At 42.2% G+C, this 221,349-nt stretch overlaps 11 protein-coding genes across 22 annotated transcripts; 6 read left to right on the top strand and 5 right to left on the bottom strand.

Moving 5' to 3' along the window:
- Positions 1–15,801: 15,801 nt before the first annotated feature.
- On the bottom strand, positions 15,802–20,574 carry LOC115172111 (ras-related protein Rab-32). The gene is given in 4 exon segments (XM_075074269.1): positions 15,802–16,909; positions 19,223–19,270; positions 19,273–19,502; positions 20,266–20,574. Coding segments are annotated over 4 exon segments (630 nt in total). The 5' UTR covers positions 20,480–20,574; the 3' UTR covers positions 15,802–16,771.
- An 83-nt stretch (positions 20,575–20,657) lies between these two features.
- grm1b (glutamate receptor, metabotropic 1b) lies at positions 20,658–47,391 on the bottom strand. Of its 4 annotated transcripts, none has more exons than XM_029729469.1 (12): positions 47,292–47,391; positions 42,452–43,296; positions 38,121–38,370; positions 35,413–35,648; positions 35,136–35,144; positions 33,459–33,470; positions 31,211–31,457; positions 30,627–30,795; positions 30,073–30,199; positions 24,438–24,826; positions 23,635–24,167; positions 20,658–22,914 (listed from the first exon to the last, which is right to left on the bottom strand). In XM_029729469.1, exons 2-12 carry the CDS (start codon positions 43,179–43,181, stop codon positions 21,933–21,935), a joined length of 3,684 nt encoding a protein of 1,227 aa, XP_029585329.1. In that variant the 5' UTR covers positions 43,182–43,296; positions 47,292–47,391; the 3' UTR covers positions 20,658–21,932. The 4 variants fall into 4 exon arrangements, with proteins under 4 accessions (XP_029585329.1, XP_029585330.1, XP_029585331.1 ...); XM_029729472.1 differs by having other exon boundaries at positions 22,644–22,879; XM_029729470.1 differs by lacking the exon at positions 35,136–35,144.
- Positions 47,392–48,780: 1,389 nt separating this feature from the next.
- Positions 48,781–77,661, top strand: shprh (SNF2 histone linker PHD RING helicase). Of its 3 annotated transcripts, none has more exons than XM_029729461.1 (30): positions 48,782–48,958; positions 49,480–50,202; positions 50,466–50,595; positions 51,754–51,972; positions 52,122–52,200; positions 52,478–52,628; positions 55,948–56,056; positions 56,144–56,400; positions 56,583–57,287; positions 57,541–57,792; positions 58,010–58,088; positions 58,262–58,425; positions 58,613–58,869; positions 59,481–59,602; positions 59,821–59,909; positions 60,120–60,212; positions 60,426–60,533; positions 60,871–61,013; positions 67,703–67,876; positions 67,948–68,010; positions 68,120–68,345; positions 69,547–69,690; positions 69,972–70,073; positions 70,636–70,707; positions 70,956–71,150; positions 72,718–72,810; positions 72,965–73,051; positions 73,301–73,479; positions 73,578–73,658; positions 76,789–77,661. In XM_029729461.1, the coding sequence occupies exons 2-30, from the start codon at positions 49,489–49,491 to the stop codon at positions 76,886–76,888; spliced, it is 5,187 nt and encodes a 1,728-aa protein (XP_029585321.1). In that variant the 5' UTR covers positions 48,782–48,958; positions 49,480–49,488; the 3' UTR covers positions 76,889–77,661. The 3 variants fall into 3 exon arrangements, with proteins under 3 accessions (XP_029585322.1, XP_029585321.1, XP_029585320.1); XM_029729460.1 differs by having other exon boundaries at positions 56,580–57,287; XM_029729462.1 differs by lacking the exons at positions 70,636–70,707; positions 70,956–71,150; positions 72,718–72,810; ... (2 more) ...; positions 73,578–73,658; positions 76,789–77,661 and adding an exon at positions 70,515–70,609 and having other exon boundaries at positions 48,781–48,958; positions 56,580–57,287.
- Positions 77,662–78,188: 527 nt separating this feature from the next.
- Positions 78,189–93,035, top strand: si:dkeyp-110a12.4 (alpha-tectorin). 2 transcript variants are annotated; one of them, XM_029729466.1, is made up of 9 exons: positions 78,189–78,975; positions 79,960–80,048; positions 80,236–80,340; positions 86,756–86,916; positions 87,349–87,484; positions 88,398–88,492; positions 90,470–90,638; positions 90,922–91,036; positions 92,628–93,035. In XM_029729466.1, exons 1-9 carry the CDS (start codon positions 78,888–78,890, stop codon positions 92,804–92,806), a joined length of 1,137 nt encoding a protein of 378 aa, XP_029585326.1. In that variant the 5' UTR covers positions 78,189–78,887; the 3' UTR covers positions 92,807–93,035. The 2 variants fall into 2 exon arrangements, with proteins under 2 accessions (XP_029585326.1, XP_029585325.1); XM_029729465.1 differs by having other exon boundaries at positions 79,903–80,048.
- Positions 93,036–94,479: 1,444 nt separating this feature from the next.
- On the top strand, positions 94,480–104,050 carry fbxo30a (F-box protein 30a). Its single transcript, XM_029729463.1, has 3 exons — positions 94,480–94,723; positions 98,511–100,725; positions 101,034–104,050. Exons 2-3 carry the CDS (start codon positions 98,566–98,568, stop codon positions 101,235–101,237), a joined length of 2,364 nt encoding a protein of 787 aa, XP_029585323.1. The 5' UTR covers positions 94,480–94,723; positions 98,511–98,565; the 3' UTR covers positions 101,238–104,050.
- si:ch73-242m19.1 (uncharacterized) lies at positions 103,379–131,319 on the bottom strand. The gene is made up of 43 exons (XM_029729256.1): positions 131,086–131,319; positions 130,739–130,922; positions 130,468–130,581; positions 130,062–130,256; positions 129,276–129,420; positions 128,992–129,143; positions 128,655–128,807; positions 127,928–128,029; positions 127,572–127,736; positions 127,374–127,450; positions 127,124–127,265; positions 126,583–126,834; positions 120,917–121,282; positions 120,463–120,669; positions 120,064–120,233; positions 119,727–119,955; positions 119,303–119,505; positions 115,155–115,307; positions 114,448–114,541; positions 114,122–114,256; positions 113,929–114,035; positions 113,715–113,826; positions 113,564–113,613; positions 113,192–113,368; positions 112,840–112,957; positions 112,061–112,235; positions 111,738–111,876; positions 111,346–111,496; positions 111,114–111,209; positions 110,746–110,910; positions 110,328–110,545; positions 109,775–109,913; positions 108,017–108,137; positions 107,707–107,819; positions 107,379–107,528; positions 106,873–107,094; positions 106,406–106,555; positions 106,133–106,267; positions 105,718–105,870; positions 105,303–105,512; positions 104,812–104,932; positions 104,310–104,437; positions 103,379–104,217 (listed from the first exon to the last, which is right to left on the bottom strand). Exons 1-43 carry the CDS (start codon positions 131,223–131,225, stop codon positions 104,098–104,100), a joined length of 6,648 nt encoding a protein of 2,215 aa, XP_029585116.1. The 5' UTR covers positions 131,226–131,319; the 3' UTR covers positions 103,379–104,097.
- LOC115172240 (uncharacterized) lies at positions 122,576–126,038 on the top strand. 2 transcript variants are annotated; one of them, XM_029729468.1, is made up of 3 exons: positions 122,576–122,633; positions 122,894–122,946; positions 125,016–126,038. In XM_029729468.1, exons 1-3 carry the CDS (start codon positions 122,627–122,629, stop codon positions 125,643–125,645), a joined length of 690 nt encoding a protein of 229 aa, XP_029585328.1. In that variant the 5' UTR covers positions 122,576–122,626; the 3' UTR covers positions 125,646–126,038. The 2 variants fall into 2 exon arrangements, with proteins under 2 accessions (XP_029585328.1, XP_029585327.1); XM_029729467.1 differs by lacking the exon at positions 122,576–122,633 and having other exon boundaries at positions 122,843–122,946.
- Positions 131,320–132,800: 1,481 nt separating the features above from the next.
- Positions 132,801–153,850, bottom strand: foxo3a (forkhead box O3A). 3 transcript variants are annotated; one of them, XM_029729457.1, is made up of 3 exons: positions 152,564–153,850; positions 151,813–152,426; positions 132,801–136,376 (listed from the first exon to the last, which is right to left on the bottom strand). In XM_029729457.1, the coding sequence occupies exons 2-3, from the start codon at positions 152,386–152,388 to the stop codon at positions 135,015–135,017; spliced, it is 1,938 nt and encodes a 645-aa protein (XP_029585317.1). In that variant the 5' UTR covers positions 152,389–152,426; positions 152,564–153,850; the 3' UTR covers positions 132,801–135,014. The 3 variants fall into 3 exon arrangements, with proteins under 3 accessions (XP_029585317.1, XP_029585319.1, XP_029585318.1); XM_029729459.1 differs by having other exon boundaries at positions 151,813–152,687; positions 152,898–153,850; XM_029729458.1 differs by having other exon boundaries at positions 151,813–152,687; positions 153,074–153,850.
- A 510-nt stretch (positions 153,851–154,360) lies between these two features.
- Positions 154,361–161,215, bottom strand: afg1la (AFG1 like ATPase a). The gene is made up of 13 exons (XM_029729451.1): positions 161,074–161,215; positions 160,412–160,620; positions 160,198–160,249; positions 159,962–160,063; positions 159,688–159,818; positions 159,327–159,426; positions 159,160–159,218; positions 158,776–158,858; positions 158,503–158,573; positions 158,215–158,315; positions 156,899–157,039; positions 156,389–156,496; positions 154,361–155,022 (listed from the first exon to the last, which is right to left on the bottom strand). Exons 1-13 carry the CDS (start codon positions 161,198–161,200, stop codon positions 154,888–154,890), a joined length of 1,419 nt encoding a protein of 472 aa, XP_029585311.1. The 5' UTR covers positions 161,201–161,215; the 3' UTR covers positions 154,361–154,887.
- On the top strand, positions 160,552–178,413 carry LOC115172234 (sex comb on midleg-like protein 4). 3 transcript variants are annotated; one of them, XM_029729452.1, is made up of 8 exons: positions 160,552–160,822; positions 170,664–170,887; positions 173,927–174,056; positions 174,178–174,378; positions 174,945–175,103; positions 175,648–175,866; positions 176,102–176,247; positions 176,896–178,413. In XM_029729452.1, exons 2-8 carry the CDS (start codon positions 170,669–170,671, stop codon positions 177,019–177,021), a joined length of 1,200 nt encoding a protein of 399 aa, XP_029585312.1. In that variant the 5' UTR covers positions 160,552–160,822; positions 170,664–170,668; the 3' UTR covers positions 177,022–178,413. The 3 variants fall into 3 exon arrangements, with proteins under 3 accessions (XP_029585312.1, XP_029585313.1, XP_029585314.1); XM_029729453.1 differs by lacking the exon at positions 160,552–160,822 and adding an exon at positions 169,476–169,637; XM_029729454.1 differs by lacking the exon at positions 160,552–160,822 and adding an exon at positions 169,687–170,192.
- A 683-nt stretch (positions 178,414–179,096) lies between these two features.
- Positions 179,097–188,248, top strand: LOC115172235 (visinin-like protein 1). The gene is made up of 4 exons (XM_029729456.1): positions 179,097–179,353; positions 181,976–182,142; positions 185,505–185,720; positions 186,236–188,248. The coding sequence occupies exons 2-4, from the start codon at positions 181,981–181,983 to the stop codon at positions 186,431–186,433; spliced, it is 576 nt and encodes a 191-aa protein (XP_029585316.1). The 5' UTR covers positions 179,097–179,353; positions 181,976–181,980; the 3' UTR covers positions 186,434–188,248.
- Positions 188,249–221,349: the final 33,101 nt, after the last annotated feature.

Genomic DNA, 221,349 nt, shown 5'->3' with positions numbered 1-221,349 from the left:
TTTGGCTTGACAATGACAGCAATGGCATTGGCAAGAACACAAATTACCATGCTACAGACACCTAGGTTTATTCCTGTAGCCAAATCACACTGCACCACAAACACACACACTAACCCCTCTACCTGTATGTCCCCCTCCATCTAGGAGGAGTAACTGTGTGGGTCTCTCGGCCCCGCCCCTCTCGACCCTCATCATGCCATAACTTGTCCATCACTCCCGGATCCCTGACCTCCCATTGGACAGCAGCCTGCTGTTTGAGTTCCTGCTCTTCCTCTACCTGCTGGTGGCGCTGTTCGTTCATTACATCAACATCTACAGGACCGTGTGGTGGTAACCCTATAGTCATCCAGCGGCCTCAATGTCTCTGGTTAGTAGTAATATAGACACACACAGAGTCACACACACACACCTGCAGGCAGTCACAAACACACACACAGCCACCTGCTGCCTCTACCTCTCTGGTGAGCAAATGCACACACACGCACACACAGAGCCATGTCTCTCTCCCTCTCCCAGGATTGCTAAAGACACAGCCCTGGATAAGAACACCCATGAGTCTGTCAGCGCCCAGATCAAAAAGAAGAGCACATGGAGGGTCGGTTACTCTTATTGCCTTCTCCTGCTATCAACTATTATAACGTCATGTAACATTTTGGGAGCTTCATGGTGCAAAATGGCATTTTACAATAAGGGTCCATTTACAACGGGTTTATAAAGGGTTTCTAATGAATTTAGTAATGGTTAATTAATCATTTATAAGTCCGTATGTCTCTGATGGGAATGTGTTTATTCCTGCAGCAAGCGTTTAATGCCACAGCGGTGGTCCTTCACATGAGGCGTCTCCAGCTGGGTGCCAGTCAGGAAGCTCCCAGCCTGTCCCCTCTGCCGAGCCCCTGTAGAAGACACCTGTTGCTGGCTGAGAAGGAACACACAGGTCAGGAGGCTCCCAACCAGACTCCCAGCCACTGAAGAAGACATCTGCTACTGGCTTAGGAGGAACACACAAGTCAGTGGCTCACAACACGACCCATTAGGATGACATGTAGTGGAATAGCAAAACAAGTGTCTCACTTACTAAAATTATGATACTTCTCACTCACTAAAACTAGTCAAGTTTTAGTAAAGAGTCTTGATTTCCAAGATCACTGTGTGTCTAGTTCTGAACTGTCCCTGTCTCTCTGTATCAGAGTCTCCGGTTGAGGAGGCTGTTACCCCCAAAAAACTAAGAATAGGTCTCAGTTAATCCACAGAGGTCTCAGTTAACCCACAGTTTTACTCCTTGATGTTTAAATCACATTCTAACCTGAAAGGGCAGTATGATCCTGTTGATAAATACCATTTTGGTGGAGAGTTTCAGCGCTTTGAACTCGTCAAAACTGAATCCATTTCAGTTATTGAGAGCATGGAAGATGTAATGAGCTCAGCCCTCTTGCTTAACAGCAAGCAATAGAAGTGTTCGAATACAAAGCCCTTCCATGGATTTTTGTTCTTCATTCATATTGGGTTGTTTTTTTAAGCCATTGTATGTGTACAGCGAGAACTTGAATTCAAAGATGTAAACAATTTATCCAATTGGCTCGTCTCACTTCATCATTACATCTGTCACTCTCGCTCTCACCTTAAGGTCACGTTAAGTTGTTGATACTTTTCATAACCTATTGCACATACAAACGTGGGATTTTATGTTATTCACTTGACTACTCATTTTTTTAAATGTTTTTGCACCACCCTATTTTCCCCATTACTCTGTTTAAATGTCCATCATTTTTATATACAAGAAAAAGCTTGGCTACCTTTGGGGTCTAATGTGTTGGGATACGTGGCATTGAAAAATCTGACATGGAATATATACCCTAACCTGTGTTCTGTGTAAGAGGCGATATTTAGTGAGAAATTGTCAGTTGTAACCCTTTTGGCTGAGGTTTTCAGCCCTCTAACAAAATATTACAAGTCATATGAGCTTAAAAGGGCTTAATTAATAACCTTTGGGGTCAAAGATGTTGAGTAAAGTGGCATTGAAGAGTCTGATATGGAATATCAGGCCTAACCCTAACCTGTGAAAAATGAATGTACTATGACAATATCCTACCAACCCCCAATTCAGTAGTGGTCTTCAGTGAGGTACACAGCTGCATGTTTCTGTCCTCCATAACTGGGAAAGGCATAGAAGACCCTACATCCATCTCATTAGATCAGAACACTATGGAGCAACAGTGATTCATATTTATGGTTTACATATATTATATTCCCAATATATATTGTGTTCATTGTTTTCACAACCCTTTATGTAAAGAGAATAAGGACAGGTCTCATATGATTGATTTAACATGTTTGGAGAATTTAACTTTAATTTCCAACTTGACTTCTGTTACACATGCTATGGCTTGGAGTCTTGCGTCGGCAGTTACACAACATGATTAAAAGTACGTGGACACCTGCTCGTCGAACATCTCATTCCAAAATCATGGGCATTAATATGGAATTGGTCCCCCCTTTGCTGCTATAATGGCCTCCACTCTTCTGGGAAGGCTTTCCACTAGATGTTGGAACATTGCTGCCGGGACTTGCTTCCATTCAGCACCAAGAGCATTAGTGAGGTCGGGCACTAATGTTGGGCGATTAGGCCTGGCTCGCATTCAGCGTTCCAATTCCTCCCAAAGGTGTTTGATGGGGTTGAGGTCAGGGCTCTGTGCAGGCCAGTCAAGTTCTTCCACACTGAACTCGACAAACCATTTCTGTATGGACCTCGCTTTGTGCACAGGGGCATTGTCATGCTGAAACAGGAAAGGGCCTTCCCCAAACTGTTGCCACAAAGTTGGAAGCACAGAATCGTCTAGAATGTCATTTTATGCTGTAGCGTTAAGATTTCCCTTTACTTGAACTAAGGGGCCGAGCCCGAACTATGAAAACCAGCTCCAGACCAATATTCCTCCTCCACCAAACTTTACAGTTGGCACTATGCATTGGCGCAGGTAGCGTTCTCCTGGCATCTGCCAAAACCAGATGTCTGTTAGACTGCAAGATGGTGAAGTGTGACACATCACTCCAGAGAACGCGTTTCAACTCCTCCAGAATCCAATGGCGGCGAGCATTGTGCATTATGATCTTAGGCTTGTGTGTGGCTGCTCGGCCATGGAAACCCATTTCATGATGCTCCCGACGAACAGTTCTTGTGCTGACATTGCTTCCGGTCTAGAACTCGGTAGTGAGTGCTGCAACCGAGGACAGATGATTGTTACACACTACAGCACTTGGCGGTCCCGTTCTGTGAGCTTGTGTGGCCTACCACTCCGTGGCTCACCCATTGTTGCTCCTAGACGTTTCCACTTGACAATAACAGCACTTACAGTTGACCGGGGCAGATCTAGCAGGGCAGAAATTTGACGAACTGACTTGTTGGAAAGGAGGCATCCTATGACGGTGCCATGTTGAAAGTCACTGATCTCTTCAGTAAGGTCATTCTGCTGGCTATCAGCGCACAAGGCGGGACCCAAATGCAGACACAGGAGGCAGATGGTTGGAGTCTTACAATGTTTACTAATCCAAAGGGGTAGGCAAGAGTATGGTCGTGGACAGGCAAAAAGGTCAAAACCAGATCAGAGTCCAGGAGGTACAGAGTGGCAGACAGGCTCGTGGTCAAAGCAGGCAGAATGGTCAGGCAGGCGGGTACAAAGTCCAGAAACAAAACCGGGAGGACTAGAAAAGGGAGAATGCAAAAAGCAGGAGAATGGGAAAACCGCTGGTTGACTTGGAAATATACAAGACGAACTGGCACAGAGAGACAGGAAACACAGGGATAAATACACTTGGGAAAACAAGCGACAAAGTAGATGTCCTAACTGACTTGCCAAAACTCTAGTTTGTTAACAAGAAATTTGTGGAGTGGTTGGAAAAACTAGTTTTAATGACTCCAACCTAAGTGTATGTAAACTTCCGACTTCAACTGTATACAAAAGTCTGTGGAGACCCCTTCAAATTATTGGATTTGGCTATTTCAGTCACACCCGTTGCTGACAGGTGAATAAAATCGAGCACACAGCCATGCAATCTCCATAGATTAACATTGGCAGTAAAATGGGCTTACTAAAGAGCTCAGTGACTTTCAACTTGGCACCGTGATAGGATGCTACCTTTCCAACAAGTCAGTTCGTCAAATTTCTGCCCTGCTAGAGCTGCCCCGGTCAACTGTAAGTGCTGTTATTGTGATGTGGAAACGTCTAGAAGCAACAATGCCTCAGCTGCAAAGTGGTATGCCACACAAGCTCATAGAACTGTATCGCCAAGTGCTGCGGCGTGTAGCGCGTAAAAATCGTCTGTCCTCGGTTGCAACACTCACTACTGATGGTGGGATGGTGATCTTGGGGTGATGAGAGGTGTTGGGTTTGCGCCAGACATAGCCTTTTCCATGATGGCCAAAAAGCTAAATTTTAGTCTCATCTGACCAGAGTACCTTCTTCCATATGTTTGGGGAGACTTAAAGTGGTCCTATGGACAGATACTCCAATCTCCGCTGTGGAGCTTTGCAGCTCCTTCAGGGTTATCTTTGGTCTCTTTGTTACCTCTCTGATTAATGCCCTCCTTGCCTGGTCTGTGAGTTTTGGTGGGCGGCCCTCTCTTGGCAGGTTTGTTGTGGTGCCATATTCTTTCCATTTTTAATAACTGATTTAATTGTGCTCCGTGGGATGTTCAAAGTTTTTGATCTTTTTTTATAACCCAACCCTGATCTGTACTTCTCCACAACTTTGTCCCTGACCTGTTTGGAGAGCTCCTTGGTCTTCATGGTGCCGCTTGCTTGGTGGTGCCCCTTGCTTGGTGGTGTTGCAAACTCTGGGGCCTTTCAGAACAGATGTATATATACTGAGATCATGTGACACTTAGATTGCACACAGGTGGACTTTAGTTAACTAATTATGTGACTTCTGAAGGTAATTGGTTGCACCAGATCTTATTTAGGGGCTTTATAGCAAAGGGGGTGAATTCTTCAGTAAAAAAATGTTTTTAAGTTTTTGAAACAAGTAATTTTTTTCATTTCACTTCACCAATTTCAACTATTTTGTGTATGTCCATTACATGAAATCCAAATAAAAATCAATTTAAATTACAGGTTGTAACGCAACAAAATAGGAAAATCGCCAAGGGGATGAATACTTTTGCAAGGCACTGTATGGGGCCACTGGGCCACCACTTTTTATCTGTGAAATCATTCATCGCATGACCAATGGACCATTTCACTGATGTTCAGAGGCATGCAGTGGAAGTATGTTCATTGTTACAGGTATGTTGATTAAGCACTGTTTCATTCTTATGTGCGTTGTTCATACGTATAAAACACTATTTAATATAAAAACAAAGAATTACACACCAAGGAATTAATTCAAGACTTTTTAAATGCATTGGTCAAATATTGCTACTCAGAGAGTGTGAAAAAGATAACCTGGCCCAGATCTGTATGTGCTCTTGCCAACTCCATTGCTCACGCAAATATTTAACATGACAATGAGTGAAAAGGAGTTGGCATGATAGGTTATGAAAAAGATACACTAGATGGCACAATTTATCAACATTGCTACCCAGCAGTCGCTCTCAGAGTTATACAATAGGAAGGGACAAATCAAATCAAATGTTATGAGCTGAATACTGAATACAACGGCGTAGACTTTACCGTGAAATGCTTGCTTCACAACAATGCAGGGTTCAAAAGAGTAATAAACAATAATAACACGAGGAATGAAATACGTAAGAATGAAGCTATTTGCAGGGAGTGCCAGTACCAGATCAATGTGTAGGGGTACGTGTGTGTGCGTAATGTGTTTGTATGTGTGTTTGTGTGTGTATGCGTATGTAGTGTATGTGAATGTATGTAGGTTTTGTGTGAGTGTCAGTGTCAGTGTAGTGTGTGTGTGATTGAGTGTACATACAGTATAGTCTTGTGAGTATGCATAGAATCAGTTGAAGATAGGGTCAATGCAGATATTCCGGGTAACCATTTCATTAACTATTTAACAGCCTTATGGCTATTTAGCGGCTTGGGGGTAGAAGCTGCTCTTGGAGCCTGTTGGTCTGAGAGCCAATGCCCCGGTACCGTTTGCCACTCTATGGCTTTGGTGGCTGAAGTCTTTGGCAATTTTTCAGGCCTTCCTCTGACACCGCCTGATATTGAGGTCCTGGATGGCAGGAAGCTTGGCCCCAGTGATGTATAAAATAGAAATGATAAAATAGAAATAGAAAAACTGAAGACGAGACATCGGTGATGTTGATGGGAATTGGAAATATCCACCAGAAATATTCAACATGGTGGTTCAATAGTTACAGGTGTATTATGTTAGACGAGTGTTATAACATGTCATTTACAGTTTCTCCTCCTATCTCCCTTTCTTTTTTGATTATTATTATTATTATTATATGGGACAATCAATAGGCAAAATAAACAGCATTGGACAAATGACAAATGCATTGTCAGCGCATGTGCATATCACCTGATAATTCATGTACATGCACAGACCTACTACCAAGTAAAAATGTATGCTACGCTAATTGATTCACCATTACAAGTAAAACCAAAAACAATATGAAAATAAACCCAAAATAAAACCCACCCCATCTCACCCCTCCCCCCGAGTGACCCGTTTAATTTAGCTCTTCATAGCAATAGTTCTTACACTTTCAGCTGCATTTGACCACATCGATAAGCTTCTTTCATTCGCACCATGAGAACGAGCATTGGACAATTTCGAAAGAACAATATCTAAAAACGAGAAGACTCATTGGAGCCACACTGTATGTGGAGGCTTCCATCTTAAGGCAAGCATTTTTTAGGCAGCGATTTTTGCGATCTCCTTTTCTTCTAGCATTACCCTCTCCCTCTGTTCCTGGTCATATATTGCCTGCTAGCACTGGCTGAATCCCCATCCCTCTCTTCTCATCTCTCCTTCTCTCCTCATCCCATCCCTCTCTTCTCATCTATCCTTCTCTCCTCTTCCCATCCCTCTCTCCTCTTCCCATCCCTCTCTCCTCTTCCCATCCCTCTCTCCTCTTCCCATCCCTCTCTCCTCATCCCACCCCTCTCTCCTCATCCCACCCCTCTCTCCTCATCCCACCCCTCTCTCCTCATCCCACCCCTCTCTCCTCATCCCACCCCTCTCCCCACCCCATCCCTCTCTCCTCTTTCCATCCCTCTCTCCTCATCCCATCCCTCTCTCCTCTGCCTTCCCTCTCTCCTCTGCCTTACCTCTCTTTCCCCATCCCTGTCTCCTCATCACACCCCTCTCTCCTCATCCCACCCCTCTCTCCTCATCCCACCCCTCTCCTCATCCCACCCCTCTCCTCATCCCACCCCTCTCCCCATCCCATCCCTCTCTCCATCCCATCCCTCTCTCCTCTGCCTTCCCTCTCTCCTCTGCCTTCCCTCTCTCCTCTGCCTTCCCTCTCTCCTCTGCCTTCCCTCTCTCCTCATTCCATTCCTCTTTCCATCCCTCTCTCCCCTTCCCATCCCTCTCTCCTCTTCCCATCCTTCTCTTCTACAGATGACCAGCAGAGTGTTTTAGGTTTGAATCCTTATATAATTCAGCACAATGGACAGCAACATATGCTGGATCAGTTAAGGGGTTCAGTGTTATGCTCTGTAAGAAAATCAAAACACTGAAATCCTGTACATAGTATGGGCCATCAACTTCAGTATCCAAGCTCTCTTGCAATATTTCTTTTATTTAAACAGTGTTAATTTGCATGTAAAAGAAGGCTTATGAATATTAAACGGACCCAAATGTGTTGGTTTGAAGAGAAGCCATTGGAGGGGTTTTGGCTAAAGCCTACTCAATGGTGCACAAGATACAGTGAGAGAGATAGAAGAGCCAGATAACAGAAAGTGTGCCTGTGTCCCAAATGGCACCCTATTCCCTAGATCAGCGATGGGCAACTAGACCTTTTGTAGGCTCACAGATTTTGTAGGCTCAATTCCCCAAAACAAAAAGTATTTTGGTTGCGCATCAGCATTTTTTATCTTGGTATATCAGTCACTAGCTAGGTGTCCATCCAAATGGCAACAGATTTTCAGTGGTGGAATGTCACGTCCTGACCAGTAAAGGGGTCTATTTGTTATTGTAGTTTGGTCAGGACGTGGCAGAGGGTATTTGTTTTCATGGTTTTGTGTATCTGTTTAGATAGAGGGATATTTTGTGTAGAGTGTTTCTGGGGTTTATTGGTGTAAGTGTCGATGTAGAGGGGGTAGTTGATTTAGGTGGTTCGGGGTGTGTGTGTATTGTAGAGGGGTATTTGATTTATGTGTTCCAGGGTGTTGGGTATGTTCTTGTGTTTGCATTTCTAAGGGGCTGTTCTAGTTGTGTATTTCTGTGTTGGCCTGGTATGACTCTCAATCAGGAACAGCTGTACATCATTGTTGCTGATTGAGAGTCATACTTAGGGAGCCTGTTTTCCACCTGTCCCTTTGTGGGAGATTGTTTTTGCACTGCTGTGTATAGCCTGCGAAACTGTCGTACTGTCGTTCTTTGTTTTTTCGTGTTCACCTATAAATAAAATAATGATGAGCACGCAACCCGCTGCGTATTGGTCCGATACTGATTTCTCCTTATCAGAAGACGAAGATTATGACATGGAAAAAGTACTCAATTCTCATACTTGAGTAAAAGTAAAGATACCTTAATAGAAAATGACTCAAGTAAAAGTGAAAGTCACCCAGTAAAATACTACTTGAGTAAAAGTCTAAAAGTATTTGGTTTTAAATATACTTAAATATCAAAAGTAAATGTAGTTGCTAAAATATACTTAAATATCAAAAGTAAAGGTCAAAGTACGAATAATTAAAAATTCCTTGTAGTAAGCAAACTAGACGGCACAATTGTATTGTTTTAAAAAAAAAAAAATTCTCTATGCCACATGAAATTGTAGAAATTGCATTCAATTTGTTATAATATTGCAAAATCTTCTCTCTGCCCCATGGCAAAATGTGTAGAATTGCAACAAACTTGCTTTAAAACAGCAACATTTGCTCTATGCCCAATTGCAGTAAATTAACTTTAAATGTAAAAAAGGATCTCTGCTGTCAACAAATATTTTCTCTCTCCCCAACAAAGTTTCGCTTAGGACACCCAAAAGGCAAGGGCTGGCTCTGACTGCATGTGTTGGTATGGATGCGGGTACTCAGACCCGCAAGCCACTGCGGCCCCTCATGATGAGATCCGATTTTTGTGGCCCCCACCCCCATCAAGGTTGCCCATCCCCGCCCTATATAGTGCACTATTTTAAACCAGAACCCCATCAGCCCTGGTCAATAGAAGTGGGCTATGTAGGGAATAGGGTGCCATTTGGGACTTAGACCGTGTATCTGGTGCCAGCCTCGCTAGAACTGTCTCTGGTGCCAATTCAATAAACAACATAAAGTAGTATCTGGTGCTAGCTACTTCAACAGCATGCTGTGCCAATTCAATAAACAGTTTAGCTCGTCAGAATTCTTCATAGCACTGTGCGTAGCAGTAGGTCAATAGAAAGGAGAGAGTGAATGAAAATAGGAGAATTTAAAAAGGGTCTTTCATTCTCAATGTCACATTTATGAGCATTTCATCAATAATAGATCAGTTATTATTAATGAGCTATTAATGAGCTATTATGTGTTGATCCAGAATGTAAAAGTATTTGGGGCAACATCTTATCTTGACTCCTGAATCTAGGTCTCCTGGCTGTATTGTATCTAGGACGTAATCCATATTTAGAAGTTGTGTTACTTCTCCTCAGTCACTTTCCGCAGGCATACTTACTCATAGGAGGTAAACTAACGACACCAAACCTGATCATGGCGAATACATACACACAGCATCAATCATACAGTAGGCTATCACGGTGCCGTCAGGTTCACAGTTTTCAAGATGAAGTTACTCTGAACATATAAAGTCGGTTTCCTGGACACAGATTTAAGTCTAGTCCTGGATTAAAAAGCATGCTCAATGGTGAATCTTCATTGAAAGTGCTTTTTAGTCGAGGGGTATATTTGTCCGGAAAACAAGCCCATATGCGACAGGCAGAAACCTGAATGTGGCCGAGTGCTATAGAGTGTAGGCAGTGTATAGCACAGTAACCAGGAGACCATATAGAACAGATCCCTAGACGCACGGCGAGAGGTCTGAGGACACTGCAATGTAAAGCTACAAGACAGAAAAGAGCAGATGGGATGTAAAAAGAACCTGTCTCTAATATACGGCATGTCAACAAATACAGTATAAGGGTCAAGGTTTCACTTCCCCAAAAATGTGAAATATATTAATAAGCAACAACAAAATACAATGTGTGGCCCAAAAATCTTTTCAAATTTGGGAATGGATTGCGTGACAGGGAAAACAACTGTAAAGCAGCATACCCTTAAAGAGAGGAGAATATACAGTGTATTCGGAAAGTATTCAGACCCTTTTTCCCACATTTTGTTACGTTAGAGCCTTATTCTAAAATTGATTAAATTGTTTATTCCCCTTATCAATCTACACACGAACACCCCATAATGACAAAGCAAAATCAGGTTTTTAGACATTTTTGCACATTTGAAAATAAAATTAAACTGAAATATTACATTTACATAAGTATTCAGACCTTTTACTCAGTACTTTGTTGAAGTACCTTTGGCAGCGATTACAGCCTCAAGTATTTTGGGGTATGCCAAGTTTTGCACACCTGTATTTGGGAGTTTCTCCCATTTTTGTCTGCAGATCCTCTCAAGCTATGTCAGGTTGGATGGGGAGCGTCGCTGCACAGCTATTTTCAGGTCTCTCCAGAGGTGTTCGATCGGGTTCAAGTCCAGGCTTTGGCTGGGCCACTCAACGACATTCAGAGATTTGTCCCGAAGCCACTCCTGCGTTGCCCTGTTGGAAGGTGAACCTTCACCCCAGTCTGAGGTCCTGAGCACTCTGGAGCAGGTTTTCATCAATGATCTCTCTATACTTTGCTCTGTTCATCTTTCCCTCGATCCTGACTAGTCTCCAAGTCCCTGCCGCTGAAAAACATCCCCACAGCATGATGCTGCCACCACCTTCCTTCACCGTAGGGATGGTGCCAGGTTTCCTCCAGACGTGACGCTTGGCATTCAGGCCAAAGAATTCAATCTTGGTTTCATCAGACCAGAGAATCTTGTTTCTCATGGTCTGAGAGTCCTTTAGGTGCCTTTTGACTACAACTGTAAAGCAGCATACCTTTAAAGAGAGGAGAATATACACTGAGTGTACAAAATATTAGGAACACCTGCTCTTTCCATAACATAGACTGGTGAATCCAGGTGAAAGACATGATCCTTTGTAGATTTAACAGAATGTGCTGTTTGCAATGTGCAAACAAAGGGGAAATCTGTGATTGATGTATCCATTTTTGTAATTTTAAATTAATTATTTCACTGAGTATACAAAACATTAAGGACACATACTCTTTCCATGACATAGACTGACCATGTGAATCCAGGTGAAAGCTATGATCCCTTTTTGATGTCACTTGTTAAATCCACTTCAATCAGTGTAGATGAAGGGGAGGAGACAGGTTAATTTAATCCTCTGGACAATTGAGAAATGAATTGTGTTTGCATTATGGGGCGGCAGGTAGCCTAGTGGTTAGAGCATTGGGCCAGTGCTAGATCGAATCCCTGAGCTGACAAGGTAAAAATATGTCATTCTGCCCCTGAACAAGGCAGTTAACCCATTGTTCCTAGGGCGTCATTGTAAATAAGAATTTGATCTTAACTGACTTGCCTAGTTAAATAAAGTTTAAATAAAAAATTATGTCATTCAGAGGGTGGATGGGCAAGACAAAACATTTAAGTGCCTTTCAACGGGGTATGGTAGTAGGTGCCAGGTGCAATGGTTTGAGTGTCAAGAACTGCAACGCTGCTGGGTTTTTCACGCTCAACAGTTTCCCATTTGTATCAAGAATAGTCTGCCACCCAAAGGACATCCAGCGAACTTGACACAACTGTAGGAAACATTGGAGTCAACATGGGCCAGAATCCCTGTGGAACTCTTTCAACACTTTGTAGAGTCCACGCCTCGGCGAATTGATGCTATTCTGAGGGGAAAATGTTAGGAAGGTGTTCTTAATGTTCCAAAGACTGTGGGCTCTCCTTCTCCGTGGCCGACGTGAGTAAAACATTTAAACGTGTTAACCCTCGCAAGGCTGCCGGCCCAGACGGCATCCCTAGCCGCGTTACATTTACATTTACATTTAAGTCATTTGGCAGACGCTCTTATCCAGCGTTCTCAGAGCATGTCCTCAGAGCATGCACAGACCAGCTGGCTGGTGTGTTTACGGGCATATTCAATCTCTCCCTATCCCAGTCTGCTGTCTCCACATGCTTCAAGATGGCCACCTTTGTTCCTGTACCCAAGAAGGCAAAGGGAACTGAACTTAATGACTATCGCCCCATAGCACTCACCTCTGGCATCATGAAGTGCTTTGAGAGACTTGTCAAGGATCATATCGCCAGCCACCCTAGACTCACTTCAATTTGCTTACCGCCCCAATAGTTCCACAGGCGATGCAATCGCCATCACTCTGCACACTGCCCTATCCCATCTGGACAAGAGGAATACCTCTGTAAGAATTCTGTTTATTGACTATATCTCAGCATTCAACACCACAGTACCCTCCAAGCTCATCAAGCTCGAGGCCCTGGCTCTGAACCCCACCCTGTGCAACTGGGCCCTGGACTTTCTGATGGGCCGCCCCCAGGTGGGGAAGGTAGGAAACATCACCTCCACTCCACTGATCCTCAACACTGGGGCCCCACAAGGGTGCGTGCTCAGCCCCCTCCTGTACTTCCTGTTCACCAATGGCTGTGTGGCCAAGCACGCCTCCAACTCAATCATGAAGTTTACAGAGGACACAACAGTAGCAGGATTGATTACCAACGATGACAAAACAGCCTACAGGGAGGAGGTGAGGGCTCTGGGAGTGTGGTGCCTGGAAAGCTACCTCTCACTCAACGTCAACAAAACAAAGGAGATGGGCTTCAGGAAACAGCAGAGGGTGCACCCCCCCCCCCCCCCCCCCATCTACATTGACGGGACCACAGTGGAGAAGGTGGAAAGCTTCAAGTTCACTAACAAACTGAAATGGACCACCCACATAGACGGTGTGGTGAAGAAGGCGCAACAGAGCCTCTTCAACCTCAGGAGGCTAAAGAAATGTGACTTGTCAAACTTTTACAGATGCATAATTGAAAGCATCCTGTCGGGCTGTATCACCACCTGGTACAGCAACTGCACCGCCCGCAACCGCAAGGCTCTCCAGATGGTGGTGCGGTCTGCCCAACGCATTTACGGGGTCAAGCTATCCGCCCTCCAGGACACCTACAGCACCCGATGTCACAGGACGGCCAAAAAGATCATCAAGGACAACAACCACCCGAGCCACTGCCTGTTCACCCCGCTATCATCCAGAAGGCGAGGTCAGTACAGGTGCATCAAAGCTGGGACCGAAAGACGGAAAAACAGCTTCTATCTCACAGCCATCTGACTGTTAAACAGCCATCACTAGCACATTAGAGGCTGCTGCCTATAAGCATAGACTATAAATCACTGGCTGCTTTAAGGAATGGAACACTAGTCACTTTAATAATGTTTACATGTCTGGCATTACTAGTCTCATAAGTATATACTGTATTCTAAGCTATTCTACGGGGCGGCAGCGTAGCCTAGTGGCTAGACCATTGGACTAATAACCGAAAGGTTGCAAGATCAAATCCCTGAGCTGACAAGGTACAAATCTGTCGTTCTACCCCTGAACAAGGCAGTTAACCTACTGTTTCTAGGCCATCATTGAAATTAAGAATTTGTTCTTAACTGACCTGCCTAGTTAAATAAAGGTAAAATAAATAAAAATGTTAGTCACTTAATAATCTTTACATATCTGGCATTACTCATATGTATATACTGTTTTCTATACAATTCTACAGTATCTCATTCACTTAATAATGTTTACATATCTGGCATTACTCATATGTATATACTGTTTTCTATACAATTCTACAGTATCTCATTCACTTAATAATGTTTACATATCTTGCGTTACTCATCTCATATGTATATACTGTATTCTATATTATTCTACTGTATCTTAGTCTGTTCCTCTCTGACAACGCTCGTCCATATGTATATAGTCTTAATTCATTCCTACTTGTGTGTATTGGGTATATGTTGTGTAATTTGTTAGATATTACTTGTTAGATACAGTTGAAGTCGAAAGTTTACATACACTTAGGTTGGAGTCATTGAAACTCGTTTTTCAACCACTCCACAAATTTCTTGTTAACAAACTATAGTTTTGGCAAGTCGGTTAGGACATCTACTTTGTGCATGACACAAGTCATTTTTGCAACAATTGTTTACAGACAGATTATTTCACTTATAATTCACTGTATCACAATTCCAGTGGGTCAGAAGTTTACATACACTAAGTTGACCGTGCCTTTAAACAGCTTGGAAAATTCCAGAAAATTATGTCATGGCTTTGGAAGCTTCTGATAGGCTAATTGACATCATTTGAGTCAATTGGAGGTGTACCTGTGGATATATTTCAAAGCCTACCTTCTAACTCAGTGCCTCTTTGCTTGACATCATAGGAAAATCTAAATAAATCACCCAAGACCTCAGAAAAAAAATTGTAGACCTCCACAAGTCTGGTTCATCCTTGGGAGCAATTTCCAAAAGCATGAAGGTACCACGTTCATCTGTACAAACAATAGTACGCAAGTATAAATACCATGGGACCACGCAGCCATCATACCTGTAACGGCTGTCATAGAGAGGGGACCAAAGCGCAGTGTGTTGAGTGCTCATGATGAAATTTATTATAACTCAAAAACACTAAAGACAAAATAACAAAGAAAACGAAAGCGCACAGTTCTGTCAGGTACATAGACAGACAGAATACAACTACCCACAAACACAGTTGGAAAAAAACCCAACTTAAATATGATCTTCAATTAGAGACAACGAGGACCAGCTGCCTCTAATTGGAGATCATCCCAAAAAAACAACAACATAGAAATAGAAAAACTAGAACTAAACATAGAAATAGAAAACAGAAAAACACAAAACACCCCCTGTCACGCCCTGACCTACTCTACCATAGAAAATAACATCTTACTATGGTCAGGACGTGACAATACCGATCAGGAAGGAGACGCGCTCTTTCTCCTAGAGATGAACGTACTTTGGTGGGAAAAGTGCAAATCAATCCCAGAACAGCAGCAAAGGACCTTGTGAAGATGCTGGAAGAAACAAGTACATAAGTATCTATATCCACAGTAAAACGAGTCCTATATTGACATAACCTGAAAGGCCGCTCAACAAGGAAGAAACCACTGCTCCAAAACCGCCATAAAAAAGCCAGACTATGGTTTGCAACTGCAAATGGGGACAAAGATTGTACTTTTTGGAGAAATGTACTCTGGTCTGATGAAACAAAAATAGAATTGTTTGGCCATAATGACCATCGTTATGTTTGGAGGACAAAGGAGAATGCTTGCAAGCCGAAGAACACCATCCCAACCGTGAAGCACGGGGGTGGCAGCATCATGTTGTGGGGGTGCTTTGCTGCAGGAGGGACTGGTGCACGTCACAAAATAGATGGCATCATGAGGATGGAAGATTATGTGGATATATTGAAGCAACAACAAAGTCAAGTTATTGGAGTGGCCATCACAAAGCCATTCTATTCTTAATTCCATTTCTTAATTTAGATTTGTGTGTATTGTGTGTATTGTTTTTTTTCATTGTTGGAGCTATAAACACAAGCATTTCGTTACGCCCTCAGTAACATCTGCTAAACATGTGTATGTGACCAATAAAATTTGATTTGATTACAAAAACAGTGGTGGGGTGTCCGCTTTGTTGTGGTTTGAATCGCAGATTGCTCCTTTAAACACACATCCTCCATCTAGAGACTGTGACTGAGACGGGTCCTCTACACTGAATATAGCACACTCCAATATAGAACACATCTCCGGAGGGTGTAGCACTAGCGTTATGTTGCGTTCTCAGATATTTCTCAAGAAAGCATGCCAGAAAATGGGTCATGTTGAAAGTTTATTTCCTCCATTTCGCAATAGCGTGGCCGCTATAGTTCACTGAATGAGTGTTTTGACAATAACCTTGTCTTCGAGATCTCCTCTATCTGGTGAGGGAGTAGGAAATAATGATATCCAAGAGTTTCATGAGGATAAAATAGAATTAAAAAATGTTGTCAGTCAGTCTTATAAAAGCTAACATAGTTTCGTTTTTTATGTTAGTCAGACGGCAAGGTTATGTCACCCGTGTGAGCAGGTCTTGACCATTTAAAGGGAGTGTCACAGCCATGGAATTGGGATTACTATTCTATTAAATTCATTTCTATCATCATAGCCAGTGTCCTCACAGCAAGCTGCTGTACCTTATGAGACTATGTAACAGTCTGTGTGTTCCTGCTGGTCGGTTTATTGGCCTGCTGATTGGATCAGTGGATTACCAGAGGATATGCGCCCAATCATCTCCATAGAGGTGTTTCTTACAAACCCCACACATACAGCCCATGTAGCCTACTGCCCCATACCCATGTACTGCTGATGGAATGTGCTGAAATCATCTGTGAGGGTGTGAAATTAGAATGATATAAACTGACACGCCTGACACCTAATCCAGTGGGCAATGCTGGTTGAAATGACATTTTTATGAGTTTACCCAGCTGTCCCTCCCTGTTAAAGTCCCTCTATCCCTCTGCCCCCTGAGTCCATTGTCTCTCCATGGTGGTACTAGCAGCATTTAAATGTTGCCTTGGACTGGCTCATGTTGATCCTGTCATTTTCGTTGTCTCTGCTGGACAGCCCTCTGTCAATCCGCAGCATGTTCTCCATTAGGAAGGCTCCTGCCTCGTCAACATTGAGATTGTCCTGAAAGTCAGACATAGGGGAACATGGTACAAGGAACACTTTTTAAATGTAAGAATGGTGAAATGCAACCTATTTTGGTCAGAGTCAGTATCAGGTTTGTTGCAGTTTTTCATTCAATTACAACAAAGTCATTCCACCTCAAAAAGCACAAGAAAAAGGATTTCGACACCCACCTTCTAATTTGATCTCTGAGAAATGAAGCTAATTGATTGCAACTAAACTAGCCATTTTAAATTATAGGATTCATATAATCTTCAATAAATATAGTACCTAACATCCGATTTGGACCATCATTCTTACTAACAATGAGTAAGACATGAGAAATCCAATGAAATGATCAAAAGCCACCCACGGACACCCCACGCCAATCCCACCCCAACAAACCAGTATACAGTATCAGTTCTCTATGTTTGACAAGTAGTAGGGAGCTGCTGCTTGGAGTACTGCTTCTTCATCTTTTGTAATGTATTGCCAGCGAATCTGGTGATGTTTTTCCCCCCTGTTCTGAGAAATAAGCCATTGAAGTCACTTGCATTATAGTGTGAAAGTACAACGTTTTGCTGACTAGATGCCACTGTTCCTGCTACTGCCACCAAACACTTTTATCCATGTTGCTGGTCTCTTGTGTTTATTAAATGGACCATAACATTTTCTTTGCAACTTTGGGTAGAAAGCCATTAGCGTTTGCACATGATGACAATAGATTGTATGGTCAACCTCACAAGGAAACGGACCCTCTGTGTGTGGTTAATTCCCTTCAAAAAAGGGGCAAATTAGTTACTGTTAGACCATTTCTGATGAACAAGCAAAAAATGAGGCTACAGCAGTTCTAATGGTTTCAATGTTATGGTCTCTAATGGTCTTTAATGGCAAAAGTCCCAAACACACACAGTATAGTGTTTTAAACCCAACCCAATGCTAATGGTATTGGGTTGGGTTTAATGGTAAATGTCACTAATCACACTACAATATAATTTTATTGAAAACATACAGTATGACTGCCATGGGGTGGCAGGTAGCCTAGCGGTTAAGAGTGTTGGGCCTGTAACCGAAATGGCGCTGGTTCTAGTCCAAGAGCCAGCAAGGTGGAAAAATCTGCTGTTCTGCCCTTGAGCAAGGCAGTTAAACCCCACCAACAACTGCTCTCTGAGTGCTGATGACACACCTCTCTGATTCAGAGGGGTTGGGTTAAATGTGGAAGACATATTTCGGTTGAATGCATTCAGTTGTGCAACTGACTAGGTATCCCTTTCCCAATGGTTAATCATTTTATTATTGTCACAACATTTTAGTCACTAGCCCATTTCTCCATAAAAGTTTGGGCTGGTGGGAAAAGTCTTCATATGAGAATTGCAACATACGCATAGCCCTCAGAGAGCTACCATTTGTTGGACTATTCAAGGAGAGTTGGTTTGAAGCATTAGGTTGCTAAGAGAAGGACAAACTGAATTGCTTTCATGGAGGACTGGCTTGACCACACAATTTATTTTTATCATGAGCAAACGCTATTGGGTTTTCTATCCAAAGTTGCAAATAAAAAGTTGTGATTCATTAAATAAAACAGTAAAATTGATAAACGGGTGTGACGGCAGCAGCAGAAACAGTGGCATCTAGTGGGCAAAACCTGGTACTTTCACATTCATTTATAGTAAATAATGCAAGCAACTTCAATGGCTAATTTCTTTAAACAGAGGGAAAATGCCATCACCAGATTCACAGGGAATACATAACAAATAGTGAAGAAGCAATACTCCAAGCCGCAGCTCCATACTACTTGTCAAACATAGAGAACTGATACTGTATACTAGTTGTTGGGGTGGGACTCAATGATAGAAAGAAGTATGGTCCAAATCGGATGTTAGGTTAGGTACTATATTTGTTAAATATTATGTGAATCCTATAAATTAAAAGGGCCGATTTGGGTTCAAATTCAATTTCAACAAAATAATGTTTCAGGAATGCAAATCTTATCGGTTTTTGTAACTACAGAAACTATTTCACAACAATCTGAGATGGTGGGTGTCATGGCTTACTGAAATGAAAAGACCCAATATCCATCAGTCCCCAAACTCTATGAGGGTGAACAGAGCTTTCACTAACAGATGAGATGTTGTTGCGTTGACAACCAATGCACTAGATAATGTTTGCCTTGTACAATGCACAGCTTCTTTAAACCACAGTAAAGCACTGTAACTACTGTGACTCATGTTTACACACCTTACATCTTTATGAGTACATTGTTACTGTGTTAAAGTCCAAAAATGTACATCACATGACCTCATTCTTTGACTGATATCTTTCTGACTTCCTCACCTTTGCTGACGTCTCAAACCAACCCAGGAAGCCTTTCTCTTTACAGTATAGTTGTCCATGAGGGAAGACAGCTCCTTGTTTCCCTCTGTCTGGTCACACTTGTTGGCTAACAGGACAGCAGGGACAGGGCTTCCACTGGCCAGTCTCACTTTGCTATCTAGGTCATGCTTCCACTGTGAGGCAGCCTCTAATGTCTCCATCTTGGTCGTATCAAAGACCACAAACGCCCCCATGGCCTCCTTGTAGTATACTCTGGACATGTTCCTAATCCTCTCCTGACCTTCAGGAAATAGAGAAAAACATAGTTTGTCCCTATGGGTCTTGGCCAAAAGTAGTGCACTATAAAGGGAATAGGGCGCCTGTTGGCACACAACCATACAGTTGTCATCTGCTTTTCTTTCTTAAATCCTCCTTAACTTTGATTGGAAAGCTGTTCACTTACATAAATGTTAATCTGGGGCTATGGAAAATGTACAACTTGGAAAGAAAAATGTTGTCTACAATCCATGGAGATAACCTAGTAAGGAAAAAGCTGTAAACCCAAATCAAATAACAAAAGCAGAGAAACAGAACTGTGACTGTCATCATATTGTCAACATCACGTAGATCATCAAGATCTCATTTCAGTCCACTTTTTTTTTTATTCCCAATTCTACATTTCTCGTGTGGCTCAGTTGGTAGAGCATGGTGTTTGCAACGCCAGGATTGTGGGTTCGATTCCCACGGGGGACCAGTACGGAAGAAATTTTTTTATGAGATGTATGCATTCACTACTGTAAGTCGCTCTGGATAAGAGCGTCTGCTAAATGACTAAAATGTAAATGTTCTCTATATAGGACTATTTTAATGGTTATTGTTAATATAGTAAACTTTTCTTTAGTTTTGAGTTAGTTGGATAATCTTATTTCTATTTCTAGGCTTTAAAGTTTTGAGTGAGAAAAACATGAATGTGCTAGCTGAAAACATCTGTCCATCCATAGTATATCGCAATCCCTCTCTTTATTATTTCACGTGTGTGTGTGTGCTCAACATATTTGGCTTACCTGCAATGTCCCAAAGCTGAAGTCTCACCACTGTTTTATTGTCCCATTCGATCGTTTTCAACGCGAAGTCAACTCCAATCGATGCCTTGTACTCCTCCTTGAACCGCATGTTAACGTACCGCGTGATAAAGCTCGTTTTTCCAACACCCCTCTCTCCAATTACCAAAACCTTAAACAAACACTCTGTGCATACCGATACTGAACCCCCCGCCATGTTCAAATGTCAAGAGCAACATCAGGTTTGTTGTAGGCTAGCGATATAGACCAGAGATTGGTAACCTACACTTTCATTTTGCCGCAGGTGACCAAGGTATAGACAGCCACCACGAATGAATGACTCAGTACACGTGCAAAAAAAACATATTTTATTTATTCTAACAAAACATATATCTTCAATAATGTGAACGACAATGACTGTTTCCTCTACTGTGTTTGATACATGTTTAAAACAGAAAACATTATTTGACTCTGAAGGCATATCTATCAAATAGCCTATTCATGTTACTAGCCATTGTTTATTACATTATATATAGTGAGATCATAACAATTGGTAAAATTAAGAATTATACTGTACAAACCAACAGTCACTATAAGCAACACACGTATAAATTGTAAAATAAACGTAGTAATTCCTTTTAGTAAAACTACTCTGAATCGTTACCAAAATAGGATGCATACTACTACATACTGTACATTCACGAAAGTAACAAATTACATTTTTGGCAGTCATATTATAATAGACACTGTTGCAAGTATGGATTTAGAGGAGTGTTTATAAAATATACAGACTTGCAATAGAAATTAGAGACATTTTCAAAGGTTTTTCTGTAAATGGAAGCATACCTGATACATGGCACTTGAATCCTTCTGGTTTTGTTTGCTACATTCTTACAGTAGTTAGTTATTTTATCTGTATAATATATTCATTCTGAAGTTATCTGATGAAGAAAGTGACTGTGAATAATACATCCTTGTTTTGAGCAAAACAACAAAACACATTCATCTTGAATATTTTACATTGTAAGGTTATAACTGTAATAGAAAACATGGGCCTACACAGTGCATACATTATTTATAGACATGTTTGTGAACTACAGGTTGGATAGTCTATTACGATAAACAATCTACTTTCAAGTGGTGGAAGTTTGCCTTAATGAAAACAAGCAACAAACACAACCATTATTGTAAGACCTGATGATGGTCACATTTACACTGCATTGTACCCTTAATAACTGCTACTTACATGACTTCAATAAGCTACATGAAGAAGACTATAATAGCTTCAATAAGCTACATGAAGAAGACTATCTTAGCTTTTTGCTTTCCTAATAAGACACTGAGCAAGTTCAAAGCTGTTCATCTCTTGCATAAACATGGAAATACATTTTGCAACAGGTTAAATCTTTTCTTTGTGATATTTATTATATAACAATAAGACCTTTTTAAAAGTGTGTCAGGTGCTTTTTTTGCTCACTTTCATCCCTGTAAACACACTTTTGCTCATAGATTTCATGAGTCAACCAATATAGTCCAGTCAATCACTCAATAACGTATTCAAGACATTTTGACCATTTCTTACTGGTCATTAAATGGAACATGAACAATATGCTACAAGTCATCAGCTACAAAATGGCTCTATATTATTCTACCATATCCACAGTACTCGTTCACAACGTTGAGCTTTGTGTGTAGTCCTTCAGAATGACGGAGGCATAGTTTGGAGGGGTGCACAATATGGACTCGGACACGGGTGAGGCGTTATGAAAGGGGCTCCCCATGCTCGCTGTATCACGAAATGGGGAGGGGGGCATCAGGGCCATAGAATTCTCCATTGCTAATTTGAGCTGAATGAGGTCGTCGTCCTCTTCTTCTTCGTGAATCAGGGCGTTGTCATACATGTATCCATGGAGGAGGCCAAACTGCTCGTTCTCCACCTCTACATCCTCCTCAATCTCCTCCTCCTCCTCCTCCATCTCCAGGTGGGAGGTGTGCTCCTCGTCGTCGAAGGAGCCAAGGTCTAGTTGCAGGGGCAAGACTGCATGCTGCTGGATGAGATGAGCCTGGTGGTACACAGGCCTGCCATGACTGCTCCCAGACCTGCCCCCAAAACCCTCACCACCACCACCAACAGGGCTGGTCGGAATGATCATGTCCATATCATTGAGCTCAGGGATGATGAAATCACTGTTGTACTTGCCCACCACCTCCTGTAGCTGTAGGTGGTCCATGATGACTCTCTGCTGGGGGATCACTCTGCTCTGTGGCAGGTGCAGGGGCATGTGCTCAACGGGAGGGTAATATTCAACCCCCTCCTCGTCCACCTCTTTCATCGGCCCACCGGTGGTGGGCATTATCTGCCCATGGGCCATCATGTGGGGACTAAGGGGAGGGTTGTATCTGACTAGGTCGCTCTCGTCCTCCTCAGCTACATTGTACAGAGTTTTGGTGCTGAGGTCAGAGAACTCCATGGCCATGCTACTGCCTGTGTTATGGTAGGTGTTAGTTAAGGGTCTGATGACGGCCATCTGATTGGAGCATCCTGCATCCTGTCTCTTCACGTGCACAGACAGTCTGTGCCAATTGTGCTCCCCTTTTGGAGGATGATGTCTTGCACCTGGTTCAGACCATGACACAGACTTTCCATTAGAACTATGAACAGAATAAAGATGGCTGTTAGCTATTTCATAGGGACTCAGAAAGGTGGAAAACAACAACTGTGTTTCTGGTTCATGTAATAACATTTTTAAAAAGGAAAGTTAAAATCTCTAACAAACCAGTTCTATGTTGATGGTGACTTTACAAAATGCATATTTTTGGTTTGAATTACTGAGGATTGTATATTTATTTATATATTCAGATGAATGTATTTCCAATATACTATACATCCTAATTCTGTGGTACAGTGTATCCTGATAGTGATCCTTCAGTACCCATGGGTATGCTGGTTTAATTATATTCAGCAACAGATCAACGGTGGTTGTTAATTGAACATTGACCTGGATCTGGCATAATATCCTGTAACACTCTCTCTGTGTCCCAAATGGCACCATATTCAATACATAGTGCACTATTTTTGGCCCAGGTCAAAAGTAGAGAACTAGCCTATATAGGTTGCCATTTGGTACGCAGTCTCTGCCCTCCTGAGCGTGAATTACTGTAAAGCAAAATCAGCATCCCAGTGGTACCTCAGAAGCAGGGCCCGTATTCACAAAGCGTCTCAGAGTAGGAGAGATGATCTAGGATCAGATCCCCCTGTCCATCTTATCTTATTCATTATGCTCTAAAAGGCTAAACTGATACTATATTAGCAGTCCTACTTTGAGACTCTTTGAATACAGGCCCAGGAATGACAAATTTCCATCAACTTACTTCTCAGTGTTCTTCTTCCGTTTGAACATGTCGAGCAGGCTGTTGCTCCGGCAAGCGATATTGCCGTCGCCGACGTGCATGCGCACTACATCTGAGGTGGTGAACGCGCTGCGCACATTCCGCTCCGGCTTGGCGAGGATGATATAGATCTTTGGCGAGAACATACAGCCCAATGCCACAGTAACACTCAGGCTCACTGAGAACGATGTGGTGATGATCTTATAGTTAGAGCCAAAGTAGATGGGCACAAACGCCAGCCAGATTATACATGTTGTATACATAGTGAAGGCGATGTACTTGGCTTCGTTGAAGTTAGCCGGAACGTTGCGCGTCTTGAAGGCGTAGTAGGTACAGCTCATGATGAGCAGGCCGTTGTAGCCCAGCGGTGCCACCATGCCCACCGTGCTGGTGTTGCAGATCAGGAAGACCTCCCGGATGCTGGGGTAGGACTTGACGGGCATAGGCGGCTCCAGGATGATCAGAGTAACCTCCAGGGTGAGCTGGACACTGACTAGGAGGCCGGCGATCACCAGCTGATTATACAAAAGAAGAAGAACACACAGGTTTTACATGCCGCTTTTTTTCAAGGACACAAAGACATACCAAAGTCAAAACAATATGTGCGTCTGAAATGGCATCCTATTCCTTATAGTGCACTACTTTTGACCAGAGCCCTATGCAGGCCCTGGTCAAAAGTAGTGCACTATATAGGGAATAGGGTGCCATTTGGGAGGCCGCCAATGTCAAAACCAAACAGATGAAAACAAGAACAAAGAGAAATCTAAATAAGTCTATATAATCACCTGGGCCCAGGCGCTCATAAACCGCGGCTTCCTGGTACAGATCTTCTTCTTGCTGCCAGCCAGGATGCGTGCGATGCGATTGGTCTTGGTGACTAACGCTGAGTAGCACATGGTGGCTGAGAGGCCCACCAGGAGGCGCTGCAGGTAGCAGGAGGCCACGGTGGGCCGGGCAATCAGGGTGAAGGGGCAGATGTAGCCCAGGAAGATCCCGGCCAGGATGATGTAGCAGAGCTCGCGGCTGGAGGACTTGACCACAGGCGTGTCTCGGTACAGGACGAAGATGAAGGTGACAAAGGAGGTGACCAGGATGCCCAGGCAGGCAAACACCACCTGGACGATGGACTCTGGGTTCCCCCACTCCAGGTACCGCAAGGTGATGGGCTCGCAACCTGGGGAGAAGACACAGATAAAGAGAATATGTGTGAGACCTTTCTCTGAAGATATTTCATTTAAAACAAAGCACAAAGGCTCTTACTGTATGCAATAGCCTAACTGATTGATGGATTGATTGATTGATTTAAACTAGGTCCCAGACAGTGTATGTCTGACTTGACACTTCTTAATTCCAAATTGACAAAACTACCCAAAATCACAAAGGATGAATTAAACTTATCGTGGATAAAAATGTTCATTCTGCACAGTTGAATATTATTAATTAAATATGGGTAGCCTATAGCATTTTTCTTTCTCCAAATCAACCATCTGAGAGCCTGTGTAATCGCTGCCTCCAGTTGGAAAACACACCAAGTATTAAAGTAGGTTTTCAGCTCAACTAAAAATAAACCCCTTCTCTACTTAGGGGGGGCCAGTGCACAGCACAGCTAGCCATGGGGAGGGGAGGGGAGAGGCAGGCTGTAGTACAAAGCATAGCCATTGGAGGCGAGGGGGAACGACAGGACTGCAGCAGGAGTCAGTAAATCACTGCAGCATAACACTGGTCCAAGCATCCAACGTCACCACAGTATCCATCCACTGACACAGCTAACTAAGGGCAAATATTTCACTGACCAATTTTATATTAAAGGGATACTTCAGGGTTTTGGAAATTATGCCCTTTATCCTTTTCCCCACAGTCAGATGAACTTGTGGATACTGGTTTTATGTCGCTGTGTCCAGTATGAAGGAAGTTAGAAGTAGTTTCGTAAGGCAATGCTAACTAGCGTTAGCACAATTACTGGAGGTCTATGGGTATCTACTAGCATGCTAGCAGATACCCAATTCCTTTAGACTTCCAGTCATTGCGCTAATGCTAGATAGGATTGGCTCGCGAAACTACCTCTAACTTCCTTCATACTGGACCCGGAGACATAAAATTGTATCCATGAGTTCATCTGACTCTGGGGAAGTAGATAAAGGGCCTCAGTGCCAAAATCATGAAGTATCCCTTTAACGTCAAACAGCAAAAACTAAATAATCACACAAGGTCATTAAGTAGTTTGTGTTATGGTTGTTAAAATAATTGCTATCTAAACAAAATGTTCACTTTCACAAAGTTGATGACAATTCTTTTTAGTTTGTATCGTTGTTTCATGTCTAATGCCTCTGACGTGAAAGGTAGACATTTAAATGAATTTAAAGGAGAGCATCTTGTCTTTGAAGATCTTGAAAGCCATAAGCAGTAGCAATAAGAAAGGTAGGGCTGTCTTATACATGTTGAATATGATTAATGTTTCTCTGGTGTCATGGGGTGCACCTTTGAAAATAGGAAAGCAGTATAGGCCAGATGGGTGAAATAGTGCTGTTACCAACAATCATGGATGAATAAACTCTGTTGAGCACAAATTAAGTGTTGTGCTGTGAAGGCTTTGAGGAACTGAATGTCAAAATCAGACTGTAATACCCCTGGGGGAATAGTGCCTCCCCTGTGAATAAGATATCTTAAATAAGATATTTCTCCAGAGTGAGATGAACTCGTGGATAGCATTTTTATGTCTCTGCGTGCAGTATGAAGGAAGTTGCTATCTAGAGCTAACGCAATTTCTAACTAGCGTTAGCACAATGACCAGATACCCATGGACTTCCAGTCAGATGCCCATAGAGTTCCAGTCATTGCGCTAGCGCTAGTTAGCAACTTCCTTCAAACTGCACGCAAAGATATAAAAATGGTATCCACAAGTTCATCAAATTCTGGGAAAGCAGATAGAGGGATTTATTGCCAAAATCCCGAAGTATCCCTTTGATATTATACAGCTGAACAGAAAGGTTGAGCGCATCACATGAGCAAGGAAGTAAATGTAAATATTGACTTTAAATTAACAATATACTTTAGGCCTCCTGTAATGTCATGCAATAATATACATGGATGTAATAGTATAAGATAACATATGGCTAAAATCCTTTGATGTACTGTAACCAGGTGTACAGTGCATTCGGAAAGTATTCAGACCCCTTTACTTTTTCCACATTTTGTTACATTACAGCCTTATTCTAAAATGGATTAAACAGTGCCTCGGGAGGCCCCTCCCATTATTCTCTGTAGATCCTCTCAAGCTCTGTCAGGTAGGACGGGGAGTGTCGCTGCACAGCTATTTTCAGGTCTCTCCAGAGATGTTCAATCGGGTTCAAGTCCGGGCTCTGGCTGGGCCACTCAAGGACATTCAGAGACTTGTCCCGAAGCCATTCCTGCATTGTCTTGTCTGTGTGCTTAGAGTCGTCGTCTTGTTGGAAGGTGAACCTTCACCCCAGTCTGAGGTCTTGAGGACTTTGCAGCAGATTTTCACCAAGGATCTCTCGGTACTATGCTCCGTTCATCTTTCCCTCGATCCTGACTAGTCTCCCAGTCCCTGCCGCTGAAAAACATCCCCACAGCATGATGCTGCCACCCCCATGCTTCACCGTAGGTATGGTGCCTGGTTTCCTCCAGACGTGACGCTTGGCATTCAGGCCAAAGAGTTCAATCTTGGTTTCATCAAGACCAGAGAATCTTGTTTCTCATGGTCTGAGAGTCCTTTAGGTGCCTTTTGGCAAACTCCAAGTGGACTGTCATTTTACTGAGGAGTGGCTTCCGTCTGGCCACTCCACCATAACGGCCTGATTGGTGCTCCAGAGATGGTGTCACACCCTGATCTGTTTCACCTGTTTTGTGATTGTCTCCACTCCCTCCAGCTGTCGCTTATTATCCCTGGTGTACAGTCGTGGCCAAAAGTTTTGAGAATGACACAAATATTAATTTTCACAAAGTCTGCTGCCTCAGTTTGTATGAGGGCAATTTGCATATACTCCAGAATGTTATGAAGAGTGATCAGATGAATTGCAATTAATTGCAAAGTCCCTCTTTGCCATGCAAATGAACTGAATCCCCCAAAAACATTTCCACTGCATTTCAGCCCTGCCACAAAAGGACCAGCTGAGTGTTGACGAGGACAAGGCGGAGATCACTCTGTCACGCTGATTGAGTTTGAATAACAGACTGGAAACTTCAAAAGGGGGGTGGTGCTTGGAATCATTGTTCTTCCTCTGTCAAACATGGTTACCTGCAAGGAAACACGTGCCGTCATCATTGCTTTGCACAAAAAGGGTTGCTGCCAGTAAGATAGCACCTAAATCAACCATTTATCGGATCATCAAGAACTTCAAGGAGAGCGGTTCAATTGTTGTGAAGAAGGCTTCAGGGCACCCAAGAAAGTCCAGCAAGCGCCAGGACCGTCTCCTAAAGTTGATTCAGCTGCGGGATCGGGGCACCACCAGTACAGAGCTTGCTCAGGAATGGCAGCAGGCAGGTGTGAGTGCATCTGCACGCACAGTGAGGCGAAGACTTTTGGAGGATGGCCTGGTGTCAAGAAGGGCAGCAAAGAAGCCACTTCTCTCCAGGAAAAACATCAGGGACAGACTGCTATTCTGCAAAAAGGTACAGGGATAGGACTGCTGAGGACTGGGGTAAAGTCATTTTCTCTGATGAATCCCCTTTCCGATTGTTTGGGGCATCTGGAAAAAAGCTTGTCTGGAGAAGACAAGGTGAGCGCTACCATCAGTCCTGTGTCATGCCAACAGTAAAGCATCCTGAGACACAGTCATGTGTGCAGTTGCTTCTCAGCCAAGGGAGTGGGCTCACTCACAATTTTGCCTAAGAACACAGCCATGAATAAAGAATGGTACCAACACATCCGCCGAGAGCAACTTCTCCCAACCATCCAGGAACAATTTGGTGACGAACAATGCCTTTTCCAGCATGATGGAGCATCTTGCCAAAAGGCAAAAGTGATAACTAAGTGGCTTGGGGAACAAAACATCGATATTTTGGAAACTCCCCAGACCTTAATCCCATTGAGAACTTGTGGTCAATCCTCAAGAGGTGGGTGGACAAACAAAAACCCACAAATTCTGACAAACTCCAAGCATTGATTATGCAAGAATGGGCTGCCATCAGTCAGGATGTGGCCCAGAAGTTAATTGACAGCATGCACAGGCGAATTGCTGAGGTCTTGAAAAAGAGGGATCAACACTGCAAATATAGACTCTTTGCATCAACTTCATGTAATTGTCAATAAAAGCCTTTGACACTTATGAAATGCTTGTAATTATACTTCAGTATTCCATAGAAACATCTGACAAAAATATTTAAAGACACTGAAGCAGCAAACTTTGTGAAAATTAACATTTGTGTCATTCTCAAAACTTTTGGCCACGACTGTATATATCCCTGTGTTTCCTGTCTCTCTGTACCAGTTCATCTTGTATGTTTTTCAAGTCAACCAGCGGTTTTCCCGTACTCCTGCTTCTAATCTCTTTTGCTAGTCCTCCCGGTTTTTGACCCTTGCCTGTTTTCTGGACTCCGTACCCGCCTGCCTGACCATTCTGCCTGCCCTGACCTCGAGCCTGCCTGCCACTCTGTACCTCCTGGACTCTGAACTGGTTTTGACCTTTTGCCTGTCCATTCTCTTGCCTACCCCTTTTGGATTGTTTAATAAATATCAAGACTCAACCATCTGCCTCCTGTGTCTGCATCTGGGTCTCGTCTTGTGCCCTTATAGATGGTTGTCCTTCTGGAAGGTTCTCCCATCACCACAGAGGACTTCTGGAGCTCTGTCAGTGACCATCGGGTTCTTGGTCACCTCCCTTACCAAGGCCCTTCTCCCCTGATTGCTCAGTTTGGCTGGGCGGACACCTCTAAGAAGAGTCTTGGTGGTTCCAAACTTCTTCCATTTAATAATTATGGATGCCACTGTGTTCTTGGGGACCTTTAATGCTGCAGAAATGTTTTGGTATCCTTCCCCAGATCTGTGCCTCGACATAATCCTGTCTCGGAGCTCTACGGACAATTCCTTCAACCTCATGGCTTATATAGACAGGTGTGTGCCTTTCCAAATCATGTTCAATCAATTGAATTTACCACAGGTGGACTCCAATCAAGTTGTAGAAACATCTCAAGGATGATCAATGGAAACAATATGCACCTGAGCTGTAACATAACAAAATGTGGAAAAAGTAAAGGGGTCTGAATACTTTCCCGAATGCACTCTTTTATCCTTCATTAGCTTTGTGTATATATTGATGTAGGCACCTCTACAAAGACAAAAAAAAGCTACAAGCAAACACCATACACTCCTAAATAACCCAACAACTCGATGGTACTGTTTTGGACTCATTTATGCACAATTCTGTATGAAAGAGGGAAAGGAAGGGCACTGTACTCTACCTTCCAGTTCAGGGTCCGGCCACCAGCCCAGGTCGCAAGCCTTACAAGTGAACTCATCCTGAACAATCTCGTTGTCTTTACAGGCTGTACAGATCCAGCAACAGCTCACCTCTCCCTTCCTGATCACCTGTTTTGATCAAACACATAGACAGGATGAGATTACACTGTTGGAGTCTCTCAACTCACTCAATTTAACCATACAGCCGGTCACAGTTCTCTCCCTAGTCCCTACTCCTTCCCCTTGGCCTTAACCCTTCATTTGCAGATATGCAGCATCTGAATATGTATAATCAGGGTAGTGGTAGGGTGTCCACCATATTGCTTACACTTTGCAGATCTGCAAAATGGAAGGTTTTGCAGATTGCTAATGTGTAAATTGGGCTAACACAAGTTATGGAAAGGGAAGGAGGAGGAGATTGCTTTCACAATGGCATGTAGATTTATTTTAATGAGAAAATCAAGCGCCAGTGGGCGTCCTAGTGTTAATGAAAGTCAACGGAATAATAAATAATTTTGTTCAGTAGCATCAGACCAGCTGGACTGTTGACACCTACCTTGATCTCTCCCTTGGAGCAGGGCTCGCTGCAGACGGAGAGGACCATGTCACTGCGGTTTATCTGCATCATGTAGTCATCAATGCTGAGCTGACCCTCGTGCCAAGAACCCACATTGATGTAGTCGAACGCACCAGGCTCCACATACTGTAGGTTCATTATGTCATACCTAAGAGTGGAGGGAAAGTTCCTCTGAAACTTGTATCTGATTCAAGTGTACGGAGACTTATTTTCATAGTGAATGAGAAAGCAACAGATTCAATTATATTGATCATGGGCAGGGGACTTTGGTATACATAGATATTGATATTTGTTATGTTTCAGGAGGATTGGTTATCTTCTGGGCACGTCTTCCTAATTATATGGAAACAGTATTGTCAGTGTCAGGGGACTTTTGTTGAGTACTAAGAGTAGATGCTGTACTTGTCGGATTCATACCGCAGTCATCTCGCTCAGGAAACCATCGTCTTAACCTTTAGTTTAAGAGGAAATTCCCTCTTGGGCTGAGGGCGACACTGGTTTTATGTCTCGTGGCAGGGCTATCTCATGAGACCCTGACTCTACATCACCTGGGCTACACCTACCTGCCAGGTGTGTCCCCATTCTCATCAAACCACACATCTTCTCCAGACACCCCAGTGAAGGAGGTTCTCATGAGGAACTCTAACAGCTGGCTTCCATCGATGGGCTCCATGGCTTCACATAGTCCCACATGGCCAGGGCAGAGGTGGCTGTGCATGTCATGCAGACCCTGAGCCATGGCGTAGATAGCATTGATGACGAATCCCATCTTACTGTCCTGGACATAGTTGTCCTCTAGACTTTCGTAACCTGCCGAATACAGTTAAAACATGAAAGGAAGATTAGGGATGCATTGTTTCCTCAAAGTAATAAAACAAAAGAAAGTACTTCATGTTTCAGTTCTGTAAGCATTATACAACGATTATACAATGTTATGCAATACAAAGTGAAATAGATAGTCATAGCTGAATATGAAATAAACTATTTTTCTATTGTCAAACATCTTTTGCAGCGTAATATAGACTGAAATATTACAAAGGAATGATAGGGTGTCCAAAGACACATGCTTATTATTCTTGTTGTGTTTTGCGTATCAGAAGGACACACTGTGCTGTTCTGTTCTGTGTCTGGGAGCGTAAAAGGGCAGGCATCATTATGTTATGGCATTTTGTATTCGCAACTCGCAATTCAATTAGGTATAAATAATGTGGTAATATTATCATTAATTGACAGAGGAAGAATATCTATTATTCTCATTTATTCCTTCCTCCCTCGATCCAGCTGCATCCCTGTTTGCCAGAAATACAGGTCTTGTGAATAAAACGGTTTGACACATTGTGCAGTATGTTAAAAGACAAGAGACAGTAGAATAACACTTTGATGATTTACCTACAATTTGAAGAGAACAATATTTGTACTAGGTCCAGGGACACCCTATCGATTAAGAAGCGTGAAGCAAGCTAGAAGCAATATAAGTAGCACATACTGTAGCTGATCTCGGTCTTATACTAATCACAATATTAAAGGGCAACTCCACCACTTTTCAACCTGATACTCATTATCTCCAGCACCAAACCGGTGTCTACATAATATGTGAAAACAGCGAGTTTCTAGGATCTGTGGTTAAAAAGATAAGAAGAAAGGTCCTGAAAAATGCGTATCTGTAATATCACATGGTAGGATTAAAAGTAAGAAAAAGCGTCATTTTCAAAAGCTGCAGCAAGTTTCTAGCCAGAGGGAGGATATGTTCTTGCTCCCCACGTCACCGTGAATCTCATAGTTTGTTTGAACTTTTGATTATGTCATCGTGTAGAACTTTTAGACGTTATATTTGTTTTCTACAAAACGTAGAAATGCGCAGTTCTCACATATGTAGACACTGGTTTGGTGCTGGAGATAATGAATATGAGGTTGAAAAGTGGTGGAGTTGCCCTTTAATAATAGTATCCGGTACAGAAAGAATCAACAATTTGATTCATATCAATTTGTGAATCAAACGGTTCGGGCACAATGATTGCTCAGTTTTCAGATGTGTTTGTTTGTAGCCAGGCTTGTTTTTTTATGTATCAACTTACTGAATGTTACAAGTACAAACAAACACACCAACAATCGATTGGATGGGTTGTGGATAGTGGTATGAAAAGTGAGAGTTATACACTGAGTGTACAAAACATTAAGAACACCTTCCTAATATTGAGTTGCACCTGCTTTTGCCCTCAGAACAGCCTCAATTCGTCGGGGCATGGACTCTACAAGGTGTTGAAAGCAGGGATGCTGGCCCATGTTGACTCCAATGCTTCCCACAGCTCCATCAAGTTGGCTGGTTGTCCTTTGGGTGGTGTCCATTCTAACCCCATGGTGTCTTAACGTATTGGGCCAAGGTCCATATAGGAACATGCAGCTTGAGGTTCTACAAGGCAGACCAGCCAGTTCGCATCTCATCTAATGCTTTCAAATGTTATTGGGCTTATGTTTTATACAGGCAATCTCAAAACCAGGAGGATGTGAGAATACACAGCGTGTGAGGGAAACCAGTTGTTGTGCTCTCACTGCAATGCATAAAATCCCCCCAATAGCTTTATATAGTAGGGGTCAACAGATATACATTGATAGGGTTGAATTGCAGGGTTGATATGCCTCTGGTTTGGTATCTATGCAGCTTAGGAAAAACCATCTTAACCATAAAGGGTAATAACTTCCCATCAAACAAATCATAGAGATTCTATTGATGACACACTATATCAGTCGACCTCTATGTATATTGCCAGAGTGATGTGCTTTAAGAGTTCATTCAGAAAAATACACACTCACCATTTTGGAGCTCTATACAAAGAAACGACAGAACAGCAGGCTATGACTCTATCTCTGATTATCACAAATGATCAATATCCTATAAATAGTGCAGAACGTAAGAGAAACTTAGTGCTTCATTTATTAATGAGGTGGATATACGTTAAAAAAGATAAAACTAGTCTTTTAAAAAGGAGATGTAAAAGAGAAACGTAAATTCATGCTAAATATTTAAAAAAAATATATATATATACTGTTGCATGCATTGTTTTATATTTACGTTTCACTTGAATCAAAATATATATTTTTGAAAATATCAGTAATTTCTATAGAATTCATCAATGGATTTGCTAAACAATGGTAACCAACTTGTAAGTTAAGTTTGAAAACGCACAGTACCAGTCAAAAGTTTGGACACACCTACTAATTCAAGGGTTTTTCTTTATTTATACTATTTTCTACATTGTAGAATCATACTGAAGACATCAAAACTATGAAATAACACATATGAAATCATGTAGTAACCAAAAAAGTGTCCCGTCCACGGTACGGTTGAGCTAACGTAGGCTAATGTGATTAGCATGAGCTTGTAAGTAACAAGAATATTTCCCAGGACATAGACATATCTGATATTAGCAGAAAGCTTAAATTCTTGTTAATCAAACTGCACTGTCCAATTTACCGTAGCTATTACAGTGAAAGAATACCATGCTATTGTTTGAGGAGAGTGCACAATTTTGAACATGAAAAGTTATTAATAAACAAATTAGGCACATTTGGGCAGTCTTGATACAACATTTTGAACAGAAATGCAATGGTTCATTGGATCAGTCTAAACCTTCTCGCATACACTGCTGCCATCTAGTGGCCAAAATCGAAATTTCACCTGGGCTGGAATAATACATTATGGCCTTTCTCTTGCATTTCAAAGATGATGGTACAAAAAAATACAAAAGAACAGTTGTTTTTTTCTTTGTATTATCTTTTACCAGATCTATTGTGTTATATTCTCCTACATTCCTTTCACATTTACACAAACTTCAAAGTGTTTCCTTTCAAATGGTACCAAGAATATGCATATCCTTGCTTCAGGGCCTGAGCTACAGGCAGTTAGATTTGGGTATGTCATTTTAGGCAAAAATTGAAAAAAAGGGGCGGATCCTTAAGAGGTTTTTAACAAGGCACACCTGTTAATTGAAATGCATTACAGTTGACTACCTCATGAAGCTGGTTGAGAGAATGCCAAGAGTGTGCAAAGCTGTCATATAGGCAAAGGGTGGCTTCTTTTAAGAATCTCAAGTGGCGCAGCGGTCTAAGGCACTGCATCTCAGTGTTAGAGGCGTCACTACAGACACTGGTTCGATCCCAGGCTATATCACAACACATTTGTTTAACACTTTTTTGGTTACGACATGATTCCATATGTGTTATTTCATAGTTTTGTGTTTTCACTATTATTCTACAATGTAGAAAATAGTACAAATAAAGACAAACTTGAATGAGTAGGTGTGTCCAAACTTTTGACTGGTACTGCATATAGTTCAAAAGGAATAGAAAAGTGCAAGGTGGGGAAAAAAACTTTTTGAAGACATGCTTTTTGAGCATTGTTTCAAGTGATCAATATAGCTTTAGCTAATCAATTAATCTGATTATTCACTTTTTTTGTGAGATCCAATGTGCCTTTTAAATTCAATTTACCTAGATCATCTTTGGTTGGCCAGGAGAATGTTTTAGAAATAAAATAAAACAAAAACAAAACATTATTGTATGGCTAGATGCCCAGAAACTATTTATTTGCTCCAGTTTCAGGAAACTTCTAGCCATTTGAGACAAAAATACCATGTAAACATCTAAAAATCGAATGTAATTATAGTTGAGACAACATGAAGTATACCATATGCTAGTTTACATTGTAAGTCAGCAACCCTTCTGAAGAAACCATTATCATTCTCTATCATATATTCCCCATATCTACCTGAGCAGTTTTTCCTGTAGTTCATGTTCTCCAGCGGGTGCCCTGGGATGCGGCACTGGAACCTGTGCTGCCAGAACTCAGGGAACCATGGGTTCCTGGTGTTGGTGTTGAGGCGGAGCTTCAGGAAATAGTCATCGAAGGACGTGACCTCCTCCGAATGCAGCTTCACAGTGATACCGCCCACAGCCTCCTGTTCATAGCCCTCAACCACCTCATCTCTGTCTGCCCAGCCATCACTGTGGGGAGAGACACAGTAACATTAATGTTAGGACTACTCCTTACCACCCCAAAATGGGTGGTCTTTTAGAGCATTTCAATGGTCCACTGAAACAGATGTTTCAGGGGACTGGGACAAAATGGTTACATTTTCTTTTGTTTGTCTACATCATATAGATGCCAGACAAGTTGGACAGCCTGAGGGAGATGGCAAGATAGCATCTTCAAGATTCACAACAAAACATAAGGTATGGTGCGACAAAAATGCAAGAGAAAGTGAAATGAAGTCTGAGCAGAAGGTGTTACTACTTTGACCTTCTGATTCAAGTAAACTGTTTGTCAAGTGGCAGGGGCCATGAACAATGGTCAGGAAGACAGAGTCTATGTAACCTATGAGATTCTCTTTCCAGGAAAGCTGCTTCTCAACCAGAGAATATCAGAAATAAAGTTGATGAATATATTCTCTGTGTGGCATAGCTTAGGGAGGAGTAATGAGCGTGTGCTCCGTGATAAATTAACATCACAGCAACTTCATCATAGCCTCCTGCTCAAAGCCCTTCTCCACCCCATCTCTGTTTGCCCAGCCATCACTATAGAGGACAGAACATTTCATCAGTAACACAATCCATCAAAATACACACCTTACCACTTGCCAGGAGAGTATGCTAATCATATTATATTTTTGTGTAGCACACAAAAATAAACAATTGACTAATGAATGCCCTCCTCCCTCCTCCAGCATGGCAACATCACCAATATCTAGCCATCTGTTTCACAGCACTACACACACACTATGCTCCAAGAACCTGCTGCTCTGACGTCAGCACATTGAAGTCATCATTCAAACCATGGTATGAACAAAAAAAACACTCAACCAGGCCATACCACCTCCATGTGGGATACCGGGTACAATTGTTGCATTATCTAACCTTTACATAGAAGGAAGCCTGTAGCCTATATACCCAAATCAAAGACAATGGCAAATGTAATGTCAGCGTTTAACAAAAAAGACCTCTCCTATTTAGAAAATACCTCTTGTTTCTTACAGGAATCACATACACATAGGGTGCAAAACATGTGTGCACTACACTGTACTTTAAGTAACGTTGTATTTTACAAACTACTGTACTGTATGTTGGGTAAAAGCATCTGCAACAGTAAGTGGATACATACTGGATGAATGAGGTCCACGCTGCAAACAAGCCTTTCCTCTCATCCTCCACACAGCCCAGGATAGATGGATGGTCATCCCCAGCCTCCTCTATCATAGATGCAATGGGCTGGCTGTGTTCACTTACCGCACTGCTCTACAAAACAGTCTTTTTTCAGTCGCTAGTCTCCTTGACCCAGAAAGAAACAGCCGCACCAATCCCATGTCCTATTTATCACCCATGAAGACATCACAAGCTGCATAACTCAACTGCAGAGAGTTTAAAGTTGTACAGATTTGTGTTTTATCATCGGTGTTTCATACTGTATCCTCACCATCACCATATAACAGTGTTACATCCCTTACTTTGTTTGTATATACAATATGTTTTTGTCTTTTGATGAGGAATTGTCCAAACTGTTATCCAGGGTTAGCCTGCATGGTCCAACTGTATTGTTATTGTGTGAAAGGAAACAATGAAACCTACAATTGAAAAAAGACCAGGCTAATTCGGGACAGTTTTAGCTGTAGCTTGAGCTTCACTACTCCTGTCAGGTCTTCATGCTAGCTAGCTCCATCACTGCATAGCTACAGTCTTACTACAAGCTGATCTGTGCTTTGATGCTCAGTAGTCCTCACCACTGAGCTCTGTGCTGGAGGTGCTGTCCCATATTACCCTAGTCTCCCACTGAGTCTGTGATCTGACAGGGGGAGAGAGAAGAGCTGTCCCATGTTACCCAAGCCTCCCCTGTTTGCCTGTGATCTGACAGGGGAGAAAGAGAAAGATAGAGCGGTAGAAATAGATAGAGAGAGAGAGAGCTGTCTAACCATGCATTATTCACATTATTCATGAGAATGAGTGTGATTAAAAGCTTCTTTCTGTTTTCAGAAGGACCTCCACTACTGCTAGAATAATGATTATTATTGTGTTCAAGTATAAACTGAGTAAACCATAGGGGGCCTTGGTATGATATATCAAAGGGAGAAAGAGCACCATATTATTTAGAACAACCCTCAATGGTCATGGCAATAATTTCGTTATACTATATGATAATAATGAAGTCAATCACTCCACAAAATGGAGTCAGGTAAGAACAGCAAATTTGCCATTCTATGTTCAGATTGATCTGATCTGGGGCCTAATGAATCATGAGTTTTAGAGTAGGAGTGCTGATCTAGGATCAGGTCCCCCTGTCCATGTAATCTTATTAATTGTGATCTAAACTGATCCTAAATCAACACTCTTACTTTGAGATACTTGACACATAAGGCCCCAGTTTGATATCTCCCTTTGACCCATTGCTAAGACTGATTATGAACATATAAGATGATCTAACTTTACCTTCCGATGAGAAGGAACTCCCCTGCCACCCCAAGTCGTCTCATAGCCATGAGCAGTCCACGGACCGTCATGCCCTCGCAGAAGCAGACGACCACCCGGGCCTTGGGCAGGCGTTCTCTCAGCTTTCTCAGCAGCCTGTCAAAGTGCTTCTCCCCGGCGTTGCTGTAGATCTTGTCTGAATGGGCGATACACAGCCCCTCCTGAGAGGCCAACTCCTTAAAAGCTTCCATACCACTTTCTCCGTAATTACCTGGGGAAATAAACAGCATTAACAAACAAAACACCAGACTATATCATGGTCTTTAAAGGTAAATATATATTTTAGCACAATATCATTTAAAAGGTCAATACAATATTCTACATTCTGAAGAAGTTTAAGACATTTTGTATTATAACTTCACCTGTAAGTATTGCTGCAACCTATAACTAGTGACTCCATTTCAAACGTTCAGTCTGTTTGCCATGTCATGTCACTGTAACTCATATCACTTGTTTATTTAATAAAAACACATATCATTCTACTCATTGGTCTGGTAAATAACGAATGTGCAACAGAACAGAAATGTAATTGGGTTTTAATTAGTTCATCAACAACTCTCTGCCTGAGTCCTCTGAGTCCCTCACTGCAGGTAGATCAAAGGTCGCATCACAAATGGCACCCTATTCCCTTTATAGTGCACTACTTTTGACCAGGGCCTATACGGCTCTGTTCAAAAGTAGTGCACTATACAGGGAGGGAATATGATGCCATAGGACACAACCTGTGACTATGCACAGCAGGCAGGCAGCTATAAACCTTATATCATTCAGACATCTCATCATCGGGGTATAGAATCTTAATTATTGTATAATAATCTATCCTACTTCCTGGCTCTTATTACTGTACTGCAGAACAGAACTGTAGCTACTAAAGCCGAGAATTGTCTTGTTTTCTCAGTTGTTCAATACTCAAAAGGTGGAAAACATTACAAAATATATATATTTCTTATTTCCGGTAGTTTATAACTGTAACACTCGTCGTTGAAGGGGGACCAAAACGCAGCGGGTAAAGTGCTCATCCTCTTATTTATTAAAGAAAACACTTAATAAATACAAAACAAACGACGAAAACAGTCCAGTAAGGTGCACAGACTATACTAGAAACAACCACCCACCAAACCCAGTGAAAACAAACACAACTAAATATGGCCTCCAATTAGAGACAACAACAACCAGCTGCTTCTAATTGGAAGTCATTGACAAAACTCACATAGAACTAGAAAAGCTAGATAAACATAAAATTAAGAAAACTAGAACCTAAACCCACAATACCCAACCACACAAAACAAACACCCCCTGCCACGCCCTGACCAACTACAATGACAAATAACCCATTTTACTGGCCAGGACGTGACAATAACATTGAAGTGAATTCATCAAAAAATTACTAATCTTGACTGAATTACATCATGCTGCAGAGTTTGTGGATAAGGACAGCATATATATTTCTATCTAACCTCTTAAATGCAGTCATTTACCAACAGTCGTCTCACCAGGATACTTTCTGACAGCTGGATACCTGCTGGATTACCTGCCATCACCTCCCCAGTAAGAATTAGTAGGACAGACATTTCTGAAAGACTTGGTTCACGAAATCCTTCAAAGTTTCAATTCATATAACTCAAGAATTGTGTGGAGTTGAGGTAGTGACTAATGAGTTGTGGTAGTATGTTGCACACATTAATTTCTAAACAGAGGTCAGAAGCAAGTTGTAAGTATGCTATTGCCATGATGAACCAACAAAACCAAATTATATCTTTGGGAACATCAACACAAATCATTGCAAGGGATGCCGTCATGTAAAAGCTTCTATTGTAGTACCTTCATGTGGGAGATGAAGTACAGTCTTAGAAAAAAGGGTTCCAAAAGTGTTCTTCAGTTGTCCCCATAGGAGAACCCTTTGAAGAACCCTTTTGGGTTCATCAAAGGGTTCTCGTATGGGGACAGCTGATGAACCCTTTAGGTTATAGATAGCACCTTTTTCTTCTAAGACTGTAGTCATGATTGCTATTTGATCTGCTTCAACGATGTAAAACTGGATTATAATGGAAAATAACAAACTGTTGCTTTCAGTATTGCGGCATCCATTCAAATGGATCTGATAGAGGCTTGTAAAGTCATTTGATATAGCTTTTGTGAAATGCAAATGAACAGTTGGGTTCATGGACACGAACTGGTATAACTGACCATTGCTGACTGAGAAAATAGAACCCAAAGATCCAGGCCTGTCATAATCATGTGCCAACCTCAAACTATAGATAGACCAGTGGCGACCTGTCATTCAGGGCAGGTGGGGCTTTGAACCCCACATTTTTAGCAACAAAAGTTATAATAATACTTTTTGGGGGCTTTCCTGTTATTTTGGCATTAATACATGTCACATATCAGTTTGCAAACAATGTACAATATATATATCATTGAGTTAATAAAGCCACATACAAACATGGTGTCTTTTTTGTTTTCTTGAGTAAGGCAGCTCCAAAATGCAGGTGTTTCAGCCAAGCTCAGTGCTTTCTGTGGTGGTGGGGCAAGCCAGAAGATTGGCTCAGTGTTCTGTCACTCATGGGGGCACTACGTCACTGCCAAGTCTAAGGGTAGAGCTAAACAAAATATAGCCCCTTGGGTGCTGCCATAGAGTTACATTAGAAGTGCCCATCCAAAAGGCTCAAGGTCATTGGCCACAGATAAAATTACGTCAAATCACATATCTACAGTAGCTTTGATTGGACTGATCATGTCAACATTATGCTTTCAAAATCTTAGCTAGCAGTCATCATCATGAATCAAGTCGACAATCTACTACTGGCAAATCCTTTTAATCCTTGTCATATGAAGAGAAATTATGAAGAGAAATTATAGATAAAACGTATCAGTGCTCATTGGCTATAAACATTACACAACAAGTTGGAAATCGCAAATTCAACAATGAGTGGTTTGGAAGGAATCAGTGTGGCTAACTGCAAGCAAATTAATCATTAGCCTGTTATTCAGTGGAGTGGCTGTGTGGTCCCAAGTCTAAGATTAAGGGTCTCTTTTCCTAGTTTAAAATTATAAACATGCAACATTGGCCATGCTGTCAATTAAGCATGATTTGTGATGTAAAATCTGACATTAGTGAGTTCAAGACAACTGGGAACTCGGGAAAAACGAGCTATGACTGGGAAAATATGTTTTCAACTTTCATCCAACTCGGAATTGTAAATTCGGAACTTGGGCTTCTTTCTGGAGCTACGACCTGAAGAACACTGACGTCACCATGATTCAACCATTTGTTTCTTAGAGTTCCTAGTTGTCTTGAAAGCACCATAAATCCAGAGAATGCCAGACTTTGATGACAAAGTTTGATGACAAAATCTACCCACGAAGGACCAATTGTCAGTAGGAACCACATTTGTTTAAGCAAGTCAGTAAATGAGGCTGAATGAACTGTTTCGCTTCTAGACAAGGCTCCACTGATAGCCAGGTGTAGCAGTGGTAAGGTGTTGGGACTGCTGTTGGGACACTGCTGTTGGGACAGCTTTATGTAGACCCTAACAGTTTGTGGGCACCTTTTCTCACCGTTATAGTGCAATTAATGTGTTGTTTAGTGTTGTGTAGTGGCTTTGCTGGCATGCATCCCAGATTATTTCTTTTTTGCCCCACCAAGATATACATGCTAAAATCGCCACTGAGATAGACTATTCCTTCCTCCCTAACCAACAGCTGAATCCAAACATTGCCCTCTCTTCACTGGTCGGACACTTCTCTCCACACCCAATAAAGCCCTTCAAAAGCTTCTGGCTAGACCAGAGTTAATGAACTTTAAAGTGCTAGGAGCAACCATAGAATTTGACCATGAAAAAATGGCTTCTTCCTACAGAGGCTTCAATGTCTATTTCACGTTTGTTCAATGTCATTTCATTGAAATGACGTGGAAACAATGTTGATTCAACCAGTGTGTGCCCAGTGGGTTGTACCTTTCAAGGATTCTTCTTGAACTGTAGGTCTAAGTTAGAGGGATGAGGAAGGCCTGAATGAACAAGCACAAGCTATAAGCTTTGATGGATGATGTTGAACCTCCCTCCTTTTTGAGCTAAATCCATTAGGATTATGAATTATGAAAAATCATAATCAATTGTACAATAACACATATCTGACAGGAGAGTATCCGCAGTTCTGCCAATTATTTAAATCCCCAGCACAACTTAATCAAATTGTGTTGGAATAGATATTGATGGAAAATACGCAACATGCAATTACTTTTGTGAAAAAAAAAAAAATAACATACAGTAGGTCTATAGACAGTGACTTACCCTCTGTATGGACTGCTGACACATATGTCCAGTTATAGCGTTTCACGATGTCCAGGATGGCTCTGGCTTGGAGAGTATCAGAGGGCACAACCCTAAGGAAATACTTGAAGAGCGTTTTGTCACTCAGATCTATGCTGGTCGCAGAATATGCTATCTGGGGGATATTGAACAGCTGCAGGAGGTTCTGAACTTGAATAGCCACTGAGCTTGACCCTGGTCCGATAACTCCTGCTATGGGTCTCTTGGTGGCGGGTGGCTGACTCGCAGGCATCCCTTCAATGCACCACTGTCTGGAGGTACCATCCTTGTTGTCATCATCCCGGATTGAGATGAGAGAGTCTCTAATGAACTCAATACTCTGCTCCAGAGCCACTGAGGAGTGCCAGCAGGAGTCCCTGATCTCGCACCCCAGAGTGATGTTGGGTAGAAGATTCGGGTTGGAGTTGATTCGGTCCAAGGTGTGGAACATCGCTTCTACTCGTTGGATTCCATACTGTTCCCGAACTTCACCGCATTTCCTCTCCGCTACCTGCTCTGTTGACGGTTGGTGGTGGACCGAGAACAGTGCACCGATTATAATGTCCCCGTCCATTCTGGCCACCAAGCGGGATGAACCAGCTTTAGGAACCACTGACCTCTCAAATATGTTACTGGGGGAGACAAATGCGTCATAGAGTAAAATAGGGAAATACAAAAACCTAATGGCATTCAAGTACATCATAATCCACATGGTGTAAACGGTCTTGGTGATAGAATCATGTCCGCTTTGCCATTGGGAAGGGTGGGCCCAACTTTAATCGAAGATCCATCATCTCCTTACCATACCTCTTTCACTGATGTCTTTCCTGCAGATGAGATAAATATATTAATTCAAGTTTTCTTTAGAAACAAGTGATGATAAACAGCTGTCCGTTGCCAATCTATCTTTGGCAACTCTTTTTACCCTTTGAAACGCTACATGACTTCTCAATTAACCAAAGGAAAATATCCCACTGGGTAAAGACGTCAATTCAAGGTCTATTTCACGTTGGTTCAATGTAATTTGATTGAAATAAAGTGGAAAAATCAGTGTGTGCCCAGAGGGAAAGCTATAATGCAGAAGCAAACTTGACATTCAATCATGAATAATCAAAGTAATAATAGCCTAGCCTACAGTAATTTCTACTATATAATGACATTGAATGCCTCTAATAACATGTACAGCAAAAACAGCTTGCCGGAGGCTGATTAAAAGTTGATTGGTCTGATGGTTGGTTTGCATGGCTGGTTTCAGCACCTAGTCATTGGACAGCACTCAGCGCTAACTTGCCTGTTGAGTTTGCAGTAATTTACCCACACTGAGATTGTTTTAGGCTACATACATTTCTGCTTAAAATGCTACTAAAATGACTCATTGAAATTATGAATCAGATCTCATATAATTTACTACGCCTTGAGGCCTATGTACAGTACCAGTCAAAAGTTTGGACACACCTACTTATTCAAGGGTTTTTCTTTACTTTTACTATTTTCTACATTGTAGAATAATAGTTAAGACATCAAAACTATGAAATAACACACATGGAATCATGTAGCAACCAAAAAAGTGTTAAACAAATGTTTTGCTGATTTTTTAACCTTAATTTCACAAGGCAAGTCAGTTAAGAACAAATTCTTATTTTACAATGACGGCCTACCACGGCCAAACCATCCCCTAACCCGGACGACACTGGGTCAATTGTGCGCCACCCTTTGAGACTCCCGATCACGCCCGGTTGTGATACAGCCTGGGATCGAACCAGGGTCTGTAGTGACGCCTCTAGCACTGAGATGCAGTGCCTTAGACTGCTGCGTCATTCGGGAGCCCCAAAATATATTTTAGATTTTAGATTCTTCAAACTAGCCACCCTTTGCCTTGATGACAGCTTTGCACACTCTTGGCATTCTCTCAACCAGCTTCTCCTGGAATGCTTTTCCAACAGTCTTGAAGGAGTTCCCACATATGCAGAGCACTTGTTGGCTGCTTTTCCTTCACTCTGTGGTCCAACTCATCCCAAACCATCTCAATTGGGTTGAGGTCGGGTGATTGTGGAGGCCAGGTCATCTGATGCAGCACTCCATCACTCTCCTTGGTCAAATAGCCCTTACACAGCCTGGATGTGAGTTGTGTCATTGTCCTGTTGAAAAACAAATGATAGTCCCACGAAGCGCAAACCAGATGGGATGGCATTTTGCTGCAGAATGCTGTGGTAGCCATGCTGGTTAAGTGTGCCTTGAATTCAGTGTCACCAGCAGTGTCACCAGCAAAGCACCCCCACACCATCACATCTCCTCCTCCATGCTTCACGGTGGGAACCACACATGCAGAGATCATCCGTTCACCTACTCTGCGTATCACAAAGACACGGCGGTTGGAACCAAAAATATCAAATTTGGACTCCTCAGACCAAAGGACAGATTTCCACCGGTCTAATGTCCAGTCCTCATGTTTCTTGGCACAAGCAAGTCTCTCCCTCGTATTGGTATCCTTTAGTAGTGGTTTCTTTGCAGCAATTCAACCATAAAGCCATTTATTTTGGCTGCAATTTCTGAGGCTGGTAACTCAATAGAACTTATCCTCTGCAGCAGAGGTTACTCTGGGTCTTCCTTTCATTTTACATTTCAGTCATTTAGCAGACACTCTTATCCAAAGCGACTTACAGTAGTGAACGCATACATTTCATACTTTTTTTTCTCTGTACTGGTCCCCCATGGGAATCGAACCCACAACCCTGGCGTTGCAAACAGCATGCTCTACCAACTGAGCCACACGGGACCTTTCCTGTGGCAGTCCTCGTGAGAGCCAGTTTCATCATAGCGCTTGACGGTTTTTGCAACTGCACTTGAATAAACTTTCAAAGTTCTTGACATTTTCCGCATTGACTGACCTTCATGTCTTAAAGTAATGATGGACTGTCATTTATATTTGCTTATTTGTGCTGTTCTTGCCATAATATGGACTTGGTCTTTTATCAAATAGGGCTATCTTCTGTATACCCCCCCCCCCCCCCACCTTGTCACAACACATCTGATTAGCTCAAATGCATTAAGAAGGAACAAACACCTGTTAATTGAAATGTATTCCATGTGACTACCTCATTAAACTGGTTGAGAGAATGCCAAGAGTGTGCAAAGCTGTCATCAAGGAAAACGTTGGCTTCTTTGAAGAATCTCAAATATAAAATATATTTTGATTTGTTTAACACTTTTTTGGTTACTACATAATTCCATGTGTGTTATTTCATAGTTTTGATGTCTTCACTATTATTCTACAATGTAGAAAATAGTCAAAATATATAAAAACCCTGGAATGAGTAGGTGTGTCCAAACCTTTGACTGGTACTGTACATAAACTATTAAGATTTTCAACGTCTAACGGACATTCAAATTGACAATCACTAACAAACGGTTTGGGTAAAATAGGCTATTTCACCGGTTTTCATTGATTCAAATGTTTCAGACATTTGTGAATGAAATGCCATATTATTAATAGTGGGTGAAGTCCGCATTAGTGGGACATCAGGTGTAGTGGGACATTTGTGTTTGAGAGTACTATGGTCATTTTGCAAACCAATCACAACAAATGTTATTTTGGGGTTCCTACTGCATGTGTTCTTTGTTGGTTAGTGTGACATCGCATCATTGATGAGTGTGGTCAGGTTTCTTAGATGGGGTGACCCGTTGAAAATGATGAAAAATCGCTGTACTATGAAACCTTGCACTAGAATGACAAGGCTGCCATTCCGTAAATTATAATTTAACAATCTAGCATTTTGGCGTTAAAATTAATAGTTATTAATAGCGTTTTGAAGTATAATAAACATTAATGTAAACTGCTTGAATATTTTACAAAAATCAGATTTATAGTACGGTCTCATATCTAATGAAGGAAATTACTGACAGGGAACTTCTCAGCTGTAAAAATGCACAACATAAACCTTTAACCAATTGAAATGTAATTTCCTTCATTAGATATTCTAAAGTACATTGAAATATGTTGTTGTAGTTATTTATAACGTCTCAAAAGCAAGTCTAGACGCTATATAGCACATAAACATCATGGGATGACAGTGAAAGGAATTAAAGGGAAATAACAAGGCTGGTAGGGAAAGAAAGGAAGAGCAATGACATGTTAGAAACGTAGGCTAGAAAAGAGCCTCAATTTTATGAACGGGGACAGCATTTAGGGAATAATAGAGGTGATTCAGGGTAAATGAAAAGCCGAGCAAGCTCCTTTAGATAGATTTTCACCAAGAGCTTGGAATGTCCCCAAATCAATTTCCCAATAGCATTGAGAAGGTCTAATAGAATATTATTGACTAAATTAAAAACAAATTAAAACAGAGAGTGTGTTATCTATAAGCCTCTACAAAGTCTTATTGATGATTTCATAACAAGTGCCAGCTGAAGTGGGACACTGATGTATGTCTAATGAGAAAATAGTGTCCCACTTCATCTACTTAAGTGTCCCACTAAAACTTAAGACCCCGCTTTAGCAAAACTAGGGGGTCTGATGTTCTTTTAGGGGTATTAGCATCCACTGAATAATACATGATCAACTTGCTTCATCATCACAATGTAGATAAGACCTTCATTAATTGAAATAAACATACATTGAGTAGGGGTAGACTCATTTTGATTGTGTACATAGCCATCTACCAAAAAGTGGCCCACTCATGCATATATCACCCTAACTAAACAAAATGCTACCATCACTGATGTTCACATGAAGAGCAGTCTCCTCCATTCATGTTACGTTGCACCTTTTGAAATCCTTAGCATAAATCACCTTAAATATCATAACGTTAGAGTGTGGACATACCTGCACCTCCTGCCTCGAAACATTGCGTACCTCCTCGTCTCCTGAACCTCTCAGTTTGGAGCCCAAGTTAAGCCTTTGCCGCGCCAATACAGGGTTTCTCTTTTTGCCCCCTCTCTCTCTCTCTCTCTCTCTCTCTCTCTCTTTGAAATGCAGCATGGGTGCCCCCTTCTATTCCTCTTGATCATTGCATGCATCTTTAAAATCGGGTCACATGAACTGCATTGTATGTCCCCGATAAAAGACAGTATGCAGAGAGATAGACATGTAGTATGCATTTGCATGGTGGAGTATTGTAAGCTACATTAAAAAGTTAATTGCATGTACAAGCTTGCTTTATTTATTTTTCAAAATAAAAGGTATGATCATGTCAGTATGAAATTAGGCTATAGGATTCTGCAGCTATTGGCTAATAGTAGTAGGCTAGGCTAGCCAGTGGTATAAACTGATACGTAACATATCTAAATAGACAACAGCATCTATTTGTTTGGCGGCGCATCCAATGGCTGCGCATCCAAGATAAGCTTCCCTAAAGTAAATTGAACTTGCCATAATTATATACTTACTGCTGTCTATACAAAAATAAATTAAATCATTCAATGATTTAGCGACAGAGGATCAATAGCTTCTTTTAAAATATATATATGTTGATTGATTGCTTTAAATCCCAGCGCAGCGCATAACCTAAACTCAGGAATCGCGCAATTTGGGCAGCGCGCGTAGCAAATAGCTGATTTACAGCTGTCAGTGTAAAGCATCTACAATCCTAAACCTATCACAATATTTCGAAATTAAATTGCGGAAAAAGCACAAACAAATCTCTAACCTGTTTGTCTTTAGTTAAACTAACAAAATTCCCAACTCCCAAAGGAGCCTATTTTATTGGCACTATAGCAGAGAGCGTCGGTGAGTGCATATTCACTGTCTTTATCATTGGGTGAGTCCGTGCCACTGGTAGTTTTCTTTAGGACAATAATTTCCTCTTGGCTAGATGGACGTCATATTAAAGATTCGGCCATGGAGAGTAAAGTGTCGTAGATTTGCATGAAATGTGTTTGTAAAAGGCAAACATTTTCTCGCATCATACAACAAAAAAAATTAAAAATAGCGGGGGCTGAGCTCTGGACCTGTGCAAAGAAAGGAGTGTGAAATCAGAACGAACAGTTATTTAGCCTATATTATTAGCCAAATGTATGACTATGCAATATACTCACCACATTATAGGAATAGTAGGCTATTTTACATCAGTCTGCACATGCGACGATAGATGCATGCAATGCTTTACCATGTAAGGTGACGTTTTTCGTGAAAAAATATAGCTTCCCCAAACGTTTGACAGAATTATTATAATTTTGTGAGACGTGACTGGGGCAAATTGAAGGCGACAAGAAAGAGAGCAAAAGCCATATATATTTTTTTGTACTCTTTGCAGACAGAGAGCAATGCTGCGACCTAGTGGTTGTGGCCCGACGGTTGTGGTTCAACCTTGTTGTGACGCTACCTCACTTCCGTCCTGTACTACGAAAACATGGCGCACCGCAGCGGCGGAGGAGCTGGCTGTTTGAGAAGACAGTAAAGTCCATTCTTGACTGATTTTGATCAACCAGACCAGTCTATTATTTCGTCTGCAGGGACCAGGAACAGAGACGACGCTTTGTGAGAAATAAAAAGTAAATGTTCAATGTTTGTTAGAGCCAGCCAGTAGACAGATTCGCTATCAAAGCCAGACAACAATCACAATGCACCTAGAAGCGGCACTGTGGTGTTGCCTACTCGTTACATTGTAGCGAAAATGTTGCAGTATGGGATTTCTACATTGCAGAGCCATTATTGACACTTAGTAGTTCGATAATCAATCAGCCAGCAGTTGTCATAATGTGAAGACAATTAGCAAGTTTACACCTAGGATTTAGAACGACAGGATAACGAAATTGCCCAACTACGACGTTTTATGGTAATCTGGCATAGAATTCAATGGTATAAGTAGATCCGACAGGTGTTTTTAAAAAATCCATGCGTGTCCATAACGTGGGTTTTTGCTTTGATTAACTAACCTCTAATAACTTTTATTGCATGGTTCTGCATAATTCAGTTCCCTCCAAAAATGGTGGAAACTTTCATCTGGGCATGCTTTACTCATCATAAGCATTACAGCAGTGAGTGACTTTCCTGACATCCTATGCTCTCCTAGGTTGCCATCATGAGCAACAGAAGGAAGCGTGCCCCACCGGTGAGGGTAGATGAGGAGGCCAAGAAGAAGCTGAACTGGAACATGCATGAGGACCGCAGGATTGAGACTCTACTCCAAGAAGAGGAAGACCAGATTCCAACCAGCTCATTTCTGTCCACCGGCCACCACATCCCAACTGCTTCCCTTCTCTTCACCGGCGACAAGATTTCAACCAGTTCCCTTCTTTCGACCACCCACCAGATCCCAACCGGTTCTCTTCTCTTGAGCGTCCAGGAGGACTGTGAGGCAAGCTGCTCCAGCTCAGGAGCTCTGTTGTCAGACCTAGGACTAGGAGAGGACCCCCAGCTCCCTGCTTCCTCCTCCACAGACACCTCCTCCACCTTCCTCTCCCTCACTGTGCTTCCTCTTTATGACCTGGCTCACATCTGGAAGTCTCTGATTGGGGAGTTCAGCCTCCGTCCTCCCCCTCTGTGGGTTAACCCCCCAGGCTGTGACCAGAGGGCCTTCACCCTTCGTAGGACAGGAGATCAGTTGTGCCTCAGTTTGACCAGCAGCAGCGAAGAGGGCAGTACTAGTACAGGAGGACTGGAGACGAGGCCTCTGGATAGGACCTGCCCAGTGGAGTGTTTCCTGGCTGGAGGGATAGTATTGGAGGAGCTGGACTGGCTACAGAAGAGAAGAGCTGTGCAGCTGTGTCATCAGCCAGGAGAGGATGAAATTAAGGTGTGCAGTTTCACTTTATATCCTCTGTGATCACTTGGAGAGTAGTGTCAATATTACACTTTTTCCAGTTCTTCACAAGTGCTTCAATGAAATGTGTAGTTTTTTCAGCGTGGTGGCTGATGTAGTCACCCATCCATTGTGTTCGGCCGTTATGGTTATGAATATGGAATGAATTATTAAGTTGCCTTTTATTTTGCTGTATATATTTCTGAAGAAGTGCAGTGGTGTTTTTTCTCCTGTGTTTGTTGGCCTTCCCGCGGCAGGTGGGGATATATGTACTGGAATCGGGATTGGGAAAGCCTGAATTCCTCAGCGAGGGAAACGGACGGATCAGAAAGGCAAATCAACTGATACAGAAGTTAATGGAGTTTTACTATGACTTTATCATCCCCGGTAAGTAACTTGTATCTCTTCTTCTTCTTCCTCCTCCCTCTCCTCCTGGGTCGTTCCACCAATTCAGTGCCTTTTGAGAAGTGTAACATGGACATATATTTTTTTATTTCACCTAATTTGAACATTCTGTCATAAATAGCACATGTTCAACTTAAAAAACAAACATGGTTTCCCATCTCAAGAGGTTAAATAAAAAAAATGACTGTAGTAAATGTCTATTAAGTGCCAAATAAAGTAACGGGGTTGACCGTAACGGGGTTGATCATTTCATCTTTAATCCATCATAAAACCCCTTGTGAAAGGGGGAATGGGAGCTTGTTGTGTGCGACAGGGAGTGGCAATTGAAAGCAAAAAAACGAACATTTCTAGCCTGTCTATCTATGGGTAACAGGGATGTTTTCCACCACAAAACACCAGAAAAAAAAGAGTAGAACCAGCACACCTGCTTTTAAACTATGATTTGACTATTAAAATATTTAACAAGGAATAGTTTCACCATATTAAAATGAGAGTTCAGTTCACGTAACAGGGTGGACCTTTAAATGAGGGACAGACGTAAATGAATCACTAATCACATTAAATAAGCAACAACATAACTACGGCTTTACAACAATGGTGAAAACTTGGATGCATTTTGAGGTTAAGTGGGTTAAAATCTAGAGAGTGCACGGAGAGGAGTCATAGAGGGTGCACGGAGAGGCATGTAAAAATGGCTGATTTTGGAGGCAGGTAGCCTAGCGGTTAAGAGCGTTGGGCCGGTAACCGAAAGGTTGAATCCCCGAGCCGACTATGTGAAAAATCTGTCTGTAACCTTGAGCAAGGCACCTAACCCTAATTGCTTCCGTAAGTCGCTCTGGAAGAAGAGCGTCTGCTAAATTAATCAATTGTAAAAAATAAAATAACAAAAATGGCACTTTAGCTAGTCTTTATTCACAATAAAAATCAGATTTATTGAATTCGCCATGTGGTCTATATTAAAGGGCATTTCATTTAATATAACAGGCTATTAAAATTCAATATGATGAACAGTATATCAAATGGACACAAAATATATCAAATGGACACAAAACGTACTCATTTCGTGGAACAACCCTCCTTACTTCTCCTCCTCAATTGACCCATGACACTCTGTGTACCATTTCTCTGTTCCCATGTTAGAAGTGGTGTCGACCGAGGAGGAGGAGTGTGACACTGACTTGGAGAGGCAGAACGTGGAGGAGCTGTATGATTACGTCAGACACCACCAGAGAGAGAACCAGGACGTGAGCATAGATGTACAGCACAAGGCTCTTATCCCAGTCCTCAGGCCATACCAGAGTCAGGCTGTTAACTGGATGCTGAGGAGAGAGAAGTACAGGAGCAGTAGCTCTTCTCAAGGTATTCATTCTCCCTGTAGGCAAAACTGGTTGAAATGAATCCATTTTGCCTGCCAGGTTGTACATTATGGAACTAATTCCAAATGGGGAAGTATTTTCTATTTTGATTATCCTGGACAACTGTAACAATATGTAATTTCCCCTTCCCAGAACAATCTCTAAATTTCCTATGGAGGGAGCTTGTCACATTGTGTGGGAAGAAGCTATTCTACAATCCATATACAGGCTGGTATGACCTTATCTACAAATATCTTTATTATCAGACACTGGCAGATAACACAAATCATAAACATAAAGAAATATAATCAATCAGCCTCTGAACTGGGTTTAATACATTGTTATTACATGGATATCACGTTTTATTACAGTTTATATTATCAATGTCATGACCCTATCTCCCTGTTGCAGCCTGATAGTTATTACAGTGTTTTTACTGTTTTCAAATACATACAAACATACATGGACCATTTCTTGTCTATTGCTCTAATTCTCCTTCCTCCCTGCAGCCTGATTCGAGAGTTCCCCTTGGCCGGGGTGGAGTGGCCTGGGGGGATCCTGGCTGATGAGATGGGCCTGGGGAAGACTGTGGAGGTCCTGGCTCTTATACTGAACAACAGCAGACAGGGCCTGAAGCAGGAGGCCCTCACCCTGCCTCTGGTGAGAACCATGTTATGATGGTGCTGGAAGGGGTGGCTGCCGTCTTATCGGCTCTTAACCAACCATGCTATTTTGTTAGTTTTTTCGCGTTGTTCGTAACTTGTTTTGTACATAATGTTGCTGCTACCGTCTCTTATGACCGAAAAGAGCTTCCGGACATCAGAATTGCGATTACTCACCTCAGATTAGACAAAGAGTTTTTCTTCAATGAGTTGGAGGGTAGGGATATACTACAGACACCTGACCAGGCCCAGATCCCCATCATTCGCTGGAGAAGCAAACTGAGATTTTGCGGAAAAAGACCAGGGTGCCTTGTGAGGATCAGGCGACGAGTGGCTAATCTTCCTTTGCTTTCCGTCCTGCTAGCTAACGTTCAATCGCTGGAAAATAAATGGGACGAACTGAAAGCACATATATCCTACCAACGGGACATTAAAAACAGTAATATCTTATGTTTCACCGAGTCGTGGCAGTATGACGACATTAAGAACATACAGCTGGCGGGTTATACACTCTATCGGCAGGATAGAACAGCAGCCTCTGGTAAGACACGTATGTAAACAACAGCTGGTGCGCAATATCTAAGGAAGTCTTATGGCTTTGCTTGCCTGAGGTAGAGTATCTCATGATAAGCTGTAGACCACACTATTTACCTAGAGAGTTTTCATCTGTATTTTTCGTAACTGTCTACATACCACCACAGACCGATGCTGGCACTAAAACCGCACTCAGTGAGCTGTATAACGCCATAAGCAAACAGGAAAACACTCATCCAGAGGTGGCGCTCCTAGTGGCATGGGACTTTAATGCAGGGAAACGTAAATCAGTTTTACCTCATTTCTATCAGCATGTTAAATGTGCAACCAGAGGGGGAAAAAATCTTGACCACCTTTACTCCACACACAGAGACGCATACAAAACTCCCTCAACCTCCATTTGGCAAATCTGACCATAATGCTATCCTCCTGATTCCTGCTTACAAGCAAAAATTAAAGCAGGAAGTGACTCGGTCTATAAAAAGTGGTCAGATGAAGCAGATGCTAAACTACAGGACTGTTTTGCTAGCACAGACTGGAATATGTTCCGGGATTCTTCCGATGGCTTTGAGGAGTACACCACATCAGTCACTGGCTTTATCAGTAAGTACATTGAGGCAACATTCGCACTGAGCTAAAGGGTAGAGCTGCCGCTTTCAAGGAGCAGGACTCTAACCTGGAAGCTTATAAGAAATCCCGCTATGCCCTCCGACGAACCATCAAACAGGCAAAGCGTCAATACAGGACTAAGATCGAATGTAGCTCGTTGGATGTGGCAGGGCTTGCAACTATTACAGACTACAAAGGGAAGCACAGCCGAGAGCTGCCCAGTGACACGAGCCTACCAGACGAGCTAAATAACTTCTATGCTCGCTTTGAGGCAAGTAACACTGAAACATGCATGAGAGCAACAGCTGTTCCGGACTACTGTGTGATCACGCTCTACGCAGCTGAATGTTGACCTTTAAACAGGTCAACATTCACAAGGCCGCAGGGCCAGACGAATTACCAGGACCTGTACTCCGAGCATGCGCTGACCAACTGGCAAGTGTCTTCACTGACATTTTCAACCTCTCCCTGTCTGAGTCTGTAATACCAACATGATTCAAGCAGACCACCGTAGTCCTTGTGCCCAAGAACACTAAGGTAACCTGCCTAAATGATTACCGACCCGTAGCTCTCACATCTGTAGCCATGAAATGCTTTGAAAGGCTGGTCATGGCTCACATCAACACCATTATCCCAGAAACCCTAGACCCACTGCAATTTGCATACTGCACCAACAGATCCACAGATAATGCAATCTCTATTGCACTCCACACTGCCCTTTCACACCTGGACAAAAGGAACACCTATGTGAGAATGCTATTAATTGACTGCAGCTCAGCGTTCAACACCATAGTGCCCTCAAAGCTCAACACTAAGCTAAGGACCCTGGGACGAAACACCTCCCTCTGCAACTGGATCCTGGACTTCCTGACGGGCCGCCCCCAGGTGATAAGGGTAGGTAGCAACACATCCGCCATGCTGATCCTCAACACGGGGGCCCCTCAGGGGTGCGTGCTCAGTCCCTTCCTGTTCTCCCTGTTCACTCATGACTGCACGGCCAGGCACGACTCCAACACCATCATTAAAGTTTGCTGATGACACAACAATGGTAGGCCTGATCACCGACAACAATGAGACGGTCTATAGGGAGGAGGTCAGAGACCTGGCCGTGTGGTGCACGGACATCAACCTCTCCCTCAACGTGATCAAGACAAAGGAGATGATTGTGGACTACAAGAAAAGGAGGACCGAGCACCCCCCCATTCTCATCGACGGGGCTGTAGTGGAGCAGGTTGAGAGCTTCAAGTTCCTTGGCGTCCACATCACCAACAAACTAACATGGTCCAAGCACACCAAGACAGTCGTGAAGAGAACACGACAAAACATATTCCCCATCAGGAGACTGAAAAGATTTGGCATGGGTCCTCAGATCCTCAAAAGGTTTTACAGCTGCACCATCGAGAGCATCCTGACTGGCTGTATCACTTCCTGGTATGGCAACTGCTCGGCCCTCGACCACAAGGCACTACAGAGGGTAGTGCGAACGGCCCAGTACATCACCAGGGCCAAGCTTCCTGCCATCCAGGACCTGTATACCAGGCGGTGTCAGAGGAAGGCCCTAGAAATTGTCAAAGACTCCAGCCACCCTAGTCATAGACTGTTCTCTCTGCTGCCGCACGGCAAGCGGTACCGGAGCGCCAAGTCTTGGTCGAAGAGGCTTCTAAACATCTTCTACCCCCCCCAAGCCATAAGACTCCGGAACAACTAATCAAATGGCTACCCAGACTATTTTCATTGCCCCCCTCCCCTTCTACGCTGCTGCTACTCTTTTATTATCTATGCATAGTCACTTTACATGTACATATTACCTCAATTACCTCTACACCGGTGCCCCCACACATTGACTCTGTACAGGTACCCCCTGTATATAGCCTCACTATTATTATTTACAGCTGCTCTTTAATATTTGTTATTCTGATCTCTTACTTTTTTTTTGGGGGGGGGGGGTATTTTCTTAAAACTGCATTGTTGGTGAAGGGCTTGTAAGTAAGCATTTAACTGTAAGGTCTACACCTGTTGTATTCGGCGCATGTTACAAATAGGGGGGCATCAAATGGCACTTTGACTTTCTCTCCTGTCTTGACTTTATTGGCACGTCAGAGATGGAAACATTTTTTTTCAAAGATACTCCCATTAATTGATGAACGCATAGGGTTGTCTCTTGTGATTTTCAGGGAAAGTCAGTGAATTATTTTGTACCACCTCCACGACCAGAAGAAGAGGAGATGCATATTATTCACTGCAAGTCAGAGGCTCAACCTAAAGTGAAAATATCCTACCCAAGTAAGTCACTGTTGATGTTGGCTACATCCTTTCAAATGAGCATTTTGATGTTTTCGTTACAACCTGTTGTGTGTTATCTCTGTGCAGCTGTGCGTGTGATGCTGCTCACGGCAATAAAAGAGATGAGGGTTGGTAAAGGAGCGTCGGTCAACGCCATCTTTGCGTACATTCGCACCACATACCGGTACGACCTCTTGAAGAACCGTAACCACATCAAGAGGGCCCTTGGCAAGCTGCTGGACGAGGAACTAGTAGAGAGAGTCAAAGGTCGCGGTCTGGCCGGATCCTTTAAACTGGGGAAGAAATACAAGGAAACCAAGAAGAAGGCCACCACGGCCAAGTCTGTACGTATTGGAGTCCTTGCAGAAATACATATAGTCTTCTGTTACACTATCTTCCATAAGATGTAGAGAGTTTGATTATAATACCCTCACTGTGTAAGCCTCAAATTAGTTTTTCTGTTCTTCTAATGGCATGCACTGCGTTCAGATGGTCTTTGATGGTGTTTGGTTTGGTTTTGCAGCAGAGTCCCTCCGGAGACGGTGGGCCCAGGAGAACTTCACTAAGGCGAGCAGGGAAGAAGGGGAAGACCTCTTATAAAGACCCTGATACCCCAGACCTCTCTCCTTCAGAGGATATTAGCCAGAGCTGCCTGTCCCCTGACTGTCCACTTTCTGTTGAGGACAGTAAAGATGAACAGCAGGAGGGACGCCTTGAGAAGGAGCAGGAGGGACGCAGCGACACGCTAAGCGCCTCACAGGAGCTGTCACCTGTTGCGAAGGCAGACCGTCCTGAGGAGGACGACAAAGAGACACTCCACAACTCCCAGGAACAGGAGACGGAGAGAGTGGATAAAGTGGAAGATGCCCCTGAAGAGAGTAAGCGGCAACCAGGGCCACCTGTCACTCCAGAAATGCCGCCGGCCACCCGGGTGTCATTCACCCCCTTCAACACCCCAGACTACCGCTTTGAGTGTATCTGTGGCGAGCTGGGTCTCATCGACTACAAGGCCCGGGTGCAGTGTCTCAACTGCCAGCTGTGGCAGCATGCAGAGTGTGTGAACTACAAGGAGGAAAGCCTAGACACCACACCGTTCTACTGTCCTCACTGCCTGGTGGCCATGACACCTGTCCCTACAGGAGCTACCCTCATCATCTCCCCTTCGTCCATCTGTCATCAGTGGGTTGAGGAGATCAACAAACACATCAGCTCCTCATCACTACGAGTACTGGTAAGGACTTTTATAAGTATGCACTAAACAGTTCTATTACAGTTGAACTTTTACAAATAGTTTGGAATCTTAATTGTTAGCTTATGTTCGTTTATAAATCTGTAATTAAACAGTTATATAACTTGATGGAAAGTGCTGCCGACACTGCTGTTTGTAGTAGCTGACATTGACCTGAGTTGCTCCACCCATCCTGCGTTGGTCCATCCTTCCATTAATCCTTCCATCCTCCCTCCATCCCTCCCACCGTCCCCAGGTGTACCAGGGGGTGAAGAAGCATGGTTTCATCCAGCCTCACATGCTGGCTGAGCAGGATGTGGTCATCACCACCTATGACGTGCTGCGCTCGGAGCTGAACTACGTAGATATCCCCCACAGCAACAGTAAGGATGGCCGGCGCTTTCGCAACCAGAAGCGATACATGGCTGTTCCCAGCCCCCTAGTGGCCGTGGAGTGGTGGCGCATCTGTCTGGACGAGGCCCAGATGGTGGAATGCACCACTGCCAAGGTGAGATGCCTGGAAGGAGAATAATAATTATGGGCGGGGGTAGCCTCAAGGTTGGAGAGACTGGTCGGAAACTGGAGTGCTCTTCAGATGCCATAAATGTAAAAGCAACAAGCAAGATGGTATTCCTACAATTTTCGTCAATTACCCTTGTGCTTTTTAGCATCTATGCTATTGTTTCCATTGTTAGAGATTGTTCATTGTTGTTATTCTTCATCAGGCAGCAGAAATGGCTCTGCGTCTCTCGTCAGTCAACCGTTGGTGTGTCAGTGGAACTCCTGTGCAGAGAGGCCTGGAAGGTTAACTCCTAAATTCAAATTTATAATTCATTGATACCTACAGTAGTTTTCAATAGTTACCATGCTTCCTCGGTCTTCACTTGATTGATCTGTCTCTGTTCTGTCCAGATCCGTCTTGCCTTGCCTTGTCCTGTTCTTAACCCTAACCTGACAGAATGCTTTGTTCCTAACAGATCTGTATGGTCTGGTTCTGTTCTTGGGGGTCGACCCCTACTGGGTCAAGTACTGGTGGGACCAGCTGCTCTACCGACCCTACCGCCGCGGAAACACAGAGCCACTCTACAACCTGATTGGTCAGCTGCTGTGGCGATCGGCCAAGAAAGATGTCATTGATCAGGTAGGTTGGATAATAACACATTTTGTAGGATACAAATGTCTTCGTAACATATCAAGTGCCTAGTCTAGTGCCTTATCAGGTCGTCATTGTGAAATATAATGTGTTTCCAATAGCTTACCTGGTTTAATGAGGTAAAGTAAGTTTTGCCTTTGTAGATTCACAAGTATCACTTTTGACTGTTTTCCAGATTCAGATTCCCCCTCAGACAGAAGAGGTCCACTGGCTGCAGTTCTCTCCAGTGGAGGGTCACTTCTACCACCGGCAGCATGAGGTGTGTTCCCAGGACGCCCTGGTTAAGCTGAGGAAGATCCAGGACTGGAGCCTGAAGCTGGGCAGCCTGGACCGACGCACGGTCAACACCATCCTGTACCCCCTGCTCAGACTCCGTCAAGCCTGCTGCCACCCACAGGCTGTCAGGGGAGAGTTCCTGCCCTTCCAGAAGAGGTAAAGGTTTAAAGATATAAAAAATATATTTCGTCCAGGAGACGTGGGTATGATGAGCTTGACACTGTTACTGTTTTAGTAGAAAAAAAGAAGATTTGCACTTGAAATTGAAGTGTAAATGTTTGGACTCTGGACTTAATCGTGCAGTTTAAAAAAAACAAGTTTTACCTTTACTGTGTTACAAGGCCCCATTCACTGTGTAAAGCAGGGGGTTGGGTGGCCAATAGAAAAGCTATTGTCTGGTCATGCTGTCTTTGGCGACTGAAATGTTCTTTCTTATGTATCAGTTGGTTCGCACAGAGCCCAAATTACTAGCTGGTAATTGGATGGCCTCACACATAGAGATAAATAGTATCAATGGCCTCACGTTTGTTTGTTAGTTGATAGATAAAGCCCTACAGTTTGTCTGGGTCGCTGGTGCGGTGTTGTTTTGTTTGGTTCTGTTTGCCAGTTGGTGAGGTCTTACCTTCAATGTGTTTCAGCGCTGTTTGGTTTTGTTGGTTAATAAAGGATCCCTAAAGTGGGTTTCAGTCTCTGGTGCTGCGGTTTGGTTGTGTGTAGATTGACCTTTAGTGACTAACGGATCCTATGACCTAATGCCCCTAAAACAGCACCATGACGATGGAGGAGCTGCTCAAGTCCCTGCAGAAGAAATGTCGAGTGGAATGCGAAGAGGTTCACAGACAATTGGTGTGCGCCCTCAACGGCCTGGCAGGCATCCACATCATCAGAGGTACCTCTCCAGTGGTTCTGTCTCCTCGTCTCTTTCCCATGGGAAACTGACCGGGGAGACTGTGACATCATTGATCTGTGCTTCTCCCTATAATAAGGAGCATCCTTTATGCTAGTGCTGTGTGTGGTAGTATGTCATGACGCATGAAAGTGCTGTATAACACAGAGCGGTGTAGCTTTAACGAGGGCTGGTGTCGTTGTCGGTATTGCCACCTGTAGATGAGTTTGGTGAGGCAGTGGAAATGTACAGAGAAGTCCTGAGGTCTTCAGAGGAACACAAAGGACGACTGAAGACTGATTCACTGCAGGTATGCACTACAATCACGCAGCCGACGTCTAAAGGCCCGTTCTAGACGATCAAAACGTATTCAACATCAGATTTGCAACCTTTCTGCTTATATTAACTCTCTCTTTTGTATGTGCCTTCTGCTTGATGCCGATTAGCAACAGAAGGAAACCCCTTCTGAGGTCTGGAATGTTTCCATTTCATCTTTTTGTTTCTGTGTTTTTATAAACAGAGGCTTCATGCCACACACAACCTAATGGAGCTGCTCAACGCAAAGCACTCTGGGATACCGCCCACTCTGAGAGACGACCGGCTGAAAGAGGAGGTGAAACACCTGCTGATGATGGTGTCATGTGTTCGGTTCCTCCCTGACCCCGATCACCGCTTTGTGTTTCTATGACGTGGCCAAAGAAACCTAAAAGTGTTTCACTTTCCTAGGATTCGGCCTTCCTGTGTACTATCATGTCTTTCCAATTATACAGTTGTGCGTGAATGCTCGTAGAATATGTATGTATGTATATGTGTGTTATCTATATAGGCAGAGCAGCTGAGGCAGCACTACATGACCAAACACAACGCCGAGGTGTCTGAGGCCTACCAGAATCTACAGCCTGTACTGCAGAACATCAAGGAGCTCAAACGCAAAGTAAGAGGCCCTCTTGTGCACAGTGCCATTGATTGTTTTGACAAATTTAAGCAGCGCTTTCAGTGGAGGTGGGGATTTTAACCAATAGATTTGTAGTGGTTCTGTAGTGGGGGTTAGTGGGGGTTAAATCTGCTCTTTCCATTTCCAGCTGTGTCGGTCTCCAGAATCAAATAGAATAGCTAGCTAGTGCACGCAAGATTTGGTTCTGGGTTCCAACATTAAGAGCCCCTTAACCTAAACATCACCCAGCTGTTGCATTATCCAATATGCACATGTGTCTGTGTCTGTACTTGCCCCCTATATGACTGTCTCCTCTCATCGCTGTTCTCTATGCCAGGTCAATCTACGATCCCCCTGGTGGCTGGACGTGGTACAGCGGGCCATACAGCACAACGTCGATGACGACCTGGTTTCCCGCATCCAGAACGAACTGACCTGCAGCTACAAACAGCAGGCCAACAAGTTCTCCATGGCTGACAAGTATTTGGATTTGAATTGACTAAATTTATAACAATAAATTGATATACCGTGTTAGTTTTGGCAGCTACAGTATTTTAGATTTAGTCTTAGTCACATTTTAGCCATTTCATCCTTCGCTAGTTGTAGTTATTATCGGTTGACTAAATCTCTGGACAATTTTAGTCTAGTTTTAGTCACAGCCATTTTAGTCACATAATAGTCAGTGCATTTTATTATATTAAATAATGACTATTTAGGCTACCTCTAACTTCTATCATGTGCGCATTCAGATAGCCTTGTCCAGCTAGGATGACTGTCCCCTCGTATACCTTAGCTGGCAACATTCATTATTTACAGTCATTATTTACATACATTTTCTACGGTTTTTCACAAGAGCTTCACAAAGCACATCTGTTGATCACAGGCAGCAACCTAACAGGAGTTATTCATTAAGGCCTCTAGGGCTCTCTGTTTGTAAGGCATGGATATAATATGTCTCTCTGTAATAGCAATATTTTCTCAGTCACCGCCTCGCTTAAGTGGCTGTAGAACTTCTAAGCCCTGGAGCCTCAGTTCGCAACATGGCACCCATCTTGTCCGACCGCATTAGTGTCTGGCTACAGGGGACTTCTCGTCACCAATTCTGATGTTGCTCTTATGCTCCGTAATATGAACTTCCGATTGTCTGTTAGATTTTCCAACATAATAATAGCCACTTCAGTATATAGACCGCACGTTTCATTCTCCAGGAAATTCTACCCCTGACTTACATTTTCTTTCCCGTGTGAGGATGAAGGAAGAAATTACCCTTGATCGTCGCGTTACGGTTCACACAATTATGACATGGCAAATTGCCTGAGGGGAGGATAGATCAAACATTCTGAGAGGGTACATATTCATCTGCTCTTACCAGTCTTTCCCTTAGGTTTCTAGCACGTTTAAAAGCGAATCGAGGGATATTTTGAAAAGCCTGGCCCACAGAGGTGTCCCTAGACAGGACATGCCAATGCTTTTGTATTTTTTATTTTATTTATTTGTATTTAACCCCCTTTTTCTTCCCAATTTCGATCTTGTCTCATCGCTGCAACTCCCCAACGGGCTCGGGAGGCAAAGGTCGAGTCATGCGTGTTCCGAAACATGACCCGCCAAACAACGCTTCTTAACACCCGCCCGCTTAACCCGGAAGCCAGCTGCTCCAATGTGTCGGGGGAAACACTGTTGAACTGATGACCGAAGTCGGCCTGCATGCGCCCGGCCCGCCACACGGAGTCGCTAGAGCGCTATGAGCCAACTAAAGCCCCCCCCCGGCCAAATCTGGACGACGCAGGGCCAATTGTGCGCCGCCCTGTGGGACTCCAAATCACGGCTGGTTGTGACACAGACTGGGATCGAACCCGGGTCTGTAGTGACGCCTTAGACCGCTGGGATATTTAACAGCCTGAGAGATGTGGGAATAAGTAGACACAAATACAGTAGATTGAGGTTTAAGCGTCGATAAGCTGTCCTGTGTAACATTGCGTACTTAAGAAACACAAACTTGTTTTTCAAGTTCATCGTCAGTATTACATATTCTTCAGCTGGCTGTAAGGTAGACTATGTCTAAGAGTAGACAGATGGTAAGTTGAATAATGCAGGAAATTGTTTCTATCAGTATTCTTGTGATATACACTCGTCTGAAGTCCATTGTCTTTGCGAATCAGTACATCAAAAAAATAGACAGTTTCCTCACTGGATTCCAGAGTGAATTTTATAGTAGGCAAACTGGAATTCATGTATAGTCTGAACTCACATGTCCCACTCCAAATGAAGAATAAACATCATCAATATAACGGAACCTATATCTCAAAAGGGGGGAAAACGAATGACCATTAAAAACAAAATCTTCTTCAAGCTTCCCTATGAACAAATGTGCGTAATTCGGTACAAATGGGGACCCCATCGCAGTGCCCTGTGACTGGATGTAGAAATCATTCTCAAACTTAAAGTCGTTTTTGAGCCAGTTCACATAAAAAGTCAGTAGGGGGCACCTGTTCGTCTCTCTTGTACATGACGTAACTAAAATAATCAAACCCATGGGGGGGGGGGGGGGGGGGGGGGTGATATTAGTATATAAACTGGTCACATTGATAAGATATGCTTTATTAGTCCATATAAGATGGAAAACTGTTTTCTGCTTTTTATCCAACCGCCCCAATTTACACACACATCCACACATCCGGCTGGAGAAGAAGGCAGCCTATTAGGGGGTTAAGTTCCTTGCTCAAGGGAACATCGGCGGTAGGTGGCACCTGAGATATTGATGCCAGTAACCCTCTGGTTGCCACCTCACTCCGGACAGATTTCTTCAGTAGTGGGATTCGAACAGGCAACCCTCCGGATGCTGGCCCGCTTCTCTAACCTCGAAGCTACCACCGCCCATTTTCTGAGTCAGCGATACCAAGGCATTATTGACTCAGACATTGTGCATAGAATGTCTGAGTCAGCAATGCCTTGTATAGAGTTCAGTTAAGGAAGTCCGTTGTATCCCTTAAATATGAAGGTAACAGCCGGCTTGATGTGATAATCCTAACATGGAGACAAGGCTTCAGTGGCTGACTGAGTGCCAGCAGCAATGTGACGTCTGGGAACAGGTTCTTGGCAACTCTTGTGAATTTTTTGAATTGTATAAAATTGAGGTCAGAGAACGTGTTACTGTAACATGAAGTTAGACTCATTTTTTTGTGGGATTGCTAATAGCATTGTCCAAAATAACTTTGGAATTCACCCAAAAACTTGGAGGTAGGATCACAACTCAAGGGGGAACTCAAGTCTCTGTTGCTTAATTGATTCAGTATTTCTCTTCTATATGAAGAACAGTTGCGCCCCCTTTATCTGCAGGTTTGATAACCACACTGTCATCTTTGGATAGGGAGCGTAAAGCTTGCCGCTCACCAAATGACAGGTTCTAATAAACATTTCTGAACTTCATCAGGAACAGAAAGAGATGACGCATGCTGGTCAACTAGATGACAAAAGGTATCTACAGAAGCATTCAGAGCAGGGGGGATGAAAGGGCTCTTAAACTTCTTATGGGTACCTGGGACGGTAGCGTCCCGCCTGGCCAACATCCAGTGAAATTGCAGAGCGCGAAATTCAAAAATACTCAATTCAAATATTTAACATTCTTGAAAATATATGTTATACATCAAAATAAAGCTTAACTTCTTGTTAATCCAGCCGCCGTGTCAGATTTCAAAAAGGCTTTACGGCGAAAGCAAACTATGCGATTATCTGAGGACAGCGCCCCGCATACAAAAGCATGAAAATCATATTTCAACCAGTCAGGTGCGACACAAAAGTCAGAAATAGCAATATAAAAAATACCTTTGATGATCTTCATATGGTTGCACTCACAAGACTCCCAGTTACACAATAAATGTTAGTTTTGTTCGATAAAGTCCCTCTTTATATCCAAAAACGTCCGTTTTGTTGGCGCGTTTTGTTCAGTAATCCAATGGCTCAAAGGCAGTCACAACAGGCAGACGAAAAATCCAAATAGTATCCGATGTTTATAATCAATCCTCAGGTTGTTTTTAGCCTAAATAATCGATAATATTTCAACCGGACAATAGCGTCGTCAATATAAAAGAACAACAAGAAAGGCGCGCTCTCGGTCGGGCGCAAAAACAGGTCTGGCGACTTCCTGGTGTCCACTCACTCAAAGTGGTCTTACTCCCTCATTTTTCAGAATACAAGCCTGAAACAATTTCTAAAGACTGTTGACATCTAGTGGAAGCCATAGGAAGTGCAATTTGAGACCTTAGTCAATGGATACTGTAATGGCGTTCAATAGAAAACTACAAATATTAAGAAATCCCACTTCCTGGATGGATTTTTCTCAGGTTTTCGCCTGCCATATCAGTTCTGTTATACTCACAGACATTATTTTAACAGTTTTGGAAACTTTATAGTGTTTTCTATCCAAATCTACCAATTATATACAGATCCTAGCTTCTGGGCCTGAGTAGCAGGAAGTTTACTTTGGGCACGCTTTTCATCCAGAGGGGAAAATAGTGCCCCCTACACTAGTGAGGTTAAACCGTGTCGTTGTCTTAGGACTGGTGATAAGGCCCCTGTAGGCAGACACTTTAATGCAGTAAGACATGATGTGTGCCAACTGAGGTTCCAGGGCTTAGAAGTTATACAGCCACTTAGGAGAATAACTAATAGAGAGAAATTGCTGTTACAGAGAGGCATATTATATCCATGCCTTACAAACAGAGCCCTAGAAGCCTTAAGAAATCCTGTTAGGTTGCTGCCTGTGAGCAAAGGGCACATTTAAAAATATATATATATATTTTTATTTTGACGCTCTTGTGAAAAACAATAGAAAATGTATGTAAATAATGAATGTGAAAAAGAAGGAAGCTGTACTACAATGTGACATCATCTACTATATAAATATGGGTGGATGTCTATCATTCTCCAAACGCTGACGAAGGCGCCGGCCGAAACGCGACCGTTTTGTTTTGACCTGTGCTGCTAAAAAATAAGACATTAACATGTCAGTGACTGCAGGTTTTTCCTTTCTTCCGGTATATTCCTTTTGATCCCAGCACCCAAAGCTGAGAACACCATTTTCTCTTTTTAATATTGTAACTAATGTCAGACATAATTAACCATATAGGCTAAAAGGCAGGGGTCGCAACAGTGATTGTTTTTTTGGGGGGGCTTTTTTATTTTTTAAAGACAATCACCAGGAAGTCATCAAAATAATGTAATTTAGTATTCACACAAATAAAAAAGAGACGTGATCGTGTCTCAATGTAATCAAGGTATGAAATGATGGTATTTGAAAAGAGCAGTCTTTTTTGGGGCTTGGTTGTGGTCAATTTCCAGTATACAAATTATTATTATTTATCCCCCCATTTAGTTGCCTATCCCTGCTATAAAGCCTCAATCAGACCGCGCAACTCATAGATGTAAATTCTGCCATGAGAGGATTGCATGAAATAGTCTCAACAGATGAAAAGGATGTCAAATTAAATGTCCATTAGTCTCACGTGGAATTGTTATGTACTATATATAATTATTTTTTTTATTTTTTTTTAGGGTATATCGTCATTGTCACAGTTTTAGTCCTTGTTGACAAGTATGTTTTCATTATAGTTATTGTTGACGAAAATAACACGGTTGGAATATATGACACTTACAGCTACTTACAGTGAGGGAAAAAAGTTATTGATCCCCTGCTGATTTTGTGTGTTTGCCCACTGACAAAGAAATGATCAGTCTATAATTTTAATGGTAGGTTTATTTGAACAGTGGGAGACAGAATAACAACAAAAAAATCCAGAAAAACGCATGTAAAATGTTATAAATTGATTTGCATTTTAATTAGGGAAATAAGTATTTGACCCCCTCTCAATCAGAAAGATTTCTGGCTCCCAGGTGTCTTTTATACAGGTAACGAGATGAGATTAGGAGCACACTCTTAAAGGGAGTGAGAAGGTGACAACAGTTGGTGCGATTATTCGCAAATGGAAGAAACACAAAAGAACTGTCAATCTCCCTCGGCCTGGGGCTCCATGCAAGATCTCACCTCGTGGAGTTGCAATGATCATGAGAACGGTGAGGAATCAGCCCAGAACTACACGGGAGGTTCTTGTCAATGATCTCAAGGCAGCTGGGACCATAGTCACCAAGAAAACAATTGGTAACACACTACGCCGTGAAGGACTGAAATCCTGCAGCGCCCGCAAGATCCCCGTGCTCAAGATAGCACATATACATGCCCGTCTGAAGTTTGCCAATAAACATCTGAATGATTCAGAGGACAGCTGGGTGAAAGTGTTGTGGTCAGATGAGACCAAAATCGAGCTCTTTGGCATCAACTCAACTCGCCGTGTTTGGAGGAGGAGGAATGCTGCTTATGACCCCAAGAACACCATCCCCACCGTCAAACATGGAGGTGGAAACATTATGCTTTGGGGGTGTTTTTCTTATAAGGGGACAGGACAACTTCACCGCATCAAAGGGACGATGGACGGGGCCATGTACCGTCAAATCTTGGGTGAGAACCTCCTTCCCTCAGCCAGGGCATTGAAAATGGGTCGTGGATGGGTATTCCAGCATGACAATGACCCAAAACACACGGCCAAGGCAACAAAGGAGTGGCTCAAAAAGAAGCACATTAAGGTCCTGGAGTGGCCTAGCCAGTCTCCAGACCTTAATCCCATAGAAAATCTGTGGAGGGAGCTGAAGGTTCGAGTTGCCAAACATCAGCCTTCGAAACCTTAATGACTTGGAGAAGATCTGCAAAGAGGAGTGGGACAAAATCCCTCCTGAGATGTGTGCAAACCTGGTGGCCAACTACAAGAAACGTCTGACCTCTGATTGCCAACAAGGGTTTTGCCACCAAGTACTAAGTCATGTTTTGCAGAGGGGTCAAATACTTATTTCCCTCATTAAAATGCAAATCATTTTTGACATGCGTTTTTCTGGATTTTTTTGTTGTTATTCTGTCTCTCACTGTTCAAATAAACCTACCATTAAAATTATAGACTGATCATTTCTTTGTCAGTGGGCAAACGTACAAAGTCAGCAGGGGATCAAATACTTTTTTCCCTCACTGTACAGTACAGCTTTGGTATATGTAGGTGATCCCTGCAGGAATTGAACCCCCGGCCATCAGGGTGAATGTGTGCACTCAACCATTATGACTCCTGTAGGTTCCGAGATGGGCGTGGCCTGCAGTTCCTGCTCAGCACTCAGATGGAGGATCTGACGAAGTCCCAGAAGTCTGTGCAGGACGCGGTGAAGAGGCTGGAAGGCACACCATCAGAGGCTGTCATAGAGGAGACTGTTCTCTGTCACCTCAGACCTGTCCGCCTGCCACTCAATAAGTAGGCCTCAAATGCAAAAAAAAGTACTTTTTTTTATAATACATGGTAATTTGACTCTTGTATCTTTCCAGCTGTGTGTTTTGCAAAGCAGACGAGCTCTTCACTGATTATGAGTCCAAGCTCTTTTCACACACGTAAGTAAAAGAAGCACAGATTTACAATAACTGTACAATGAATGAGCGAATCTGAACCAACCTCGTTGCTCTCCTATATCTCTATATCGCTGATATCTCCCCCTGTCAGGGTAAAGGGTCAGACGGCTATCTTTGAGGAGATGATTGAGGATGAGGAGGGGCTGGTGGACGACCGTCTCCCCACCACCAGTAGAGGGTTGTGGGCTGCCAGCGAGACAGAGCGGGCCCTGAAGGCCATTCTCTCCTTCTCCAAGGCCCGACGCATGGACCACGACCTGGTGGAAGAAGGAAATACCTTCATGGAGCTTTTTGAGAACTGGAAGAAAGAGTACAAGGTATCCTGACTGACTTACTATATGTCTGTATACAGTACATTCGGAAAGTATTCAGACCCCTTGACTTTTTCAAAATATTGTTATGTGACAGCCTTACTCAACAACAACAAAATAAAAAAAATCCTAATCTATCTACACACAATACAAAGTGAAAACAGGTTTTAGAAATGTTTGAAAATATATTACAAATACAAAAAGAGAAATACGTTATTTACATAAGTATTCAGACACTTTGCTGTGAGACTCCACATTAAGTTTCCATTGATCATCCTTGATGTTTCTACAACTTGATTGGAGTCCACCTGTGGTAAATTCAATTGATTGGACATGATTTGGAAAGGCACACACCTGTCTATATAAGGTCCCACAGTTGACAGTGCATGTCAGAGCAAAAACCAATCCATGAGGTCAAAGGAATTGTCCGTAGAGCTCAGAGACAGGATTGTGTCGAAGCACTGATCTGGGGAAGGGTAGCAAAAAATGTCTGCAATATTCAAGGTCCCCAAGAACACAGTGGCCTCCATCATTCTTAAATGGAAGAAGTTTGGAACCACCAAGTCTCTTCCTAGAGCTGGCCACCCGGCCAAACTGAGCAATCGGGGGAGAAGGGCCTTAGTCAGGGAGGTGACCAAGACCCGATGGTCACTCTGCCAGAGTTCCTCTGTGGGGATGGGAGAACCTTCCAGAAGGACAACCATCTCTGCGGCACACCACGGAAGCCACTCCTCAGTTAAAGGCACATGACAGCCCACTTGGAGTTTGCCAAAAGGCACCTAAAGGACTCTCAGACCATGAGAAACAAGATTCTCTGGTCTGATGAAACCAAGATTGAACTCTTTGGCCTGAATGCCAAGCATCATGTCTGGAGGAAACATGGCACCATCCCTATGGTGAAGCATGGTGGTGGCAGCATCATGCTGTGGGGATGTTTTTCAGCAGCAGGGACTGGGAGACTAGTCAGGATCGAGGGAAAGATGAACAGAGCAAAGTACAGAGAGCTCTTTGATGAAAACCTGCTCCAGACCTCAGACTGGGGTGATGCTTCACCTGTGTGTATATGTGTGTGTGTGTGTGTATGTATATATGTGTGTGTGTGTGTGTGTGTGTGTGTATATATATATATATATATATATATAGTCTATTGTATTTCATAAATGCTTAATCTAAATCATATTGCATATCCCCCTGTGTTTCTCATCAGGTGTTGCATGAGTACTGGATGGTACTTAGGAACAATGTGTCAGCCATTGATGAGCTGGGAATGGCCACAGAGAGGCTGCGTGTGAGGCTGCCTGATGAACCCAAACCCAAAGTACCAGTACTGCACATCATAGAACCACACGAGGTGAGATATCTACACCAGGGGACGAGGTGGGGACTGGTGCTGCAGGTTGAAGGACTGTTGGTTCAAGTTCTATTTTACATCCTTTACCTGTTTTGTTTTTTGCTCATATTATGCATGACATAAGATATAATTAAATATTGAAAGACTGTGATTCAGTGTAATTTAATTCAATTTTTAAAAAAATGCATTTTACTCTGTATAAGGACAAAGTTATTACTGCGTTGCTGTTATTTCAGTGCCTATTTCACAAACTGCTGTTTTCTGTTCCTTTCTGGGTTTAGGTGGATCAGAACCGGGTGAAACTGTTAAACGATAGAGCAGTGGCAAAGTCTCAGCTCCAGAAGAAGCTGGGGCAATTCCTTTATCTCTCAAATCTAGAGAAGGTAAGCCTGCCATTCCCCTCGTACCATTTTCTGGTTTCTGGTCAATACCAGAGTTTCTCTTCCTATGCTTTAAAATATAATAGAAATGGTTTGTTTTTGTCAGTTAGTTTTATCTTGTCTTCTTTGATTTAGATGTCAAACTCTTTTTGCCCCGGGGGCCGCGTTCATTCTTCAAGAGGCCTGGAGGGCTGCTCTTAAAACGTGTTATATTTCCTGGCCGTCAAGATTTGCAAAAGATAGTCCTCTATCTATCGCTTTTAGAATTTCCGATACTCCCTGACTGTCTAGCTTTAATTTAGGTGATTTATTAGTGAACTGGACACAGTCAAGAAACTGTATAAATGTAGGACCATTATCATTTCTACACAGTTTCGAGTTTGTGTTAGCTTTCCCCCACAATTTTTTTGTTGTCTTTTAATATTTAACTGAAACCACCCGCAGGCTAAATTGGACCCCCTCAAGGTCCAGCTCCGGGTCACGGGTCATATCTTTGAAGAAGTGTCCTACATTCTGTAAGGAAACAAAGCTAAAGGTAAATGTTTGTGTTATTGTGTTGTTTCAGTCCCAGGACAAGGCGACGGGAGGACTAAATCCAGAACCGTGTCCTATCTGTGCCCGTCCTCTGGGTCAGGAGGTGAGACATGTTATAATCTGCCCATTTACAACATGACTCTGATCAATCTGATTCCCCTTTAGATAATTTTTTTTCTATCTGTGTCTGTGTCCCCCATCTACCTCGTCATCTTACCACTCTTTGAAATATCAAATGTTCTGAACTGTGATGCTTGGTGTGTATGTGGTGTATGTGTAATACCTACTCAACCTTTTCATGGTTGATTCGTGCCGTGTGCATGTGTCTCTCTCTGAATCCCTCTGCTCCAGTGGGCTGTGCTGACCTGCGGTCACTGTTTCTGTAACGAGTGCATCGCCATCATCGTCGAGCAGTACAGCGTGGGGTCGGGCACACGGCGGAGGGCCATCAAGTGTGCCATCTGCAGACAGACCACGTCCCACGCAGAGATCTCCTATGTCTTCACCACCCAGACAGACAACCAGGGGACAGACATCCCTGTCAAGGTATGCAGACAGACGCACACCTTTGCCGAGCATGTAAACTCAGCAAAAAAAGAAATGTCCCTTTTTCGGGACCCTGTCTTTCAAAGATAATTCGAAAAAAATCTAAATCACTTCACAGATCTTCATTGTAAAGGGTTTAAACACTGTTTTCCCATGCTTGTTCAATGAACCATAAACAATTAATGAACATGCACCTGTGGAACGGTCGTTAAGACAGCTTACAGACAGTAGGCAATTAAGGTCACAGTTATGAAAACTTAGGACAATAAATAGGCCTTTCTACTGACTCTAAAAAACACCAAAAGAAAGATGCCCAGGGTCCCTGCTCATCTGGGTGAACGTGCCTTAGGCATGCTGCAAGGAGGCATGAGGACTGCAGATGTGGCCAGGGCAATTAATTGCAATGTCCGTACTGTGAGACGCCTAAGACAGCGCTACAGGGAGACAGGACGGACAGCTGATTGTCTTCGCAGTGGCAGACCACGTGCAACAACACCTGCACAGGATCGGTACATCCGAACATCACACCTGCGGGACCGGTACAGGATGGCAACAACAACTGCCCGAGTTACACCAGGAACGCACAATCCCTCCATCGGTGCTCAGACTGTCCACAATAGCCTGAGAGAGGCTGGACTGAGGGCTTTTAGGCTTGTTGTAAGGCAGGTCCTCACCAGACATCACCGGCAACAACGTCGCCTATGTGCACAAACCCACCGTCGCTGGACCAGACAGGACTGGCAAAAAGTGCTCTTCACTGACGAGTTGCGGTTTTGTCTCACCAGGGGTGATGGTCGGATTTGCGTTTATCGTCGAAGGAATGAGCGTTACACCGAGGCCTATACTCTGGAGCGGGATCGATTTGGAGGTGGAGGGTCCGTCATGGTCTGGGGCGGTGTGTCACAGCATCATCGGACTGAGCTTGTTTTCATTGCAGGCAATCTCAACGCTGTGCGTTACAGGGAAGACATCCTCCTCCCACATGTGGTACCCTTCCTGCAGGCTCATCCTGACATGTCCCTCCAGCATGACAATGCCACCAGCCATACTGCTCGTTCTGTGCGTGATTTCCTGCAAAACAGGAATGTCAGTGTTCTGCCATGGCCAGCGAAGAGCCCGGATCTCAATCCCATTGAGCACGCCTGTGACCTGTTGGCTCGGAGGGTGAGGGCTAGGGCCATTCCCCACCAGAAATGTCCGGGAACTTGCAGGTGCCTTGGTGGAAGAGTGGGGTAACATCTGACAGCAAGAACTGGCAAATCTGGTGCAGTCCATGAGGAGATGCACTGCAGTACTTAATGCAGCTGGTGGCCACGCCAGATACTGACTGTTACTTTTGATTTTGACCCTCCCCTTTGTTCAGGGACACATTATTCCATTTCTGTTGGTCACATGTCTGTGGAACTTATTCAGTTTATGTCTCAGTTGTTTAATCTTGTTATGTTCATAGAAATATTTACACATGTTAAGTTTGCTGAAAATAAACGCAGTTGACAGTGAGAGGGCGCTTCTTTTTTGCTGAGTTTATATGGACAATAAGTGAACTTCCCTGTATCTCGGTCTTTAGGGAAGCCACTCTACCAAGGTGGAGGCAGTAGTCAGGACTCTGAAGAAGATCCAGCTAACTGACCCAGGAGCCAAGTGTCTCGTCTTCTCCACGGTAACGCATGCGTGCTTTGTAAACAAGGTGTAAACAACAACAAAGTAAACAATCTCATTATTACAGTTACTGTGATGGTAATTTATTGGCCACGCTGTTTAAAACATCACATTAGGATGATGTCGTTGAAGATGTGTGTGTTCCTTTTCTCCAGTGGCAGTGTGTTTTGGACATCATTGCCAAGGCTCTGTTTGACAACAACATGGAGTTCTCTCAAATCAATGGCATTCACAAATTCCAGGTTTGTGTTGCATGTCACTCCAATCATAGTTTCTGTACAACTTCTCAATGGCACAATCGCAATGCTTTTCTCCTAAATGAAGAATATTTGTTTTACTTGTAGAGCGAGAGCTGCCACTGAGAAGCTTTTTTCCCTACGCTGTCGCAGCATCTCTCATTTCCAAATTCAAACCTGTAGATACATTTGCTCCAATTATAAAGTCCTTCATCTCCGTGTCTTTAACCTGTGAATTGATCGTTGGTGTTTCAGGAGAATCTGTGTTCGTTTAAATACGAGGAGAAGATCAACATCCTGCTCCTTCCTCTCCACACGGGCTCCAATGGGCTCAACATCATCGAGGCTACGCACGTCCTATTGGTGGAGCCCATCCTCAACCCCGCCCACGAGCTGCAGGCCATTGGCCGGGTGCACCGCATCGGACAGACCAAGTGAGAACACTGGGTTTGCTTTATTACTTTTTATAAGTATGTATAGGCCATTATGTCTTATTATAAGGTCTATAACATGTTATTTCTCTGTCCTCTAGACCCACCTATGTCCATAGATTCCTCATCAAGTCCACTATTGAGGAGAGAATGCAGGCTATGTTGAAGACTGCAGAGAAAAGGCGAGGGCCTTTTCTTGTACTAAAAACAGAGGCCAATGTTCTATTTCATAGTCATAGGACAACATACAGTGTGGGGAAAAAAGTATTCGATCCCCTGCTGATTTTGTACGTTTTCCCACTGACAAAGAAATGATCAGTCTATAATTTTAATGGTAGGTTTATTTGAACAGTGAGAGACAGAATAACAACAAAAAAATCCAGAAAAACGCATGTCAAAAATGTTATAAATTGATTTGCATTTTAATGAGGGAAATAAGTATTTGACCCCTCTGCAAAACATGACTTAGTACTTGGTGGCAAAACCCTTGTTGGCAATCACAGAGGTCAGACGTTTCTTGTAGTTGGCCACCAGGTTTGCACACATCTCAGGAGGGATTTTGTCCCACTCCTCTTTGCAGATCTTCTCCAAGTCATTAAGGTTTCGAGGCTGACGTTTGCCAACTCGAACCTTCAGCTCCCTCCACAGATTTTCTATGGGATTAAGGTCTGGAGACTGGCTAGGCCACTCCAGGACCTTAATGTCCTTCTTTTTGAGCCACTCCTTTGTTGCCTTGGCCGTGTGTTTTGGGTCATTGTCATGCTGGAATACCAATCCACGACCCATTTTCAATGCCCTGGCTGAGGGAAGGAGGTTCTCACCCAAGATTTGACGGCACATGGCCCCGTCCATCGTCCCTTTGATGCGGTGAAGTTGTCCTGTACCCTTAGCAGAAAAACACCCCCAAAGCATAATGTTTCCACCTCCATGTTTGACGGTGGGGATGGTGTTCTTGGGGTCATAGGCAGCATTCCTCCTCCTCCAAACACGGCGAGTTGAGTTGATGCCAAAGAGCTCCATTTTGGTCTCATCTGACCACAACACTTTCACCCAGGTGTCCTCTGAATCATTCAGATGTTCATTGGCAAACTTCAGACGGGCATGTATATGTGCTTTCTTGAGCAGGGGGACCTTGCGGGCGCTGCAGGATTTCAGTCCTTCACGGCGTAGTGTGTTACCAATTGTTTTCTTGGTGACTATGGTCCCAGCTTCCTTGAGATCATTGACAAGATCCTCCCGTGTAGTTCTGGGCTGATTCCTGACCGTTCTCATGATCATTGCAACTCCACGAAGTGAGATCTTGCATGGAGCCCCAGGCCGAGGGAGATTGACAGTTCTTTTGTTTTTCTTCCATTTGTGAATAATCGCACCAACTGTTGTCACCTTCTCACCAAGCTGCTTAGCGATGGTCTTGTAGCCCATTCCAGCCGTGTGTAGGTCTACAATCTTGTTCCTGTCATCCTTGGAGAGCTCTTTGGTCTTGGCCATGGTGGAGAGTTTGTAATCTGATTGATTGATTGCTTCTGTGGACAGGTGTCTTTTATACAGGTAACAAACTGAGATTAGGAGCACTCCCTTTAAGAGTGTGCTCCTAATCTCAGCTCCTTACCTGTATAAAAGACACATACATTTTAGTCATTTGGCAGACGCTCTTATCCAGAGCGACTTACAGTAGTGAATGCATACATTTGATACATTTTTTTCCCGTACTGGGAGCCAGAAATCTTTCTGATTGAGAGGGAATCAAATACTTATTTCCCTCATTAATATGCAAATCAATTTATAACATTTTTGACATGCATTTTTCTGGATTGTTTTGTTGTTATTCTGTCTCTCACTGTTGAAATAAACCTACCATTAAAATTATAGACTGATCATTTCTTTGTAAGTGGGCAAACGTACAAAATCAGCAGGGGATCAAAAACTTTTTTCCCTCACTGTATATATCTGAAGATTAAATTGTATCGTTAAATGATAATATAACTAGGTAACTATAGCTTCTGTAAGAATTAGACTACCGTTCAAAAGTTTGGAGACACTTAGAAATGTCCTTGTTTTTGAAAGAAAAGCAGTTTTTTGTCCATTAAAATAACATCAAATTGATCAGAAATACAGTGTAGACATTGTTAATGTTGTAAATGACTATTTTAGCTGGAAACGGCAGATTTTTTATGGAATATCTACTTAGGCGTACAGAGGTCCATTATCAGCAAACATCACTCCTGTGTTCCAATGGCACGTTGTGTTAGCTAATCCAAGTTGATAATTTTAAAAGGCTAATTGATCATTAGAAAACCCTTTTGCAATTATGTTAGCACAGCTGAAAACTGTTGTACTGATTAAAGAAGCAATAAAACTGGCCTTCTTTAGACTAGTTGAGTATTTGGAGCATCAGCATTTGTGGGTTCGATTACAGGCTCAAAATGGCCAGAAACAAAATTCTGTCTTCTGAAACTCTATTCCTGTTCTGAGAAATGAAGGCTGTTGCATGCGAGAAATTGCCAAGAAACTGAAGATCTCGTACAACACTGTGTACTACTCCCATCACAGAACAGCGCAAACTGGTTCTAACCAGAATAGAAAGAGGAGTGGGAGGCCTTGGTGCAGAACTGAGCAAGAGGACATGTACATTAGTGTGTCTAGTTTGAGAAACAGACGCCTCACAAGTCCTCAACTGGCAGCTTCATTAAATGGTACCCGCAAAACACAGGTCTCAACGTCAGCAGTGAAGAGGCGGCTCTGGGATGCTGGCGTTCTAGGCAGAGTTACTCTGTCCAGTGTCTGTGTTCTTTTGCCCATTTTAATCTTTTATTTTTATTGGCCAGTCTGAGATATGGCTTTTTCTTTGCAACTCTGCCTAGGCGGCCAGCATCCCGGAGTCGCCTCTTCACTGTTGACGTTGAGACAGTTTTCAGCATAATTGCAAAAGGGTTTTCTAATGATCAATTAGCCTTTTAAAATTATGAACTTGGATTAGCTAACACAACGTGCCATTGGAACACAAGAGTGATGGTTGCTGATAATGGGCCTCTGTACGCCTTTGTAGATACTCCATAAAAAATCTGCCATTTCCAGCTAGAATAGTCATTTACAACATTAACGATGTCTACACTGTATCTCTGATCAATTTGATGTTATTTTAATCAACACAAAATGTGCTTTAATTTCAAAAACAAGGACATTTCTAAGTGACCCCAAACTTTTGAACGGTCGTGTAGCTAGTTTTGAAACACTGTTGTCCAGACACCACAGTCACAGTGCGATGCGACTCCGTTAGTTCTGAACATTGTAAATGTTGTCATACCACCGCAGCAGCCACAGTGCGACTGCCATGAAGCACTCGGAGGCTGCAGTCCTGATGGTGGCTGATCTGGCTGATCTCTTCACCGAGGACAGCGAGGCCCTGGAGTAAACCATGCCACTGCCGCACCTGGCCCTGGAGTGAAGCTGAACCTGTCCACCAAGCCACTACATTACTAATCCTAACCCCATCAGGGGCTAGAGACACAGACGAGGCCGTCGTACAGATAAGCAGGCTCAAAGCTAAGCAGGCTCAAAGATAAGCGCACACTGCATCCAGCACACAGTGTTAATAGTAGACGAACAGTGATATTACACGCAAGACCCAATGGAATCGTTGTTTAGCATATTCCACTTTTTACGTAGCTGTTCCAATGGCATCACATAGTTATATGGATTAAAAAGAAACATAGAAAAGGGAAGCCAGTAAGTGAAGTACCAAATATCACTTTGTGTCTTTTTAAACTATGTGAAGTGGCAGTTTAATGGTCTTGTTAGATCTCTCTGTCTGGTACAGTATATTTAGTTCACTTGTTGCCACAGATTGGAAAACTGTGAGGTTTTTAATGGATGTGTATATATATGTCTCCCTTCAACACACTCAGATTCCACATAATTCTGATGAGTAGCTGCTTTTATGATTCCCTTTGATTAGATTTCACTGAAATATTGTGTTGTTTTACCTCTGTATTCCCCACTACCCACAATGCATCTAACAGGTCATATATTATGTTAATAGACATCAAACATGCTCCTTCTCCAAATGTTGATATTCTGATGAGGGAAAAACATTCCAGATGATGTAATCACTTTGGTGATTGGTTGAGGTATTCCATCCCTTTTTAGAGAATAAAAGGCTGACATAGGACAGTTGTTTTGAATCTGTTTTGAATCTGCTTCTTTTGTATTATAAGTCATGTCAAACTCAGCCAAGTTGTTAATGTCCATGTTGTAAAAGTTTGCAGGGAGGAAGGAAGGTTTTACAACATGAGTGGATTTTGTATGTTTTGCGGGAATCTCTTCCGTTGAGAGGATCAATTGAAGCTGGTTGTCTGGTGGGATAATGACAGACAATCACAGTCTAACTGTTCAGCTAGTCTTATTTGCAAGACAAAAAAAGCAAATGATTCCATGTCCGTAAAACTTTGCCTGTAAAGTGAACTTGTAAAAATTCCAAATAATTTTCATCAAATGTTCCTCATGTTCTAGATTTCTAGCTTCTTCCTTTGTGGTGCTCCTTGTCTGTTACAGACTCACTCACTCACTCACTCACTTACTCACTCACACACACACACACACACACACACACAGAAGTAGACCATTGTCAGTGAACTGCCCTTGACTCATCAGCAGACCTTCTTTTCCTCTCACGGGGTGCACCCCAAATGGCACCCTATTCCCTATGGGTCCTGGTCAAAAGTAGTGCACTATAGGGAATAGGGTGCCATTTGGGACAAAGCCATTGAATGGGGTCCACGCAGCAGTAAAGATTTCCCCATGGCCTTTAAAAAAACGCATGGACAAAAGACGGCAGATAAAAAAGCACTACCACCCCTGTCATATTGTCTCTGTTGACATGTTAATGAGTTTGCTTGTTGATGTGCTTGTTGATGTGCGTAGTAAGACGACGTAGTTGCGTAGTGCAATGTTTACAAAGAGGGCATCGCCGGCTACGGCCCAGTTGTATGGCGGCGTCCCCAAGGCTCCCGTTTCCCTACATAGTGCACTACTTTTGACCAGAGCCCATAGTAGTGCACTATATAGGGAATAGGGTGCCATTTGGGATGCAAATCTATGTGTGTTACCTTGGACTCCCCTCGGCTCCCCCTATTCATGTGTGGAATCTCATTGTTGGTGGGGACATCATTCAGGCTAGTGTTTTAAGGTCTGGAGAAAGGGAGGGAGGGAGGCTGGTTCTCGGTCCTAGTTCATTAGAGCTGTGTTTGGAGGACTGCACTGAGAGTGGGCACTACGTCTGAACCTGACAGCTACACTTTGGTGAATAGGTTAGAAGATTCACAGATCTGTGGGAAAGGGCCAAGAAGACAGGAGTCTGAGGTTTGGAGTATCTGACCGTAGAGAAGCCAGAGAGAGCAAGAGCCCCTTTGAAGATGACACCTGCCAGTTTGGTGTTAGCCTGGCTCCTGCTCGCTGTGAGGACAGTCACCTCTGCTGTGTATCTGGAGCCTGAGGAGGAGGGTGAGTTCAGTTCAACTACTTCATGAGCAGGGTTGCAAAAATCCCCCAAATCCACGGGGTTCTTCTTCTCGGAAACCCCAGTTGCAGGATTTCAAGGAATCAGCAGGGAATAAGCTGATAGTAACCTCCAAGCTGGAATTTCTTCAACCAGGATTTTTGAAAAACCAGGGAATTTTGGGAAACGTTTTAGGAGTTTTGCAACCCTATTCGTAGGCAAATCTCAAGTTTACACCTAGAATCCTTAATTGAAACAATAACAAAGAGTCACCCCGCCTCTGTTTTGGTTAAAAGCTGAGGGATGGGCCTGGAGAAATGTACCCACTCTCAAATTCATAGACGGAGATATGGATGCAAGAACTGATCATTCATGCTATCAAAATGATAGTTTTAAACACGTTTTGAGGCGACACAGTGTTTATTTACATTTACATTGTTTACAAACATTTGGCGTTATATGTTGGGTTCTGATGTGGCATGACAATCGAACTCAGCTCATGAGGCATTTATGAGTTATATTCTTCAAGAATCAATGGGTATATATCATTAATTTATAAGTCCATAACTTGATGTAATGTGTTTTTTTTTTGGGGGGGGGGGGTATCCGTTTCTTGATGTGGTCTTAATGTTGATTGGTCTTGTTAAACAATAAGCACCTGTTGAAATCTAGAGACCACATATATTAGAGGAGGAGCCCAGAATCATGTTTTGACTGGGGACACTTTTAGGAGTCTGGGATGGAACATATAGGAGAATGGAATCTATAGTTGTAATTTTTCTGTGATCATATTGATGTCACAACTGCCCTTCATAGTAACTGGGATAAATATTGTTTTGTATATAACTCTTGAACTGTATACTTGCAAAAATGGAATAATGCATTACATTTAAAATTGGTAACATATTTCATATGATCTGATATCATGTCAGGGTCAGGGGGACAGGATTTTTTAAGCGTTGTCCCGCTGACCCCTTCCTCCCTTCTAGAGCTCAATGAAACTGTCCTCTGCACCAATGACCAGATGGAGGTGGTCATTCCCAGTGCCTTCTTCCTCAATAAATTGCCACCCATTTATGTAAGTTCAGTGTCAACCAGAATGAATATTTCTTTATATTACAGCTTACCTACCATTAACTCCCCGTGAAGTTTGATATAATAAATCACTGCCTGTGTGCTGTTGTGTTCTCTAGTCATTTCAAGAACCAGATCAACCGGTGGGTCTACCATAGCTCTCTAGTGAAGTCCCTTCCTCTCTTTCTTAGGTCTGGGATTTGCACCTAAATGACCCAGAGTGCCGTGGTGTTGAGATTGAAGATGACTATGTCTTCAGCATCAAGACTAATCTCTCTGACTGTGGGACAATCATGGTAAGACTTTGAGCTTCCCCCCCCCTAGAAATGCCCTGTCATATTAGGGGAATTTCATTGCCATTCTCTGATGATTGCTTTGGGAGATTAAGATTTACTTGTCTACGCCAACTATGAAGGATTTAAATCCGTAAAGTAAACAAAGTAGTAACCTTTGTCGTTCAGAGCAACCCTGACAAAGAAGAAAAACATATAAGCAGGAGTAACATGGAGACAAACTACAGTTTGGATCTTTTTTACCAGCCACATAAAATCCCCATCACAGTAAATTATCAAATTTTACGATGCACCTCTGTTGTATTGAGCTCTGGCCTGACGTCTGGTGTAGTATTGTAGAACTTCTCTGCACTGGTTTGTGCCAGAAAAAGGACTTAAAGGGATACATCAGGATTTTGGCAATGAGGCCTTTTATCTACTTCCCCAGAGTCCGATGAACTAGCGGAGACCATTTTTATGTCTCTGTGTCCAGTTTGTAGGAGTTAGAGGTTGCTTCGGATGCCAATGCTAGCTAGCGTTTGTGCAATGACTGAAAGTCTATGGGTATCTGCTAGCATGCTAGTATATACCTATAGACTTCCAGTCATTGCGCTAAAATCCCGAAGTATCCCTTTAATTGGGTGAGCTAAATGGGAGTTTGGATACACGCAATGCTCAAAATAACTAGCATGAATAACACCTCTTTTCCTTTATAAGTTACATACACGGACCTCCGCTATCAGTTTCCTGCAATGAAATGATCCCATAATCTGTAAAAAGCGTGAGGGAGAGACCCAGACAGAGAGAAAGAGAGAGGGGAGGGATAAGTAGCCTATATTTCAAAGAAAATGGGAGTGTTGTTCCTTTGCCCTTCTAAGAGCCACTGGGCTTTATTCAAAGCAGCGAGGAGTGGGTGGGAGCTCTACATTTTCAGGATTGACATGGAAATGAGCGTGTTTTCAGACCTGCTGAATAGCCGGGCTATAATTCATTGGCCCACTTTGTAGTTGTCTCTTTTATACTACCTCCCGGCCGCGTCTCATACAGTGGTGGCAGGAGCACAGCTCCGAGGACAATTTAAACTTTGGCGTGGTATAAATCTGTACTCAAGACCATGAGTGTCATTGAAACACTTGCTTAGAATGCACAGAGGCATTTCTTGTAAAGCAAGCAAAAGGTTAACACAGCTTTGTGTGTGTGTGTGTGTGGGGGGGGTCTCTCCCCCTTTCTCTTTCTCTACCCTCTGAGGTTTTACAAGGCTTTTGCTTCACCATACCAGCCCTAGTGAAAGTAGTAAGTCCGCTTTGCTTCTGGGATTAGACACTGTTGGGAAAAGAAGGGAATGCCATAGTTAGAAAACACTCCTCCTTTCACCTTGAGAGGTAGAAGTAGACCCTCTTAAACCTCTTGAACCCCACAGACAGGACCGGAGAGAATAGCAAGTGGGCGTGTAATGACTCTCCAAAATAAATTGGACTTGAAGATTTTGTCATCCATTGCCATAATCATTGTGGTCTCGCTGTCAAATTGTATGAGTTTGTTAATTAACCATTCATAAGAACCCAAAGTCAGTGAACAGAGCATTATTCCTACAGAATAATGAAGACGTTAGTGGACTATATAGGGAATAGGCTGCTATTTAAGACGCAGCCTCTGTGGCTCAGACAGTAGGCCCTGTGTATTTACCCTGGGGTAATAAAACTGTACTGGACAGTAGGGGCAAGGGGCAATTCATCCTTCTCAATGGCCATGGGACCATTCCTCCAGTTGCTCTCAACAGGGATCCAGACACAACCCGGTCACAACCTTTTCATCCAACCATGTTTATGGTTTCTGCCTACGTCAATAGTCTGCTACTAAACATTTGAATTGTATTACTCACACATTCTATAGTGACAGAAAATTGCAGTGCTGCTGCCTACTGTACGTAGGCGCTCTGGTTGGGGAAAGAGTCATCTTGGAACCCAGAACCAAATCTTGCATGGGCTGGCCAGCTACTCAATTTGATATTTATGTTAACAGTATGATCCCGGAAATTAAGGAAAGAGTTTGCTGAAGAGGGGGAACTTTTGGTGAATGTAGCAGGGTTTGTGATGTGTAGCGTGTGCTAGCTCACCCTTTCATGGTTATCAATCTGCAGTTACAGTGCATTTGGAAATTATTCAGACTCCTTTACTTTTTCCACGTTGTTACGTTACAGCCTTATTCTAAAATGTATAAAAAATTTAAAACATCTCATCATTCTACACACAATACCCCATAAAGACAAAGGAAAAACAGGTTTTTAGAAATTTGCAAATTTATTACAAATAAAAAACTGAAATATCACATTTACAGTGGCTTGCGAAAGTATTCACCCCCCTTGGCATTTTTCCTATTTTGTTGCCTTACAACCTGGAATTAAAATAGATTTTTGGGGTGTTTGTATCATTTGATTTACACCACATGCCTACCACTTTGAAGATTCAAAATATTTTTTATTGTGAAACAAACAAGAAATAAGACAAGAAAAAACAGAACTTGAGCGTGCATAATTATTCACCACCCAAAAGTCAATACTTTGTAGAGCCACCTTTTGCAGCAATTACAGCTGCAAGTCTCTTGGGGTATGTCTCTATAAGCTTTGCACATCTAGCCACTGGGATTTTTGCCCATTCTTCAAGGCAAAACTGCTCCAGCTCCTTCAAGTTGGATGGGTTCCGCTGGTGTACAGCAATCTTTAAGTCATACCACAGATTCTCAATTGGATTGAGGTCTGGGCTTTGACTAGGCCATTCCAAGACATTTAAATGTTTCCCCTTAAACCACTCAAGTGTTGCTTTAGCAGTATGCTTAGGGTCATTGTCCTGCTGGAAGGTGAACCTCTGTCCCGGTCTCAAATCTCTGGAAGACTGAAACAGGTTTCCCTCAAGAATGTCCCTGTATTTAGCGCCATCAATCATTCCTTCTATTCTGACCAGTTTCCCAGTCCCTGCCGATGGAAAAACATACCCACAGCATGATGCTGCCACCACCATGCTTCACTGTGGGGATGGTGTTCTCGGGGTGATGAGAGGCGTTGGGTTTGCGCCAGACATAGCGTTTTCCATGATGGCCAAAAAGCTCAAGTCTAGTCTCATCTGACCAGAGTACCTTCTTCCATATGTTTGGGGAGTCTCCCACATGCCTTTTGGCGAACACCAAAGGTTTTTGCTTATTTTTTTCTTTAAGCAATGGCTTTTTTTCTGGCCACTCTTCCGTAAAGCCCAGTTCGGTGGTGTGTACGGCTTAAAGTGGTCCGATGGACAGATACTTCAATCTCCGCTGTGGAGCTTTGCAGCTCATTCAGTGTTATCTTTTGTCTCTTTGTTGCCTCTCTGATTAATGCCCTCCTTGACTGGTCCGTGAGTTTTGGTGGGTGGCCCTCTCTTGGCAGGTTTGTTGTGGTGCCATATTCTTTCCATTTTTTAATAACTGATTTAATTGTGCTCCGTGGGATGTTCAAAGTTTCTGATGTTTTTATAACCCAACCCTGATCTGTACTTCTCCACAACTTTGCCCCTGACCTGTTTGGAGAGCTCCTTGGTCTTCATGGTGCCGCTTGCTTGGTGGTGCCCCTTGCTTAGTGGTGTTGCAGAATTTAGGGCCTTTCAGAACAGGTGTATATACAGTTGAAGTCGGAAGTTTACATACACTTAGTTTGGAGTCATTAAAACTCGTTTTTCAACCACTCCACAAATTTCTTGTATTCAAACTATAGTTTTGGCAAGTCGGTTAGGACATCTACTTTGTGCATGACACAAGTAATTTTTCCAACAATTGTTTACAGACAGATTATTTCACTTGTAATTCACTGTATCACAATTACAGTGGGTCAGAAGTGTACATACACTAAGTTGACTGTGCCTTTAAACAGCTTGGAAAATTCCCTAAAATGATGTCATGACTTTAGAAGCTTCTGATAGGCTAATTGACATCATTTGAGTCAATTGGAGGTGTACCTGTGGATGTATTTCAAGGCCTACCTTCAAACTCAGTGCCTCTTTGCTTGACATCATGGGAAAATCAAAATAAATTAGCCAAGACCTCAGAAAAATAATTGTAGACCTCCACAAGTCTGGTTCATCCTTGGGTGCAATTTCTGAATGCTTGAAGGTACCACGTTCATCTGTACATACAATAGTACGCAAGTATAAACACCATGGGACCACGCAGCCATCATACCGCTCAGGAAGGAGACACATTCTGTCTCTTAGAGATGAATGTACATTGGTGCGAAAAGTGCAAATCAATCCCAGAACAACAGCAAAGGACCTTGTGAAGATGCTGGAGGAAACGGGTACAAAAGTATCTAAATCCAGAGTAAAACGAGTCCTATATCGACATAACCTGAAAGGCCGCTCAACAAGGAAGAAGCCACTGCTCCAAAACTGCCATAAAAAAGCCAGACTACGGTTTGCAACTGCACATGGGGACAAAGATCGTACTTTTTTGAGAAATGTCCTCTGGTCTGATGAAACAAAAATAGAACTGTTTGGCCATAATGACCATCGTTATGTTTGGAGGAAAAAGGGGGAAGCTTGCAAGCTGAAGAACACCATCCCAACCATGCACTTCACAAAATAGATGGCATCATGAGGATGGAAAATTATGTGGATATATTGAAGCGACGTCGAAAAGACATCAGTCAGGAAGTTAAAGCTTGGTCTCACATGGGTCTTCTAAATGGACAATGGCCCCAAGCATACTTCCAAAGTTGTGGCAAAATGGCTTAAGGATAACAAAGTCAAGGTATTGGAGTGGCCATCACAAAGCCCTGACCTCAATCCTATAGAAACTTTGTGGACAGAACTGAAAAAGCGTGTGCGAGCAAGGAGGCCTACAAACCTGACTCAGTTACACCAGCTCTGTCAGGAGGAATGGGCCAAAATTCACCCAACTTATTGTGGGAAGCTTGTGGAAGGCTACCCGAAACGTTTGACCCAAGTTAAACAATTTAAAGGCAATGCTACCAAATACTAATTGAGTGTATGTAAACTTCTGACCCTCTGGGAATGTGATGAAAGGAATAAAAGCTGAAATAAATCATTCTCTCAACTATTATTCTGACATTTCACATTCTTGAAATAAAGTGGTGAGCCTAACTGAAGTAAGACAGGGAATTTGTACTAGGATTAATTGTCAGGAATTTAAAGTTTAAATGTATTTGGCTAAGATGTATGTAAACTTCTGACTTCAACTGTATACTGTGATCATGTGACACTTAGATTGCACACAGGTGGACTTTATTCAACGAATTATGTGACTTCTGAAGGTAATTGGTTGCACCAGATCTTATTTAGGGTCTTCATAGTAATGGGGATGAATACATATTTACGCACCACTTTTCCTTTTTTTTCCTTTTTAAATTTTTTTACAATTTTTTTTAAAATTTCACATTACCAATTTGGACTATTTTGTGTATGTCCATTACATGAAATCCAAAAATCCAAAAAAACAGGTTGTAATTCAACAAAATAGGAAAAATGCCAAGGGGATGAATACTGTTGCAAGGCACTTTACATAAATATTCAGACCCTTTACTCAGTACCTTTGGCAGTGATTACAGCCTTGAGTCTTCTTGGGTATGATGCTACAAGCTTGGCACACCTGTATTTGGGGAGTTTCTCCCATTCTTCTCTACAGATACTCTCAAGCTCTGTCAGGTTGGATGGGGAGTGTCGCTGCGCTGCTATTTTCAGGTCTCTCCAGAGATGTTCGATCAGGTTCAAGCCCGGACTCTGGCTGGGCCACTCAAGGACATTCAGAGACTTGTCCCGAAGCCACTCCTGCTTTGTCTTGGCTGTGTGCTTACGGTTGTTGTCCTGTTGGAAGGTGAATCTTCACCCCAATCTGAGATTCAGAGCGCTCTAGAGCAGGTTTTCATCAAGGAGCTCTCTGTACTTTGCTCCATTCATCTTTCCCTTGATTCTGATTAGTCCCCCAGTCCCTGATGCTGAAAAATATCACCACAGCATGATGCTGCCACCACCATGCTTTCCCGTAGGAATGGTGCCAGGTTTCCTCCAGACGTGATGCTGTCAACTGTGGAACCTTATATAGACAGGTGTATGCCTTTCCAAATCATGTCCAATCAATTGAATTTACCACAGGTGGACTCCAATCAAGTTGTAGAAACATCTCAAGGATGATCAATGGAAACAGGATGCAGCTGAGCTCAGTTTATTTTTAATATGTGCAAAAAATTATAAAAACCTGTTTTCACTTTGTCATTATGGGATATTGTGTGTGGTTTGATGAGGAAAAACATTTGATCCATTTTAGAACAAGGCTGTAACGTAATGTGAAAAAATTCAAGGGGTCTGAATACTTTCCGAATGCACTTTATTTCCAAAGTGACTCATTGACTTTCTTCCAAAGTTGCACCATCCACAATAACGATTCATACTTCTCTTTCTAGGCATCGGATGATACACATATTATGTTCATTAACACCATACGCAACAACGATTCGGATGTCATCACAAGGAACTACATAAACATCACGTTTGTCTGCCGCTACCCAATAAACTACATGGTCCGGCAACCTAATGGGGAAAACATGATCAGGGTGGATGTCAAGTAAGATATCTAGTTATGGCCTTTAAAAAGGGTTATGGATTTTCATTACGAGTTCATTAATACATTGTTTAAACTTTCATTAACATTAATCACAGAGTCTTAATTAGCCAAAGAAGCTGATCTACAAGCATTTCGCTACACCCGCAATTACATCTGCTAAATATGTTTATTTGACCATTAAAATTTGATTTGATGTAAAAGAGGTCACTTTATGTTCTATGTAGTGCTTGCTGTTTGTAGAATACATCAATCACTTCTAATAGAATTGTGTACTTGTAACTCAAGCAAATTGGACCTGTAACTGTAACTCAAGCAAATTGGACCTGTAACTGTAACCCAAGCAAATTGGACCTGTAACTGTAACCCAAGCAAATTGGACCTGTAACTGTAACCCAAGCACTGCATCTGTACAATCTCTACTATTCTCTCCAGGATGATCACTCTGAACACAGAAGATGGGAACTTCTCTGTGTCCATGTTGCTGTATAAAGACAAGGACTTTGAGGACAAGTGGACCACTGTGCCCTCACTGACACTGGACGACAACATCTACGTTAAAGTTTTCATGGTAAAGTTCATCATTCGATTTCATTCTGCTTGATATCTATATATTTTTTTTCCAACCTAGACTCAGGGGTAGACGTGACATATTAAATGTAAATCCAGGATACCAGATTAGTATGACATGTTGCGTTTTGCATGGTATGTATTAATTTGTGTATGTCTGTCATCCATTTCTTATGATATGTTACAAATTACAATTCGTACAATGTTACGAATTTGCAAAACGTATGATGTTACGAATTACAATATGTCGTCGCTAACGTTAGCAAGGTGGTAACCTTCTGTCTTATGTAACCATACCAAACGTAACATATCATACTCATTTGAGTGTCCCGGATTTACATTTACTATGTTACGTCTGGTCTGAGACCAGGCTGATTTGTTTTCTTATTGTCATTGCAAACACACCTTGACACCATCATAGTCTTCTAGGAATGGTGTTGTTGAAATATGAAATTAGAGCTGATCATGACCAGCAGATATTTAGTTAGGCTAGTTAACTGAAGTACCAACCAATGTGGTGTAACTTACTGTGCAGCTTTTGAATGTTAGAATAGGCCCAATTAACTGTAAGCTTACCGTGGTTGAGACGTTTCTCCCTCTTGCTAGATAAAGATGAGCACCTTTAGTGAGTGTTGAACTGAATACCAGTCTTTGGCCCTGGCAATAGACATACGGTACATGTCAAGTATATTGGCCCTGATCCAATGTGATTGTCTGTTGCTCCATCTTTGGCTTCCAAGAAACCCTAGTTCCCACTGTTGTTTACTCTCTCTTTATCTGTACATCTGTTGACCTGCTGACTTGGTCAAAATATTTACTGAGTGCAGTGTAGGCCTCTCTCTATCTGTGTGTAGGGGGGTGTCAATTAGTCACTGACTGCAGTCCCGGTTTGTCTCTCTCTCTCTCTCTCTTAGATACCGGCTCATCTTTTGCTGCGTGTGGAGAGATGCTGGGCTACCCCAACCAACGACCCGTACAGCAACATCCAGTACACCTTCATTAAGGACAGGTATTTTAAAAGAAAAGTTTAACATTATATCACTGTGTATTATAAGCCCTGTCACCACATATTGCTCTTCATTCTGTTTATTAGAATTCAAAAATGTGTTATGGAGGCATATCTAAATGTACACTGCATTCGGAAAGTATTCAGACCCATTGACTTTTCCCACATTTTGTTACGTTACAGCCATATTCTAAAATTGATTAAATTAAATGTTTTCCTCATCAATCTACACAGAATACCCCATAATGACAAAGCAAAAACAGTTTTTTAGAAAAAACAGATACCTTACTTACATAAGTATTCAGACCCTTTGCTATGTGACTTGAAATAGAGCTCAGGTGCATCCTGTCTCCATTGATCATCCTTGAGATGTGATCAAACTTGATTTGAGTCCACCTGTGGTAAATTCAATTGATTGGACATGATTTGAAAAGGCACACGCCTGTCTGTATAAGGTCCCACAGTTGACAGTGCATGTCAGATCAAAAACCAAGCCATGAGATTGAATGAATTATCCGTAGAGCTCCGAGACAAGATTGTGTCGGGGCACAGATCTGGGGAAGGGCACCAAAACATTTCTGCAGTATTGAAGGTCCCCAAGAACACAGTGGCCTCCATCCTTCTTAAATGGAAGAAGTTTGGAGCCTGGCCAAACTGTTTGGCTTGAAAGCCAAGCATCACATCTGGTGGAAACCTGCACCATCCCTAAGTTGAAGCACGGTGGTGGCAGCATCATGCTGTGGGGATGTTTTTCAGCGTCAGGGACTGGGAGACTAGTCAGGGTCGAGGAATAGATGAACGGAGCAAAGTACAGAGAGCTCCTTGATGAAAATCTGCTCCAGAGCGCTCAGGACCTCAGACTGGGGTGAAGGTTCACCTTCCAACAGGACAACGATCCTAAGTACACAGCCAATACAACGTAGGAGTGGCTTCGGGACAGGTCTCTGAATGTCCTTGAGTGGCCCAGTCAGAGCCCGGACTTGAACCCGATCGAACATCTCTGGAGAGACCTGAAAATAGCTGTGCAGCGACACTCCCCATCCAACCTGGCAGAGCTTGAGAGGATCTGCAGAGAAGAATGGGAGAAACTCCCCAAATACAGGTGTGCCAAGCTTGTAGCATCATACCCAAGACTCGATGCTGTAATCGCTGCCAAAGGTGCTTCAACAAAGTACTGAGTAAAAGGTCTGAATGCTTATGCAAATGTGATATTTAAAAAAAAAAAATACATATAAATGTGCAAAAAAAATGGGTATTGTGTGTAGTTTGAGGGGGAAAAAAATATTTAATCAATTTTAGAATAAGGCTGTAATGTAACAAAATCTGGAAAAAGTCTAGGGGTCTGAATACTTTCCGAATGGACTGTATATTTTTGTAGTGTTACACTTTCAACCACACTTGACACCAGCACATAATCCTCTGGGAATGGCGTTGTTGAAATATGAAATAAGAGCTGTTGAAATGCTTAGACTTAAGAGTTGAGGGTAACACAACAACTTCAAACCCGTCACGTGATCCAGGACCCAGATCAACAACTGTGCATGTCCTTGACAACCAGGACATATGTTGTACTGTTAGCAACAGCACAGCAATGACTTGCAAAATGACTTCTGTTTACTACATCTGAGAAGAAAACACTTAAGAGGATCTGCCTTGTCTTTCCCAGAATCTTAATACTTTCCCAATATTAAAGATGGATATGTCACAGTCACAAAGTGCTCTGCTCTTTCGTGGCATATGTTTAATGTCAACAAGCGAATGTAGATTATTTGTCGGGGTTTTGTTTCGGATGTTAGTATAGCATACCAGGAATGATTGTAATGGATGTGATTAACCAACACCTTCTAAAATGAATGATATCTTATTCAATGGTTGCACACGCTGCCTCTGATACTGATGCGATCCACTGCCTGCACCCTCTCTCTCTCCTCTCTCTCGGGCTTTCTCTCTTTCTCTCTCTCGTGTGTGTGTGTGCTTCAGCTGCCCCGTGTTGTCAAACGAACAGACGTTGACAGTGCTGAAGAATGGACAGGGGCCAGAGGCAATGTTCAGGATACAAATGTTCAAGTTCGTGGGCAGCTCTTACAAGGATGTGTTTCTCCACTGCAATGTTCAGATCTGTCACAACACACCTGGGGTCTGTCAGCCTGTGAGTGATCCCTTTCTTCATTCTGATGATGCTCACTGGCTTGTTCAAACCCTAGTATATAGCAAGGGCCTACTGTTGTCACAAATAAAGACAATGAAAACCCTTTTTTTTAATCTTTTTATTTTTTACATTCTTATTATTTCAACTGGTATTAATTAAAGAAATGTGATCATTTTGGAAAATTTAAAAGGAAAAGTAAGTAGGATAATAATGCTGTGATAATACTTTAACTAAGCTATACAAATGCTTGTTGTACCTTAAAATTTCTCCCTTCATGTAACAGAACTGTTCTGTTGAGGATAGCTCCAGGCGGATGAGAAGAGATGTTGCCATGTCCCATACAGTATCTTATGGACCAATCAGGCGACGTCTGCCTGAGAGTGACCAACCCAGCCTGAGTAAGTCTCACAATAAAGGCTCTTTATTTATTATCACCAACATACTGTACTGGGTTGTGTTCAGCAGAGATAAAAGTTTTGTATTAGAGTGAAACAGGGAGGTGCTAACCTGAGCTTGTCCAATAAGAACAGAGCCAAATATTGTTGAACATTGTAGATAGAAATGCCATGATAGAGCCAAGATGATTCCTTATTCTACATGGCAGAGACAGACCTGGATTGAAATACATGTGTACAGTTGAAGTCGGAAGTTTACATACACTTAGGTTGGAGTCATTAAAACTCGTTTTTCAACCACTCTACAAAATATCTTGTTAACAAACTATAGTTTTGGCAAGTATAAACACCATGGGACCACGCAGCCGTCATACCACTCAGGAAGGAGACGCGTTCTGTCTCCTAGAGATGAACGTACTTTGGTGCAAAAAGTGCAAATCAATCCCAGAACAACAGCAAAGGACCTTGTGAAGGTGCTGGAAGAAACAAGTACAAAAGTATCTATATCCACAGTAAAACGAGTCCTATATTGACATAACCTGAAAGGCCGCTCAAAAAGGAAGAAGCCACTGCTCCAAAACCGGCATAAAAAAGCCAGACTACGGTTTGCAACTGCACATGGGGACAAAGATCGTACTTCTTGGAGAAATGCCCTCTGGTCTGATGAAACAAAAATATAACTGTTTGGCCATAATGACCATTGTTATGTTTGGAGGAAAAAGGGGGACGCTTGCAAGCTGAAGAACACCATCCCAACCGTGAAGCACGGGGGTGGCAGCATCATGTTGTGGGGGTGCTTTGCTGCAGGAGGAACTGGTGCACTTCACAAAATAGATGGCATCTTGAGGAAGGAAAATTTTGTGGATATATTGAAGCAACATCTCAAGACATCAGTCAGGAAGTTTGGGTCTTCCAAATGGGCAATGACCCCAAGCATACTTCCAAAGTTGTGTCAAAAGGGCTTAAGGACAACAAAGTCAAGGTATTGGAGTGGCCATCACAAAGCCCTGACCTCAATCCTATAGAAACTTTGTGGACAGAACTGAAAAAGCGTGTGCGAGCAAGGAGGCCTACAAACCTGACTCAGTTACACCAGCTCTGTCAAGAGGAATGGGCCAAAATTCACCCAACTTATTGTGGGAAGCTTGTGGAAGGCTACCCGAAACGTTTGACCCAAGTTAAACAATTTCAAGGCAATGCTACCAAATAGTAATTGAGTGTATGTAAACTTCTGACCCACTGGGAATGTGATGAAAGAAATAAAAGCTGAAAGAAATAATTCTCTCTACTATTATTCTGACATTTCACATTCTTAAAATAAAGTGGTGATCCTAACTGACCGAAGACAGGGAATTTTTACTAGGATTAAATGTCAGGAATTGTGAAAAACTGAGTTTAAATGTATTTGGCTAAGGTGTATGTAAACTTCCGACTTCAACTGTATTTCTATCTGAACGTTCCAAAATGTTGAACGCACCCCAGCTTATTTATGTTTTCCATTTCAAAATGTTTTCCTACTTCTGTGTTTTGCTAACGTTGTGCCCTAACTGAACACATCCCTGCATCTCTGACTTGTCGATCTCTTGCCCTGCAGACTCTGGAGGTGTGCTTTCGGTGGAGACGTTTGTCCTGGGAGGACTGCTGGTGGTCCTACTGCTGATCACTGGAGTGTTCGGGAGGCTGTGGCTGAGAACCAGACACTCCTATCCAGCACAGGAGGCTGCTCAGCTCACTCTGTCCAATATACACCACATCTCAGAGGTAGCCTCCTAAGATAGCCGAGCAGACCAGTAGTCCAAGCTATGAGAACAGATGTCAAACGGTGCATTCATACATAAATCTACAAAAGCAGACACACAAATGCAAGCATGCACAGGCATGCATGCAGTGGTGTAGTGGAGGGTGTATGCAAGTATACGCCGAATACACACTTATTTTTCAGTGGGCATTGCGTATACTCACTTCTTAATACCCACAATGTGTATTGAAGTAGTGTAGTGGAGGTATACGCTGTATCAATTAATAAGGCTGATGGGACAGATCAGAATGTTTAGCTTAAAATGTTGATAAACTATTATTTCTTCATATTTTAGGCGCAGCAATGTGCTCAAGTCTGTAGGAAATACACTAATGTTCCAAAATGGAATTTGCGGGAAAACTCTGTTCTAAAATGCACACCGGGTTTCATGGACAGAGATGGAAATATCAGTTAGACATTTTTAAAGAGGCAAGATCTAAAGATGCAACAACTATCATGGGTTGATAATATGACTAGGATAATGCCTTTGGCTGCTAGACAATGAAAGAAAGTTGAAAGAAAACCAATAGAACAGGAGAGTGCATATGAGGAAGTCTTTATAAAATAATTGCCTGCACATTTCTATGATTTAAGGAACAATTAAGGAACAGTAAAAATATAGTGATGCTAATGATGGGCCTAAACGTCTTCTGGTAGATGAAAAGTCTTTCCCAAAAACCTTCCCAATTAAATGTTAACTAGCTACAAAGTAGCCTATGCCTATCTGGCAGAATGATATCATGATTATTTGCATTAATCCAGTGGTCATTTGTTTTGCAACTCCATCTTATGTGCTACAGAAACACTGCTAACAAAGCAACAGTGCTAGGTGCCTGTTCACTTGAATTAAAGGATAACTACACTCAAAAATACAAATGTCTTAGATTTTTCCCAGACCTCAAAAAGGGGTCTTTGGATGTGGTTTAAGCATTGTTATGGACTTAGAACATCCAATTGTGTTTTTCTATTTCGAAAAACCTCAACAACAAAAAAAAAGAAAAAAAAAAGAAGAATCTGACACCTGTGTATTTCTGTCCAAGTTGACAGCCGCATTTATCTGTTTCAATAGTAGGCCTTCTATTAGCTTACTTGCACAGTACAGATTGGGTTGGCCTGATTGTGAAAGACCAATATGGGATTTATCATATTAGTCCATTCAGAGTGTATGTCACCATTTCTCATAGAATTCTTCACACAGGGCGCCTTTCCTTCACCTTGTGGGCCTTTTGGTCAATTTCTGGCAAACTTTGAGTATACCCACTTCTCCAGGCACCACTACACTCACTTCATGCATGCACGTGCACCCACACAAATTAAACTGTTGCATAAGGAAAGAGGAAACCATGGATTTACTGTACTTTTGAGTGTATATAAAATACCAGTGTAGAAATCAGGGATTTTGATGTATAAAACTGAAAACATCTGTCTGTAACATATGGGTTTTCACTGTTTTTTGTAAAGAAAAAAATAAAGGTATTTCAAAGAGCTGTTGTCTTTAATTGAACTATTTCTGACCTTTTCAATGTCTAAAACAACATACTTATTTCAGATGTAGCTCGCTAAGTATTGTTGGGGTATTCCCCATCTATTTCAGGCGCACATCTCTAGCCAAACTTCGCTGTGGTCCGGGCCCGCTGCATGATGACGCAATCAACTTGCGCCACTTGTAGATATTAGTAGCTAGTCACAGATTGAGCTTGCTAGCATTTTACAGCAGAAGTCACAATAGTGACTCGAGGCGGAAGAGACGACGTGAATATTTGTAGCTGACTAGCTAGCTGCTACAACATTACCTACCGAACTTTGTTAATTGTGTGTGACTATAGTGTTACTGCCGAATATAAGGACAAGACTCGGAAATCAACGATTTGCTGTATCGTTATTTAATACGGGTAAGGCAAATGGAATTGTGACATGTTTTTTTAGTTAAATAGTTAGCTACCAAGCTAACTTTAGCTAGCTCAGTGGCTGGCTAAAATGGAACATTTGGAGAGCCGCCGGATCCAACCTCCATCTCATTTTCACCCGTTAATCAATATGGGGTTTGTTAGCCGCTAGCTAGCACAGCTACGGCTAAAGTTGGTTGGTGTTGCTAGCAACCGAACGTTAAAGAGTTTTTATTTTTTTTAACCACTAAGTAGGCCGGACATTACACTTGCCAGTGGCAAAAATAACTAGTTAGCTGGCTCTTTAACTGTGTTAACATTGTGTTCATCTAAATAGCCATTTAGCGTGTTACTACTATGTATTACTTGTGTTAGTTAGCTAGTTACAAGTCATTTGTTTTTGTTTATCTTGCGCAATCTGACATGAGGCCTGTGAAGCCAGACAACTCAGTCATGCCCAGTCAAGACCGGCAGTGTAACGTTTCACCTTACATACACTGTCATGGTTGGCTAACAGTTGTTTGGACAGGTCCAGGTTTTGTTGTCATCAAGCTTTGAGCAGGCCAGTAAGGCCACTGAACCGTCTGTTTCATAAAATATTATGGATATACTAACAAGATACACGGAGTGTACAAAACCTTAAGGACACCTGCTCTTTCCAATACAGACTGACCAGGTGAAAGCTATGATCCTTTGATGTCACTTATTAAATCCACTTCAATCAGTATAGACGAAGGGGAAGAGACAGGTTAAATAAGGATTTTTAAGCCTTGAGACATGGATGGTGTATGTGTGCCATTCTGAAAGTGAATGGGCAAGACCAAGGATTCAGGTGTCTTTGCACAGGGTATGATAGTAGGTGCCAGGTGCACAAGTTTGTGTCAAGAACTACAACGCTGCTGGGTTTTTCAGTCAACAGTTTCCTGTGTGTATCAAGAATGGCCCACCACCAATTTTTACACTTTAGTAATTTAGCAGAAGCAATTATCTAGAGTGACTTACAGTAGTGAGTTCATACATTTTCATACTTTTTTCCTACTGGTCCCCCATGGGAATCGAACCCACAACCCTGGTGTTGCAAGTGCCATGCTCTACCAAGACCTGCAACGCTGCTGGGGTTTTCATGCTCAACAGTTTCCTGTGTGTATCAAGAATGATCCACCACCCAAAGGACATCCAGACAACTTGACACAACTGTGGGAAGCATTGGATTCAACATGGGCCAGCATCCATGTGGAACACTTTCGACACGTCCATGCCACGACGAATTGAGGCTGTTCTGAGGGCAAAAGGGGCGGAGGTACAACTCAATATTAGGAAGGTGTTCTTATTGTTTTGTACACTCCGTGTAAATGTCTCTCCGCCCTAACAGTGGGAGTCATTGTCCATAAAGCGGCACGGTGGGCTTTCTAGCTCCCGCCCATCTTTTCTTCGAATTGGTGGATACATCTCATTATTGTAATCCTTTTTTAAATACACTGCTCAAAAAACAAAGGGAACACTTAAACAACACAATGTAACTCCAAGTCAATCACACTTCTGTGAAATCAAACTGTCCACTTAGGAAGCAACACTGATTGACAATAAATTTCACATGCTGTTGTGCAAATGGAATAGACAACAAGTGGAAATTATAGGCAATTAGCAAGACACCCCCAATAAAGGAGTGGTTCTGCATGTGGGGACCACAGACCACTTCTCAGTTCCTATGCTTCCTGGCTGATGTTTTGGTCACTTTTGAATGCTGGCGGTGCTTTCACTCTAGTGGTAGCATGAGACGGAGTCTACAACCCACACAAGTGGCTCAGGTAGTGCAGCTCATCCAGGATGGCACATCAATGCGAGGTTTGCTGTGTCTGTCAGCGTAGTGTCTAGAGCATGGAGGCGCTACCAGGAGACAGGCCAGTACATCAGGAGATGTGGAGGAGGCCGTAGGAGAGCAACAACCCAGCAGCAGGACCGCTACCTCCGCCTTTGTGCAAGGAGGAGCAGGAGAAGCACTGCCAGAGCCCTGCAAAATGACCTCCAGCAGGCCACAAATGTGCATGTGTCTGCTCAAACGGTCAGAAACAGACTCCATGAGGGTGGTATGAGGGCCCGACGTCCACAGGTGAGGGTTGTGCTTACAGCCCAACACCGTGCAGGACGTTTGGCATTTGCCAGAGAACACCAAGATTGGCAAATTCGCCACTGGCGCCCTGTGCTCTTCACAGATGAAAGCAGGTTCACACTGAGCACATGTGACAGACGTGACAGAGTCTGGAGACGCCGTGGAGAACGGTCTGCTGCCTGCAACATCCTCCAGCATGACCGGTTTGGCAGTGGGTCGGTGTGGGGTGGCATTTCTTTGGGGGGCCGCACAGCCCTCCATGTGCTCGCCAGAGGTAGCCTGACTGCCATTAGGTACCGAGATGAGATCCTCAGACCCCTTGTGAGACCATATGCTGATGCGGTTGGCCCTGGGTTCCTCTTAATGCAAGACAATGCTAGACCTCATGTGGCTGGAGTGTGTCAGCAGTTCCTGCAAGAGGAAGGCATTGATGCTATGGACTGGCCCGCCCGTTCCCCAGACCTGAATCCAATTGAGCACATCTGGGACATCATGTCTTGCTTCATTCACCAACGCCACGTTGCACCACAGACTGTCCAGGAGTTGGCGGATGCTTTAGTCCAGGTCTGGGAGGAGATCCCTCAGGAGACCATCCGCCACCTCATCAGGAGCATGCCCAGGCGTTGTAGGGAGGTCATACAGGCACGTGGAGGCCACACACTACTGAGCCTCATTTTGACTTGTTTTAAGGACATTACATCAAAGTTGGATCAGCCTGTAGTGTGGTTTTCCACTTTAATTTTGAGTGTGACTCAAAATCCAGACCTCCATGGGTTGATAAATTGGATTTCCATTGATTATTTTTGTGTGATTTTGTTGTCAGCACATTCAACTGTGTAAAGAAAAGTATTTAATAAGATTTCTTTCATTCAGATCTACGATGTGTTGTTTAAGTGTTCCCTTTATTTTTTTGAGCAGTATATTTGATGAGGGTTGGTGACGTCAACTGCCTGTATTCAATGGAGAGAGACGCTATGCTACTAGCCTCATTTCATGAATATGCATAGCTATCTCCAGAGAGCTCTGATATAGTGTTTTTTCTCTGTTGCCGCGATGTTACTTGTCCTACTTATATCAGTACACTCGTAACGACTTAAGGATTACTGAACTTCTATTTGGTCAAATAAAGCTCACGTAGCAAATAAGCCGTTAACCTCCATACAAAAACTCCTTGCTTGGTGGGCAAAACAATGAAAAAACAACACCTGCTGGAGGGAGACAGATTTTCCACAGAGTTGGGCTTCTCTCTTCCTCCCTGGCTTCATACAGCCTCAGCCAGGGGTTAAAGGTCATGGTCCTTTAGGCTAGATTCTAGAACTGGTGTGCTGTGACCATGTACTGTAACCCAAGAAGAGTGTTGTGAAATGTCATGTGGCAGCTTAAAGATTTAGTAAACAGAAAGACTGAGATGGGAGCAGGTGCTAAGTTATAGAATGTGATGCTGGTCTTTTAAAGGCACGGGACTCCATTGCCACATGTTTGGTAGGTAGAGAGCTGGCCCTAGAACTATGTCAGTGGGATAATTTAACAGGACAGGATGTTTCTAGGAACTGGGACATGGCCTGGTTGCTTTTTCTATTCATTAACTGACTGTGGTTCAACTTGAATTTGTTCTAATTAGAACTAAATCTTTACTAAAAACGGTCTGATTTTTTAAAAACTTTTTTTCTCTCATTATTTCAGGGCAAACCACTTCACTCATTCCTCCTTTTAAATCTAGAATATCAACACTACTAAGATGGAGGCGCTCCATGCCCACTGCATGAAGTGTGTAAACCGGAGGTGTATGATCCGCCCAGAGACTGGTGTGTCCTGTGATCTCATTGGCTGCCCTCTCGTCTGTGGAGCCGTCTTCCACTCCTGCAAAGTGGAGGAGCATCATTTACTATGCCCGTTTGAAAGAGTGCCTTGCCTCAACACTGGATTTGGGTGCCCTTTCACTATTGCTCGGCTCAAAATGGCTGAACACCTAGAGACGTGCCCGGCCAGTGTGGTGTGTTGCACCATGGAGTGGAACCGTTGGCCTGTGAGCTATTCAGATAGGAAGTCCTATGAGTACCTGAGCAATGTTGAAGTGGTGGAGCAGCTAGACATGGCCCTGGCTCTCCAAGATCAGAGGATGCTACTGGAGTCCCTCAGAGTCACCACCAACACGTCAAAGAACGGATATAATAAACCAGCTGTGGAAACAAATGAAAAGATGGCTGATGTTGTGTCAAGTGTACCAGAGACTGCAGTTAGTAATGGAATGGTTGAAATGGCTGAGGCTGCTGCTTTGACTAATGGAGTGATTGAAATGGATGATGAGGAGTCCTATATTTCGGTACACAAAAAGAACTTAGCAGCGACCTTGGAAGTTCTCAGAAGTGCAAAGGACGTCAACTTGATCAATGGAATTATAAATGGGGAAAAAACAGAGCGAAATGGGGTTCTCCATAATGGAGAGAACAGTGATGATGACTTGAAGAATGTAGAGATGAAGGAGAGTGACACACAGTTGGACTGTGAGCTCGGAGCAGTGGGCGGAGTGTCCGTGGACTGTGGAGTCGGAACAGACAGACCGGGAGATGAGAGCTACTGGATAGAGCTCAATGACCTAATCAAGTCTTCAGAGGAGGTGGAGAAGGACAGCATGATGGGTCTAGCGGAGGTGGGTCCTCCTCCTCTCAGTAACGGTTTCCACCATACAGGAGATGACCACAATCACTTGAGACGACGTGAGCGGATGGATCTGAGCAGATCTCCACCCAGACGCTCAGAAGTCAACAGGTCTTCAGACTTCAGGCCGGTGATGCCTTATCTCTCCATGCCTAATATAGTAGCACCACGGGAGTCCTCTGGGCCCCACCCTCCACCACTACCCATCCACCTGCCTCTTCCCATGCCTCTCCCTAATCTGGAACCCTACAACGTGCTCCAGCACCTGCCCTTAGAGATCGAAGACAGGTGGCTGGAGAGGAAACTACAGAACCTCCAGGTGCTCCGAGGGATGAGTGTGTTTACGTTTAACGGGCGCAGGGCTATGATGTCTGATCCCTATTTGTTCAGAGCTAAAATGGAGGACAAGTCAGTGGACACCTCAGACCTGGAGGTAACTGATGATCCATTGGGGCTCCATGGGATCGACCTGATCACGGCAGCGCTGCTCTTCTGTCTGGGTGATTCCCCCGGGGGCCGCAGCATCTCAGACAGCAGGTTTGTAGACGGTTATCGCGTCGACTTTGGTACCCAGACCTTCTCCTTCCCCTCGGCAATACTGGCCACTAACACCATGGTGGGGGACATCGCCTCAGCGTCGGCCTGTGATCACGCCAGCCCGCAGCTCTCCAACCCCAGCCCCTTCCACACCCTCAGACTGGACCTGGTGCTGGAGTGTGTGGCCCGCTACCAGACCAAGCAGCGCACCATGTTCACCTTTGTGTGTGGACAGCTGTTCCGCAGGGATGAGTTCTCCTCGCATTTCAAAAATGTTCACGGGGACATCCACGCCGGGCTGAACGGCTGGCTGGAGCACCGCTGTCCCCTGGCCTACTACGGCTGCACCTACTCCCAGAGACGCTTCTGTCCCTCCGTGCAGGGCTCCAGGATCATCCACGATAGACACCTGGGCTCGTTCGGGGTGCAGCCGGGTATGCCTCCCCGGTTCGGAGATAAAACTCTCCCCAGGAATGCCTGTCGGTTTGGCTCCACCTGCGACCACCTGAGCTCCCTGCCCTTCGAGGTGCAACAGTATGTGGCTAGTTTCCTGGATGGCTTCAGCCTGTGCCAGCTGTCTAGGGTCTCCCGGACCATGAGGGATGTGTGTGGTAGCTTACTCAAGTCCAGAGGCATGGTGGTGCTTCTCTGGGAGAACACACGACGGACAGATGGGTCTTCCTCATGGCAGATCCAAAACAAGGTTAGTCGCTCACTGCATTTTAAACATGTGCATTAACATCTGTATTGAATTTGACTTTATTTGCTTTTTCCCATAAATCTATGATCAATGAGAAATTTCAGATTTGTACGACAGTTTGAGACACGCATGGGGATCTCCAGTTAGAATTCACTCCTATTTCCTGACCACTGAATGCATGCTGTCCTGTATTAACACAGTAATCAATTAGATTAAAGGCTTTGCATTGCAAGCAGGCATACCATAGTACACATATAAACGTCTTCATCATTACAACTAATGAATTTCAATTACTCTCTTTTGTGAACCAGGTGTGGCGATTCAGTACGGCTTTCGGTACGGTGAACGAGTGGAAGTTTGCCAACATCGCCAATATGGCCGAACATCTGAAGAAGTGCAAGTTTAACACCATCACCCGTCGGGACGAGGCAATCCCTCTGCCCTGCATGTGCTTCACCAGAGAGCTCACCAAAGAGGGACGCTCACTGCGCTCAGTCCTCAAGCCAGTATTATGAGTTGCCCTATAACAGGGTTGGAGTCCATGGGTATGTCTGAATTGGCAGTCTATTCCCTATATAGTGCACTACTTTTGACCAGGGCCCATAGATAGGTAGCCTAGCGGTTAAGAGCATTGAGCCAGTAACTGAAAGGTGGCTGGTTTGACTAGGTGGGATATCTGCCTATGTGCCCTTGAGCAAGGCACATAATTGCTCCTGTAAGTCGCTCTGGACAAGAGCATCTGCTAAATTACTAAAATTGAAATGTAGGAATTAGGCTGCCATTTTGGACTATGCCCATTTCATTTCAGTCCATTCAGGAAGTTTTACTGAATTGAAATGGATTCCAACTCTGCTCTATAATAAGCACATACAAAATGCTGCTTTTTTCCAGTCTTGACAGAAAGAGCCTGAATTGTTTTCAATGCCACTTTGTAATTTCATATTGTTACCAATGTACTGAAGAGATTAACTTTTACATACTCTGTCAATGTGTAAATAAAACAAATGTTACTTTATTTTTATATGAATAACTAGCTAAGTCAGTACTGTGCCACGTTTGACAACGAAAGAAAGTGGAGCCTTATGATAAACACTTGCTTTCTGGTCATAAGAGGGTTCTGACGAAGACCTTTAATAAAGAGATTTTTCATTGACTCCCAGCTAGAGCGATTTACATCTTATTGTCGTGCACGGTTTTACATACTGAGGGTCATCATGGTTTGAGTTAGCGGATAATGTCATTACCTTATCTGAATTTTAAGATTCAGACCAAACTTAAAATGTCCACACTACAGGCCATTATCAGAATGGAACATTTACTACGTAGCTATTTAACTCTACAACCAGTATCAGACCGGACAACAATGTTGGCTGGTTTAATGAAGGGTGATTTGGTTGTCTTTTATCTACTTTCCTAATTTGAGAAATGGTACTTCTGTGAAAACCATTTGTGTGAATACTAGTTATTGATCTGTTCGAGTCCAGTGAATCCTGCAGGTCAGGGATTCTGAGGATGAGAGTTGATCAGTATTGAAACTGATCATGTCAACTAATAATCAATCATGGTCCTGTCTATAAGTTGTCATTTTAGTGTTTATCTTTATATTTTCCTCTTGGCACTACGTAGACACTGCTCAGAAGTTGCCTGCTGTGTCTCAGGGTTCGTAAAACATACCTACCTCCAAAATAAGACCCTATTCCCCTATATAGTGCACTACTTTTGACAAGGACCCATTTAGGGCTCTGGTCAAAAGTAGTGCACCATAAAGGGAATAAGGTGCCATTTGGGACGTAGACAAGACGCTGTATCAATAAGTGCTGGCCGTTGCTTGTACTGTATTGCCTGTTTCACACTACAGGTTCCACCCAAACTGTACTGTACTGTACAGCTCTGCTTGGCTTTTGGTTCGGCTCTATAGTGTGAATCGGGCTCATGTGTAAAAGATACACCAATCTACCAGTCTTCACATGGAACAGTCACTTTAAAGTCATGGTTATAGAGTGGGGTTAGTCAGGACTGATATACCGTTCAGTATTATTGATGTTTTATGGCAGTGTTGGTACTGACACATTAAATTCCATGTCCTCAATAGACCTTCTAATTATCAATAACCTACCTATCGTTTTGACTTGATTTTCTCTGATTTGAGTATTAGTTAAATCTGTTTGGATTTGGAAGTGTGTAGAACAAGATTTAGTTATTCGGTCAGATTGTGCTGTAGAACTGAAGGCTGGGATTCAATCCGATCGTGAGTTGTAGACAATGCAGCTTTTAAAGGCTATGTTCGGAGCTCGCATTCCTGGTAAACGCATATATTGGTTCAATTAAATGGTACATTGTTGACAAAGCGTAATCGGATTGGAGTCCAGTCTTAATTCATGGGTCTACGATTCTGTTGTAGAAATTGAAGGCCAGACTTGGATCTTAAGGGCATAGTTTGCATCTGTTTAAAAAAAAGTCAGACAAGACATTTCTTTATTTGACCTTAGGTTCTTTGAATCCCTGTACAGTTTATTCTACAGTTGTATTCCATTTTGGGGGGGACAGACCGGTGCAAATTTTACATGGTTGAAAACATGATTAGCACCCCGGATGAATAGTTTGAAACTTTTTTTGTGTGTTAGTTAACTTCCAAAATATGCATCAAACCTGAGTGTGTTTTGTGATATTTTATTTGTATTGTCAGAACTCAACTCTTTTTTTTGTATTCTTCCATGCAACCCTTTTTTTAATTTCCTTCTATCTGGTGTAGTTTCTAATGTGATGAACATGCCACAAATATTAGACTGTTCAGAGGATGCTATGATTTAACCTAATGATCATCCCCACATTATAGCCTGGTCCCAGATAAGTTTGTGCTTTTAAGCCAAGTCAGATGGTTAAATTCCAATGACTGTAGGAGTTGGCAAAACAGCATAAACAGATCTGAGACCAGGCTAACCATGTTTCTGCTCAAGTCAGATTTTTTTTTTTCCCCCTCTGCATGTAAGTGAAGCGATTAACAGTCATTCTTAAACCTGATTTATCCATAAAATGTAAGGTTGTTTCCTCTACAATAACCTTTTTTAAAGGTTGTGTGTGTATTGAGCCTGGATACACTGGGCCTATGTAGTTTTGTCACAACTCTTTCTATTTGGTTTGTCTTACTACATTTGTATGGTAGCATCTGCAACAATGAGATCACACCAAGTTATAGCTTTAAACAAGGTGTCTTATCACTGTTTTACAATGTTTTTGTTTCTTGTTTTAGCGGCCCAGGTGTATAAAGGTCCTTCACATACTGTGTATCATCTAGATCATTTTCATCAATAAACGTTTGTTTTCATTACTTGCTACAACATGGGTTGACATTTTTCTACAAGAACAGCATCATTTTTACTGATGGTTGAGTCTCAGCTGCTGAAGGTGTGTGAGGAGACTGGAGGAGGTTGGTCCTCCATCAGTGAGGTTTGGTAGCAGGGCCTCAGTGGTGAGGATACGCAGGCGAGACGGATCCTGACAAAACACACACATTTCTGTTGGGGAAACGAAGCAACACAAAAGTTCACTGGTTACTAGGCTGTAATATGCCAAGAAGAGATACTCACTGTTTTGGGTCTCTCCAGCTGGGTGGTAGAATCCCTCTTGCTATCGTCCTGCTGTGGGCCAGCGTGTTCTGGATTTCTGATGCTGGATCTGTTGTGAGGGAAAGTGTAACAGGATGTCTTGCGTCGCCCTGTGAGAGAGAGCACAGGCTGAATCAATGCCTAGCTGCAACATAGTGAGTTATTCATTAAACAGTGTGTTATATTTTGTACCCTACACCTGCAAGTTACTGGGCTCATACACTACTCTAGAACTGCATAGCGTAGTGGTTCTCAGTTCTGGGGACCCAAAGGGGTGCACATTTTTGTTTTTGCACTATCACCACACACCTGATTCAAAGCCCGATGACGAGTTGATGATTAGAATCAGGTGTGTAGTGCTAGGGCAAAAACAAAAATGTGCACCCCTTTGGGTCCCCAGAACCAGGATTGAGAACCATTGCTATAGTAAGTTACTGCTGTATGGAAAGGGAGTGAGTGGAACACACTGAAGCTTAGCCATTACCTGCTGTGGAGGTACACCTGGAGAGAGCAGTCTCAACGTCCTCCATCTGGCTCTGCAGCTTGTCCACCCGCTGGAAGGCCTCCTGTTTGAGGCTGCGTTCCTGATGAAGCTGGCCCTTCATCTAAAGCCACAGTGGGTGCCTGGGTTAATGTCCATTACCACTACACCAATGATCTAAACTTGCTCTGTCTGTAATTTACGGTAAATGTGCTCCCTTCATCAGAGAATATACACATTTAGATAAGTTATTCCCAGGGCCAGGGATTTTTCATGACCATATAATCTGACCAGGAAAGGCCGGGTCCTAGTTTATACCTACGGGACACATACAATGTAATTGTTTAAAAGTCTGGGAACTTAAGTTATTATCCATCTCTGTTTTATGGTCCTTCAAGCTGGATGATGTCTGTTTTAGTAATACTAAAACAGATTTTATAATTGTATATTATGTGTTGGTGTGTTTGTATTGCAGGGATGAGAACGAGTGTCACCTGTCTGATGTCTTTGCCACTGCGTTGTCTCAGTAGCTGTTTGTCTCTGCTGCTCCTGTCCAGCTGAGTCCTGAGGTCTTGGAGCTGTCTGTCTCTGTCCCCCACGCCCTCTCTCAGCTGCTCCAGACTCTGCAGGTGGTAGCTGTCCAGCTCCTGTCTGCTCTGGACCTCCTGAGCAGAGTGATGCCTCACCTCATGGAGCTCTGCGATCTGTGGGCATAAAAATCTCTACTGTCAGACCAGACAGGCAAATATCTTTAGATCTGGTTATTAAATCAGCTATGACAGAAAATATCACACTATTTACAATTATATAAAATGAGAAGAAAATGTAAAGATTAATTCCACTTGTTATCTGTAATGTTGTAAAAAGAAATGCATGTGAATGATTCAGGGTGAGGATATAGCTAGCTACCTGTTTGGTGAGCAGTCTCTTGGTGCGGTTGTACTCCTTCTGACACTGTGTCATGGCCCTCTGAGTGACTTCCAGTTCCTGCTTCAGTACGATCACTTCATCCTCTGACATCATCTTCATTCTCAGTGCCTCCCTCTGACAGGACATCTCCCTCTAGACACAGCACAAGTCACAGTCGCCCAAAACGTCAGCAAAAAAACATGCAAAAGCCACAGCCATTCTGGTGCAATCCATATGAGTCTGTACATTTGTATTTATATTACAATCATTCAGCAGAGGCTCTTATGCACAGGTTAACATCTATGCATTCAACTTAAGTAGGTCAAATAATAAAACAACCGCATGTCACGGTCATTGCAAGTCAATACACTTGTGTGATTTTGGGGACACTCCTTTCCAATCCTCCTAACAGTACCTGCTGGCTGTGGAGCAACCTACGGTGCAACTTGCCCTGTCCAACCACCTGTCTCCAGTGGCCCAGTGCCTTCACCTTAGACAGCAGGCCAGTCAGCAGACTGTTCTCCATGCTCAGGTCATGGAGCTCCTGCTTCTGATGGAGGAGGAGGAGAAGAAGAAGAACGATTAAGGACGAGAACAGCTGTTAGTCATGAATGCAATAATTATGTAAACACCTGAGTCACAATTCAGTCACTTGCTTCGAAAACAACTTTGGGCCCAATCGTCTCACCTCCGACTGTGTCGTAAGAAGAGCTTCATTGCCTTTAGTGGAGCCAAACGTCTTCAGCTTGATGATGTTATCCACTCCCTCTCTCCTCACTTTGCTCACCAGCTGAGTAACGTCCTGGTCCATTCGCACATGGTACTCATCAAGCCTGGCCTGTGACCCATCCAAGTAAACAATCAAGTAAAAAGACGAGAGGGTGTGCGTTATGGTGCTTTTAGCATGGCAGTGATGTGGTCAAAAGTACGATGCGACCAAACACCAAATATTTTCCAAATGAATCAGTGTCGTTATTGTGGATCAAAGTTAGTCAGGATCATTATGAGGTGATACTAAGACACTATAAGTTGCTCATACATGCTTATGTCAAGTCTTATAATGCATTCTAACAACATCATAATGCATTATAACTTCAGGGTTTAGATAGTTACCGTTATGATAAAAAAAAGATAGGTTTTAAAAGCGTTTCGTACCTTCAGTTGAATGCAGGTGGAGAAAAGTTGTCGGACCAGGGAGTCATAGCACTGTCTGTATTTTAAGCTAATCTGCTGCTCCAGATCTCTCTGTTCCTCCTCCAGTTGGGTGACCCGGGTGCGCAGGGCTGTGGTCTGCAACATCATCCCACGACAGAGCCCACTGACCTCGCTGTAAGGGTTGATGGTCTGGGACTGGGACGCCTCAAGGTTCTTCACATCCTGCAGGACAAATATTGTACAGGAAGAAGTCAAGAAGCAAGAACTTAAAGATACGTTTGCGTGCTGTTTAGCAAGCGAATGGTATAAAGCCACGGACTCAAACGGTTTGGAACCCTGCTCACGTGATAACTGACCTTGCCGGACAGCGGAAGACTAGCGTTATCTCCCAGAGGTTCTAATCCCAGTCGTTCACACATATACTGTATTACCAATGAAAAAAGGCATTGCATATCTTGACACGCATCTTATGGGCTGAACTGCTGAAGTACAGCAGAGTAGGATACCTGTTCTCTGCGGTAGAGCAGCTGGTTCTCCTGCTGTAAGATCTGTTCATAGAACTGGGAGTAGAGGAGGAAGCTGCTGCGTTCTCTCTCCGTCACAGAACGGCCCAGAGTGGACAGACACCGCTGGAGGTGGGCCGTGGGGAAGGTCAGCTGGCAGGAGATGTAGAGCATATATATTGTCATTAAACTGTTCTCATGTTCTTGGTGCTTGAAACCTATGAACCTGTGACTGCCACTTTTTTATTACTGAGAAAAAGGACCAGACTGCTACCCACTGTTTTAGGGCTATTGTCTTGCCTGTCCATCCATTCTGTGTTGGGTTTCTCACCTGTCCCTCCTCCGTCTGCTCAGCCCACTCCATTAGCTGCTGAGTGAAGCACTCCACTAACTGAGGTCTCTCTGGGGATAGACTGTGCTTCATGGAGCCTTGCTTCCACAACTCTGGAGAACAGTCGTAACAGTGATAAGTCAACCATTATAGCTAGAATCCTTCGACTCATACTCGTAGCTGTTTAACCTGTTCATGATATAACCGTCAAATGTAAACATATTCAAATGTTTTAAAGAACAACAACAGAAATCCAGATGCAACATTGGTTAGTGTCTTCGTGAGACATCCTGAGAGGTGGGTAGTGTACCTGTGGGGAGGCCTGTGTCTTGGCGTGCCCGCTCTGAAATCACCAGGGTCAGCTCTCTTGTGATCCTCCTCTGTACCGCTCGGATCATATCACACTCTGTACTCTCCAGCAGCCTGAGCAACTGAGACACCATGCACAGACTCAACGAGATGTTCCTCATCTTCTTGTTGACCATATTACAGATATAACCTACTGCTCAGTCTGTTGAAACAGATTGAACCACCATGCACAGAGTCAACAGAGAAACCAATGTTCATGTTAATCCTCATCTTAATTACACAATTTATAACCTATTCCTTAGTCTGTAGCACTACTCGACTAGTCTGGGTTCCAACCTTTAAAACCCCCAAAAATGTTTTATTTAACTAGGGAAGTTAATTAAGAACAAATAATTATTTACAATGACGGCCCACCAAGAGGCAAAACGCCTCCTGTGGGGAAGGGGGCTGGGACTCCAAGTAAAAATGTAGGACAAAACACACATCATGACAAGAGAGACACCACAACACTACATAAAGAGAGACCTAAGACAACAACACAACACGGCAGCAACACAACGCGACAACAGAACATGGTAGCAACACAATATGACAACAACATAACATGGTAGCAACACAACATGGCAGTAGAACAACATGGTAGCAGAACAAACATGGTACAAACATGGTTAGGCATAGACAACAGCACAAATGGCAAAAAGGTAGAATCAACCTGAATCAAGGCTTTATTTCATGAAGTGAAACAATAGTGAAACGTAGCATGGATTCAGTTAGGATCCCTGACTACTACGGTATATGGATTGTTCCACGAATAAATGCCTTTTATGTCCATCAGACATTATGTGTGTACATTTTGATAAAACACTCAAGTTAACAGTTGGATCACGTACACTGAGTGTACAAAACATTAGGAACACCTGCTCTTTCTATGACAGACTGACCAGGTGAATCCAGGTGAAAGCTATGATCCCTTATTGATGTCACCTGTTAAATCCACTTCAATCAGTGTAGATGAAGGAGAGGAGACAGGTTAAATAATTATTTTTAAGCCTTGAGACTATTGGAGACATGGATTGTGTATGTGTGCCATTCAGAAAGTGAATAAGCAAGACAAAAGATTTAAGTGCCTTTGAACGGGGTATGATAATAGGTGCCAGGCGCACCGGTTTGTGTCAAGAAAAGCAACACTGCTGGGTTTTTCCACACTCAACAGTTTCCCGTGTGTATCAAGAAGGTCCACCACCCATTTTAGCAGACACTCTTATCCAGAGCGACTTACAGTAGTGAGTTCATACATTTTTATACTGGTCCCCCGTGGGAATCAAACCCACAACCCTGGCGTTGCATGTGCCATGCTCTACCAACTGAGCCACACGGGACCACCCAAAGGACATCCAGCCAACTTGACAACTGTGGAAAGCATTGGAGTCAACATGGGCCATCATCCCTGTGGAACGCTTTCGACACCTTGTAGAGTCCATGCCCCGACGAATTGAGGCTGTTCTGAGGGCAAAGCAGGTCCAACTCAATATTAGGAAGGTGTTCTTAATGTTTTGTACACTCAGTGTACATCTACTCTCTACCTAAACTAAAACAAATCAAATCAAATTGCATTGGTCACATACACATGGTTAGCAGATGTTATTGCAAGTGTAGCGAAATGCTTGTGCTTCTAGTTCCCACTAAACCGCGTTAAAAGATTCCAATAGAGGTCAGGTGTGTGAGTGAGCTATCATGGTGTGTTGCAGTAGTACGGTACTTGGAATGTCTTGATGTGAACCTCAGAGGCTCCTGCAGGAGGCAGTAGAGGCTGGCTGTCAGATAGCAGAGCCTCAAAGTCCTTCTCTTTACCCATCTTTTGAGCCAGGGCTCTCATACTTGGGTACTGGATGTCTGCTCTGAAATGAAGAAGCATGACACCCACTGAGCCATATGTTAACGATGAGACGACATCATCTCACAGTCAGGATTAAAATGACTTGATTTTGATAAACAATGAACAATCAATTCTGTATGAAAGTGTGTTAATGTCCATGTTGCTTATCCATCACTATTCACAAACCCTGGTATCATTTTTTCCCCCCATGTATTCAAATCACATTTTATTGGTCACAAACACATATTGAGCAGATGTTATTGCTGGTGTAGTGAAATGCTTGTGTTCCTAGCTCCAACAGTGCAGTAGTATCTAACAATTCCCAACAATACACATGCATCTAAATGTAAAATAATGGAATTAAGAAATATGTATTGCATGGTATGTCAGAATATTACATAAAGTAAAAACCTTTTCCTGGGCAATACTAACTAACCTGTAGAGTCTTGAGAAGTGCCTGTTGATCTTCATGGTATTGATCTGTTCCACCCCTAGCTGTCTCCGTCCCCAGCTCTCCTTAAACACCTCCAGCTGTTTGGTTAGGAGCAGGAAGCCCTTCAACACAGACAGCACCTGGAGAGGGTCCTGGAGGGGACCAGAGGAGATCCCCTTCTCTTCTTCATCAACGCTGTCATCCATACTGCTACCATCCTCCTAGTGTTAAGACACAATCCTGTCAGCCTGTGCCAAAAACCTGTTCACAGCGTTGCTTACAAGGTGCTTTTTCTGGCGGTAAACATATGTTACATAAATGTTTAGGCCTACATGTGTTTTGAATGCAATTATGTACCTAGTAACCCATGCATTTTAACACACCCCGAAGAAAAGATCTTCTAACACGTATGTAAATATACTTCCTCGGGCTTTCCACGTGAGTCCTCCGCCTTGTTGTCATGGAGACGTAGCGGCGCTGCCCCCCTCCCTCCGCTGTTCAGGACATCCTCCATTAGTAGAGACACTCCCAGGATCGCTCCATTGGCCTCCATCCTGCTGCGGTCACCCAGCCCACTCAGACACAGCTGGATACAAGCAGCATAAGACCATTAACATCCACAATATAGTCATTTAGCATTGTAGATACTCTTATCCAGAGCAGCTTACAATGCATTCAACCAAAATAGATAAAACAATCACTATCATTTCTAGTGGCCTCTATTTGCTAAATCCCTTGCTAGTAAAAAAGGAAAAACAAGAAATATCATAAAGGTGAGTAGAGGTCTACCTGCATGCAGTACTCAATGGGTGGGATGCCCCAAATGTCTACAGAGTGCAATCCATGACACACCAGAAAACTTCTCCATGGGTACATCCTTTGAGCCTAGAGAGCACAAATGCATGATGACCTCACAACTGTCTAAGAGTACAACCCTGCCTGAGCAGTGGGAAACGATCAAAAGTAGCATTAACTATACTGTGTTTCCCATTTACTCTGGATAGTAAACTTTATTACAAACCCGGGGGCTGTGAGGCTCCATTGGCTCTGGTAAAGACAGTAGAGAACTGTGATTGGTTCTGACGCTGTCACTCAGCGCAGGGAGGGCGTGTCCCATGTTGTCACTCACGCTCTGATAGGCTACGATGTTGCCAGAGGAGAGAAACGCCTCTCTGAGAGAGAGAGCGAGCGAGAGAGAGAGAGCATATCAAATACTTTCTGTTTTCACTTTTAGTTTCCGTTGGTCCCATTGAACTGATGAAACTAAATCAAGCTCAAGCGTTTGAAAGTTGTTGACACAATGTATTTGACCAAGGTCTGGTTCTTATGCTAGGAACCCTCATACTCCATTACATTTATCTAAACCTACTCACTGATGGCATATATCAACCTCTTCTACCTTTCTCCACTCACCTGATGAGGTGCCTCACAGCGGTGTCGTACTGCAAGAAGATCACGTGTCTCCGTAGTTGCAGCAGGCGACCCACAGCCTCAGGGCTACCAGGGTCACAAAGCGAGTCAATCTGTTTCTGGATCTCCCACAGCTCCGCACCTTAACAATAATAACATGGTCATTTAGCAGATGCTTTCATCCAACGTGACTTACAGAACTGTCAACATTGACAGTGACACAGATAGTATATGTGTTCCGTGCGGAAATCAAACTCACAATCCCGCACCATGATTTAACCCACTGAGCCATTGGAACCACAGGTCTCTTTATAACTAATGCATACCGATGCCTTCAGTGCCGCCCCAGTCGGCTGTAAGCTCTCCCACTCCTGCTCCTCCTCCTCTCTTGGAGCTGAAGACTCCTGGGTTCCCCAGTCGGGCGAAACTGACCAGGTAATAGATGATGTCATGCAGGGCAGACACTATCTCCAGACTATGGTGAAGAGCCCGGCTACATGCCTGTAATGCAACAAAAGTAAACAAGTTCAAGATAAAGATCAACGTGCTCTATGCAGAGATCACCAACTAGATTCAGCCAAAGGCTGATTTCTATTTTTTTGCGGATGGTCGGGGGGCCCGAACATAGTTACAAATAAGTTGAAGACTGCAAATTGACCGCAATAAACACAAACAGATTTAATATTTGACTAAAAGATAATGATTTCAAACCTTGCTTACGTTTGCATACGATCACGTGTCTCTCTATTATGAGTGGGAGTACTTGGGAACAGATTTCCTAAATTAAAATCACTTGGAGTTGATTTCCTGGTGTTTCTACAGTCTTTTTTAAAAATGTTAAATAAAAAATAAAAAAATCCTCCGAAAAACATATGTGGCCAAATAAAACCACCAGTTAGGAAACCCTGCTCTAGAGTCTTAGAAACATTCCATTGTTCTGGATTTAGTTTTCATTTGCATACAGGAAAGATAAACAGAGACGTAGCAAGGCCATGGTTTTGTTTTTTACTGATATCACAAAATCTCATTTCAATCCACTCCTCCATGCATGTGTCTGTGTCCATCTGTACGTTAATATAATGTAAAACAGGTTAGAACCTCTCACCGAGTCCTCCAGGGTTCTGAACATGAGGAGAACCTCAGTGTAGTGGGGGAGGAACCACAGGTTGAGGAACATTCTGCCGTCAGCTGACAGCAGGCGCCTGGGACGCCGCTGGAACTTCCTGTCCAACCAAGTGGAACAAAAATGATCTCTGACCTCCAACCACAGAGACACTGAGCAAATACACGACCACAGGGTGTCTTCACACTCCTAAAATATTCTCTCTGTCAACATATGCAAGGTTTTCTGAAGTATTCTTATATGATCATTGATGTAGTGGATGTTTACCCACCTATTTTCTACCACTAAATCCCTGAATTTCAGGCTATAAAACGCTCTCTCACACTGGTCTTACCTGGGGTCAGGGCGAACACCTAGTCCTGAGTCCATATCGCTTTTCAACTCATGGTCCTGGCCAATCAGGAAGTGGGACTGGCGGATGTCTGGCAGCTCGTCCAATAAGGTGGTCAGGCTGTGGTACAGGCCTATAATCTGCCCTCTCACACAACACTGGGACATACGCAAACTGAATCTAGGAAAAGGTTGACATGTTACAGGTACACCTGGAGGAAAGTTAGACTTCAGGTAAATAAGTCCCCAAAATGTGATTAAACAATCGGGTCTCCTGTGAATAAACACATCCAAATGAGTCATGCTAGGAAGCTTCACTTTAGCATGTCTGAACATGGCAATCATGATCGTCAACTTCTACTAAATATGTACATACTTTCGACAGAACTCAATAATCAGCCTCCTCTTGATTTTTGCTACTTCATCCTGCGGTGAAAGAGAAGGTCATGAAGGTAAACAATCAAACAGTAATATCTGAGATCCAACATAGCCCCTGCCCCCTCTGACCTCTATGACATTTCACTTACAGGGTTCATCATCACAACACCCATGATCTGTCTCCTCTTTATGAAAGAGTTCAACATCTCATCTCGTGGACCCACTTTCTCCAGCTGGATGGAGACAAACGCCTCAGTCAGCCTGAACAAACACAACAGTCAAATCACATAACATAATCATTATATTTAACTGTAATAATATTGATAATTACAAAACATGGCCATCATTGACCCTCCAACTCACCTCTCCCTGGTTCCTGCACCAGTTATCTTTGGTTCACTTGTATCTTTGCGAACTTTGGGACTCTGCTTAGCTAAGGAGCTTGCATCGCCACTAGAACAAAGAACCTCCTAAATCAAAGAGAGCGAAAGAGAAGTAATTTGATCCCAGCAAACCGGCCACTGGATTAAAGTATATGTGTGGTGATGTAAGGTACCTCTGGAGAGCCTGTGAAAGTCTCTGACCAATAACATAGACACGCCTGCTTCACTGCACCAACCAGAGCGTTCTTCTGAGTCACCTGACAGGCCAGGGTCACCTGCAGGTTCTCTATGGCTGACCTATTCATGAGCTGGAGAGAGGTAGAGAGAAGACAGGGACTGAGGTGACACCTACTGTATAAGATCAAGTGTGAATCATAATGGGTAACAGCTATAATATCTCTTCATAAAAGGCAGGACTCTCTCTTGACACTGATTTACACAAATGTTGTGCCCTCTTATCTCAACTCTGAATCAGGCCCAAAGTCTCAGTTGACCTTACATGCACTACTGCCTCTTCAGAGTAGAAGCTGAATTTTCCAATCTGGTTCTCATCAAGCTCCTGGATGCTCAGTGGAAACTTAGATGGAGTGTACCTACAGGAGTCGGGAATAACAAACATAAGAATATAGCTGCGAGCAGCAATAAATAGGGTTCACAGGATGACAGAAAGGACACATGATCAGATGGATAACAAAGCAAGCACTCTATCATGTAGGAACTCATGAGTCTAAATGCAACATCTGGAGTGAATTTTAATACCTCAGCCATCCTTGGACCAATCCCTTAGCTTTTCTCAAACTAAGTTAAGACATGTACCATTGGCCTACAATCAGAATTTGGTGTCATTTGGTCTACGGCTCATGAGAAGAAGATTTTTTAAGTATGTTTTGCATATTTTAGCAAATTAGCATATAGTATGGTATAGTGGAGTCATTTGAATGCATCAACGTTATATTCTCAAACTCTTTAGGGGTTATTATTGTGACGAGTCCAAAGACCAAATGTGGAGTGAATATGACTTTTAGTCCACGAGAAGAAGATTTTTTATGGTTATTTTTAAGCATTAGCGTTACATCATCAAAAAAGTGCATTGTTAATAGTTTCCTTATTTTTCAAGGCCTACTGTAGATATCATACAATTTGCTAAGAAAGAAAAGGAAGGTAGCTGCTATCTATGTTAGCAGAGTAACAGGGTAAGGAGGGTACCTGTCCATCCAGCTGTCGTCCTGCAGCAGTGCCGTAACAAACAGAGGTCTATGCTCTGCCTTGTCTCTCTGGACAGCAAACTCAAACTGCTCCGGACGCACATGCAGGTGGAACTCATCAAAGCCCAGCTCCAGAGCTTGTGTTTTGTATAACCTAGGAGAGCCAGACCATAATATAAACACTACAGAATGGACATTTAATGTTTTATACCAAAAACACATTCAGTAACACTTACCTCAAAGCCTGCAAATACAGTGATGATGTCACGCCCTGACCAGGGGAACTCTGCTATTTTGGTCAGGGTGTGGTATTTCTATGGTTTATTTTCTATGTTTTGTTATAGCCTTTCTTTGTGGTTTATTTCTATGTTGGGCTCGGGGTGATTTCCAATCAGACAGCTGTCGCTAGTTATGTCTGATTGGGAATCACATTTAAGTTCCTTTCCCCCCACGATGTTTGTGGGTTGTTGTCTCTTTTTGTTGAGCAGTTAATGATCAGGCATTTTCTTGGTTTTGTGTACGTGTTTTATTCAGTGTAAGAATAAACATGTGTTCGCTCCCAGCTGCGTTTTGGTCCGCTTCTTCATCACCCGACGCCGAACGTTACAGATGATAATCTCAGCGTAATGTAGTTTCAAATCAAATTTCCTGCAATTATATGCATTTTGCCATGGCTTCCTCTGCTCAAACGTTATAACAAAATCAATGGGCATGTGGATTGAATGACGTTTTTTTATGTTATTCTTCCTGACTGTCTAGCTTTTATTTGGTTGTTAGTTCTCAAAGATGGTATCATTTAATATATACACGACCGTTCAAAGGTTTGGGTTCACTTAGAAATGCCCTTGTTTTTGAAAGAAAAGCATTTTTTTGTCCATTAAAATAACATCAATTTGATCAGAAATACAGTGTGGACATTGTTAATGTTGTAAATGACTATTGTAGCTGGAAACGACTGATTTTGAATGGAATATCTACATAGGCGTACAGAGGCCCATTATCAGCAACCATCACTCCTGTGTTCCAATGGCACGTTGTGTTAGCTAATCCAAGTTGATCATTTTAAAAGGCTAATTGATCATTAGAAAACCCTTTTGCAATTATGTTAGCACAGCTGAAAATTGTTGTACTGATTAAAGAAGCAACAACTGTGCACAACTGAGCAAGAGGACAAGTACATTAGAGTGTCTAGTTTGAGAAACAGACGCCTCACAAGTCCTCAACTGGCAGCTTCATTAAATATTACCAGCAAAACACCAGTCTCAACGTCAACAGTGAAGAGGAGACTCCAGGATGCTGGCCTTCTAGGCAGAGTTGCAAAGGAAAAAGCAATATCTCAGACTGGCCAATAAAAATAAAAGATTAAGATCACAGACACTGGGCAGAGGAAGATTGGAAAAAAGTGTTATGGACAGACGGATCTAAGTTTGAGGTGTTCGCATCACAAAGAAGAACTTTGTGAGACGCAGAAAAAATGAAAAGACGCTGGAGAAGAGCTTGGCGCCATCTGTCAAGCATGGTGGAGGCAATGTGATGGTCTGGGGGTGCTTTGGTGCTGGTAAAGTGGGAGATTTGTACAGGGTAAAAGGGATCTTGAAGAAGGAAGGCTATCACTCCATTTTGCAACGCCATGCCATACCCTGTGGACGGAGCTTAATTGGAGCCAATTTTCTCCTACAACAAGACAATGACCCAAGCACAGCTCCAAACTATGCAAGAACTATTTAGGGAAGAAGCAGTCAGCTGGTATTCTGTCTATAATGGAGTGGCCAGCACAGTCACTGGATCTCAACCCTATTGAGCTGTTGTGGGAGCAGCTTGACCGTATGGTACGTAAGAAGTGCCCATCAAGCCAATCCAACTTGTGGGATGTGCTTCAGGAAGCATGGGGTGAAATCTCTTCAGATTACCTCAACAAATTGACAACTAGAATGCCAAAGGTCTGCAAGGCTGTAATTGCTGCAAATGGACGATTCTTTGACGAAAGCTAAGTTTGAAGGACACTATTATTTCAATTAAAAATCATTATTTATAACCTTGTCAACGTCTTGACTATATTTCCTATTCATTTTGCAACTCATTTCATGTATGTTTTCATGGAAAACAAGGACATTTCTAAGTGACCCCAAACCTTTGAACGGTAGTGTATATATATAGTTCAATATCTTTTCTGCATGCTTTCTGGCCTTGAAGCCGATACATAAAGCTTATTAAAGAGCAGCGATACTAGCAAGAGCAGTGCGCGTGTTTCTTATTTTTTCTCATCTTATTCAACTGTTACCATGCACCTGCAAAAAAAGATAGCTCAGATTTGCGAGTGCCTTTTGAATTTTGGTCCTTTAGGCTGACACTGAAACTGTTTTTCCATCCCGAAAATCACCACTTAGACGGCTCGCCTAAGAATTTTCATTACAGAAAAAAAACTTAAATTAGCTCTAATGACTGTAATTTCCTCCATATTAACTTCTCTAGGAAAGGGGGGCAAAGTAAAATGCCTGCTACTCAGGCACAAAAGCTAGAATATGCATAGTTAATTAGATTTGGATAGAAAACACTCTGAAGTTTCTAAAACTGTTTGAATGATGTCTGTGAGTATAACAGAACTCATATGGCAGGCAAAAACCTGAGAAAAATCCAACCAGGAAGTGGGAAATCTGAAGTTTGTAGTTTTTCAAGTGATTGCCTCTCCAGTATACAGTGTCTGTGGGGTCATTTTGCACTTCCTAAGGCTTCCACTAGATGTCAACAGTTTTTAGAACCTTGTTTCAGGCTTCTACTGTGAATGGGAAGAGAATACGAGCTGATTCAGTCATGTGTCTGGAAAATTGGCATGAGCTCAAACATGCGCGCGGCCGTGAGAGCGAGCTGCCTTTCCTTTCAATTCTAAAGACAATGGAATTGTCCGGTTGGAATATTATTGCAGATTTATGATAAAAACATTCTAAAGATTGATTCTATACATCGTTTGACATGTTTCTACAAACTGTAATGGAACTATTTTGACTTTTCGTCTGGACTAAACTCACGCGCTTAGTGAATTTGGAGTGCTGGACTAAACGCGCAAACAAAATGGAGGTATTTGGACATAAATATGAACTTTTTCGAACAAAACAAACATTTATTGTGGAACTGGGATTCCTGGGAGTGCATTCTGATGAAGATCATCAAAGGTAAGTGAATATTTATAATGTTATTTGTGACTTCTGTTGACTCCAAAATGGCGGGTATCTGTATGGTTTGTTTTGATATCTGAGCGCTGTACTCAGATTATTGCAAAGTTTGCTTTCGCCGTAAAGCTTTTTTGAAATCTGACACAACATTAAGGAGAAGTTTATCTATAATTCTGTGCATAACACTTGTATCTTTTATCAAAGTTTATGATGAGTATTTCTGTAAATTGATGTGCTCATTCACCGGTTGTTTTGGAGGCAAAACATTTCTGAACATTACACGCCAATGTAAAATGGGGTTTTTGGATATAAATATGAACTTTATCGAGCAAAACATACATGTATTTTGTAACATGAAGTCTTATGAGTGCCATCTGATGAAGATTATCAAAGGATAGTGATTCATTTTAGCTGTATTTCTTGCTTGGAAAATGGCTGTGTGGTTTTTCTTGTCTAGGTGCTGTCCTAACATAATCTAATGCTATGCTTTCGCCATATAGCCTTTTTGAAATCGGACAATGTGGTTGGATTAACGAGAAGATTATCTTTAAAATGGTGTATAATACTTGTATGTGTGAGAAATTTGAATTATGAGATTTTTGTTGTTTTGAATTTGACGCTCTGCTATTTCACTGGCTGTTGGCGAGGTGGGACGCTACTGTCCCATATGTCCTAGAGAGGTTTTAAAGGGATAGTTTGAGATTTTGGCAATGAATCCCTTTATCTACTTCCCCAAAGTCGGATGAACAAGAATAGCTAGCATGCTAACTGTTCCTGTAGATTTCCAGTCATTGCGCTAAAGCTAGTAAGCATTGGCTCATGAAACTACCTCTAACTTCCTTCATACTGGACGCGGAGACATAAAAATGGTATCCACGATGGTATTCTGCTGCAGCTAGCAATATTCATAAAATAATAATAATAAAATTAAAAATTAAAAAAAATATATGAAAATCAATATAGGAAGAATCAACTCAACTGTGCCAGATGTGCCGTCTCTGCTGCTGACTCCATGAGGCGATGGCGGATGGTGACTAACTCCAGCAGCTTGGAGAAGGTTTCCACAGCAAAGAACTGTTTCTCCTTCCCCTGCTTCATGTCCTGCTCCTCAGCCGACCTGATCAGAGAGACCCCCACCGCTCGGACCAGGGAGGGGTCCTCCATGAAAACATCTGAAAACAACTGGAGCGAAAGAGATGAAGAAAAAAATGATTGCTGATTGGTGCTGCGATATTTTTGCGATCATTGCACATAACAATATTGATATAGATTCTGTGTTTTTAAAAAAAAGTACCTTGATTTACACAGGTGAGTCAATTAAGAAAATATAATTTTTACAATTAGAACTTCTCAAGTGGCAGGTGCAGTATATCAGCAAAATGTGAGGGAGATACTCAACTCACATCTTTTTGAGTTTGAGAGCTATAGTAGGCCCCGGGAGGATCCAGGGAGTGCCAGTGCTGCAGAGCCCGCTGTAGGAGTCTCTGTTCCAGGGTGACACTCTCAGTTACCCCCCTGGCATGGTGGAGCTGGCAGAGCTCAGTGTGAGCCTGGGTCAGGGCCTGGTACACTTCAGAGGCCAGGCTTAGGGAGTGATGCACCTCCAGAAGGAACACATTCATCAGGGCAGGACTGGTAGCAAGAGGACAGACAGGCAGGGGTGTGCGCACACATTTTTATATTAGCTATTTATTTATACTGTTTAACATGTTAGTCTGTTTTGAGGTGATACCACATTACACTGTAATCAGTCTACAATTCATGGGTAGAACTAGGACTTGCCTGCCACCACCGAGGGACACCAGATGTTTGGCAACATAGTTAGGAGGAAGACCATAGTCACGAGGAGTAGCTCCCTGTCCCTGACCTCCTCTCCACACCCGATGGAGGTATTGCCGCTGACGATCTATCTAATAGTCAACATAACACAGTTAGAGAGACCTTTAGAACGCACGGCATGGAAAAGTGAATATATATTCGACTTCAAAACCTATTGCTTTTATTAGCTTTGCTAATGGGCTATCCCAGCCAATAGTTTTTTCATGGTCCTTCAAGCCAGATACACCTGTTATGATTCAACTATCCACACTAGCATCAATAGCTCTCTAGGCTGTGCCACAATTTTTCCGAAACAATTACTTGGTTGACCAGCATGGCTCTGATGAGTTGCTGGTGTGTCTGCATACAGACCATCTCTGCCCGGTAGGCCTGAACAAAATACTCTGCTCCCATGTCCAGGTGTAGCCGAGGCCTTCTGTGCATGATGTCTGTGATGACCTGAGCCAAGGAGAACCTCTCCTCTGGTCCTGTCACATGCTGGTAGGCCTCAATATAGCAGTTCACCAGCTGGAAATTAACAGACGGGGCATGGTTCAAGTAATGACACGCAATATACTGGACTTAAAATAAACTGATTATCACCTGGGTCGTGTTCATTAGGCATCAATGAGAAGAAAACAGACAGAAACAGGGAGGGACTAAATGTACATGTCCAATGAGAAATGTGAATTTTTGTTTTCCGTTTCAGAACCTTTTAAGATGTTTTCTGTTTCGTGCCCTAATGAACACGGCCCTGTTCAGCATATTTACGAACCTGCACTTTGCTCTCCAAAAAAGCAGCTTCACATGTCCACAGGTCTAGGAGAACTGCAACTCTATCCACATCTATCTGAGCCCAGGAAGAGTGGAGGTCTGTCGTTGCAGAGCTATGTGACCTCTCAGACTGACCCTTGACCCTGCTGCCCTCAGACTGGCCCTTGACTCTCCAACTACTCCTCTGGATGTGATGTGAGCCCAGAAGAGTCAGTGTGTCTTCCAGCTCCTCCAGGTCCTTCAGAGCCACGTCGTACACCACGTAGAGCCCTCGCTGGTCCTGGGTATGGACATATCTCTCCTCAGTGGTGTAGAAATCATGAAGATTCTCCACCTCTGGGTACTCCATGAACTCTGAACAGTGAACCTGTAGTCACAGTAACACCGATATCAATTCCCTAATGAAACTTTGACATAGCAGACGCACTCGCTCAATCACTCACTCACTCATGCACACACACGTGCACACGCACACACACACACACACATACACAAACACATTCATACTACACACACGGGCGACAGGTAGCCTAGCGGTTAAGAGCGTTGGGCCAGTAACCGAAAGGTTTCCGTTTTGAATCCCCAAGCTGACTAGGTAAAAAATCTGTCTATGTGCCCTTGAGCAAGGCACTTAACCCTAATTGCTCCTGTAAGTTGCTCTGGAAGAGAGCGTCTGCTAAATGACTAATATTTACATCACAACTTCTGCTACCAGACTCTTATTATGATTGAACACTTGCCCCCCAAAACACGTGTAAATATTGGACGACAACTTAGAAAAAAGGGTTCCAAAAGGGTTCTTCGGCTGTCCCCATAGATCTTTTTTTGGTTCCAGGTAAAACCCTTTTGGGTTCCAGGTTGAACTCCTTTGGGTTCAATGTGGAACCCTCTGTGTAAAGGAAACTTCACATGGAACTCAAAAGGGTTCTACCTGAAACCAAAAAGGGTTATTCAAAGGGTTCTCCGAAGGGGACAGTCAAAGAACCCTTTTATGTTCTAGATAGCACCTTTTGTTCTAAGAGTGTATAATTTGTGCTTTCCAGTATAATACTTACGCTAAAATGTTTATTCTATTCTACTGAGCCATTTACTTTATGTTCTTATTCTTATGTGTGGTGGAAATTCTACCTTTAACTAATAACGAGGAGAGGCAAAATCAATAATCAATCAAGGTATTACTTTTATTAAAAACGTATTATAATAAGGAGGCTGGTCGCCCCATCCCCGCAGCTGAGATGGAGTGAAAGCCCAAAAACAGACGAGTACAGGAGCATTATATAGTCAAGCTACCCCACGCAAGAATCTGCAAAACATGCGACCCTATGTATACCTATGAGTCTGTCGCCAGTGAGTGAGGACAACAGGGGCCAGAATGACAGGAACCAGGCATACTTCCTTTAACCGTAGCGCCACAGTTCCCCCCAAGTTTAACAGGGTTTAACAGAAGATTTCCCCTCAAATATGTTTGATTATCTTTTATTGCTGTTGCATTGTCGAGAAGGAACCTGCAAGTAAGCATTTCGTTGGACGGTGAACACCATGTGTCTCCTGTACATTAGACTAATAAAACTTGAAACTTGATAGTTCACAAGAGGTCTGGAAGTTGTGGAGAGTGGGTAGGGGGTGTTGTGTTTGTATAATACTATTGTGCTGTGTTTCAGATATTGTTAAATGAAAAACATTGGACACAAAACAGCATCAACCGCCTTAAATGTCAGGTAATATCAGGTCCCCACTGTCCATGTAATCTTATTCATTATGATTGTGAGGATTACAACTGGTCCTAGATCAGAGAAACTTTTTGAATATGTGGCAGAAAGAAGGGAACTTTGTGGAATCGAACTCAGTCCAGCACAGGACAGGGTCACTTTCAGTTTCATTTCCTGTACACTCTGCGGACTTCATGGTTAGTCCTGCCTCCTTATCATACAACACACTCATAAACACTGTGAGATGGATAAAACAGCTGTCATTACAGGTCTCTTAGACGTGAGGAGAGGAAGGAGAGCAGCACCACAACACCAGCAAACCGTAAGTTACTGTAAATATAACATATTTTGTGTTTGTGTGATCTTGTTTGTCTATGTCAGGTGTGTATACTTATTTAAGAGCAACTGAACAGTGTGTTTTTCTGTTGCTCATTAGAAAAACAAGATTTCAGTCTTAGAGGTGTGTTTCCTGACCAATTCTGCGTTTGGTTAATGATGTTTGTCCCTCATGAGACACGGAAGCCTATTCCATGTCTCATACATATGCAAACAAAGTCGGAACTGCAGGTCTGTCTCACTGTCTATGCTATTTGATAGAGGGCAATCGCTGCAGCTGTTCGCCCCATGTTAGTCGGCAAATGGACATTGTCGAATCGAAACCCAACCTTCACTTACCCTTTGGGACGCACAGATGTTCCAAACTCCGTTCTTAGACGAGACTGACTTTATGACCGAAATGATCCTATTTACACTTTGTAGTAAATTTTGACACTAGGATAACTGTTTGAGACTCAAATCGATGCCACATTCTACGGGGTTTGTTGCTTTTTAAAGGCAGTTGCTCTTTAACACTATTACAGTCAGTTCTAGTTTTAATGTAAGAAGTCCCCCAAGGAGGAAAAACCATGATTTGCCTGTCCCTGGTATGTGAAAGGTTGAACACTGTGATAATACAATGCTAGTATTAGTTAAGAACAGCTGGCATGTTGTAAGGGTTATGTGTCCATGCCCACAGTGTGGACAGAGCCACTAAACATATTTTTCACACCCATGCAACTTTTTCTACTATAAAAGCGTTGTAAGAGATTGCCCTCTATTTATTATACAACATGGTTGAATATTTTCTTTAAAGACCCAGGGCAGTTGTTTTTTTAATCTCAATATCAAATCATTTCTGGGTAACAATTAAATAGCTTACTGTAAAAGTTCCATTAAAATGGCCGAAAAGAAACAAACAAAAACAATTTTGCCCCCCAAAAAATTCTCAGGCAAGAATTTTGCTAGGACTGTCTGGCAGTTGTCTGAGTGAGGGACCTAAGAGGAGGGGACTCATGGGAGGGATATGTAACCTGAAAACAAACTGTTATTGACAGAGAGTTAGAACTATCTTTGTTATTGGTGTATTAACAATCTAAAACTCCACCCATGCAAAACCAGCTGATTAGAAGGTCCTGGCTAAATTGTATTTTCAACAAGCCACTATTCAGAAATAACACTGAACACATTTTTTCACACGTTTATAGAGTTAGTTTCATCAATATTATACAAAACACAGGTAAAGCAGAATGTTGACTGCACTGGGCCTATAAAGTTCCATGGTATACACTATTCATCTCGAGCGGCTAGATGTTCTTTACCATTCGACCATCAGATTTGCCACCAATGCTCCTTATAGGACACATCACTGCACTCTATACTCCACCGTAAACTGGTCATCTCTGTATACCCGTCGCAAGACCAACTGGTTGATGCTTATTTATAAAACCCTCTTAGGCCTCACTCCCCCCTATCTGAGATACCTACTGCAGCCCTCATCCTCCACATACAACACCCGTTCTGTCAGTCACATTCTGTTAAAGGTCCCCAAAGCACACACATCCCTGAGTCGCTCCTCTTTTCAGTTCACTGCAGCTAGCGACTGGAATGAGCTGCAACAAAGACACTCTTACTGACAGTTGTAGTTGTTTTGTGTGATGTATTGTTGTCTCTACCTTCCCTTTGTGCTGTTGTTTGTGCCCAATAATGTTTGTACCATGTTTTGTGCTGCTATCTTGTTGTTATGTTGTGTTGCTACCATGCTATGTTGTCATGTGTTGCTGCCTTGCTATGTTGTTGTCTTAGGTCTCTCTTTATTGTAGTGTTGTGTTGTCTCCCTTGTTGTGATGTGTGTTTTGTCCTATGTTTATATTGTATTTATTATTATTTTTTAATCCAAGGCCCCCGTCCCAGCAGGAGGCCTTTTGCCTTTTGGTAGGCCGTCATTGTAAATAAGAATTTGTTCTCAACTGACTTGCCTCGTTAAATAAAGGTTAAATGAAAATAAATAAATAAATCAAATATGATGGGATTTTATTGCACCCAATCACACCTACTGAAGTTCTCTCTCTCAAGGGTACCACCATGGTTGGAGGCACGTTGAACACTATGGCAGATCTAAGACGTTCTGGGTTTGGTCGTCACTTGCCCAGGCATGGACTCAAGCTCCTGTTCTGGTTCGCCAAGAATTACATCAAATTTGATTACATGGGTGAAATGGTTGCAAGATACAACCCCAACGAGGGGGGCTTTGATTTCCATCCCTTCCAGAACAGACCGGAGTGGGACTGCAGCAATGTGACCACACATATATCCGTCATTTCCTGCAATTTTCTGCTCCCAGATAACGTCCACCCGTACTATATAGTGGGCAACCTGAATCCAGAAGAATCCAATTGCCTTCCTCAGTATGTCAGAAAAGACTTTACTGGTGACCAAGATGACAGTAACATGGACCGCCTCATCATCAGTCTGCGTCCAGACGGGACTGTGGATAACGTTTATGTGACCCAGCATGACGACGACGGTCTGAGTTTTGACCCTGACAACACCTACCGTGTCACCAGGGGTCTGCTCAGGGACATCCGTGGCCTAAAGCTGCATAAGTTCCTGAAACAGGCAGGCTATAGCAGCCGCCAGCCAATCATACACATGAATGATTATGAGGACATTCTGAGTTATTTTGAAGACTTCTTGAGACTGTAGTGTAGTACAGAGCTCTGTAACCATGATTCCACTATTAATCTGATTCTGAAGTGAAAGGACAGGACAGGGAAACAGCAGTATAGTTTTTCTTGGCCTTTTTCAATGTGTATTATGTAGGTAACTGATGGTATTTTCATTGTATGCTGTTGTAACCCCCTCCTGTCTTGTTCATTGCTTTGTCATTTAGCTTTTTCATGATGAAATCGATTTTTGAATAAAAAATGATCTATTTAGCATTGCTATGCTATTGGTAATACAAGAAATATAAATATTTTTTATACAACATTATTGTATGTGTGTGTGTCTAGCTCATGCAAATCCTATGTTATGAATAGTGCCTCTTGACTCTACCATACTACCTTTCTGTATAAAAAATCAGTGCAGTAAAAATTACGTTTTTCCTGTGTTTTGTGCCATTTTGTACAACAGCTGATTATATAACACTGTAAAAAAAATGCAAATGTGATCAGTGTTATTTTCTGATAAATGCTATTTGAAAGTACAATCTACACAGGACCTGGTTTTGCATGGGTGGAGATTCGGCATGCCTCGTGAAATCCTCAGGCAGTATAAGTTAATAGACCAATAACAAATGGAGTTCCAAACCAGAAGAGGAACAACTTTGTGGAATGAAACAGCCCAGGGTCAGATTAGCCTGGTCCTCAGACCAGGCTGCAAGGGTTACCAGAACTGCTTGAGCTAGTGAACTCAATTGGCTGTAACTCACACACTTGGGCCCATATTCACAAAGCGATTTTGATCCTTTTTTATTTAATGCACGTGTTTACACTGCTTTTGAGGAAAAATGTGTTGAAAGTTTAGGGAGCATTATTTTACTCACCTCTAATGATGAGCGTTTACTCACTTATTTTCTTCACCCATACAAATCACTAATCTCATTCATGTCTCCGGCTGTACTGTAGCTCTGATGCCTTACCTTGTAGTCAACAGGAGTGTTGTGGATGTAGAGGTGAGAGCCCAGACCTCCGACTGTCCCACTGCACCCTCTGGCCGCATTCATCCAGCTTGACTCCTCAGTGGTGCTGACCAAACCTCCTCCTCCTCCTGCTTCCCCTCCTCCTCCTCCTCCTCCACGTGCTCCTCCTCCCTCCACGCGCATCCCAGCTGTGTCAAAAGTCAAGGTTCTCTCTATGGACCTCAGGTAGTTTAGAATGCCTAAGGAGATACGCTATAAGGGAGAGAGGACGGGTAAGACAGCTCAGGCTCCAGAGGGAATGGCAGGGTAAATAATATGATACAGTAGATAACGGATAGCAGTTCAGCATCCCAAGAGAGACTCACTGGGGAAGAGAGGACAGCTCAGGATTCAGTGGGAGCGACAAGAGTATGGATTGCAGTCCCTAACAGTCTAAAAGTCTACCCTGAACTCCCGTGTGGTCTCGTGTGGCGCTAGCTACGCCAAGGTCATCGTTTCAATTCCAGCAGCAATCACGTACGTCTCTTTGGATGAAGCTCACCTGCAGTTCCCTGATCTTGAGGTGTCGAAGGTAGAGGAGTGACAGGTAGGCTCCCCTGGCTGTGACGGTGTCTGAGGTACCCTCTTCCCCCTCCTGGCCCTCATCCAAACCCAACAGCTGCATGCTGCTCCGGTAGCTATAGCTGGGATGAATGAGAGAGAAGGGACGCCAAATAAGCAAAAGGCATTACCTTTTAATTCAATGAGACCCACATTCAAGTGATCCTTTTCTGTCCTTCTTAATAATGTACCTTTCATTTCTTTTCTTGACTGAAGTGGTTCTGCTCTTTCTGTCGCTTTTATTCTGTCCTCCACATCTATTGGATTCCTAACAGGAAAAAATGCTAATTGTGGTTATAATGAACCCAGACACTATCCATTTTACATGATGAAAAAGCACGTTGTCTTTGTAGCACACATAATCACACCTCTGACTAAGTAATACATGCCTGATAAAGATTGGCAGCGCTGTAAATGCTGGTCCAGATCTGCAAGGTGTTGTGTCTGTTGGCGTGTGATGATGTCAGTGATGATGAGGGCTGGATGGTCTGAGGGTCACATACCTGGGAAGCATGCTCCCTCAGGGCCTCAGTCACTACGACAGGATCTGACAGCTGGGGAGGGAGAGAGTGAGGGGGGGGAGAGAGAGAGAGAGAGAGAGAGAGGTGTCACTGTGAATATGCAAAATAACACTTGATTGAAAGTAATTGTAGTTAGCCCATACTTCGATACATGATACAAGCTATAGAGATGAATGTTAATAGGTCATTTATAAAATCCCTCCGTTAGGTGTTAGACTGTTTACCTGGAGGAACTTGCGGTGAGTCCTCAGCAACTCATCATAAGACTGGAGCTCCTTTAGCTTGGTGACAAGTTTCTGTTGCCAGGGATCCCGTTTGGGCTTCACCTGTTTTGTTGGTGTTAGGTCAGAAAATAAACATTAGGGATGTAATTTAAGGATTTTGGCCACTGGTCAGGATGGAATTTAAGGATTTTGGCCACTGGTCAGGATGGACTTTAAGGATTTTGGCCACTGGTCAGCTGGGCTAGTAGGCTGCAATTCTTTTTTTTAGCCTAGGTCCAATACAACATTTTACTAGTTTGCCTGGAAATACAACATTTGACTAGTTTGACACATTTTCTTCTAGCCCAGTCTGAAAAGTACTAGCCTCTGGATAGAGGGCTAGCTTAATTTCCATCCCTTATATATCAACGTTCCTGACACCTTACATTTTAGTCATTTAGCAGACGCTCTTATCAAGAGCTACTTACAGTAGTGAATGCATACATTTAATTTCTTTTGTACTGGCCCCCCATGGGAATCAAACCCACAACCCTGGCATTGCACACACCATGCTGGCGTTGCAAACACCATGCTCTACCAACTGAGCCACAGGGAAGACCTTTTCTTCAATCATCTCTGAACTAACTTGTTAGCACTTAAAGTGTTATAAAACCAAGTACTATGCAGGACAAGGATTGACAGGAGAGAGATCACGACAGAGACCGGGACAATCCCTCTCTCTCCAGACCTGAATGTACGGTATCCAGTTAGCATTCTTCCTCAGAGCCATGGTGCTCCTCTTCCTCCCCCACTGTCCCTCTACAGCCTCTGTCCCATCATACTGGAGGAAGGTCTTCATCACTTCCTGCTGTCTGAAGATCACCCTGAACTCTTTTGAGATCTGACCAATAAACAAAGGACCAGATTCAGAGTTGAGATAAATGCGAACAGCTCAGATGTTCGCATAGCTTATTCATCGACGTCAATGAGAAACGTACATGGAATGAAAGTTTAGTGTGCGGATCTACACCAAAAGAGTACACTACGAACCAAATAACTTGAAATGTATGTTTCAACGGTACTACCATGCTGAAGAGCTCCATCTCGTCTGCAGTGTTCCTGATGTTTTGGGTGTCGTAGGGCAAACGGAAGTAGGAGACCAGGCTTTGTAGTTCTGGGAGGAACTCCTCCAGCTTCACAGTGTGCATGGGAACTTGGTTAGCCAGTCTAAACATCCCTACAGAAAGGAACGATCACGATCATGAGCATGAATGAATCTCTTTTGTACCCACATGTATTGTTATATCCGGTTCAAGTAAGACATTTAAATGTAGAGGTACAATAAGGTAGCAGTCAATGTTAGTGTTACCCTCAAGCCCAGCCAAGACTTGGTCTTTATCTTCTGAAGATGTGTGGACAGATTCAACCAGCACTGGGGAACTTGATTGGGACTTCCTTAATAACTCAGAAGAATCTTTATCCCTCTTCTCAGAGGCTGGGATGTAGTGGATCACCTGTAACCCATCATATAGTGTGAGGTAACAAACTGTCTTATTTCTAAATAAATCTATTAGAAGGTATTCATCCACCCATCCCAAAAGTCAACTAAGCTTTGGGGTGCATCTCAGTAGTCTAAAGTGACTTCCTCTCCTTGTCTCTTTTTATTTATCTGCTCTAATCTAAACTAGCCTTTGATTTCAGCTACATGGCAATGAAGGAGAGGAGACGAGTAGAGGAAGCCACTTTAGACCATTGCGATGCAGCCATAGGATGCACCCTGAATGGTACCTTCTTCCCTATATGGAGCACTACTTTTGACCAGAGTCCTATAAGCCTTGGTCAAAAGTAGTGCACTATATAGGGAAAAAGTTTCGATTTGGGACATACTTATAGGGCAACGTAGTGAAAAAGCAATGTGTTAAGTGAAAATTGTACCATAAACCTCATTGTAATCTGGCAACGAGATTTAATTTGAAACTTTTTTCAACAATGTGCATTTCAACAAAGAAATATTGCTTAATCTCCTCCTTATAATGCACATTGTTAAAATTATTTCACAGTGCCAGATTACAATGAGGTTTACGGTCAATTTTGCACTTAACACATTACTTTTGCGCTATAAAAACATCGCCCATAGTCTCTCTGATGGCCTTACTGTCAGGAAGTGGTGGATGGTCTTGGAGGCATGTAGGTGACAGACCAGCCAGGTGAGGTAGATGGTCACATCTTCCTGGGTGACCGTGTTGATGGGGTTGCCCCGCCCTGTCAGGACCTTCTCCCTGGACACAGCCAGTCTCCTGGCCCGCTGGACAGCATCCTCATACTCACTGACCAGGTTTGATACCTGGGCCTGGTGGAACAGTATGGTGAAAGAACACACCTGACCTGGGTTCAAATAGTATTTGTTTTCTTTCAAATACTTTAGTGCTTGATTTAGCTTTCCCGGTGGAACACCACAGAAATCAACTGTTCATGTAAAAAGGATGTATTGATTGATCGATTATCCTCTATTACTCATAATAAACTAAGGTGATTTATTAAATATCAAAGTGCCAGGTTACCTTGTAGAAGGGATACAGCTGCTCAATGATGTGGGAGTGGCGACAGAACCTTCTCCATCTCAGCATCAGCAGGTACTTGATCTGGGCCAACTGGTAGCATCGGTCTGCATAAAACTACCATAAATACACTGAGTGTACAAAACAAAACACTTTCCCAATTTTGAGTTGCATCCCCTTTTGCCCTCACAACACCTTCAATTTGTCAGGGCAGCCGCGGGGCCCTAAGCGTCACCAATGTGATCCCAATGACATTATAATCAGCACAGTTTACCTGGTGCAGGAGAAGAGGCAGACTCTCAGGTGTGTACTCCAGGCTTAGGCAGCTTTGCAGCTCTCTCTGTAGCACATCAGACAGAGACACCACTGGTAGTGCTTTTGCCACCAGAAGACCTCTCCTCAGGACCTGCTCTCTCTCCATACGAAAGTACGATACATCTTTAGGAACTGGAACTGAGCTATAATACGATGAAAAAATATATAGAATACAATAAAATACAAAAGAACATTTACAAAAAAGACAGCCAGTATCAAAAAGACAAAATCACAATCACTGGCATTTTAACTGGGCAACTTGATTTTGCTCACAGACCTCCCTCATATCCATGTGTCCATCTATACCTGTAAGACTTGGAGGGTGTTTCCAGGGGAGATCCATTCTCCTCTATTTCAGTTCTGAGAGCTGACAGCTGGACAGACAACTCTGCTTCCATCTGCTCTACCTTGGCAGTGGAGGAAACTTTGTACACCACCTTGGACATGATGGGATGTCCTGGATACTATATAAGTAACAAACCAAAAAAGGTCATTTGTGTTCCACAGCAAAATCAAGCGGCATAACTCTATTGGTGGTGTTATCCAATCAAAACATCTCTGAGGAGAGATATTGCTGTTTGGTTTTTTTTATATAAGAAATGTAGTAGTAGTTAGATTTCTCAATAAGTCTTCCAAAACAGAAAATAAATTTGCCTTAATAAGTGAATCATTGGCTCCTGAAAGCAACTCCAAACTGGTTCCCAAGCTTGTTGTCCAGAGTCACCATGGAGACTATGGGGCCATAAAAGTCTTAACAGTCCTATACATACTTTTGAACTCTAGAGGGCACCAGAACTTCAATAACGCCCCTTGATCCAACAGGATTGCTGACCTATGCAAATCTGAATTTTCTGATAGACAATGACCACATGCCAAAATGTATTTTTCAAATGTATCAATTTGTGGTAATATTTGTCCGTGCTGTTTCTTTCATTGGTGAATAAACTTAATTCTCTTTGAATAATTTCAAGGGAGATAAATGCACTATGCTCTTGTAAAATATTTTCAGTGATAATTTTTTTAGCTGATTTATGTTTTCCAAAAAGAATAAAGACAATTACATTACTCAATGAAATCACAATGATTAACTTCTATTTTAAATTTCCAAAGCAATGATCAGCAATTTAGATAAGTCAGCTGTACCTTGCAGCAATACAGTGCAATGATCTCTTGGTGGTAGATATTTACCCTACTGTACATTTCAAATACTTCATTATTCTATTATCAGCTCCCCTGGCTGGATTTAAATAGCTCAACATGCTCACTTCTCTTGGATACAGGCAAGCCGATTGGCTCCTACAGAGGATGGGCACATCCAATAAAAAAATTGTCACAAGGTGCACTTCTACCAATAAATACTCAAGGACAAGGGAGTTTCATAATTCCTTTGTCACCAGCAGGAGAAGAGAGGCTGTGATAGCCTGGACTGAACTGCATGGTGACTGTGATTGTGGATGGAGATTGTGGATGCAATATCCTGGTGTCCCCTTGAAATCACATAATTTTTGGGGTGGAGGCAGGTAGCCTAGTGGTTAGAGCGTTGGGCCAATAACTGAAATGTTGCTGGATCAAATCCCTGAGCTGACAAGGTAAAAACCCACTGTTCCCCAGTAGGCGGTTGTTGTAAATAAGAATTTGTTCTTAACTGACTTGCCTGGTTAAATAAAAAAACATGGCCTTGTTGTTGAATTAAGTGTGTCCACACACCACCATACTATTCCTATCCCAAAAAGGCAATACTCTGTTGTTTTTTTTTTAACCATCTGGTAGCTATCAATCCCCCATTTTAAGATGTCATGTTTCCCTAGCAACCATTTTCTATAGCATGATGTCTGAGGACAAAGGACATATAGGAAATCGAATAATGTTCTTAGAAGAAGGCTCCCTTTGTCTTCAAACATTTTGCTATATAAATTCAATCCATTTTTGCTAGGTTACACTTGCAGTAGCAGTGGAGTATTTAAAAAAAATACATGTTGAGATTGATATAAATATTCAATACAATAAAAGAACAAGACACATTTTCAAGACGATTATAGTGCTTCACAAAGCTTTTATTTACATTCACCATTTCTTAGACCTACATTACATCATCCAAAGTGGAAATACATAAGGAAATGCCAACAAACATCAAGTAGAGTGACGTAATTTAGGACCAGCAAGGTTAATAAGATCATAGGTAGGCAGTGAGTAATCTACAGTACGAGAAATAATACTGCAATATTACTTTAATGATGATACTAAACAAAAATGATTTCAGCATAAAACCAGCCAGTCAAATGGTTAATATCTAATCATCGTGAAACCAATCCAAGTACTGTATTCAAAATATGTTGTATCAGGAGTCTAAATCCATCTACATATATTACATAGAACTTCTATGTTGGTAGCGTTAAGAGTTACATAGATGTCAAGAAAATAAGGAGTCATTAAAACTCCTAACATTTTCAACACAATAGCATAGGACACCCGTAAAGCTTGTACAATGTATATTGACTCGAAATTTTGGTAATAATCTCTTCACTTAATCCTATTCCATGTGAGAAATCGGCTCCAAATATTTACATTATATTATTTTTGGGGCAATAATTTAAACAGAATGTTAAGAGTTTATTGCTTCTGATTCTGCATGGAATGGGCTTTTCAATAATCTGATATTTCAGGCTTTGCCTAAATGTCAATATTTAGCATGAGTAAATGATTATCCGATGTAAAAAATATATATTTTTGTAAGCTGTAATTCTTTCGGTGTTCAAAATAAGTAAAAATACAAAGTAGATCCATTCTCAGTGGATGAGATTGTAAACTTAACCCTTATGTTGACCCTTTTTTGATCTTACAAAGTATATTGGAAAACCAAGAGTTAAATCCATTGTTAAATTATTGTGACAGTTGTTTTGCCTTTAGAATTGTACTTTATCCCTTATTTCTACTAAAGCGCGTGCTGAACAAAGTACATTTTCAATGTTTTCTTTTATTGGATTTCTTGAATGTGGAAAAGATTTGGCAATATTCAAGAAGATATTGTACTGTTATTGTTCCCTATTTTAAAGCCGTCTAAATGGTATGCTACCATGCAACTGCCAGTCCTTTTTACAACGCTTTCCCTTAAAGGTTCCGCATGGTCAATCCAACATCTGCAATGGCCGTACAGCATTTACAGCGATGTGGCCTCCGCAGAAGTCAGAGCTTTCAAACTTCTAGCGCTTCGCAGAGCTGTTGGAAGTTGTCAAGAAAGTTCATGTGTTTATAAAAAGCACCTTCCGCCCCCACGTACCATCAACCAATCATGTCAATGCAGAGCTATACGGAGCCCTCCGTACTATTACAACATTTGGGAGGCGCACGGCAATGCGGTGCGGAGCTCGATTTGGCCCCTGCAAGCCTCCAGAGGCTCTGCAATTGTATCAAAACCTCCGTACGGAGCATCTGGGTCGCATTTCCAGAGCAATCATGAATTGCTATAAGGACTAACAATCAAGCAACACCTGGGCCTATATTCATAAAGCTTCTTAGAGTCGGAGTGCTGATCTAAAAGGTTAAACTGATCCTGTATCAGTACTCATACCCAGAAATGCTTTATTGAATACAGGCCATGTTATAGTGCAGAGTCTGACATTGCAACTTTACAAGCAGAGAATTCTCTCAGGAGTATTGAATATCAAAATCACTGAAGAAAATTAACCAAACATCACATACATACAGTACAATTAACACCATGTGGATAACCTTGCATTTGATGACGTTAAACATTTATAAACTAAATGTTTTATGATACAGGTGCATGGAATGGATCTTTGATGCAAGGCGTTTCAAAAATACACAATTGCTTTTTTTCCTTAGTCCTCTTTTCTGCTGAGAACATACCGGTAAAAGCATAAAAAGCTGAATCAAGTATATACAAAATAATGTTAACATTCTCTGGAGCTTGTTAGATGTAAACAGGCAGTCAACCACACTGGACTGATGGCTGGTTTGGCAAAAATATTGTGTTGGTTAATGTATGGTTAAGAAATATGACAATGGAAGCAGGGTAAAAAATAAAATAAAAACATTCCATTTTTATATCAGTGTTTACAAATCACCACATAAGGATAAATCCCTGAGACTTAAAATAAGTGTCTATTTCACATGTTAACTTCACATTTACTAAAATCCCACTGATAATACGGATGGTTACTGTCTCAACTCCCAACACAGAGACTAAACAGAGCCTCACAGTCCCGGGCCTGTATTCACAAATCCTCAATGCAGTCAGCGTCCATCAGCTCATTACGTATGATAGTGTCCATGTCACAGTCCAGGCTGCTGTTGAACACGTCCAAATCCAGATCGTCAGGGACGGGAAAGCGGTCCGGAGCGATCAACTGAAATGGGTTTTCAGAGGTGCTGTTGTTGGTACCAGAGCCACCAAGCTGCATAGAAGAGTTTCTACTGGGAGACGGTAGGTGCTGGAGAAGCTGCTTGGCCTGCTGGTCCAAGTCATTGCTTGAGCACAACACTTCATTGTTAGGGGTAGACAAGCCAGCCTGAGCCCGCCAACCAGGCATTAAGGAAGTCTGGGAATTCAGACCCGCAGCACCGTCCCAGTTTGATGACATCATAGGGTCCTTGCGGAGCAGCATGGCATTCCGCCGGGAATTCTGGGACAAAGTGACAGAGGCGCTGGCTTGTGACATCAGTGGGTCAGAGTGCGTGAGCATGATGTCGCTGACATGGCTGCCATGTGTCTCCAGGCTCAGCAGGTCCTGCAGGGTGTGGTGGTGGTTGAAACGAGAGGACAGGCAGGAGAAGGAAGCTTGGTGGTTCTCCTGGATGGTCTGCATGGGGGACTGGCGTAGGGAGGTCACTGAGGAGGACGGGGGGCTGAGCTGGAAGATGGAGATGGGAGGCCCGTAGCTGCCGGAGGATGGGATGCCCAGACTACTACTACCTCCTGAACAGCTGAAGGTTAACACTGAGCTCCCCATCTGATTGGGTCCTCCGCTCTCCACCTCCTGCCCCAGGGGCTGCTGGGACGCCGTCAAGCTGATGTTGTCCAGAAGGTCGCCCATCAGGTCGTCAGGGAGCCCGTCGTTGAGGTTCATAGTGAGGGCCAGGTCGGCCAGACCTAGGGGGCCGGTGGAGGGGGACAAACTGCTGGGACTGGAGTAGAGCATGGGAGAGAGGGGAGAGATGGAGTCGTCATCCAGCGCCTCGTCCAGCTCTGGGTTGGCCAGGATGGGGGAAAGGCGCCCGCTGATTGTGCTGGCATTGGAGTTGGTGCGAGACCTGAAGTCCGTCCAGGCATCCAGTTCGTCACTGCTGCGAGACGTGGGACTTCCTGTCCACTTGGACAAGCTAGAGGATAAGGATAAACTCTCGGAGCTGCCATCTTGGACGGCCTGTAGGCCTAGAGATGCTTTCTTCTTGGCGGCGCGGCCTCGAGCACCTTTGATTAGCTTGTTGCTGTTGTCCATGGATACGGCCCGTCGTCGTGGAGCTTTGCCGCCTTTCCCGCCCTCAGGGTTGACCATCCACCAGGAACTCTTCCCCGTTCCTTCATTCTGCACCCGCATGAAACGACTGTGGAGAGACAGGTTGTGTCGGATGGAGTTCTGGAGATAGAGGAAAGGGTTAGTTGTGTGACACTTTAACAGGAGGTTAATACAATATTGTTACTTGTTTAATTACAGTGTTACTACACAGATATAAGAGCAACAATACATAAAACACGTTTTTTGATGGAGAAAGAGCCCAATGCATGTGAATTTTGCAGTATTGATTTCATTCCTGATGCAAATTTGTGGATTGTCTTTGATGCTAAAGATTCTTGGTGGTAAAATTGCTCCAAAAAGCAGTTTTTATATGTAGACTTGTGAAAAATGTCTTAACCTCTGTAAAAAAAAAAGGTCTGTGCTCAATCATACATACACACTGGACATAAAGCTGAGGCAAAGTAAAGGGAGAAAACAATAATATACACACACTGGATATTACACTGCAGTTATGCAATGTGTGGATCTTATTCTGGGAGATACAGTATTCCAATGCAGCTGTGACCTATTTTCTGTCTGCTGCTGTAAAAGGTCTAACAGATTTCCCTGGAGATATTCTCAACCATGTAGCTTCTAAATTAAAGGGCTGGAGTCTGTCTGTGCATTCAGGTTACACTAACAGGGAGTCCTGCCACAGAGCGAAGCAAAGGAGAGCATGGGAGAGGAGGAACTGCAGTAAGTAATCTCTGGGTCTGCAGCACCAGGGCTTGGAGAGGGGTGGGTTAATGAGAGATGTATGGATAAGTGTGAGTGGTCTAGGGTAGTCCTAAATGCCTCTACCATTTTGCCTAGCAAAATCTGATATGCACACGTCTGCCTACTATGCAAAGCTGGACATTTCTGTGATGTGAGACAAATCACTGACCAAACCGGCCTATTCTTTCCCATGGGTCAGTGGGCTGTTCTGTCTATATTTGAATATGGGTCAATGGTTTGGTCTGTTGACATCAAACTTCCCGAAAACCCCTCGGTCACTGACTCGCTCCAAGCCAATTACAGGATTAAACTAAGCAGTGACACACTTTTATCATCCAGTCAGGAGTGAAACATGCTTCTCTTTTCCTGAACTGTTAATGCACGACTCATCAGCCGTTCTTTTACTTATTGACTAGCCTGGCAAGTTTGATAAGACTTTGCAACATGCCAACCACTGTGGGTATGACTATGGTTAGCTGTAAGGCTGGGAATTGGCAGGGACCTCATGATATGATACCTACACTACCGGTCAAAAGTTTTAGAACACCTACTCATTCAAGGGTTTTTCTTTATTTTGACTATTTTCTACATTTTATAGTGAAGACATCAAAACTATGAAATAACACACATGGAATCATGTAGTAACCAAAAAAAGTGTTAAATATAAAATATATTTTGATTTGTTTAAGATTCTTCAAATAGCCACCCTTTGCCCTGATGACAGCTTTGCACACTCTTGGCATTCTCTCAACCAGCTTCATGAGGTAGTCCCCTGGAATGCATTTAAATTAGCAGGTGTGCCTCGTTAAAAGTTCATTTGTGGAATTTCTTTCCATCTTAATGCGTTTGAGCCAATCTCTTCTCCTTATTGGTGTCCTTTAGTAGTGGTTTCTTTGCAGCCATACGACCATGAAGGCCTGATTCACACAGTCTCCTCTGAACAGTTGAAGTTGAGAAGTGTCTGTTACTTGAACTCTGAAGCATTTATTTGGGCTGCAATTTCTGAGGCTGGTAATTCTAATGAACTTATCCTCTGCAGCAGAGGTAACTCTGGGTCTTCCATTCATGTGGCGGTCTTCATGACAGCCAGTTTCATCATATTGCTTGATGGTTTTTGCGACTGCACTTGAAACTTTCAAAGTTCTTGAAATGTTCCGTATTGACTGACCTTCATGTCTTAAAGTAATGATGGACTGTCGTTTCTCTTTGCTTATTTGAGCTGTTCTAGCCATAATATGAACTTGGTCCATAATATGCCATAATATGAACTGTATACCCCCTTAACTTGTCACAACACAACTGATTGGCTCAAACGCATTAAGGAGAAAATAAATTCCACAAAATAACTTTTAACAAGGCACACCTGCTAATTTAAATGCATTCCAGGTGACTACCTCATGAAGCTGGTTGAGAATGCCAAGAGCGTGCAAAGCTGTCATCAAGGCAAAGGGTGGCTAAATACCTGTGGATGTATTTCGAGGCCTACCTTCAAACTCAGTGCCTCTTTGCTTGACATCATGGGAAAATCAAAAGAAATCAGCCAAGACCTCAGAAAAGAAATTGTAGACCTACACAAGTCTGGTTCATCCTTGGGAGCAATTTCCAAACGCCTGAAGGTACCACGTTCATCTGTACAAACAATAGTACGCAAGTATAAACACCATGGGACCATGCAGCTGTCATACCGCTCAGGAAGGAGACGCGTTCTGTCTCCTAGAGATGAACGCACATTGGTGCGAAAAGTGCAAATCAATTCCAGAACAATAGCAAAGGACCTTGTGAAGATGCTGGAGGAAACGGGTACAAAAGTATCTATATCCACAGTAAAACGAGTCCTATATCGACATGACCTGAAAGGCCGCTCAGCAAGAAAGAAGCCACTGCTCCAAAACCCCCATTAAAAAAAACAGACTACAGTTTGCAACTGTACATGGGGACAAAGATCGAACTTTTTGGAGAAATATTCTCTGGTCTGATGAAACAAAAATAGAACTGTTTGGCCATAATGACCACCGTTATGTTTGGAGGAAAAAGGGGGAGGCTTGCAAGCCGAAGAACATCATCCCAACCGTGAAGCACGGCGGTGGCAGCATCATGTTGTGGGGGTGCTTTGCTGCAGGAGGGAGTGGTGCACTTCACAAAATAGATGGCATCATGAGGGTGGAAAATGATGTGGATATATTGAAGTAACATCAGTCATGAAGCTAAAGCTTGGTTGCAAATGGGTCTTCCAAATGGACAATGACCCCAAACATACTTCCAAAGTTGTGGCAAAATGGCTTAAGGACAACAAAGTCAAGGTATTGGAGTGGCCATCACAAAGCCCTGACCTCAATTCCATAGAAAATTTGTGGGCAGAACTGGAAAAGCGTGTGCGAGCAAGGAGGCCTAGAAACTTGACTCAGTTACACCATCTCTGTCAGGAGGAATGGGCCAAAACTCACCCAACTTATTGTGGGAAGCTTGTGGAAGGCTACCCGAAACGTTTGACCCAAGTTAAACAATTTAAAGGCAATGCTACCAATACTAATTGAGTGTATGTAAACTTCTGACTCACTGGGAATGTGATGAAAGAAATAAAAGCCAAAATAAAATCCCTACTATTTTTCTGACATTTCAAATTCTTAAAATAAAAGTGGTGATCCTAACTGACCTAAGACAGGGAATTTTTACTAGGATTAAATGTCAGGAATTGTGAAAAACAGAGTTTAAATGTATTTGGCTATAGCGGAAATTGAGGAAAACTCGCCTCCCTGCGGACCTGGCATCCTTTCACGCCCTCCTCTCTACATTTTCCTCTTCTGTCTCTGCTGCTAAAGCCACTTTCTACCACTCTAAATTCCAAGCATCTGCCTCTAACCCTAGGAAGCTCTTTGCTACCTTCTCCTCCCTCCTGAATCCTCCTCCCCCTCCTCTCTCTCTGCGGATGACTTCGTCAACCATTTTGAAAAGAAGGCTGATGACATCCGATCCTCGTTTGCGAAGCCAAATGACACCGCTGGTCCTGCTCACACTGCCCTACCCTGTGCTTTGACCTCTTTCTCCCCTCTCTCTCCAGATGAAATCTCGCGTCTCGTGACGGCCGGCCGCCCAACGACCTGCCCACTTGACCCTATCCCCTCCTCTCTTCTCCAGACCATTTCCGGAGACCTTCTCCCCTACCTCACCTCGCTCATCAACTCATCCTTGACCGCTGGCTACGTCCCTTCCGTCTTCAAGAGAGCGAGAGTTGCACCCCTTCTGAAAAAACCTACACTCGATATCTCCGATATCAACAACTACAGACCAGTATCCCTTCTTTCTTTTCTCTCCAAAACTCTTGAACGTGCCGTCCTTGGCCAGCTCTCTTGCTATCTCTCTCAGAATGACCTTCTTGATCCTAATCAGTCAGGTTTCAAGACTGGGCATTCAACTGAGACTGCTCTTCTCTGTGTCACGGAGGCTCTCCGCACTGCTAAAGCTAACTCTCTCTCCTCTGCTCTCATCCTTCTAGACCTATCTGCTGCCTTTGATACTGTGAACCATCAGATCCTCCTCTCCGAGCTGGGCATCTCCGGCGCGGCCCACGCTTGGATTGCGTCCTACCTGACAGGTCGCTCCTACCAGGTGGCGTGGCGAGAATCTGTCTCCGCACCACGTGCTCTCACCACTGGTGTCCCCCAGGGCTCTGTTCTAGGCCCTCTCCTATTCTCACTATACACCAAGTCACTTGGCTCGGTCATATCCTCACATGGTCTCTCCTATCATTGCTACGCAGACGACACACAATTAATCTTCTCCTTTCCCCCTTCTGATAACCAGGTGGCGAATCGCATCTCTGCATGTCTGGCAGACATATCAGTGTGGATGACAGCTCACCACCTCAAGCTGAACCTCGGCAAGACGGAGCTGCTCTTCCTCCCGGGGAAGGACTGCCCGTTCCATGATCTCACCATCACGGTTGACAACTCCCTTGTGTCCTCCTCCCAGAGTGCTAAGAACCTTGGCGTGACCCTGGACAACACCCTGTCGTTCTCCACTAACATCAAGGCGGTGACCCGATCCTGTAGGTTCATGCTCTACAACATTCGCAGAGTACGACCCTGCCTCACACAGGAAGCGGCGCAGGTCCTAGTCCAGGCACTTGTCATCTCCCGTCTGGATTACTGCAACTCGCTGTTGGCTGGGCTCCCTGCCTGTGCCATTAAACCCCTACAACTCATCCAGAACGCCGCAGCCCGTCTGGTGTTCAACCTTCCCAAGTTCTCTCACGTCACCCCGCTCCTCCGCTCTCTCCACTGGCTTCCAGTTGAAGCTCGCATCCGCTACAAGTCCATGGTGCTTGCCTACGGAGCTGTGAGGGGAACGGCACCTCCGTACCTTCAGGCTCTGATCAGGCCCTACACCCAAACAAGGGCACTGCGTTCATCCACCTCTGGCCTGCTCGCCTCCCTACCTCTGAGGAAGCACAGTTCCCGCTCAGCCCAGTCAAAACTGTTCGCTGCTCTGGCACCCCAATGGTGGAACAAGCTCCCTCACGACGCCAGGACAGCGGAGTCAATCACCACCTTCCGGAGACACCTGAAACCCCACCTCTTTAAGGAATACCTGGGATAGGATAAAGTAATCCTTCTAACCCCCCCCCCCCCCAAAAGATCTAGATGCACTATTGTAAAGTGGTTGTTCCACTGGATATCATAAGGTGAATGCACCAATTTGTAAGTCGCTCTGGATAAGAGCGTCTGCTAAATGACTTAAATGTAAATGTAAATGTGTATGTCAACTTCCGACTTCAACTGTACAATACTGCCAAAGATATTGCTCACCATGTCTGCTGCAGAGGGACAATAGAGAGCCATGAGAAAACGAGTTGTGATCAGACATAGAAATAAAAAAAAAGTGCTGGAAACATGCTGGCTTATCATTTTAAAAAGGAGATAGAGAACGAGAAATTCCAGAGTTTTGGCACAGGTACAGCTGACTAGCGCTAGCTAGAGTTAACTACTTATTATTATCATCCTCATCAATTATTTTTGATACTTGGAGTCAAGATATCGCAATACTCTGCTGTATCGATTTAGCTGATTAGGTTACACAAACCTACTTCATTCAGATCTAAATCTATACATTGTTGTATTATTTGTATTTTCCCATGTATAATTGCAAGTAGAATGTGATCTCTATATTTTTATAAAAATATCTATATTTTTTACCTTTATTTAACTAGGCAATTTACAATGACAGCCTACCCTGGCCCAAACCCGGACGACATTGGGCTAATTGTGCGTTGCCCTATGGGACTCCCAATCACGGCCAGTTGTGATAGAGCCTGGAATCGAACCAGGGTCTGTAGTGACGCCCCTAGCACTGAGATGCAGTGGGAGCCCAATATGCAGTGCTTTCTGTAAAAAGACAGAACTAAAAGCACCCACTGTAGCGCTCCCTTCCCCCACTCTGTCATACAACAGCAGCAGCCGGTAGCAGCCTTTGACCAAATCCTCCTTGTGAACAGACCGACAAACCAACAGACAGACAAACCGACACAGACACCAGAATTCTGCTAGTCTACACAAAGCAACGCCAGATCCAGAGTAAACCAGCAGCACGCCTCTTCCCCCACTATTTCTCGCCCTGCTCACATCATCCCTGTCTCTCCCTCAGACACCCTCTATTTCTCCCTCGCTATCAATCTCTCTCGGTCCCATCTCTCACTCCCTCGTACTGCTACACATTGATCTACATAGTTTCCAGTCAGCTGATTCTTGTGCTCAGGCCACCAGCCCAAAAAAATAAAAAATGGAGGTATGGAGCCCAGCAGCCAATGGCAAGACACCCATTGATTAAAAACGAACCATAGTAAGTAGACCCATAACACTGTACCAGGACAATAGCTACAGCAAAGGGTGCATTGTCTAGCAACCTGACATAATGCATCAATTCCGTAAAAAATAAGGACTTACAAACAAAATGTTTCAGGACAAATGTGCACTAAATAGGTAAGTTATGTATGGAACAAGTTGGGTTGACTGCAAGGCTAAATACAAGATATTAAAGCTAAATTCAAGGCTGAACAGAAGCACTAATGTATGACATAAAACATAGCGTTATTATCAAAGTGGGAGCTGAATTACCTACTGTATAGATTGACAACGTCAACGATTAGCCCCAAACCACTCTTCATAAAAGGACATAATGCACCGACCTTGCCCCAGCTCAGCCGATACAGATAGACAGCCTAAATCTTAAATTCCTTAATACCACACTGTCTAATAGCTGAGATAAACTGCTGACCATAGTGCTATAGGGTAAATCCATTCCTAATATGCAGACTAAACCTCTTCCTATGTGTACAGAGTATCAGTACACTTCTGTACCAGATATATAGTGTCAATAGAAGAATAGCACTAACCTATAGAAACTAAGACCTAAATGGTGATCTCTAAAGCCGTCAGCATGCTTCAGTTCGGCTGGAGGCAAGCCGAATCGTCGTTTGAAAGACAAACAAAAAAAGCGGCAATAGTACTTGTTTGTCCATTTTGAGACGCCGTAGCCAGAATACACTTCCTCAAAATAATTAGAATGAATCCAACTCAATAAATCTGTCATTTTGACATTTTTGCCAAGATCTTAGCCACACAATTTTACATAAGATGTTTGGTGCAGTATTTCTCAATTTAAAAAAATCTCTCGTTGAATCACAAAGACTTTATTGAAGAATCCCTACTGTTGACCAATCACCGACGAAGGGTCGTAGAATTCGGCAACCGACTTCGGCTTGCCTCAAGAAAAAAATGCTGTGTGCCTGAACAGTCAAAAAAAAAACCTTACCGAAGTCCAAAACTAACTAAAATGTCACAAAATGACGCCATAACACATACACAAACTCTTCCGAACTGTTTCGGCTGGGAAGCACGCAGACGCCTTAACAGTGTGAGCCACCCACAAGTAATCATGAGTGGCTTGTTGCGTGACTATTTCCATGACTAGTTACGTTCCCATCCAATTGGCGACAGACTTTCATGTGAATATTCAAAAATCTGCATAAAGAAAATATGCGTATTTTCCCCACCAGTGGTGGGTTTCCACCAAACTGACTTGTGGATAAAAAATAAAAAAAATCAGTGCATGACGACATAGTGCACACAATGTACTTTCTCGCTTAAGTTTTCAGGTACCGAATAAAAATGTAAAGATCAATGTGTGTTTCCATCACATTTTAAACTCTACCGACATTTGTCAAAAACTGTTGCGTTAAATAGAAAATGTGCCTTCTCTGGTATTGGCACACCTGCGCCCTAACAGCTCACAGATACAGCGCGGGTAGGCTGTGCGGGTAGGCTAATGATTCAACCATATATGCATCAGCAATCACAGCTAATGAAGTCACTGAAACCCTTAACAAAGAGTTGCAGTCTGTTTTGGAATGGGTGGCCAGTAATAAACTGGTCCTGAACATCTCTAAAACTAAGAGCCATGTATTTGGTACAAATCATTCCTTAAGTTCTAGACCTCAGCTGAATCTGGTAATGTATCGTGTGGCTGTCGAACAAGTTGAGGAGACTAAATTACATGGCGTTACCTTAGATTGTAAAAACTGTCATGGTCAAAACATATAGATTCAATGGTTGTAAAGATGGGGAGAGGTCTGGCCATAATAAAGAGATGCTCTGCTTTTTTGACACCACACTCCAAAAATCAAGTGTATGATTTTTAGTTTTGTCTAATCTTGATTATTGTCCAGTCGTGTGGTCCAGTGCTGCAAGAAAATACCTAGTTAAGCTGCAGCTGGCCCAGAACAGAGCAGCACGTTTTGCTCTTCATTGTAATCAGGGGGCTGATATAAATACTATGCATGCCAGTCTCTCTTGGCTAAGAGTTGAGACTGACTGCATCAGTTATTTTTTTAAGAAACAATGTGATGAAAATCCCAAATTGTTTGCATAGGCAACTTACACACAGCTCGGACACACACACACTTATCCCACCAGACATGCCACCAGGGGTCTTTTCACAATCCACAAATCCTGAACAAATTCAAGTAAGCGTAGTATTATATAGAGCCCTTATTGCATGGAACTTACTTCCATCTCATATTGCTCAAATAAACAGCAAACCTGGTTAAAAAAAATTATAGATAAAGCAACATCTCACGGCACAACGCCTTTCCCCTACTTGACCTAGTTAGTGTGTGTGTATGCATTGATATCTAGGCTTCATGTGCCCTTTGAAAAAATTTATGTAGTTCTGTCCTTGAGCTGTTCTTGTCTATTGATGTTCTGCATTATGTATCATGTTGTGTGTGGACCCCAGGATTAGTAGCTGCTGCTTTTGCAACAGCTAATGGGGATCCTAATAAAATACCAAATATCTACATGGGGATATTATGGATAGCAATATTTTTGGCAAACAACGATCATCAGGGACGGGTCCGAATACCATACTTAAAACTGCATACTATTTACTCATCGGCGCATACTATTTAGCATGTACCCTTTTAGTAAAAAGTATGCAGTATGCCACAACGCAGTAGCGGCTCCTGATTGGCTTAGGTGGGGAGGGGCCGAGTGTGGTTGAATTTCTCCATTAACCAGCCTAAACTCTGAATAGAATCGGTTAGTTATAGGCCTACTCAGTCTGCCTATAACATTTGACCAACACCGTAGTAGACCATATAGCCCATCTATCCCATTTAAAAAGGGATGAAGTCAAACAGATCATTTAGTTCCATTTCGACATATTTAGTGAAACCAAAGTGCTGTAACATATAAATGAAATCAAATAGCCTAGTACACACACCAAAACTTTTCTAAATGTTCAAATCAAAAGGCTAGTTCACAGAAATTCAGAACCGCAACATAATAAAAAAGACGCACAAATTATTGGGAACGAGATCAAAATGACTGCTAGGGCTTGATCCATAAACGAAATAGGTAGACTAGCCAACAAAACTAAAACAATCCACATGTTCAACTCAAAAGGCCTGATTAACATGACACTAATAAAGCAGCCATTTCCCGAGTCCCCGGTGCCGACAAATTCAGAAATCTAAAGATGGTTTAGTATTTAGTTTTAAGGCTCTGGCGAAGGCCAAGGGAACAAATAACACATCAGTGAGAAACTAGTAATCCACTTTGGAATTTGTATTTTTTTTTAAGAAGGTTTCCAAAGATGCAATACTTGTGATCATTTTAAGGAGAACAAAAACGACTTAGCCTACATTTGAAAACCACCAAAGAAGCTTTGGGCATCTTCCCAATTAAGTAGCCTATTTTTGTTGTTTGCTACTTGAAGAGAACTTGCAGCCCACCTCTTCCAATGCTTCGTGGAAAAGTGTGCATCGAATTCTACTAGATGACGACCCGAAATGAGTATAACATCCTGGGATTTAAACCATACTTGATGTTCGAAAAGTCACATACTATTAAAACATTCTATATTTGCATACTGAGAATGCGTCATTGCGTTGTTTCCCACTATTAGATGATTTTGGTAGCGCATCCCCATTTCTAAATGATCAGCTGTTGTTAAAGCCGAAACTAGTATGACGTCCGGGCATTAAAAGTATACTTGATTCTCAACATGTCGTATACTATTAAGCTCAATTTTTTTTCCCGCATATTCAAACCAACTACTATTGAGGACGCAAGTATGGGTATTCGGACATGGCCCATGTCACCAGAATAAGACCCTCGTTATTGATTTATTGTTATAACTATGCTCATTATCATAGTAATGATCCTAGTGGCGTTGCAGTCTAAGGCACTGCATCTCAGTGCTAGAGGCATCACTACAGACCCTGGTTCGATTCCAGGCTGTATCATTACCGGTCGTGACTGGGAGTCCCATAGGGCGCCGCACAATTGGCCCAGCGTCTTCCGGGTTAGGGTTTGGCCGTCATTGTAAATAAGAATTTGACTGACTTGCCTAGTTAAATAAATGTTACATAAAAATAAAACGCAAAAATGTAAATTGTTCCATTTCTGTAGACCCACAAACCTCTATCCAACAGTTGCACAGGATTACAAACCTAGACTATTTCTATTTCCAGACCTCTTTTTTCCATTTAAATCCAGCAAAGCTGAAGCTTTCATTAGACTCGATTCCATGACGGATGGATTGGTTTTCCAGGCCAAACTAATCCCCAGAATCAAACGGAGGCAAGAGACAACAGACCAGAGAGAGCCCTTTGCGGACCAAAATTATAAACTTAAAGGGATATTTCAGGATTTTGGCAATGAAGACCTTGATCTACCTCCCAAGCCTCAGATGAACTAATGGATACCATTTTTATGTTTCTGCATCCAGTATAAAGGAAGTTAGCGGTAGTTTTGCGAGCCAATGCTAACTAGCTTAGCGCAGAGACTGGAAGTCTTCGGGTAGAGCTAGCATGCCACCAGTCTTTGTGCTAAGCGAGCGCTAGTTAGCATTGGCTCGCGAAACTACCTCTAACTTCCTTCACGTTTGCTTCATAGACAAAATCCTGAACTATCCCTTTAACCACCAGGTTAGAAGGGCACTAGAAGAAAGGCCTCTGATGAGAGGGACTATCTGAACTAATGAATACTCCCCAGGAAAAACAATACTAATAAAATGGGAAAAGGTGGCTGAAGAAGTATCTCCACTCGGGAGAAATTAAAGGAAAATAACTACCTTCATTGGCTGTAGATGCCAGGTAGTGGGGTCTTTTGTTTTCGTCCTCAGCTGTATGCATCCATTTTAAATAATCAATGGCTATCATTCACCATCTACCATCACAAATGAATAGCCCATCATTGGTTGCATCCCAAATGGCAGCCTATTCCGTACATACTGTAGTGCATTGCATTTGACCAGACCCTACGGGACCCTAGTAAAAACGAATGCACTATAAAAGGAAACAGGATGCCATTTGGGAAACAAATGTTTTTAACTGCACCTTTGTTCTGATCGTGTTACTGAAAACTGCTCTAATAAATAAACTCAGATCAAAAGGACACCAACCTAAACTTCCACTAACATAACAATTGGTCACCCTAAATGTGTTTTAATTTAATTAAATGTTTAATTTTCAACTGCTGACAAATATTCCTTTACAAGAAAAGTGTTTGTTGTAATTTGTTGCATTGAGCCCGAGATCCCCTGCAGGCCAAAGGGCCTCTTCTACATGCAAATACTCTGATAAGACGGTGGCAGTCAGAGGAACTCTCCACTCAGTGTTACAGTACGAGTAGCGTAAAGTGAAACTGAACAATTCGGTTTGGACCCAGGCTGACAGTATATAGCCTAAGTCTCCTAAACCAGAGCCATAGTGTAGGCCTATATGGTTCTGTCCTAAACTTGAGACAGCATCTGATTGTCCAGCTTTCTCTGAATGGTCTTCATCAAGAGGGCTGAATGACAATGTAGGTATGCATCTACTTCTATTACAGCACTGTCATAGGCCGGGTGACAAGAGTGGTGTTGGCTGCACTCAGGAGGAGCCTCATGCAACAGTGATATCTGCATGGGGCGTCGCTTGTTTCTATCAGGCAGCCACACACTTTCCATTCCCAGCTGGCTATCATTTTTTTGTATGCATTGTAATTCCAGAAAATGTCCATAGTATATCTGATGCTGATAGTCGAATGATATTGATTTACAGTATTACTTACCCGCAATTGTTCGCTCAATTTCAGTTTATGTGAGAAAACCCTACACTTTGCAGTGCTTGTTATCATTGTACCATCTAAAATCGCTGTGAAATATCTTTTCAATAACAAAAAAAATATATCATTTTTATAGTCGTTTGAAGCTGGTGGACTAAAATTTGTTGGTTTCAGTTTTGGTCCACCAGTTTCAAACTGTAAAAACGATATTTGTTACTGAAAACATATTTCACAGCGATTTAGATGGTACAATGATAACAAATAGAGGTCGACCGATTATGATTTTTCAACGCCGATACCGATAATTGGGGGACCCCAAAAAAAATCCGATACCGATTAATTGACCGATTTTTTGTGTTTTTTTTGTAATAATGACACTTACAACAATACTGAATGAACACTTATTTTAACTTAATATAATACATCAATAAAATCTATTTAGCCTCAAATAAATAATGAAACATGTTCAATTTGGTTTAAATAATGCAAAAACAAAGTGTTGGAGAAGAAAGTAAAAGTGCAATATGTGCCATGTAAAAAAGCTAACGTTTAAGTTCCTTACTCAGAACATGAGAACATATGAAAGCTGGTGGTTCCTTTTAACATGAGTCTTCAATATTCCCAGGTAAGATGTTTTAGGTTGTAGTTATTATAGGAATTATAGGACTATTTCTCTCTATATGATTTGTATTTCATATACCTTTGACTATTGGATGTTCTTATAGGCACTTTAGTATTGCCAGTGTAACAGTATAGCTTCCGTCCCTCTCCTCGCTCCTACCTGGGCTCAAACCAGGAACACATTGACAACAGTCACCCTCGAAGCAGCGTTACCCATGTAGAGGAAGGGAAACAACTACTCCAAGTCTCAGAGCGAGTGACGTTTGAAACGCTATTAGCGCGCACCCGGCTAACTAGCTAGCCATTTCACATCAGTTACAGCAGCCTAATCTTGGGAGTTGACAGGCTTGAAGTCATAAACAGCGCAATGCATTGCGAAGGGCTATTTGAATGAATGCTTACGAGCCTGCTGCTGCCTACCATTGCTCAGTCAGACTGCTCTATCAAATCATAGACTTAATTATAACATAACACACAGAAATACAAGCCTTAGGTCATTAATATGGTCGAATCCGGAAACTATCATTTCGAAAACAAAACGTTCCTGTTACATTGCACAACCTTCAATGTTATGTCATAATTACGTAAAAGTCTGGCAAATTAGTTCGCAACGAGCCAGGCGGCCCAAACTGTTGCATATACCCTGACTGCGTGCAATGAATGCAAAATGACACAATTTCACCTGGTTAATATTGCCTGCTAACCTGGATTTCTTTTAGCTAAATATGCAGGTTTAAAAATATATACTTCTGTGTATTGATTTTAAGAAAGGCATTGATGTTTATGGTTAGGTACAGTCGTGCAACGATTGTGCTTTTTTCGCAAATGCGCTTTTGTTAAATCATCCTCCGTTTGGCGAAGTCGGCTGTCTTTGTTAGGAAGAAATAGTCTTCACAGTTCACAACGAGCCAGGCGGCCCAAACTGCTGCATATACCCTGACTCTGTTTGCAAGAGAAGTGAAACATTTTCCCTCGTTAAAAGAAATTCATGTTAGGAGGCAATATTAACTAAATATGCAGGTTTCAAAATATATACTTGTGTATTGATTTTAAGAAAGGCATTGATGTTGATGGTTGGAGCAACGTGTACCTAAGCGATTATATGCAACGCAGGACAGGCTAGATAAACTAGTAATATCATGAACCATGTGTAGTTAACTAGTGATTATGATTGATTGATTGTTTTTTATAAGATAAGCTTAATGCTAGCTAGCAACTTAACTTGGCTTCTTACTGCATTCGCGTAACAGGCTGGCTCCTCGTGGAGTGCAATGTAAAGCAGGTGGTTAGAGCGTTGGACTAGTTAACTGTAAGGTTGCAAGATTGAATCCCTGAGCTGACAAGGTAAAAATCTGTCGTTCTGCCCTTGAACAAGGCAGTTAACCCACCGTTCCTAGGCCGTCATTGAAAATAAGAATGTGTTCTTAACTGACTTGCCTAGTTAAATAAAGGTCTAAAAAAAAATCAAAATTAAAATAAATAAATATTTTAAAAGAATCTAATAAATAAATAAAATCGCCGAAATCGGCGTCCAAAAATACCAATTTCCGATTGTTATGAAAACTTGAAATCGGCCCTAATTTAATCGGAATGGCCGATTTATCGGTACACCTCTAATAACAAGCACTATTAGTGCTTGTTATCTCAGATAAACTGAAATTGAGTGAACAGTGTAGAATTTTTGCAACAAGGAAATGACAGTGATTTCCACTAGATAACACAGCCACAAAGTCAGAACAGCATTTCTCAGTTTGACAACAGATGCCAATCCAGCGGGAGAACTCAATAGGCGAATATCACAGCCAATCACAACACTGGTGGGTAAGTAACACTATCACTCCACTATTAGCCTCAGATATATTATGGACATTTTCTGAAATTACAATGCAAAAATTATTTCACATTTTTTTATGTGTAGCACTGAAAAAAAACACTCTGAGCTAAGGTCATATAACCTCAGGAATTACAGGAAATTAGCTTTAAAACGGCACATTGTTAGCTCTGCCCCATGGCAAAATGTGTAGAATTGCAGCAAACTTGCTTTAAAAACTAAAACATTTTCTCTACGTCCCGTGTAGAATTGCAGGAAATATACCCTAAAAATGATAGTTATTTATTTTATCGCCGCTGTCAAGACGGGGGGCACTACTAGCAAAAAATTTCATGTGGGGCCCCCAAAAGGCTAGGGCCGGCTCTGACTTCATGTGTGGGTATGGATGTGGGTAAGCAGACCCGCGAGCCACTTGCGGCTCCTAATGAGTTGAGCTTTTGTGGCCCCCACCCCTATCCCTGGTCTAGATGGAGGAAGACTTTATACCAAAAATCATACTGTGGTCCTTGGTATGTGTGTGTTTGAATACCCCGAGTGTGTCCCCTCGCTACAATATGTACAGTATGTAGCCTACCTAAAACACAGATTAGCGCCAAGTGAAAGCATTGTATATCTTTATCAATTCAGATTCCACCTGCAGATGACAGTGCACACTAAGAACACATGGGCTCACTCACACAGCCTTTGTTACACTGTTATTACTGAAAGCATCATCCCATATCAGTGATGTCACCCTGCTGCTCACCTTCCAGCCTGCAGAGCTGTTGCTGTCTCCTTTGTCCTTGAAGTAAGGGACAGACCTCACCATCCACTCATAGATCTGGGATAATGTCAGCCTCTGGTCCGGGGAGCTCTCTATGGCCTGGGTGATGAGGTCCGCATAGGAGTAGTTCCCCCAGGCATTCCTCCTAGCTGAGGACTTCCTAGGTTGGGAGGCCAGGCCATTGAGAGCTGAGACAGCATGCGTCTGTGTGGACGAGGACCCATCGACGTCATTCCCCTCCTCTTTGGAAGTGGGGTTCTGTACTTCTTCCTTAGTGGTTGTGGTGAAGCATGGGTGTTTAGAAGAGTTCTTTGTGTTCTGATGTATGGCTATGCCACCATTCACATTATTGATCTTATAAGAGCTAGAGCTGCTGGGTGCTGTGACATCATCATCCTCTTCCTCGGGGATGATGTCATCGTTTGATTCGGGCTTCCCTGCATTAGACTCTGGTCGAGGCAGAGGCCAGGTGCAAGACCTTGGTCGTTTCTGGGGCTCGAAGTCTGGATCGATGTCAATATCCTGAGAGAGTGGTTCATTGTGTGATACTTCAGCCATATTCCTCTCCTTGGTTTCTTGCTTGTATTCGGTATACACTGATCAACAAAGTTGCATTCCATTAATAATAGGCGATTATTTGTTTGGTTATCATGCACAATATTAGCTATCAATTACCAGACTCATTTAAAGCATGCATAATGAGTAAAATGTGTCCACGGTCCACATTCCACACCTCCAGCTGATGATAGAACTCCACGTGCGTCCCGTCGACTGTCTTTTCTCTGATGATCGCAGCAACTTGATCGTGCGATTCAAAAGGCCATTGTTTCATGTGCATTTATTACTGCAGCGTCCGTCTGTAAACAAATTGATTTATTATACATACGACATTTTAAGTGATCCAACAGAATTCCATCACCTATCTTGGGAATGGCGTGTAGCGCACCCTCTAGAATAACGTTAGCTAGCTACTGTATACAATCAACAGCGTTCCGTGTTTGTTTACTATTTCCAATATGCGGGTTACATTTTTTTTTAAATAGCACGCTAGCGTTAAGAATCCAAACCTTCACATTCCAAATGGAGCTGCCATCTTGACCATTTCCTTTCCAAATCCTTTATTAACCGTGTAGCTATGAGGAGCACCGCCGAGAGCTTCCATTCCCTGCCTCCAGTGAGCTACTGGTTACCATCGAGAGATTATTTTCAGCATTTGCAACAAATGAAGAGTTCAGCTACTTACACAATGTTGCATGTCGAATTAATAAAACATTCGCTCTGCCTGTGATTCTGCTCCCTCTCCTCATCCCGAGCAGCGGTGCACACCACAAGCACAACCTCCAAGGCCATCTCCAGCTGGCTACTAGTACTGTAGTCCCAGATGAAAGAAAAGACCTGCCCCCTGGATTGCATTGAAGGAATCGGCGTTAAAGTGACACGCTCACTGTATTGCATCACATTGACAGGTTGGAACATTTCAAGTAAAGGAAACATACCAAGACATTTAATACAATGATGGTGTCATCATAATTCTGCATAATTACAAAAGGTACTTACTTGGTATTTCAAATAATAATTATGATACTATTATGATCATGGAGGGCAAAATTACACATGGTACTACACATTAAAGACACACTATATATACAAAAGTAAGTGGACACTTTCAAATTAGTGGATTCGGCTTTTTCAGCCACACCCGTTGCTGACAGGTGTATCAAATCGGGCACGCAGCCATGCAATCTGCATAGACAAACATTGACAGTAGAATGGCCTTACTGAAGAGCTCCGTGACCTTCAACGTAGCACATAGAATGCCATATAACAGGGCAGATCTTTTTGGCCTTCAGCATGACAATGCCCCCGTGCACAAAGCGATTTCCATACAGAAATTGTTTGTTCGAGATCGGTATGAAAGAACTTGACAAGCCTGCACAGAAACCTGACCTCAACCCCATCTAACACCTTTAGGATGAATTGGAATGCCAACTGTGAGCCAGGCATAATCGCCCAACATCAGTGCCCGACCTCACTAATGCTCTTGCGGCTGAATGGAAGCAAGTCCCTTCAGCAATGTTCCAACATCTAGTGGAAAGCCTTCCCAGAAGAGTGGAGGCTGTTAAACCATCAAAGGGGAGGACCAACTCCATATTAATGCCCATGATTTTGGAATGAGATGTTTGACAAGCAGATGTCCACATACTTTTGGTCGTCAATTGTATGTCATCATGTCAAACTACACAATTGTGCCCAGTAATCTGTTTCTCCTAGCCTGATCCTAGATATTTGTACTCTTTCCAACTCCAATTATTTGACATGACAATGAGTGACAAAGAGGTGGCATGACAGCACAGCATAGGCTGGCACTCAGGTTACAGTAATTTCTGTTTGCTAAATAAAACTTAGAACCATGAAGAAGGCAGGATGTTGCTTTCAACATCAGAGACAAGCAGCCTTACATACATCCATGATATGAACCATACTGTAGTCACTCTCTATGATCTTCTCAATAAAATACAGTACATCACTTATTAAAATAGACAATCCTTTTCATCATAAGATATCAATAAAATAACAAATGTACCTTGAACAAGTATTTTCATTTGCATAAGTGGATTCCATTGAACTTTTTTGCAAACGCCATTCACACAATTTACCCTATCTACCGTATGTGTACAGTATAGAAAGAAATCCACAGACAAAGGTTTAACTTAAAATATTCTGTACAATATTGTCAGTTTGTAAAGTGCAATGGCAAAGTAAAATCATAAAGGCTTGAAGTCATACTTTCTTAGTATAATAAATATATTCCATTGTTTGGAGTCCCTCGTCGTAGTGTATGTGCATGTTTGAGACAGACTACTTTGCAGTCGGACGGCGTAGAATCACTGATCTACAAATCACCACACTTATATGTGATCATGATTAGTGATTCTGCGCCTCGCCGTGCTCAAACTGATCCCGTCAAATGAACTGATAGTCTGTACTGGTGAGGTGGTTTTCACTGTCCTTGCAGGTAGTGAAGGGTTTAGAGGGTTGATGAGAGGTACTGTACAGCTACGTGGTGATGGTGCTCCTGTCCCCTTCCAGCCAGTACTCTTCAGTCTGCATCTCAGTGAGGCGAGATACTGTCCTTTGGAAGGCAAAGATCTCCTCTGCTCCACTGAAGATAGACAACTCACTGGCTGCATCCTGACCCAGGAACAGCACATGAGGGTGTAAATGCATTCAATAGAAAAACACCATTAGTGAGAGTGTTTGGTATTTTTTGGTGCTTTCCTAAAGTCTAAGAACAAAGCAGTTTTGGAGAGATGCTGAGAAGTCAACAAACAGAAGGTCATAGTGTACAAAACATTGGGAATATCTGCTCTTTCCATGACCAGGTGAAAGCTATGATCCCTTACTGATGTCACCTGTTAAATCCACTTCAAATCGGTGTAGATCAGGGGTCTCCAACCATTTCTAGCATGATAACTACTTTTAAAAAATAAAACATGTCGCAAGATACTTTTATAGCTTTCAAATAAGCACATTAATCTCTTCTCCCGTGTCTTTAGTGTACCAGAGATTGTAGTGCACTATGTACTATCAATATACCTGGTAAAATAAATGGTTAATATACAACTAAGTGGGCCCTATAAAATCTGTGATTCACCCCCCCCCCCCCAAATTGTTTTATATTTTCCCAAATTATGTTCTCAGTTGTATTTTTTTTGTCTTTCACTCTTAAAATTACAATTGTTCATAGAGAAACAACAAAATAGGATGTTCTGAGTCCATGCCAATGCTTAAAATCATATCAGAAGATAGTTTTTTTCTTCGTTCTGGAAGACTGGAAGGAATTCCCCTTTAATTGCGCATCTGGCCCTTTAATTGTGCATCTAGTGAGTAAAGAATATGCCTTCTAAGGCGCTAGTCTAGTGATGATTCTGTATCGCTACTGCTCATTTAATGGGAAAGTTTGAAAATAACAAATAATAGATACAAATTATATTTGTTAATGACAGTTTAAGGTGGAGTACTTGAAAATCGCATATACTTTCAGAATTGTTTGGCAAGCTACTCAAAGGTGGGCTGCGATCAACCTGTTAGGAGACCCTGGTGTAGATGAAGGGGAGAAGACAGGTTAAAGAAGGACTTTTAAGCCTTGAGACAATTGAAACATGGATTGTGTATTTGTGCCATGTAGAGGGTGAATGGGCAAGACAAAATATTTAAGTGCCTTTGAACGGGGTATGTTTGTAGGTGCCCGGCGCACCAGTTTGTGTGTGTCAAGAACTGCAACGCTGCTGGGTTTTTCACGCTCAACAGTTTCCTGTGTGTATCAAGAATGGTCCACCACCCAAAGGACCTCCAGCCAACTTGACAACTGTGGGAAGCATTGGAGTCAACATGGGTCAGCATCCTCGTCAAAGGCATGCCCCAACGAATTGAGGCTGTTCTGAGGGGTGCAACTCAATATCATAATGTTTCGTACACTCAGTATATTGTAGGTCATATACTCTCTACCTAAGAGATCAAGAAAATAATGTTGGGAGCATTTGGCTGCAATTCGTACCTTTTTTAGGTTGAGATCATCCATGAGTTCATGATGGTGGTGTTCGTGATCTCCGTCGTGTACAAAGATGTCATCCAGAGGGTGATCGGCCAGAATCACCACTCGTACCTGGGGGACCCAGGATGAAACATTTACTGACACTGGTTGTTCTCATCAAGCCTGGTCCTAAATCTGGGACCAGGCTAGTTTTTAGCAACTAAAAAAAAAAAAAGTGCATCCAACAATGCTAATCAAACAACCTCAGCGGTGCATATAAAAAGCACACTAATATCAAAGGATAGTCTCAAAAAACAATCACAATGTGTTACAATAATAGAAGATGTGAGATAACAATTTATGGCGCAAAGACAAAGTTTCCTTATAAGCCATACTATATTAAAATGATCCAGCCTCCAGCTTAGAAATAAAGCCCTCTTTTCACCCTCCCTGTATGATTATGCTTGTTGATTTGGTTTCTTATTAGGTGCAAATAAATGACAGAAATTAAAACTAAGTGGTTTGTAATGTTACCTTGTGGTCATAGAAGGCATCTATAAGCGTGATCAAGCGTCTCGCTTGAGTCTTCTTGTTCATAGTGAGCAGGGGAATGTTCCTGATGAATACAGTATCAAACTGCCTGGAGATCTCCAAGTAGTCACTGGCACCCAATGGCTAGAACACAAAACACATAATGTATAAGTATGCCCCTTACAGTACAGGGAGTGCGTGCATACATACAGTGAGTTCCGAAGGTATTGGGACAGTGATATGTTTTGTTGTTTTGGCTCTGTACTCCAGCACTTTGGACTTGAAACGATACAATGACTGAGGATAAAGTATAGACTGTCAGCTTTAATTTGAGGGTATTTTCATCCCTATTGGGTGAACCGTTTAGAAACTACAGCACTTAATTTACTCTCCCCATTTTATGGAACCAAAAGTATTGGGACAAATTCACTTACATGTATTAAAGTGGTCAAAAGTGTAATATTTGGTCCAATTTTCTTAGCACACAACGATTACATCAAGCTTGTGACTCTACAAACTTGTTGGATGCATTTGCTGTTTGTGTTTCAGACTATTTTGTGCTCAATAGAAATGAATGGTAAATAATGTATTGTGTCATTTGAGTCACTTTTACTGTAAATAAGAATATAATATGTTTCTAAACACTTCTACATGAATATGGATGCTACCATGATTACAGATAGTCCTGAATTAATTGTGAATAATGAGTGAGAAAGTTACAGATGCACAAATACCATATCCCCAAGACATGCTACCCTCTCACCATTACAATAACAGGGGAGGTTAGCATTTTATATCATACCCCCAAGACATGCTACCCTCTCACCATTACAATAACAGGGGAGATTAGCATGTTTTGGGGGGGGGTATGATATTTGTGCATCTGTAACTGTCTTGCTCATCGTTATTCACGATTAATTCAGAACTATCCATAATCATGGTAGCATCCACATTAATGTAGAAGTGTTTAGAAACATGTTATATTCTTATTTACAATAAAAGTGTCTCCAAAATGACAATACATTATTTACTATTAATTTATATTGGGCACAAAATAATCTGAAAAAAAGTGCTGTAATTCTAAACGGTTGACCTGATATGGATAAAAAAATACCCTCAAATGAAAACTGACATTCTGCACTTTAACCTCATAGTAGTACAGAGCAAAAACAACAAATGTGTCACTGTCCCAATACTGTTGGAGCTCACTGTATTTAGTATGTCTATGTGATCCTTGTGGGAATTGAACCCACAACTCTCTTACCAACTAAGTAACACAGGATGTACAGTCAACCGTACAGTCTGCTGTGGTCACTTACTCTATCACACAGCTCCTCGAAGGTACAGTCTGCTATGGTCCCACAGGTTTTCATAAGACTGACCTCCCTGGCTAGCAGTTTCAGAGTCCTTGGTCGTGTTACTAGAGAAAGAAAAAGAAAATCTGGTTTAGCTAAATTACAAGTAATAAACTCAACATGATGAACACAATGAGGCTCAATATATTATTAAGTTTACCATTAATACAGAATGTTATGTTCATATCATGCACCTATAATTATAGATCGCTCCCTCTTTATCTACACTCAATGACAACATGAGCATCTTACTGTCGTTCTGTTTGAAGGCCAGCTCGTCAAACATCTTGTCCAGTATTGCTTCAACACAAGGTTCACTTGAGCTGTGTCGAAAAAGGGTAACATAGCAAAATATGATGAACCACGTTATTTAAAACATGAAACTATACTGATCAAACACAAACTGGCTTGAAAGAAAGAGTTCCATATTAAAATAAATACTACCAAATATAACCTAGTAATTTCAGCATTGAAATGCCTAATGGCTGATGTTGCACCATGCAGTTTGCACCATGCAGTTCTTACAGGAAGTACAGTTTCCCAGCTGAGGGTCTGTTTCTTCTGCGGTAGTCTATCCCAGAGTCCAGACGAAGCTCTTGGCAATAGTTCTGCATGAAAGAGGCAGACTACCGTAAGACAAACCTTGCCTGTATGTTTTCAAATCACATTTTATTGGTCACATACACATATTTAGCAGATGTTATTGCGGGTGTAGGGAAATCCCTAGCGCCAACAGTGTAGTAGTATGTAACAATTCACAACAATACACACAAATCTAAAAGTAAAAGAATAGAATGAAGGAATATATAAATATTAGGATGAGCAATGTCAGAGTGGCATTGACTAAAATACAGTAGAATACATGTGTGTTATATACAAAAGAAATCAGAAATAATTTTTCTTATTTACCTTCAACACAGCAATAAATGGCACAAAGTTGACCCTCTGTAGTCCGTTCTTGTACAAATCTAGAAGAGAGGAATAGCTCTGGTTAGATCAGTATAGATTGTCCTCTATAGATTGTGCTGAACGCAGCTCAACAAGGTATTTGTTTTGTGATGTAATATTCTACTTGCCCTCTGGGGGCCGGTTGGACGTGGCCACTACAACAACCCCATTCTTAAAGAGGTTTTCAAAGAGCTGTTTCAGAATCATGGCATCTGCAATGTCTGTCACCTGTGGAATGAATTTACAACCAATTCACTCATATTGTTCTATCCTGTTATATTTTCATGCTTCCAACACTGGGAACCATGCATAGAATAGAATATTACTTTATTAGTCCAACTCTAAAAACAGGTTTTGGCTAAAACAGGATTCCTCATTATCACATCCATACATTAGCTAATTCTATTCAGAAGATTTTGTACAATTATAACATGAATGTATAACAGTAGTTACAAGTGATCAGTAAGAGGAATATCCCCCGAACTTCACCTGAAACTCATCAAAGCACAACAGACAGGCCTCTTCACTGATCTCCTCTGCTATTGGCGCAATTGGGTCATAGACCCTAGCCATCCTTCCAGCTTTCCTTTTCGGCAGGCTCTTTTTAAGGCGATGTATCCCTAAATACAATAAGTAAAAGAACAAAGATTGAGTTGACTCTGGACCTACTCATAGATCTGAATCTATTGCTCAACTCATTATTGACCTTAAGCATGATCAACAAGTCATGTCAATCGTCATTTAGCGACACAACTTAACCTACTATTATGTACATCTAACATGAAGCCGTGGAAATGGACCCTCTTTTTCTTCTCTGTCTCCACGTGTGAGTAGAACATGTCCATAACCATTGTTTTCCCTGTGCCTATAAATAAAAACAGAGAAAAACTGAATGATAATTCATTGTTTCAAATGTGCAATGTACTCAAAAAGGGAAATATCATAAATGTAATGCTAAAGTGGCAGCACAAAGAAGGATATTATACAGCTACTACTTACCAACATCTCCATAGATGTAGTACCCTTTTGGGGGCTTTGGTTTAGAGAAAAACTGTCAAATGAAATAGACAGTGTTCAATGTATTGTGAGTATGTGTGAATATAGGGTTAACTATAGATTATAGTCTATACATTATTTAATGTGTTTTGACAGTGTTAAAAATCAAATAATGTATTATTGACATCAGTAAGAACATGCATAGAAATATGATTACCTTCGAGAAGAGGGACGTAGGCTGGTTGTTGTAACCTCTTAGGGTTTTGTGCATTTTATCCAAGGTCTGAACCACGGCTTTTTGATGCGGGTCCTCTTGCAGCGACTCATCCCTGACCAGACTGTTGTAGTGCTCCAGTGGTCCGCTGTACGCTGCGGCAGCATTGCTGTCTTCTGCAGCCGGCCGGGGGAGAACATCCGTCGAGTAGCCTGAGCAGTAGAAAAGATCACGGAATCGGAATTATCGTTACATCCTGAAGCTGTGGTAACTAGTAACATAGTTAGCTAGACCCACTGTGGCGGTTATTGGTTCACGTGCTAAGAGCAGAAACGTAACGTTATTCATTTAGCGAGCAAACTGTCCAAAACAAAAAGGTTCAGTCAGCGATTCGATATTCCCTCGTCTCTAAAGGTAAGTTGTGTAAGCACCGTAACAATGTAAGTAGCTATCTAAAAATGTCATTATAATAATGACTGATTGACGCATAGGTTGCTAGTTAATTACCTATATAGTCTAACTAGACAGGTCAGGAATGGAATTATGTTTGACAGCTGACACTAGTTGTTTAGAGAAGCTAGCTATGCTAACTAACTGTCAGTACTCATTTTGAACAACACACAGCAGTCAATGTAGCTCTTGCCCCAACAAAATAATATTCTCACCTCGTCTGGAAATGTTAGTCACACCGTTACATATCGTTTTTGAGGAATAGTACTGATCTTTCAGTAAAAATCTAATGATGGGTGACACCAAGGGCGACATCTTTGACGACAACATGCACGTCGCCATTTTGGCTTCAATTCCAACTTTATTGAACAAGGCGGAAATGCACAAAACGATTCTGAAGTGCGTCAGGAGAGGGCAGTAGTAGAAGAGGCAGAGAGAGGCCCAACTCGGCGGAAAATATGTGTCCCTCCATTTTTTTTCGTCCACGAAGCGAAGAGTGAGAAATCAATGAGTGTCGAATTTGGTAAACAACAAAAATGAATGGCTTATTTTGTCACATGAGGTTTATTTGATAGAATATAATTTTTGTAATGCTTAAGTTGATACGAGTGTACTGATATAAGCAGGACTCGCTATATCACGGCAACTTTGAGAAAAAACACAAACTTTGAGATGTTTCCAGATGGATATTCATGGTATGAGGCCAGTAGCATAGCATCCAGTGATGTGTATTCACGGTTGCCAAGATAAGCCAGGCTTCCCAACATTTTTTACCAATTAATTTACAATTTATCTTTCGTCTCTCAATGTTTCATAATTTGCAAGAGGCTGAATGCATTTGGAGCCAGATAGCTGCAAAAAGGTTGAACGTATGTATTGTTAGTATCGTAAGAAAATCCATACCTAGATTGTTAAGATCGTAAAAAAAGCAATGTGTGAAACATGAAACGTAACCATTAAATTAGATCTGTAAATGTACAAACCCAATGTTACGACTATGAATGAACATTTACACATTCAATTCTTACTTTACGTCTCCCTTTACTCAGTTACAAATGTTTTTTGCAAACTTTTGTGAATGTGGCATCTGCAAAGGACATGAGCTGAAGTTAGCTAGTCAATCAAGCAACTGTAGCCCAGGCTTTGCAGCAGCCAAAATAAAAGTCTCAGCTTGTTTTAGAATGACATTCGCTAACAACATTTTTCAATTTCCACAAAAAATGACATACCCAAATATAGCTCAGGACCTGAAGCAAGGATATCAAATTATTGATGCTATTTGAAAGGAAACACTTTGAAGTTTGTGGAAATGTGAAATGAATGTAGGAGAATATAACATTAGCTCTGGTAAAAGATAATACAAACCAAAAAAACATTTTTTTTTTCTCCATCATCTTTGAAATGTAAGAGAAAGGCCATACTTTCAGTGAAGAATTACATTACAGCACAATATTTTGTATCAAGTCTGCCAGGAGTTTGCCCAAATGTGCAGAATTGGTGAATTGATACATTCTCAAGTACATAACTATAGATAACATACAAAAATGCTATGGTATTAAAAAATACAAGTTTACACACTCCCAGGAATGTCATACATGATGGATCATTAGCTTATACACTAACTTTCACACATCTAGATGGCCGGGTGGGTGTGGAGCCAGAGACAGCAGTGGGGTCAAACTGTAGAACCCAGTTCCTACATTTGAACATCAAAATTGATTTTATCAAACAAAACTATGCTACATTTTATCTCTGGGACCCTTAGGATGACAAATCAAAGCAAGATTACTGAATGTAAGTACATTATTTACTGTCAGAGGTGAATCTATCAAACCAGTTGCTGTGATCATTTTTGTTGTTGTTGTGCACTCTCCTCAAACAATAGCATGGTATTTTTTTTACTGTAATAGCTACTGTTAATTGAACATATTACACATGTCTATGTCCCGGAAAGATGGCTGTTGTATACAACGTCATTCTAGTCACATTAGCGCACGTTAGCAACAACCGTCCAGGTTTAGGGACACCCATCCCACAGAGGTTAAATGGAAGAAGTTTGGAACCACCAAGCCTCTTCCTAGAGCTGTCCGCCCGGCCAAACTGAGCAATCGTGGTAGAAGGGCCTTGGTCAGGGAGGTGACCAAGAACCCGATGGTCACTCTGACAGAGCTCCAGAGTTCCTCTGTGGAGATGGGAGAACCTTCCAGAAGGACAACCATCTCTGCAGCACTCCACCAATCAGGCCTTTATGGTAGAGTGGCCAGACGGAAGCCACTCCTCAGTGAAAGGCACATGACAGCCCGCTTGGAGTTTGCCAAAAGGCCCCTAAGGACTCTCAGACCATGATAAACAAGATACTCTGGTCTGATGAAACTAAGACTGAACTCTTTGGCCTGAATGCCAAGCGTCACGTCAAACCTGGTACCATCCCTACGGTGAAGCATGGTGGTAGCAGCATCATGCTGTGGGGATGTTTTTCAGCGGTAGGGACTGGGAGACTAGTCAGGATCGAGGGAAACATGAACGGAGCAAAGTACAGAGAGATCCTTGATGAAAAACTGCTCAAGAGTGCTCAGGACCTCATACTGGGGCCAAGTTTCAACTTCCAACAGGACAATGACCCTAAGCACACAGCCAAGACAACACAGAAGTGGCTTCGGGTTAAGTCTCTGAATGTCCTCGAGTGACCCAGTCAGAGACCAGACTTGAACCTGATGGCTCCAAAGAACATGGCTGACGTTTTACATTCTCCCAACCAATTGTGCTATTTTGTTAGTTTTTTTGCGTTTTGTGTAACTTATTTTTTTACTTATTGTGTGCATAATGTTGCTGCTACCATCTCTTATGACCGAAAATAACTTCTGGACATGAGAACAGCGATTACTCACTACGGACTGGAAGAAACTTTTTCCTTTAACAAGTCTGACGAGAAGGATATCCTGCTTTCACTGGAATAGGCCCAGATCCACGTCTTTTCTGTGAAGAAAAGACGCAGGAAAAGGGGCCGCAGATCGGGCAGCCTTCTGAGAATCCGTAGGTGAGCGAGTAAACTCCCATTGCCATCCGTTCTTTTTGCTAACGTGCAATCATTGGAAAATAAAATTGATGACCTACAATTTAAGATTATCCTACCAATGGGACATCAAAAACTCCAACATCTTATGTTTCACCGGGACGTGGCTGAACGACCATACGGACAATATAGAGCTAGCGGGATTTTCCATGCACCGGCAGAACAGAGACGCTACCTCTGGTAAGACGTAGGGTGGGGGTGTGTATTTATTTGTCAATAACAGCTGGTGCGCTATTTCTAATATTAAAGAAGTCTCGAGGTATTGCTCACCTGAGGTAGAGTACCTTTTGATAAGCTGAAGACCACACTATCTACCAAGAGAGTTCTCATCTATATTATTCGTAGCCGTCTTTTTACCACCACAGAACGAAGCTGGCACTAAGACCGCTCTCAACCAACTCTATAAGGCCATAAGCAAAGAAGAAAATGCTCCCCCAGAAGCGGCGTTCCTAGTGGCTGGGGACTTTAATGCAGGCAAACTTAAATCAGTTTTACCAAATTTTTACCAGCATGACACATGTGCAGCCAGAGAAAAAAAAATCCTTGACTACCTTCACTCCACACACAGAGATGCATACAAAGCTCTTCCCCAACCTCCGTTTGGCAAATCTGACCATAATTCTATCCTCCTGATTCCTGCTTACAAGCAAAAACTAAAGCAGGAAGTACCAGTGACTCGCTCAATACGGAAATGGTCAGATGATGCGGATGCTACACTACAGGATTGTTTTGCTAGCACAGGCTGGAATATGTTCCTGGATTCATCCAATGGCATTGAGGAGAACACCACCTCAGCCATCGGCTTCATCAATAAGTGCATCGACAACATCGTCCCCACAGTGACTGTACGTACATATCCCAACCAGAAGCCATGGATTACAGGTAGAGGTCTACCGATTAATCGGCACGGCCGATTAATTAGGGCCGATTTCAACTTTTCATAACAATCGGTAATCTGCATTTTTGGACGCCGATTATGGCCGATTACATTGCAATACACGAGGAGACTGCGTGGCAGGCCGACCACCTGTTACACGAGTGCAGCAAGGAGCCAATGTAAGTTGCTAGCTAGCATTAAACTTATCTTATAAAAACAATCAATCTTAACAACATAATCACTAGTTAATGGTTGATGATATTACTAGTTTAACTACTTTGTCCTGCTTGGCATATAATCACTGCGGTGCCTGTTCATTTATCAGCGAATCACAGCCTACTTCGCCAAACGGGTGATGATTTAACAAAAGCGCATTCGCGTCAGGGTATATGTAGCAGTTTCGGCCGCCTGGTTCATTGCGAACTGTGTGAAGACCATTTCTTCCTAACAAAGACCGTAATTCATTTGCCAGAATTTTACATAATTATGATATAACATTGAAGGTTGTGCAATGTAACAGCAATATTTAGACTTAAGGTTGCCACCCGTTCAATAAAATACAGAACGGTTCTGTATTTCACTGAAAGAATAAACGTTTTGTTTTCAAAATGATAGTTTACGGATTTGACCAGCTTTTTTACATGGCACATATTGCACTTTTACTTTCTTCTCCATCACTGTTTTTGCATTATTTAAACCAAATTGAACATGTTTCATTATTTATTTGAGACTAAATGTATTTTATTTATGTGTTATATTAAGTTAAAATAAAAGTGTTCATTCAGTATTGTTATAGTTGTCATTATTACAAATATATAAAAATCGTCCGATAAATCGGTATCGGCTTTTTTGGTCCTCCAATAATCGGTATTGGTATCGGTGTTGAAAAATCATAATCGGTCGACCTCTAATTACAGGCAACATCCGCATCGAGCTAAAGGCTAGAGCTGCCGCTTTCAAAGAGTGGGAGACTAATCCGGACGCTTATAAGAAATCCCGCTATGCCCTCAGACCAACCATCAAACAAGCAAAGCGTCAATACAGGATTAAGATTGAATCCTACGACGTTCGTCGGATGTGGCAGGGCCTGAAAACTCTTACGAATTACAAAGGGAAACCCAGACGCGAGCTGCCCAGTGACGCGAGCCTACCAGACGAGCTAAATGCCTTTTATGCTCGCTTCAAGGCAAGCAACACTGAAGCATGCACGAGAGCACCAGCTGTTCTGGATGACTGCCGATGTGAACAAAACCTTTAAACAGGTCAACATTTACAAAGCCGCTGGGCCAGACGGATTACCAGGACGTGAACTCAAAGCATGCGCGGACCAACTGTCAAGTGTCTTCACTGACATTTTCAACCTCTCCCTGACCGAGTCTGTAATACCTACATGTTTCAAGCAGACCATCATAGTCCATGTGCCCAAGAAGCGAAGGTAACCTGCCTAAATGATTACCGCCCTGTGGCACTCCTGTCGGTAGCCATGAAGTGCATTGAAAGGCTGGTCATGGCTCAAATAAACAGCATCCTCCCGGACACTCCAATTCGTATACCCCCTAACAGATCCACAGATGACGCAATCTCAATTGCACTCCACACTGCCCTTTCTCACCTGGACAAAAGGAACACCTATGTGAGAATGCTGTTCATTGACTACAGCTCAGCATTCAACACCATAGTGTCCTTCGAAGCTCATCACTAAGCTGAGGACTCTGGGACTAAACACCTCCCTCTGCAACTGGATCCTGGACTTCCTGACGGGCCGCCCCCAGGTGGTAAGAGTAGGCAACAACATGTCTGCCACGCTGATCCTTAACACGGGGCCCCTCAGGGGTGTGTACTTAGTCTCCTCCTGTATTCCCTATTCACCCATGACTGCGTGGCCAAACACGACTCCAACACCATCTTTAAGTTTGCTGACGACACAACAGTGGTAGGCCTGATCACCGACAACAATGAGACGGCCTATAGGTAGGAGGTCAGAGAACTGGCAGTGTGGTGCCAGGACAACAACCTCTCCCACAATGTGAGCAAGACAAAGGAGCTGATCGTGGACCACAGGAAAAGGCGGGCCGAACAGGCCCCCATTAACATCGATGGGGCTGTAGTGGAGCGGGTCGAGAGTTTCAAGTTCCTTGGTGTCCACATCACCAACGAACTATCATGGTCCAAACATACCAAGACAGTTGTGAAGAGGGCACGACAAAACCTTTTACCCCTCAGGAGACTGAAAAGATTTGGCATGGGTCCCCAGATCCTCAAAAGGTTCTACAGCTGCATCATCGAGAGCATCCTGACCGGTTGCATCACTGCCTGCTATGGCAACTGCTTGGCATCTGACCGTAAGGCGCTACAGAGGGTAGTGCGAACGGCCCAGTACTGCCAAGCTTCCTGCCATCCAGGACCTATACAATAGGCGGTGTCAGAGGAAAGCTCATAAAATTGTCAGAGACTCCAGTCACCCAAGTTACAGACTGTTTTCTCTGCTACTGCACGGCAAGTGGTACCGGTGCGCCAAGTCTAGGACCAAAAGGCTCCTCAACAGCTTCTACCCCCAAGCCATAAGGCTGCTGTACAATTAATAAAACCGCCACTGGACAATTTGCATTGACCCCCCCCCCTCCCTTTTTGTACACTGCTGCTACTCGCTGTTTATTATCTATGCATAGTCACTTCACCCTCACCTACATGTACAAATTACCTCAACTAGCCTGTACCCCTGCACACTGACTCGGTACCAGTGCCCCCTGTATATAGCCTCGTTATTCTTATTGTGTTACTTTTTATTATTACTTTTTATTTTAGTCAACTTGGTAAGTATTTTCTTAACTCTTCTTGAACTGCACTGTTGGTTAAGGGCTTGTAAGTAAGCATTTCAAGGGTAAAGTCTACACTTGTTGTATTCGGCGCATCTGACAAATAAAGTTTGATTTGATTGAACATCTCTGGAGAGACCTGAAAATAGCTGTGCAGCAATGCTACCCATCCAACCTGACAGAGCTTGAGAGGATCTGCAGAGAAGAATGGGAGTTACTCCCCAAATACAGGTGTGCCAAGCTTGTAGCGTCATACCCAAGATGACTAGAGGCTGTAATCGCTGAGTAAAGTGTCTTAATACTTATATAAACGTGATATTTCCTTTTTTTTTTAATAAATTTGCAAAAATTTCTAAACCTGTTTTTGATTTGTCATTATGGGGTATTGTGTATAGATTGAAGAGGGGAAAAAACATGTTAATCTGTTTTAGAATATGGCTGTAACGTAACCAAATATTGAAAAGTCAAGGGGTCTGAATGCTTTCCAAATGCACTGTATTTGTCATGTAGTGACTACATGTCTTTCATGTGCGTATGACAAATAAACAAACAAACTTGACGAGAGCATTCCAACGGCCAGAACTGGGTCGTTCCACAAAATGAGTGCCCTTTGATATGTTAAGTAGACATTTTTACAAATTTTGAATTTTAATATGAAATGAACTGCCCTTTGGTATAGTCAACATGGAGAATTCAATAAATCTAATTGTCAATATGAATGAAGACTTTTTAGTAATTTATGAAGGTTATTATTTATTTTATGTGACTAGTGATTAATTTACGTCTGTCTAGAATTTCAAGGTCAACCCTGTTACGTGAACTGAACTCATGTTTTAATATGGTACATTTCTAGAAACATTGAACATCTAATAGTCAAATCATAGTGTAAAAGTAGGTGAGCTGGTTCTACTTTGGCCATTTTCTGGTGTTTTGTGGTGAAAATGAGCGTATCACATCAACCCTGTTACCTACCCATAGATAGACAGGCTAGAATTATTTTAACAATTTCATTTGTTTTTGTGAATCTTGCATTCAATTAATTGCCCCTCCTTGTTGCACACCACAAGCTTCCATTCCCTGTGTCACAAGGGGATTCATGGCTGGTTTAACTAGTAATTACCATTTGGAGGGCCGTCCAAATGGATTTTTCCCATATGTGGTAATATCCCACTTGGTTACAAACAAACGTAACACCACTAACCATCCACTGTAGAGCCGTATAATATCACTCATTGGAAGTACAAGACCTAGACCTACACTTTGAACTACACTTTGACATACTGTGGAGTACGATGTATAGTTTTTGATTAAATCGATAAAAGATAATACAAATAGATTTTTTTCATTTTTTAATTCAGCTGGAGAGACACTTAATATAGTAAAAAAAAAAAAAAAATGTAAAGATTACCACATGCCAAGAGTGTGCAAAGCTGTCACCAAGGCAAAGGGTGGCTATTTGAAGAATCTCAAATATAAAATATATTTAGACTTTTTTTTGGTTACTACATGATTCCATATGTGTTATTTCATAGTTTTGATGTCTTCACTATTATTCTACAATGTAGAAAATAGTAAAAATGAAGAAAATCCCTTGAATGAGTAGGCGTGTCCAAACTTTGGACCGGTAGTATATGCACACACTCAATACTTTCTAATTAATTTCCTATTGTAGTTAGCAGTTGGTTTGAGGATGTCTTCTGTACTCATTATTCATCCTCCCAGTTTTGAGGGAGCCTGACTCAAGCGGCAAAACATGGGAGACACAGCCACCATGGTGTTACAGGCTTGTTGCCATGACAACAGCAGACCGTTTCTGGCAGATACACACACACACACACACACACACACACCATTACAGTGGAATCTGCCTTGCTTGGAGATTCCACTCTGCGTTGCGGTTCAAGAGATTTAGAAGCAGGCAAATACACTCAAAGACACAGACAGGACAGAGGGGGATTCAGTAGGAGATCAACTGAAAAGGGATATACTCTCCAATCCTCATTCTTTCTGATGGTGTGTACATACTGGCTATGTCTTCTCTTCCTATTTTTCATTGTCTTTGTCTGCATGAAGGAAGGATGAAGCATGCTGCATGCTACTGCTATATTCTGACCACTATAATAATTTAGCAGTGCCTGTGTGCATAGCCTTCTGTGTTGTATATATGGGACATGTATGTATTTTCTTTTTTCATCAGTAGGCTGGCACTTGAGGCTGCTGCTTTTTTAAGATTAGGGTGAGCACTGTCATCGTAATGGTAATTCATAGCTGTGTAGACATGGTGAAATCAATTCCTCCCTCCCTCCCTCTGCCACTGCTGAATGCATTAGTGTAATGAGATGTCTGCAGCCAGCCAGCCAGCCTGTGTGCCGTGCAGCGGTAGCAGCAGCAGAGACGAAAGGAGCAGAGAGAAACGCGTACAGTACAGCAGCTAGAGGCAAAATGGCTTTCACAGCCTGCTGAGGGAGTGTGCTGTGCTTAGAACCTTCTCCTGCTAATCTGGACTCTAACAGGGATCTAAGAAGGGAAGAGCTTGCTTCTCAAGCATTCTAGATCAGAGGAGATCAGGTAACGGAAGCGCTGGTAGACAAGCAGCCAGAATGTTGGGGCTCACAATGAGGATAGGATGGACTGGATGGTAGATCTATTCCATCAGGAGGAGCTTGCTTTATGCATGGTTGCCTTTTGTGTTGTCTGTTTTTTAGTGTTCAACTCAATTTTCTGTAGCTGGCTGCATTAGTGCCCTGCAGCAGAATGTCTTGCAGGCTCTTCTGTTTACTGTTGTTGTGGTTAATGTTATGTGACAGCATCTTTTTCCACATCAGCCTCAGTAGCTGGAATATGGAGGCACAATTTAAATACATTCTTATGTAGCATGTGTATGTTTGTTATATGTGAAGAGATGATCCATTCTATGAAAGAACAATGTTGATGTATGACGTGTGCACTAACGGGTTTAGATTACAAGCCATGCAGTCTTAAATTATTATTATTGTATCTCCCTTTGTGTTTCCCTCCTTCCTGTATGTCTCCCTGCAGCTCCAATGAGTGTACTTACAGCAGCACAGAAAGCAGACAACAACAGTGAAATGCAGTCGCCTGCAGTGTCTCCTTCCTTCCTCCCCAGCCAGCCAGGAAAGATTCCCGGCAGGAAGAGAGGGAGACCCCCACTTCATCGCAAGATGGATTTTCCAACCCACTACCCAGATTCCCTTCCTCCACTCAAAGTTCCCAAGAAGAGGGGGAGAAAGCCTGGCTTCAAGGTCAGTGTCAGGGATGGGATGGGAGGGGAGAAGAAGAGGAGTGTATGGGATGGGATGGGGGAAAGAGAGGGGAAGGGGGGGTGGCAGTGGGGATGCAGGATGTTTAAATATGCATATGATGTAGTAGCAAGACAGACCCCGTTTCATTTATATTTAGTGGGAGTCATATTTTTTGAAAAAGGCTTAACATAGGTTTGTTTAATTGAATAGTGTTCTGATTGGCCACTGTATATGCCAAGCAAAATGTCTGCATTGTTAAAATGATTGGTGAGTGTCGCAATAAGAATAGGGAATATTATGAATTATTAAGGAAAAAGTGATGTTATTTACACTGAACAAAAATATAAATGCAACATGCAACAATTTCAAAGATGTTACAGTTCATATGAGGAAATCAGTCAATTGAAATAAATAAATTAGGCCCTAATCTATGGATTTCACTTGACTGGCAATACAGATATGCATCTGTTGGTCACAGAAACCTTTTTAAAAAAATGGGCCTCACAATGGGCCTCAGGAACTCGTCAATGTATTTTTGTGCATTCAAATTGCCATCGATAAAATGCAATTGTGTTCGTTGTCTGTAGCTTACGCCTGCCCATACCATAACCCCACCGCCACCATGGGGCACTCTGTTCACAACGTTGACATCAGTAAACTGCTCACCCACACGACGCCATACCCTTGGTCTGCGGTTGTGAGGCTGGCTCGACATAGTGCCAAATTGTCTAAAACGATGTTGGAGGCGGCTTATGATAGAGAAGTTACCATTAAATTCCTCTGGCAACAGCTCTGGTGGACATTTCTACAGTCAGCATGCCAATTGCACTCTCCCTCAAAACTAGAGATATCTGTGGCATTGTGTTGTGTGACAAAACGGCACATTTTAGAGTGGCCTTTTATTGTCCCCAGCACAAGGTGCGCCTGTGTAATGAGCATGCTGTTTAATCAGCTTCTTGGTATGCCACACCTGTCTGGTGGATAGATTATCTTGGCAAAGGATAAATGCTTACTAACAGGGATGTAAACAAATTTGTGCACTAAATTTTATTTCAGCTCATGAAACATGGAACCAACACTACATGTTGCGTTTATATTTTTGTTTTGTGTACAAATTGCTGTTCAAATACAATACCAGTCAAATGTTTGAACACACCTACTCATTCCATGTTTTTATTTATTTGTTCTACATTGTGGAATAATAATGAAGACATCAAAACTATGAAATAACACATATGGATTCATGTAGTAACCAAAAACGTTTTAAACAAATCAAAATATATTTTATAATACAGATGGTTCAAAGTAGCCACCCCTTGCCTTGACAGCTTTGCACACTCGTGGCATTCTCTCAACCAGCTTCATGAGGTAGTCACCTGTAATGCATTTCAATTAACAGGTAGGCCTTGTTAAAAGTTCATTTGTGGAATTTGTTTCCTGCTTAATGTGTTTGAGCCAATCAGTTGTGTTGTGACAAAGTAGGGGTGGTATACAGAAGATAGCTCTATTTGGTAAAAAACCCAAGTCCGTATTATGGCTAGAACAGCTCAAATAAGCAAAGAGAAACGACAGCCCATCATTACTTTAAGACATGAAAGTCAGTCAATCAGGAAAATGTCAAGAACTTTGAAAGTTTCTTCAAGTGCAGTCGCAAAAACCATCAAGCGCTATGATTGAACTGGCTCTCATGAGGACTGCCACAGGAAAGGAGGACCCAGAGTTACCTCTGCTGCAGAGGGTAAGTTCATTAGAGTTAACTGCACCTCAGATTGCACCCCAAATACATGCCTCACAGAGTTCAAGTAACAGACACATCTCAACATCAACTGTTCAGAGGAGACTGTGTAAATCAGGCCTTCGTGGTCGATTTGCTGCAAAGAAACCACTACTAAAGGACACCAATAATAAGAAGAGACTTGCTTGGGCCAAGAAACATGAGCAATGGAAATCTGTCCTTTGGTCTGATGAGTCCAAATGTAAGATTTTTGGTTCCAACCGCTCTTTAATTTTTGAGACGCAGAGTAGGTGAACGGATGATCTCTGCATGTGTAGTTCCCACCGTGAAGCATGGAGGAGGAGGTGTGATGGTGTGGGGGTGCTTTGCTGGTGACACTGTTGGTGATTTATTTAGAATTTAAGGCACACTTAACCAGCATGGCTACCACAGAATTCCGCAGCAATACACCATCCCATCTGGTTTGTGCTTTTATTTGTTTTTCAACATGACAATGACCCAAAACACACATCCAGGCTGTGTAATGGCTATTTGACCAAGGAGTGTGATGGAGTGCTGCATCAGAAGACCTGGCCTCCACAATCACCCGACCTCAACCCAATTGAGATGGTTTGGGATGAGTTGGACCGCAGAGTGAAGGAAAAGCAGCCAACAAGTGCTCAGCATATGTGGAAACTCCTTCAAGACTATTGGAAAAGCATTCCTTATGAAGTTGGTTGAGAGAATGCCAAGAGTGTGCAAAGCTGTCATCAAGGCAAAGGGGGGCTAATTTGAAGAATCTCAAATATAAAATATATTTTGATTTGTTTAAAACTTTTTTGGTTACTACATGATTCCATATGTGTTATTTCATAGTTTTGATGTCTTCACTATTATTTTACAATGTAGAAAATAGTCAAAATATAAAAAAAACCTTGAATAGTAGGTGTGTCCAAACTTTTGACTGGGACTGTATATTAATGTGGAGATTGCTGTTGAGTGTTTACTAATGCAAATTGCAAACCATAATATTTTAATAATAATAGTACTACTAATAATAATAATATATGCCATTTAGGAGACCTTTTATCCAAAGCTACTTAGTCATGTGTGCATGCATTTTATGTATGGGTGGCCCCGGGAATCGAACCCACAACCCTACTGTGGAAGCAACATGCTCTACCAACTGAGCCATACAGGATAATTTTAGACTATTGTTGCTACCTAAAACTGGAATAAAATGCCATTATTTACAAGTGATCCATTTAAACTGTGTACAAATAACCCTGTAGATACTGAGATCCTACCCTTGTGTCTCCCTGCAGCTGAAGCCCAGGATGGTGATGACTCCCCTGGCCATCTCTCCTCCCAGCAGCACCCCAGAACCAGACATGAGCTCCATCCCCCAGGATGCTGCGACCATCCCCCACTCTGCCACGCCCCAGGTTCTCACAGGTAGGCCACGCCTTTTCGATCCCTCCTATTGTGTTCCCTGCAGTGTTTATCTACATAAACAAGCAGGGCAACATGGGTCTCTCTCTCTCTCTCTCTCTCTCTCTCGTTGTGTTCCCTGCAGTGTGTATCTACATCAACAAGCAGGCCAACATGGGTCCTAACCTGGATAGGAAGAAGCTGCAGCAGCTCCCAGATCATTTTGGGCCTGACAGGCCTTCCGTGGTGCTGCAGCAGGCTGTCCAGGGGTGCATCGACAGTGCCTTCCAGCAGAAAGCTGTGTTCACTCTCCTCACACAGGGCTATGGAGGAGAGAAAATATCAGGTATAACATAAACCCACAGATTGTATGTAGTGTAACTGAGATTTCTGTTTTCTATTCATTTATTTCATTAGTAGAAATTGCCCATAGGGAAATAACAGAAATTGGCATACACTCATTTGATAATGTAATAACAATGAGGTATCCTTCCATTCTCATGTCCATTCACCCTCTGAATGGCACACATAAACAATCCATGTCTCAATTGTCTCAAGGCTTAAAAATCCTTCTTTACCCTGTCTCATTCCCTTCGTCTACACTGATTGAAGTGGAGTTAACAAGTGACATCAATAAGGGAGCAAAGCTTTCACCTGGATTCACCTGGTCAGTCTATGTCATGGAAAGAGCAGGAGCCCTTAATGTTTTGTATACTCAGTGTAGAGAGCAATACTTTTGACCAGGGCCCATAAGGCTCTAGAATAGGGTGACATTTGTTGCTTTGAGATTGTTGCTTTAAGACATGGCAGTAGAGATGTGTCGCCTAGGGCAAGGTTAACTGCAACAAGCTTTACTATAATAGGAAATCAACAAAGTTTCTAGGTTAATCAAGTGTTCCTTTTGATTTCCAGCCACCTTCGATGGGAAGCAGCACCTTCTGAGTCTGCCTGTGGTCAACAGCGTTGGCTACGTGCTACGCTTCCTCAAGAAGCTCTGTCGCAGCTTGCACTGTGAAAACCTCTTCAGCGACCAACCAATCACCCAGCATAATGCCTCCTACCAATCAGAGGGTAATGTACTGTCCTTTATTCAATTAAATTCTAAATACTTTATTTATCTTACAAGGGGCAATTGTGTAGGCAGGAGTGCAGATATGATGCATTGTACATTACTTCTTAGAAAACACACTCCCGTAACTTAACAAGAGCCTCTGAAAAAAATGTCCCTCTGAAATATTGTGGGCTTAGTTCCCCAAATATTGTACTATATTGCTTCAGATTGCACATGGAGGCACAGAATGACAATTTGTGAAATACACATCATTTGGTGTTTTACTTGTGTAATCCCTAGTAATCCATTATCGAAATCCCTGTATTCCTACCCAAACAGCTGAGACCTCCATGCCAGAAGACTACCTAGAACACTCCCATGTCCCCCAGAAATATCCTAGGCTCAATTCCCCAAACATGTGCGTTTGTTGCTTCGGATTGGACAATTAAAGCACAGAACGGCATTTCAAATACATATTTCAAAGACTTCAGCTTCTATCCAAAAGTGATTCAAAGTATTGCAAATATTTTTTACTTATGTCATCTCTTTCCATTCATTTCACAGCTGAAACCTCCATGCCAGAGGAGTACCTTCTGGACCCATCAGACAAACGCTACTCAATGGACCCAGGTGACTCCGCCTTTAGTGCCATAAGCTCCTCCTACTCATCCAAACCGTCCTATGGGTTTCGCTCCTCGCAGCAATTCCCCAACAGCTCCTCCCCCATGGGCATGTGTAGACAGACGTCTAGTCCAAATACTTTCCTGGAAGGTAACAGGATAGGTAAGAGACTGGAGAGTGGAGACTAGGGTTGCAAAATTCTGTTAACTTTCCCAAAATTACCAGGTTTTCCTGCTTATTCCCTTCTGATTCCGGCGATCTTCCAACTGGGTTTTCTGGAAAACCTGGGAATTTTGGGAAAGTTTGTTTCTCGCTATAATCACAATGCCCTAACCAGGTAAAATTGACCAGTAGTGAAATCTTTATTCTGTACCTGTCTTTCTCTTTTCTCATCCAGCGTACAATCCATCTCAGGACTCCCAGGAGTCCAAGGTGCCCCCCAGTAAGGACCCTTCCACCTGGAGTGTAGAGGACGTGGTGTGGTTCATCAGAGATGCTGACCCCCAGTCCCTGGGCCCTCATGTGGACATATTCAGGAAGCATGTAGGCTACCCCTGGGCTCACTCTTAATGAACCAATATTTTGATACCTTGCATCCTCTCTCCTCACCTTCTCAAAACGCCTTGGATGAGAAGGTTAGGGGAGAGGAACAGGGGAACCTTGGACCTTCTCCTCCAATATAGTTGAGAAGGAGGCGAGGAGACAGGGTGAGAGGAATCACAGAAAATGTCATTGAGATTGAGGCCTGCCCACTGGGCAAAACCTGGTGAATAAACATTGTTTTCACGTCATTTCAACAACTGCAAAAAAAATTGCTAACATTAAATCAACGTGGAAAACTGTTTGGATTAGCAAAAAGTCATCAACGTAAGGGATTTTTAAAAAAAATGCTACCAACTTGCAAACTAAATCCAATGACATGGTGACTTTTTTTGGGTTGATTTCACGTTGAATTCACATTAGTTGACAGCTTAACCAAATGTAAATCAAAACTAGATGTTGAACTGACGTATGTGTCCAGTGGATGGATCTGCAACAGTGATCGGATTATATCTGGATGTGATGTTTTGTGAAATACTAACCAGGATTTGGGTCACTTCCATTACAATTCAGTCAATTCAGTGAACAACACTGATACACGTGTATGATTAGTTTACTTGTGGAGATTTAACCTGACTTTCTTTCCCACAGGAGATAGACGGCAACGCGTTGTTACTTCTAAAGAGTGAGATGATCATGAAGTACCTAGGACTGAAGCTGGGGCCAGCCCTGAAGCTCTGCTATCACATCGACAAACTAAAACAAAACAAGTTCTGAATCTGAACATTTTTTCACTCCATCAATCTGTGGGACCCAACTTTGTGGATGCCTCCCAAATGGCACCTTTATATAGTGCACTACTTTTGACCAGAGCACTAAGGGTCCTGGTCAAAAGTAGTACACTATATAGGAAATAGGGTGCCATTTGGGATGCTATATTTTTTTCTAATTATTTAGCATTTTCAGATGTTATGTAGCTAAAGAAAAAAAAAATATTCTGACAGAATACAATGTTTTGGGATATTCTAGTTTTTATGTTGAAATAACTTTTTGGTTTATACAGATGACACAATATGCAAATTCTGGAATGCATAACTGATACACTGGCAGACAATATTGGGAAAAGTATACTACTTCGAGGATACAGTTGTCCCATAAATGAGTTTATTAATGTACCTATGTGCCCAAAGCATATAGCAAGTCACATTTATGATCTGTTGAGAAGTGTGAATTATTTTAGATAAACTATTATTTATACTTGGTTTTCTAAAAACTTAGTTACGGCCCCACAAATGTGTGATAAACACATAAAAATGGTCCCATATTGTTTTGATTCTATACCCTCACAAAAGTGATTTGAATGTGTCATAGGCTACAGACACAGTTCCACATTTGGTTTTGCAAGTTCTATACACATCAATGTAAACTCATATTGTGAAGCATGTGATTAGAAACAGGAATTTAAGCCCATGTTAAACATTTTTAAACTGTTTTTTTTTTTTTTTACACCAAATAATGTAAACTAAACTCAGTGCAGAAATACAAATGCCTTTGCATATTGTTTTACATATTATTTTGATAAAATTGTCCAAAAAAAACATGTTTATGCTCAAATACATGACAATTTCTAGTTGAATATACCAGATTGTCAAATAATTATCTTCGCCAGACACCTCACAAATTCATTGAAACTTGATTGTGTGAGTATTTTACTATATAAATGTTTTACTACGTTATCATTCTTGAAACAAAGTTGGAGAGCATAAGGGATGACAACACTCACCGGGAAAAATGTTTAAGGACCTACAATATTGGGTTATGAGGCCATATAGCATTGCTTGTGTGTGCCAGTTTGGCAGTATGTGTACATTTTAGTAACCAGTGTATGTGAATGCTGCTGTATATGATTACATGTTAGCCATGCCAAGTCAAATCAAGCTGGGACGATGTCTTTTATTTTGAAAATCATATTGGAAAGATATACTGTAAGTCAGAGAATAACCAATGTATGGATGAGTTTATTTGTACTGGTGCTAAAGAAATTCTCAATGTATTGAATATCTCATGTTTGCTTTTGTGTTGTGAGTTTTAAATGGAAAACACTCAATGTGTGTATTTAACCTGGCTGTGTATCCTAAGTATTAAATTAAGAAAATATTAAGGAAACAAGGTATGGTTTGAGGAGCATCTTTCTTTGTGATATTAACCAACTTACAGAATGAAATGAAGCTTAGGATTCATGTAAAAATAATAATTAAACGTTACCAAATGTGTCCACATGGTGACACAATCATATGTTAATTCAGATAGTTCTGCTTCCTCCTGATGCAACATTATTTATTACAGGCTACTTAAGTATATTTGAATTAGTCATACAGTATATATAGCCTATCCATTTTTACAGACATGTTTGCATTGGAAGTTAGGCTACATAGGCTACATGCAGAAACCGTTGCAAATGTAGAATAGGGCAACATGCCTTACTGCAGTAGGCTTTGCAGGGACATGTAAGTGGTATATTCTGACTGAATATAACTGTTAAAGTGTAACTATTTACTGAATATGCCATTATGATGCATAGCCCTTCAACAAAACATAATAAAATCCCCCAGGTAAAATACATATTTAATTATGCTGGATGTGCTTATTGACTGGTTTTGGTCACCTCAATCATAATTTATCCATACACCTACCTATCCAATAAATGTAATTATTTGTGCTAAAAGGGAACACGACTTATAAGTCATAGATAGGCCTATACTTCTTTTATCAACGCAAATATAAAACCAAGCAGTTGGAGCAATGCACAGAGACAACAGTCAACATAAGATCAATTTGTGATGCACACGGGTGACGCCGTATGTCTACAGTCGCATTACCAAAGACTAGCGAGGGAACGGTCCCTACTGCCGCTGCTGCCTGCCTGCGCCTGTCTCATCTGGAATAGCACGGGAACCCGTTATTTTTCTCTCTGCGTCTTGAAGAGGCCAATTTTAGGGTATATTCCCATTTGGGCACTCTTGATCATCGGGAGGTTTTTTACTGTCTCAAAATACACGACAGTGCAGACGACCATTAGCAATAGCATCTCCAAAAATTGTATAATAAGGTAAGAAGCATGTGTCTGCAGAATGTCGTTTTTATGTTGGCATGGCATGTATTTAAATAGTTTGAGATTATTGTCTAGAGATATAATAATTTCCATTCACGATGTATCACATAATTGGGGGTTTTCCTGCCCTTATAGACACGTTTCAATGAATGAGATTTGGGGAGAGGTTTGGCGTTTTATTTGGTGGATCTGTGCATCCATCATTAACATTTGCATAACGTTAAGAAATATAAAAACATGCTTAACTAATTATATTTCGAAAATAATATTCATATCATGTTTTTCCGTTGGTTTATTCACATTTCACGAGGATGACCAGATGTCATTTGATTGGCTGATAGTCCATTTTTGACGTTTTTATCATTTTTAGAGGGTGCGCATGGTGAAAAATGACATGACTGAGTGGTGTGATTTCGGGCGGGTTATCACTAAGCAGGTTTAATTCCCACACCACTGCGTCGTTTCTATCGGAATGCACTTGCATACCCCCCTCTATGTCCGAGCAGGCTTATACCATGAACTGGATATCTGAAACGACATGTTCTATCTGCAATTAAATTCCATATTTTTCGCCACATGACGTTAGTGTTGCGCGTACATGTGATGTTGTTGTGGACAACTATACATTGTTATATTTGTAACGACGATAATCTAAGGGACTAGAATATTAAGCCTTCAGACCGCAGGAGCCAAACCCATTTTCACCTTCCCTCTGATCTCTTTTCTCATCTTCAAGCAAAATGTTCCTCCTCAAGGTCATTCCATGCCTTAGGCTCATTTGATGTTATGTACGATCCAAATAATTTCAACACAAGCCTTTTGGTAGCATCATCTAAATATATGTCATTTTTGAATGAAAAATATCCTTTGCGCCAAATGTTGGGTATGCAACATACAGTGCAAATAGGCCAAGCCCATGTCAATGTAGTGTGCCTGTGTATTGTGTAATGTGCCTCTATGGGGCATGCATGGCCTCTGCAAAGAGGTCTGCACCTTTTTGGCATAGAAAGTGCACTGCTACATGGTTGTTGGTTCAAGCACGGTGCTTGCTGTCAATGACTCCATCACAAGGTATGCCTACTGCATAGCCTAAACCTCAGGCCATCGACAGCTTTTATAATATCATGGTTGTTCCAGTTATCATGATCTCCCACAACTGTCAATTTACAATTAGTCTTTGAGTTAATTGTATTATGTTTTCTAGGACAGGATAACATTGTAGCATATAAGGCAAACTGTATGAAGGCCCGTGTATAGTTTCCATAGTCAGCATATTGGCAGAACAGATGTAAGCAGTAGCCACTGCCAATCCAGGCTGTCAGATTTGTGACTTTTTATTATTTAAGATGATGATCCACTATGAGAGAGCAGCTCACCAGTTGGGTTGATTCCCTTGTTGATTAATTATCTAGTCAATGGCTTTAAAGGATTAATGAAGTACTGCACCATCGATGCTCCCTCCCTCCGCCCAAAACATGCTGCAAGTCTGAAGAGAACCGCATCAACTCCTATCTAACAAGAGACTCCCTCACTCTTCGTCGTGTTATCATCTGAAGTTGCGGAAGGCATCGCCCAAGAATATGCGAGATCAACATGAATGTCTGTTTTGTTTTTACAGGGACTTTGAGATTCCTTATGTAATGAAAAGCGCTATATGAAATAAATATATTATTATTATTGCCCATGTACCCTATGGGTTACACACTGCTGGCTTCATATAATTACTCCATTATTTGATGAGGACATGTCATTATCACTCACTTCGTTTTCATTAATGAATAGATTCCTCTAGAGGTTTATACTTTGACGTTATTAAACGTGAACTGCAGTTAAAAGGATACGTCCCAAATGGCACCCTATTCCCTATATAATAAACTACCAGTGTACAAAATACATTTGGGACGAACACCAAACATCAGGCTACTGGTCATTTTGGAATCCAGAACCAAAACTCGCGTGCGAAAGTCTGTCACAAGAGACTATAGGCTACAGGTAAAACGTAGACAGGTTGTTACATGATAAGTAATGATCGAACGCTTGATGTGAGTCTTGCTGACTGCAGTGTTCCTGCCCAGCACTGTGTGATGTCAGGCCAGAGACTGTGGTGCCAACAGATTTAGAAAACACAAATAGAACACTGGCATCAGGCAGGCAAAGCAATTCATTATTGATGAAAAGTCTTTTCTATTTTTATTTTTTTTACTAATTTCATTCCTTATAAAGGGACTGTTTGAAACAAAGCAGATTTGAGAGCAAACTTGTTGGTTACACTTCCTATGAAAAACCTCTCTTTATAACGCATTATAAGCACGTTTATAACACCTTATGCATTATAATGCACGACATACATTTGAATGTGTGATAGGCTATTTCTATCACCATGATTAAAATGAAGAAATGCCTTACGTAATATTGTACTACATGTTGGTATAAAAATACCCTGATGAAGGTCTATTGAGACCGAAACATTGGTCTTGGATCCATTAAATGTTGCAAAGCATCAAGAGCACCTATGTGCTGGAGTTTCCTTTCTATTCAGTATAAATCCTTCCCAGTCATTGTTTTCAGAGATGTTTTATGTTATTGAGTCTCTTTGGTCATGTGCTTCCTGCACCACAGGCACCATGGGAAAACAGAACAGCAAGCTGACCCCTGAGGTGATGGAGGACCTGGTGAAGAGCACAGAGTTTAATGAACACGAGCTCAAGCAATGGTACAAAGGCTTCCTCAAAGACTGCCCCAGCGGCAGACTGAACCTGGACGAGTTCCAACAGCTCTATGTCAAGGTGTGTTGTGATTGGCTACATTCTTTTACTGCAGATCAGGTGTGGTACATCTGCTTCACATGCTGGAGACATTATTTATATGGTGTTATAACTTCTAACTAGGGAAATTATTGATATCATGATTATATAATGTGATTCTAAGTAATCTTTGTGAAGCTAGAACAGAGCGGAATCAGGGTTTGATTTCTCTGTTCGTATTCGAACTGCACTGTTGTTCATTATATTTTCTAACTGATCACTCTGAGCCATGTATTATGGAATCCTTGTAAATGGTTCAAAGGAAGCCAGTAGAGGTGTGTGGGTAAAATCACTGGGGAGCCAAGCCAGGAAAAATTCCATATTACAACCTGTGTTGTGATAAATGGCTTGTTTGCTCTATTACCTGTTAGTTCATATACCTAGAAAACCATGAGATATCGGCCTAAGGCCGAGACAATAAGAAGACGAAGTGTCAGAATAAATTCAACCACACCTTTGTTACATCACAAAACAGGAGAACAACATCTGTCCGGTGGAGTCCACAAAGCATATTGCATGTAGCAAACAGTTGCATGACCTATAGCATGGTCAAGCAAGTTAATCTTTTCAACATTTTCGGACTACTAAACCAACACCATAGAGTTACCGCAAGTCACAGAGAAAACAGGAGCTGCCTCCACTATTCCAGCACCATTTCAAATGTAACATTTCAACATCATCAAATCACCTATACTTGGTCTAATACAGTGACTAACTAAAAGATTCCCAAAACAATTTAGTCCAACGTAAGCAAAATATCATGTGGCTGTCCATGGTACTGATTTTTGTGTGTGCGTAAGTAGAAAAAACATGTTGACTCACCCTACTACCAATGCCATCCTCCTCTCTTTCATGTTGTCGGAACGGTCTATGACTCAGTCATACAGTACACACTTTTAGTTTTTGTTATCCTAGGCTACCTGGCTAAAATTCTTGCTCTCTTGCCTAACTAGTTACAGTGAGGGAAAAAAGTATTTGATCCCCTGCTGATTTTGTACATTTGCCCACTGACAAAAAAATTATCAGTCTATAATTTTAAGGGTAGGTTTATTTGAACAGTGAGAGACAGAATAACAACAACAAAATCCAGAAAAACGCAAGTCAAAAATGTTATAAATTGATTTGCATTTTAATGAGGGAAATAAGTATTTGACCCCCTCTCAATTGGAAAGATTTCTGGCTCCCAGGTGTCTTTTATACAGCTAACGAGCTGAGATTAGGAGCACACTCTTAGAGGGAGTGCTCCTAATGTCAGCTTGTTACCTGTATAAAAGACACCTGTCCACAGAAGCAATCAATCAATCAGATTCCAAACTCTCCACCATGGCCAAGACCAAAGAGCTCTCCAAGGATGTCAGGGACAAGATTGTAGACCTACACAAGGCTGGAATGGGCTACAAGACCATCGCCAAGCAGCTTGGTGAGAAGGTGACAACAGTTGGTGCGATTATTCGCAAATGGAAGAAACACAAAAGAACTGTCAATCTCCCTCGGCCTGGGGCTCCATGCAAGATCTCACCTCGTGGAGTTGCAATGATCATGAGAACGGTGAGGAATCAGCCCAGAACTACACGGGAGGATCTTGTCAATGATCTCAAGGCAGCTGGGACCATAGTCACCAAGAAAACAATTGGTAACACACTACGCCGTGAAGGACTGAAATCCTGCAGCACCCGCAAGGTCCCCCTGCGCAAGAAAGCACATATACATGCCCATCTGAAGCTTGCCAATGAACATCTGAATGATTCAGAGGACAACTGGGTGAAAGTGTTGTGGTCAGATGAGACCAAAATGGAGCTCTTTAGCATCAACTCAACTCGCCATGTTTGGAGGAGGAGGAATGCTGCCTATGACCCCAAGAACACCATCCCCACCGTCAAACATGGAGGTGGAAACATTATGCTTTGGGGGTGTTTTTCTGCTAAGGGGACAGGACAACTTCCCCGCATCAAAGGGACGATGGACGGGGCCATGTACCGTCAAATCTTGGGTGAGAACCTCCTTCCCTCAGCCAGGGTATTGAAAATGGGTTGTGGAGGGGTATTCCAGCATGACAATGACCCAAAACACACGGCCAAGGCAACAAAGGAGTGGCTCAAGAAGAAGCACATTAAGGTCCTGGAGTGGCCTTGCCAGTCTCCAGACCTTAATCCCATAGAAAATCTGTGGAGGGAGCTGAAGGTTTGAGTTGCCAAACATCAGCCTCGAAACCTTAATGACTTGGAGAAGATCTGCAAAGAGGAGTGGGACAAAATCCCTCCTGAGATGTGTGCAAACCTGGTGGCCAACTACAAGAAACGTCTGACCTCTGTGATTGCCAGAAGGGTTTTGCCACCAACTACTAAGTCATGTTTTGCAGAGGGGTGAAATACTTATTTCCCTCATTAAAATGCAAATCATTTTCTAACATTTTTGACATGCGTTTTTCTGGATTTTTTTGTTGTTATTCTGTCTCTCACTGTTCAAATAAACCTACCATTAAAATTATAGACTGATAATTTCTTTGTCAGTGGGCAAACGTACAAAATCGTCAGGGGATCAAACATTTTTTTCCCTCACTGTAACATTAGCCTACTACACCTAGCTACATATTTAATTTCCATCCTCTCAGGCCAGGGGCACAATGTATGAATTTATGGTTGCATCAGAATTGTCATTATAATCATTGGTCAGTACGGAGAATTAAGTAAAACCAAGTCCAAATCCCTGTATCAATTCATTGCTAATTTAGGAAAGGGCCAATTTTAGCTAGCCTCTGGATGCAACAATACAATTTTTTTTTCTGTCAATGACGTTTAGTTTTTGATGTGATGTGATTTGTGTGATTTTTTTGGTGTGCCAGGACCATTCACAGTTGAGTTCACTCAGTTTAGCTCAACGCTGATTGCCTAGTATTGTATACAAATAAATATCAAAGGAGGCCAAATGCTCGCTGGCTTCCCTTGCTTCCAATGTTATGGGCGGCAACAATGTCATACTCTTTTTGACCAGACAGCATTAGATAGATGGGCTACACATACAGAGACAGAGGGGCGCTGTTTCGCTCACTAGGATGCTTTCTCCGGTGAGATACATTAACCTTTTGCGAATTGAAGGAAAATGATGAAACACAGAGAGACAAAAGATAAAATAATTTCTGTTTAATTACATTTTTCTTGGAACATTTTTTGGGGAAGCCTGGCTTCTCTTGGCATCAATGAATACACAACACTGAAGGAAGCTGTTCCTTTCAGTTAGAGATCTAAGTTAGATAGAGCTAAAGACATGTTTTTAAACGTCATGTCAGAGATGAATAAATAGTTGGATATCACAGCTGTCTCTCAATCAACCACTCTACTTTGCAGTTCTTCCCGTATGGCGACGCATCAAAGTTTGCACAGCACGCCTTTAGGACCTTCGACAAGAACAGCGACGGCACCATCGACTTCCGAGAGTTCATCTGTGCCCTGTCTATCACATCGCGTGGCAGTTTCGAGCAGAAGCTCAACTGGGCCTTCAACATGTACGACCTGGATGGAGATGGCAAGATCACCAGGGTGGAGATGTTGGAGATCATCGAGGTAAGGAATCCCATTGATGGCTGGTTTCCCAGACACAGATTAAGCCACATTCTGGATTAAAAAGCTATTTCCTCCATTGAAATTGCTTTTTTGTCCATTATTAGGTTTAATCTGTGTCCGGGAAACCAGCCCTATACTGTGTGTTTAAAACAAATTCTACTGGATTGTTACTATGACGTTTATACCATTCGTTAAAGCTATCTATCCAGTTTGAAGTAATCAGCAGTGCATGTTATTACAATGTATTCTGCAAAGACAAACATGACTGAAAGGAAACATTGAGACAGAGGACGGTCAAGTTTAGCTCGATAATCAGGAGAATGTGTAGGACTACAGTGTTATATTGTGGGGAACATTGGTAAATAACTGCAGTAGTATTGAGATTTAACTTTGAACATGTTAACATATTAACCAAGACCGTCTGAAAATAGGTATTTCATTAATTATACCCCTGTTCCTTTCTGTGGTATTGCCTTACTTATCATCCCTCCATGTTGTCCCCTGTGTCTCTCTAGGCCATATACAAAATGGTGGGCACTGTGATCATGATGAAGATGAACGAGGACGGCCTGACACCGGAGCAGAGGGTGGACAGGATCTTCAGCAAGATGGATAAGAACAACGACGACCAAATCTCATTGGATGAGTTCAAAGAGGCGGCCAAGAGCGATCCGTCCATCGTGCTCCTCTTGCAGTGTGATATGCAGAAGTGAGAAGGAGGTGCTCATCTGTATAAAACCAGACGTGTACACACTCTGCGGACAGGCAGCACATGTTTTAATGTCTCATTAAGTTCTTCTTCTCAGCCATTTCCACAGGAAAAAAATTATGCTTGGACTATTTTTCAATGGACTCGCTTCTTGTGGTTGTATGCATGAGAATGTGAAATAGCTGAATCATTTTGAATATATTATATTACACAATATCATGACACATTTATATTTTATCAAACCTAACCTGCCAATGTGAATTGTGCACAAGTAATCCTACTCCATTTACCCATTCACTTTTAGGCTAGCTTGTATATCAGTGAAGCGCTATACATTGAATTATTCTGTTCTTGAAGTATTTAGATGATCCATGTCCACTGCTGCAGCTAGCTGCTAATGCTAATGCTTAACATACTGGTAATGAACAATAATTCCTATGATAATTGTAACTCGTCTCTATAATATCCAAACTTCTTGAGCTCTTGGAAAGATAGAGACTGGAACTGTGTAGGTTCCAATCTTTGCATGCATGTGTTATGTGTTCAGACTCTATAATCTAACCTCTTCAATTTTTGCATCCTCAAGAGCGGTATTCAAGAAGAAGCCCTCCGAAAAGCGTTTGGTATTGTTGCATGGGATGTACAGTAGTGATTCACCAGACCATTGTATTATTAACCTCCTGTGGGAGCATGTTGCCCTCATTATTAATAACATTACGTATGTGTAATTAATATGACACGAGTTCTTGAATGATAGCTAATGCGAGCCCTTGTAACCTCTCACACAGAGTCCAGATGTATCTGAAAGTTGAGTATTGAATTCAAATCCAGCACTATAGAACAACTAGTGAATAAATATGCTGCTGATGATATACTATATTTCCCTTATAATGTTATTCTATTGCACTGTTGCCATCAATCAACACTAGGCCAATGCTTATCCATCTTCAATGGTATCAACCACCTATCACTCTTAGCATTGCTGGATACATAAAGCGCCATGATAACTCCAAATTGGTTGGAATTCTCAGCCTGTACGTTTGCCCACTCGATTTACAATACAAAGTAACATCACACATATCGATATGTTTACAGTAACACAGAGCACGGCAAAAATTGAACAAATCTTGGCTTTCAAGCATGGCGTCCGGAGCTTGTGAATTTCCATAGCCAGATACGAAAAGCCTTAAGAGTTTACTGGACATACTGCGTTCCTACAAAAGGTACTTTTATATAAAACAACTTTTTAATTGAAGGTTTAATCTTCTAATCGCTTAATCAATCTAAGTTTACAATGGTCTGTGATGGTGCAGAACCCCTCCACGAGTTGCAAGAAGTGCTAGATAAAAACAAAAGCTTCTGAAACTAAAAGTTATAGTTCTGTTTCAAATTGACTCCTATATGGATTGCAGATATCGTGAAAATGTGCATTTCATTGAACATACTAGACCTGTTTAACATTTCGAAGCTATGCAGGCATGTACTGGCAAACATTACACTTATTATACTAGTGGAAGCTGACACCGTTATTCATAGTTCTGGATACAGCATAATGTAGATCTGAATGCTCATTATTGATTATTATTTGTCTATACTATTATTTGTACAGGATGATCCAAACTTCATGGCAACAATTTTTGTCAAGTAAATGTTTATACTAAATATGAAAAATCTAATTTAAAAGATAAGTGACTGTGTATTTTGTTTATTTTGTTCTTTTTATACATGTGGCATGTGTTGCACCCAAAATTACGTAGTTACATTCTTTATGTAGTACTAATGAAACTCAATAAAAACATCTATGGGCTTTTTCAAAAGGCATGGTCTGGTAAGTGTGATGCTATTCATTAACCAATACGCCAACATAGAAATGAAGCAAGTTTGACAATTGGTTAGGTTCCAAAGGTATACGTTTCGTGATGCATTTTATTGTTGTTTGAGGTGAATTATTCACCTTTCAAGATTCTCTGATTTAACATTTTTTTCCAATTTCTGTCTATTTTTCCGCCATTGTGTGTAATTGCATTTATTACAACCAATGACAATTGTTTAAGCTAAGATTTGTTATATAATCAGGGGTAAAAGTAAAGCGGTACGGTCCGGTACGGCATCCCAGCAAAATAAAGTTGGGGTACGCCATGGGGGTACGCCATACCGGTAAAACATGAGCCTATCACAATAATGAAAACAAAATGTCAAGAAAACTGTAGGCTGTTACACCACTCTTTATCATTACTTCATGTCAGATGCAAGAAAAATTGAAAACTGGTGGTGTAGGCCAGGGTTTCCCAAACTAGGTCCTAGTAAAGGAACCCTTTGTAGTGATCGTTTGACAATCAGATAAAAAAGCATCATGACTGGTTGTGTTTATGCCCCTATAAAAAGGTAATGCATTTTAAAAGTTAAATGACAAATCTTTACGACTAGGCCCACAGAGATCCTATTTAATTAACAGGGATTCTATATGTAGTTCTATGATTAGGCCGCTAAACATTTTTGGTGCAAGCGCACGCACATATAGGAGGTCCCGTACCGGGAAGAAATTAATTATACATTCTCCCCTGTATATAATTTTTTTGTAACAGTAAGAATTCCAACATAATACATTTTTTGAAAAATTGTCTGCTTAAAACACATGCAAAAATAATTTTTCTTTCGTCTCTCTGTTTCATAAATGCCCTTCAATTCACAAGAGGCTGAATGTATGTCACTGGAGAAAGCGTCCAAGCGAACGAAACAGTGCCCCTCTATCTCTGTATGTGTAGCCAATACATGCTGTCTGGTCAAAAACAGTATGACATTGTTGCTGCCCTAGCATTGAATGCATGGGAAGCCAGCGAGCATTTGGCCTCCCTTGATAATTTTAGGCCATCAGCATTGAGCTAAACTGAGTGAACTCAGCTGTGAATGGCGCACCAAAAAAAAGGGAAGGGGGAAGCCAGTTTGGATTTGGCTTCACACCAATCACATCATATTAGAAGCCAAACATCATTGACAGAAAACTTGAATTGTTACATCCCATTGTGTCATTGTCCTCTGGTGGCTAGCTAACTAGCTATAATCTGCCTTTTCCTAAATTAGACATGGATGGAGATAGGGATTTGTGGTTTTACTTAATTCTACATAATGGCCAATAATTATAACGGCGATTCCAACCATAAATTCATACATTGTGCCCTTGGCCTAAGAGGATGGAAGTTCAACATGTAGCTAGATGCAGTAATGTCAGTCTAATGTTAACTAGCTGGCCTGGCACATCGTTGCCCATGAAAGGAAGTTAGGCTAGCGAACAAGCATTTTAGCCATGTAGACAAGGGGGTGAGTCAACATGTTTTCTCTACTTGCGAGCATACACACACACACACACACACACACACACACACACACACACACACACACACACACACACACACACACACACACACACACACACACACACACACACACACACACACACACACACAACCCTACAGCATGGTAACTCCGTGGTTCTACAGTGAGGGAAAAAAGTATTTGATCCCCTGCTGATTTTGTACGTTTGCCCACTGACAAAGAAATGATCAGTCTATAATTTTAATGGTAGGTTTATTTGAACAGTGAGAGACAGAATAACAACAAAAGAATCCAGAAAAACGCATGTCAAAAATGTTATAAATTGATTTGCATTTTAATGAGGGAAATAAGTATTTGACCCCCTCTCAATCAGAAAGATTTCTGGCTCCCAGGTGTCTTTTATACAGCTAACGAGCTGAGATTAGGAGCACACTCTTAAAGGGAGTGCTCCTAATCTCAACTTGTTACCTGTATAAAAGACACCTGTCCACAGAAGCAATCAATCAATCAGATTCCAAACTCTCCACCATGGCCAAGACCAAAGAGCTCTCCAAGGATGTCAGGGACAAGATTGTAGACCTACACAAGGCTGGAATGGGCTACAAGACCATCGCCAAGCAGCTTGGTGAGAAGGTGACAACAGTTGATGCGATTATTCGCAAATGGAGGAAACACAAAATAACTGTCAATCTCCCTCGGCCTGGGGCTCCATGCAAGATCTCACCTCGTGGAGTTGCAATGACCATGAGAATGGTGAGGAATCAGCCCAGAACTACACGGGAGGATGTTGTCAATGATCTCAAGGCAGCTGGGACCATAGTCACCAAGAAAACAATTGGTAACACACTACACCGTGAAGGACTGAAATCCTGCAGCGCCCGCAAGGTCCCCCAGCTCAAGAAAGCACATATACATGCCCGTCTGAAGTTTGCCAATGAACATCTGAATGATTCAGAGGACAACTGGGGGAAAGTGTTGTGGTCAGATGAGACCAAAATGGAGCTTTTTGGCATCAACTCAACTCGCCATGTTTGGAGGAGGAGGAATGCTGCCTATGACCCCAAGAACACCATCCCCACCATCAAACATGGAGGTGGAAACATTATGCTTTGGGGGTGTTTTTCTGCTAAGGGGACAGGACAACTTCACCGCATCAAAGGGACGATGGACGGGGCCATGTACCATCAAATCTTGGGTGAGAACCTCCTTCCCTCAGCCAGGGCAATGAAAATGGGTCGTGGATGGGTATTCCAGCATGACATTGACCCAAAACACACGGCCAAGGCAACAAAGGAGTGGCTCAAGAAGAAGCACATTAAGGTCCTGGAGTGGCCTAGCCAGTCTCCAGACCTTAATCCCATAGAAAATCTGTGGAGGGAGCTGAAGGTTTGAGTTGCCAAACGTCAGCCTCGAAACCTTAATGACTTGGAGAAGATCTGCAAAGAGGAGTGGGACAAAATCCCTCCTGAGATGTGTGCAAACCTGGTGGCCAACTACAAGAAACGTCTGACCTCTGTGATTGCCAACAAGGGTTTTGCCACCAAGTACTAAGTAATGTTTTGCAAAGGGGTCAAATACTTATTTCCCTCATTAAAATGCAAATCATTTTCTAACGTTTTTGACATGCGATTTTCTGGATTTTTTTGTTGTTATTCTGTCTCTCACTGTTGAAATAAACCTACCATTAATATTATAGACTGATAATTTCTTTGTCAGTGGGAAAACGTACAAAATCAGCAAGGGATCAAATACTTTTTTCCCTCACTGTAAATCAATAGTTGTTTTGTTGTCCGAAAATGTCGGAAACGTTAACTTGCTTGACCATGCTGTAGGTCATGTAACTGCTTGTTACATGCAATATGTTTTGTGGACTTCATTGGACAGGTGTTGCTCTCTGGTTTTGTGATGAAACAAAGGTGTGGTTGAATTTATTCTGCCATTGTCTTCTTATTGTCTCAGCCTTAGGCCTATAGTATATAGACACTACATGATCAGAAGTATGTGGAACATCTCATTTCAAAATGGGCATTCATTTAGAGTTTGTCTCCCCTTTGCTTCTATAACAGCCTCCACTCTTCTGGGAAGGCATTCCACTAGATGTTGGAACATTGCTGCGGGGACATGCTTCCATTCAGCCACAAGAGCACTGATGTTGGGCGATTAGGCCTGGCTCGCAGTCTGCGTTCTAATTCATCCAAAAGGTGTTTGATGGGGTTGAGGTCAGGGCTCTGTGCAGGCCAGTCAAGTTCTTCCACAGTGACCTCGACAAACCATTTCTGTATGGACCTCGCTTTGTGCACGGGGGCATTGTCATGCTGAAACAGGAAGGGGCCTTCCCCAAACGGTTGCCACAAAGTTGGAAGGACAGAATTGTGTAGAATATCATTGTATGCGGTAGCGTTAAGATTTCCCTTCACTGGAACTAAGGGGCCTAGCCCGAACCATGAAAAACAGCCACAGACCATCATTCCTCCTCCACCAAACTTTACAGTTGGCACTTTGCGTTCGGGCAGGCAGTGTTTTCCTGACATCCACCAAACACAGATTCGTCCGTCGGACTGCCAGATGGTGAAGTTCGATTCATCACTCCAGAGAACGCATTTCCACTGCTCCAAAGTCTAATGGCGGTGAGCTATACACCACTCCAGCCGGGGATCTTAGACTTGTGTGCCGCTGCTCGGCCATGGAAACCCATTTCATGAAGCTCCCGACGAACATTTCTTGTGCTGGCGTTTTGAACTCGGTAGTGAGTGTTGCAAACGAGGACAGAAAATATTTACGTGCTACTCGCTTCAGCACTCGGCGGCCTCTTTCTGTGAACTTGTGTGGCCTACTACTTTGCGGATGAGCTGTTGTTGCTCATAGACGTTTCCACTTCACAGTTGACCGGGGCACCTAGGTGGGGCATTATTATAAATAATAATAATACAATTATTCATTTTTTTAAAACCTGTTTTGCATGTTATTTTGGCATTAATATTTGTCACATATCAGTTTGCAAACAACGTAAAAAATACATGATCATTGAGTTAATAAAGTCACATACAAACATGGTCTCTTTTTTGTTTCCTTGAGTAAGGCAGCTCCAAAATGTAGGTGTTTCAGCCTAGCTCAGTGCTTTCTGTGGTGGTGGGGCAGCCAGCGGAAAATACAGAGCGTAGGGGTTGGTACTGTTCTCTAGTTGCGCTGTGATTGGCTCAGTGTTCTGTAACTCATGGGGACACTACATCACCGCAAAATCTATGGGGAGAGCTCAAACCTTCAAGCCCCTTGGGTGCTGCCATGGAGTTACATTAGATCTGCCCATTCAAGAAGGCTCAAGGTCATTGACCACAGATAAATTACGTCAAATCACATCATATCTACCGTAGCTCTGATTGGACTGATCATGTCAACATCATACTTTCAAAATCTTAGTTAGCAAGCTAGCGGTTATCATCATGAATCAAGTCGACAATCTACTGGAAAATCCTTTTCAATCCTTGTCATATGAAGATAAATAATAAAGATAAATTATAGATAAAACATATCGGTGCTCATCGGCCATTGGACATAAACATTACACAATAAGTTGGAAATCGCAAATTCAACAATGAGTGGTTGGAAGGAATCAGTGGCTAACCGCAAGCATTGCAAAGCAATCACTAGCCTGCTATTCAGTGGAGTGGGGTACAAGTCTGAGTTTCAGGGTCTCTTTTCCAAGTTTAAAAGGATAAAGATTCAACATTGGCCAGGCTGTCAATCCAGCATGACTTCTGCCGTGTTCAAAACAACTGGGAAATCTCAGACTTCAGTGAGTTCAAGACCTGAAGATCACTGACGTCATGAGTCAACCTTGTTCCAACCTTGAGGTCCCAGTTGTCTTAAAAGCACCATTAATCCAGAGAATGCCAGACTTTGATGACAAAGTTTGATGACAAAATTTACCCACGAAGGTCTGCCGCGCCACCTTCCTGTTCAAGTGAGCACAGCACAACAAGGTGAGTCCAGCATCCCAGAGTCGCCTCTTCACTGTTGAAGTTGAGACTGGTGTGTTGAGGGTACTATTTAATGAAGCTGCCAGTTGAGGACAGCTGCCTGTTTCTCAAACTAGACACTCTAATGTACTTCTCCTCTTGCTCAGTTGTGCACCGGGGCCTCCCACTCCTCTTTCTATTCTGGTTAGAACCAGTTTGCGCTGTTCTGTGAAGGGAGCGTCTTCAGTTTCTTGGCAATTTCTCACATGGAATAGCCTTCATTTCTCAGAACAAGAGTAGACTGACGAGTTTCAGAAAAAGTAATTTGTTTCTAACCATTTTGAGCCTGTAATCAAACCCAGAAATGCTGATGCTCCAGATACTCAGCTAGTCTAAAGAAGGCCAGTTTTATTGCTTCTTTAATAAGCACAACAGTTTTCAGCTGTGCTAACATAATTGCAAAAGGGTTTTCTAATGATCAATTAGCCTTTTAAAATGATAAACTTGGATTAGCTAACACAACGTGCCATTGGAACACAGGAGTGATGGTTGCTGAAATGGGCCTCTGTACGCCTATGTAGATATTCCATAAAAAATCTGCCGTTTCTAGCTACAATAGTCATTTACAACATTAACAATGTCTACACTGTATTTCTGATCAATTTGATGTTATTTTAATGGACAAAAAAATGTACTTTTCTTTCAAAAACAAGGGCATTTCTAAGTGACCCCAAACATTTGAATGGTAGTGTAGGTATTAATATGGCTTTTTTTTACCTGGCTTTGCTTCCCTGGTGATTTTACCCACGCACCGCTACTGGCATTAGCGCAATTGCTAACTAGTCTTAGCGCAATGACTGGAAGTCTATGGTAGCTGCTAGCATTGGCTCATGACACTATCTCTAACTTCCTTCATATTGGATGTAGAGACATAAAAATATTATCCATTAGTTTTTTCTGGCTGTGGGGAAGTAGATAAAGGGCTTCATTGCCAAAATCCTGAAGTAGCCCTTTAAAGCACATCATTACAATTCAAATTATTTAAAACCAATACAGTAACCTGAGCATATACAGATAAATCAATAACAGGGTTTGGCAAATTGATTCTGAACAAGGACTACAAAAAACTAAATGATACAGTCTATTATTAACTGTAATCAAAGTCATAGATATTTACATCTAGTGTACAGGAGTATTGTACACATACACATACAGTAAGATGAAAAAGGTTTGGACGCTACAGACAGAAGTTGGCAGATCGGCTGTACCGACTTCAGAAGGCACTCAACAAATCAGCCAAAACCAAATTCACAGTTAAATGCTCAACATCGCACCACATGCTTTCAAAGTAAAATTTCAATTGCACGCAAGTAATACATCAAAATAAAATACTATATGTGAGATATCCAGGTCGCAGCTGTCGCAGTTGTAAATGAGAACTTGTTCTCAACTGGCCTACCTGGTTAAATAAAGTGAGAAAATATATATATATGCATAGAAATATGTGAAACTGTTGAAAATACAACACAGATGTATCTACACAGACACCATGAAAATGTTTAGGCCTACAGTACATACTGTAATACAAGGTTCATGATTCATCCATCTGCATGGCCCACAGCAATAAAGCAGAGACAAGCCTCCCAGAGAGGCTCCAGACTCTCCCAATATTCAATTATTGCAAACATGACTCAAATGTGTTTAAAAATGTGTTCTGATGGCATGATGGTTGCCTGATCAATCATCTATAAGTTACTCAAGCTCTGCATCCCCTGTCTGTCCTTCAGCTCTCTCTGGATCCTGAACCTGATGGATCTTAATATGTTCACTTTCTGGTAGATTGCTGAAAGACAAGTTTGAGAGACACACCAACAATACATCTTTAATGTACTGCATAAGATCAATAATGGCAAGCAATATACAACCTGCTATATCTGTCCCATTCCCCACTACTTATAGTGCATTCGGAAATAATTCAGACCCTTGACTTTTTCCACATTTTGATACGTTGCAGCCTTATTCTAAAATTGATGAAAACATTTTTTTAAATACTTTGTCAGTCTACACACAATACCCCATCATGACAAAGATAATTGTGCATGTCCTTTGGAAAACTAATTGGAGACAATTGTAATTTTCCACTTTTCCAAACCATCATTGACTCAGTAAGACTTAAATTAATCATAGAAGTGGAATGTTTGATGAAATACTGTTTCAAAATCTATGTGAATCCAGATGCGTAAATAACAATCATGCATGTAGGCCTGTCTTACCATATAGACGTCAAACTTGTCGAGGCACCTGAAGGGGGACTCAGTGATCTCTCAGAGGGAGAGGATGAAGCACACTGTGGAGAAGGATCTCCAGACAGAGAATGCATGTCACTCATACTGTCGTTCTCACGGCTTGGCGGCTTCACCTGCAAAGCTCCAGGAGGTTACATAAAGGACAAGACAGAAAACAGGACAAACTAAGTTGGGTTTCACACCCATAGCTGGTGTGTATAGCTCTGTCTGTTTTATGTGGTTGTTTTCATGCATTTCCTGTTGTCTGTAAATGTTGATGGTTTAATGTTGTCTCAGTCCTCTTGAATGTGAAACACATTCCTGTAAAAGGCCAAATAAATTAACTGAACAATTTTGATAAAAATCAATGTCAAATTGATTCTGACAAATATATTGGTATTATGTAAAAGCTATGGAGGCCATTTGAAAGCTAGGATTAGCTCACAAACCGAGATGGAGTGTCTCACTGTTAAGACACAAATACGAATTCAAAAGAATGTGGGAATATTCTATATACAGTATTTGTATTCTCAGTATTTTGGACTATAGGGCGAGATGTAGACTAAAAGGACCAGTCGTGGGCTAAAAAGCTTGCTCCATGGAGATTATCCATTGAGCTTTTTTGTACAGGGTTAAGCTTCATCTGTGTCTGGGAAACCAGCCACAGTGTAGTATTCTTATTTTGGGGGTATAATCTTTAAGAGTCTAAGCCGGGGGTGTGTAAGAATTGTTTTAAGATGGTCATACCAAGGATCATTTAGCTAAAAAATATATAGGAAAGATATTTAATGAAACATTGAATTTTGCCTTAGTGCTATTAGCCCATAGAAACACATTGAATAACACATTGTGTTATTCAATGTGTTTCTATGGGCTAATAGCACTAAGGCCAAATATATATATATATATATATATATAAAAGAAAGTGTCTGTCCTATATCTGAGGGATATAACATTGTATTTAATCCCTTATTTTAGGCACTAAACTATCTCCATATACAGTGCATTCGGAAAGTAGTCAAACCCTTTATTCAAAGCTTTATTCTAAAATGAATTAAATATTTAGAAAAATCTCAGCAATCTACACACAATACCCCATAATGACAAAGTGAAAAGAGGGTTTTAGACATTTTTGCAAATGTATTAAAAATTAAAAATAGAAATACCTTATTTACATAAGTATTCAGACCCTTTGCTATGAGACTCAAAATTGAGCTCAGGTGCATCCTGTTTCCATTGATCATCCTTGAGATGTTTTTACAACTTGATTGGAGTCCACCTGTGTTAAATTCGATTGGACATGATTTGGAAAGGCACACGCCTGTCTATATAAGGTCCCACAGTTGATAGTGCAAGTCAGAGCAAAAACCAAGCCATGAGGTCGATTGCTTAGTTTGGCTGGGGTCCAGCTCTAGGAAGAGTCTTGGTGGTTCCAAAATTCTTCCATTTAAGACTTATGGAGGTTACTGTGTTCTTGGAAACCTTCAAATCTGCAGCAATTTTTTGGTACCCTTCCACAGATCTGTGCCTCAACACAATTCTTTCTCGGAGCTCTACGGACAATTCCTTCGATCTCATGGCTTGGTTTTTGCTCTGACATGCACTGTCAACTGTGGGACCTTATATAGACAGGTGTGTGCCTATTTTCTCTTTGTCATTATGGGGTAATGTGTGTAGATTGATGAGGGTGTCACGACTTCCGCCGAAGTCGGTCCCTCTCCTTGTTCGGGCGGCGTTCGGCGGTCGACGTCACCGGCCTTCTAGCCACCGCCGATCCACTTTTCATTTTCCATTTGTTTTGTCTATGTCTTACACACCTGGTTTCACTCACCCAATTACCTGTTTATTATTTAACCCTCTGCTCCCCATGTTTGGTTGTGAGTGATTGTTTGTTGTATTGTGGTCCGTATTGTGGGCTGGTAATTCTCTTGTATTTTGATGACTTTGAGTAAAGTTATTTTTATTTACTTATCTCTGCTGTCCTGCGCCTGACTCCTCTGCACCAGCTACACATAGATCCTTACAGAATCACTCACCGCGAATAGAGTCAGCAGGCGCAGACGCCCTCCCTGTTGCAGTGGAGGAGCGCGTTCAGCAGCACGCGACCACGTTGCAACGTCTGGGCACAGCCATGGATCGCGTGCTGCAGACGATGGATCGTTGAGAGAGAGGAGGAGGTTTTCCAGCGCCTCCACCAGCCCCACTACAACAGGTCCCACTGTCCACCCCTCTTCCACCTGGTCCCAGCGGGATTCGACTCGCGCTCCCGAGGGAGTATGATGGGACGGCTCCCGGATGCCAGGGGTTTCTACTACAGCTGGAGCTCTACCTGGCGACCGTCCACCCGGATCCTTCGGGGTGTGAGAGCGTGTCTGCCCTCGTCTCCTGCCTCTCAGGCAAAGCCCTGGAGTGGGCCAACGCCGTATGGAGTGAGGGAGACGTGGCGTTGGACCATTACGCAGAGTTCACCCGCCGCTTTCGGGCAGTGTTCGACCACCCGCCTGAGGGTCGAGCGGGGGGGTGAACGTCTGTTCCACCTGAGGCAGGGGACGAGGAGCACGCAGGATTTTGCCTTGGGCTTCCGGACCCTGGCCGCCAGCGCGGGATGGAACGACAGGGCCCTGATCGATCACTACCGGTGCAGTCTGCGCAAGGACGTCCGTCGGGAGTTGGCCTGCCGAGACACCACCCTCACATTGGACCAGCTGGTGGACATGTCCATCCGGCTGGACAACCTGCTGACTGCCTGCGGACGTCCGGATCGGGACCTGTCAGTTCCATCCCCCAGCACCTCCGCTCCGACGCCCATTGAGCTGGGAGGTGCTGCACTTAGGGCGACCAGAGGAGGGGCCATTCCCTGCACCATCTGTGGCCGCAGAGGGCACACTGCTGGTCGGTGCTGGGAGGGTTCCTCAGTGAGTCGAGGCAGCAGGCAGGGCACTATGGTGTCACCCCAGGTGAGTCGGTACAAGGCTCATCCAGAGCCCCCTGTTGCTCACATGTATGTGTTTATTTCATTTCCTGAGTTTTCCCCTCATTCCCAGCATAAGGCGCTAGTAGATTCAGGCGCAGCTGGGAATTGTATTGACTGTTCATTTACTCATAGTTTAGGGATTCTCCTTGTTCCTGTGGATATGCCTTTCCCTGTGCACGCTCTAGATAGTCGACCATTAGGGTCAGGGCTGATTAGGGAGGCCACCGCTCCACTAGACATGGTTACGCAGGAGGGTCACAAGGAGAGAATCAGTCTCTTCCTTATTGATTCTCCTGCGTTTCCCGTGGTACTGGGCCGACCCTGGTTGGCCTGTCATAACCCCACTATTTCGTGGCAACAATTATTACAATTGTAATAAGCATGCTTACAGTCACAACACAATACCAGTCTTTTTCAATCATTATGGGGTCATGATGGTGCTAAAGTGTGATGGAGCAATGCATCTGACTGTTGTCTTTTCAATGCGTCAATGTTTTAATTTTATTCAGCAGTGACAGACACATTACAACACAGTTCAAGACATTACCAGAGTCTTTTTCAGAGTCATTATGGTGTTGTGTAGTTTGGCCTCCATGCGCTGGATGTCCTCGGTGACTGAGCCCAGGTGAAGATGAAACCGGGAGAGCTGGGCCTTGTAGTTCTTCAGCTCTGACTCCAATATGCTGAGAAATACAACTACAAATCAATACAATTCTGAAAGACAAGATCAGGTTTAGGGCAGCAACTTAATTCCCTCCTGGAAAAAGAGATCATTCCTCTCATGGGACTTCCTGGTTAAATAAAACATTAAATAGATAGAAAATATATAGTGCTGATGCGTTTCTGTGCAAGCTCTTTCATCAACCGTACAATATGAACATTGAACACATCTAAATAGTGTATACTGTAAATACAGTAAAGTACACACACGAAAGAGCAAAAAATATATATGTTTTGAGCAACTGAAAACTTCAAGGAGTAGGGCATTCAAGGAGTTGGTCTGATGAGAATCCGTGATGTCATCGACCTCCCCCTTGCTTGAGGAACAATAGAGGAGAGATAGAGAACAAAAGAGGAACCCCCCCATGACATACCTGGAACACCTACTGAGATGTGCCTCTTGTTAAGTAAATCAGGTCTTAAACGAGGTGAAAAGGAGACTGGAGTGCAAAATAGTAGAGACCAGATGAACAAAATAGTTACTTACTGAATTTCTGTCTCCAGATCTCCCCTGAGGTATTTGGCCATGCCGAAGTCTGGGGTGTAGTATCGGTTGCGGTAAACCTGATCTCCTTCGACAGTAAAGGCCTCACGGCAGTTCCTCGGTGGTCGGCCTTGTTACATCACCTTCCTGGCTGCATCCTTCTCCTGCAATCAAAGTAGGGAAAGCGACATTAGTACCTGGGCACTTTATAACCATCCACTCGAGCAAGCAAGGGGTCTACCTTTCACATTTGCATGCAGCAAAGTCTACTGCCAACTTAAACTAGCTTCATCAAACTTCAGCTACATACAGTGCCCATTCTATGCAAGACAGCCTGATACATTCCATGATGGCACACTTTTCTATCTTTCAATTGTATCTACCTCAATGCACTCTCCTTCATACAGTTTGTTGGACTGTGCATGCAACATGTCAATATTATGAACTTGATCAGGGTAGAAAGTAACTTTGATGATGATAATGGATTCTCTACCCCTCATGTCAATGAGAGAGTTGGTAATGACTGTGTTGGCTATGCTTAGAGAGTCCAGCACCGAGGGGTAGTCAGGATGATTGACTCCCCTGAAACACAACAGAATACAAAAACACATTTATACAAAATAGCTTTACTGACTCAACATGTTTATATACGGTTTGTTATGTGCATATCACATAATTATTTGTTAACATTAAGACTTGTCTACACACAGCTATAACTAAATATGGTCATTGACCAAATATGGTCAATAGTAGCTACCGCTATTCAACAACAACAATAAAAATTATGTCTGCTTCCAAAATGGCAGCCTATTCCCTACATAGTGCACTACTTTTTTCTTTCTTGGTTAAGAATTGAGACTGGGTTATTGACCTGTGATTTACAGTAAAAGAGGCTTTTACAGTACAGACATTAGTAAAAGTAAGTAACATCATTAACTTTCCATTGAACATATACAAACACACACACTGACACCGCCACAGACACTCACACACAATCATTACAAGTAAAATCACTTTATTTATCTAGTCTCCACATTTGAAGAAGTCATAAGTATTTGGACAAATTCACTTATAATGTATTAAAGTAGTCAAAAGTTTAGTATTTGGTCCCACATTCCTTGCACGCAATGACTACATCAAGCTTGTGACTCTACAACCTTGTTGGATGCATTTGGGGTTTGTTTGTAGAGTCATAAGCTTGACGTAGGCATGGCTTGCAAGGAATGTGGGACTAAATAATAAATGTTTGACTACTTGAGTACACTATAAGCTGAATTTTTCCTAGTACTTGTGACTGCTTCACATGGGGAGACTAGATACATAAAGTGCTTCATTTCCAAACAGTAAAACAGATATGTGTGAAAATTCCCTAGAAAAAACGTGACATTATGTACTGTCGCCTCATATGAAACATTTCAAATCCAAAATGCTGGAGTATAGAGCCAAATTTAAAATGTTATCTTCACTGTCCAAATACTTATGGAGGGGAGTGTATATGGAATTGGAGTCTATAACACTAGACCTTTCACCATTTTTCACAAAACCCTTCAATGATACTCCTCTGTTAGTGATGGTGGCTTTTCCATCAAGACCCACTATTACAGCAGTCAGGATGACACTTTTCCCACCTGCAAAACAAATCAGATCAAATTCACATGGCACAACAACATAGCCGAAATAGGTCCCACTCTATAGGTCGCACTTACAGTACAGTTGAATAGCCACTAAACCATGTTCCTTTCTAGGAAATTTCAGATAGGGAAAACTGTGTATTTACAAAGCTGTCCTCAAGGCAAAGGGTGGCTACTTTGAAGAATCTCAAATATAAAATATATTTTGATTTGTTTAACACTTTTTGGGGGGTTACTACATGATTATATAAGTGTTATTTCATAGTGTTGATGTCTTCACTATTATTCTACAATGTAGAAAATATATTTTTTTAATTAAAAAACCTTGAACAAGTAGGTGTGTCCAAACCTTTGACTGGTACTGTATGTTGTAGTTTAGACCCTATTTTACATCATCTGAGGTGTTTGTTTTGTGCCTGCCATCGGTTGAGACACAGCATACTATTTAATGCAGGGTAGGTGTCAGATGTAAGAGAATGTTGACTTGAGTGGGAATATCCATTGTTATAAATTAAACTGTCAATCGTTTATAGGAAACCTATTGAAATCATAGAAATATAGACAATAGAATAAAAATACCCATTCAAGTTGACATTTGACAGTGGGTGGACCAGCGTAATTGGAAGTTAAAGTTGGAATTTGATTTAAATGTCAGGAGTCTGAATGGATAGGTCGATTGTATTAATTATATTTCTATGGTTGAAATGACACATCCACCCTGTATTCAAGAGTATGACAGACACACCACAAACACTTCAGATTATGTCAAATAGTGTCCAAACTACATTTGTGATTTCTTTTTTCTTTTTATAATTGCTGTTAATAGTTAATTTTTGGTATTGATTATTAAACACTTTTTTCCCAAGAAATCATAGAATAGTTTGACAATCTTGTTTGTAAGCTTTCGAATGATATCAAACACGATCGTTTATCTTTTCAGTGATGAAGACATGGATGTCTCATGGTGAGGTATGCAAAATTGGTCAACTTTGAGCACCTCTAAGGTTCCATTCAAATCAAAAGGGGTGCAGTCAGAAAGTGATTGAAATCATATGGAATAACCCAGAGGTAAGATAAGGCACAGAAAACACGTCTATATGGCAAGGCATACAGCCAATACAAAGTGACAGTTTAAAAATCCTCTTTCTTACATTGTTGCCAACATTCTGCATCGATATGCCATCCCATCTGGTTTGCGCTTAGTGGGACTATAATTTGTTTTTCAACAGGACAATGACCCAAAACACACCTGCAGGCTGTGTGAGGGCTATTTGACCAAGAAGAGTGATGGAGTGCTGCATCAGATGACCTGGCCTCCACAATCATCCGACCTCAACCCAATTGAGATGGTTTGGGATGAGTTGGACCGCAGAGTGAAGGGAAAGCAGCCAACAAGTGCTCAGCATATGTGGGAACTCTTTCAAGACTGTTGGAAAAGCATTCCTTATGAAGCTGGTTGAGAGAATGCCAAGAGTGTGTAAAGCTGTCATCAAGGCAAAGGGTGACTACTTTGAAGAATCTAAAATATATTTTGATTTGTTTAACACTTTTTTGGGGTTACTACATGATTCCATATGTGTTATTTCATAGTTTTGATGTCTTCACCCCCCTTCACATAAGCTGGATGTCCTTTGGGTGGTGGACCATTCTTGATACATTGCAGTAATTGACACAAACCGGTGCGCCTGGCACCTACTACCATACCCAGTTCAAAGGCACTTACATATTTTGTCTTACCCATTCCCCCTCTGAATGGCACACATACACAATCTACGTCTCAATTGTCTCAAGGCTTAAAAATTGTTCTTTAACCTCTCTTCCCCTTCAACTACAGTGATTTGAAGTGGATTCAACAAGTGACATCAATAAGGGATCATAGCTTTTACCTGGATTCACCTGGTCAGTCTATGTCATTGAAAGAGCAAGTGTTCTTAATGTTTTGTAGACACTTGGTATATATGACCATTTTATAAATGGTATAATTGCGTGATGTGATTGCATTTTGCAACCCTACTCCCTGCGTTGCCCCAAGATGAATGGGTTTCACCACTAAAGTCATGCATCAGTACACAAGTGTCTATCCTAAAGAAAATAAAAAGTAATACAATTACTCAATATTTAGGAAGCGCAGGGAGGGGGGTGTTGGATAAAAATCTATGCGTCCCAGAACAGCCATCCTCTCCTCCACTGTTCTTAGTGCTGCCATCTGGTGGATGTAGTTAGTGTTGGTGTACGTGGGGATGGTTTGTAGTTTTTTCAGATGAGACCCCCACCCACGTTGCACCAGGCTGGACAGGCATGTTCAAGCAGGGGTCGGATGTGCTGCATCTGTTGATAAGCAACTGCTTGTTAAGTTTACCTTATGGTGAGGGTAAGGTTTAGAATAAGGGTTAAGGTTAGAGTTAGGGTTAGTAGATAGTTGAAATGTTACTGATAGTCCATCTGTAGATGCTCTACAGACTATACAAGTAAAGTGTTACCTATTTATTTAGTTAGTTGGTGTGTAGTCCTGAAATTGTCAGTAGTGGAAATCACTGTCACTGGCATCCATTTAGCTCTGTATTCAAACTGGTATTTACAGGAAATACAGCCATGTTGATGTTGTTTTTCTCTTCATTCTTTTGGAAAGTTATATTTGGTACTGAACTGCTCTGATAGTGTGGACTATAAGGTAGCCACTTTTGATGCATTGAAAGATGTTCGGTTTTATCTCATTGCATCAGTTGTAGAGACTAAAGAAGTGTAAGTAGACATTTTACTGTATACTGTGAGTTAGTTGCACACATGTACAACTCAATAAAGTAGTCATGTAATTTATCTCATACAGTTCTCTCTCTGTGACATCCCCTTACCAGATGATGGGGAAGCTGTACTTTGGCACGGTGCAGTCTGGTTCCTGGTGCTGCTTTGATAAGTTTAACTACATCAATGTGGAGGTACTGTCAGTCATCGCTGCTCAGCTTCAGTTCATTAAGGCTGCCAAGCATAGTAACAGTTTATAGTATGCCACTTAACCTTACAGTATTCATTAGACTGCTTGTATTGTTATGGCTTAAACGTTTTTTTTTATTTTCCATTGATTTAACTAGACAGATAAATAGTTTAGTTTAAGTTTTCAAATGTATATTATAATGACCTGTTTTTCCCAAAGGCTTGTGTTCGAGGGAAGAGATATCCTCAAGTGGATTCTTCATCACCATGAATCCAGCGTAACATTTTATGTCATGTTTTGTTTCAGATCATAACCTTTTAATGACCATTTATAACCTTTCGATAACATCATAGCTAATACCACAGAATAGGAATGAAAACGGACTCAGTTGATCTCTCTCTTCGTGTGGATCTAACTGACAACCTAAAGTATCTGAAACGGCCTGTTTCTATGATGCCACCTGGACTTTGACCTGCTCGCTGAGATCATGTTGTCCTCTGAGGGCTTTAAATCAGCTAAATCGACATCCAGGAAGATCGTCAACCTCTACCAGCTCGCCAGGAAGCAGCTGTCTTAACAGGTTGGAGCTACATAACATTACAAACATTTCAGTTAGACATTTCGTTTAAAACCGTTTAGCAGTTCAGTTTAATATCAAATACATAACTGTTCATGTTCATAACTGTTCATAGCTATGACATTCTGAAAACTTGTGCTGCTTTTGTTTATGTCTTTACAGTCTTTAATTTTGTCCTTTTCCCCCTCCCTTTAGTGGTTCTACTGTACTCTAGGACCATTGTGATTTTGGAATGAGAGCCATATAGTCAGTGCTAGTTCTCACTGGTCAGAAGATTCCCAGCTCTGTCATAAGTATTAAAGGTCCAATGCAGCTGTTTTTATCTCAATATCAAATAATTTCTGGGTAACAATTAAGTACCTTAAATCAATTAGTTATTTTCAATTTAAGCTATTATATGAAATTCATGTATTAAAAGAATGCTGAGTGTATGGGGTATTCAACTGTCAGACCGGTGCAGGCTGTGATGCGGAAACAGAATCAATAGAGCATCTCTTTTGGTACTGTCCATCGGGGGTTTGTTTTTGGAGTCAGGTCCAGGAATGTTTGTTATGCCATAATATCAGGATGCGGTTGGACCTGCAAACTGTATTGCTGGGGGATTTGAAGGACCACAGTCAGTAAATAGGAGATATCATTGTGCTCTTGGCAGAAATATTGCAGATGGGGAGGTTCAAGTCCCTAGTGAGACACCATGGGAGTATGGAGGAAATTGCAAGAGGAAATTTTAGAATTATGATTTATTGGGAAAGATGGGTTTATCTGTGGCTGTCTGAAGGGTAGAATTGATGAGTGTTGGAATAATTATATACACACATGTACAGTATACTGTAAATGTTAGAGATCCTCCAATCAGGGGTGAGGGTGGGGATGGGATTATTGTATGTTTTGTTTTTCGCTATTTATGTTTTGTGGTTTGGTTTCATGCTGTGAGCGGTGTGTGTGCTGGTCTTGGTAGTTATGGGTGTGCTCGCTTGGTTTTTCCGGCCCTTGGAAAATCCCTTTGGGCCGGGGCTTTGACTTGCCGACATCTTGGGGAGGGCGGGGGTGAGTGCACTCACTGACCAGAGCACTCACTGACCAGAGCACCCACTGACCAGAGCACCCACTGACCAGAGCACCCACTGACCAGAGCACCCACTCACCAGAGCACCCACTCACCAGAGCACCCACTCACCAGAGCACCCACTCACCAGAGCACCCACTGTGGGAAAGGCCATTTGTGTTGTCTATATTGTACTGTTGTTTTAAAGAAAAAATAATATATATATATATACAAATTAAAAAGTACCTTATTTTGATTCTTTTCCATTCAAATTTTCCAAAAAAATTCTCAAACAACAATTTTGCTAGGACTGTCTGGGTGGGAGTGGTCTTAGTGAGCGGCCTAATTTGAGGATCTTAATTGGAAGGAAGTGTAACCTGAAAACTAGCTGTTATTGGCAGAAAGGTTTGCAACTCTCTTAGCTATTGATCCATTAATTTATACCGCATGGTGATGTCGCCAGGCAGGTCAAAACTCCACCCTTGCAAAACAAGCTGAAATTTCAGGTGGTCTTTTGAAACAGCTCTACCTGTTAGGGATAGGGGGCAGTATTTTCACAGCCGGATAAAAAATGTACCCGATTTAATCTGGTTATTACTCCTGCCCAGAAACTAGAATATGCATATAATTACTAGATTTGGATAGAAAACACCATACAGTTTCTAAAACTGTTTGAATGGTGTCTGTGAGTATAACAGAACTCATTTGGCAGGCCAAAACCTGAGAAGATTCTATATGGGAAGTGCCCTGTCTGACCCTTTCTTGTCCTTCTATAGCCTCTTTATCGAAAATACAGCATCTCTGCTGTAACGTGACATTTTCTAAGGCTTTCATTGGCTCTAGGAAGGCGCCAGAACGTTGAATGATAGCTCTGCAGTCTCTGGGCGAAAAACAGCAGGGGTTTTGGAGAGTGGTCCTTCTGAGAACAATGGCACTGGTGCGCGCGTTCATGTGACGACTCCATGTTTTACTTTCAGTGTTTGAACGGATACAACATCTCCCGGCTGGAATATTATCGCTATTCTACGAGAAAATCGCATAAAAATTGATTTTAAACAGCATTTGACATGCTTCGAAGTACGGTAATGGAATATTTAGACATTTTTTGTCACGAAACGCGCCGGCGCGTCACCCTTCGGATAGTGACTTGAACGCACGAACAAAACGGATCTATTTGGATATAACTATGGATTATTTGGAACCAAAACAACATTGGTTGTTGAAATAGAAGGCCTGGGAGTGCATTCTGATGAAGAACAGCAAAGGTAATCCAATTTTTCTTATAGTAAATCTGAGTTTGGTGAGTGCCAAACTTGGTGGGTGTCAAAATAGCTAGCCGTGATGGCCAATATGGCAAAATGTGCTTTCGCCGAAAAGCTATTTTAAAATCGGACACCGCGATTGCATAAAGGAGTTCTGTATCTATAATTCTTAAAATAATTGTTATGTTTTTTGTCAACGTTTATCGTGAGTAATTTAGTAAATTCACCGGAAGTTTTCGGTGGGTATGCTAGTTCTGAACAAAACATGCTAATGTAAAAAGCTGGTTTTTGATATAAATATGAACTTGATTGAACAAAACATGCATGTATTGTATAACATAATGTCCTAGGAGTGTCATCTGATGAAGATCATCAAAGGTTAGTGCTGCATTTAGCTGTGGTTTTGGTTTTTGTGACATATATGCTAGCTTGAAAAATGGGTGTGTGATTATTTCTGGCTGGGTACTCTCCTGACATAATCTAATGTTTTGCTTTCGCTGTAAAGCCTTTTTGAAATCGGACAATGTGGTTAGATAAAGGAGAGTCTTATCTTTCAAATGGTGTAAAATAGTCATATGTTTGAAAAATTGAAATTATAGCATTTTTAAGGTTTTTCGTATTTCGCGCCAGGCGCTACCATTGGATATTGGCGAGGCCTGTCCATAAGAGGTTTTAATACCCTTTCGGTGTATCATAATTGTCACAATTTCACAGTATTATTCCATCCTCATTGTGTTGAAATATATATAAAACACAGGTAAATCACAGTTTTGACTGCACTGGGCATTTAAGTACCTTACTGTGATTATATTTTACCATTTTAATTTAAAACAAACAAAAATAGCTTCTTAGCAAAGAACAATTTCTCAAGCAAGAATCTTGCTAGGACTGTCAGAGTGGTCGGAGTGGGGTGGGGAAACTGAAAAGTAGATGTTATTGGCAGAGAGGTTTGGAACTCATCGTAAAATAGCTAGGTGGGACAATCACATATCACAGTCATAGTAAGTACATTTTTCCTCAATAAAGTTGCTATCATCCCTTGTATGATCTAAATTGATATTGTTTTATGATGATACCATCTATCTTTTCATATTTGTGCAAATCTTTCTAAAACAGAAAATGGACACAATTCAAGAGGTTAGAATATGTACTGTATGCTATGAGAATATGTTGAAGGATGGCTGTATTGGGTGCAGATGACTGAACTGCTCACTTTTGTGTCTGTAAGTATCTGACCAAATTTGAACAAAATCCAAGGTATGAATACTGTCATGTGCATGTTTTGTTAATCTGTATAATTACTATTTTAGCGACTCTCAGACTTCACCCCGTACACCATGAATATAACAGGAAACCTGTTTGATCACCATGTACTGCAAAATCGTTCTGGCTATGGATACGGAGAACATCAACACATTAACATTAACACATCAGAGGACATTCCCATTGGACTCGGGGCTCTACTGGGAGTTTGTCAGAAGGTGAGTGTAGCTGGTGCATGAAGTCAGGCGCAGGAGAGCAAAAAGGAGTGAGCAACGTACTTTACTCATAAATCAAGGCACAAGGTAACAAATGCACTTGACCAAATACAAACGGTAAATATTACGCACGGGTGAAAACAGCACCCGTCAAAAAAACAGCCATCATGAACCGACATGAACATAAAAACAATCACGCACAGAAAACATGGGGGAAACAGAGGGTTAAATACATGAACATGAAATTGTGGAATGAAAACCAGGTGTGTAGAAAACAAAGACAAAACCAATGGAAAATGAAAGGTGGATCAGCGATGGCTAGAAGACCGGTGACGTCGACCGCCGAACGCCACCCGAACAAGGAGAGGGACTGACTTCGGCGGACATCGTGACAGAGTTTACCTCATATTTAGATTTTTTTATTCTGCTTTGCCATTTCAATCAAAATAAACACTAACAACTAAAATAATCTGTTATTGTTGCTATTGTTATGCATATTATTAATAATTATAATATGGGAGGGGGGGGTAAAAAATGAACCCCAAAAGGTTCTTCAAAAGGTTATTCGAGAATCCATTAAAAGGGGTTCTTTGAAGAGGTTTGTTAGTCATTGTTCTATGTTAGTATATTTCTATGTTCTATCTAGTCTTTTGTAGTTCTATGTTTAGTTAATTGGGGTTGGACCTTCAATTGGAGGCAGCTGGTTATTGTTGCATCTGATTGAGGGTCCTATAATTACGAGTTTGTTTTTCATGGGTTTTTGTGGGAGATTGTTCTTGTTTAGCTGTTTGCTTGACAAGACTGTCAAGTTCGTTTTGTATACGTTGTATGTGTTTTCCTTCTTCACTATAATAAAAGAAGATGAGTGTACATTTTCCCGCTGCGTCTTGGTCTCTAACCTACGACACCCGTGACAACAAGTGCCTGGATTAGGACCTACGTCGGTTCCTGTGTGAGTTGTACTCCGCGGATGTTGAGGACTACTTTAGCAAATTTTGACTGTGAGGAAATATATCCAAATTTCAGTATAGCCCTCCAGACCTCGTTGAAGACCGAATGCGCCCCAGGCAAAATGAGTGTGACAGCCCTGGTCAAACTCAAGATGCATTATGTTCAACCAGGCCTACTCTTTAGCACGGCTTCCCGGACTCAGATTAAACCTCGTCCTGGAGAATCTCAGATTACGCTTAATCTGGGTCCATTAAACTAGACCCAAATCTGTTATAGGTTTTCATCTAATGTAGTTTTGCCGTAATGAGATCTTAACTTAATGGCCCTGTACATTTTGTATATGTTATTCATATTCACAGTGCCTTCAGAAAATATTTATTCACACCTCTTGATTTATTCAACATTTGTTGTTACAGCCTGATTTCAAAATGTATTAAAAAAAACATTCTTACCCTATTTACACACAATACCCCATAATGACAAAGTGAAAATATATTTTTTGAAATCTTTTCAAATGTATTGAAATGAAATACAGAAATATCTCATTTACGTAAGTATTCACACCCCTGAGTCAATACGTGTTAGAATCACCTTTTGCAGCGATTACAGCTGTGAGTATTTCTGGGTAAGTCTCTAAGAGCTTTCCACACCTGGATTGTACAATATATTTGCCCATTATTCTTTTCAAAATTCTTCAAGCTCTGTCAAATGGCTTGTTGATCATTGCTAGACAACCATTTTCAAGTCTTGCCATAGCTTTTCAAGGAGATTTAAGTCAAAACTGTAACTCGGCCACTCAGGAAAATTCACTGTCTTCTTGGTAAGCAACTCCAGTAAGGGATTTGGCCTTGTGTTTTAGGTTGTTGTCCTGCTGGAAGGTGAATTCATCAGTGTCTGGTGGAAAGCAGACTAAACCAGGTTATCCTCTAGAACTTTGCCTGTGTTAGGCTCCAATCCGTTTCTTTAAAAAAAAAACTACCCTGTCCTTAATGTTTACAAACATACCCATAACATGACGCAGCCACCACTATGATTGAAAATATGGACAGTGGTACTCAGTAATGTATAATACTTGCCCCGAACATAAGACTTTATATTCAGGACAACATTTTTTTGCAGTATTACTTTCGTGTCTTGTTGCAAACAGTTGTTGGAATATTTGTATTCTGTACAGGCTTCTTTCTTTTCACTCCGTCAATTAGGTTAGTATTGTGGAGTAACAATGTTGATCCATCCTCAGTACCCCCCCGTCCATGTTGACTCCAATTCTTCCCACAGTCGTGTCAAATAGGTTGGATGTCCTTTGGGTGGTGGACCATTCTTGATACACACGGGACATTGTTGAGCATGAAAAACCCAGCAGAGTTGCAGTTCTTGACACACCTGTTTGCCTGGCACCTATTACCATACTCTGTTCAAAGGCACTTACATCTTTCCTCTTGCCCACTCAGCCTCTGAATGGCACACATACACAATCCATGTCTCAAAAGGCTTAAAAATCTTTCTTTAGCCTGTCTCCTCCCCTTCATCTACACTGATTGAAGTGGATTTAACAAGTGACATCAATAAGGGATCAAAGCTTTCACCTGGATTCACCTGGTCAGTATTTGTCATGGAAAGAGCAGGTGTTCTTAATGTTTTGTATACTCCGCGTATTTTTCAACTGCGCTGTAATTTTTCAGAAAAGCTCTGAGTCTTTCTATTCTCATAGTTTCTACAGATTGTAAATTAAAGATGAACATTTTTACTAAGAGTGAATCTGTGTTTGAAATTCTCTGCTCGACTGAGGGACCGTACAAATAATTGTATGTGTGGGGTACAGAGATGAGGTAGTCATTCAATAATAATGTTAAACACTACTATCACTGAACTCCCTAGTTGTGGCTGTGGCCAAGAATGCACCCACCACTCAGACCATTCTACCTCAATTCCTGCCTCCCAGATGTTCTGATTTTGTTCAATTTGTTGTATCTCATCTCATTAATTTAAATGTTTATTGTATGTGTTACTGTAATTCAGCTTTTAGCTGCCATAGTACCCATGAAACGAAATGCAATAAACCATTATCAACATCATATTCATACAGTAGTTTGTTATACCATGTGAGAATATTTTGAGTATATAAACTTTTTTGATATTTCTCCCCTCCACGATCCAGTTGACCTTGACTGGAAGCTCAGGGGCTGAAATTTGTGAAGAAGCACCAGAAGCTGCTCAACATCCAGATCCCAGAAATGTCTATAGTCATGATCCTCTGCAGCATCCCGGGGGTTGTCATCAGCTTCATGCAGATGTTTCTTCTTCTTTTTTTTCATCTTCTTCTTCTACTTTTCTGTCTATTTGCATGGATGTTGTATTGTTTCCTATGCAGACTTTCAACAGGTTCTGTGGTGGCACAGGACTAAATCTTGAGCCGTTGTCAGAGGAAGAAATTGGGTAGACCTCTGCAGACATTGATTCCACAGGAAAAAGGTAAGTGTAACTGAAATCTATTGCTGTTTGTAGTAGCTATATTATCTTCATTCAGCTTTGGTAAAGTGACTGTGTATTTGCAATCTTACACAGGGAGGATAACAAGTGGTTTCTACAGAAAACCCCAGAAAAACGCACAATTCTTCCTGGGAAGCTGTTTGTCTTTTAATAATATATGCCTGGGCAGTCGGATGAGTCCTCAACCATGTGGATGACTGATGATGTCCTGCTAACTACTAAATACAAAAGCTATTGAATGTTGCACGAGCATCCAAAACTCTGATCCACAAGTTGTTTGAAGGCGCACCTTGCGGTATGTGAATAGGATAATTAATGTAGCCCAATAATAATATAAATCCATTACATTTTCTATATTGTAGAAGTTATCCCTCTTCCATCAAACTTGCTTTTGTCTCTGAATATTCAAATCGTACCATTCAAGAGTATTAAGTTCATGTTCAAGTTTATTTACCGTATGTAATACATAGGGTACACTGGAAATCATACTCATCAGAGCTCTCACATTAAAAACAACAGCATTAAAAGTTTAGTGATTTTTTTTCTTCTCCAGTAGACTTAAATAGCTAGCCGGCTACCACCAGGTTACATTTACATTTACATTTAAGTCATTTAGCAGACGCTCTTATCCAGAGCGACTTACAAATTGGTGCATTCACCTTATGATATCCAGTGGAACAACCACTTTACAATAGTGCATCTAAATCTTTTAGGGGGGGGGGGGGGTTAGAAGGATTACTTTATCCTATCCCAGGTATTCCTTAAAGAGGTGGGGTTTCAGGTGTCTCCGGAAGGTGGTGATTGACTCCGCTGTCCTGGAGTCGTGAGGGAGCTTGTTCCACCATTGGGGGGCCAGAGCAGCGAACAGTTTTGACTGGGCTGAGCGGGAACTGTGCTTCCTCAGAGGTAGGAAGGCGAGCAGGCCAGAGGTGGATGAACGCAGTGCCCTTGTTTGGGTGTAGGGCCTGATCAGAGCCTGAAGGTACGGAGGTGCCGTTCCCCTGACAGCTCCGTAGGCAAGCACCATGGTCTTGTAACCACGGTTACTCAACCTTGCACCTTAGAGGCTGCTGCCCTATGTACATAGACATGGAATCACTGGTCACTTTAATAATTGAACACTAGTCACTTTAATAATGCTTACATACTGCTATACTCATTTCATGTGTATATACTGTATTCTAATCTACTGTATTTTAGTCAATGTCACTCCGACATTGCTCGTCCTAATATTTATATTTCATTCCATTATTTTACTTTTAGATATGTGTGTAATGTTGTGAATTGTTAGATACTACTGCACTGTTGGAGCTAGAAACACAAGCATTTCGCTACACCCGCAATAACATCTGCTAAATATCTGTATGTGACCAATAACATTTGATGTTATTTGAATTTCAACAAGCACTTTGTCACTCCCACTGCCAGCCATGCTGCCCCTGTCCCCTTTTGAGTTCTCCCTCAGAGCACCCCCCGCTTCTCCTTCCAGCCAGGACAGGAGAATGAAGTGCTGTAATCTGGACCCTTACAAATCACCTGCGCTCCATGATCTGGACCCCCTTCTTTCTGAAGCTGTCTTCCATCATCATCTCAGCCCCTATCCCTTGCCTCTTCAAACATCTGAAGTCCCACAGGATTGGAAAGCTGCTACCATCATACCACTCTTCGAAGGGGGAGACAAACTAGACCCCAACTATCTCCATCTTGCCTTTTTAAAGTTTTTGAATGTCTGGTCAACCAACAGTTTACAAGCCAATTGGAGGCCCACAGTATTCTTTCTGCGATGCAGTCTGGCATCAGAACTGGCCATAGTAGGTGAAGGCCAGAGTACCTCTGCAACATTAAAGATTCTAATGACATCATATTTGCTTTTGACGGTATTGGGCAGCTGTTTTTATTGATCTCTAAAGCCTTTCATTCTGTTAACCACTGCATTGTGCTCAAGAGACTAATCAACCTAGGGTTCTCAGAGGACTGTCTAGCCTGGTTTGAAAACTATTTCTCTGGCTGTGTACAACGTGTCTAATCCGAGGGCCTGCTGTCCCAACCACTGGCTGTATATATGGGAGTTCCACAAGGGTTGATTCTTGGGCTGGACCTATTCTTTGTGTATATTAACAATGTTGCACATTCTACTAGTGACTCACTCATCCACCTTTATGCGGACACTATCCTGTACACAACTGGCCCCTCCCTGAACACTGTGTTGACCACCCTACAACATAGCTTTAACAACATGCAGCATGCCTTCTCTGGCTTTCACCTACTCCTCAATACCAAAAAACTAAATGTATGCTCTTCAACCGGAACCTTTCTCAACCTGCCTGCCCTCCTGACATTCTCACCCTGAACGGGTAAGAGCTAGAGTATGTCGACACAACTTGGTATATGGCTGGAATGATCACTCTCATTGCATACCCACATCACCCACCTTCAGTCTAAAGTTAAATCCAGAATTGTTTTCCTCTACCGCAACAAAACATCCTTCACCCAATCTGCCAAGCGCACCTTTGTAAAAATGAGCATCCTGCTAATTCTGGACTATGGCGAAGTAGTTTACAGGTTTGCCCTCCAAACCTCTTTTAATAAACCACACGTAATTTACCACACTGCCATCCGCTTTGTTACCAGTGGTCACTTCAACACTCATCTCTGTGTCCTTTAAATCCTGGGTCAACTGTCTCTCGTCACCCTGACGCCAGACCCACTGGTACCAATTTATTTACAAGTAGGCAAGTCCCCCCTCTACCTCAGCTCACTCCTCAGCAACCTGCACTCTGGTAGATATCACACTGGTCATTCCAAAGCCTGCACTTCCTTTGACCGTCATTCATTCCAGTTTTCTGTTGCCAACTACTGGAACGAGCTGCAAAAGACCCTTGACACATTCATTCCACCACACTCCTTTAAAAACATATTAACTGAGCTACTATCTGATCACTGTACCTGCTGATCATAAAATTTGCTGTGTTGACTTAGAATTTTTCTGGTCTAACCTACTGTCAATATTTCTTATTGTTGTATATTGGATGAATTTGTATCTTTCCTCTGTATAGTGTGTTTTATTTATTTTTAGTCGTATTTTTAGTAGTTGTCCTGTTCACTGCTGCAATGTTATGCCTCTCGGCCAGGTCATTATTGTAAATGAGAATTGATTCTCAATTGACTTATCTGGTTAAATAAAGGTTAAATTAATTAATTAACTCAACTTCTAGCTGCAAATGTGTACATGAAATAAACTAAAACTACAACTTAAGGTTACTTTAAGATATAAAGATTAAGTCCAGAATCTGGATCATCTACCCCAATTTCTGAAATTGTTTATAAGCTCCCAGGTCCTTCAGAACAAGGTAGCCAAAGTGTGTGAGGATATCCACTACAGCTCAACCCAGATGGCTGCTCAGTACCTGCAGGAGATGAGAAGGCTCTACTACCTAGCACCTAGGACTACTACCTAGTCCCTAGCACCTAGGACTACTACCTAGTCCCTAGCACCTTTACTGGGTACATAGACACCTTTACCAAGACGTGTCGTTCAGAGGGCTCCAAGCTCAGTAATGTCATATAAAGGCTGGAGATTGATTGATTGATGTGGAAGAAGAGATGGACGAAAGATGATGATGCAAGAAACAATCCTGCAACAACAGGAAATGGGAATTATTATGTGGATTATAATTAATAGACATTTTTGTAGGGGTTGATACATTTTTCGTTAAGGCAAATTAAGTCTGAAATTTCAGTGTAAATGACAAACTTTAGAAGCCTTTTTAAAACTCAAATACACTACAAGCTTACATTTCCAGAGTGGTCAAATTACGATCCGACATCTGTACAAACACATGGGCGTGCACACACACACTTTGATAAATGTGCTCTCTGTTGACTGTGGGTAACGTTTTATTTATGTAAACAATTTGTTCTTATTTTGTGTTGTAAAACTGTAGGATTCCACAGCTGACTTGAGTAAAGTTTTGCCTCTGTTAGAGAAAGCAGTTCCAGCTTAAGGTGCTCTGGAATAGAGCGACATTTCAGAAATAAGGCAAGTGAACAAATAAATGCTTAATTCTTCACCTAAGCCTGCCTTTTACCTTCATAAACACTTGGGGGGATTCACAATATTGTTGTCAAATATACCTGATAAAAACATTTTCCAACTATTGATTTGAGCCAATCACACTGTCACAATGTCACTGTCAAAATCTAATACTGGATTAATTGTGTGCAATAACCTTGGAGTAAGGCTGTTTTGTTACCCTCTCTCCCGCTAGTAGGACTTGGGATGGGCACAGGGACACTTAAAGGTTATTTTACACCTTTGCAATTCATCGAGAATATGGTGTAGTGTCCTTATTTTCCTCATCTAGGCATGGACCCAGCCTCCCACCTGGTGTGTCTGGCCCAGGAGCTGAGGGGCAGCAGCTGCACCTGGACATGGTGTCTCTGGGTCAGGTCCCAAGGGCAAAGTAGCTCATCTACAAGGCCCAGATCCTCAAGGGCCGCTGGCTCTTCCTGCAGACCTGCCACCTGGCTGCTTGTTTTGTGCCTAGACTGCAAACCGTGGTCAAGCTCTGAGTGGACAACAGAACTTATTGGTGCACTGCACTGTTTTGAGCTTTTATTTTTGCATGTTTTATGTGTTAATATAATATTTATGTCAATGGCTAATGCCGTGTGAGACAACTATGATGTAGTATGTTTGTTGAAACCATGTCGAAGCACAAGAGGGTCCTGTGAGATTACCTCGAGGTGTGGTCCTTTCAGGTGCAGGCAGCACACAGGATCCAGCTGTAGATGGATGCCTCTCCACAGATCTGAGTGTGTTAAGTGTCTTTCATCCCTCCTCAGGTTGAAATGAAATGGCTCAGACCTGGAACCTCATTTCTGTCTGTGGCTGTACGCTAAACCAGACCCAGTGTTCCCTGCCTCCATCCTGCAGAGAGCCATCAAGGTCTTCAGTCCCACAGCTCACCATTAGAGGGCGAACCACCTATAGAAGTATACACTGAGTGTATAAAACATTAGGAACAACTCCCTAATATTGAGTTGCACCCCATTTTGCCCTCAGAACAGCCTCAATTCGTTGGGCACAGATTCTACAAGGTGTCGAAAGCGTTCCACAGCGATGCTGGCCCATGTTGACTCCAATGCTTTCCACAGTTGTGTCAAGTTGGCTGGACGTCCTTTGGGTGGTGGACCATTCTTGATACACATGGGAAACTCTTTGAGCATGAAAAACCCAGCAGTGTTGCAGTTCTTGACACACTCTAACCGGTGCGCCTTGCACCTACTACCATACCCTGTTCAAAGGTACTTAAATCTTTTGTCTTGCCCATTCACCCTCTGAATGGCACACATTCACAATGTCTCAGTTGTCTCAAGGCTTAAAAATATTTCTTTAACCTGTCTCCTCTCCTTTATCTACACTGATGGAAGTGGATTTAACAAGTGACATCAATAAAGGTTCATAGCTTTCACCTGGATTCACCTGGTCAGTCTGCGTCAGGGAAAGACATGTCCCTAATGTTTTGTACACACAGTATAGTTAGGGATTTTATTTGTATGGCGTACCCATGAGTGAACCAGTGAAATTGCTATCGTCTGAGTGGCTTTGTCTCTTCTTGGGATTCTGCACAGAACACAACAATATCTATTGTTATTACAAATCCATTGCTAATGATTCTGTTCCTGACGATAGCTGTAGAGCCTCAGTTAATAATACAGCAATTTCACTTCCTGTCCTGTAGATAGCGGGGAGCCTCCTTCACAGCATGAGTCCCAGTGGAGAGGTGACAGAGGAGCTTCTGTAAGATAAAATGCAGCCCAGCCTGAAAGACTCTGCTCTTTAGCCTCTGCTTCTTCAACACACTGATACAACAATCAATAGGATAATTATGATGTCATATGGAATCATGTAGTAACCACTTTTTTTTTTAAACAAATCTAAATTATATTTGAGATTCTTCACAGAGTTCAAGTAACAGACACATCTCAACATCAACTGTTCAGAGGAGACTGTGTGAATCAGGCCTTCATGGTCGAATTCCTGCAAAGAAACCATTACTAAAGGACACCAATAATAATAAATAAGAAGAAGAGATTTGCTTGGGCCAAGAAACATGAGCAATGGACATTAGACTGGTGGAAATCTGTCCTTTGGTCTGATGAGTTAAAATTTGAGATTTTTGGTTCCAACCGCCGTGTCTTTGTGTGACGCAGAGTAGGTGAACGGATGATCTCCGCATGTGTGGTTCCCACTGTGAAGCATGGAGGAGGAGGTGTGATGGTGTGGGGGTGCTTTGCTGGTGACACTGTCCCTGATTTATTTTGAATTCAAGGCACACTTAACCAGCATGGCTACCACAGTATTCTGCAGCGATACAAAATCCCATCTGGTTTGCACTTAGTGGGACTATCATTTGTTATTCAACAGGACAATGACCCAACACAGCTCCAGGCTGTGTAAGGGCTATTTGACCAAAAAGGAGATTAATGGACCTGGCCTCCACAATCACCCAACCTCAACCCAATTGAGATGGTTTGGGATGAGTTGGACTGCACAGTAAAGGAAAAGCAGCCAACAAGTGCTCAGCATATGTGGGAACTCCTTCAAGACAGTTTGAAAAGCATTCCAGGTGAAGCTGGTTGAGAGAAGGCCAATAGTTTACAAAGCTGTCATCAAGGTAAACTGTAGCTACTTTGAAGAATCTAAAATATATTTTGATTTGTTTCACACTTCACACTCCTACATGATTCCATGTGTTATTTCATAGTTTTGACGTCTTCATTATTATTCTACAATTTCAAAAAATAGTAAAAATAAAGAAAAGCCTTTGCATGAGCAGGTGTGTCCAAACTTTTAACTGGTACTGTATGTCACATAATGAAATATTACAGACAATACTTTAAAATAACCTCAAGGAAAACTGTATTTGTCTGTTATTCTTTGTGTCTACATTGAGACCATTATATTACATTATATTTTTCTTGGTAGGGCTACCCTCCCTTTTCTAAAGATGCCAGCTGGTCCCAGTGTAGAGCCTACATAGAGAACATGTCAGAAGTTATTGGCATGAACAGCAGGGCAGAAATGGTGATACTGCAGAACCAGACCCAGCAGCTGCTGCACACCATAGTTAGCCTGCAGCCCAGGTTCTATGACAGCAGCCTGCTGGCCAGGTGGGTCAAGCCTGGTCCCAGAACCGGGTTCAAAAACTATTTGAAATACTAATATCTGGGCTTGATTGAGCTCCTCTGGAAGAATGAAACCAAAATAATAATCTCAAGAGTGCAAACTCCACCCATCTGGCACTCCAGGTAGGCAAAAGCAAAAATTACTTAAAAGATTTCAAATAGCATTTGGACCCAGGTCTACTCCATACTATAGTCAACCTAAATCTCAACTGTCAGAAAGCAGCCTACTGGCCAGGTGGGTCTGGGTCCCCCTCCAGCAGAAATACAACCCACAAATAGATGTAATCAAATGGCTACCCGGACTATTGCACTGTGTGCCCCCCCAACCCCTCTTTCACGCTGCTGCTACTCTCTGTTTATCATATATGCATAGTCCCTTTAACTATACATTCATGTACATACTACCTCAATTTGCCCGACCAACCAGTGCTCCCGTACATTGGCTAACCGGGCAATCTGCATTGTGTCCCACCCGCCAACCCCTCTTTTATGCTACTGCTACTCTCTGTTCATCATATATGCATAGTCACTTTAACCATATCTACATGTACATACTACCTCAATCAGCTTGACTAACTGGTGTCTGTTTATAGCCTCGCTACTGTATATAGCCTCGCTACTGTTATTTTTCACTGTCTTTTTACTGTTGCTTTCATTTCTTTACTTGCCAATTGTTCACCTAATACCTTTTTTGCACTATTGGTTAGAGCCTATAAGTAAGCATTTCACTGTAAGGTCTACACCCGTTTTGTTCGGCGCACGTGACAAATAAACTTTAATTTGATTACATGTTCACTTATCCTTTTCAGTGTTGGGGCAGCTACGCTGAAAATGTAGTTTACCGAGCTATTACTTCACACCGGAAGATGTTAAGCTACACTAAAGCTACCCTTAAGAAAAATATTGTTCACTTAACTATGAAAAATATAGTTCACTGCAATTTGTCCTATTAAACAAAAACACGTTTCAAGTGAGAATTACACAGGTCTGATGCTGAAAAAGAAAGGACATTTTTGCCTACTTCACTCATATTTTCTTTTTGTAAAAGAAAGTTGTGTGTAGTTCCAGTAGTTAGCTACACGTCAAAATAAATTATGAATTACTGAAAACACTTCCAAGATTTTAAATTAGTTCAACTACTGTACCTACTACTGCAAAATGTAATTAAATGAGTTGTTGAACTACTTCCAACACTGCCTTTTCACACTACTGAGATGAGCTGAGCCATATCAAGCAGAGCTGTACTGATTACTGAACTGGCGTGGTTAAGCATCCACCACAGTGACTGGAACTGTGCTGGAAAGGACAACGTGAAAAGATAATATCTGAGCCAGCACATTTTGGTTTGGTTCAGCATGATAGTGTGAGAAGGTGTAAAAAAGCTTATTGAAATGCTGAATTCTTCTTTTTCTTATATTTGTTTGTGTGGAGCAGAGACAGACAGTTGGTTTAGTTGAGGACAGCCATGTACATCCTGAAGAAACTACCAGAGACAGTGGAGGTTGATCACACTGTTCCTCAGAGACATCATCGACAAAGTCAACATTGCAGAATCGTCCTCCTCTGACCAGGATGATTTGCATACTTTAGATTAGATTAATAATAGATTTA

Source organism: Salmo trutta, chromosome 33 (genome assembly GCF_901001165.1).
Source record: "Salmo trutta chromosome 33, fSalTru1.1, whole genome shotgun sequence".
Classification (NCBI taxonomy): Eukaryota; Metazoa; Chordata; class Actinopteri; order Salmoniformes; family Salmonidae; genus Salmo; species Salmo trutta.
The sequence above is the reverse complement of the archived record's forward strand: the minus strand, read 5'-3'. Positions and strand labels throughout refer to the sequence as shown.

Excerpts from the sequence above, each read along its gene's own strand:
- grm1b (XM_029729469.1), bottom strand. The coding sequence starts at position 43,181 with ATGTGGATTATGATGTACTTGAATGCCATTAGGTTTTTGTATTTCCCT. Across the intron at positions 38,371-42,451 it reads GTCAGCAGTCCATACAGAGG|GTAATTACGGAGAAAGTGGT; the intron begins GTAAGTCACTGT and ends TTATTTCCCCAG. Across the intron at positions 35,649-38,120 it reads GAGTTCCTTCTCATCGGAAG|TGATGGCTGGGCAGACAGAG; the intron begins GTAAAGTTAGAT and ends CTCTCCCCACAG.
- shprh (XM_029729460.1), top strand. The coding sequence starts at position 49,489 with ATGAGCAACAGAAGGAAGCGTGCCCCACCGGTGAGGGTAGATGAGGAG. Across the intron at positions 51,973-52,121 it reads GAGCAGTAGCTCTTCTCAAG|AACAATCTCTAAATTTCCTA; the intron begins GTATTCATTCTC and ends TCCCCTTCCCAG. Across the intron at positions 58,870-59,480 it reads TTCCTGCCCTTCCAGAAGAG|CACCATGACGATGGAGGAGC; the intron begins GTAAAGGTTTAA and ends CCCCTAAAACAG.
- si:dkeyp-110a12.4 (XM_029729465.1), top strand. The coding sequence starts at position 78,888 with ATGACACCTGCCAGTTTGGTGTTAGCCTGGCTCCTGCTCGCTGTGAGG. Across the intron at positions 90,639-90,921 it reads CACCTGGGGTCTGTCAGCCT|AACTGTTCTGTTGAGGATAG; the intron begins GTGAGTGATCCC and ends TTCATGTAACAG. Across the intron at positions 91,037-92,627 it reads GAGTGACCAACCCAGCCTGA|ACTCTGGAGGTGTGCTTTCG; the intron begins GTAAGTCTCACA and ends CTTGCCCTGCAG.
- fbxo30a (XM_029729463.1), top strand. The coding sequence starts at position 98,566 with ATGGAGGCGCTCCATGCCCACTGCATGAAGTGTGTAAACCGGAGGTGT. Across the intron at positions 100,726-101,033 it reads CATGGCAGATCCAAAACAAG|GTGTGGCGATTCAGTACGGC; the intron begins GTTAGTCGCTCA and ends TTTGTGAACCAG.
- LOC115172240 (XM_029729467.1), top strand. The coding sequence starts at position 122,869 with ATGGATAAAACAGCTGTCATTACAGGTCTCTTAGACGTGAGGAGAGGA. Across the intron at positions 122,947-125,015 it reads CACCACAACACCAGCAAACC|GGTACCACCATGGTTGGAGG; the intron begins GTAAGTTACTGT and ends CTCTCTCTCAAG.
- si:ch73-242m19.1 (XM_029729256.1), bottom strand. The coding sequence starts at position 131,225 with ATGTCCAAGGTGGTGTACAAAGTTTCCTCCACTGCCAAGGTAGAGCAG. Across the intron at positions 113,369-113,563 it reads ATTATTGAGTTCTGTCGAAA|ATTCAGTTTGCGTATGTCCC; the intron begins GTATGTACATAT and ends ACCTTTTCCTAG. Across the intron at positions 106,268-106,405 it reads TTCTTACGACACAGTCGGAG|AAGCAGGAGCTCCATGACCT; the intron begins GTGAGACGATTG and ends CTCCTCCATCAG.
- foxo3a (XM_029729457.1), bottom strand. The coding sequence starts at position 152,388 with ATGGCTGAAGTATCACACAATGAACCACTCTCTCAGGATATTGACATC. Across the intron at positions 136,377-151,812 it reads ACAGCTCTGCAGGCTGGAAG|AACTCCATCCGACACAACCT; the intron begins GTGAGCAGCAGG and ends CTCTATCTCCAG.
- afg1la (XM_029729451.1), bottom strand. The coding sequence starts at position 161,200 with ATGGCGACGTGCATGTTGTCGTCAAAGATGTCGCCCTTGGTGTCACCC. Across the intron at positions 157,040-158,214 it reads TCGAGGAGCTGTGTGATAGA|CCATTGGGTGCCAGTGACTA; the intron begins GTAAGTGACCAC and ends TTTGTGTTCTAG. Across the intron at positions 155,023-156,388 it reads ATGATCTCAACCTAAAAAAG|GATGCAGCCAGTGAGTTGTC; the intron begins GTACGAATTGCA and ends TTCCTGGGTCAG.
- LOC115172234 (XM_029729452.1), top strand. The coding sequence starts at position 170,669 with ATGAGTGTACTTACAGCAGCACAGAAAGCAGACAACAACAGTGAAATG. Across the intron at positions 175,104-175,647 it reads TGCCTCCTACCAATCAGAGG|CTGAAACCTCCATGCCAGAG; the intron begins GTAATGTACTGT and ends TTCATTTCACAG. Across the intron at positions 175,867-176,101 it reads CCTGGAAGGTAACAGGATAG|CGTACAATCCATCTCAGGAC; the intron begins GTAAGAGACTGG and ends TTTCTCATCCAG.
- LOC115172235 (XM_029729456.1), top strand. The coding sequence starts at position 181,981 with ATGGGAAAACAGAACAGCAAGCTGACCCCTGAGGTGATGGAGGACCTG. Across the intron at positions 182,143-185,504 it reads TCCAACAGCTCTATGTCAAG|TTCTTCCCGTATGGCGACGC; the intron begins GTGTGTTGTGAT and ends TCTACTTTGCAG. Across the intron at positions 185,721-186,235 it reads AGATGTTGGAGATCATCGAG|GCCATATACAAAATGGTGGG; the intron begins GTAAGGAATCCC and ends GTGTCTCTCTAG.